This window comes from Urocitellus parryii, chromosome 13 (assembly GCF_045843805.1).
Source record: "Urocitellus parryii isolate mUroPar1 chromosome 13, mUroPar1.hap1, whole genome shotgun sequence".
Lineage (NCBI taxonomy): Eukaryota > Metazoa > Chordata > Mammalia > Rodentia > Sciuridae > Urocitellus > Urocitellus parryii.
The window spans coordinates 36,477,997-36,760,838 of record NC_135543.1 but is presented as its reverse complement, the minus strand read 5'-3'; the positions used below and the strand labels follow the sequence as shown (position 1 = coordinate 36,760,838).

The following is a 282,842-nucleotide window of genomic DNA, read 5'->3' as shown; positions in this document are numbered from 1 at the left end:
TGGTGCATGCCTATAATCCCAGCAGCTCAGGAGGCTGCAGCAGGAAGATTGCAAGTTCAAAGCCAGCCTCAGCAAAAAGTGAGGTGCTATGCAACTCAGTAAAACCCTGTCTCTAAATAAAAAGACTAGCTCAGACTGCTCAAAATCAACAGACCAAGCAAGGCAAGAAAGAAGAAAGTGTGAATCAAGAATACAACACCCAGCTGGGCTCAGTGGTGCATGCCTATAATCCCAGCAGCTCAGGAGGCTGCAGCAGGAAGATTGCAAGTTCAAAGCCAGCCTCAGCAAAAAGTGAGGTGCTATGCAACTCAGTAAAACCCTGTCTCTAAATAAAATACAAAATAGTGCTGGGAAAGTAGGCCTGAAGCCACCCGAGGACCGGCAGACCCCAGCCCAGGCCCGCCCCCATCAAACTGCACTGGAGCCCAGGCCCAGGGTAGACCCAGGTCTGTCCCTCCCACACATCTGGGAGCCCAGGCCTAACCCACTTCCATCTTGGGACAATGCAGCCATTGCCATAGAACTCCTCACACAGTAGCCTTCACCTTACAACAACAGACAGATAAACAAAAGTTAAAAGAATTACAGTGAGAAAGCCAGCACTACTACAGTGAGAAGCAGCTACATCACAGAACAGGCATCTCAAAGCCAGTGTAAGGCCCACCCTTTCAGCCCCATCTCTGAAAGAGGTTGCATCCATCTTGGGGCACCTCCACCACTATCTCTAGATACCTCCACTATTGCCTCCACCCCCTATACTCGGGACACGGCAGGGTGTGGAAGCCCAACACAAGGAATGGTACAGTTAATCTGCATGGATACTACAAGATTATAAGGTAGAAACTGCAATACCTCAGGTCCATATTGCAAGAAAGGAAGACACAGACAACATGAAAAAACAAGGGAGGAAAGTGCCCCAAACAAATTGGTATACTACAGTAACAAAACCTATGGACAGTGCAGTTGATGAAATGTCAGAGGAGGAGTTCAGAATGTACTTAATTAAAACGATCGGTGAATTAAAGAATGACCTAAATGAGCAAATACAGGCAAAAATTGATCAGTCCGGGCTGGGGATGTGGCTCAAGCGGTAGTGCGCTCGCCTGGCATGCGTGGGGCACTGGGTTTGATCCTCAGCACCACATACAAATAAAATAAAGATGTTGTGTTCACTGAAAACTAAAAAATAAATTTAAAAAAAATTGATCAGTCCAACAAAGAGAAAGCAAATACAAGCAACCAGTGAACACATCAACAAAAAGATAAGGGAGTGAATACAGGCAGCAAAAGATATATTTTAAGAAAGAGAGATTCTGAAAAAAGAAAAATCAGAAACTCTTGAAATGAAGGAAACAATAAACCAAATAAAAAACTCAATAGAAAGCATCACCAACAGACTAGATCACTTGAAAACAGAACATCAGATATTGAAAATAAACTATACAATCTGGAAAATAAAGTTGACCACATAGTGAAGATGGTAACAAACCATGAACAGAACACCCAAGAATTATGGGATATAATCAAAAGACCAAATCTAAGAGTTATTGGGATAGAGGAGGCCACAGAGTTTCAAATCAAAGGAATGCACAATCTCTTCAATAAAATAATATCAGAAAATTTCCCAAGCATAAAGAATGAATTGGAAAATCAAATATAAGAGGCTTACAGGACACCAAATATACAAAATTACAACAGATCTACACCAAGGCACATTATAATGAAAATGCCTAGCATACAGAATAAGGATAGAATCTTCACGGCCACAAGAGAGAGGAATCAGTTCACATATGGGGAGACCAATTCGTATCTCAGCAGATTTTTCAACCAGACCCTCAAAGCCAGGAGATCCTGGAATAACATATACCAACCTCTGAAAGAAAATGGATGCCAACCCAGAATCTTATATCCAGCAAAATTAAGCTTCAGATTTGATGAAATAAAAACTTTTCATGATAAACAAAAGTTAAAAGAATTACAGTGAGAAAGCCTGTACTACAGAACATCCTCAGAAAAATATTCCAGGAGGAGGAAATGAAAAACAACAATGAAAATCAGCAAAGGGAGGAACTATGCTAAATGAAAGCATACTCAAAGGAGAAACCAAGTTATGTTAAAAATCAAAAATAAACCAAAATGTCCTGGATTACAAATCATATTTCAGTAATAACCCTGAATATGAATGGCTTAAACTCATCAATTAAAAGACATAAACTGACAGATAGGATTTTTAAAAAAGATCCAATAATGTTTCCTTCAAGAGACTCATCTCACAGGAAAAGACATCCACAGACTAAAGGTGAAAGGGTGGGGAAAAAACATACCACTCACACAGACCACATAAACAAGCAGGAGTTTCCAACCTCCTATCAGATAAAGTGAACTTCAAACCAAAGCTAGTGAAAATGGATAAAGAAGGACATTTCATACTGCTTAAGGGATTCATACATCAACAAGACATAACAATCATAAATACCTATGTCCCAAACAATGGGGCATATATGTATGTCAGACAAAACCTTCTCAAATACAGGAAACAAATAGACCACAACACAATAATACTGGGTGACTTTACCTCTGCCACCACTGGATAGATCTTCCAAAATAAAACTAAATTAAAAAAACTATAGAACTCAATAATACAGTCAATAATTTGAACTTAACAGACATATATAGGATATTCCATCCATCAACAAGCAAATACACTTTCTTCTAAGCTGCACATGAATCCTTCTCCAAAATAGACCATGTTATGCCACAAAGCAAGTCTTAGCAAATATAAAAAAAAAATAGAGATGCTACCCTTCATTCTATCTGACCATAATGGAATGAAATTAGAAATCAATGATAAAATTAAAAAGAGAAGCTACTCCAACATCTGGAGACTGAAAATACACTATTGAATGATGCACGGATAATAGGTGACATTGGGGAGGAGATAAAAAATATTCTTAGAGGTAAATGAGAACTCTGATATAACTTGTCAAAATCTCTGGGACACCATGAAGGCAGTGCGAAGAGGAAAGTTCATTGCATGGAATTCATTTATTAAAAAAAAGAAAATTCAACAAATAAATGACCTGACATTACAGCTCAAAGCCCTAGAAAAAGAACAAACCAACACCAAAAGTAGTAGAAGATAGGAAATAATTAAAATCAGGTGCCAAATCTTATACTACTCACCTGCATCCCACTTGAGCTATGAATTTGGGGTTTCCCTGAGTGAAATGTGCTGGCTGAGAGATATGATGAAAAAATCACACAACACAGAAATAATTTCTAAATTGAAGGCGGGACAGTTCTGCAATGGCTCTGTGACCTGAAGGGTCCTGCTTCCACATTGGAAGGAGAGAGAGAGCAAGCCCAAGTTTCCTTTATTATATTGCGGGGGACATCAGAGGCAGGGATAAGGTTTCAAGGGTGGAGTCTTGCTTCATGATGTCTTGTGGTCAGCAGATTGATTGACATCTTAGCAAGTCATACCTATCTCAGGTGCTGTGTGGAACTTAGACAGAGCTAGAGGGGGAGGTTCACCTGCATCATATGATCAATCCCTGACAGTTTGCAGTGTCAGACCTGTCCCCTCAAGAGGCTACTATGTGCAATAATCCACACACAGTCCACCCACCAATAGCTGGTGATAATCAGGACAGAAATTAATGAAGGTGAAACTAAAGAAACAATTTTTAAAAATTGACCAAAAAAAAGCTTGTTCTTTAAAAAAATAAATAAAATTGACAAACCCTTAGCCAGTCTAATGAAAAGAAGGAGGGAGAAAACACAAATTTCTAAAATTTGCAATAAAAAAGGAACTATCAGGACAGACACTACAGAATACAGAAGACAATTAGAAACTATTTTTGAAAATTTATACTCCAATAAAACAGAAAACCTCAAAGATATCGACAAATTTCTAGAGGCATATGATCAACCCAAACTGAATCAATAAGGACATACACAATTTAAACAGATCAATTTCAAGCAAGGAAATAGAAGACGCCATCAAAATCTTACCAACCAAGAAAAACCTAGGACCAGACTGATTCACAGCTGAGCTCTACAAGACTTACAAGGAAGAATTAATACCAATATTCCTCAAATTATTCCATGAAATAGAAAAGGAAAGAATCCTTCCAAACTCATTCCACAAAGCTAGTATCATCCTGATACCAAAACCAGGCAGAGACACATCAAGGAAAGAAAACTTCAGACCAATATCCCTGATGAACATTGATGAAAAATTTTCAATAAAATTCTGGCAAATTGCATACAAAAACATATTTTTAAAAAATAGTGCATCATGATGAAGCAGGGTTCATTCCATGGAGCAAAGTTGGTACAACATATGGAAATCAATAAATATAATACATCACATCGATAGACTTAAAGATAAGAATCATATGATCATATCAATTGATGCAGGAAAAGCATTTGACAAAATATAGCCCTTTCATGTTCAAAACACTGGAAAAACTAGGAATAGTAGGAATGTACCTCAACATTGTAAAAGCTATCTATGCTAAACCCAAGGCCAACATCATTCTAAATGGCAAAAAAAATGGAAGCATTGATGAAAGAAATTAAAGGGATACATATAGGAAAAAAAGAACTCAAATTATCATTATTTGCTGACGACATGATTCTATACTTAGAAGATCCAAAAGACTCCACCAGAAAACTTCTAGAATTAATTAATGAATTCAGCAAAGTAGCAGGATATAAATCAATACCCATAAATCAAATGCATTTTTATACAATAGTGATGAATCCTCTGAAAGAGAAATTAGGAAAACTACCTCATTCACAAATAGACTCAAAAAAATGAAATATTTGGGAATCAAATTAACAAAAGAGGTAAAAAAAAAAACCTCTACAATGAAAACTACAAAACACTAAAGAAAGAAATTGAACAAGATCTTAGAAGATGGAAAGATTTCCATGCTCTTGAATAGGCAAAATTAATATTCTCAAAATGGCCATACTACCCAAAGCACTGTATAGATTCAATGTGATTCCAATTAAAATCCCAACATCAGGCAGACCTGCGACCCAACAGCAGAACAGGCCCAGCGGCCTGAAGAGGGGCAGAGCCGCCCCCTCCCCCCCCCCGCCTGCAAGGTAGGCAGAACTGTGACCACTGACAGAACAGGCCCAGCAGCCCACAGAGGGGCAGAGCCACCAACCGAGCCTGTAAGGTAGGAGGACCTGCAACCCACCGGCAGAACAGGCCCAGTGGCCTGCGGAAGGGCAGAGCCACCCCCGCGCCTGCAAGGTAGGCTGACCTGCGACCCACCGGCAGGTCAGGCCCAGCAACCCGCAGAGGGGCAGAGCCGCCCCACGCGCCTGCAAGGTAGGCAAACCTGCAAACCACCAGCAGAACAGGCCCAGTGGCCTGCTGAGGGGCAGAGCCGCCCCCTACCCCCGCGCCTGCAAGGTAGGCGGAACTGTGACCACCAACAGAACAGGCCCAGGGGCCCACGGAGGGGCAGAGCTGCCAACCATGCCTGCAAGGTAGGGGGACCTGCGACTCACTGGCAGAATAGGCCCAGCAACCCACGGAGGGGCAGAGCCGCCCCACGCGCCTGCAAGGTAGGCGGAAGTTCGACCAACCAGCAGAACAGGCCCAGCGGCCTGCGGAGGGGCAAAGCTTCCCCCCCCCCACGCCTGCAAGGTAGGCGGAACTGCGACCACCAACAGAACAGGCCAGACCTGCAACCGACAGACAGAAGAGGCCCAGCGACCCACAGAGGGGCAGAGACGCCGCCCGCACCTGCAAGGTAGGCGGACCTGCTACTGACCAGCAGAACAGGCCCAGCAGCCTGCCGGTGTGGGAGGCACATTGCCCCAATTGGAGGAGGAGCAGAGCCGCCGACCACACCTGCGCGGGAGACTTTGCAACTATACAAGAGCAATACAAATATATAAGGGGAAAATTCAATAACACAACAGTTTCACCAAGCAGAAAGAAACGCGAATAGTATGAAGAGACAAGGAAAGAAAGGACCACAAGCAATGCAGGTCAACTCAACGTTAGAAGAGGTAATATCTGCAGAAGATGGAATGTTAGATAAAGAATTCAGGATATACATGCTTCAGATGATCTGGAGTCTCAAGGAAGACATGAGACAGCAAAATCAGACAATGAAAGATCACTTCAAGAATGAATTACATAAACAAATCCAGGAAGCAAAAGATCAACTATACAGGGAGATAGAGGTTATAAAAAACAAATAAAAAGAAATCCTAGAAATGCAGGAAGCAATAAACCAACCTAAAAACTCAATTGAGAATACTACCAGCAGAGTAGAACACTTAGAAGATAGAACATCAGACAATGAAGACAAAGTATTTCAACTTGAAAAGAACATAGACAGCTCAGCAAGACTGTTAAGAAACCATGAGCAGAACATCCAAGAAATATGGGATAACATAAAGAGACCAAACTTAAGAGTCATTGGGATACAGGAAGGTATAGAGGTCCAAACCAAAGGAATGAGCAATCTATTCAATGAAATAATACGAGAAAACTTCCCAGACTTGAAGAATGAGACAGAATCCCAAATCCTAGAAGCCTACAGGGCGCCGAATGTGCAAAATCATAAGAGATCCACACCTAGACACATTATAATGAAGATGCCCAACATACAGAATAAGGAGAGAATTTTAAAAGCTACAAGAGAAAGGAAGCAGATTACATTTAGGGGTAAACCAATCAGGATAACAGCTGATCTCTCAACACAGACTATGAAAGCTAGAAGATCCTGGAATAACATATTTCAAACACTGAAAGAAAATGGGTTCCAACCAAGAATTGTATATCCAGCAAAATTAAGCTTCAGGATGGATGATGAAATTAAAACCTTCCAAGATAAACAAAAGTTAAAAGAATTTACAGCTAGAAAACCATCTCTCCAAAAAATCCTTGGCAAAACATTACAGGAAGAGGAAATGGAAAATAACAATGAAAATCAACAGTGGGAGGTAGGACAGTAAAGGGGGGGAAATAATTAAAGAGGAAAACAAACCATGTTTATTAACATAAATAAACAAATATGGCTGGAAGAACAACCCATATCTCAATAATAACCCTAAATGTTAATGGCTTAAACTCACCAATTAAGAGACACAGGCTAGTAGAATGGATCACAAAACATGACCCAACAATATGCTGCCTACAGGAGATGCATTTGATAGGAAAAGACATACATAGACTGAAGGTGAAAGGTTGGGAAAAATCATATCACTCATATGGACTTCGGAAACAAGCAGGAGGGTCCATACTCATATCAAATAAAATAGATTTCAAGCCAAAGTTAATCAAAAGGGATAAAGAGGGACACTACATACTGCTCAAGGGAACCATATACCAACAAGACATAACAATCATAAATATATATGCCCTAAACAATGGTGCAGCTATGTTCATCAAACAAACTCTTCTCAAGTTCAAAAGTCTAATAGACCACAACACAATAATCAGGGGAGACTTCAACACACCTCTCTCACCACTGGACAGATCTTCCAAACAAAAGTTGAATAAGGAAACTACAGAACTCAATAACACAATTAATAACCTAGACTTAAAAGACATATATAGAATATACTACCCAACATCAAGCAGTTACACTTTTTTCTCAGCAGCATATGGATCCTTCTCAAAAATAGATCATATATTATGTCACAGGGCAACTCTTAGACAATATAAAGGAGTAGAGATAATACCATGCATCTTATCTGATCATAATGAAATGAAACTGAAAATCAACGATAAAAGAAGGAAGGAAAAATCATGCATCACTTGGAGAATGAACAATAGGTTACTGAATGATCAATGGGTTTTAGAAGACATTAAGGAGGAAATTTAAAAATTCTTAGAGATAAATGAAAACACAGACACAACATATCGGAATCTATGGGACACACTGAAAGCAGTTCTAAGAGGAAAATTCATTGCTTGGAGTTCATTCCTTAAAAAAAGAAAAAACCAACAAATAAATGATCTCATACTTCATCTCAAAATCCTAGAAAAAGAAGACCAAAACAACAGCAAAAGAAGTAGAAGGCAAGAAATAATTAAAATCAGAGCTGAAATTAATGAAATCAAAACAAAAGAAACAATTGAAAAAATTGATAAAACTAAAAGTTGGTTCTTTGAAAAAATAAATAAGATCAACAGACCCTTAGCCATGCTAATGAAGAGAAGAAGAGAGAGAACTCAAATTACTAGCATACAGGATGAAAAAGACAATATCACAACAGACACTTCAGAAATACAGAAGATAATCAGAAATTATTTTGAATCCTTATACTCCAATAAAATAGAAGATAGTGAAGGCATCGATAAATTTCTTAAGTCATATGATCTGCCCAGATTGAGTCAGGAGGATATAGACAACCTAAACAGACCAATATCAATTGAGGAAATAGAAGAAACCATCAAAAGACTACCAACTAAGAAAAGCCCAGGACCGGATGGGTATACAGCAGAGTTTTACAAAACCTTTAAAGAGGAACTAATACCAATACTTTTCAAGCTATTTCAGGAAATAGAAAAAGAGGGAGAACTTCCAAATTCATTCTACGAGGCCAACATCACCCTGAATCCTAAACCAGACAAAGACACTTCAAAGAAAGAAAACTACAGACCAATATCTCTAATGAACCTAGATGCAAAAATCCTCAATAAAATTCTGGCGAATCGGATACAAAAACATATCAAAAAAATTGTGCACCATGATCAAGTAGGATTCATCCCTGGGATGCAAGGCTGGTTCAATATACGGAAATCAATAAATGTTATTCACCACATCAATAGACTTAAAAATAAGAACCATAGGATCATCTCAATAGATGCAGAAAAAGCATTCGACAAAGTACAGCATCCATTTATGTTCAAAACTCTAGAAAAACTAGGGATAACAGGAACATACCTCAATATTGTAAAAGCAATCTATGCTAAGCCTCAGGCTAGCATCATTCTGAATGGAGAAAAATTGAAGGCATTCCCTCTAAAATCTGGAACAAGACAGGGATGCCCTATCTCACCACTTCTGTTCAACATAGTTCTTGAAACACTGGCCAGAGCAATTAGACAGACGAAAGAAATCAAAGGCATAAAAATAGGAAAAGAAGAACTTAAATTATCACTATTTGCAGATGACATGATTCTATACCTAGCAGACCCAAGAGGGTCTACAAAGAAACTATTAGAGCTAATAAATGAATTCCGCAAAGTGGCATTATATAAAATCAACACGCATAAATCAAAGGCATTCCTGTATATCAGCGACAAATCCTCTGAAATGGAAATGAGGACAACCACTCCAATCCCAATATCCTCAAAAAAAAGAAAATACTTGGGAATCAACCTAACAAAAGAGGTGAAAGACTTATACAATGAAAACTATAGAACCCTAAAGAGAGAAATAGAAGAAGATCTTACAAGATGGAAAAATATACCCTGTTCATGGATAGGCAGAACTAACATCATCAAAATGGCGATATTACCAAAAGTTCTCTATAGGTTTAATGCAATGCCAATCAAAATCCCATCGGCATTTCCTGTAGAAATAGATAAAGCAATTATGAAATTCATATGGAAAAATAAAAGACCCAGAATAGCAAAAACAACTCTAAGCAGGAAGTGTGAATCAGGCGGTATAGTGATACCAGACCTCAAACTATACTACAGAGCAATAGTAACAAAAACAGCATGGTACTGGTACCAAAACAGGCGGGTGGACCAATGGTACAGAATAGAGGACACAGAAACCAATCCACAAAACTACAACTATCTTATATTTGATAAAGGGGCTAAAAGCATGAAATGGAGGAAGGATAGCATCTTCAACAAATGGTGCTGGGAAAACTGGAAATCCATATGCAACAAAATGAAACTGAATCCCTTTCTCTCGCCATGCACAAAAGTTAACTCAAAATGGATCAAGGAGCTTGATATCAAATCAGAGACATGGTGTCTGATACAAGAAAAAGTTGGCTCCGATCTACATACTGTGGGGTAGGGCTCCAAATTCCTCAATAGGACACCCATAGCACAAGAGTTAATAACTACAATCAACAAATGGGACTTACTCAAACTAAAAAGTTTTTTTCTCAGCAAAAGAAACAATAAGAGAGGTAAATAGGGAGCCTACATCCTGGGAACAAATCTTTACTCCACACACTTCAGATAGAGCCCTAATATCCAGAGTATACAAAGAACTCAAAAAATTAAACAATAAAAAAATGAATAACCCAATCAACAAACGGGCCAAGGACCTGAACAGACACTTCTCAAAGGAGGACATACAATCAATCAATAAGTACATGAAAAAATGCTCACCATCTCTAACAGTCAGAGAAATGCAAATCAAAACCACCCTAAGATACCATCTCACTCCAGTAAGATTGGCAGCCATTATGAAGTCAAACAACAACAAGTGCTGGTGAGGATGTGGAGAAAAGGGTACTCTTGTACATTGCTGGTGGGACTGCAAATTGGTGTGGCCAATTTGGAAAGCTGTATGGAGATTTCTTGGAAAGCTGGGAATAGAACCACCATTTGACCCAGCTATTCCCCTTCTTGGTCTATTCCCTAAAGACCTAAAAAGAGCATGCTACAGGGACACTGCTACATCGATGTTCATAGCAGCACAATTCACAATAGCAAGACTGTGGAACCAACCTAGACGCCCTTCAATAGACGAATGGATAAAAAAAAAATGTGGCAGTTATACACAATGGAGTATTACTCTGCATTAAAAAATGACAAAATCATAGAATTTGCAGGGAAATGGATGGCATTAGAACAGATTATGCTAAGTGAAGCTAGCCAATCCCTAAAAAACAAATGCCAAATGTTTTCTTTGATATAAGGAGAGTAACTAAGAACAGAGTTGGGAGGAAGAGCATGAGAAGAAGATTAACATTAAACAGGGGTGAGAGGTGGGAGGGAAAAGGAAAGGGAAGGGAAATTGCATGGAAATGGAAGGAGACCCTCATGGTTATACAAAATTACATACAAGAGGAAGTGAGGGGAAAGGGGGGAAAAAAACAAGGGGGAGAAATGAATTACAGTAGATGGGGTAGAGAGAGACGATGGGAGGGGAGGGAATGGGGGATAGTAGAGGATAGGAAAGGCAGCAGAATACCACAGACACTAGTATAGCAATATGTAAAACAGTGGATGTGTAACCGATGCGATGCTGCAATCTGTACAAGGGGTAAAAATGGGAGTTCATAGCCCACTTGAATCAAAGTGTGAAATATGATTTGTCAAGAACTATGTAATTTTTGAACAACCAACAATAAAAATTAAAAAAAATAAATAAAATAAAAAATAAAATCCCAACATCATTCGATAAAGAAATAGTAAAAGCAATCATGAAATTCATTTGGAAAAATGAGAGACCCAGAATAGCCAAAGCAATCCTTAGCAAGAAGAGTGAAGCAGGAGACATCACAATACCACAGCTTAAACTATACTAAAAAGCTATAATAACAAAAATGTCATGGTGTTGGCACCAAAATAGACATGTAGACCAATGGTACAGAATAGAAGACACAGAGACAAACCCACATAAATACAGTTATCTCATACTAGACAAAGGCACCCAAAACGTACATTGGAGAAAAGATAGCCTCTTCAACAAATGGTGCTGGGAGAACTGGAAATCTATATGCAGCAAAATGAAAATAAATGCCTATCTCTCACCATGCACAAAACTCAACTCAAAGTGGATCAAGGACATAAGAATTAGACAGAGACCCTGCGCCTAATAGAGGAAAAAGTAGGCCCAAATCTTCATCATGTTGGATTAGGCCCCAACTTCCTTAACAAGACTTCTAAATTGCAAGAAATAAAATCAAGAATTAATAAATTGGATAGACTCAAACTAAAAAGCTTCTTCTTGGAAAAAAAAATCAATGAAGTAAACAGAGAGCCTACATTTTGCGAGCACTAATCTCTAGGATATGTAAAGAACTCAAAAAACTTAACACCAAAAAAATAAACAATAAACAACTCAATCCATAAATGGGCAAAATAGCTGAATAGACAGTTCTCAGAAGAAAATATACAATCAATCATCAAATATATAAAAAATGTTCAACATCTCTAGTAATTAGAGAAATGTAAATCAAAACTACTCTAAGATTTCATCTCACACCATTCATCTCAGTTAGAATGGCAATTATCAAGAATACAAACAACAATAAATGTTGGCTAGGATGTGGGGGAAAATGAACACACATACATTGCTGGTGGGACTGCAAATTGGTGCAACCAATCTGGAAAGCAGTATGGAGATTCATTAGAAAACCTGGATTGGAACCACCATTTGACCCAGCTACCCCACTCCTCCGTCTATACCTAAAGGATTTAAAATCAGCATACTATAGTAACACACTCACATCAATGTTCGTAGCACCTCCATTTACAATAGCTAAGCTATGAAACCAACCTAGATGCCCTTCAACAAATGAATGGATAAAGAAACTGGTATATATACACAATGGAATATTACTAAGCATTAAAAGAGAATAAAATCATGGCATTTGCAGGTAAATGGATGGAGTTGGAGAATATCATGCTAAGTGAAGTAGGCCAATCCCAAAAAACCAAAGGCCAAATGTTCTCTCTGATAAGTGGATGCTGATCCATAATGGGGAGTGGGAAGGCATAGGAAAAATGGAGAAGCTATGATTGGGCAAAAGGGAAGGAGGGAAGGTGGGGAGGGTATGGGGGCAGGAGAGATGGTAGAAAGAGATGGACATCATTACCCTAGGTACATGTAAGTCTGTGCATATGGTGTGACGCTACATCGTGTACAACCAGAGAAATGAAAAGTTGTGCTGCAATTATGTACAATGAGTCAAAAAGCATTTTGCTGTCATATATACCTAATTAAAATAAATTTAAAAAATATATTCCTGGGGATGTGACTCAGTGGTTAAGTGTCCCTGAGTTCAATCCCCAATACCAAAAAAGAATACAACATCCTATCTAAGCTGTTCTCATTAGTCAATGCTGTAAACAAATGCCCTTGAGTATACAAGAAATCAGGTAATCATTTCCCAGTGTGCTCATATGCCCTTCCTGAGGATTCTACTAAAACATAAGCTTTATCTAAACAAGAAATAATGGCAGAAATTTTGGCAAGGACAACACATTCTCTTATAAGGCTGTAGAGAAACAGGCACTAGAATGCAATGCTATAGATAATCGAATATTCTCTAGAGAGGATTATTTTTCAACCTATAATACACTATTATGTATTTTACCATTTATCCAGCAACTCCACATATAGGAATTTTTCTCTAAAGGTATCTCTAAAAATACTCACAGATGTGCAGAAAGGGTTGTTTATGCAAAATTACTTGTAAATGAAAAATATTTGAAGCAGAGGAAACTGAAGAAACTATGGTAAATATGCATAATGGAGTATTATTCGGCTGTGAAAAGAATGAGGACAACTGAACTGATAAAGAAAATTCCCAGAAGATGTTAATCAAAAAAAATCAAATTGTAAAATAACTTATGTAGTATGTACCTTTTCTGTAAGAAAGAAAGGGGGGGAAAAGACATGAATTTACCTCTTATCCATACAAAGAAATTCAGACAAGATAAAGTAGGAAGCAGGGGTTTGGAAGCATAACTAGTAGGGTGGGGAAGGGAGGGAATAGGACCCCTGTGCATGTAACTTTTCATGCAATTTTTATTTCAGAAGGATGTTAACATTCACATGTGCAAAAAGAATTGAATCAACAGGAAGGGAAAGAGGAAAAATTGAAAATGAAAGTAAGCTAAAACAAACCAACCAAACTGTGGTTCAAATGAATAATATGATCTCACAGGAAGAGGAAAGGAGACAGGGACCTGATCTAAGCCATTTGTGAACACAGTAATGTATGATATACCCTCAGGCTTTGGCAGAGCAGGGGAGAAGGAAAATAGCAAACACACCCTGAACTCTTTTCAATATATTTGTTTGTTTAGTGATAGAAAGAAGCAATTCTGAAACTGTTACAGATGTATTACTGGCTTGAGCAAATGAGTAGATAATGTTGTTGGAAGCCAAGTTCTAACTGTAGAAGGAAAGAGGATGAACAAGTCTGAGGGGAGATCACAGCTAAAAGTATGAACTCATGTTCTAAATGCAGATAGGTGTGTGTAATATGCGTGCATATGTGTAGATGCATAAATATGTATTTGTGTATATGCATATATCTGCATTCATAACTATATGTGTGAAAAATGCCCATATATTTCCTAGTTCTATCACCAGAACCCTCCAAATAGCAATGTGTACACCTAGCACCCAGATATCGGTCTCTAATACTATTCCCCACTAGAGAAAGAGCTGATTCCAATGTTGGGTAAGAGACAGGGTCTCACTAGTTGCTGAGCACCTCGCTTTTGCTGAGGTTGGCTTTGAACTCGTGATCCTCCTGCCTCAGCCTCCGGAGCTTCTGGGATTACAGGCGTGTACCGCTGCACCTGGCTCAGATAGCTCATTAACTTTAAATTAATAATAATGAGAAGGTAGAGGAGGAGAAATTGAATCTTGACCCAGAGAGCAAAATCGGTATGACCCAGGGGGCAGATGAACAGGAGCCCGTGCAAGTGACAGATACATCTCAGCCTGTCCCTGAGGAGTCGTCAGATGATCCCCAAACAAGGAACATGCTCCTTTTATAAAAGGAGGTATGTATTCCTCCAAAATGTCAATATCATAAAGAACAAAGACAGGAAATGTCCCAGATGAAAGAGGACGGAAGAGACAAGACCATAAAATACAATATGTGACCATACACTATATTCTGCATAGGAGGGGAAAAAAACTATCAACGACATTTTGGGGACAACTAACAAAACTGGAATACAGATGTTCGATTCATTAACATATTGTATTAATATTAAATTCACAGAAGTTGCTAACTCTGCTGGGGTTTTATGAGAGAATATTCTTGCTGCAGGCATCAGACTGGTTGAGAAGCAGCAAACAGCAGAGTGTCCAGAGGAAAAACAAAACTCCAAATTCTGAGCCCCTATCCACAGTTTCTCACAATATTTATTGGCTCTCTAGGATTGTAAATTTCCTAGTCTGCCCGACACACGATTGTGCACTGTTCACTGTGGTTTCTGGCAGGAAGCCTGTTTATAGAAAAAGAGTGTGATGAGGGAAAGAACTGGCTCCTCTTCCAAGGCCTTTTATAAATTTCAACCTTGCCCCCGCCCCCTCCCAGCCAGCACAGGTGCATTTATACTTCAAAGGGGAGAAGTCAGACTCCCAGAGGAAGTTATCTACAGTCCAAAAGATAGGGACCCAAGGTCAACCAGGCTTTCTGAAGAAAGGCTCAGAGAGGGAAGGGGAACGGACCCTTCCCCAGGCATTGGTATCTTACCATAGCATTTTTAGAATTTCATTTCACAACGAGGTCTGGTTTTGCCATCACATCCTTATTAAGGAGAACACACTGAAGTTTCCAGAAATATAGTACTAAGATGCATACAACTTACTCTGAAGTGGCTGAAAAGTTTTGTGCATATGTATTTGTGTGCGTGTGTGTGTGTGTGTATGTGTGTGTGTGTAGACAGAGACACAAATGGAAAAGACAAATAATAAAACTAATGGACAAAATGTTAACCTCAGGTGAATCTGAGTCAGGTGTGCATGAGTGTCTCATGTACGACTCTTATTCCTTAGATTTTTTTTTCCATAAATTTAAAATTACTTGCAAGTAGAAAGTTCATTTTAAGTGTTTGGGGAAAAAAACTTATAAATTACAAAATTAGATGAATTGGATTATATCACTCCACTTAAAACCCTTTAACAGCCCCCATAGCTCCTAGCGGGCAGTCCACACTGCCTCCCTAAAACCTGGAAGACGCAGTCTGGCTTCTAGACCTCCCCATCAGGGCAGCCTGCTCCCCTCCCTCTGCCTGTCATGGCCTTTGCTGAGATCTCTCAGGCTTTCATGATTTTCACAAGTGCAAGGCTGTTGCTTTTACCTACCCGGAATCCACTTTCCACGGGTAAAATTCACTCCACCAATGGCTCACAGGAGAGGAAGGCACCAGCGCTGCCTGTGCCTGGCTGCAGGTGTGACCTTGGCCTTGAGTGAGGGAGGCCTTGAGGATAAAGCCCACGCACAGAGAAACAGAGCTGCAGAGTGTGGGGGCCAGAGCAAGAGCAGAGTCCCACCACGTGGGCATGCTGAAAATGAGATCCACCCCTGGATTTCCTGCTCACATACACCAAAAAGTTCCTCTTTCTGTTTTTGCTGGTTTGAGTTAGAGTTCTGGAAGGTGCTGTTCCCTCTATTTACAACACCATTCCTTTTCTCTCCATACAGCTCTTCTCACCCCAGGTCTCAGTTTAAATTAAGTTCTGTACCTACTTCCCTGAGCATCCTGTTCTTATTAAAATCCGTTTTTCCATTTCTTAGCCTCTTGATTTTTTTTTTTATTTTTTGCCTCATCAGACTTACAATTTAGACTATTTAGTTGATTTTGGTGTCTACTTGTTTTTAAATCATTTCCTCTACTTGAGTGAAGAAGAGGATCTGGTGGTCTCCGGTGCCAATGGTCCCCAGGGTCTAGGATGTTGTCAGTTCACCCATCAGGCACTCACTGTTACTAAATAAATGAATGCATCTTTTTTCCTGGTTACCTTATCTTTGAGTGCTAAAGACTGAATATTGTTTACAAGAGGGAAAACTGAGTTAATTTTTAGCCCTAGAAACAATTTCATTAGGTTGCAAGCTCATTAAGAAATATATTTCATTGCATTTGCATTTCTCTTCGATCCCAATAGCTCAGGTGCAATCTCACGTGCATGTGTACAAGGATGTGAATTTTTGCTCCCAATTATAATGCTGATTACATCATCGGTGGAGCCAAGAAGCACTAAACTGACAATATTCCCATAGTTGTAGTTCCTCCTTTCGGAATTCACTATTAGAATCCAGCCAGGCCAGGTTAGCATTTGGGGAAGAGAATTTTCCAGGAAAGCAGATTAAAGCAATGTAAATATCTATTGAACAAATTAGAATGGCTCTGGCTAAGCAACTTACAGAAAAGGGGTAGGAGAATATAACAACCTTAGTCATTGAGCCAGACTAGTAGAACTCACCTGCAAGCATGATGCTGTACTTTCTGCCTTCGAACATTCCAGGTCTCAAGAATCAACTTCCAATCTTCTATAAATACATCATTTAGGCCTCTTCTTTCTCTTCTCCTTAATCCCCTCACAAATCTGGCCACATAAGATCAGTCTCCTCTCTATGAAATAGGAATTAATAAGAACACCCACTCTACATGCCTTACAAACCATTTCTAAAAATCTATTGATGAAATACACTAGCAAAAGTACTTGGTAATTGTACAAATATAAAAATCCAATTGCTAAACATAATATCTTATTTTTATTATTACTAATGCCAAAGTATGCTCAATAGTTTTAGGGTTCCCTAAATACTTCCATTTATCACAAAAAAGAAATCTCTCTAATCACATACTCTTTATATGCACTTAAGAACTGTTTTTTAAAAAAAAATATAGGTGATCCAACAACCCGTGATAAAAATACTTGCAGAAAAGAGTTCCAGAAATTCATTAAACCTAAGAAAACATTGAAATTCTGGCTATCTTTTTTCTTTTCTTTTCTTTTAATTTTAATGTTTACCTCAAAATATATAGTCTCTAAAAATTATCTCATAAATAAATAAATATTGATATATGAGCTAAAGCTGCTCACTTTCCCATTTGAATAGAAGGGAGGTCAGACACTATGAAGTCCCTCTTACCCAATCTTAGGCTATAGCCCAAACTAGAGCTGTGGGTTTTTCTGAAGGATTCTCAGAGAAAGATGTACTCTCCAACCTGACCAACCATAGTGGACCAAGGAGGAAAAACTTCTTGGTATGAAGGTGCTAAATGAAATCAGCCTTAGTAACAAGGAAAAGAACCAAGTTGGTGGGTACATAAACACACACTCACACACACACACACACACACACTGGAATATTTTTCAACCTTTAAAAAAAGAAGAAAATGTTTCCATTTATGTCAACATGGATAAACCTGGAAGATGTGCTAAATGAAATAAATTAAGCACAGAAAGAAAAATTCCACATGATCTCATTTATATGTGAAATCTAACATAGTTCAACTCATAGAAGCACAGAATAGAATAGTGGTTCTGGCCAGGGTTTAGGGTCTGGAGGAATTGGAGAGATGTGGTCTGAGGGTACAAAGTTTCAGGTAGGCAAGATGAATTAGTTCGGGAGATCTAATGTACAACATGGCAACTATACTTAACCATAGTGAATTGCATACTTAAAATTTGCTATGAGCAAATAGTTCTCACTATAACCCCCCCACACACATAGCTATGTGAGGCGATGGATATGTTAGTTAATTTGATCAAGGTGATGATTTCACGGGGTTCATGTATATCAAAACATCAAGTCATGCACCTTGAATATATACAATTCCTAGTTGTCAATTATATCGTAACAAAGCTGGAAATAGCACAGGAGGGAAAGAGGTGGAAGAAAGAAATAACAGAACTCCATTCTCATCTATGAGAAAACTGTGAAGTGCCTCAATTAGGGACTGACCTGTTAACTGTGGGACATTATAACATGCACAATTCATCTTCGTTTCTCATCTGTAAAATGGAGATGATGGAACAACACTCAAAAGGTTGTTGGAAAGATTTAATAAGGTAAAATATGCAGAGTTATCATCATGCCTGGAACATGGTAGGGGCTCAATGTCTGCAACTACTGATACTACTAACCACATCAATAAAAATTTGGCTTATATTTCCCCTTTAGACATTAAGATCACCTTAATGCTGCTCAAGTTGACAATTCAGTAAGAAGTGTTCAAGTTTGTCTTCCTCTTTGCCTGGAAGCCTGCATACCCCTCAGCCAACCTGACTTTAACCTTATGGAAAATCATCTCAAAGTTCCAAGGGAATCATTTATGGGAATGCTTTAACTATCAAAGAAAACCTTCAGTTGCATTATTTGTTTCTCTCATTAAATAGTAAAGAAAATATAATGCAAACTATTAATCCTACTGAAGACCAAGGAGCCCTTTTGTTTTGCTACTAGGTGTTAAGCTTCTGCAGTTCTGCCTTTAGTTACTTAGGAAATCCAGTATCTCATCACAGGGAACCACTCCATTAAAGCCCTAGGCCATTTCCTACCACGCCCCCAAGCGTCTGAAATACCACTTTCTAGACACAAAGGATTATCATCCTTGAAGATAAATCCTTCTAATGGTCTTGTGTCACTTTCTTCCCTTAGGTCATATCTGATTATCCAGGCCAAAGAAGACACCTGATTAAATGCTGGTTTGAAGTTGAAGCCTAACATTATATTAATACATTTTAGGTTGATGTAACACTATAAAAATTCTTTATGTTTTCACTGTAAAAAGACCATTTTTCTATTTTCGTTTTTTTATGGACTTCTTATTTATTTATTTTTACATGGTGCTGAGGATTAAACCCAGTGCCTAGGGTTAGGCAAGCACTCTCAGTGAGCCACAACCCTAGCCCCTTTTCGTTTTCTTCTTTCACAATACTCTTTTGGTCATAAGAAACAAAAGGGGGGGAGCCTCATAATTACAATCATTTATTTGCTCACTTACCAATTTATTTATTCAATTATTCTTCATATGTTTATTAATGTTACAGATAATGTCTAATGTTTGGGGAATTATAAAATTGAACAATAAGTGGTCCCAGTGATGTATATGATGATACAGACACACAAGAACTAATTGTAATACATTGTGACAGGGTTATCTCAAGTTCCAAAGGTCCCATTTAATAAAAATCCAGCAACACCAAGGTAAGGCAAGAAAATAATCACCTAGCCTATTCAAGTGTTGCATGGTTTCTCTATCCAGCTAAAATGATGGGTCACAAGTGAAGAGTCTGTAATAAGGGAGGAGGATAAAGAGATTAAGGTTCAAACACTCTGTGTTTGATTTATAGCTAAGGAATTAATGACGTTTGGTGGGGAAGTTTGGTGCCCTGACATTTCCCAGAACATCGTTAATGTATTTGAGAGTTTCATCCGAGGATATCTCACAGCAATAGCAAGGGGATGTCAGATATTGGCAGCCTATTGGTCAGTGTAGGGTAGGTTCTGCTACAAGCTCAACAATCATGATCTCTCAGTGGATTAATGCCTGGAAAGTCAGCCATGAGCCCAGAGGCTCTTCAGGATAGCTCCTGGTAAAGAGGTGACTTGGGAACCCAGTCTACTTACTCATTATTGCTATGCCAACTAGAACACATAGATTCTCAGTCATCTCCGTAGGGAGAAGAGAACACGCCTATGAATAAATGCTTTAACCTGGAAATGATTTACATCAATTTTGCTTCTTCCAACTCTTTGATCATGAACAGTCACATGACCTTATTTACTTATATGGATATTATGAAATTTGTAAGAGTACATGTGTATCCAAGAACAGTATTTCTGCACAATCATATATATATAATTATACACAAAAATTTATATATGTGTGTGTGTTTCAAAAGGGGGTTTGTAAAGAATGCAGTTGCTGTTTTTTTCCCTTGAATGTTTTATACTGATTAGATTCATTCTTCACATTAGACTGATAACTCATTGATTTAAAATAATTTGTACTCCTTAGCACTTAGATCATTGCTGATAACAATAGGCATTGGATAAATGAATAAGTAAATAATAAGTAAATAAATAAATGTAACCTTTAGATACAGCCAACACAGTTTATCCAGGTCATTGCCAGACAACCCAGATGTATGCTACCAAGATTCTCCTTCAGGGATTAGTTTGATCTTGTTATTAGAAATATAGATAAATTTATTTTTATCATTTGAGGAATTACCTGAGGCAATAGCAATCGAAATGATTCAGTCATTGTATTGCTTAAGAAGCCAGTACTACATCTTTACACTGCATTAACCTATCTAACACTTTGCTTAACATTTTACTGCATGACAGTTTTTCTTGCCTTCCTTCATGTTTCACTAGAAAGTCTTTTTCTTTAGAATATTTTAGAAGAAAAAAAAAGAAACAGAGCTTACATTATTTCTTCCATATATTATTGCTTTGGTTTATTTCTCCCTACTTCTATAATGTTTTCTTTTAATTTACCTCAAAAGAAATATTTAATTCAGTTATCCTTCAGGAAAACAATATTCTTCCATTTTAAATATTTTCTCTGGCATGTTCTTTTTGGTTATTATTTCGGTTTTTTTTCCCCACTGGAGAAAAACTTGAAAGCTGTTTCTCTATTTCTTTCCTTTTTGCCATTTTCCTTTTCCATCAATGGCATCTCATAAATGATGTCATTGTGAATAAGTACCTCTTTATAACACTTAAACAATGCCTTGACTGCCAAAGAAAAATAATCCTTCTCTTATTCGTTGTAATGACATACATCCTGCCCTAGCACATGCCTGTCATAAATAATAGTTATTCCAGTCCTAATTCTTCCAGATCTCTAGAAGTAGTAACCAATCAGAGATCCTAGAAAATCCTGATTGATATAAATTAAGTCCAATCATTATTCTCATCCATAATTCATCAAATTATATTCCCAGATGGAGCACCATCATCTCCATTAAAAATTACAAGTGACTTAAAGTCCTAATGCAAACACATGTATTGATTTTAAAATTTCATCAAAGCCTTTATCTTAGAAACTTAATCAATACTGCTCCTTGGTGAACAGCTCAATCCAATAAAGTCTACATGTTGCAATGAACTCAGGTCTTGTAATGCTACTTTCCACCAATGATAACAAAATCTTGATCATTCACAATGTTTGTGTGTCCTCCATAGGCAGGGTCCACTGGACTGGCAGTTGTTAAACATGCTATCAGAATAGGCTGCTATGCAGTGATCAAGCATGAGGCATGTTTTGGTGCTGTATATGGTAAACTATCAATATTTTTAAATCATTTGCTTTTTCAGGTATGCATAGAGAGATTTCAAGCATTCCCTCACTCACTTGCTTTATATATGTGAGGGACATTATGAGCACTGCTTATCCTGACTACTAGCAATCAACAGTTTGCTACAATACTAATATAATGTTAATGGTTGTAGCAATTATCCACTGTGATATATAAAAGAACACTAAAAATTTCTTCAACACTAGGTATCCACAATAGTCTATCACAAAAGAAAAAAGGTTAGAAATCATTGCTCAAATTAAGCCTTGGTGAATATTCCTGACCCTTTCTGTTACATTTGGTCTCAAGCAAATATAACTTTTCTCTTGGCTACAATCCTGTGATAGACAGTTTCTATATTCAGTCACTTAATAATTGACATCTAAAATGTCAAGTTAATAACTTGGCAGTTTTTCTCTTTCCTCTTCTGAAACTATTTTTTAAAATAATTCCATGTCTTTCAGGACTAGCACATCACATTCACCTCAGGAAACTAAGTAACCCAATGCCCTCGACAACAGTGTAAGCAATCCATGTTCACTTCAAATAGCAAACTGAAAAATAGACAGCATTTCAGTTCAAATATATCAACTCAATGACACCAAGAAATATTATCCCAAATGTCTATTTATGACTATATGTTATGTCAATATAAAATTGAAACCACAGCAGCAGCATGAAATATAATGACATAAATTTATTTCTAATGAAGTACAACACTTGCCTTTATGAACATGTTCTAAGAATTCAAAGGGCTTATCTTTAATATGCACGTTTGCGTGCATGTATATCCTGGTATTCTTTAAACCAGTAATAAACCTTTAAAGACATCTAATATTGTGCAAGATCCATTAGCCAGTTCCAATAACTAGCCAGTATAGTTTAACCATATATTTAAAATACTGTTCTCTGTGTTTTTATGGCAACATAAAAACAGTCTACAGGTCAGAGAAAATGGCTAATTTAAAATGTAACATATAACCACACAGCTCACAGGCATTTCTCTAAAGAGACTCAAACTGTTTTCAAACAATGAGTCTGTGTATGAAAAAAATTTAAGACAATTTAAAGCTGTCCTAAAGCAGAAAATACTCTAGTTGCAAATAAGTATTCTATAGACAGTGTTTTAATAAAAGCCAGTTGGAGAATAAAAAGAACTCCCAACACATCTGAAAGCACTTATATCTTCTATTCCATAAACGAAAGACAGATAAACCAATGTAAAATTTATTTGAGTTGAAATATATACCACTTCCAAGCAGACCATTCATCCAGGGTGAATATTTATAGAAATGCTCCATTCCTCAAAAAATATGTTTATAACCTCAAACTTTGCCAGAACTTTGAGGCTTATTATTTGAAAGTTTTCTCACAACCTTGCTTAGGAGAAAAATATTAGCTTATAAAAGAATTCTCAGGATTATTTTAAATTTTTTTTAAAAGCTGGTCAATAAAGATGTTTAATGAAAAATTCACCCCAAATCCTCTCCATATATATTCTTAAATCATCTTTGTGAGGTGTCTAAAATAGTTTAGTAATAGATAAATGTGTCTTTATTTTTTTCATAACACAATCATAAATTTATAATAATTTATTATGTTTTATGACCACTCAAAGTTTAAATAGATTATAATTATAGTAAAAATGGGGGAACGTCATAGTTTAAAAGAACAAATAATAAATGCAATTTATAGAACTACTAACATTAAAATTTTCGTGACAATTATTCTGATGGTGACATAAAACTTTACACAGGAAGAGTATGAGATGAGCATCATGACAACCACTGGTCTTAAAAATGTAATATAACCAGGCACAGTGGTGCACGCCTATAATCTCAGCAGCTCAGGAGGCTGTTGCTGGAGGATCACAAGTTCAAAGCCAGCCTCAGCAACTTGAAAAGGCCCTAAGCAACTTAGAGAGACACTGTCTCAAAAATAAAAGAACTGGGGATGTGGCTCAGTGGTTTAGCATCCCTGGGTTCAATACCTGGTACCAAAAAAAAAATTGTAATACAACATAGAATAAAGCATAAATTTTGACATTAATTTTGGCAAGCATTTTTTTTGCTTTTATTGATGCATTATAGTTATACATAATAGTTGGATTCATTTTGACATAATCATACACATATGGAGTTTCATTTACTCCATTTTCTTCCTATTCCCCTTCCTTTACTCTACTGTTCTTCCTTTCACTCATTTATTTATTTATTTTTCACTGGTGCTTAAGGATATACATAAGGGTGGAATTCACTGTGGTATAATTACATATGCAGATTGCATAATAGAATTCATTCCTCATTTCTTTCCTGTTCACGTCCCTACTCTTTCTCTCTCTCATCTCCTTCTATTCCACTGATCTTCCCTCTATCTTTATGATATCCTCCCTCTCCCTGCTCTTTTCCTCTTACTTCACTCTAGCTTCCTCATACGAGAGAAAACTTTCAACCCTGGATTTTTCTGAGTTGTGCTTATTTCACTTAGCTTGATGTTCTCCATTTCCACCCATTTACCAGGAAATGCCATAATTTCATTCTTCTTTATGGCTGAGTGATGTGTGTGTGTGTGTGTGTGTGTATGTATGTGTGTGTGTGTGTGTATCACATTTTCTTCATCCATTCATTTCTTGACAGGCACTTGGACAGGGTCCATATCTTGGCTATAGTGAGTTATGTTACTAGAAGCATTGGAGTGGCTTTATCACTATAGTATGCTGATTTTAGTACTTTTGGATGAGTACTGAGGAGCGGGATAGCTGGTCATGTGGTGTGGTTCCATTCTTAGTTTTTTGAGGAATCTCCACACTGCTTTCTAGAGTGGTTGTATTAATTTGCAGTCTCACCAACAAGGTATGAGTGTACCTTTTCCCCATCGTTTCCAGTGTTTATTATTATTTGTATTCTTTTTTATTATTTGTATTCTTGATAATTACTATTCCGATTGGAGTGCGATGAAATCTCAGTGTAGTTTTGCTTTTCATTTTCCTGATTGCTAAGGATGTTGAACTTTTTTTTTCATATAGTTGTTGGCCATTTGTGTTCCTTCTTTTGAGAAATGTCTGTTTAGTTCTCTTTGATAAGCAATTTTATGTAGTTAGTGTCTCTGGGACTTTACACCTCCTAAAATCCACCCCATCTCCTGGACAACCATTTCTAACACAATTGTTTCTGTCAAGTTCTCCCATCTATGAAACCACCAGTATTGAGTCTGGGGGCTTCTAACAAATACAAGCATTCTGTCTATTCAATTGTAACACCCACCACTCTAAAACACAATAAATTCTTCACTTGTCAATGTATCCTACCAACAAAAGACTCCTGGTGGTTGAGGATTTTTTTTTCATTTATTATGTATTTCTTGCTTATATCATCTATATGTACAGCTCAATAAATAATTGTCAATTACTACTAAATATAAAATGCTAAGGAAATAAGGAAGCACTAGGTTGAAGAAATTTTGAGGGCAGAGAGAAATGGCAGAATTGAAGAAGACCAAATTCAAGGCACTGAGGTCATCTATTAAAGATGATGTGAGTTAGCAGGAGACCCTAGAGAAATGACAGCATTTGGAATAGCCACTGAGGGAAACTCAGGTTGAAAATGAAATAGTACTAGAATGCAAGAATAGGAAACATAAATTTACTTTATGTTGTATTGCCAAAAATACAATATAAAGGCTGGCACTTGAAACTCACATATGCAATTTGTTTTAGAATGAAGAACATATACGTTTCCTGAAAATGATAGTTCTACCTCCAAACAGTCAATGTAAATGCTGGGCTAATGGCTAGGGGGAAACAATATTATTTTGTGACTATATTGTCTTTTTTAAAAAAACTGCTTTAGAGTTCCCATGAAATCTTCTTATAAGCCTTGTTTTTCTGTTATTTTAATTTTAAAAATGCCATAAAATAAATTTATTTTTCCTGTTCTTGCACCCTTGTGCCATTTCATTTTCAATCTGAGCTTCTCTCAGTGGCTATTCCAAATGCTGTCATTCTTCCTGGGTCCCCTTCTAACTCTCACATTGCCTTTGGTAGATGACCTCAACTCCTTGAATTTGGTCCTTCAACTCTGCCATTTCCCACTCTTCCCTCAAATTTCCTTCTCCTTACTTCTCCATTACTTCCTTCCCCAAGTCCTCTAACCCTTTTATAATTTCTGGCCTTCCTCTATCAGGATGATTGATGTTAATCTAATTGATTTATAGCCATTTTAGTCTACTTGAATTAGATTTTTTTTCTATCTTTATTCAAGAACGGTCATTTCTTAGTATTCATGATAGTTTTATTATGTAAAATAACCTTGGACAATGGATTAGCAAATACTTAGCCATTTCTTCTATGGGAAACACAGGATTAGGTTCCAGTGAGCTTCTGATCACATTTCCATCAGCTGATTAGTACATAACCTTGTTTTATGTGCCTTCCTGTTTGAAGACACACCTCAATAAATATGTTGACTCACTAGTATGAAAACACCAGAGTTATTGATTTATGGGCTACAGATAAATTGTAGCAAGAAGGAAATTTTGTAAACACAGAATCTGCAAGTCATAAGGATTGGTTGTAACATTATTTACAATAAATATATGTGAAGCCAAGATTTCTACTTAAGGGATGGGTAATTCTAGTTTCTAACTCAGATTAAAGATGTTTGGGAGTTCCATGTGTTGGAAAAGGAGGTGAGTGGGTTTACAAGGAGCCACAGTTCTGTGTAGGCAGACAGGAAATTAAGACAAAGATATCTGTGTAAAAGATATCAATGTAACTCCCGCTGCATACACAGGCTAGTGGGTTTAGAAAACCCGGATTTACAGGAAAAAAATATAAATGAGGAAATTAAACTTACCTATACTTCCATATACTTCTTTTTAATAATTTTGCTGTGTTTTTTTGCCATAGGCTCACACAATAGATAATATAAAATTGTGTCCTGTTTTGCTTCCTCAGTAACTTTTCCCACTTGATTCTTATGCTACAGGTTTTCAACAGATGCCTCCATTTTTAAAGCTTATTAATATTTATAATTATATTTCAATATTAAGTCTCCAAAGCCTAATCAGGTTACCGATGGGGCCAAGATGTCTGAAAAAAAGGAACTTATTAAAAAGTAACAGACCCATTAGCAAACTAAACCTATAAAACCTTCTATAAAATTTGTCACTTGACTGTGAAGGGCAAATTCAACTTGCTGAACAAATGGTTTCCACTCTGTTCACCTGCCTGCTCTTATTATCTTAACACATCAAGAAATTCTTTGAAATTGCCATACTTGTCATTTATTCATGCTGTCACATATACCAAGAATAGTACACCTATAAAGAGACCCAGGGAAAATATCTCATTTACCTCCCATCTATCACCTACCCCAAAATCCAGACAGATTATGTTCTTATTTTTCATGTCATGTAATAAAAGCACTGTGCATTTTAAACAGTCAAGAGCAGCATCCACTCATCTCCAGGATGGCAGGAACTCTGCCTCTGACCTTCTAGTTCAGTATAATTTAATAACAGAGATCATAAATGTTTAGTGTCTCTTCATCTGAAAGTGAATGATGCCTTAAGGGTTTTTATTCATTTTTATTTTATTTTTTGAAACATTTCAAGTTAAAAGACCAAAATGGGAGCAAAAATAGATTCTCACACCTGTACCATTATGATGAAACCTGTTACCCTCTACTGTATTTGCTTCAAACTCCATCTCTCCATCCATCTACCTACTGAAGGTCCTTTCTCGCCTTTCCCCTTCTACAACAGACATAGACCACCATGATGAAATTATATTGTTCCCATGAATGAAGATAAGAGAAAGTGGAAGAGAACCAGAAGGAGGAAGAGAGGAAGGAAGAGGAGGGGTTGGTGGAGTTGTTTTAGTAATTTCCAAATATATTACAGTGAGCGTATATTCCTTTTGTAATAAGAAAATGCCACTTTTAAATAAAAACAAAAAGCTATAACAGTATCTTCTTATTTCAAGGTGTGCAAATGGAAGGTATTCTGGGGAAAAATAGTTTTATCACAATTTGGGAAAGTATGTGTAGCCAGGACGGGTTCACTCTGCATGAGCAGGGAGGGCGCAGTGAGAACTTGAGGATGGCTCCCACCATCCCTGAGTGTGTTTCATGCCTCCAGTGGGTGGTGGCTGAGCCAGCACTCGCCCCCCTTCCTGCACAGACGAACAAACTGCAGTTTGAAATCTCAGACTACAGTAATTCCACATTGCTAAAATGTCTTATGTGCCATTGTTACTTTAGCCTGGGAAACTAGGAGTCCATAAGCACTGAAAGTACTTTTTAAAATTTGGTGGGGAAGAAAGAAAGTCTTTTCAATAAATAGTGTTGGAACATTGGACAACAGGGAAGAAATTAAAAGGCTTTGACCTAAAGGTCACATAAAGAAACTTCTCATGACCTGGAGTCAGAGGAAGAATTGTTAGACATGACACCTTTTATGTCTTTGACATGATCCTTATGGGGAAAAAAATCAATAAATTGGACTTCTTCAAAAGTAAAAAGTTGTACTCTGAGAAAGACACAATTAAGAGGATGAAAAAATGAGCCACAAACTTGGAGAAAATATTTGCAACTCATATCAGTGTCATAGATTGATAGCCAAAATTTATCAAGAACTCTCTACCCTCAGGAATAAAGCAATAAGCAATCCAATTAGAGAGTAGACAGAAGGCTTGAACACTATACTATATAGTTCAGAAATGGCACATAAGCACATGAAAAGATATTCATTATCTGTAGCCATTAGAGGAATACAAATCAAAGCTGTAGGATGTGCTATAGCATACCTGTTAGAATGGCTAATACAAAAAGTACTGATCTACCAAGTGCTGGGACTTGAGCAAGTCTATACTATTTTTGCTACTTCTCATGAGTATTAAACAATGTATATAATTGATCTCAGGAAATGGAGACAAGGAAGGGGAATCAAGTGAAGATCTTATTAGAAAATTATCATGCATCAGACACGCAGTATTAGACAACAAGAGCTCCTGGGTCAACCTCTTAGGTTTGATGCTATTCAAGTTGTGAGACCTTAAGACAACTCCATGCCCGAGTTTCCTCATCTGAAATCAGGAAAAAAATAGCATCCAGCTTGAAGAGTTATTTTGAAGATTAAATGGGGAAAACGCACATGCAACATTATAAATTCTGATAAATTTTTAATTTTTAAACATTATTATTCACCTAGACTTTACTCAAAATTAGCAGTTCTCAAAGTATCTCAATTCACTTATTTTCTCTTCTCTGACTTCCCTTTTTCAAAAACCCTCTCTCATGATATCTCAATCCCTGTTCCTACTTGTAGCTTTTGTGTAGAGCACTATTCTATGTAATGTGTACTTTTTATGGATTTTATTTTTATTCTAAATTTAAATTTTTTATTTTTTTCAAATGGACTTATATAAAACTTACCTTTTAAAAATAATCACATTTGAAGATAGAATTTTAAATAAATGATATTACTTTATTGCACATCTGCAGGCAAACACATACAGAAACTCTGTAATTTAAAATGCCAGTTATGGGCTGGGGCTGTAGCTCAGTTTGTAGAGCACTTGCCTAGCATGTGTGAAGCACTGAGTTAGATCCTCAGCACCACATAAAAATAAAATAAAGGTTTTGTGTCTATCTACTATAAAAAAATTTAAAAAATAAAAAATAATAAAATGCAAGTTATAATGTATGAAGCAATTCTTACCCAAGATCATCACACTATGAGTAAATAAGCTACATAATTGTTAATCTGACTTTTTCTGGAAGAGGTAAAATTATTTTCTCAGTCTTTCAAGGAGTCACTATTATTAACAAAGAATATGCCTTTGTTCCCCAAAGCTCCACACCTTTAGGAACTGTTAAGTATGATCTGTCAGCAGATTAATTCTAACTTTCCACCAATAAATTATTCATATTTTATCTTCCAGTAATGACTAATGTAATACATAGGAAGCTTGGAATATATTTACATTATGACAATCATTTCTATCAGAGTATTGAAAGCACATATTATTAAACATTTATCACTGGACCACATTAAAATTGGGAGCAGACAAAATAAAAAAAAAAGAAGAATCATTATCTAAATTCTTGGAGTACATAATGATGTGGTTACAACCTTTAATTAATATATTGCTCTACACGAAGGAAAGTCTAACATATGTGCTTTTTATTATAAAAATTGCAATTAAGGGTTTATTGACTCCATATTAAAAGTCTTTTGTACATAAGGCATGGGTCACAATTATTTATTTATTTATTTTAATTCTAGCATCAAACGTGTGAAACTTCTGCCTTAGCTTCTTGAGTCTCTGGGATTACAGGCCAGTATCACCACACCAGGTTGGGTCTGTCTTCAAATCTTACAATTTTTTTTTTTCTGCATAGATAGAGGTTTATTTAAGAAGTCAATACACATCCAAGGGAGAAGAAGAACAATTTTAACAGTGAGAAGCCTGCCTTGAACTGGGGCCCCAATATATATAGGAGGGGCTGGACTAGAAGTGGAACCAGGGTGGGGTTACACAATTTCACAACAGCTTTCCCTGTGCTTCTATATTTCCATCATTTTACAAGGGCATGGGCCAAGGCCTGTTGCTCAAGAATTACAACTGTGCTTTGTGCATCTCAATGACTTGTGGACAGTTCCATTAAGACTCAATTTCTTTCTCTCTCTCTCTCTCTCTCTCTCTCTCTCTCTCTCTCTCTCTCCTTATCCTAAATCCCTCTTATTTCCTGTCCACCCCCAGACTTTGGTCCCTTTGTCTTAAGGATTGGTAAGGAGTGAAGACCCAGCTTCTATGACTGTTTCAGGCTGACAAAGGGCAATTAAGTGCTTACTCAGAGATCCCTGCTTACTCAGGGATCAAAAGTCTCACACTGTTGTTTTTACCCAGGTATGGTGGCACATGGCACATGCCTATAATCCCAACAGCTTGGGAGACTGAAGCAGGAGGATAGTGAGTTCAAAGTCAGCCTCAGCAAATGAGTGAGGCCTGGAGCAACTTATTGAGACCCTGTCTCAAAAAATATTAAAAAGGGCTAGGGATGTGACTCAGAGGTTAAGTGCCCTGGGTTTAATTCCTGGTACCAAATAAAAAAATAGGTGTATTTTCGTTGGACATGGTGGTGCACAGTGCATGCCTCATAATCCCAGAGGCTTGGGAGGCTGAGACAGGAGGATCTCCAGTTCAAAGCCAGCCTCAGCAAAAGGGAAGTGCTAAGAAACTCAGTGAGACCCTGTCTCTAAATAAAATAAAAATAGGGCTGGGGATATGGCTCAGTGGTCAAGTGCCCCTGAGTTCAACCTCCAGTTATCAAAATAAAACAACACAACACACACACCCCAAAAAAGTCTCATACTGACTGATCTAAAGATGACAGACACTGGTCTCACTTGTGGGGATAGGATGGAATCCTTGTGATAACATCCCCTTAACATGGAGTTGTTTTAATTGAAGCAGATACCCCTGAAGGTCCCTCCCTGTATGAGCCACCAAGAGATGCCTTGGGAGAGAGAAATCCCCAGAGAACAATTTGAGGGCTTCCAGAGGGAAAGGGGTATTCAACTCAGGACACAGGGGATTCTTGGCATACATGTCTGAAGAGAATCTCAGCATGAGTCAGACAAAGACATAAACAAAGGTTTATTTAGGAAGTGGAAACACATTCAAGGGAGAATGTGGGCTATCTCAAGTAAAAAGCCTAAATCTTACCATCTTTGACTGGGGGAGACAACATTCCAAAAGGCAGATACATCAAAATATTCGCAGAATATGAAAAGATTGCATCGTATTTTCATGTTGGGCTTTTCCTCATACTTTGTAGAATTTCATTGACTGCTCCTTTGAAGCAAAAATAACCAGCTGTTGCAAAATAAGGTCTGGTTTTATAAAGTGATCTTCATCATTTCTGGGAAGATTGCCCAAGATCTCAAGGGATCTAAAGAAGGCTATCACAGAGCCACCGAGTGTGGGGGCTGGCTATTCAAACAGGTCAATTTGGCGGGCTATTCAAAAAAGATATTTGGATAATGGCTCTCATTTTCTTTAAGAAAGTGAATTCACTACACTTCAAACTTTGGGTGGCAGACAAATAAGTCAACAGTATCTGTCAAGCAAGTACAGTATGTTAAAGAATGTCAGTACCAACTTATCTCACAAACCAGATCCTTTCCAACCTAAAAATGTGGGATTAAGCAGATAAAAGATTAAATGGAAGAGCTGCTGGTTTAAACCACAACAACAAAAAAAATCTTCCTTAAGAAAGGCTCATGTAAGACAAAGTACTTTAAAAAATAAATATCTATTGATTCTCTTAATTAATTACACTTAGATTTTAATATGTTTATTGAGTTTTTTGACCATTACAGTAATAGGATGTTTAAAGAGAGAGAGGTTAAGTATCTTTTCTATTTTAAGATGTTTGATGGGATAAACATTTTAACAATCTGCGAATAAGCCTGAGAATACTGATTGTATTTCATAAAAACACACTAAAAGAGAAGTTGAATAGCAAAAAGAAATCCAAAAAAAATTTTAAAAGAGTGTGAAGAAAACATTGTTTTTATCCCTTAGGACAATATTTGGCAAACATTTCTGTGTTTATGCATCACCTGAGGGTCTTTTTAAAGTTCAGATTCCCCAGGTCTGGGGTGGGACCTGACAGCTGTGCTGACTGACACTGGTGCTCCAAGACCCTTGCTGGGGTTCCAAGGGTTCCAGGGGAACGGACCCTTCATGAGGGGGCAAGAGAGCCATCTACTTATAAGATCTTCTTCCCCCAAAACTCAGTATTCCATCACCATCTTACAGCAATTTGCTTGGTCTTCAGACCCAACTATTTTTATTGTGAAAATAAGTCAATTAACTCTATAGAAAAATAAATAGCAAAGTAATTTTTCACTTTTTAGCCAGTAAATGTGTTGACTAGAAAATGCTTTTTGCATCGCAAATATGCCTAATTTTTTAAAACCAAGTGATAGCAGATATGAAGTTTAAGCAGGAAATCATTCAAGTATCAGTAAGAACACTTTACTCTTCATTGAGCCAAGAAAAGGTAAAGCCAGATTAGGTCTTTTCCAAAAGCAGGAAGTAATTTCAGTAAGAAACGCCATAAGTACACACATTTGCTTATTGACTTGAAATAAAAAGGTGTGGAAGTAGCATTTGCCCTTGACAGGATTTCCTCTTGTTCCTAGAAAAGAGGGTGTGTCAGCTCTGTCAACTCTATTCCTGACCAAAAGTGAGTTTCATTGAAGATTCTTGGATATCACTGGAACTATTTATAGAACTTAAATCTATGCTTTAGAAATGAATTCGTATGTACTCTGAATTCTCAAGGCACAACATTTAAATACTAAATACAGCTTACAATAAGCAGGTGAAAACACTTTTTCAAGGAAAATCTGAATCAAAACATTGTCTAGTCAAGTAACTTGGTCTCAGGGAAATATTACAGTGTTTGAATTACATCTATCAATATTTATATCAGAAATTAAAATGGAAAATTTTAAACTATTTTTAAAAATAATAAACTCAATGTATTTTGAGAGAGAGAGAGAGAGAGAGAGAGAATATGAATCTTTTTTTTTTTTTTGTAGATGGACACAACACAATGCCTTTATTTTTATGTGGTGTTGAGAATTGAACCCAGGTCCCACCTGTGCTAGGCGAGCACTCTACCACTGAGCCACAATCCCAGCCCTCAATGTATGTTAATGTAGATAACATATTTTGTAAAAAAAAAAAAAACTATATCTTCTCAAACTAAAAATATGTAGAGGGGAGGGCAACCTTGTTTTATAATTTTGCATATCTCTTTAAGGTCTAGCTTAATCAGAGACATCTGGATTCTCATAACTGCTTCTGCATTCAATCTTTTAAGGATGTTTTGGCTAAAGTACATGAAGAAAATTCATCCTCTCATAGAAATGTAGTTGGAAAGTAGAGCTATATTTTAAAGTCTTTTCAGATAAATGTAAATATTCTTCTTTGATGCTATATTAAAACTCAAGAAGTGGTGATTAGTTGCCAGATAGACTGTGAAACCCTACCAATGAACTTGGCTGCCCTATTACATTAAAATCCACTGGTCTCTCTTGCCCTTTAAATGTTTAATATAATTTTGTAACATCATGCAATGATCATTTGGCAAACTTTGGTTCATGAATCATGCAACCCTTCCAAACATTATATACTATTTTCAAATAACATTTATGAATATCATTTCCAATATAATAAAAAATATATGTGTGTATATATCTCAGAAAACTATCATACTCTTATTAGCAGATCTAAGTTTCCCAAAGTTCTAATTTGCACTTGAAAGATTGAGTTTTATGGTTGCCAACAAATCATGTCTGTTCTTTTTTCTTAAATCGACAGACTTTGTCCATTCATTGTTTAGTAGTATGTATGCCAAATCCTAAGTAACTATATTTGTCTCACAGCCATTCTTTGAAGTAAAATGGTGTACCATGAGAAAAAAGTTAGCTCAGCTCAGCCCACAACTGAACCACAGGAATGCTTTTTCTCAAGACAACTGACATATTTCAGGACACAACAAAGATGCTTCTGAATACTTCCCAATCAGCCACACAAATGTGTTGTCAAGGGTCAATATTTAATACCATATGATGTATGATTATCTATTTTTTCCTCATTAAGGACTTTTTTTTTTTGTCCTAGGGATTGAACCAGGGCCTCCTGCATGGGCTCTACCATTGAGCAGTTCATTAAAGACATTTTTATAATTTCATGTGTTTTTTATTGCATCAGCAAAATGCCCACCCAGTGATAGTGACAAATATTGCCTTGGTATTATTATGAAAAGAGTTTTGACCTCACAAATCCCCAATGTAATGGTTAATTTGAATTGCCAACTTGATTGGATTAAGAAATGCCGAGGATCGATCATGGGCATGTCAATGAGGGTCTGTCTATGAATGATTGGCATGTGGGATAGCCAACTGAAATGAAGACCCTCCCTAAGTGTAGGCAGCACCAACCAATAGGATGGCTTGGATGGAATAAAAGTTGGAAGAGTAAAGAAGCAGCAGTAGATGCAAGCTCAATTCTTCTTGAATGAGTTCTTGATTGCTGCTATATTACTATATATGATATGTGACTCTTGCTTCTTTACTCTTCCAAAGGGGATTCTCCAGAAGTCTTTGGTCTCAGACTATGGTCTCATCATTGATCCTTCTTGTTCTGGGGCTGAGGCCTTTGGACTGCTCAGCTACTGATTCTTCCAGCTCTCCAGCCTACAGATGGCCATTGTGGACTATCCAGCTTCTGATAGCATAACCCAACCTAACAAGTCCCCCTTTATAATTATACTTCCTATTGCTTCTGTTCCTGTGGAGAACTCTGACTAATACACCCAGAAAGGGTCTCAGGGACTCTGAGTGGTCAGCAAACCACATTTTAAGAACCACAGCTGTATACAACTGTATGAACCAATGGAGAGCTTCAAATTGATGGAATCTATTTGCAGAATCCACACCTTGGGAAAGTTCTTGATGTAGATGGGCCAAGATTGGAGGACAGAAAATGAGGCCAGGTTAATGATTTGGTGTCCTAGCTGAATATCCACTATTGCCCACAACCCCAGACTCAGGTCTGAAGTTTGCAGGCCTCAATGAGACACCACTTCCACCCTGTTTGTTCCCAGGTGGTTCCAGTGCACAGCCACAGTAGTTGCAAAGGGCATGAGCTTTCTAGGCTGGCAGACCTGTGCTTGAATTCCAGCCCTAACCTTCTTTATGCACAAACTTTAGTTGAAAGCTCCAGCTTTCTCAATCATAATACAAAGATCACATTGGTACGTACCGCAAAGGGTTGTTGTGAAAATGAAATGAATTAAGATTCAAAACTTAGCACAGAATACACACTCAATAAAGGTCAGATCATCCTGGAGTTCTTTATGAGCAATAAGTTAATGGCACACAGTCAGTTTCCCTGTCCTGTGGCATCTCACGCTCCTTTGGCTCTCACCATCTGGGCAATAGTGCTGGACTGCTAGTATCTCCCTCAGTAAAACAAACCATCTCTCTCCACTGTGTCTATCTGTCTGAATCACACCACCTGTCAGCATTTCCACTCCAACCTTTGATCTGTGCTGGACTGAGTCACTTCCTTCTTCATCGTCTCATTGCTGTAATTAACTGTACTTTTTCAAAGAATGTGCTAGCAGCCATAGGAACAGGAACAGTGTGTGTGTATAATAGTCTTTCAATAAACACATGATGCAAAAAAGAATGGATACTTCTAGACTAGATTCAAAATCATTATTATTGTTCCTTACATGAGCACCAAAGCCCCTTGTATTCTTATCCCAAATATATACATAAGGTGATCAGACCACCTACCATATCATCATTCTCTCTATATCTTCTTCTGTATTTCCATCCTCCAAACCTGGAGGAATGTACTCTTGCATCTGATTCCAATGGTTAGTCCACTAAACCTGTACTTGCTACTAAGTCCACAGCCTTCAATCACCCATGACTGGTTGGGCAGATGGAGCTACTTATCACCTGGCTCCAGTCCATCCCATTTTCTGAAAGTTGATTCTTGCTGTCACTCAGCCCTATTTTGCTCCAAGCAAGACCCTTGGAATGGCTTGGATCTTGGATCTGAGATCTCTTGCCATTTCATCTCTTTATTTCTAAAGCTGAATTTCAGTCCCATGTTTTTTTCTAATGAAAGTTCCTTCCTCTGGACAATAGGTATCATGGTCCTAGTTGGTGTTGGTCTTTCCTTTGGGTGTCGGATAACTCTGTTTCCAGTTCCCAGGGTCACTGCTAGACTCCTTGTAAATATAGTCAGGGGTCTCTCACTCCCACCATCCATCAAGGTGAACTAGATATTCTAACTTGCCAAGGCCAAATACTTGCCCTTACCAATGGTGGTGAACCATGGGCATCTGTTTAGCCAAATGTGCACCAACTTGAGACAAATGCACATCAATGATGTCAACCCAGCATAAAGTTGAGTATTGGAGGCTGCTCATTTCAAACTGTTGAACCCATATCAGTTGATTTGAAGATGTAAGTAGGGTGCAGAGTGATTCCAAATTAAAATTAAAATGTATTTGTACAATTTATAACTCCATTTATCCTAGTCTGAATAATACATTTATCAATTTCATAGTTTTCCTATCCTAAATATGCTAATTGGCCCATTTTTACTAGATAATAAAGGCATAGATACAGAATAAGATGTGGGTTTTGGTTTTGCCTTTTAAAAAATATTCATGGAGGTAACTAAAGCTTTTCCTTAGAATCAGACTTAGTTTTGATTATTTGTTTATTTATTTATTTTAAAGCATGTTCAATGTGACTCATTTGCTCTCTGTTTTGGCCTCAGACCTGAATTCTGTTCAGGAGAGGGTTTGGGAACTGTGGTGACAGCGCAGAGAATTTCCCCCAGGCAGCTGCCCACCTACTCAATACCATTACACAGCTGAACGGGACTAGACTGCTCTGTGATTTTCCTGATCTGAGAAGGTGGGTAATTTAGCAAATCTGTTCACTTGACGCCAAGCAACTAAGCCAGGACAATCAACTGTGACCACACCTAATGGCTCAAATAAAATTAGTTCATGCAGGTCAAGAATCTAGCAGAGACTCAACCATTTCCGAGAGCTTATATTTGCCCAAACATACTTAGTGATACTGAGGGTTCATAGGCATCTACAGCTATTCCAGCCACATCTGCAGATACTTAGAGATGCTGTGAAGGGGAAACCAACTTCTGTCCAAACAGCAAACAGCCTGCCTAGGAAGTTTTCTATTTGGAAATAATCTAATAACCTTCATGTTTTAAATGACCACTCAGTAACCCTTCTCTTGGGTTCCCATTCACTTTTCTTACCATGCAGAGCCAATCATTTCTTTAAACAGACAAAGAAATGTTGTTTAGCATCTAATGTTATGGTAGAGTCACTAGCCCTTCTTTGACATAGATGAAATGTATTTTCTTTCTTATTTATTTATTTATTAGTTCTAATCAGTTATACATGACGGTAGAAAGTTCTTCTATTCATTGTACACAAACAAAGCAGAATTTTTCACTTCTCTAGTTGTGCATAAAGTAGAGTTACACCAGGGCTGGGGTTGTGGCTCAGCAGTAGAGCAATCACAAAGTATGTGTGAGGTCCTGGGTTTGATCCTCAGCACCACATGAAAAATAAATAAATAAGATAAAGGATTGTGTCCAACTACACCTGAAAAATATGTTTTAAAAAGTAGAGTTACACCATTAGTGCAATCATACATGTACCTAGGGTAATGATGTCCATCTCGATCCACTGTTTTTCCTCCCCTTTGCCCCATCCAAAGTTCCTCCACTTATTTTATGCCTTCTCCCCATTTGGATTAGCATCCATTTATCCTAGAAAACATTCGGCCACTGGTCTTTTGAGATTGGCTTATTTTGCTAAGCATGATATTCTCCAACTCCATCCATTTACCTGCAAATGCCATAATTTTATTCTCTCTTAATGCTGAGTAATATTCCACTGTGTATATCTACCACAGTTGCTTTATCCATTCATCTGTTGAAGGGTATCTAGGTTGGTTGCACAGTTTAGCAATTGTGAATTGTGCCATTATAAACATTGAAGTGGCTGAGTTACTATGGTATGCTGTTTTTAAGTTTTTAGGGTATAGACGGAGGAGTGGAATAGCTGGGTCAAATGGTGGTTCCATTCCGAGTTTTCTAAGGCATCTCCATACTGCTTTCTAGATTGTTTGCTCCAATTTGCAGTTCCACCAGCAATGTATGAGTGTGCCTCTTCCCCCACATCCTTGACCACACTTATTGTTGCTTGTATTCTTGATAACTGTCATTCTGACTGGAGTGAGATGAAATTTTAGTTTTGATTTGCATTTCTCTAATTACTAGAGATATTGAACATTTTTTCATATATTTGTTGATCGATTATATATCATCTTCTGAGAAGTGTCTGTTCACTTCCTTAGCTCATTTATTGATTAAGTTGTTTGTTTTTTTGGTGTTAAGATTTTGCGGGGCTGGGGATATAGCTCAGTTGGTAGAGTGCTTGCCTAGCATGCTCAAGGCCCTGGTTTAATCCCCAATACCACCAAAAGAAAAAAAAAAGATTTTGGGTTCTTTATATATCCTGGAGATTAGTGCTCTGACATGTGTGAGGCAAAAATTTGCTCCCAAAATGTAGGCTCTCTGTTCACCTCATTGTTTCCTTTGCTGAGAAGAAGCTTAGTTTGAATTCATCCCATTTATTGATTTTTTATTTTATTTCTTGTGCTTTAGGAGTCTTGTTAAGGAAGTTGGGCCTAATCTGACATGATGAAGATGTGGGCTACTTTTTCCTCTATTAGGCGCAAGGTGAGACCTATTTTCAATAAATGTCTGAGGAAGCCCGATTGTATTATGAATAGCCAAATTGGGTCGTCTCTCATCCTGGCAATAAAGATCTTCTAGGCAGCAACTGTTGACCTCATATTATCCACAGTGCCCTGTAGCATGCTCTGCATATTATGCTGAATGACAGTATAGATTTCAGTCAATGGAAAATAAAATGTTTGACATGTAACTGTAAAAATGGTCAAGTGATTCTGGAAATCAGAAGAGCTGATTCAACTTTTCTTTCACACACAATACAAATTATTTGTGCTGTTACTGCTATAATTTACTCAGAACACCTTATCACAATCGATTGTGTTTCCTCAACATGTCTTCAGAGTACATGTGTAATTTGACACAAAATTTTGTTTTAAGTTTATTGACAATTTTCATCTCCATATGTTTCATATGATTTCATAATAATATCATGCTTCTCACTTTAGACTTTGTTGTCCACAATATTTTTGATAATCAAATGTTTCAATATGATCATCACATTAACCCAAGATAAAAATTTCCAGCAAATGTGTTTCTTTTTAAAAAAGTAATTGGGCCAAATATTAAAATAAAGCTTTTCTATTTTGTCATTTTATTTCTACTCTCTCATGGTCCATAAAGATCCCAACTTCCAATGTAGCTTATTTACTTGTCCTAAAATAAGTACAAGAATACTTAGCAATGCTAATTCCTCTCTAAACAAATCCCTGTCTGTCTATATACACATGACTCATATTCTTTCCTTCCTCTAGTGATCCAAGAAATGTGTTTATTCTATTCCTTCACATTTACATCTGGGAATCTTATTAGCAGAAGTAAAAATAAATAATTTTGCTTAAATAGCTTTGCAAATCTATCCTCCCTAGAAAAGTCACACTTATTGTCCAGCACTCTGAAAATGCTTCATCATTTTTTAAAATGCTCTAGCAATTTTGTAAATTTTAATTTGCTTAAAAATCTGTTTAAAAAATATACTTTAATATTCTCATTTTACCTAAGCACCTAATGTCAAATTAGAGCAAAAACTTCCAAAACAGTGCTGTGTGGGGAGGCTGTGCTTGCCCATTAACATCCTCTCATCCCTGCAGGGCATGTGTGCCAGATCTCCCACTCCCAGTACCCCTGTGTCTTTCCCTGAGTGCTTTTGCTAGCCACTTCACAACAGGTCAATTGTGCCGGCGAATTAGCATCACTCTGCAGGAGCCATCCACCAACACGGAAGGGAATTAGTAAATAAATATCTCAGATCCTTTACCTCTGGGTGGCAAAGAATACCACTGAGATGCATGTTCTACAGAAAATCCCAGAGACACACCCCCTTCACACACACAGGTGGACGTAAAACCCAGTAGCCCACATGGCCAGGTAGTTTACCTTTTTATTGACTGCTTCCCTCCTGGTATTTTTTTTTAATTCTACTGATGTTCGCCTCACCTCCCAATTACACTTTCTGTACCCCCATCCTTCTCCCAGGATATAGTTCTGTGAAAGCCCAAATTGAGATCCCTAGTAAGATAAGAAGTCTTGAGTAGAAGGTCCCTAGGATGGGATTCCAGAACTGAATGATTGACTTGTCAAAGGGCAATCAAAGTGGTAACAATCCTAGGCATGCTGTGGCAAGTCAACTATTAAGACTTAACCATGCCCTTTTGTTGGCTGGGTAATGTGGGGGTTTTTTGGTGTTAAGATTTTTGTGTTCTTTGTATATTCTGGAGATTAATGCTCTATCTGCGATGCAGTTGGTAAAGATTTTCTCCTACTCTCTAGGCTCTTTCTGCACACTCTTAATTATTGCCTTTACTGTGAAAAAGCTTTTTAGTTGGATACCATCCCATTTATTGATTCTTGATTTTACTTCTGCGCTTTAGGAGTCTGATGGAGGAAGTCAGTTCCTAAGTCAACATGATGAAGAGTTGGGCCTACTTTTTCTTCTATTAAGCGCAGGGCCTCTGGTCTAATGCATAGGTCCTTGATTCACTTTAGTTTTGTGAGTGATAGGAGTTCAATCTCATTCTACTACATATGGATTTCCAGTTTTCCTAGCACCATTTGTTGAAGAGGCTATCTTTTCTCCAGTGTATGTTTATGGTTCCTTTATGTAGAGGGAGGTGACTATATTTGTGTGGGTTCATCTCTGTGTCTTCTATTCTGTTCCACAGGTTTTCTGTTCCACAGGCTAATACCATGCCATTTTTGTTCCTATAACTCTGTAGTATAATTTAAGTTCCGGGGTTGTAATACCTTCTACATCACTTTTCTCACTAAGGATTGCTTTGGCTATTCTGGACCTCTTATTTTTCCAAATAAATTTTATGACTGCTTTTTCTATTTTTATGAAAAACATTATTGGAATTTTATTAGCAATTGCATTAAATCTATATAGCACTTTTGGTAGTAGGGCCATTTTGACAATATTAATTCTGCCCATCCAAGAACATGGGCAATCTTTCCATTTTCTGAGGTCTTCTTCAATTTCTTTCTTTACTGTTCTGTAGTTGTCATTCTAGAGGTCTTTCACCTCTTTTGTTAGATTGATGGGCAAAGGAACTGAGCAAGCACTTCACCGAAGAAATACGAATGTTCAAAACAATATATGAGAAAATGTTCAACATCTCTAGCAATTAGAGAAATGTGAATTAAAACTATACTAAGATTCCATCTCCCTCCAGTCAGAATGGCATTTATCAAGAATACAAATAACAATAAATGTTGGTGAGGATGTGGGGGAAAAGGCACACTCATACATTGCTAGTGGGGTTGCAAACTGGTGCAACCACTCTGGAAAGCAGTATGAGATTCCTCAGAAAATTTGGAATAGAACCACTTTTGACCCGGTTATCCCATGCCTCTGTTTACACTCAAAGGACTTAAAATTAGCATATTACAGTGACACAGCCACATCAATATTTATAGCAGCTCAATTCATAATATCCACATTATGGAACCAACCTACGTGTCCTTCAACAGATAATGGATAAAGAAAATGTGGTATATATACACAATGGAATATTACTCAGCCATAAATAAGAATAAAACTTTGGCATCTGTAGATGAATGGATGGATAAGCCAGTCCCAAAAAACCAAAGGCTGAATGTTCTTTCTGATATGTGAATGCTAACCCATAACAAGGGAGGGTGGAGGGAAAGAATAGAAGTCCATTGGATTAGACAAAGGGGAATGAAGAGAAGAGAGGGGGAAGGGGAATAATAAAGATAGTAGAATGAATCCGATACAACTTTCCAATCCTTCTATATGTATATGAATATACAATCAGGGCAACTCCACAATCATGTACAACCACAAGAATAGGATCCTAATTAGAGTAATACTCCGTGTATGTATGTATGTATGTATAATATGTCAAAATACACTCTACTGTCATGTATATCTGAAAAGACCAAATGAAAAAAGACTCAACTGTGATGAACAGGATATGAAATAAGTAGAAGAAAAATATCTAGGGCTGGGATTAAGGCTCAGTGGTAAAGCACTTGCCTGGCATGTGTAAGACACTGGGTTTGATTCTCAACCCTGCATAAAATATAAATAAATAAAACAAAGTTTTTAAAAACGTAAACAGATTGAACTCATCTTTAAAAAAATGGGACAGACTTGAAAGAAAGAAATATCAGTATTTGAAAGATTGGGTAGTAATGTTTATTAAAAAATATGAAAATGGGCTGGGGATATAGCTCCGTTGGTAGAGTGCTTGCCTCACATGCACAAGGCCCTGGGTTCAATCCCCAGCACCAAAAATCCTATGAAAATGGTTGGTTGTTAAGTGCAATGGAAGTACTGAAGAAGAAAGAAGATAACAGATGGGCTCATGCTCCTGCCACCTCCCCTCCTGTACCCCCTTGACTGAAGGTGTTCTGTAACCTGGAAGGGAAGTGCTGGGAATTAATGACCTCCAGGAGCATTCAAAACAAGATTAACAGGTATTGATGTGTAAATACCCACCCTCATTCCTTGGATGAGTTGTGTTCTGCATTGGTTCTCAGAGTTTCCTCATCAGCAATAAGCTCCAGTAGCCCATATTGACTTGATAAAACAATTCTTACTGACTGGCTTCATTCTTTTTCTCACTTACCAGTGCTCACGTTACATCCTACTGATACTCTAGTCCTTATCTCAGGGCCAACTTTAAATAAATCCATCATCAATAGGACTTCAGTGTTGTAGCTAAAGAACTAGGCAAAGTCATGAGGAATCCAATCAGATCCCATTTAAACAATTATGAGATTTGGGCCCTACCAGGTGAAAGAGAAGAAAGAAAGAAAGAAAGAAAGAAAGAAAGAAAGAAAGAAAGAAAGAAAGAAAGAAAGAAAGAAAGAAAGAAAGAAAGAAAGAAAGAAAGAAAGAAAGAAAGAAAGGAAGGAAGGAAGGAAGGAAGGAAGGAAGGAGAGAGAGAGAAAGAAAGAAAGAAAGAAAGAAGAAAGAAAGAAAGAATTAATTAATTCAGAATAGGATCAAGGGATAAAGAAATGAGTTGCATTTTATTCATTGATAAAGCAGTTATGAGGAGGAAGAATTAGATTTTATATAAACTGATTTTCAGGGACTTGAGTAGGCTATCAATTGTCCCCTCCTTCTATCAGTGATGGAGACCCTGTGAAAGCCACTAGACAGAGGTTTCACTCTGCCCTAAGTCCTCAACAGTGTTTTAGGATAATAACCATAGTGTGATCCAAACAAAATGACCATCACATCTGCAATTTGTTCATTCTAGAAGGTCTTGGTAAAGTGACACCAATTTACTGGGTAGAAATGCTTCCCTATTTTTTTTTCTCCAAGAAAAAAAAAATAGGTTAAAGGAGAGAGAAGAAAAATAAGCCAAATGCCTAGTATTCCTATGTTAAATGTTAGAAAAACATATGAATCGTTGGCATTAAGGGTATAATAATTAAGGGCGGGGCAGGGATGTCACCAGCTCTTGGGAGGCTGAGACAGGAAAATCAAAAGATCAAGGCCAATTTAGGGAGGTCCCAAACAACTTAGTGAGACCCTGTCTTAAAATAAAAAAATTTTAAAAGAGCTGGGATGTAGTTAATTCCCCAGCACCCCTCAGCCTAAAAAAGAATATAATAATTAAGGGAATGTAGAATCTGTTAGATTATTTTTGTGTCTTCATTATAAATGGGCAATTATATAATTATTTTAGACTAATAAAAATGAGTAAAAGAAACAATGGGCTTATAAGCACTATAACAACACTTAAAATAACTGATATTTATAGATTCTTTATAATTTAATAGATTTAACAGGAAGTCCTGATTGTTCTGATCATTTAATTGCTTGGAAAAAATCAAACATATTAATTTAATGTGCTCCCTAAAATTAAATTTTAAAATATACTAGATATATAAAAAGAATGATTAGGTGTATGAGTTTAAATTTCAAGCTCAAGAAAAAACACTGGAGTTTGGACTTTTAATTTTAATAAATCAAATATTTTTAAAAATGAAAACAAGGATAAAGAGTCTTTTCTATGAACAAGAGCTGCTGTTGAGGACAACCAAAAGACCCATCTTTTGAGAGGTTGGGATAGAGTAAGCCCATGTTTATAACTACTGTGGATTTCATTTCTTAAAAGGGGACAATCTAACAGCCCACAGTTACCCTGAATTATTTCTCAAATCATTTCTCAATGATTTGCATTTTCAATCCCTTCACCATCTTGTCTGCATTGCAAAAAATCTAAGTACTGTCTGATTCTTCCGGGAAATATTTTCTGTATCTTCCTGTGAGGGTCACAACTTTCAGAGATTTTAACACAACCCCAATTTGATCCTGCAACTGTCTGGTCTTCAGCTTCAATGTGTAGCTATATTGAGAGCTTGTCCCCACCTCACCACCCACAACATAAAGTGTGAAAAGAACTGTGCCTTTCCATTGCTTCTCCTCCCCCACCCATTCAGAATGATGTCATTGCTCTATCCCTGTTTTCCTCACTAATTAAATTTTTACAATTATACAGGAAAAAGTATCTTTTTTTTTTTTTGTACCAGGGATTGACCTAGGGGCGCTTAACCACTGAGCCACATCCCCAGACCTTTTTTTTATTTTTTATTTTGAGACAGGGTCTCACTAAATTGCATAGGGCCTTGCTAAATTGCTGAGGCTGGCTTTCAACTTGCAATCCTCCTGCCTCAGCCTCCAGAGCCATTAGGATTACAGGAGTGCACCACCCTGCCTGGCTAAGTATTGATTTCTTTAAGTAAATAAAACTGCTTTATTGTTAGGACTTGAGGTATGTGAGAGTGTTTTTTAATTTGTTTGTTTTCACTGTTTTACTTTAATTACTTACCTAAAACATTATCTTAGCTCATTAGGTGGAATCTTTCTATGAATTTCCCAGATGGTTTCAGGGTGCTGCCAAGGTAGATAAAACAAGGCACTGTGATTGTCCCATTTTTTTCTAGGTGGTATTGAATAGTAATCATTGTATTTAATTTACATAAATGGGCACTTCAAAGAAAATAAGGAAAATGCTTAAATTTGTTTCAATGTTGGTCACCATTCGCAGTCAGAAACTGAGAGACCAAAAATGAAAGCAGCCAGTTGAGAATTCTTCATCTACCCCAACCCAAACCCAAACATAAAGCCTGTGGCAGCCCACCTCCCCTGGAGTCTCAGGACTACTGGGAAAGCCTAGGACAGCCTTAGAAAGTTCCCTTTTGTGCTTTCAATCTCCCAAACCCATTCCTCTGGACAGATGAGCTCAACTACTTCACCACAAAAATAAAGACTTATCCCTTATTTTTGGCCATAAAGTCCACTAGCTTACAGATCTTGTGCACCTACTGTGTGTCAGGCAGCATACTGAGGAAAAAAAAAAATCCCTAAGAGTAGGATGCAGTCTCTGCCTTCCAGAAATGCCTAGCATGGTAAAGGAAAGGATGCAGAAAAAACATTTGAAATATAAATCTGAATGTAATAGGATAGTAATTCATAAGACAAGCAGAGCTTTTATCAAAACATGCAGAAGTAAAAGATACACCTACCTGGAATTTCTCCATGAATTCATGCTAATACCTGTCTGTTAATTTGTGATTATTTTCCTATTTGTTTAACTCCTGCCTAGTGTACTTTAGAAAAATATGAGAGAAATATGTGGATTACTGATAATCAAGGAGAAAACTTACTATTACTTATAATGTGGAGTTCCAATTACAGATTGCTATTTAAAATGTTACTATTGTGTTGTTGTTTTTTTGAATGAAAAACATTTATTTTTATTTATTTTTTCTTTTTAAATGAATGTAGATAGATAGAATAAGTAGGTAAACAGATAAATTTAAAAAACAGAAATAAGGGGATCTGGAGTTGTGCCTCAGGGGTAGAGTGCTCACCTAGCACGTCTGAGACCCTGGGTTCGATCCTCAGCACCACATAAAAATAAATAAAATAAAGGTATTGTGTCCATCTACAACTAAAAAAGAAATAAATATTTTTTTAAAAGAAAGAAAGAAAGAACATATTTTATAGTATTCACTGATTTACCTCTTTCTAGAATCTTGTACTCTCTGGAATCCCAAGATCCTTTTCTCCTTTCTAAAACTTCTTCCATAAGAAAAGAAAAAGTAACAAAACAAAACAACAACAACAACAAAACCATGAAAACCTAGTATTTCGGTTACCTACAGAAGTATTTAAAAACCTCCTCCAAATTTCAGGGTCCTAAATCAACACTCCATAACACCTCACTATTCTGGGATTGGCTGAGCTCAGTTGGCTGGTTGCTCTGGGGTGTCCCCTTCTGGAGCCTGGAACGGATTAGAGCATCCAAGATGGCCACTTACATGTATGGCAGGTCGGTGGGAATGGCAGAATGGTCAGGTTCACTTGTAACACTGGGATATCAAGAAGTCTCTCCCTCTCCCAACACACACACTTTGTAGTCTTTATAGCCATCACAAAATATTTACTGAGCCCCTTCTAGACCAGACGATGATCTAGGTGTTGGTGATGCAGCAGTAACCTAGGTAGAAATCTATCTACTTCATAAGTTTACCACCCACCCACCCCAGTTAAATAATTTTAAGTAGTTGCAAATATTTTGAAGAAAATTCAAAAGACAATATTATAAAGAAATAAGAGAGCAGCTTTTAATGAGTTTTTCTTAAATGAATGAATGAATGAGCATTTAGCTTCTCTCAGAAGCACAGCACCATTAACAAACTAAATAAAAATAAGAAAAGGATTTGACGTTAACATTTGTTTAAGTTAGCAGATTAAGATAATATAAATTATTTCAAAGTGAAATCTGGATTAACATATTACTCAAGGACTAGAGAATAAAGTATGATTGACTTTATTTGCCACTAATAAATTTTAATCACAGACGATGATTAAGTATATCATGGCACCACTCATAAAATTGTAGAAGTAATTTTTCACTTATTGTCACTGTTCATTTAATTTTTGTCATGATATAAAAGAATATCATCGATATAGGTAACCAATTCTGGTCAAATAAACACATTACAAATCATTTGAAAATTGAAATTAATGTAGTAAACTATAATAGCACTGAGACTTTAGTTCTTGAGGTAGTTCATTATTGAAATATTTACAGTGTACTGTAAGCACAAAACAAATAGAGCCTTTTAAAAATTCGTGAATCACAATGACCTCAGTTCTTCAGTGACCATTTTTAGCAACAGGAATATAGATGTGTGTGTGAGCAAAAAGACAGTCATGAAAAGATAACCATAACCTTGAACTAGGGTTCAAAAACTCTAAAATTGTATTCTATTTTTGCCAATGTCACAGATCATATAACTTTATGCAATAAAACTTAATTTGTCAGCCCTTTCTAGTCCACTGGAAATCCCACCTCCACCACAACTCTGTAACAGCAAGCAAGTCTCTTGAATATGAAAGGGATGACAAGAGCCTGCCCAACTCACAGAAATGTTATGGAAATCAAACTATACCATACACATAAAAATGTATTGTAAAGATTTTTAACATTTTATATATATGTAAGGTGTATTATTATCACTAAGTATTTATGATGTAAGAGCTTGAAATATCACTGTGGGAGATGATTCTGAAGTCATTTGAAACTTAAACAAAATCACAGTTCCATAAAAGAGAGCAGACACTTAAAAATCAACTCTTGCTAGACCATTTCAAGCATTGTTTTTATGCATGGTACAAAAGAAAGTTCTATGAAACTATTACATGCTATGGATTGCATGATACATGTGTAATACATGTCAATTTGGGGGATTTAAAATTTTTTAAAAAAATTGTCTCAGAATCAGTGAACATGATAATTTCTTTCCAATTATAAAAAGTAATTTATATGTGTTGAAAACCTAAAAAATACAAGGTGTTCACAGAAACAGAATATCAAGTACTAGAAAAACTAGATTGAATTAGACTTTGTATTATTGAAAATCCAGAGGGGAAAACATCAGTTAGGGTTAATGTAATTCAGCAACCAAAGGCTAAGGCAAAAGTAGCTTCTTTCCATCCATCTGCTCTGCTTTTCATAGCATCTGCCTTCCTGAGACAAGCTTCCCTCATGGTATCAGTTCCAGGTGTCCTATTTGCAACTCTACATTCTCTAGCATTTTAAGCAAGAATTGTTGCTCTACTAAGATTGTCTAAGTCATCTCATCTCACTTTAATTGTAACTGTTTCTATATAAATTAAAAATGTTCAAGAAAACCACATGGACCACATGTGGAAGGTGGTAATATCCAAAGTTAAAATCTATTACTAGAATAAAAAGAGAGGAAAAGAATGTGTAAAGCAGTGATTGTTAATTTTGCATGTCAACTATGGAGCCCAGTTGTTTGTCCAAATGCTAGTCTTGATGTTGCTACAAGACTATTTTGTAAATGTGATCGACATCAGAATCCATAGACTTTAGGTAAGGCAAATTAACTTCCTTAAGGTAATGGTCCTCATTCAACAAGTTGAAGGCCTTGGGAGAAATGATTAAGGTTTCCTGAAGAAGAAAGACCTCTCTTCAAGACTGTAGCATAGAAACCTTACCAGACTTTTTAACCTGCACAGCTCATTTGCAGAATTCAGACTCAAGACTGCAACATCAACTCTTAGTGAGCATCCAGCCTGCTGGTTTCCCACCAATTCCAGGTTTACCAGCCTCATAAGCATGGAGCCATTTTCGAATCAATCTTTCTCTTCTGTCCCCTCTCACACTGTGTGTATGTGTATGTGTGTGTGTGTGTGTGCATGTGTGCATATAAAAGTCAACCAAAAAGTCCATTAAAAACTGAAAACTATAAAAATGAATAGAAATCTCCTATAATCCAGGATGCCACCCTTTTGAAATATTTTCTTCAACTTTGTCTACCTACTTACTTTTCTACCCATAGAAATATAGAGGAACTTATTTTATTCAAATAGTGTCATACTGGTTATACAATATTCAAAATCTTTGAATCTTGTCTTTAATTCCTAAATATATTAAAGTTACCATTTTTCCATGCCCTTAAATATTTTTATATGATTTTTTTAGCACTTATCAAATAATCCATCACTCAACTAAACTACAATCTCTTTTAACTATTTGATGTTTCTGGGCTTTTTGATGATTGCTTTTCATTCCTTAAATCCACAGGGTGCTTTCCTGATTTGAAAAGCCAACTAGGCACTGCCTCTGAAACCTGAAGTCTCTAGAGGTCAGGATCAAAAATGTTGCACTTGGTTCCACTTGGTGCAAACTAGAGCTCATTATGAATAAAGAACATGTTGCCAACTTGGCCTTTAGCCAGAGTGAGTCTGGCCTGGCATCAAAAAATATCACTAAACCATGAAGATCCATACCCATCATAAAGGTCTTTGTGGCAGTGATGTGGACTCCTGATTCCCGCTCTTCTGTCAGAATCACTGTTATGAGCATCCTTTTGTTTTCAAGTGACAGAGTAATATTGTGATTTGTCCAAAATTTCTTTCATCTTATAAGATGTTCATAAGAATGAAAATCAACAAAGAAAATAAAAAGAAGAGGAGTTCTAAATAAACCTGCAGGGAGTCTCCGTAGGAACATATTTTGCATTCTATATTTCCTCATTTACACTCCCAATTATTAGATAAAAAGTCCATGTGCACTCATGAGTGGTGAACAGAATGGATGTTCTTGGGAAACAAAGAAACACATGGTAGCGTGGCAAACCATGTTAGTGTTTCTCCAAAGCACAACTGACTTGGGGGTTTTGGGAGCCAATTCTCCCACCACTGCAGGTTTTATTCTCCACCCATTATCCCCATTTACAGAGGTCCTGACCCAAATCCCCAGAGTAAGCATACAACTCGTAGCAGCTGGATTTCTCTGAGACAGTTAAGTGGCATTTTTTTCTAATTGCTCTTCTCAGAATTTAGATAGGGGATAAAACCATTTTGTGAAATGGTGATAGTAATGGCAAGATTAATTTGTGGATATGGTTAGATGCTATTTTAGCAAGACCTTGAAATGTGGCATGTGGTTAGCATTTATTTCACCGATACAGATAATCTTTCTCTTTAAGAAAAGGATTTCAAGGTCTCTTGTTCCACTATTTCACACATGTTATGTTTCCTTTTTTATTTATTTGTCATATTCAAAAGCAAATTGTTACTTTGTAAATTCTGGGTTTATTTTTGAGATGAATATTAAGCTTTCCACCTAAATATTGCTTGGAGACTTGTGTAAAATGTATTTGTGATCTTTATCATACCTGTTAGCTACAAGATTGAAAGGACTTTTTTTTCCTACATACTGAAAGAAGAAAGCTTTTTGTAGGTGTGAAAGTTACTAACTTACAATAAACTTATACTGAACTGTTTTTTAATAAATGAGGTTGGTAAATTAACAGAGAAATAATACAATATGGTATAGAAATTTGGGATTGAAAAAACAAAAAGGAAAATTCAAATCAGAAGAGATTTATGAATCTCTCTTGTTCTTTTATTTTTTTTATGGATTCATCTGAGCCTTGGGTTCTACTGGAAAACACCCTACATTAAATAAATTCCAATTTAATATGGAAAATGGAACATAAGTGCTAGAGATTTTAAATAATAACATGCCACAAAGCCACAAAATGAGAATATCCAAATTTAAACAAATATCTATTTGCCCTTATTTAACTACAAGTCTACATTTATGAGATAATTGGTTAGAAATAGAATTCTATGAAACCTGAAAAGAACAGTGGTTAATTATCTGCCTGCCAATTCTTACTAAGTATAAGGTAAAGGAGAAACAAACTCTTTTTCTCCTCTTACATAGTCAATACTCTACACTTCTTTTTTTTTATTGTTGGTCGTTCAAAACATTACATAGTTCTTAATACATCATATTTCACAGTTTGTTTCAAGTGGAGCACACAATTGGTGTTAGCTAAAGAATTTCTTGAGTATTCTACTCTACACTTCTGATCACCCAATGTGGAGGGAGGAGTTCCCACACGTCAAGAAATTCTTTAGCTAACACCAATTGTGTGCTCCATAGTTTAACTCAATCCTGAGACTCTCTACTGGGGAAATAGCTTCAGATCCCACGGAGGAAGGGCTCAATACCACGAAACTTCTTCCCAATTCAGATGCCAATTGCAAATCTGGTCATGCAAAATTTCTGAACAACCAGCTATAATCGGAGTTCCCACAATCCCCTCCTGGGATTGAGTTAATTTTCTAATGTGACTCACAGAATTCAGGGAAATGTTTACTTAAATTTGGCAGCTAATTATAGGACATTACAAACAATACAGATGACCAACCAGATAGAAGAGATGCACAGGGCAAAGGAGAGGAGGGGGGACTTGGAGCTTCTATGTCCTCCCTGGTGAGTCATCCTGGTAGCACCCTTCGATATTCAGCAACCTGGCCTCTCTGAACCCTGGAGGCTTCATCACATACGCACCTGATCAATTATGAACTCAATCTCTAGCTCCTCTTCCACTTTCCTGGAAAATGAAAGTGGATCTGGAAGTTCCAAGCTTCTAATCCTGTTTTTTTCTTTCTGGTGACCAGCCCCTATCCAGGAGCCCACCAAAAACAAAAGACACTTGGAAAGATAAATTCCAGAGGATTCAAAGCTCTGTGTCAGGAACTGCATACCAAAGACCAAATATTAAGAACAAAAGATACATATAGTACCCCTTACATGGGTTTTAGTAGCTCTGAGACAGAAACAAGGGGCAGATACTATATAGATATATAGATAGAGATAGATTTTCTATTATATCATAATATAATAGTAAATGGAGGGAAATGGCATGGCATGAGAGATATCATCATAACTTAGCAAGAATGTGCTATGACAGGTTGTTCCAGTAAGCAGTGTATAAAGAGTAAGAGCAAACATTGTGCCCTGGTTTACAGTGTTTATGATTCCTAAAGGAGCATTTGTGCAGCAGAATTAGAAAACATTCACAATTTTTATAACTTATGAAAGAAAAACAATGTCTGGCTTGAGCACCAAGGATTTAGATGGGGGAAAATAAAATGAAGTGTGAGAGACAGACTATCTTACAACACAGATCATGGCTTAGAGAACATTGGAGGGATAGCAAAATATTGAACGTGGAGAACTGGCACAGGACAATAGGCTCTTAAATAAGTCAAGTGTGAACCTAGTCCAGGTGTGCGATTAATATTCTAGGATTGTCTGTTTAGTAATGATCTGTTCCTATTGCTATTAGGGGAAGTAGCTGATTCTTAATTATTTTTGTTTCACTATAAATAGTTACAAATATTTAATTGCTTTTAAAGAAACAATATATTTTTTAAAGCCAGCAGTTGTAGAAAGGGATGAAGATCAAAACATTAAAGCTACTGTAAAACTGTAGACATCTCCCAGGAATGCCTTGGGCACCTCTGACTTAAAGTGTCCTCAACTGAACTCTGGTGTCTTGCTGGATATCTCCTTTTATCGTCTCTAGTCCCACTGTCCACTCAGACTGGGGAGCTGCAAATCTGGGAATGACCTACCCATACACACACACACACACACACACACACACACACACACACACACCCCTACTGAAGACCCTTGCTTTGGAGATGTCTCCCCTCCTTCACCATTGGCATGGCCTGAGGTCCTCCCCATCAGTATCGGCTGTCATCCTCCACTTCATGCTGTTGCTGAAGTCATCTTGCTAAAAACAACTCAGATCAAAGGTGACTCTTTTCCAATACCTGTTTTGGTTTCCTTCTGCTCACACACTCTTATAGGTGAGGCATTTCTTAACTTGCACAAAGGTAATTCATTTGTACATGACATTAATATATAATTAATATATAATATATATAATATAATGCATTATATGTTATAAGAAAACAAAACTGAAAATGTAAAGCATGAGATAAAGGAGAAATAGCCCTATTATATATTGTACTTATTAATGGTAGGTAAAATCTTTTGCTTCCACCAAAATGTTTAGTGAGAGTAATATGGTTTCATATTCTTCATTATTTACAGAAATATTTCTTGCAATAGGGACACTGATAAATCTGGTTCTGAGTGCAGTTTGTTTCTGTGTTTAGGCTGATGGCTGTCAGAGCTGCTGAGACAGAAAGCCATGTACACAAACACAGGAAGTATATCATTGGATGAGATTATGAAACTATGACTACTCATTTTTCACAACCATCTATCAGTTTTACAAGGGATTTTGTGAAAATTTATTAATAATTATATTATTTGTGCTATCTTCAATTTTAGAAATAATTTGTCCTTTTTGTAAAGCTTAAGTTAATCCAACTAGATAATGAAATACATAAATCCACTTAGGCAAATATATGCAAACTGCTAATAAATTTTAGTTGGCTTTAAGAGAGAATAAAATAGTTAAAGACATCCCTTCCATGTTGGGGATCCTGACCCTTCCCTCAGAATTCCTTGGACCTGGTAAGTATCCCTGTCTGTCTGACACAGAGGTTAAGTAAGGAAGCCAATGTCAATCCATATGTTACTTATTAGTAAAGCCTGGGGCCTTTCAACAAATTATTTAATTATGCCTTCAGAATGTACTGATATAAACACTATGGAATAAATTGATTCTATTCACCTGTTCTGATGAGCATATAAATATATATATATCCAACTTATATCTTGAATATGAGTTTATTTTCAGAGTGTTATAAAATCATAAATACTTCTGTTCACATAATAGCTTTGCATGAATCAAGGTAATATTTTGCTTCTTTTGATGTACAGTAAACACTATAATGTATATCCCAAGATACATAATGTATTAAGCTTAATTTCATGTTTTATCCTATGTTACCTTATGGAGACAGCAGTTTTAGCTAGAAATTGGGACTTGGGTGAGTTATTTAAGCTCTCCTCTGAATTTCATCTATAAAATGATAATACTTTTTTGCTAATTCACAGATATTTGGTCCTTAGAACATATACATGCTTTGAAAGTGGGACTATTTTTATTGTGACACTCCATTAATAGATGCTAGAGTCAATGCAAGGCAATGATCCCTGTGAACCGTCATCTGATGCCACTTTTACCATCCATCTTAATAAACACTATCATATCTTGGTAATGAACACTTCTGTCTCAGTCTAACATGGTATTTCCAATACATTTATAAGTGGTTCACTGTAGCATATCTCTTGAGGTTATAATTTATATTTAAAGCAGTATTGCAACTCAGCAAGAACCCAGAGGTAAAAATTAGATAAATGAAAAGGATTTGAGCAAATAATTTACAGCATTAACTGATGAAACCCTGCCTTTCCTTTTTAGTTCCTTGCATTAGTTATTTGTGGAAATGTATAATGCAAATTCTCAGACTCCTAGCTTTAAAGAAGTGGTCATATTACATAAAAATATTTGGGAATAGTTTTATAAAGAGTTAAATGTTTTAAAAGTGGAGTAGATGTTACTGACATCTGTAGGCTGAGGCAATATAAATTTTTTAAGATCAAAAATGCTATTCAGTGACCGGTAACATATTATATCTAAATAATATATCTGCATGGCTATTTTAGTCAGCTTATGCAACAAGAACAATTCAGAGAAGAAAAAGTTTATTTGGGCTTGCAGTTACAGAGTCCAAGATCGGCCAACTCCATAGCTCTGGGCCCAACATCATGGTGGAAGGATATGACAGAGGAAAGCAGTGTAGGACATGGCAATTAGGAAGTAGAGAGAGAGCTTCCTTTGACAGGAAATATTAAGAACAAAAGATGCATCAAGCATCCCTATCACTTAGGAGTTTACATGGGTTTAGCAGCTTTAAGAAACAAGGGGCAGATACTGTATAGATATATAGATATAGATACAGATAGTTGTCTTACTATATCATAATATAATAGTAAATGGGGGGAAATGGCATGGCATGATATCATGGCATGGCAAAAATCAAACCAAAAGACACTCCCAGTGGCCTACTTCCTCCAGCCACACCCTATCTGCCTACAGTTACCACCCAGTTAATCCCTATTAGTGGATTGAGCTATAGATGAGGTTAGACCTCTCATATCCTAATTATTTCATCTCTGAATGTTCTTGCACTGTCTCACACATGAGCTTGTGGGGAATACCTCATATCTGAACCATCACAATGGCATTCTAGATTTATAGCATTTATCAATACTTTATTTCTTTTAAGTATGTCAAATGTTAGGAGATGTACATAGCAAGTAGAGTTGACATAACCTCAGCCCTTTGGAAAAAGCTCCCAGTTAATTGAAGATTTTTTTTTCACATTATTATCAGTAATAGCTCCCCTTGTTTGTGGACTGATTTTTACTCACAAAGCAATATTTCAATGTTCTCATGAATATGAAAAGAAATTTCTGTCAAGGGTATAATTCAGATAATGATGAGAAAGCATGAAACAATTTGCTTCTGCTGAATGATTTCATTCTGTCTATGGCCATACCACCCTCAAAGCTTTTGATCTCATCTCAAAGATTTTGTTCTTTGTATACACACATTCACTCCTCAAATAGAGAATGGCCACCAGTGTCTTTAAAATTAGAACATTTTCTTTTCTATTTTTTTTTTTTTTTTTGGAGAGGTACCAGGGATTGAACCCAGAAGCACTTAACCACTGAGCCACATACCCATCCCTTTTGTTATATTTTAGTTAGAGACAGGGTCTCGTAAAGTTGTTTTGGGGCTAAGTTGCTGAGGGTGGCTTTGAGCTCACAATCCTCCTTCCTCAGCCTCCCCAGCCACCAAGATTACAGGCATGTGCCACCATGAACAGCAAAATGGAGAACATTTTCTTATGTTGCTATACCCTTTCTTGTTTAACGCTTGGTGTGCTCCCCAGAGAATAATAAAATGGAAGACCTTTCCCAGCAGCTATATCATAGAAGAGCTCAAAGGATCAATGCCTACAGTAAACTGAGCTTGGATAAGTCATAAAATGACCCTGACAAATTGAATTTTTTTTGCTTTTAAGTTTTTTCTTAATAATATTGCATAATAACAACATTAATGTTTCCCCAAAGATAATACCACCACATGTAATGGTGCATTCCTTGAGCTGATAGTATATGCTTGTCTTTTAATATAGCTAGACAGTTTTCACTTTAATTGTATCCCTATCCCTCCTACATAAAATGGATTCCTGTGGAAGACATTACTCACACTTATCAAGATTTCTACTTTCCCATTCCTTCTAAGTACATACTCGTTAGACAATGATCCGGTGACTTCCTTTGACCATTGAGATGTGAAAAGTGAACTGTGTCCCTTGTGGGTGGAAGCACTTATGTTTGGTGAGCATTTCTCCATACTCTCTTCCTCTGCAATGGTGCTTGTGTTAGTCAGCTTTTCATTGCTGTGCCCCAAATACCTGACATAAATAAATTAAAGGAGAAAAAATTTATTGTGATGCATGGTCTCAGAAGTTTTAGACCATGGTTGACAGGCAACACTGCTTTGGGCCTGAGATAAACATAACATCATGGCAAGAGGGAAAAGAGTGAGGAAAGTTGCTCAGCCCATGGTGGCCAGGAATCAGAGAGTAAATAAGGAACCAGAAACAAGATATAGTCCCCAAGGGTATACCCCCAGTAACCAACTCCCTCCAGCCATGCCCCACCTGCCTATAGTTTTCACCTCCTCCCAGTGGTCCATTCAAATTAATCCATCAAATGGATTAATCCACTGGTGAGGTTAGAATCCTCATGATCCAATCTCTTCCCAAAAGTTTCACCCCTGGACTGTGCTGTTCTGGGAATCCAGACTTCAACATATGGACTTTTGGGAGGACATTCCAGATATAAACCATAACAGTATTCAAGGAGATGTCACAGGAATGAAGCAGGCTAGAATGAAGAGTTCCCTGGAGATTTTACATGAGCAGAAAATTAACTTGGTTTATTAAACCACTGATATTTTGATGGCGTTTGTGACTGTGGCATAATTTAGCCTATCCTGACCAATACAATTTCTTACTCAATTCACACTGATCACCATTATGCAGCAGTCCACAGCTGCAGAGGGTGACTGTTATACCAGTAAATCATGTTGATACACGGTTGACTCCAGTCACCAAGGAGCAAAGTATTAAAGAAATACTTGAGAATAGCAGGAAGGCAGCTGGGATAAATCATACTGTGTATCCACACTCTTGCCAGGTCCTAGGATTAGCTTGAAGGGCTACTCACAGTCATCTTGGTTTATCACCAAGGAAATATCAGTTTTATGGGAGGAGGGAGTTTAAATAAGACACAGTAAAGGCTAATGGGAAATTCAGTGGAAATGCATAGAAAGTAATTGGAAATGCAAAAAAAAATGGGACTTGAAAGCAGGTTGAGAAACTGGTATGGATTCAGAAGTAATCTGCACTGACTTTAAAGTTGAACATAAAACATTAATAAAATTTCTGAGGCAAAAAAAGCACAGAGGAAAAAATACAAGAAATGAACTTCAGAAAACACTTGTATTTGGGGGATAAAGAAAGGAGGAAAAGCAAGAAAGGAAGAGATGGAAACTCTAATGACAACACCCATTCATTTTGAGAGCTAAGAATATCATATCTTCATTAATAAATTCATTTAAATTTAAATTTCAAGGTTTTTAATGAGGATAAAAAATGTCCTATTCCTTAACAATCCATTTACTCTCTGATATTAAAATGGATTGCACATCCGGCAGGCAGCTGGACATTATCTGTAATAAAAAGCAAAATGATTTTTAATTCAATGCCTCAGAACCAATTTATCAAGATTTCAAGTAGAAACTGAAGAACTTTTTGGACACATATGATTTTCTCTGCATTACTGTCATGCATTTATTCAACAAATTTGTCCTCTGTGCCTGGCATGCTGTAGGGATTCAGCATTGCTCTTGTGCTAGCTATCTCAGGCCTGTACCCACTTCACACACTGCTCCCCTAACAGGCACTTGGGCTTTGTGCCAGCTTTGTCCCTTCAAGGACAACCTTGAGAATTCATTAGCCAATATCTTCTGAACCTGGTAAGTGCACCGGCCACTACACTAGGCACTGTATAGGGGTGTTTTCATTTAATCTTAAAGACAATCCTATGAAGCGGGAGTTAGTATCATCCTGATTTTACAGCCTGGGAAGCTTCAAGGTTAAGAAACTTGCCAAAGGTCACACAGCTAGCAAGTGGTGTAGTCATGACTCAAAATAGGGGACAGATGCCAAAGTCTGCTCCCAGCTTTGCTACTGAAAGTTCCAATCCTGGAACTAGCAGCACTGACATTACTCAGGTGTTTGCTGGAAATACAGAATCTCAGGCCTAACCCCAGAGGCACTCAATCAGAATTTGGTTTTAACAAGATCCCCAGGGGATCCCTGTGTAAAGTTTGGGAAGCACCGTGTTAAATCACTTCACTATGAAGACTACAGTTTAATAAATACTAGGGGAGATACATCTTTCCCCCTGAGGAGTAATTTTGGGGGAAAGGTAAATGTATGCTCTCCAAGGGCTAAAGGAAGGATTCGAAAAACAATGTCTTGTTGTTTCAAACACTGGAGAGTATTAAGAGCAGCAAGGGTCGGGATTATTTCCAAAAGCCGCAGATACTGAGCTGGAGTTTGAAGCCAGAACATTTTCTCAATTCATTTCATTAAAAATAGGTGCTGTTCCAAATGGACAAGTGCCCACATCAGTAATCTTCCGGAGTTAGCTTATCCAGCCCAGATTTTATTTTCTGAATAGAATCCAAATATCAACAGCATCAACAAGCAGATTTGAAAATTCAATAAAAACATACTATTATTAAATCTTCAATCGTGTTATTTAGCTTAGAATTGCTTAGTTTAATTAATGATGTTCACGATATAGCAGTTTGCCCCTCATTATCAGTTCTGCCCCAGACATAAGCGCAAACAGTTGGTGTAAAGAGCAGCTGCACTCCGGTTGGTGTGTGGACCCCGGTATGGCATAGCCTTCACAAGCCCTCTCGGCAAGCCACGCTGGCCTCCTGGCTCAAGATCAGCCCAGTTCTTTTTACCACTGACACCTTCTTCCCTGTCACCAGTTCAATCCGGCTTCCTAGGGCCTGAACCCGCACTTTCCAGCGAGTCATCTTGGACCTGCGGGTCCTTCCCCAGCTAGGGTCTCCACCTGCACCCACGGCCCAGGGAGGGGGGCAGGGGGCGCTGGCTGGACTCTCAAGTGGACTAGCCTGGCCACGGTGGTGGCAGACGGCTAGTCACGTGCGGCGGTCGGGGCGGAGCGCGCCGGGCCGAGTGGGTGGAGAAAACAAAGCCCCCAGCTGTCAGCAGGAGAAGGAGGCGACCGCGCCGGAGCAGGTGAGTCAAGTGCATTTAAAGCGGTACCGCCCTGGCGCACCCAGACACCCTTTGCCCTGGCTCAGTCCCTCCCAAGCTGGGTTCTAGCCGCACCTCCTACCGCCGCCTGGGTCAGCAGCCTGCGGGTTGCACAGCGAGCGGAACTGGGGGTCCCCGAGACCAGTAAGAAGTTGTGCAGGCGTCAGTGTCTTCCCTTCCCGGGTGCACCCCGCGTCGCTCCCGCCGGCGGTCTCTCTTTTGGGGCCCCAGCGCCCCGCACCCCAAGAAAAGGGTGGGAATCGGGGCTGCCACGCTGGCAGAAGGAAAGTGGACTAGCTGAGGGGCGAGGGCTGGGGCAGTCCAGGATTGGGGGAGCTGGCGTCGGTGAAGGAGGGGATCCTGTAGGTGCGAGCACGCAGTGAACAGCCTTAGAAGCTGGACAGTTGAGGCGCAGGGGGCTAAGAGCTGCTGGGGACGCTGGCAGAAGCTGCGCACTTTGGGACACACCAGGAAGTGCAGCGCACTGGTGCCGTTCGGCTGGGGAGCAACCCTTAGCCCCCGATTCTGCTGTCGCCCCCAGCGCTTCCCCTCCGGACGACAAAAGTCCCATCACTTCTCCGATAGGAGTTCTCGCTCCTGGCACCCGAGACTCAAAGAGCCCTGGTGGGTGGAAAAGGGAGCGGATTATTATTTTGCGGCTAAGTGGTTCTTTTGCAGGGAACACCCCGAGTTAGGGGTGAAACCCACTCTGCTTTGGTAAGAAATTCTTCTGTCTACATTTACAGGGGCTGCGCCAAAGCCAGAAGTCCCACAAAGGGCCAGAAGGAGGGGTGGGCGCATAAAGACCCTCCCCTCTAAACCTGAAGCGTTTGATAATGCAGACCTTTGAGACACCAAAAGAGCTAGTTGTATCTAGTCACCCCTTGAGTTACTTTGTCAGTCCAGGGCCCGGGGACATGGGCGGGGGGTGGGCAGAGCTGAAACCTCGCAGGAAGGGGCGCTGCAGCCATTTGATCAGGAGGAGCCTTTGTCTTAACCTCCAGTCCCCTTCTGCTAGTCCTCGCCGGGCCAGTAGCGCGGTGGAGTAATGAATATTCCGAACATTAGTTGTTCCACCAGCCGCCACTGCGATCGTCCCTTCCCTGCGGGTCTTCTCCATCACTTGCTCAGGTCCGATCCTTTTCCAAAAAAAGAAAAGAAAGTGGTCCAGACCCACTAGGAAAAAGAGGTCACTGAAAGCACTATAATGCATTCAATGCAAAAGTAAGGGTTAAGTGTTCAAACCACGGCCCGCCTGCGCATGAGGAGTCGCAAGAACTTTCTTGATTAGCATAGTATCTGCCCTGGAGCCGTGCTGTTAGGCGGAGGTTCTGTCCCAGACCAGGTGAAGCGTGCAGTCTTGTCTCGATTGAGGTCGGAGTAGCACCTGCTTCTAGACAGAGGACCCGTGGTTTACAGCTTTACGGAGCAGGACACTGTGGGATGAAACAAAACGGAGATCAAAAGGTAACCGAAGAATAGTAACATTTGGTATGCTTTCTTGGACTCTAAATTTGAGGAAGGTTTTAGCAAGCCAATGGGGGGTTTTAGCAAGCAAAAGGAGGAGCCCTTGCTCTTGCAAGCGCCCCTCCTGGAAATGCTCCCTTGGGTTGCTGCCTTTCTTGTCTTCCAAACTAAGACATTAGTAAGGGGCTGTTGTCAGTAGAGCTTTAAGATAGGAAGGAGCCATGAGCCCATGCAAGGGTTCTTAAACTAAATTGACATGTTTCAGACGTATGGGAAAGACCATGGTTCTCCAAACCACTGGTTCCCAAACTTTGCTGTATATTAGAATCACCTGGGGAATTTTGAAAAATCCTGGCGTCTATATCAGCTCTCAAACCATTTAGATCAGATTGGGAGTGAGAACTAAGCATTAGTGAGGGGGGGGGGAGGCCAAAACATTTTAAAACTCCAGGTGATTCCATTGTAACCCAGTTCCATGTAACACACTTTGGGAACCATTGTTGCAAAGGCAGAGTTCAATGGCCAGCAGCAGCAAGCATTGCAAGACAAGATGCCAGTTTAACTACTTGAGTGGGTGAGAGAGAAGCAATGAAACTAGGGTGCCGATGAGTAACACCCTGGGACAGGAGACTGTCATCAGGCAGCCTGACTGGTGGTGACACCTACCACATCATTTTTCCCTTACCCACCTAGAGTCTGGTTGTTGTTGGAAAGATCCAAGTTCACTGTCAATGCATGGTTTCTGTGCTGTTGTTAAGGGAACCAGTTAGAAACTTTCATTCCTGTGATGACTCATGTGTAGCAGGCAGCAGGGAAACCCAGCAGAAACAAACCCAGAGCAGCCTGGTGAGTCAGCAGGCTGCAATCCAAAGCCAGCCCGGTGAATAGGAAGCAATTACAGCAAGTTGCTTATTGACACGCACACATGCTGCACTCCATTGAAAGCACATTTTAGTGTCTGATCAGAATCTGCTTGTAAAAACTGCTCCCTTTTTCAACACCCAATCCTCCCTGCTTCATCTAATGCTCTCTGCTTTTAAGAGGAAGATTCAAGCCAAGCCAACTAGACATCTTGTAATTTCCTTTGAGGAAGGCACATTAAAAAATGAAGAAAATGTAAACTGGTTTGGGTTATTTCAGTTATGTGAAGCAGAAAGGGAGAATTTGTAACACATTTTAATACAAAAAAGTCAAATATTCTTTGTATGTTCATAGATGATTTAATGGAGCTATTCAACTAGAAAATGATTATAAAACATTGCATATGAAATTAGTTTGCTATTGACCAAAGGTTTCTTGCTTAAAAAAAATTTGTTTAAAGATTCAGTTGAATAAACTTATTATTTTTCCTATTTTTATTACTTTCAGCTTCTTTATCTCTTCCTCTCTTCATTACCATCACTCTATCATTGCCTAAATGCTTTCTTCTGTATCTTTAGCAGTTTTAAAAGAGAACAACAGTGCTTGACATATAGCAAGCTCTCAATATTGTCTGCTATTGAAAATCATTTGAACCTATCTTATAGCACCTATTTGGAATTCTATTATCTACTAGGGGCCTTTATGTCTGTGTCCCCATAGAACCATGCACAAGACCCCTTGTGATATATATGTTGCTTGTGTGTACTGAAGATTATTCAAAAGAGAGGAGAAACATTGGAAAACAAAGCCTTCTAAGTACATTCAGTTTTATAATTTTCAGACATCCATTCTGGATATGAAGAAAGCAAAATCCTGTTATAATTCTTAAGTGCTATAAAATGATAGTTAATTTAGACTTCCATTTTTACACAAACTTAGCATTTTGAGTATAACTGATATTTGTTATAACATTTAATCATGCCCTCATGATCAAGGATTCACTTCACAGAACTTCTTTCTCATTATGGAAAAAAGTACATATCCCAACTGTGGGTGCCTTGAGGAATTTAGTAGTTTAGGAGTGTTATTGCAGTGTAGGTTAATAGTTAAACTGCTTTTATTGGCATCTGCCTTCTGCTCTTATTAAAACAGGACAAGTAGGGACTAGGGAGATAGATCAATGGTAGAACACTTGCCTAGCATGTGCAAGGCCTTGGATTCAATCCCCAGCACAACATCAATAACAATTAAAAAAAAAGAAAGTACATTTCAATAACCAGCATATTAAAAAGTGGCAAGTTGGAAGTTAGAAGTTGGCTGTTTCTTGACAAAAAAAAATAATAATAATAAATGTTAATAAGAATTCCCAGAGGAGAAAAAAATAACAATGTAAATGTATCCATTCTCACATCTGTACAGCTTAGAAAACAGACTGGGGGTACACATCTAAAGTTGTTACCCCTTTTGGAGAGGTCTAAGATTTGAAAGGTTAGGTGCAGTCTAGAAAAGCAGGACTGGTAAGATAAACGCATATCAGTCAGAAGCTCTCCATCAGAGGATGATATGTGCCTAATTCTGTGATATTTACAAATAGCCCAAAGGGGTGGGGCAGAAAGAAAGGGTGTTATCTCAATTTTAGAAGCTCTGAAGTTTTTGAGAACAGATGAGAACCACCCAGTCTCATTACCTTCAATTAATAGAGCCCTTTGGTCTAAACAACTGGGTAAATGATATTCCAAGATAACATAGGGGAAAGTGAAGTGACCATCCAAAGTGGCAATACTGTGGTTAGAATACTAGATTATTGACTTCTTCTCCCATGTCTGTTACATTATATGGGTTTATGTTGTGTCACTTAGAGGTTTTGGCTAGACAAGATCAGTTCTAATTATCTCCTCTTTCCTTAAAATAAGAAAAACTATTCTCATATGTCATGTGATTACTGACTTTACTTATAAATAACCTCTGGATTAGGTCAACCCCAATCTGAAACATCTTTAGCTTCTTATCTAGATAACCAAGGTAATATGTTCTTAAATCTTTCCCCAAGTTATAGAAGCATAAACTCTTTTGTTTTAGGGACCCCTAAAGGTTAGTCCCACCTTTCAGTGAAATTTAAATGCCTTGTGCAATATCTTCTCTAAGGAGTATTCCAACTTATGCTTGAATGTTTCCCTGTAAACACATTCCAGTCATGGGACATCTCTGCAGAACTTTACTGTTGGAACTTTTGGGAACAGCAAAGAACAATCCAATTCTTCTCCACAATTTACCTGCAAACATCTGAAACATTGAAAGGGCTGTATCTGAGCTCAGTGGAGGAGTACTCATCTGGCATGCTTGAGGCCCTGGGTTCAACCCCCAGCTCTGCAAAAAATAAATGTATTGTTCTTAATCTGAAGTAAGAAAAAAAAATCTATAGGATTTCAAATCTTAAGTCCACAAAATGTTTGAGGAGTATTCAAAATTATGGTTTGTTATATAAGAGCTTCATAAGATGGAATTACTGGAAAATTTTTTTCCCCAAAATTACTGCTGATGAATTTCATACACAAACATTGACCTTGTATTGAACTGAAACCCAGGGTTTCATCTGTTTCAGGGGTCACCAAACTATGGCCCAACATCTATTTTCATGTGGCTCTCTAGGTAAGGCAGGGTTTTATATTGTTTTAGTCATTAAAAAGAAAATACAAAGAAAAATATTTCGGGACACTTGAAAATTATATGAAATTCAAATTTCTGAGTCCACAATAAGTTTATTGGGCCACAACCATATTTATTTCTTTACACCTTATCTATGACTGTTTTTGTGCAACTGCAGCAGAATGGAATAGTTGCACCAAAGATTGTTGATCCACAAAGCCTAAAATATTTGCTGAATATTTATGAAAAACTTTGCAGGCTTCTAAGTTACTGTGACTCAACATGTTCTGATTTAATATAAGCATTTGCTCACTTAAAGTCTTCATCACTTTTTACCCTTTAGTGAAGATAAATTTCTTACCAAAGAAAGCAACTAAGCACTTATCTTCATCTTCTTGTATATTTACTTAGCAAAACCAGAACATTTCAAAGTAGAATATGGAATTTAGTGATTTGGTCAACTATAAAACTTCTGAACAAGAACAAGTTCACGATGGCAGAATGCAATACTACCTAGTAATGGTTTCCAGAGTTCTAGAAAATGTGAAAATACATCCTTAAGTGAACATTTAGCAAAAGACACTTCCTATTTCTGCAATCCATGAGGACATTTGTACACTTACTTATTATGGTGTGTTAAGGCAATAACTGGGAGATGTCTTCAAATTTAGAAATTTTTCATTGTCACTTTATACACTAAAATTACATAAAAAACTTGCTTATTTTTAGAAATAGTGCTATTTTTTAAAAAAATCTTTATTTATTTATTTATTTTAGTTGTAGTTGGACACAATACCTTTATTTTATTTATTTATATGTGATGCTAAGGATCAAACCCAGGGCCTCACATGCTCAGCAAGTGCTCTACTACTGAGTCACAACCTCAGCCCATAGCACTACTTTTCTTTTTTTTTTTCTTTATTAAATTATTCATTTACTCTAATTTGTTGTACACAATGGCAGAATGCAATTCATTTCATATTACACATATAGAGCACAACTTTTCAAGTCACTGGTTGTATACAAAGTATTTTCACTCCATTCATATCTTCATACATGTACTTAGGGTAATGATGTCTAACTCATTCCATTGTCATTCCAACCCCCTTGCCCTCTCCCTTCACTCCCTCCCCTTTACCCTACCCAAAGTTCCTGGATTCCTCCCATGCTCCCCCCCATCACTGTTATGAGTCGGCATCCTCATATCAAAGAAAACATTCAGCCTTTGGTTTTTGGGGATTGGCTTAGTTCACTTAGCATTATATTCTCCAACTCCATCCATTTACTTGCAAATGCCATGATTTTATTCTCTTTTAATGCTGAGTAATGTTCCATTGTGTGTGTATATACCAAAGTTTCCCTATCCATTCATCTACTGAAGTGCATCTGGGTTGGTTCCACAAATTAGCTATTGTGAATTGTGCTGCTATAAATATTGATATGGCTGCATAGTACTACTTTTCTAAAGTATACATTAAACATATATAAGGAGATCTACATATAGTCACTAACATACTACAGGTTAACAGTATTGCATGGGCAATTTAGTTTAAAATTCCCAAATTCAAAAGTAGAAATTCAAATGATAATCTCAGGACTGAAACAATTACTATTAATTAACATTCCAGAAAAATATTTTAAATAATAACTATTTTTATTTATTTTTAGTTGTAGATGGACACTACCTTTATTTTATGTATTTATATGGGGCTAAGGATCGAACCCAGTGCCTCATATGTGCTAGGCAAGTGCTCTACCATTGAGCTACATCCCCAGCCTCAAAGAGTGACTATTGATAGGAACTTTTCTTAATTTTTTATTCTAAGTATCACCTGTCATAAAAGTTCCTTCAGTTGAGAACTTTCTTTTGATGACTCGTTAACGTCATGACTGGGAGTTTGCAAATAAATTTCACTCAAACTAATAGAGCAATTCAAGGATCATCTGGTGTCCCTATAATCCCTTCCAGAATCAGCTCACCTGCAATTTAGAGACTGAAAAAGTGGAAAAAGTTCTTTTTCACTAAATTAAACAACACATTGTTAATATGTGTTTTGAGGTACTTGATGTTGGCTAAATCATTTCTACAAATAACCATAAATGTGTATAATCCCATTTTAGGACTATTGATAGTAATGACATGTAAATGACTAACTCCCGAGGTGACAACACACTAGCTTTCCTTGATGAGTAACTGAGGGAGGAGGAGAAACTGCTGTGCTGATGGGTAAGGAACCAGTCCACATGAAATAATCTAGATCTCCCATTTTTACCCAAAACATTTTGTTTAATAGACTTATGATATACATGTAGTTTTCTCCAAATTTTTTCTAAAATTAGGAAATAATTCCATTGACTATTTTTGTTAAAGTGGGGAACTTCATAATTATCGATTGCTTTCCACCGTCTTATAAACACCATGGCAAAAATGACTATTAGTATTTGAAGGAGGTAGAAGAAAAGAGAATTAGCAAGAAAATGAAGCCATCCCTTTTAATTTTACTAGAGTATCTGAAACTATTAATTTGGATGGCATAGACGAAAATGAAATCAGGAATAGTTTATTCTGTTTTAAAATCTGGTGAATTAGCAACTGATAAGCTAGAGATGAGAAAGCACCACAACCACCTAATTTAACGTTCCTCCTTTCAAAGATCATCTCAAATCTGATCAGCTTTGATATTAAAAAAAAATATATTAGGACTGAAGATGTAGCTCAGTGGTAGAGCACTTGTCTAGCATGCACAAGGCTTTGGATTCAATCCTAGCACTGCAAAAAGAAAAAAATTTCCATGATTCTAACCAAGAAACCAGTATCTCCTTTTTCTCCAAGTTTCTTCAGTTCTCCATGAAGTAGAATAGAGGGCACTCAAAAGAAATGCTTCCTTCTTTGCTCCACCTGCCCCTCCCTGGGAACAACCTGTTGGTATAAGTAAGATTCTCTGTTGATTTCACTCTCAGCTTGGCTTCAATTCACTTTTTTTTCCCTGTGCTGAGGATCAATCCCAGGGCCTTGAACGTGACAAATATAACTTTGTAAAAGACTCATATGAGACTAACTTGACAGCTTGTCATAAACAGCACTCTGGCTTGTCCCTGATTAATAACCTATAAATTAGGTGGATCACACTTCCTGGTTTGCAGATCACCAGCTTTGTGCTTCTTTATTTCATATATTATAATTGATATAACAAAATATTTATATGATAAAGCGTATAAATATTGCATCTCTCCATAACTCTAAAACTGGACAACAAGGATAGTGGAATGTGAGGGTCATCATTATACAAAATACATGTATGAAGGTTTGAATTTGGTGTCAACATACCTTATATACAAACAGAGATATGAAAAATTGTGGTATATGTGTTTATTAAGAATTGTAATGCAAAAAAAGAGTACATGAATAATGGCATAATTTGGAGTGAACATACTTTATATACAGAGTTACGAAAAATTGTGCTGTATACGGGTAATAATGAGTGTAATGCATTCCACTATTGTCATGTATTTAAAAAATAAATTTAAAAAAAAACTTGATAATAACTGTCCAGTTTGAGCCTCTGGCAAATTGCAAATTACACTTGTGAAATTTACTTTTTAAATATTTATTTTGCAGGGGGTTACTAGGGATTGAACCCAGGGGTACTTAACCACTGAGCTACACTCCCAGCCCCCATTTTTTATTTTTTATTTGGAGACAGGGTCTTGCTAAGTTGCTTAGGACCTCACTAAGTTGCTAAGGATCATCTTGAACTTATGATTCTCCTGCCTCAGCCGTCCAAGTCTCTGGGTTTATAGTGTGCACTGCCATGCCCGGCATAAATACTTTTTTTTTAAGTAATAGATTATTCTTTATAAGTTTAAACCCTTATTTCTTTATGCCTGTCTGCCTGGGGGTTTTAGAAGTTATTGTATTGTATTGTAGAAAGAATCCTAGAATTAGAGCAGGGCCTTCAAATACCGTGAGTTTTTCTATAGCCAACTGGGTGATTTGAGAGGTATTACTTAACATCCTTCACCCACATCCTTCAAACTGAGTTACTTGTCTCAAAGGTCAGATAGAGACAATAGAATCATTATCTTAAGAGGCGCTTCAGGATCAAATTATATGTGTGTCTGTTCATAACATGATCATCAAGTCATTTAGTGATCTGCTTCACATAGAGCTGGCAGTTGACTAAATATTAATGGATGTAACATGCCTAATATGGAAGAAAGGTGATGTTCATCTTAACAGTTGCATCTGTGCACTGGGACAGAATGACAGGGCAGGGCTGGAGGTGTAGCTCAGTGGTAGAGCACTTGCCTAGCACATGTGAAGCCCTGAGCCCGATCCCCAGCAACACAAATCAAGCAAACAAAAAAATACATCTTGCAGGTATGTAGCTCCTCAGAAACTTCAGGTTCTTCCTATAACTGGGGAACAGTGACATGCTCCAGGGCACCAAGCAATGAACTACTTATCAGTTATCAAAAGACACAGTATGTTTTATTTTCTGTCAGAATTCTATACAAACACTCCTTCATTCTTTTCTAAGTTTATTAGCAAGAACAAATAAAATAGCCTTAAAATACATTTTAAGGTAGCTTTTATGACCACATGATTATATAATTGGAATTAATCATTAAGTAGCATTTTTATCTTATCCAAACATATGCCCTCAAATTCGACTTGGCTGTGTGGTCATTTATTTTAAAAATACCCCAGCACACAGAAAAGAAATTCATTTAACTTTTTTTTTTTTCCGCAGTGGGGGATAGTGGGGATTAAAGTCAGGGGCACTCGACCACCAAGCCACATCCCTAGCCCTATTTTGTTTTTTATTCAGAGACAGGGTCTCACTGAGTTGTTTAGTGCCTCCTCTTTGCTGAGGTTAGCTTTGAACTTGAGATCCTCCTGTCTCAGCCTCTCAAGCTGCTGGGATTACAGACATGTGCAACCATGTTGCCTTTTTGTTGTTTTAATAAACAAAAAATCAATGAAAGTCTGAAAAAGGTGGAAAACAGATGTGAGGGGAAGCTCTGCAATCTTACCGCCCTCATGCAACTATTACAGAAAGTATCTTCACGTTTATGTAGAGCTCTTATTGTCTACATCCACAACAATATTTCACTTCAATGTTCCCTTAGCATTTTAAACGTTTCTGTATTCAGCTTAGGGTTTCTATGTCTTTCCTGTAGCTTTGCTAGCTTTTCTGCTTGGGATGACTTTCTTCATTAATACAAGCTCAGGCTGGCTCTTATCTCAGCTGTTATTTCCCCTAGGTTCTTGCTACTGAGGAAGTGTGGTCCAGAGACTAATGGCATGAGCTCCACCAGGAGCATCTCGAAAAATGCAGGATCTGGGTCCTCAATCAGAATCTTGCCCTTTCGTGAGCTCCCCAGATGGTCTGTTATCAGAGTTAACGTTGAGAAAGGCTGGCTCTGAAAAGCCTTTCCTAACATTGGCTCTGCCCACTGGGCAGGCAGGCCCACCCTAACCCGTATATAGTAGGTTACCAGGGACGTTTTCTTTTGTATTTCACGTATTGGTTGCTGGATGTGGTCTGCTCAGCTCCCAATCCCCTAGCCTTAGAACAGTACTTGAGAGGTAAGAGTTTGGTTGGGGGAATTGTTTCCTCATTTTCCCACCTCCTGTTTTGTAGATGAATTATAAATGAAGAGTCCGCTCCTGTGCTAGAAAATGAGGTGCTGGAGTTAGAGTGCAGTTCCTTAGACGTGTGCCCTTCCATTGCTGTTTTTACTATGGAAAATACATATGCCTCTCTGCAGATAATATCTGAAAACTCACTGCTAAAACTTTATCACTTCTGCTTAAAATATTTATGCCTGTTAAAATACCAATACCTCTGGGAGGAATTGCACTTTAGGCTTGGTGTGAAGTTTGATCAGTTGGCAGATTTGAGTAAGTGTTTAGGGGAGGAGATAATGGTTATTTCTGTGCCACCAGACAAGAGAAGGTAAAGAACACTAGATTAGAAAAAGATAAATGGCAGAATGCCTGGAAAAAAACTGACAGATGTTATCTATTTTTGTCTTGAATCATAATATAAGTCCCTTTTTCATTTAAGAAAAGTAAACTATGTTTTATATTTGTAAAATCTCAGGACATGACTTTGTCTTCATGTCCTGACTCTTATCTATAACATTTTATCTAGCCCTGCATTCAATGTGAACCACTCTTGGCAATTTTTTTTCCCAAATGTTTGTTTTCAAATTCTAGGAAATCACACCAATTAAAAAAAAAGTTAATTTAAAAAATTTTAAGTAAAATCATCAGTAACCTGCATTAAAAATAAAATATTTTAGGCAGCCAAAATTGACATTTCTAAACTAATATTAAAGCTGAGGCTGGGGATAGAGCTCAGTTGATAGAGTGCTTGCCTCACATGCCCAAGGCCCTGGGTTCAATCGCCAGCACCACCACCACCATAAAAAAAAAAAAAAGCATGCCTGAAATCCCAGTGGCTTGGAAAGCTGAGGCAGGAGGATTGCAAGTTCAAAGCCAGCCTCAGCAACTTAGCAAGGCCCTAAGCAACTCAGACACACCCTGTCTCTAAATTAAAAAAAAAAAAAATATATATATATATATATATATATATATATATATGGCTAAACACCTTGGATTCAATCCCTGCTATCCACCCCCCATACACACACACACACACACACACACACACACACACACACACACACCCATCCCACCTGAGACATAGGGAGCTTAATCTTTTTATTGTGGAAGGAGGGAAGGAGTATTCTGTGAACTTGAGGACAATGAGGGAGGAAGGCAGGCTCAGCTCCTTAGCCCCTGTTTTGAAGTAGTAAGAGGCAGATTAAAGTTTTGGAATCAAGTTGTGCCCAGAAACAAGAAACGTCTGTCTGTCCGACAGGGCTATTGTTTGCCTTCTTTGAAAGGAACGAGAGGCTCCTGGTACTGCTCCCCAACAGCTCTCACAATCAGCCACACAGACTGCAAGACTAAAAGGAGTGTAATTATATTCAAGAATGTGTGGCCTCCTTCCCCCTTTTGGAGTCTAGTGCAGCGCTTGCCCATCACCATGGACACCAGCTGCGGCCGACTTGTGAATGTGAGTGAGGTTCATGTCTTTTGTGGAAGAGTGTATTAGGTTGCCTTTCTGCCCTAAACTGTTTTATCTGAGTGTCTATCTGCAAAGATACCAAGCATGGTAATTTGCCCAGAGCTGGAATCTCAGGTGGGGTTTGTAAGAGTCATCTTGACACCTTTAGAGTATACCGATTGAGCAATCTGACGCAAGTGAGGCAGGATGGGCAGAGCAGTCATTGTGTTCTATGCCCTTGTAACATCAAGCTGAGCTCCATTTGAGTCATATTTTCCTGTGGGGATTATAGCCTATCCCAGTGGAAAGAATTTTTAACAATATATTTCTATGGGGCTTAGTGTTGTTGCAGGGGTTGCTCTTGCAATCTGAAAGCTGTGTAAATTTTTTGTTTTTAAATCTTAAAGAATGGCTAATAAACCTTGCTTTGTTACTAGCCTGTTTATTATTACCTAGTTAATAATTTTATATGCCTTTGGTGGAGAGACTTTGCACCTTGATTTCTCCATCTGAAAACATATGCAAATGTTTGTTACTAATGATCATGAGTAGGGGCTCTAGAGATTTAAAACTTAACACAGCAGATGAAGATTGAAGAAATGACAGGGAAAGAGAAAGAAGCAATATGTACCAAAACTTTCAGAAGAAAACAGGAGTTAAGATCAAGAATGGCTGTTCCTAACAACCCTGCTTAGACCAATTTCAAATTTTACTTCTAAACTATGAGCCTCACTCAAAACCTTTTGCAAGTTAGGCATAACATTCTTATTGTCTTATTATTCACAATAAGGCAATTTTGAACGAATTGTCAGGAGACCTGGGGGCTCTAGTCTGTGCTGTGCAAAAAGTGCCATTCAATACAACTCGGTTCACCTTTGGCCTCCAGTCTCATGACTAGAATGAGGCTATCATAACTTTACTTATCCTCTCTCCACAAAATATCTCAGTACTCTGAAAGGTAGTTGTTCATTCATCTTATAATAAAATAGAATAGAAAATGCAATGGAAACTATACATTTTTTTTTCCTTTGGAGAATCCATAAATTTCTTTGTATGCATGAGACAAATATGTAGTTTTTGATAATCCACTAGAACATTGAATTATTTGGTTAAATTGGAATAGGCAGGGGTACTCACAAGTTTAAATGTCCATTTAACAAATGGAGATTGTCATTACAGCTCCTTAAAATCTGAATCAGTGTGATTTCTGGCAGAGCAGATACATTCTTTAATAGTATCTACTCAGAAACCTTCCTGGGCTCATGCTTTCCTGTCTACATGGTGGTTAACATGGTTAGTCAGTCCGGGTTGAGAAATGAGGCCATATATGCTGGAGGTAATGGAAGAAAAGGAAATTGCAGAATCAGGTCCAGCTTTATGTTGTATGGTGCTGCCTCAAAATACAGGTGGAGGCGAGAGGTCTGCTTCCCGTGGTTTCCTGTTGCTTCATAGTCACTGGACATCAGAGCTTGCAGAGACAGACAGAAAATATATGTAAGACACAGGGAGTAAACCAACCTTAGCAAAGCTTTTCTTTTAACCTAATACAAAGACAGTTGTCGTTTTCAATATTGGCCAGAAGTAGGACTCATTGCTTTTCTTACTGTCCTCCTACCTGGAAGTTTATGTCCAGTGGCATACCAGGAGGGGATTGTGAGAAGCAACTGCATGGGCCAAAGTGTCCTAGCACTCTGAGCTCTGCTGATATACCTCTTTGACACCTTTCTGCTCATGGCAGGAATGATCAGAGCTAGCTGTGTTCCACCTGCTTTGAATACCTGACCCAGTGTGTTCTGACAGAGGATCTCACAAAGTCCCTACGTAATTCTCAGATATATGCCTTTCATAATTTATACCAAGTAGAATGAATGTAGTTTAGAGCTGCAGACAACCTTGAAGATCATCTCACTTATTCCTATTATTTTCTAGATTTAAAAAAAGGGCATGGAACTACTATATATACCACTATACCATGTATATCATTTCTCAGTATTTACCCTGAAGAATTAAAGTGATATTACTCTGCATGCATACCCATGTTTATAGCAGCACAATTCACAAATGACCAAACTATGGAATCAGCCAAAGTGTCCATCAGCAGATGAATGGATAAAGAAAATGTGGTGTGTCTATTGTATACGCACCACAGTGTCTGTGTGTGTGTGTGTACGTGTGTGTACATACACACCTACAATGAAGTTTTATTTAGCCATAAAGAAAAATTAAGTTCTAGTATTTGCAGGAAAATGGATGGAACTAGAGACCATCATGTTAAGTGAAATAAGTCAATCTCAAAAAGTTAAGGTCATATGTTTTCTCTCATATGCAGAAGCTTAAAAAGGAAGAAGGAAACAAAGGTGGGGGTGGATATCATAAAAATCAAAGGGACATCAGTAGAGGAAAGAGACCCAGGGGGTGGAGGAATGGAGCGGGGAAATGCTAGGGAGTGATGTTGGCCAAATTATGTTGTTGTTGTTGTTATTATGTATGCATCAATATGTGCAACTATAATTCACCAATCAAAGAAGTGGGAAAAAATAAAAAATACAAGAACCAGGAACTCCACATTAAAAAAAAAAAAAAGACAGTCTTGGAGATTTTCCTACAAAAGCTACCTAGTAATTACAAAAGTTTTCAAGTTTTTAGATCATCATTTGTTTTTGGTAGTGTTTGGCAACCATTTGAGCTTCCTCTTGGCTCTCAAGTTTGTTTGATGGGGATGACCAGAGGATGTGTTAGTCATCCCCATAAGGAGCAAAAAAGGATCACCTTGTGGGTTGGGGAAGAGCAAAATATCAAGACAGCAGAAAATCCAGTTTCTCTAGGGTCCAAAATAATCAAAAGAAATAAGTTAAACACTGTTAAGTGGAGTGATATCTTCAAAGCATACAATCCCTACAGCGATCTTATGAACTCTTATGAGCTATCAGTCAACAAAAAGCTAAAATGAGAAGTTTCACTTGAGTTCAAAAGATGAAGTGTTGGTTTGGGGGTTCTGGTTTTGTTTATTGCTAGACTGCCAACCTTAGATGGTGAAATGGTGGCTAAACTGTGGTTTACCAAGGCGTCATATGCTATAGGAGGGGCAGCAAAGCATCCACAGAGGCCAGGGAGGATCCTGCCCCAGGAACACACTAGGGCCTTTTTCCTCATGGCTATGTCTTCAAGACTTCTGAAAATAAGAATTCCCTCCCATTCTAACTGGGTTTTCCCTGAAGTTGATTATATTTTATTCCTGACCCTTTGACATTCTGTTCCAATTGCCCAAGGCAATGGGTTCAAATTCAACTGTGTAATAATAATAATAATAATAATAATAATAATAATGTATTTTCTATTTATATAGAAATTTAGAATTGCTAAAGAATTTTGATTCTCAACTCTACAAATAAAATTTTACTGGAAAAGATCAAAACTGGAGCCCAGGATTGAAATAGCATGCCCACAGTCACATCATTGGGAAAATCTCAAACATAGGGAATTTTTCTGTAGGTCCAATGCTGTTTATACCAGGCAGATTTACAGATGATAGTTGGATTCACAGGGTGGTCTTCAAAGGTCCTTGTAACCCATAAGGATACTAAATTACATCAGGATCTTAACCTCTAACTACTTCATGTTTCCTATGGAAAGATGCATAATATTTCAAAAACGAGTTGATAAATACAATTTGGGGACATAACCCACCATATCTGAAGATTCCTGTCCTTCCTAGTTGCTTCTTTTCTCTCTGGAAATGTGAAATGCACCCAAAGAGGAAATGGTGAATTGTTTAGGAATGTGGTTAGAAAGTGCAGGCAATCTTATAAGTCACTTTGTACCTGGAACTTTTAAGCAGAGTGATGGTCCAAGTACACTGTACTGTTATGGAAACTGTAATGCAAAGTTTCTAAGTTTTTAGTTTATTATTTGCTTCTCACATTTTGAGTCATCTGAACATCCTCCTATCTCAAATACATTGGATGTGTGTGTGATGGCTTCAGCTGACACAGTAGTCTACAAAAAGAAAAAGCACAGTGGCTTCACTTAGGGTGCTCATGTAACAAGATTCATAACCTGCCATTCAGGTCAGCAGAAAATAACAAAATTTTGTTATAAGCACTCTCTAATGAATTTGCACAGAGTCCTTAATTAAGTTCATATCACCTTGGAAAGAAGAGAACCATTCCTCAGGATCTTGAGCTTTTGCTGAGGATATTACCCCTGAAGGGTTAGATGTGAAGGCAGAGGAAAAGCCAGAAAATTTTATGTGACCTCCTTAATTTTGCTGTGGGCCATCACTTATTGCAAGGTCTAAGCTATAACTGAGTTTACTTGATTTGAGATCAGCTGAGTGGCCCATCTAAGTGCATGTTAGGTTGCCAAAGTAGCAATTTTTGAAAGAGCTCCAATGTAGAAATCATGTGCCTTGCAACTCAAGGTGTGGTCCCTAGACCAGCAGCATCAGCATCAGAAGTTTTTAAAAAGACAGAATCTCAGGCCCCACCCCAGGCCTACTGATCATAATCTGCATTTTAACAAGATTCCCAAGGGAGTCATAAAGTCTGAAGAGCACTGCAATAGAGGAACCTGAGAAGTAAATGCTTATTTTCTTTTAATTTTTAGAGAAAAACATAAATGACTTTCAAACTCTGCATACCACCCAGGATAGTGGCAGTCATAAATCCCTTTTGTTCTGCTCTCCCTGTCACTTTGTCATTGCATCCACAAACCCAGGGTGTAATTATTAACATATGTGTTGTCACCCAACTAGACTTTAAGCTTCTTGATGGCTGCACTGTGTCCTGTTCACCCTTGCAGCCTCAGCATCTGTCATGGTGGTTGGCATTTGACAGGTGTATAAGGTGGTACTAAGAGTTCCAGCTGCGAAGTCTGAAAAACCCAAGTTTGAATCCCAATCCTGCATGCAGCCTCAGTTCATGCATCTATAAGACAGAAATGGCTGGGGTGAGTAGTAAATGGGCCAGTGTTTGATGTACTTATCCCAGCACTTGATGCATATCACTTATTCATAAGTGATAGCAATTGTTCTTATGTGGTCAGTGAATGGTGAACAAATAGACAAATAGAAACCTCATATAAAAACTTGTAAGAAGTTTTAGCCATAAAGAAAGAAGATCAAAACATGGTATCCTGTTGCTTTAAATATATAAAATTGAGTTTTAATAATATGCAAAGGAAGGCTGATCTACATAAGAGAAGGAAAATGTAGAATGGGTCAGAATGGATTTTTCACAAATTTTTTTGGTACATATTAGTTATACAGAATGATGGGTATCATTGTGACATATTCTTGCATACATAAAAAATGTAATTTGATAAATTTCACTTCCTAGTACCTCACTATCCTCTCTTCTTCCCTCACTCTAATTCTTTTCCTTCATCCTATTGGTCTCTCTCTTAATTTCATTGAGTCCCCTTTTTAACAATATTTTTCTTTCCTGAGTCTGATTTATTCAGCTTAAAATTATGATCTCTAGTTCCACCCATCTTCTAGTAAATAGCATAATTTTGTAATTTATGACTGAATAAAACTCCATTGTATACATATATCATATCTTTAATCCATTTATCTGTTGACGGACAATTAGGCTGATTCTATAACTTGGTTATTGTGAATTGTGCTGCAATATGTATATTATATGCATATATCTCAAAAATATGCTGAGTTTATTTCTTTTGAATAAATAACAAGGAATGGTATAGCTGGATCATCTGGGAGATTTATTTTTTAGCTTTTGGAGGAATCTCCATACTGATTTCCATTATTACTATGCTGATTGACATTCCCAGCAACAGAGTGTGAGTTCCTTTTACCCTGCCTCCCTTGTCAGCATTTATTGTTATCATATTCTTTATATGCTTTCCACTTTCACTGGAGTGAGATGGATTCCTGGTGTCGTTTTGAGTTGCATTTCCCTGTTGGCTAAAGTTACTGAAAATGCTTTTCACACAATCATTGGTCATTTGTACTTCCTCTTTTGAGAAATGTCTGTTCAGTTCTTTTGCCCATTTATCTTTTTTTTCACATATTGAGTTTTCTGGGTTCTTTATATAGTCTGGATATTAGTCTTTGGTTGGAGTTCTCTTCTGGCAAAGATTTTCTCCTGTTCTGTTGGGGTTTTTTTTTTTCTCTTTACTCTGTTAATTCTTTCCTTTGCTGTGCAGAAGCTTTTTAATTGGATGCCATCCCATTTATTCTTTCCTTTATTTCCTGCGCTCTAGGGATCTTATTCAGGAAGTCTTTGGGCTTCTATGTTGAAGTATTTCCCCAATTTTTTTCAGAATGGATTTATAGGAAGAGCATGTGATTTGGAATTGGAAGATCAGTGTCTGGGTCCCAGTTCTGTTCTTTGCTAGCTGCATGATCTCCCTGAGCCTCAGTTTTTTCACCTAAAGGGGGGGATTGATAATCCTCTTTATTTTGTGGAGTTGTGCAGAACATCGTTTTACAGCTTGCTGTGTAGGAAGGCCTGTGCTATTCATGTTTGGATCCCTACCTCTTAGAACAGTGCCTGACTTGTAGGAGGTGCTCAATGATGCTGGTTTGTCCTGCAGGATTAGAGCATGCACTCCCAGATGGGGATGAAAAGTGGCTATTACAATGGTTTGCAGCCCTCCAAAGCTACATCCTAACAGACAAAAATCTCATTCCTTGACATTTCATTTCCTGAGAATGGGATGACAAGGGAGAAGGGACTAAAGAGGGGGTGGGTAAGGGAGAAAATGATGAAAAAAGGTTTGAAAAATTCTGAATTCGAGGTATGGATCTGCAACTCAGTACCCGTGAGAGTTCCTAAGGAAAAATCATAACAGAAAGAGAAACTTCTAACAGAAACACAAGCAGAGCAAACCTCTAAAAGAAGTAGCAAAAGAATCAAAATTTTGAGATCTGCGTGAGCTGATATATATACACGAAGTCTACAAAGTTCAGAACAACAGTCATACATAATTATGGAAAGAAAAACATTGAATAAATATTTTCAAATTGGTTATTTTAATCAGATTTCCAATAATGTGTTGATTCCCACCCTCCAAACCTTTCAGAAGTGAATTCCTATACAGGGTAAAGCTTGTAGCAGGGACCACAAAAGCAATGTCACTTGTTACGTCAGAGTTCTGGGGTCATCATATGGCTCAAACAGGCAAAGGCTATGCAAACATGCCTACGCCTTTTTTACGAGTTCTGTCCACTTAGTACACTTTCAGTAGACTGCTGAAGATGATAAATAAGAGTGTGAAATGATTTTCACAGAGCATAACACTAAAGGAGGAGGGTTATCTGTCTTTTGAGGGAGGTCATGAGGTCATAGCCACCCTCAACACAGTGTCCTAAAACCTTCTTACCATAGTCAAAATTTTACTTTCACTTTTTTAGTATGTTACTGTGTTCCTTCTTCATAAGGCCAAAGGAATAACAAGACTACCAAGCCAGGACACATGGACAGCAAGGTTTTAGTTTCTACTCTGACCCAAACACTAAATTTGAATCCTGAGCTCTGAAATTGAACCTGAAATTGAACCTCTCTGTACTACTTTCCTGCTACACAAGCATTCTGCTACATTTCAATATCAATCACACACAAGGAAAGGACTATTCTATTTCTCCTGCACTATTTTCAATGACACATGGGTAAAAATGGATAAAAGGCTAAGATGATGTATTTTTAAAGTCCACAGAAATATAATGTACATGGTATTTCTTATATGTAGTTTGCCTCATGTCATTTTTTTAAAAAGGAATCTTTTATCTTTAACATTACATTTTTTCTTAATTTTAGAATAGAAAGGGCAATCTTGAGGTTACAGAGATAGCTCAGTGGTAGATCCTTCCCTACCATGTGTAAGACCCTGGGTTCAGTCCTCAGCATCACACACAAAAGGCGGGGGAGGCAATATTAAAAATTATTTTGATTCTGGTTCACATGAGAAGTAGAAGATAGATAACTGAGGATTCCAAGAAAAGAGGGTTAAGCTATGCTTATAGAAAAAGAACTTAATTTATTTTTTATTGTAGATATCATTTTAGGTAGTTTCTTGGGATTATCTTTTATATTTACAGAAACCCAGATCACACAATGGTAAGTTTATAACATAATTATCATTCTCAACATATATCACCCAAATCCTTTTATCAGCAAGCAGTTTTTTAAAAGCCCTTAAATATACAACACGGGTCATTTGGTAATTTGTCTTTCTTAAGGAGAATGAGTCATACCAGACTCAATATCCAAGATTCAGTGTAACTTGACCTCGTTTGCCTGCCAGATACTCTCAGCTGGCTTTGGTTTCCCTGGTGTGTGCTCAGCTCCGTGCTTCCCGGCAGCCAGGCCCTGGGTGTCCTTCTGCTGCCCCTGGGGAAGGCCGGGAGCCCAACCCAACACCACTAATTGACACAGATCCCTGGAGGCAGGGCTTTCTTGATGGCTGATGTGAGTAGGATCAGCTTCAGGATTAATAGCCCACAACATTCTGTTAATGCCTATAAGCAGATTTATTCCTAGAAAGCCAGACCTCCCACATTATAGAATATGATCTACAACTGGAGCAGTCCAATACTATGAGGAGTTTGGAATTCAGAATACAGCTCATTTTGAATATCCAAAGATAGTTAACTCCTGAGAGGCAAACCAGGCCCAGGCCCCAGCCTTCTGTGAAGGGTTGGGGAGGTAGTAATGCTGTCTCTTTGTGAAGACCGAGCTCTAACCTCATATTGATCAGAAACCTTGTCACCTAGCTACGCCTCAGTGAAGCCAGACTGAGATGTTCTTTCAATAGCATAGCAGGACTAGAAATATTTTTATCACCAGTTTTTTCATTCTGATATATCTTTTATGACCCTGTGGTTTTTATGGCTAGACATAGAAGGAATAATCACTTTGGAGGGACTCTCTAGCTAGGGCAGGTATCTAGCTTCAGTGCCTTGGACATGGGATGCAAGAATTCTGGGTTTGTTCATAGAGAATTTGAAATTTTTTAGAGGATGGACTTTTGTAGAAGAAGATTGTGCTTCTTCAAAGACTTCAACCATGTCCTGACTCTTATCATAATAAAGATATTTGGTCTTTTCAATGAAAACAAAAACAAGTCATAAAAAGCAGCTGGCTTATGGCAGCTCATCGCTGAGGAGCTGCCTAATGCTCGAAACAGCAAAAGATTACAAGTCAGCATGAAGGGACACTATGCAGACTCCCCTTGTTGCGTTGGTGTTAAAGGTTATGTCCTTATTTATGTGTGTTACAGTTTTTATTTTTGTTAGAATTTTCTCCTTTAAGGTTTTTTATTTTATTTCTGTGCAAATAAAATGTGTAAATTATGGAAATTTCTGGGTAGTGTGAACCTGACAATTTTTTGTTTAAAAAATGCAGGGTGTATCAAATTTCTGACTTTGAATTTGAATCAGTATTTTGAATTTTGAGGAAGGAGGTGGGGTGCGGTAAATACAGGAGAAAAATTATTCCAGCAGAGAAGATTCCAAGATAGGTCAGATTGGACAGTGCTGTGCAGTCATTGTTGACAGTAATTTCTGATTGCTAAAATCTCAGGTTAAGATATTTTTCCTTGAATGTGTGCAAAGTGGAACAAGTTCCTGATCCTGTCTTGTCCACTGCCCTGGGTTTTTTGTTTTTGTCTGAAAAAAAAATAGGAAAATAGAAATGCAGTATCTTTCTCAATTCTAGTAGGTATGCAATCTCTTGATTTAAAAAAAAACATTATTACATTAACATGTATATTAATATGTAGTTATGAGAAATATTAAGAGCCAATATATTCTTTATCCAGCATATCCCACCATCACCATGGTAACCTCTTACAAAACTATAATACAAATTCACAATCAGTATATTGACACTTTTACCTTTAAGGGTCCAACAGTTTCCATCACCATGAGGAACCCTTACATAACCATGCTCACTTCCTCCAACCTCACCCTCTTTGTCCCCTGGACACCACTTATCTGTGATGCATTTCTATAGTTTCTTGTTGCAAGAATGTATATAATATATAATCTTTGGGGATTGGCTTTATTCACACAGCATAATTCTCTGGAGATGCATCCAGATTGTTGTTCCTATCAATAGTTGAAGCCTAAAATTTCACCCATAGCATGTTCAAGGCACTTTAAGTGATCACTAACATTCTCCTTGATGTCCACTGCTCAATTTCAAAATCGTCACCATGTTTTCAGTCTTTGTAATGGCAGCTCTCACTTTCAGGTATCAAAATTGATATGAGTAACCTGTTCTGGCTTAATAAATCACTCCAAAATATGGTGGTTGGAAAATGAAAGGGGTGGGGGGTTGGAGCCATTTTATTAGAGTGGTATTCCATGTGTCTTACTTCATTTTGTGCTGTCCTAACAGTACCTGAGACTGGAGATTTATTTCACATGGTTCTGGAAGCAAAGAAGCCCAAGATTCAGGGGCCCACACCTGGCAAGGACCTTGGTGCTGCATAATCTCTGGTAGAGAGCAGAAGGATGAGAGATTGTGTGTGTGTGTGTGTCTGTCTGTCTGTCTGTCTGAGACAGACACACAAACATAGGCCAAACTCATTCTTTTATGAGGAACCAATAACCTCTTCCCAAGATAATGGCATAATACATTCATGAAGCAATTGAATATTCAGGATTTTTTTTGGTTTTGTCTTTAGAAAGCACCACACTGTTTTTCAAAGTAGCTGTACTATTTTACATTCTCACAAGCAAGATGTGAGTTATATAGTTTCATTGAATCTTTATCAGCATTTTGTGGTGTTACTATTTTTTAATCTATTTTGATAAATATAGTGATGTCTTACACTAGTTTCAACTTTCATTGACCTAATATCTAATGCTGTTGAATGTCGTTTATGTATTTATCTGCTGTCTGCATATCCTAAAACAATTATTTTTTTAAAATATGTCATTTGAAACTATTTTCTCCTAGTCTCTATTTTGTATTCATATTACTTCACTTGGGCAAAAGTTCTTAATCTTGAAGGAAATCTAATTTATCAGTTTTCCCTTTTACAGATTATGTTCTGGGTATGAAAAACACTTTGCTGTGCCCTGGATTCCAAAGATTTTTCTCCTTATTTTGTTGTTTTCTAAAACATTATAATTTTATAGTTTACATTTAGGTCATGATTCATTTTCAGTTATTTTTTATATCAAAGGGTCAGATTTACAGATAATAGTTGCTGTATTTCTGACAAGCACCACAGGAAGAAAACTACTCTCTCACCCAACCCCGCCCACTACCACCTGTAAAAGGCTGAATGGGAAGCCTAGACTTCCATCCTTGCAAAGGTGGCATGATGTGGCCAAGAGAGCAAGTGCTAGGGTCTGAGACTCAGTTAAAGCCTGTCACTTTCTAGCTGCATGATATGGGTAAATTGCTCCATTTGTCAGATGCTCAGGTTCTTCATTTATAAGAAGATGGGTTTTTAAAATTTTTATTTATTTTAATTAGGGATATAGAACAGCAGAATGCATTTTGATTCATTGTACACAATTGCAGCACAACTTTTCATTTCTCTGATTGTACATGATGTAGTGATAGACCATATGTGCGGCCATACATGTATCTAGGGTAATAATGTTCATCTCATTCCACCATTCCCTGACCCCATAACCCTCCCCTCCCTTCTTATCCCTTTGCCCAAAGTTCCTCCATTTTTCTCATGCCCCCCCAGCCATTATGGATCAGCATCTGCTTATCAGAGAAAGCATTCAGCCTTTGGTTTGGGGGGATTGGCTTACTTCACTTAGCATGGTATTCTTCAGCTCCATCCATTTACCTGCAAATGCCATGATTTTATTCTCTTTTAATGCTGAGCAATATTCCATTGCATACATATACCATGGTTTCTTTATCCATTCATCTGTTGAAGGGCATTTAGGTTGCTTCCACAGTTTAGCTATTGTGAATTGAGCTGCTATGAACATTGATGTGGCTGTGTTACTATGGTATGCTGATTTTAAGTCCTTTAGGTATAGACCAAGGAATGGGATAGATGGGTCAAATGGTGGTTCCATTCCAAGTTTTCTGGGGCATCACCATACTGCTTTCCAGAGTAGTTGTACCAATTTACAGTCCCACCCGCAATGTATGAGTGTAGCTTTTCCCCCAGATCCAATTTTTCTTGCTTGTTTTCTTGATAACTGCCTTTCTGACTGAGATGAATGGCGTGAGATGAAATCTTAGAGTAGTTTTAATTTGCATCTCTCTAATTACTAGAGATGTTGAACATTTTTTCATACATTTGTTAATCGAATGTATATCTTCTGAGAAGAGTCAGTTCGGCTCCTTAGTCCATTTATTGACTGGGTTGTTTGTTTTTTCGGTGTTAAGTTTTTTGAGTTCTTTATATATCTTGGAGATTGGTGCTCTATCTGACATGCGTGTGGCAAAAATTTGCTCTTAAAATGTAGACTTTCTGTTCACCTCATTGTTTCTTTTGCTGAGAAGAAGCTTCTTAGTTTGAATCCATCTCATTTCTTGATTCTTGATTTTTATTTCTTGCGTTTTAGGAGTCTTGTTAAAGACATGAAGAATATTTGGGCCTACTTTTTCCTCTATTAGGCACAGGGTCTCTGGTCTAATTCCTAGATCCTTGACCCACTTTGAGTTGAGTTTTGTGCATAGTGTGAAAGATGGGTTTAGTTTCATTTTATCACATAAGGATTTCCAGTTCTCCCAGCACCATTTGAGGAAGAGGCTATTTCTCCAAAGTATGTTTTTGGTGCCTTTGTCTAGGATGAGATAACTGTATTTATGTGGGTTTGTCTCTGTGTTTTCTATTCTGTACCATTGGTCTATATGTCTATTTTGGAGCTAATACCATGCCATTTTTGTTACTATAGCTTTGTAGTAGTTTAAGATCTGGTATTATGATGGCTCCTGCTTCATTCTTCTTGCTAAGGATAGCTTTGGCTATTCTGGGTATAATAGATATATATAATATTCTGGTAAAATAAGAGTATTTTTCCCAATGAATTCGTGATTGCTCTATTTCTATAAGGAATGATGTTGTGATTTTTGTAATAAGATGGCTTTGAGGATTAAGTTAAGTATGTGCAATGACTGGTGAAAAAGATGATCCATAAATGATCTAGCTCTTCTCCAAATATATCCATTGCAGTTGCTGAAAAATTAGCTATAGGCTGTTGTGAGAAAACAAAGGGTAATTGCATACAGAAAAGCCTAAATCTTCTAAGGGTTAATTATCTGGTTTATTGAAAATCTAGGAACCTATACTTTGTGTAGTAACATAACTTCTGGGTACAACTAAAAGAAGGCAGATTCATTCAGTTAAAATTTCTGAAAGATTGGAACACTTAAGACTAGACTCATATGGATGGGAACTGATTTTTTGAAATCTAATTTTTAGTTTATCAGATACCATTAAATTTTGGGAAGATATTAAATGCCCATAAAATTAAATTCTGGTATAAAATATATGAAGAAATTCTACCTGTTTTGTCTAAAGTTTAAAAAATGGAGTTAGTTTTCATAAATTTACTTCTTAGAACCATTTGTGTTAAATCTTCTGGTCTCTAAACAAGTCAAGAAATAGAAATTATTTCTGAGCTCCTTAAATACTAAAGGTTGAGGATCCCTCATCTAAAATGTTTGGAAACAGGTGTTTGAAATTTAAAATTATTTGGAATATTTGGAATATTTGCATATATATAATGAGATATTTTAGCAATAGGACCCAAATCTAAACATGAAATTCATTTGTATTTCACCTATACCTTATACACATAGCCCAAGGTTAATTTTATACAATATTTTAAATAATTGTGTGCATTAAAGTTTTATGGTATGTAAATTTCACTGTGGTATCATGTCAGCCCTCAGAGTTCTGTATTTTGGAGCTTTTTGGATTTGGGGATTTTGAATTAGGGATGCTCAACCTGAATAACATTAACAATTCAGCTGTCACCTTTACTTTTATTCTCTCAACACTTAACCTTTTGTTGTTGTTGTTGTTGTTTTAACCATCTCTTCTTTTCCTTATTAAAAAAAATATATAAAATGCCTCCTACTTCCCTTTAAAAAAAAAAAAAAAAACCTTCTCCCAGCAACATTTCCAGAACTTTGTCTAGGATTAATCATATATAGCTCTGTCACAGATATATTATTTTTATATAACTGATTTTAAACTATATAAGGCATTTCTCAAATGGTCGTAGACAGAAAATACAGAAGCACAATGTGCAGGATGAGGGCTCAGGTGGAAGGTGGGAAAGGATCATTTCTAATTTGTCTCTTGGGGTGGTGGGAAAGACAGTTCAGGCTCATGCACATATGCGTATCAGGTCATTTTTAGCAGCATCTTGTTGGACCATAAGCAGCTTCTCTGTAACCATCCACCTTTCCGAACACTAGACCCTCAAAGTACAGAGCTCCTGCATTTCTCAGCCTCCAGAATTACATTTTTCCTTCATCGGTTGTATCATTAAGTCAGAACATGTTTTTTTAAGAGAATTTAAAAATATTTTTTAGTTTAGTTCTTTTTTTTTTGAGGGGTGAACACAACATCTTTATTTTATTTTTATGTGGTGCTGAGGATCGAACCTGTGCCCCCACGCATGCCAGGCGAGTGCGCTACTGCTTAAGCCACATCCCCAGCCCCCAGAACATGTTTTGGAGAGAAATCGTTCATATAAAGAAAGTAAATTTTCTGTCTGTATGTTTATTTTGAAGTTAGATCCTGACAATTGTTTTTAATGCTTATCCTGTCAAAATAAAACAAGATCTTTTTTTTTTTTTTTTTACCAAATCAAGCCCATATTGATACTAAATATAAAACCTGCAAATTAAGTTTGGGGAAGGCAATACTCTGATGTTGACATTTGATATCTCACTAGAGGCACTGCTTTCTGGGTTATCTGCTAATGTGAGTTTCAGCACCTCACGTCAGACTTTGGGGTGGGAGTGTTGAAGGTTAAGTATATATGTATACACACACACACACACACACACACACATATATATATATATATATATATATATATATATATATATATATACACACATATATATACATATATATATAATGAAATTCCCCCCCTAGGACTAACATTACACTAAATCTTCACAAACTATCATTAAATCAACCTAAGAATTGATCTAATGTAGATTGTGAAAATAATTCTATTGTTTGACAACTTAATTGCTTTTATATGATAGAATCAATGGACTTTGGATATTTGGGGTGTGTTTTTTCTGTAATGTTCTTTTCCATTGCTAGCCACACCCAATAAACTGAATTATAACTCTGTTCCTATGTTTTTATCATATTAAATGATTTCTTTTATTCCTTGCATTTTTACTATCCCAGTGTCCCATTTCCCAGAGGAACCGTTCATCTCGACAGCCAGGGAGAGCACCTGGATGCTCAAGGTAAGGTTTGAATATAAATTATTTTGCATGACTCCTTGTTTGAAGGTTAAATTAAAGCCAGTAGTATTATTGCCTACATAACATTTATTATCAAGTTTCTGGCATACAAATAGAGCCAATATTTGAGTAAATATGCTCCACTTAAATATTATTTTTCAAACTATATTCCACTTCGCAACTATACGAAGGGCTAATTAACCACTATTAGCAATTCCTCTTAAACTTTAATTTGCTTGACCATTTTTTTAAATTTTGGAGCTCTTATTGGTGATAATCAGAGGGGAAGAATATCAAGGTACAGTCAAAATGACCTCATGATATTTCTAACTATTAATGAAAAATGATTTTTACTTGATATTGCTGAACAGCAAGGCAACCGCTTTGTTACCTGAGAGAAATCATCTTGTGTCAGGGATGAAGACCCAGAAAGCCCCCCCCCCCCCCCCCGCGCTTTTTTTTTGCCAATTTGGGATTGTCTTTGGGAGACGATCATTTGACCTTCAGTTATCTCCCACTGGTACACTCGGTCTCTGTCTAATAATGCCTTAAAGGTTCATCTCCAGGAGCTCTCCAGAACAAAGAAACAATTAACTGAAATTCCACCAGATGGCAATATTTGGAAAGCCATTCAGAGGGATTTCAAAGCTGGGAGCAATTATTGTTCATACAGAGATTAGCCTCATGAAGTCTAATGTCCTAGATTCCATCAAAGGTGCTCTAAACATCTTTCATTTTATTCTTCCTCCCACAACATTGTTATTATTATTTAACTTTAAAGAATAAGGGTGGGGAGTACGTGTTGTTCTTTTGCTTCAAATTCTAGAATGCTAGAAACCTTGTTTTTAAATAATTCTCCAAACATCGTTAGTAAGTATTACAGTCTCAAATCAGTGGATAAGATAACATATTTGCTGTGGTGTGTCATTGTGAGAAATGCTATGGGTGATAGTTATTAAATAACTTGAGAAATCTAAAGTTCTTCCGCAAAGAGTAGCTTTTTAAGAAGTTGCCTTGATATTAAACCAAGAATAACTTGTGGGTACAAAATTCTTATTTGTATTGATTTAGAATGATTCAGGGTTATTTAAATAAGATGAGTAAACTCTTCCCCTTTTTTGTTGAATAAAAGTAGAAATCCAAAGCCCTGCATCCTATCCAGCAGCATTCTCCAGGGAGTCAGAGCAGATTTTAGGGCCTACTTCTCCCTGTCTTCAATGTTGGCATGTTTGAAGAAAAAGTAATAGGAAAAAAAGGTAGCTCATCTACATAGGGTGTCCCTTTATAAGTCCCCTTGTATCTGTGGATACAGGATGAATACGTCTTTGTAAACATACAAATAGTAAATATTTCATGCCTTGCAGTCTGTTACAACTATTTAAATCAATATAGGGTGAGAACATCCATAGACAACACATAAATGAATGGGCGTGCTGGGTTCAACCATATTTTATTTGTAGAATCAGACAGTGGGCCATTTTTGGCCCATGGACCAGTTTGCAGACCCTATCAGCTAACAAACTGAGGTGGGTAGAAGATGGTAGAGAACTTAGAAGACATTCCTTTGTTATTTGCTCTTTTTTTTTTTTTTTTGCACGTTTCTGCAGAGTTGCAGCTTTCTTTAACCCTCTCAGAAATTGTCCAAGTTGAGCACCACTTAGCTGACATATTTGGGAACAGAAGCATTTTGGATTTCAGGTTGTTTTCAGATTTTGAAACATTTGCACACATAATAAAGATATTTGGGGGATAGAATTCAAGTCTAAACACATTTTTTTGTTGTTGTTTAATATACACCTTAACATAACCTGAAGATATTTTAATACAGTGTTTCTAGTGCCTGCATTTGGACTGTGTCTCATCATGTGAGTCAAGCTGGGAATCCTTGTAAATGTCACATCAGAACTCAAAAAGTTTCAGTTTTTTGAGCATTTCAGATTTTAGATTTTTTGGTTTAGAGATGTTCAGTCTGTTAGTTGATGCTGTCCCCAATCTGCACGGGCAGCTGAACTTAAGGTCACTCATGTGAATTTCCAGGGACACTTAATAAAATGCAGACACACTTTACCTTTAAACAAGTTTCAGGATGGCTTCTCTGCTATCAGCGTCAGGCTCCCCAAAAAGGAGAGCAAGAAAAAGTCATGAGAGGCTGGCGAGAGAGAGCAAGCATGTTCGGAAATGGGGCTTTTATTGGGGGGGACTCTTGTTCTTTAGAAAGTTCTATCCAAAAAAAGGCCAGAAGAGGTAGAGTTACAAGGGACAGGTGAGTGTAACTCAACCCCAAGGGTGACACCTATATCTGAAGTCATTCCTTTTACTTTTCAAGCTGGGACAATGCCCAAGTCACCACAAAATGTACTGATTGGTCAGAGCTTCTTGCTTCAGGACTGGAAGGCGTGGGTCATTCAGAGTGGCTCCCCACAAGTTGATAGTTTTCTTGAGTGGGTAATTCCCTCACCAGTTACATAGTTCCTGAGATTTCTTTGCTGGGCCTAGCTACTTCTCATCTAAATCTGTTTCTGCACTGAGTAGCAAGTACCTATGCTTTATATCTTATGATGTATTTGGGTGTTGCCTGACTCCTGGGGTTAAATACTGAAGCAATGGCTAGTTATTAGGCAATTTAATTTTATGTTTTGGTCTTTGTTAAACAATATAACCATACTGAAGAAAAGTTACCGTCGACTATACCAATTTTAAAAATTACATAATAAAGTTAAAGGGAACTTTTGGGGGAAATAATTTAAAGGTTACCATCCAAAATAATTTTTCTCCTATTTTTGCCTATTTGCTTTTTCTATAAACATTCTATTTTTCCACAGTGGAAAAACGTTTGTGAACTTTGGATATTACTTGGCATTAGTCACAGTGTCTTTCACTTTTGTGGGTCATCAGAACTGTAATTAGAATAGTAAAGTGATATTTTATCTTATCAATGCACCAGAACATATATCTTAATTATTACTATCTTACAAATTTTTACCACCAATTTCCATATAGGCTTTGCTGTTGTTTTAGTTGGTTTGATTCATGTCACTTTATCTATTTCCTAAGAACACAAACTCCCAGAGTGTGGAGGACATGGCCACTGAGTTATTATGACTTTTAATCAAAGATAATGTATTTTTCCCAGAAGGAAAAATTTACAAGCATATGTAGTTCTAGGGTACGAGTGCCAACACAACTTTTATCACAAAGAGCATTTGATTTATTGAATAATACTTATTAGATTTCTACTATCTGCAATGCACTATGCTGATTGTTTGGAAGTGTGTGTATGAGGGCATGACAATGTGCTCATTCCACATTTATTGTGTAATTACTATGAACTAGGTATTATCAGGTCTTGGTGGATACAGGATGAATACAGGAGCAAAAAAAATGGCTTTATTTGACTTTATTGCAGAGCTAAGAATTATATATATATAAAACAGAGAAATGAGATGCATCATGGAAGAAATAGTTAAAATATCATGGAAATTTGGGAGGGAGGAGTTAAAATATTATGGAGAAGGGTAGAAGAGATGCCACTCACCTCAAATCATGAAGGTAAGTTGGTTTTGGATACTGAGGGTTGATGTTATTTGACCTTCAACGCCATAAACACTGAGTGCCAACTGTTTGCCAAGTTCTTTGCTAACAGCTGGAGATAGAAAGGTAAATAGGGCAGAGCTCTTAGTGCATACTGTCCCCTGAAGCAGAGTCTGGAAAATAACTGTAGATGTGATAAGAAGGCTAGTGAGTCTGGCAGAGGACGTATGGGGGTAGCCTGAAATGGGAATTTCCTTTAATGAAGTTCTTCGGTGGCTTTCTTTGGGTATAGTCTTCCTTATCAGGTATTGTCAGAATCTGTGGGAGGGCTGCTTCTGGAAGTGTGCAGGCTATTGTAGTTAAAGTTTGGATGGCAGTGAGTCCCCTAGTAAGTTCCTTCCTGAGAGTGCACAAAGCTTAGACCCAGGATGAGCAAGACCTTCAAGCTGGCCTTACCCACTGAGAACTGAAACAAATCTCTAAGAATTGCAGAGTCTCAGTGTGTTTTGCTTTTCTAACAGTTGCAGCCTGAAATGACCATCTAATCCAAATCACTCATTTTAAAGATGAAACTCCTTGGGGAGGAGAGTTTGACCTTCCTGGGGTCAAACATTTGGTGACAGAGCCACAGTACAGAACCTTCAGGTTGTGATTCTCATAGTTCTATGCTACTGGTTTAATTTTTTTCTGCCTCATCTGTACCATACAGGTAATAAGAACCACAAAGAGGATGAGCCTAAGCAATAACTTGTATTTTACCCATCTCATACCATAGCCAAAATTTTTATCAAATTTTTAATTTAAATAGTAATGAATTGATGAGTGATGGGAAGAGAAGGAAACTTGGAACACATTCTTAGATCTGCTACTTACCTCCTTCAAATGGCTTGACCCCACTTTCCTCATCTTCAGAATAGAGACATAATACATCTTGAGTTGTGAGAATATAGGTAATATAAGTGCTGGCTGTATCAGGGACACTCAGAAAATATTTGTTCTTTCTACTTCCCTCCTCAGAGCTACCAGTTCTTCATAGAGTTCCATCTGTTTATTAGTGAGGATATCTGATAAAGATTTGAAGTAAACAATAGCATGAGAGTGCATGTATAAAACTCTAGGGCAGAGCTTAATGTTCTCATGTCTGAATTCCATTAATTCTGCTTAGAGAGTCAGATGCTTTTGTTTATGGTTCCTTTCTCCTTCTGTAACTTATATTCTGTGGATGTGTTGGTAGGACTGAAGTATTCATTCATTCATTTTATCTGTGGTTTAAATTGATTTGTCAAGCATATATAGATGAGTTTCTAAGTAAAGAAAATGGCTAAATATTAACAATCACTGAATGTAACTGATGGATATGAATGTGCACTATACTGTTATGCAATTTTTTTATATCCTGGATGTTCAAAATTCCCTAGGTCAAATTTTTTTAAGAATTACATATTAAATATTAATGAAGCTTCTACCATGGTTCCCATTACAGTGCAGGGGGCAGAAGGCACATTGGAGGCTATTCAGGGTCTCAGCCTGCATGAAGCAGGGTCCACTGTAGGAAATATTAATGAATCAAGCAGTTCTATTGCCAGATGCTGAGTGCTGTGGAGGAGAAGGGCAGGATGCTGTGGGAGCCCTGTGCAGGGATAGCCAAGGAAGAACTGGTATGGGAAGGTCAGACGAGGCTTCTGAGTTCATGGACATCAACTCTGAGACTGAAGGGAAGAAGGAGCTAGCCATGTGGTGGAGAGAGTGTATTGCAGAGAAGAGGAAATCATGTGGGTAGAAAAAGCAGCAGCTTCAAAGATCTGGAGAGAAAATATGAGAAGCATATGGTATGTTGATACAATGGAAAGAAGTTCAGCAAAGAAATGAAGCATCCAGCAAGTGGTAAAAGATAGGGCTGGATGGACAGGAAGGTCCTTTAAGACCACCTGTCAGGGATAGTGGGAAGCAGTCATCTGGAGCCTGTGGGTTCAGTGACTCCCTAGGAGTTCCACCAGTGGCAGGACTGTGGTGGGCAGATCATTGTGCTGGGTGTCTGGCATGAGTGAGGTTTTTGCTGATATTATTTACTAAGAGAGCAAATGTGATGCCATTGATATCCAAGAGGCTGCCTATAGGGATTTGAGATCTAAACCCTAAGAAGTGAAGTATGGTTTTTGGAGTCATCAGCATGTTAGCAGAATGTCATATGCACAGATAAGATTGCCCAAGGAAAGCATAAAATGAGAGTCCAGAGTCCATCCTAAAGATTGCCATCATTTAAATGATAAATTAAGAAAAATGTTCATAGCAGCACTGTTCACATTAGCCAAAATGTGGAAGCAATCCAGTTGTCTTGTACAGATGAATGGATAAACAAAACATGGCACATACAACATTGGACTATTATTCAGCCTTAAAAAGGAAGGGAATTCTGACGTATACTACTCTCAAAGTTCATTAATAGTATAGCAAGTTACATGAAATAAGCCAATTACACACAAAAAAAATCACATATTCTATGTGATTTCACTTGTATGAGGTACCTAGAGTAGTCAGATTTATAGAGACAGAAAAAATGTTAGTTTACATGGTCTTGTGGGAGAGGGAAATGGAGATTAAACATTTAGTGTGTAGAGTTTCATTTTAGAATAATGAGAGTGTTCAGGATCTGGGCAGTGGTGGTTGCTTTATGTGGATGTACTTAATGCCATAGAATGTATACTTACAAATGGTTATGATGGCAAAATTTTATGTTATGTGTATTTTATCACAATTTGAGAGAGAGAGAGAATGAGACTGCTACAGATTAGCTAAAAACAGGAGAAGAACCAGTTGAGTACGTTATCATGGAAACTGAGGGAAAAGTGTATTGTAAGAATGAGCAAAGAGTCAATACATCCAAATGGTCCACTGAGGGAAAGTGAGATAATGACTAAAAATTTCTATTGATTCAGCAACAAGGAGGTAGCGATTTTGCTGAGGATAATTTCGGTGGCATGATCAGAGTAGAAGCCAGATACAAAATTGAGTGAGGGAGAAATTGAGATGTGGAAAAGGTGGGTTTAGATAACCCTTTAAGGGGTTTGATAAAGATGGAGGGCAGTAGGGACTTTGTGGGAGAAGAGCTGACTCAAGGCCAAAAAGACTGGAGGTCTTCCAATGCTGCTGGGGAGGAGTCAATAGAAAGGAAATGTAAGGATCTGGCAGAAAGTTACAGACCAGGTCTCTGAGAAGGCTGTGGCAATAGGCCAGAACACACCCCTGCATTGCCACAAGCAGGAGAAGAGTAAGATGGCTGCCCTTCAGGTAAATGTGTAGGTTTGGGAGTGGGAGTTCAGGTTCTGTGCTCATGACTTGAATAGCTTCTGTGAAGTCAGGGAGGCTATCTGCTAAGGGAGGAAAAGGTGATAGGGTTAGGGATAAAAGGAAATGGAAAAGTATTGAAATGGCTGGCTGGTGAATAATGACAGCACTGACTGACCAGGGAAACAAAGATATGGAAGCATTGAGACCTGCCAGGTTTGGAGGCTTTGAATTTATACTTGTGCTGTTTTTCCAGGCAGCTATTTTTTTTTTCTTCTTTCCAGCCAGGCTCAGCAGTTCACATGAAATACACATACCTGGCAGATGAAAACCATAAAAATTTCTTTTGGGGAAACGTGGAAGTACATTTATTGTTTATAAAAAGGGCAAGACATTTATTCCAAAGTGGCCTAATTTGGGGGAAAAGACGGCCAGCGTCTCATTGGGGAGTTCTTCTGCCCAAAGGAATCCAAGCAACCCTAAATAGCCACCCTAAATCTTAATATCTCCAATAATTGACAAATAATAAAACACAAACACTCAGTAATATATTTACAAAAGCGAAGCCCCTGATAGATCTAGTCCACATGGGTTCTTGAACTAGACAAAAACAAAATGGCTCTGGTTTATTTATGGGGGCACATCAAAGGCAGGGATAAGGTTTCACGGGCTGTCTTGTAGTCAGCAGGTTGATTGACATCTTGGCAGGTCACACCCATCTCAGGTGCTGTGTGGGGTCTTAGGCAGAGCTTCAGGGGAAAGTTCACCTGAATCAGGCATTCAGTCCCTGTGGGGAGTGCCCCAAGGAGTCCCCGGTACCAGACTTATCCCCTCAGGAGGCTACTATGCACAACATAGTCCACACACAGCCCACAGATGGCTGATGACAACCTAACACTTTACTCAGCCTCAGGGCTGGGTTAAGAGTTGCTGACTGCTTGATTTATAATGAAGTTAATACTTGTATAAGGATTATAACTAACTCACCTGAGTTTTCTGGCTATGTAAATTACTGAAGAGCAGCCTTAAAAATATCTGAACAGTTTATTGAGTAGTCTGATGGCATTCTACTACTCCACACACTACCTTCTCACAAACTTGGATCACTTGTCATGGGTACTTGTGGCCCCAGAGGCAACTATCGTGTTGTATAGAGAAATAAAGGTTAACTAAACCTTGGGTAAGTTTAATGCATCATATACCTCTATAGACTTTTGCCTTCCACATAGTATACCAGGATCCATGTGAGTAATTTTTGCTAGCAAGAATGCCACTAAAATTACTGCAGGTGAAATATCAAACTTTTCTTTACAAGTGGGCTATGGTATGTTACTGAAGGCTTACAGACTGGTGCTGAAATGGTTGCATATTTTGAGGTCCCTAATCAATAAATGTTTTCATTTTCCCCACCACACTTCACTTTCTGGCTTTACTTTTCTGGTCTTGAGCATTAACAAGAATAATTCATAAACAAAGAAGATAGTCACTAACCTTGTCATTCATTTTCCCCATTGGTACCCTAGACTTTCGAGCAGAGTGATTGAATAGGGCTTTCTATAATGATAAACATACTTCGTATCTGTGCCATCTCATTTGGTAGCCACTAGTCGCAGGTGCCCACTGAGGATACCAAATGTGGCTATGAAATCAAGGAATGGCATTTTACATTTTATTATAATTAAATTCAATGTAAACCACAGGAGGTCAGTGGTTTCTATATTGAACAGCCACTGTAGAAGCCAGATTATATAGAACTGGAATTTTGAACATAGCTTTTGAATATACAATAGAACCACCCCAGGAAGCTCCCTCCTGTCTGATGTGCTCAGAAGTCTGACCTGGTCCTGTGATCAGCAAGTTGGTAATGGTTGAGAGATTCTGATCAATGTGAGTTTGGGGGAAGGAGTCAGATCTGAAAACCATCTTTAGCCATGGTGCATTCACCTTTGTTTCTTCCTAAACTAACTCCCGAAAATGTGGATGAACAAGCATTATTTGATGCCTACTGCATACTATGCATTTTGGTAGCAATTTTACATATCTTGTCTCATTAATTCTTCTATGTCCCATATGAAACTTGTTTATGCACCTTACAAATGAGCAAATTGACTTCCAGATAGGTTACTATCTTGTTGTTTAAGACACATAGCTGAGTAAGTTGTAGAATCAGATTAGAACCCAAGCAGGTGTTGGGTTGCTATCTGTACTACTGGTATTCTCAGCTAGATGCTCATACTTAGAACTGCTTAAGAAGTAGAAAACCCCCAGGGTTGGACTGGAGGTAGGGTACAGGTAGTGGAATGCAAATAATTTGCTTCTCAGTGTGTGTGTTTTAATTTGAGTTCTCTTAGAAGTTGAACTTGTATTCCTCTCTCCTCTCCCTACTGTTTTCCCTCCCTTCTCCACCACTTGAGTTGTGTTGACTATGTTATCCCTTCATGGAAATGCAATTGTTAATGCCATAGAAAATATACAATTGGGTTAAAATTGCTCAAAACACAAAGACATATTCTAGCATCTTGGTTGCCATGTAGGCAAAAATCTCAAACCACTTGGTACTTGGATGTGCTTATAATTTATGATAACTACTTATCTGTAGCCATTTAATGAGACATGTTACAGAATTCAAATGCTGCCCCTGTGCCTTCTCAATGTCTCTTACATGTGTGATATTTTCTTCTTCTTTAGTATTTTCAAATTTTTTCACTATGAAAAATGTAGAAATTGTGAAAAGCTTACCGTCCTATCCCAAGAAATCATTTGTTGTTTATTGTTTTAATAAATTTTGTTTTGTATATTTAAGGTATACAATCTGATGTTATAGGTTACATATAGGTAGTCAAAAATTAGTATAATGAAGCAAATCAACATACTTATTATCTCAGTTACCATTTTTTGTTTTGTTTGTTCAATGCTCTTGCAACAAAATCTGGTCATTTAGCATGATTTCCATATATAGTACAATTTTATTACCTAAAGTCCTTTTTTTTTTTTTGTACCAGGGATTGAACTCGGGGGCTCTTAAACACTGAGCAATATTACCAACTCTTTTTTCATATTTTATTTAGAGACAAGGTCTTACTGAATTGCTTAGGGCCTCACTAAAGTTGCTGAGGATGGCTTTGAACTTGTGATTCTCCTGCCTCAGCCTCCCAAGCCTCTAGGATTACAAGCATGCACCACTGCACCCAGCACCTAAAGTACTCTTGAATATTAGCTCTCTAGAGTTGTTTCCCCTACATATCTGCTACTTGGTATCCTGTTTTATTTTTTCTTTTTCCTTCTAGTCCTCATTCATATAATTTTATGTAATTGTTACCAGACAGTATATATTTTAGTACTTTGCTCTTTTATTTCATTTTATCTCCAGCAGTTTTCTATGCTGCTGTCTGTATTTGCAATTGTATTTTTAATGCCTGTAACATATCTATAATGTTATATACCATTATGTATCAAACCTGCCATTGTTACTGTATGGAGTCTATTTTAAAACTAACTTTGGTATGTTTTCAACTTATGGGTTATAACTGACTAAATAATATCCCTGAGGGGTGGTCTGAGACTCATGTGTCTCCACATCCCCCTGTGAATGTTTTTTTTAAACATTTATTTTTTAGTTGTAGGTGGACACAATACCTTTATTTTTATGTGGTGCTAAGGATCGAACCCAGTGCCTCACACATGCTACGTGAGAGCTCTACCCCGAGCCACCTCCCCAGCCCAGTTTTTATTATACTAAGGAATTCTTAATTGGGTATTAGTTCTGATTTTTTAAAAAAATTCTTCACAAGTATAATTTTTATTTTCCAAATACAGTGTTCTCAAAAGCAATGGATGATACATTCTATTTTAATTTCCTCTCAGACCCTTGGCATCATCTGATACATACTTTCTGTGTTCTGTATAGTCTATAAAACCAGCATGGCATCAGGTTGCCTGGTTACTTGTTCTGGGAGTGACACAGATTATCAGCATCCTTTATCTCAAATATCATTCTGCTTAAAATGTGTGCGCTGACGTGTCTGCCTCTGTTCTAAAGTTAGCAGTGCTTCATTCGTCAAGAAAGTAATTCAAATGAATCTAGATTATCAGGCTAATATTCAACTACACTAGGGAACTTGAGTGGTAAAGGTCAAGATAAGCTTCCTAGTATCTCCCCAAAGGATTTGCTTCTAGGCCTGCAGATTTTTTAATCTTCCAGCCAAACTCCAAACCCTGCTCTAGATGCTGACTTGTTACTCAGTTTTGGTTTTTCAAGGAACAACTACACTCTGTGACTGCTTGTTAGAGTTTCTCCCAGGCACTCTTGTGTTCTCATCATTGTTTTTGCTCTTGGTGAGTGACACGTTTCAGGCCTGTGTGAGTTAATGCCTTTCATGCACCATTACTGAACTGAACTGAACCTTTAGCATCCTCTTCCAGTGCTGGGTTTAGAGAAAAGGTTTCCTTGGTTTGTCCAAAAAAAAAAAAAAAAAAAAAAGTTTTGAATGCTTAGAATGTTGTGTAATGACATTATTGCCTCTAGCCAGAAGAACCCTATTTCTATAATAGCATCTTAGGATGAAAATATCCAACCACTCCTGCTTAAGGAAATATTTCCCCTACAATATAAAATGAAATAGTAGCACAGGTACTCACAGCTACTTTATTTATTTAAAAGGCTGCATCTCAAAAAAATTTTTTTTTGATGTTTTACTGTATAGTGAGATATCAAAACATGAAGCATTTGTTTTTAAATTTTAATTCCGTTTATGTAAAATTATTTTGAATTACATAAGAATGATAGAGGAGAAAATTCTGATTGGAAAAATTGGCAGTTCTGGTTCAAAGAACAGAATCATTTACCTGGTTGGTATTCAATAGATGCTTTTTTTTTTCTTAAAATATTTTTTAAGTTGTCAATGGACCTTTATTTTGTTTATTTATATGTTGTGCTGAAAATCGAATCCAGTGCCTCACACATGCTAGGCAAGCCCTCTACCACTGAGCCACAACCCCAGCTCTCACTAGATGCTTTTAACTGACAGAATTTTGGATATTTTAAGGTGGTCATAAAAGGCTTCAGGAGAAGTCAACTTTGAAAAGTCTACTTCTGTAAAATGGAAAGTTTAAAAAAGAGAGAAAAGACATTCCAGGCGAAGAATGGAGCATAAACCTTCTCAAGGGGTTAGGAAAAGATTGATTTTAATGTAAACAATGGATGATCAGGAGAGAAAGATGAACAAGGGCCAAATTGTGCAGAGGCCCAAATATCAGATGAAGTATGAACTTTATATTTTAGACTTTATATTTTAGGAAATACTGAATATGAGGCAATGTTCTCTAGAAAAAAAATCAGTGTATAAATGCCACATTTTTTTTATCCATTCATCTATTGAAGGACATCTAGGTTGGTTCCACAGTCTAGCTATTGTTAATTGTGCTGCTATAAACATTGATGTGGCTGTGTCCCTGTAGTATGCTCTTTTTAGGTCTTTTGGGTATAGTCTGAGAAGGGAAATAGCTGGGTCAAATGGTGGTTCCATTCCCAGCTTTCCAAGGAATCTCCATACTGCTTTACAAATTGGCTGCACCAATTTGCAGTCCCACCAGCAATGTACGAGTGTACCTTTTTCCCCATATCCTCGCCAGTACTTGTTGTTCGACTTCATAATGGCTGCCATTCTTACTGGAGTGAGAAGGGCAGCAGAATAAAATAGACACTAGTATTGCTGCATGTATAAACATGGCTGTATAACCAATGTGATTCTGCAACCTGTACACTTGGAAAAATGAGAAATTATACCCCATTCAAATGTATGATATGTCAAGATCATTGTATTGTCATGAGCAACTAATAAAAAAGAAAAAGAAAAAAATCAGTGAGTTTTGGCGATCTAAACAGTTTTGCTACTACCTTCTCTAGTTCTTCAATTAGATTTGCACTATATTCATGTGTGAAAATACCTAATTGAGCCACATAAGCATGTATAATTAAGGCATGTTGGTAATAAAATATTTTTTAAAAAATAAAAAGGGAACCAATCTATGGCAGTTCTGGAAACCTCAATGGGGATCACAAACTAAAAAACCTAAAAAACTTCTAGGAGGGGCTGGGGATACAGCTCAGTTGGTAGAGTGTTTTGACTCAAATGCACAAGACCCTGGGTTCAGTCCCCAGCATCATACACACACATACACACACACAAAAAAAAATTAGTAAACTTCTAAAAGATGGAAAAGGGATAGGATTATGTGATAAGTTTTAAAAAGAGCAAAAGAAGAACAAATATAGGAAGCAAAAAAAGGGAACAGCTCATCTAGGTGAAATAAGAGAATAGAAGAAAATAAAAATTATAATGGTTTCCCTAAATAGATAATGTTTTGCATTCATTAAACTCGACTACTCTTTCCCCCATCAAAATAAGTTGGTCAAAATAAGAAAGTATAAAAGTTCTTGCAAATTAAAAATGTAATTATCAAATTAAAAATCATTAGGACTTCCAGAGTGAAAAAGGTGAAAAAGGTGAAAAAATGGAAAATATGAGAAAAGTATTAAGGGCACAGAAGAAATATCTAGAGGGTCCAGCAGTCTTTAAAAGTTATTAAAAGACATAGCAAACAAAAGCAGAAAGATCAGATTAAAAGAGGCCATTAAATATGGAACAGGATAAATTAAAAAAAAAAAACATCTTCCTGGAATTTAAGAAGAGATCTTAGAGCTTCTGTGGTAGACTGTAGAACTTCTTTCATAGTCCTGAGGGAAGTGAATAACTTATAGATGAACTCCAGAAAAATATTTTTTTAAAAAAATAAAGGATAGTATTACTACCTGTTAAACTATGAAACTATTGGAAGAACCCGGTTATATAAAAATACAAGAAATTCCAGCCTATAATTGAGAGTCAATGGCATTATTCCTTGGACTAAGTTAAGAAATATAATTTTAAGAATGTCACTTAAAAGTTGTAATGGTATGTGCCGACAGTAATTCCTTTGTGCCGACAAAGGAATTAGTCCAAATGAAATAATAGGTTCCATGAAGAATGTCTTAAAAAAATAGCCAAAGCTATTCTGAGCCCCCCCTCCAAAAAAAAGCAATGCTAGAGGCATCATGATACCTGAATTCAAATTATACTACAGAGCTATAGTCACAAAAACTGTGTGACACTGGCATAAAAACAGACACAGACCAATGGTACAGAATAGAAGACACAGAGATAAACACAGAGTCATTTGATCATTGACAAAGATACCAGAAACATACATAGGAAAAAGTGGTGTTGGGAAAATTGCTTATCCATATGAAGAAGAATGAAATTAGACCCTTATCTTTCATCCTGTACCAAACTCAACTCAAAATGAATTAAAAACCTCAGAATTAGGTCAGAAACCATGCAACTCCTAGAAGAAAACAGGGTCAATAACATAGGGTCAATAACATATAGGCACAGGCAATGAGTTTCTCAATAGGACCCCTGAAGCTCAAGAAATAATTCCAGTAGTTAATAAATGGGTGGTACCAAATTACAAAGCTTCTGCACTGCAAAGGAGATAATTAAGAATGTGAAAAGAGAGCATGAGTATTTTTTAATCATAAGATGATGATATATGTTTCTTCAGCCCCCCCCCAAAAAAATAATTAAAAGCTCTAGGAAAACGAAAATATATATGTCGAGATTCAGATTTACTTAAAATGAAGTGTGCTTTTAAATAATTAATGCCATATGATACAAAGAATCTGTTTGACTTTGATGCTTTTACTATAATATTCTTTTGATTGTGAGACTTAAAATGATAGAATTTTTTCTTCCTTTTGGAAGGTAACACCACATGATTCTTGAAAGAATAAGAAATTACGTAGTCATAAATGCTGTTTACTAGATTTCACATTTAGAAGCAATCTATAGACAAAACAAAGACAACTGTAGTCATAGATTAGAATGTAAATGTTAACCTTTTATAAAGGAAATACATATGCTAAAATCACACAAATTAAAAGTAGAGAAGCCTGGGAGGAAACATATAATGGAGAATCAGTGGCACTGTTCCTTGGAATAAGTCAAGAAATTTTTAAAGAAAATTTCTTAAAAATCGTAATGGTTTCAAAGCCAGTCTCAGCAACTTACTGAGGTCCTAAAGAACTTAGCGAGACCCTGTCTCAAAATAAAATTAAATTTAAAAAAAGGCCTGGTGATGTGGCTCAGAGACCCTCTCCTCTGCCCCCCCCCCAAAAAAAACGTTGTAGTTGTAACTGCTTTAAGGACTAAAAATATTAATAAAAGTGAGAGAAATGGGAAGTGATAAAAGTATATTAAATTTCTTTCATAATGGGAAATAGATACTATGTTAAAATGTGAAGGATAGATTATATATGAATTTTTTTAGAGAAATAATTGTAACCATAGAAGAGCTATATACAGAAATAAAGCCCACTAATTCCATAAAATGAGATTAGGGGAAAGGAGACATTTATTTTTCACATTATACATTCTGCTCCTCAGTTTTTAAATATGTGCACATTACCTTTATAAACTACAAAAATTTTTTATATAGGATGACTTGAAAGAAAAGGAGAACAGAGACAGGGACTCTTGGAAGCTATTCTGCTTATCTACATTTTAGGCATATGAGTCTGGCAGAAACAAGGTTTGGAGGGTTGATTTGGAGGTTTGGTGATTGGATACTTGAACAGGATGAGTTTTATTAGAAAGAAAGAAAAAGAAAGAAAGAAAGAAAGAAAGAAAGAAAGAAAGAAAGAAAGAAAGAAAGAAAGAAAGAAAGGAAGGAAGGAAGGAAGGAAGGAAGGAAGGAAGGAAGGAAGGAAGGAAGGAAGGAAGGAAGGAAGGAAGGAGAAAAGAAAAGAAAAGAAAAGAAAGAAAAGCAGAGTAATTTTTCCAGACTTACTGAGGGGGTGATCTAAACTGAAGTTATTGACAAAATGATGCCCAGAATAATGTCTATTTTTAAGTTACTGATACCTTACTGTTTCTTAGTAATATTTCTCCAGAAAGGCTGAAAAGTCAAAATGTAGCTAGTAATATTTATAATAATTTCAAACTTTTGTTACAAGAATATGATAGTCCAAATATTTTTATCTAATTACAAGTATTATATATCATAGTATTAACTCATTACACTAAACGTATTATACTAAAGAACCATCATAGTCCATAGTCAACAAGTTCAATAAGAACAATATCATATTATTTTTGGTCAAATTTTTCATACATAAAACAAAGCATTGCTGCTTTAGGCTCACTCTGTCGGGTATCTTTCAGTAATTTAATTTGTGACACAGGGAAAGTTTCTAGGTTGCATTAGAAGCAGTCACAGGCCAGGTGCAGTCGTGCATGCATGCCTGTAATCCCAGAGGCTCAGGAGGCTGAGGCAGGAGGATTGCAAGTTCAATGCCAGCCTTACCAATTTAGCAAGGCCCTAGGAAACTTGGTAAGACCCTGTCTAGAAATAATAATAATAATAATAAAAATAATAATAAAGGGTGCCTGGTAATGTGACTCAGTGGTTAGGTCTCCTTGAGTTCAATCTCTGGTAGCCTTCCCTGCCCCCCCCTCCCGCAAAAATAGCAGCACTCACAATTCCAGGGCTATGAATATTTGTTTTCAGTTCCACCCTCCTCTGGTACCATCAGCTGGAATTTTTGTAAACTTCCTGGTCTTGGTAACTATTTACTAAAGGTTTTAAAATTCCTAATTTGAACCTGTGAAAAACATAGAGAATCTTTTCCAACCCATTTGTAAGTTTCAGATTCTGTCCTTTTTCTTGCTTTTTTTTTTTAACCTGAACCCAGGAGCACTCTGTTGAGCTATATCCCCATCCCTTTTTATTTTTTATTTTGAGACAGGGTCTTTCTGAGTTGCCTAGGACCTTGCTAAGGTCCTAGCTTACTGAGGCTGGCCTCAAATTTGCTATCCTCCTGCCTCAGCCTTTCGAGTCACTGCAGATTACAGGTGTGTACCATCACGCCCAGCCCTCTTCCTTTCATTCACATCCAAATCTCTTCCTCCTCTCATGGAATATCCATTGCAAATATTTGCTGAAAGCCTTTTGACTATAAATGCCATGTTTTCTAGAGTGAAACAGAACAAAGCATTTTTTTTTACAAATAAAAATATTTCAATTCTACTGACAACTATATAACTTGCTTTTCTTCAGCAAACAGAAACAAGAACTCTGAGATTCATAAAACTTACTAAGAGTATCTGCAGAACAGAATCCAAAAGTTCACTTAACCTCCATTTCCCATTTTAGAGAGATTATAATCATGCAGAAACTTGGCTCTCACATTTGCCTACTGATTTTCAAGGGGAATCAAAAAACATCTTTTAAGTAAATTCAGCATGTATCTTTATCCCATATGGATGGCAACATCTCTCTGCTATAGGGTAGTGTCTTTTGCCAGCTAAGTCAATACTTAGAAACTGAAAGAACCAACTGATTCTTTTAGTTTGCTGTAACTTTTTCCCTTCATGTTGTGAATGACTACAGTGATGAATTTTAAAGGATGGAAATAAATGATCCTTTTGCCTCAAGGAAGAGGAATGGGAAAAATAAGATATGAAAAGCAATGTGGATTAAATATAAATCTTAGGACTGCATAATTAGGAGACACTAGGGAGTTATTCTTAAGTCGTTTTCGTGAAATCCAGCTTCTCACCTTGATTAGTACTAGCAAGCCATATTTCTTAATCGTAATGTGTCCTTCATAGAATATCTGTACAATGCATGACATAAGCATGGATTTGCAGCTGTTTTATAACCGCTGTGAAGTTTTCTGGCTCTGCTCCATGGCACTGTGTCCAAGCTTAGGGAACTCTTCTCAAGTACTGTAGATGAGGGAGGAGGCCACTTGCACAATGATTTACTTTACCCAGAGTCGAGTGTTTTGCGTGCAGAATGTGAGGCTGCTGTTCCGCTGGTTATGTCCAAAGTGACCAGCCAAAGAAACGTTTTTTTGAATTTGTCATCCAGCCTCAGAACTTTCCCTCTGTGGAACTTTGGATGTTCTAGTCATCAGTAGGAAATAGCAGCGCTAGAATTCTTTATTTCTGCCACCTGATAATTCCCTATGAATTTTTAAACCATTTTAATTTCGCCTTTGATGGCATAATGTGATTGTAGTCAAAGCAGTTGTAAAGATGAGATGTGGGGGTTGAATGTTCCAGACTCTCTGTCCTCATCCTGAAGGGACAGGGACTCTCAGGAAATAACTCATATCCTATTGCATTTATATCATCATCATTCATTTGACTACATTGCTGTCCTCTTCCTAGCTTTTTAATGAAGCAAGCTGAAGTTCTTTCTAAATGGTATTTAGAGGGTTAGCACTCTCACTGGACACCATCCAATAGGATATTGAGATGGACAATCTATCTCTATATAAACTTTTGTGAAGGATTCAAAATAGAGGAAGCCTTTGCTTATCCTGATACTTAGAAGGCAGAATTAATATTTTAGGTTGGGAGACAACCAAGTGAAATCTCACACTTATGGTAGGGGTTAAATTTCTTAGATTGTATAGGGCTATGTTTTAATCAGTTTTTTTCACTGCTGTGACTAAAAGACCTGTCCAGAACAATTGTAGAGGAAAAGTTCATTTGGGGACTCATGGTTTCCGAGGTCTCAGTCCATGGACAGCTGTGCTCCATTCCTCAGGGCTCCAGGTGAGGCAAAACAACATGGTGGTAGAGTGTGTTGGAAGGAAGTGGCTCACAGGATGATCAGAAAGCAGAGACTCTGCTCACCAGATACCAACCATATACCCCAAAGGCATGTCCCCAATGACCCACCTTCTCCAGCCACACCCTACCTACCTTCAGTTACCACTCAATTAATCCTATCAGAGGATTCACTTACTGGTTGTGTTAAGGCTCCCATAACCCAATCATTTCTCCTCTAAACTTTCTTGCATTGTCTCAGACATGAGCTTTCAGGGGCACCTTACATCCAAACCATACAGGGTATAAGTATCAAAAGTGACACTTGGAATTTTTATCCTGAAAGTGATAGGGAACCATTGAAGTATTCTGAAAAAGCAAGAAGAGAAGATAAATCTAGTAGTGAAATGTCAGATTCTTTTGAGAAGCAGGAGAGGAAGAAGGAAACTTCTTTTGAGAGACTCCTGAGCTAGGTATGAGGAGGATGTCTGAAGTAGGCTGTGGGACAGGGAGGGGAGGGACATGCATGTTCAGACTCATTTAAAAGAACAGGTGTGGTGACTGAATCAAAAAGGTGGCAGGGAGAGGGAACAGGGTTCTGAGGATTCAAAACTGCGTGCTGATTATGGGTCCAGCTCAAGTAGGAGATGTGGAAGGGGAGCCAGGTAGGGGAAGGGTTCCTTGTTAAATGTACTGCTTATTGTCCTAATCAATGCCACCAATCTAGCATCTGCCTCTGGCCTGCTTATTGGGTAAGCTAGAGAATGTAGTGATGAATATAGACACCACACGACAGGCCCACATTTCTCCAAGATGCTTCTGGAAACCCAAATGGAGATTTGATGTTTTGAGTTGGTCTCGTGCATCTCTCCCCAGGGAAACTGGCTTAGTCAGCCAGAAACATCTTCTGATATTTTTGTCCCTACCACACGGGGTCAGGTTTGTTCTGCCTCCCCAGAAATATTTAGTAGCTCTACAGAACAACTGGTGTTGTCCAAAAAGCCTTTCATTTGTGCCCCGCTGTCCCTATGCCATAGTGGCCAGGAACCTCTTCGTGACTTTGGCCTCTGGATCTAAAAGGAAACAGGCTCCCTCTACTCTCAAATCCCCAAGCTGACCTGGGGTATGGCTGGGGAATGAGGGAGAGAGCAGGGTCCCTCCTAGGACTTAACAGGCCCTGACACCAGTCTCCAACCAATCATGAAGTCTTATGATGGGAACTTTGAATTCTGAGTCTTTGAAGGATTTTAAGCTCTAGATAATTGAAAATCAGATTTTTGAGGCTCACAACTTTTTCTTCCTTGGGTTATTTATTCCCTGCTATGAATAGACTTGTAAAAGTCTGTTTTAAAACTCAATACCTGAATACTGAGTGTTTCCTTTTTCTCTTGCATTTCTGTTTAATCATGTTGAGGACGTGGGAATTGAGAGGGTAGATTAGTGTGTGTGTGTGTGTGTGTGTGTGTGTGTGTGTGTGAATGTATTTTCTAAAGATGGCTTCCATAGGGTCTTCCATTCCACATGTTTCTCTTACAATGTGAGACTGACATTCCTCCTCTGTAGGATATAAAGAGAGTCAGTCTGGGTGAACCATTGTAGCTACCTTGATCAGAGATGTTGAAAGCAGTGCTCTGTGATTTCCAAGACCAAGTTTTAAAACTGCCATGCTCTTCTGCCCACTGTTTAGGGGCAATTATACTTGGAATGCAGTTGTTATACTGTGAGGAAATCCAAGTCTCATGGAGAAGGTCTGTACAGGTATTCCAACCATAGCCCCAGCTAAGGTCCCAACCAGAAGATAACATCAGTCACCAGTTATGAGACTGAGGAGGCCTTGAAGATGACTTCAGCAGTAAGTTCCCTCCAGACTACAGTGGCATGAGAGACACAAGTGAGAACCACCTAGCTGAGCCCAGTCAACCTCCAGAATGACAAGAGACAATAATAAACCAATTGCTCTTGTTTTGATCTAAGTTTTGGGGTGATTCGTTATGCAATAGAGAACTAACAGGGGGGTGTTGCTGTTATCAATTGCTGCCTAATGGACTACCTCAAACCTATTAATTTAAAATAAACCTTTTGTTGTATCTTTCGGTTTCATGGATCCAAGATTGAGCAAGGTCTTGACTGGGCAGTTATCTCTGATCTATATAATGTCAACTATGATACTGGGGCTGCAGGAGGTTCTTCAATCGCATGTTTGGAACCTTGATGCTCAGTGTGATCCCTTCCCCTCTGCATGACATCTCATCCTCTAGGAACTTTCCACATGGCTCGTAGTTTTCCATAGTATGGTGGTCCCAGGCCAATCAGAATTCTCTCAAGCAGAATCTACCAGCCATTCATTTTAGGTTCTAGGCCAAGAACAGTCAGCATCATCTCTACCAAAATCTATTCTCAAAGCTGCTAGAGGGCCAGCCTAGATTCAAGGGAAAGAGAAATCCAATTTCTTGAAGGGATTGTGGCAAAAAAAATGGTGACCACAGGGAACAAAGCAGAGCCTACATTTGTATCTTAAAATGTTACTTCCTAAATTTCACACCTCTATTCTATGGATGAAGAAGATGAAACTAAGTTGTATAGTTGACCAAGGTTCTACAACTTCTAAGTACCAGCACCTGAATTCAAATTCAAGTTTGTATCAATCTAAACTGTGAACTGTTTCTACTTTGCTTTTCTTCTGTGCAAAATATAGTAAGGATACACTTTACATTGTATTTTAATTCTAAATTACTGTTGTTGATAAGGAAGACTGGATCCTACCCTCTACCCCAAACACACAAGTTGCAAGCTCTAATTGTAGAAGATACTAAAGAGATTGGAAATGGCCTGGCTTGGGGGATAGGCCTAGTTCAAAATCAACCCTTAGGGCCAGAAGGATAGAATATTGTAATTGGCAAGCTCAGTTAGAATCACGGGGTTTAAAAAAGCTATTCAATGAAGGAGGACCAGAAAAAATAATATTTACATGCTATTTACCCTGCATGCTGTTACTTCTCATTTATAATGATTCTGTTGCATCCTCGAAGGCTGAAAGGATCCTCCTTGAGAAGATGGGAATTTGAGGTTGGGGAGATGGGTATGAAGACATCTACATGGCTCCCATCAGCCCATCTGCAGACTCACTCTGTCTCCATTAGATGTTAAGGCTGAGGTCCCTTTGGATTTCCTAGGGGTCTGATTCCTTTATATAGAAAGCAAATGGAAGTTTCTTGAAGGTGGCACTGTAAGTGAACCCTTCATGTTCATGTCTTACAGACGTTGAATAAATGGGAATTGAGAACATGAAAATACCTGGCATTCTGAGTGCTAATTAAAGCATTTCCAATGAGGAAACAAAATATAAGCTCTAATTAAAACTTTTTCTTTTGATGGAAGCTTAGTCTTTCTTCATGATTTTCAGTTGCATTCCTTTTTTTCTTCCCCTAATGAAGTAAGCTGCTTTAATTTTCTTTTTAAGAATTTTATTTGGATGAGGTCAGAAATGGAGGAATTTCTCTTCCATTACTCACACGCCTTCCCAGCTGCTGGCCTCGTGTTCCCTCGACACACTCTAGGGGAGCCATCCGCCAGCCATAGCCCTGCTGTGGTGCACACCAGACTTGACAGAGAAGCCCCAGACTCTGGAAGCCGCTACTCGCCAGGGTCCCTGATGGCCTGGGTTCTAAGTGATGCTGAAATTCTAGAGGCTCCTTATCCCTGACAGAACAACATTTCCTCTGCCCTTTTCTGGCTTTGTATTAAGGAGTCTCTGCACTCAGTTTGGACTTTTCAATATCAAAGTCAGCACTAAAGCCCAGTGGTTTGGTTGACATTTGAGAACCCCTAAGGAAATCTTCTCTTGGAAGCCTCTGAGTCTTCTGGAAGGGTATTGATCTGTTAATGGTACTTAGCATCTTGTCTCTTCATTTTTCTTGCCACCCAACAGAGCCCAAGGTGCCTTTGATCCCTTTGTAGGTGTCCTACCCAGTCACATCATCATGATGCAATTTTAATGTGGAAATAAAAGAGGAGAGGAAAGGAATTTCATAAATGTGGACATAGACACATTTTAGTGAGAGCAGTGAAACAGGCATGTCTGTAGCTGGATGGTTGAGCTCCAGCAATCTTGGCATCATGTAAATGAAAACAGATTTTAGCTTTGACTACAAATACAAAAGAAAAAATGCCTGCGTCCCTTCTTCTAGAAGGCATGAAAGAAATGGACCTCTCTAGCTGAGGCTTAGAAATAAAATTAATAATCACAGTAAATCAGGGTAAGAAAATTATCTATCACATATCCTGCTAACGCCAAATCCTTTTATTTCTTCCTTTTCCATCAACATAATTTATAATTCTCCTCTCCACGTCTACTCCCTCACTCTGTGAAGATTGCTCTCCTGGGCAGCCTCCTACCCCTCACTTCTTTCTGTTCCCTGCCTCTCAGCCTTTCCTGGCTTTACCGCCTTGCTCCCTACAGGGAATTGCCTTGGTGTTGTGGCCTCTGGCTTCTGTCCTGCCATCTCCTCTGCCGCCTCCCTACCCAGATTCTGCATTCCTCCTCCCAGGTTAATCAGACCCTAGGAAGGCAGGCTGACTAGCAGAGAATGAAGCCTTTGACATCTGGCAGGTGCATTCATGCCCAGTTCTGACACTTCCAGGCTGGTGACTTAGCCAAGTCACTTAACTAGTTACTGCCTCTGACAAATGGGACTTAGCATAGCCCCTTTCTCATACATTTCTTTGAGGACTGAGACATCTACTCATTGTAAAGCCTAGCACTGGACCCATAAAATGTGCCCAAATAATAGGTGTTGCTCTTACTGTGATTAGAGAATAGTTCACATCTGTGCCAACACTGCTAACGCTACTACAAATGAATGGTTTCTAACTTTGGTTTTCAGCCAAAGTCTTTACAATGGTTTTTTTTCAAAGCCCTACACATTCCTGGTCCTTCTGTAATCTTTCTGACCTCAGCTCCTTCAGACTATCTCTCTGCCCCCTGCAGTGTGCATACATGCAACCCACTCTGCTGCAGACTTCCTTAAACAAGTCATGCTCCCACCTCAGGGCCTTTGAACTGGCTGTTGTCTCTGCCTGGAACATTCTTCTAATATCCACATGGCTGTTTGCTTCACCTCCCTCAGGTCATTGACTCAATTTCACTATTTCTGGAATGTTTACTCTGGCCACTCCATTGAAAATTATAACATCTTTCTGTGCTCCTTGCCTCTCCCTTCCTCAGTTTATTTTTCCTGTAGAATTTGCCACCTTCTGACACACTGTATTTTTAAATTATTTTCTGCCTGTTTCTTCACCCTACTACATACACATGCTTGTATACTCAAGTGTAATGTCCCACAAAAGAAAGGAATTGTCTATTTTGTTCACTTCTGCATCTCCAATGCCTAGAACTAGTTCCAACACATAGTAAGTGCTCAATAAATATTCACTAAATGAATGATGGAACCCTAATGCAAACATTATTACCATAGCGAATCTTTTCCGAGTTTCCCCAAGCATGGTTAATTTCTTTTCTGAATTCCTACGTACATTCTTCAATTATAGCATTTATCACGTTGTGTTTTTATGGAAAACATATTTAAAGCTCTTAAATTTAACCAGATGGTATAATTCAAAAGCACGTTTTTATTTCATAGACTGAACTTCACGTAGCCCAGATTTGATTGAATTATTACAAAAATCATAATGCTCAGTGTTTTTAAACTGTTTTTAAAATGCACTCACATAGTGTTCTCTGAGTTATTCCACAAAATTAAATCCAAGATTATGGAAATCTCTAAGAAAAAGCAAATTAGAAAATAAATTCCAACCTACAGAGAATTTTACCTTATCCAATGGCATGGTCTGTGTTTTGACATGACCAAAACCTTGCTATTTTGCTAGCACTTCAGGAGGAGACTTGCAAAACTCTGCCTCTGAACATATCAGCATAGCTATCTATGTGGCTGATAAAGAATCTCCAAAGTCAGGGAATGTCAAAAGTCAGTCCTGGAAGGATGTTCCTGTGTAGACTTTTTTCTGAAGTGGGCCTTCTTCATCTGGGGAAAAAAAAAAACACATTATTCATCAATGTTTCTCAAATAAAATGCTATAAATGGAAGAAAGAAAGAAAAAGCCAGGAAGCATATGTGTCCATAAAATTCTCATTAGATCCAGAGAAAGAACTAGAAAATCATCAGAGGCCTCTGGAATAAAGGTAGTGAGCAAGGATCAATGTAAAAATAGAATAAATACATTTATATGACACAGATATAATTTCAGAGCCAATATCACTGACTGGCCAATCATGTCATTCATTGCTGTCATTTTGGATGTGGTGCATATTTTAAACCATTGATTGATAGCCTGTATCTGCCACTTCCCACTGGACATTATCTTAGGACATATGCATGGGAGAAAGGACTTTTCCTAGGGGAGCCGAACTGACTGCTAAGTGGAATCTTCTGTCTGTATTCTGAGGTGATAATGATCTAGGGAAGCCCCCATCTGAGGTGGTGTGACAGCTGTGAATGCCTTTGACAGTGATTATAAGCTTCAGTGAATACACTGTAACCTGGGAAAGGCATTCTTGATGAGTAGGGGCTTCTGGGATGGAACTAGGATTAACATTCAGTCCTGGCTAGTAAATTTCATATCTTTTCTGCTATTATATTTGGATTTCTCCAACACAAGACAATGTAAAAAAAAAATTCCTTTCCTAGATGAACCTTAAGTGTTGGAGAAGTAGAGAGAGAATGATTTCTGCTGACATGCAATTACTGGAGTTCTCTGGCCCAAGTTCTAGAGAAATGTGATTGTGCCGTATGCCAGGAACTCTCAAAGTTTAAAATTTAGATTGGGGTCCAGTTTGGTCTTCCATGATTGGACCTGTGTGCTGGGACCTGTTAATGGCTTCCTTTGGGGCTGTAGGTCTCATACCTATGGCTCTGTGTCCTCTGGTCTGGTTTCAAAATCCTACTCTGCAAACATCCACTTTAAATATTTTTCTTTTCTTTCTTTGTGTGTGTGTTTGTGTGTGTGTGTGTGTGTGTGTGTGTGTGTGTGTGTGTGTGTTGGATCCTGATCTCACGAGAATAGGGACTCAAAGGTAGGATCAGTTTGTCTACTGCCTAACAGGTGCTTAGTAATTAACATGTTGGCCCTTTCTAATATTGCTGAGAGCATTCCAGTGCAAATACCTGTTGATTCCCATTAGTTGCTGATTCTAGACATGTGACCCATGATTTAGTATCTCCCCCTTCCTTGAATATCTTTAGTCAAAAAATTCTTGATTTTTGCAAAGAATTGGTTTCCCTACTGTCAAAAGATTTCTTTCTTTGGTGATTATCAATGGGTCTGATCTGAAATCAACCTCTTAAAAATATCTTTGAAAAAAACTTATCAAATCATATAAATACTTCTTTGTTCTTATCTAATTCAAATTTACAGTGGCATTTGGTCCTAGAAACACCTTGCCCTCCCCACATGCACATGCTCCCCCTCCCTCTATGCCTTCCTCCCCTTCCCTGCTCCCTCTCTCTCTTTGTCTCTCTTTCTCTCTCTGAACCTGCTTCTCCCCTGGGTCCACTGAAACCACTCCTTCTTGTGACTTGTTCCCCTAACCAAAAATCTTTCACAGACTCCTTTTGTACATTTCTCTTTTGTCACTCAGCTATTAAAAATTCCATCCCAGGTCTTTCCTTTCTTCCTGAATGAGAGTAGCCACAGATTCAGTGATCAATTAGGAGATAATTACCTCCAAATAATATATATCTCTAACACATCTAATAAGTTCAATGCCCCTGTATTTCCTTGTTCAAGGGATATTTAATGATCACTTTCTGCACATGAAGCCCATTGGCCACTAGGATTTCCTATTGGCATTTCTCTATGTCCCAAACACATGAGAACCCTTCTTCCAAAAGAACAATTCAATCTGTATTCCTAAGCTTAATAAATGGTACTATTATCTACTTGGTCACCCAAGCAATATACTTGGGATCCATTTAAGATATCACTTTCTCCTTCAGTACCCATGGTTAACTGCCACCCACTGCCATCCCCAAATGCAGTCAGACCTAACAGCTATGTGCTCTGACTATCTCAAATTTGTACTTTCTTCTTCACCCCCTTGACCTCCATCTTGGTTTAGGTCTCCATCAGTTTTTGAGTTACTTTAATCTTCAATTTTTTTTCCACACTTCTGCCAGCATCAAACCTGATTGATGCATAAATTTCACCATTAATTTCTCTTCCTGCAACACTTTTGTTTCTAGATCATCTTCAGAATTAAGGTCAAGTTCCTTAGCTTGGCCATAAGACCTTTCTCCCCAACATTGTTACTTACTGCATACTCTGCTTCCTGTCCATGCTGAACAGCCTACTGGTTCCAGTCACACCCTTTCCTACCTCTATATCTGGGCATATCTGGTCTATCTTTCCTCTGCACTGTCATTCCTCTTTAAAAGTGGCATTGTAGCCTAGTGGATAAACATGAAATTTGGGGCAAGAATCTCTGATATCCAATCTTGGACAAATTGCTTCTCTTCTTTAAGCTTTAATTTTATCCTTTTGGTTGCTGAAAGAATCAAATCTGATATGGTTAAATAAATGAATGAATTATGTATTTATTTAATGCCTGCTACCTACCAGGCCCTGTTCCTGTAACTGAAGATACAACAGTGAACAAAACCGTTGAAGCCCCTTCCCTAAGGGAATTTATATTCTATCTATTGCGTAAGAAGTGAACAAGAAAGGTTACTGTTATTACTCATCCAAAGTGGTATCATCTATCTAGGGGAACATGTCAGACTAATCCCAATTTCCTTTTGGACATTGACACTCATTTTCCATGGTCCTGTACTACCATATATGATATCATTATTATAGCACTTGTAATCATTAGAATTGCCAGTTATTTTTACCTTACTCACCCACAACCCTGGAAGTGGTCAGAGCCTGAGATTATTTTTTTTTGTTTTACTAGCTCTGAATACATAAGAAAGCCAGTTATAAGTGTTAAGTAATGGATGAACATTTTTGGGTATGCCCAACATATTATTTTAAAATAATAACATCTACCACTAATGAGAATTTGCTTCGTGCCAGCTGCTGCTAAGAGCCTAAAATGCATTATGTAACTAACCCCACAGCAGAACTATGAAACCAGTATTAATACACCTACTTTATGGATGAAGAAACTAAATTTTTGAGATGCAAAATAACTTGCCCAAATCACACAGTCAGGGAGTGGTGAGGTCAAGCCCAGGACCAGGGTCTACTTAAGTCCAGAGTTCCTACTTTAATCATGATACAATCATGGGCAATTGGAGATGTAGGACAATGGTTTACAAACAATTTTAAGTAAACCTGTGTGCATAAAACAAAGGTTGAAAACACAGACATGCAATGAGGTTTTAGCTACCCCTTGGCCTCTACTGTAACCTCTGCAACTTCTTCACCCTGCCGGTGGCCAGAGAACCAGAAGCAATTTAAAACTGTCCAGTTCTCAGTGTTACAGCCTCTTCCAATTTTGTCCATCTTTGGATGAACCTCTCTTAGGTGAATATTTTGCCTCTAGATCTCTGTCCTTTTATAGCCCGTCTACAAGATGGGTCTGGAGGACTGAATAGAGACGTGGGGTTTATAGAAACACAAAAGGTGAGGGAGAGTAGGGGCCTCCTAGTCTCATGCTGGTTCTTAGGTTTGCAATGTGAGTGTGCAGAGGAGAAGCTATTCTGACCCTCTTCAGGAGCATTCTGTTGGGGCTCTGTGCTACACTCTTGAGCTGCAGTGTCTTCCTGCACAGGCCTAGCAGTGTGTAACTTCCTCAGAGATGGCTATTTCTCTTTTTTTCAGCTCTGACTGCAAAGTTTCACCCTATGGACCTGGGTTAAAATATCCCTTTGCCTCTGTTGTAATGAAGCCCCCACTGCCACCACCGCTGTCATAAACTCAGCTCTCTGATAGCACCATCCATTCAACCTCCTACTTATCCCCTACTGGGCAGACAGAAACTTCTAGATACCTGCCACAGGTCATGCTTCTCCACTTCAGAGTCAAACTCAAACCTACTCTCTTCTTCACCATTCCAAACCACCATGAACCTGCACCTGGTTAGAGAAGGGAGGTCTGTACTATGAGGGCTGTACATTGTTAGGAAATATGGGATGTGGGGGGTCTTACTATAGTGGGCTGCAACTAACTTGGGGAGGGAGAGAGTTGCTGACCCATTTTTTTCAAGGTGGTTGTTTCCTAGATTTCAAATATGGAAATGAGGTAAAAGAAAGCCCTTAGTTTTGGCTTGGCATTCAGCCTATTTTTTTTTTTATCCCCAGCCCTATTTTGTATTTTCAGAGACTGGGTTTCACTGAGTTGCTCATTAGTGCCTTGCCATTGCTGGGGGCTGGCTTTAAACTCTCAACCCTCCTGCCTCAACCTCCTTAGCCACTGGGATTACAGGCATGCACCACTGTGCCCAGCCCAGCCTGTTTTTTTTTTTTTAATTTTTAAATTTTTTAGTTGTAGATGAACACAGTGCCTTCATTTACTTATTTAAATGTGGTACTGAGGATCGAACCCCAGTGCTTCACACATGAGAGTAAAGCACTCTGCCACTGAGTTACAACCCCAGCCCATCTTCAGCCTATTTAATGTCTCCCTTCTAAAGTAAGCCTGGTGGCCTGTAAATGGGAGAACACCACTCTTCCGTATCTTTATCTCATCCTTCTGTATACTCAGTTGGGTCTGGAAAGGATGGGATCCCTCCTCCCCTTTCCTGCCTTTTCTATGCTTTCTATATATCTACACCATCCTCCTTCCCATTCCCAAACTGGAATTTGCCCTCCTCTTTTCCCCTGGGCTGAACTTGAGAATGGCTGCCAGGTAACCTGATTTATGGGGAGAGGAATGAAAACACATCTGTTTAATATTTTCAAATTATTACCCCTGTTACCCCTGCATCTCTGAGGGTAATCATTGGTCTCTGGAGCTCTCTGGGTCCCTTTATAGTAGTGTGGCTCAGAGCAAGCATAGAGGAAGATTTACAAGGGCTCTTAGATACCTCCCTCCACCTGACTTAATATCCCTCCCTTTCAGCCTATCAACCAGATTCTTGGCCATCATCTCTACTTTCATGAGCAGCCTAGAAATAAAGTGGGAGTATTCACTCCACAAAATTAGTGGGTATAATTAATGAACTATAATGAATTCTGACAGATTTAGTCCTTATGATAACATTAGTTATGTCCAATATATTACTTAAATAGGGGATCATGGAAAAGTTAGCCGAAGATTCCTAATCGAGAAGGCATACCCAAACATGTTGAATATTTGATTTGTAGATTCTGCCTTTCAACTTTAAACTGTCCCCCCAAAAGGGGAAGCTTTTGTGAAAGAGAACCAATTAGTAAGGAAATTGACAACAGTGGTAACAGAAATAGTAAGAGGAAGCATGGTTCTCTGCAGCAGTGAGTGCATTCTGTGCCCCTTTAGCTCATTGTGCAATGTGAGACTTGGTATGTATCTCTTGTATTTAGATTTTTATTTGGGTACCTTGTTAAGTCTTAGGTCAGACTGGATCCTGATTGTATGAGAAAGAAAAAAATTCTCATGTAAATGGGGATGTGCATGAAGGAATCAACTTGTGCACTGTGAACTAACTGGAGAAGCAGAATAAAATTATTAAAATAATAGCCTAAAAGGAGAGAATAAAATAGAAATAAAAGGGGCCCCCCTTGTTTGAAATTATCATTACCATCTGGTTTGTTAAAACATTTGATTCCAATTCCAGAAGCTTGATACCAGAAATAACTTATAACCAGGGACATATGCCGGAGAATTGTCAGGAATGACAAGAGTTTTTACTTGTTTTTAATATCTGTATCACAAAATAATGAAGCTGATAAAAGTCTACAATATTGGGGAGGAATGAACCCTACATATCCTAGGACTTTCTGCCATACACATTCTTGCTATGTCTTTCATACTGAAATTCTTCTTCCCTTTCCACCCCATGAAAGTTAAAACCCACTTCTGATAAGTAGATAATTCTTCAGACTCTCTTCTCTGGAGGAAAGTACTGGACATATTTGGGGTCTATTCAAAATCTACAATCCATGGATTTTGCACAATACTTTGCAGTGCTATCACAGCTGTCTTTCACAGTGGTCATATTGGGTGTGATTCTTGATTCTTACCTCAATATATAATATTGGAGTAAACATAATAGATCACTACTATTTAGTCCTATAAGATTAAAAGAAAAAAGCATGTCACTTTTAAGTTCCAATTCACCCCTTCCTATATGACCTTCAGCAATTTACTTAAATCCCACTAGTTTATTCATTTTAAAAAATGGCTAATATTAATACTATCTTACTCATGGACAATGCATTGGAAAACAACATTTCAATGACACAGAGCAGCTTGAATGTTAAGAGCTTCCAAATACTAAATGAGGTGATCGCTTATTTAATTCACATGGAAACAAAATAAATGGCACAGAATCAATGATCTGTATCAGAAGGCAGTCTAAAGAATTTGAATTTGAGGGTCCTGGGTAACTGTGATCTTAAAAAACAGTGGTTATTTTTAAAAACCCTCTTGAGGGATTCTTTATACAGAGAATCTCGTAATTTATGATCTTTGATCCTCACATCATTAAAGGCTACATTGATTAGAAGGAAATACAGCTTATTAGGCTTTCAGATTTTTTGCTTGAGGTGGTTGCTGCTTTGAAGAGTAAGGGAGGAACCTAGACATTTTTTAACCCCTCTAGTCGGGATACCTTTTCTCGAAGCTGGCTACTAGGTCTTTTTTGGATTTTTTTCCTGAAACATGCCCAAGTTTAGTTCTGATGGCTTAAGAACTTGGTATTGAAGGAGTTAAAGGGTCTCCCACACCCCTTTGCATGAATCCTTCTTTTGTGTACACAGCTGCAGTCGGAGCACGGGTCGGAAAGGAAATGGTTAGAGGAAGAGCTGGTTTTCAGACAAGGCGAGTCTGCGAGGGGGGCTGCGGGGTGGCCTGGGGTTTTACATGCCAGATGTAGGCCAGCCCCGGTGCCTGCCAGGAGCGGCTGGCGTGGTCACGCCGCGGCCCTGTGTGAATTGAGGCGAGGTGATGAGTTAGCGGGTTGCTATGGCGACCGGCCGGTCACGTGACCCGGGTGCTGTGCCGGCGCTCTGACGTCAGCGGCCGGGAGGGCGGGACACAGGAGGGCGGGGCGGGGCGGGAGCTGAGCGGGGAGAAGCGGGCGAGCAGGCGGCAGGCACGGTCCGTGTGCTGAGCAGGCGAGCGAGCGGGAAGACGCAGCCACCTTCCTCACCAGCCAGCCCACAGCGGTTTGTTCCCTTTCTTGGGAGTGCGCCAATGCCTGGGCCGACCCAAACCCTGTCCCCAAATGGCGAGAACAACAACGACATCATCCAGGATAACGGGACCATCATTCCTTTCCGGAAGCACACAGTGCGCGGGGAGCGTTCCTACAGGTAATGGGGCTGGCACCAGGGCAGCGCCGGGGCCGGGGACCCTGGCTGGGGAGCAAGGAAATCCGGCCGTTATATAATGGAACAGATACTGCCCGCCACCCGGGCTGCAGACGTGCGTTTGTGAAGGCGGTTGCAATCATTTGGTATCTGTTTTCGTGTGTCATGTTGGGTATGCATCGAGGCTTCACGATTGCAGATGGGAAGCATTTTGTGAATAGGTTGGCTGCCTGCAAGGGGTCTCCCTCCATCTCTTCCCTTCCACATTGATAAAAATGCATGCTATTCCCCCCCCCCCCATTCTCCAAAGGGAGACGGGCTGTAGCACTTCCTTTCCTCTTTCCTTTTTAGATTTCAAAGGAGCCATTAGGTAGCGGTGCCTAAAGGCAGAAAACAAATGGGTGGGTGTCGAGAGAAAAACGTTTGTGCTTAACCTGGAGAGTGTGCGGGAAAGATGGAATCCTCTAGATTAAGCTGCAGTCTGTGATGTTAAAACGCCAGATTGATGGAGCTTTGTAAGAATTCTGCTCGCTGATTGGTGCAAGGATTGACAGCAGAGGTCACAGTGTCAGACATTCACCAAAATTTTCTCCATGGAACCCTAGGTTTATTAGAAAGAGACTAGACTGCAATGAATCTGAAAAAAAATTGGGCGCTGTTATGTATTTTCCTAGGAGTTTATGGCCTCCGCATGGGTGGGGGAGCCCTTCCTTCTTATTGACAGTAGAAAGGTAATTCCTGGTATTTTGCTGAGGTCTGATTTGAGGATGGGAATGATCTTGGTCATTGTATTGTGAGCCTTTTGATTAATGAGCTTGCCTGTATGGTTGGCATCGTTTTTACATTAACATATCTGGCAATATGTTCCCATAGATAAGCTCATTAAAATTGTTTGCATTGTTTGATAAGGATAACAATGTAATGGAGAATGCAGCTAGGGTCTTAGGCAGCTCAAGGCCAGACTTAAAGAGAGACTGATAGCTTCAGTCATATTTCCTCAGAAGTTCTTTTGTACTGGGTTAGTTATTTTTAAATGTTACCTTGATAACCGCTAACAATGCTTTTGCTTTGAAGCAGAGCACACATACCTCTAAAGCGCATCCTCTCAGCTAGTGAGCAACAGGAAATAACTCTTTTAAAAAAAAAAAAACTTCATCTAAACATTCAGATGGTTTTACAAATGGAATATTCGGTGTATTTAAACATTGTGTATCATAAAATAGGGTCAAAAGCACCCCACTCCCTTTCTGTTTTACCAAAGACACATACTGTTTGTTGACTCAAAGAAAAAATTATAAGCAACCTTTGCCCTGTCATCTCTGGCAGTTACATAAATACTTGGAGTTAATTTTGGCTGTGCCCATGAGGTCACCCAAATCCCATGCCTTATGGTTCCAATGAACGTGTTGATGGTATCCTTACAGATTTCAAGTGCTTGTTATTCTTTTACTGTAAACCAAAATTGGTCCAAAACTTCTAGGACTCTCCTTTTACAGACCCAGTGGTTGGGATGTTGGGCACCTTCTTACCTTTCTTCTCTGTGAATATCCCAAAGCCTAAAAATTGAATTTAAAAACAAAAACTTTCATGTGCATTTTAAAACACAATCATTTAAAGTTGTCTTATAAGTAATAAATTTGATGAAGCCCTCACTTCTTAAATGATTTAATTCCTGCTATGTTGGTAGCAGTTGCTTTTTAAGATGGAGTTCCAATTTTACCACGTGGGCCAAAGGAAGTTGCCTAGTTGGGTTTTATTACTCATATGAACTAATTTGAAGTGGCAATGGAAAATCACTTGACAGAAAGGTTAAATGTAACCTTCTTGTGATAAATTATTGCTTAATAATACAATTGCATTTACTTCTTTAATTCAATCTGTTAATGATTTCCATTTCCTGAATTATTTCCATTTTGCTTGATGTGTCCCAATAACAGTACCTGAGATTATATAAAAAAAAAAACCTAAATTTTAATTTTGACTGATTGAGCAGATTCTTAAATCAGAGCATCATTGCATTTGTATTTTATATAATAGGATTACTGGATGCTATAGCAAGAGATGCTATAGGTTAAATGGAGATGGAAGCCTCCAAAATTGCATTTGTATTGTTATTCAAAGGGTGCGCTTGGAGACAAATACACTGGAGAATTCTGTATATTTGTCTGCTTCTCTTTCAAAGTGGATGACCAATGTAATATAACTACCACTTATTTTTTTGGAGAGTCATAGGGAAGGAAAAATGTGACACTTTTTTTTTTTTAATGAAGAAAGCATTCCATCATTATTTTGGCATCCCAAGACTGGAATAATATAACCATTTATTTGTTGAGGCAACTTGGCAGGCAAATTGAAAACCATAGTAGAAATTTAACCAAATAAAAGTTTTACTTTGGCTATAGGCTTGGGATAGCACTCACCAATGAGATGTGCTTGGAAATTCTCTTTGGTGTCACCTGGGGAACCTTGGGAAGCCCAGGGCCCTAGCTAGACCAGAAACAATTCTGTTTCTTGGTTGCTTTACTAACTCCTAGGTAGGCTTCCAACAGGCCCTTTATCTTAGGCTTTTTTATCTACCTTTGCTTCTTACATATAAGGATAGGCAATCCCATTCTTTGAGATATTGTGAGGTTGACTTCAAACATTAGAAACAAAGACTCTCTTAAAAGAGCTATGTAAATATGAAAAGAATGCTGTTATTACTGAGAAGTGATTCTTTCAGGTACTCTTGGACAGGAACACACCTTACCTTGCTGGCAGCACAGATGAGAGGAAACGAGAACAGGGCAGTGCCCCTGAGCCCTGATGTTGGACTAGTGCTCACTCCTCTATTTTTATAGCATTTGTGCCAGATTGTTCACAGGTGAAAGTCGGATATGGTCCCTGACCCAGATCTTGGAACTCAGGTGTCAGTGTAAACAGAACCCATTTTCACAGCTTAGAGTAGAATAGGAGGCAAATCATTAAGGAAGCTAGTGTGCATTTGATGAGAAAAGCAAGTTTCCTTTATAAAATGACTCCTGAATTATAATTTTAATGGAAAAGAGCCAAGTGCCAAAATGGCTCAATCCAGTCGTGTGCATGTTTTCCCACTCATGTCCACTGTCATGTTATCACCTTCTCTGTCCCAGCTTCCTCATTGTACTGAGGAGCATTAGAAAGCCATATATTTTAAGAGTTGCTTAAAAAATAAATGTGGTGAGGGGCATCTGAGGCGACACTGTTGAATTCACAGAGCGAATGAGTCGTGCTCTGAGTCTCCCTGGAGAGGATCCTCCCCATAGCTCTGTTTTGTGCAGATGCTAGTTGAAAAGGAGATTTATTAACTGGCCCTCATGGCATCTTTGTTCACATATTCCAGGCTTTTGAGAATGCATGTGTAAGGCTAGAGGACTGTTTTAAAATGGGTGTTTGAACATGTAACTACAATAGCATGTTTTCTGAGTACATAAGGGGGAAAAAATAAAAAGATTACCTGGCCCCAGGGGATAGACTGTAAAGAATGGCAAAACAAGCTTAAAATGTTGACCTAAAACATCAGGCTATGCCAATAAGAAAAAAAAATGAGCTGTTTCTAAGGAAGACAGAGAACTGTCATTTGTATAGACATATAAAAGATGGAGGCATGAAAATGTGTTCCACTCACTAGAAGCTATCGTAATGTGGCTTACTTTTACCAGAACATAGATTTCAGATCACGTTCACCCAAAGCAATAGCTATAGACAGCCAAAGTCTAACTTCACATGCGTCCATTATATACCTATTAGTACCATCTGGGTTTAATACTGCCAAAGGAGGTTTTGGAAAATATGATTTGGTGTTTAATATTTTTCTTAGTGTTTGTAAAAGTCAGAGAGTTACTTGATGTTTTGCTAGGTGCCCAACTTTGGAACTGCTTTTCAGGGTCCTCATCAGAGCTTGTCCTTGGGGAGAGGTCCACCCCTGCTCTGTAGCTTGTTGTCCTAGTATCTGTTTACAGTGCATGATCTTAGCAGAGCAGTTGTGTGAGATTATACTCTGGAATTAGAAGGTTGATTTCCTTATGCAGCATCTTTTCTGTGTTTATAGGTCTCCTATCGAAGCTGAAGTAAGCTCTTAGATTAATTAAGTGGACAGAAAATATCAGGTCTAATCTAAATATTCCATTTGGGTCAAAGAATTAATTCAATAAATGTTTGAGAATATACTCTGGCCAAAGTCTGTGCTAGATGCCCCTTAAGGACCTTGAATTCTAGCAAAGTCAGATATAAACAGCTCATTTTGTGGCAAATTTACATTGGCTGTCAATATTTTGCTTAGTGTGATAGCAAAAGTGGTTTGCATTTCCTGTGCTCACAGTGACTCAAAGTAAGTAAAGATATTCTCAAGGAGAGTATGCGGTAGGAAGCTAAAAGTTGGTGTGGGAAAACAAATATATTGGTGAAAAGAGCATAGGCTATAGAATCAGAGTTTTCTCATTGGCCTGGCCAGGTACATGGTGGACAATGGTGGGGAAAAAAAGTCAGGAGCATTGAAAGATAAGACTAGATAGTGGGAGCCTAGAAATAGGAAACTGCAAGTTTATTACCTGATGGATAGGATAATGGGGACAGAGGTGTGTTCTGGAATGGTCTGCTGTTTTGAAATGAGAGTTAAAAGGAAAGTGGAGTCTACCAGTGTTCATCCATTCAGAAGGGCCTGGAATTACTTAGGAAATAAGTAATTCTCACTGGTATTATGAGAGAATTCCAGACCCCTAGTGTGCAGGGATCAGGATAAGGTAGATAGATGGATGTTCCCTGGCTTAGGACATCTCTCCCTGTGTAGAAGGACTTCATAAAGGCACTGGTACTTAGGTCAGACAGTGGCTTTTAAGGGGTGGCTAGTGTGGAACACTTACACTGTTCTGATACTCCCAAACCCAGAAGCAGGGTGTATGGCACTTCACTTTGAAGGATCATGTCACAGGAGCTACAGATGTGGCTGGTGAAGCTGCTTAGAATTCTCCATAAGACCCTGGGCCAGTTCCTCACAGTTAGAAGGCGTATGACTTTTGCCTTAATGAAGCAAATACAGTTTTGTGAAATGTATCTCCAAAGATATTAATTTATTTTAATGAAAAATAAATCATTAGTAAGGTAAAGATCAAGCAGTGTTTTATAGGCCACTAAGAAATAATTTCTTTATAGATTACTTAAAAAAAAATACTTGTACATTTTCAGTTTCAAATCTCCCTAGACTAATCAGAATTTTACTCACTTGAATCAGGACAGACTTGCTTAAAGTATTATTTTGCTTTTGCTTTGTTGTGTTTTTAAAGGATGTTGATGACAGATACCTAGAATGATGGAGCTGATGGCTGCTTTTAGTGATGGTATCCTTTAATGCTTAGCTAATGTAGAAGAAACTTGTTCAGCAAAACCTCAGTCTTTCTATTGTTTCTAGGCCTTGCTTGGTTCTGGCAGGTAAAATGATTCTGCCCATCAAATCTGATTTTGGCCATGATTTTGGAACAGAGAAGGAACAGGCCAAGTGATCTAAGAAGGGAGAGTACAGACATTGTGTGCATAGGGCACATACACCTGTGCACTCGCTGGTGGAAGTCTGTAAACTTGTGATCTTTTTCCAGCATGTCGTTTTGATCGAGATACTGTACTTCCTAAAGGCCTTGTGGCTTCCTATAGCATTTCATAAGGCAGACCTTGTGCAGATTTGAACTTTAACAGTGCACAGAGTCGATCTTGAAGTTAGTGGCCAGTTTTAGTTACTGCATAGCCTAAAGGGGCAGTGTTCTTCTTGGGAGGCACACTTTAGATTTCTGTAAACCCATTTCATTTTCTTAGGAGTAGTGTTTGTTTTGTTTTGTTTTGCCTTAAAGACATTAATTCCTTGTTCTTAATTTAGTGTTGGCCTACCCTGGCAAAGCCCTGGGAGGTAATTCATCAGAAATGCTACAGGCATTGACATCTCTGGGAGGCTTTCATGTTCACAGTTATTCTCTGATTATAAACAGTGGTATGCTTCATTTAAGAGCCCTCCGTGATTCCCAGCAAGGTTTGCATTTGGTGCCCCCACAAATTGGGAGAAAATGGAACTACCAAAATAACAGGGTATACCCCTCCTCCTGCCTTTCATCTACTTCCTTTTCAAAATGACCAAACATGTTTCAGCTTGCTAAAAATGGGAATTTTTAAAAATTCCCACTGTTGGAGTTTAGACCATTATCGTTATATGTAAAATTCAAACCACAATTGTTCATTCAGCAAACTTAACCAAGTTCCTTCTGTATGCTAGTCCCCATGCTGGGCCCTTGGAATACAAAGAGGAATGCAGAGCCCTTCCTGGAAGGAGCCTCTAGAGGCCTGGGTTCGAGGCAGAGTGCTGGTGGGAGGGGTCTAAGAGGTGGGATGCCCACACCTGGCCAGACAGCACCCAGAGCCTGTCTGGTTTTTTTGGATTATCGCTGTTGTTAATTCAGAAGTCTTCAGTTGCTGTTCACTTGTCATAATAAAATAACTTTGTGATTACTGTGCCTATACCTGGTAAGGGCAAAATTATCCTCCTTTAATTTTCCAAAAGCTTTCAGAAACAAAGCAGATAAGGATAAACTATGTTTGTGTTGTACACCCTACCATGGCCTCTATATATGTTTTATTAACGTAGACTTGAGGCGCAAATTCGAGCATTGTTGAATGACTTTTGTAGCAGAAAGGTCACATCTCCCTTACAGAAAGTCACTTGAGGTAAAAATAAAAGACTTATCTATTTTGATCCCTCAATTTTTATGAGATGTGTATTGGCCACCACTAGGTTAAAAATAGTGCATTATTGTTTACTGACTTGTGTGTCAATAGGAAAGTGAGACTATCTCCATATTCACTTGATGTACTGCCTAGAGAAACTGAAAACATAGAAACTTATAAAAATGGGAACTGGGCAAATTAGTTGCTAGGTGCCTTTTTATGTGTTCTTTTTTTCCAAAAAGTTGAAGATTATATATATGTATATATGATGTGTGTGTGTGTGTGTGTGTGTGTGTGTATATATATATATATATATATATATATATATATATATATATATATGCATTGCCAAATCAATCAGTGACGTGTTATTTAAGCACTTTAATAGCATGGATTTTAAATTTCAATGAGTTTGAGTTTTAATGAGTTATACATGTTGAACTGTTAGAAAACATCTCAAACTCTTCATGGACTTGGGAAATCACATGGAGGATAGTAAACGTTTGCCTAATGCAAGGACCATTCTTACATTAAAGCATCATAAGTCACAGATGAACTGTGCTCTCCCAGCATCTGCCCCGTGCAGCCACTGAGGTTTCACACGTCCCTGGTGCACATTCTGTTTCCTTCTCCCCAGCTCACACACTGGAGCGGCCTCTGTTGTTTCTGGTGATGTGTCCAGCCTGCTTAGTATGCTCCGTGAATCCTGCTCTAACTGCAAAATAATCCTCTCTGAGGATTATTTTTCAATATCCTCTTTGCAGTTTTATTTTCTTCTCATTTATTGAGCACCTGCTGTTTGTCAGGTAACGTGCAAGGCCTTACCACAGTGAGATTACAGGTAATTGCTATTTTTTAGACACTCTTGACTACAGCCCCTGCCTCCTGCAACTGGCCTAAGCTCCCTTCTTAGTGTAGTTAAGGAGTAGTATTTGCCCTTCGTGTAACCCTCACCCCCAGATCCTGTGATGATGGCCAGGAAACCAGCCATCTGTATTCACCATGCCTCCCCATGGCAGCCTCCTCACCCACCAGGCTGGTAAAGTCTGCATAGACCCCAGGGAGACTGACCAGTTAGGGAAAAACAAAGAGGAGGAGAGCTTCGCATACATTATCCTTGTTGTAAGGACCTGCTCACAGCAACTGTGAAATAGAGACTTGTGACCTGAATGCCTCTTCTAGAAAAGGAGGATGTAGAAGATGGGGTCACTGGTGAGGGTGGGAGGCAGGCACATGCTTCCTGCAAGAGAGCTTCTTGGGATAAATGTGCCAACCTCCCTTCTCCTCATCGCTCTCTTTCTCTTTGTTCCTGGGCAGAGTAAATCTGCCATTCTAACCCTTGTTCTTCATGGAAGGAAGAAAATGATAAGTGCTCTGTGAGCCTAGGCAGGGATCTGGTGACAGGAGGAAATGGGACCAAAGAGGCCCTCCCCAGTCTCCTGCTGGGGCCTGGAAAGCACAGGAAGCAGGTTTGGTGTTTGGAAAGCTGATTTTTCTCTTCCTGGAAGTTGACAGTTAGAATTGTCATCCCCCTGACTTTAAGGTGTTCATATTAATTACTCCATTTCCAGCCTGTATGAAGAGTGTCTTCCTCTCACTCCTGTTCAAAGGTGGTTCTGGATGGAAAAGATGGCCTGCAGCATCCAGCATCTCCTTTGCTCTTTCATATGATGACCTAAGATAAGCCTAATTTTCCTGTCGTGTATATGGAATAATAACAGCACCAACTTCACATGGTTCTTATGAGGATTAAATGAGATAGAGAATGTAAAATACACCAAGTGGTGTCTGGGTACAAAAGAAATTCCTTAAAGAATGTGAGTATTATTGCTTGTAGTTTAAATTCTACTCTTTTACCCTGTCTTTAAAGTCATCTATGATTTTTGTGTTCTAATTACCTGATATGATACCTGGCATATAACAAATGTTTATTAAATATCCAGGTCAAATCTGGAAAAATTCAAACATGGTTTATATTGTAGTCTTCCCCCCATCAACTTTGTTAAGAACTGATGTCAGTATCGTAGTAATGCATCCATTTAAAGTGCATGATTCAATGAGTTTTGGTATTATATGCCCCCATGTCATCGCCAGTCAGGATATAGAATGTTTCCATCACTCCACCACCCCAAAATTCCTTGTAGCCTCACTCTGTTCATATCTCCTCTTTCCACAGCCACAGGAACCACTGACCTGCCTTCTCTCACCACAGATTTGATTCAGTTTTTTTTTTAAATAAATGAAATCATGCAAATTTCATGACTGCCTTGACTTGGCTTAATGAGTTTAAGATTCAGCCATAGCAATTTTGTCTGCAGTCCGTTACTCTTTATCACCGAGTAGTATTCCATCATATGGTAGTGCCATATTTTGTTTATCCATTCAGCAGCTTATGAACATTTGAGTTGTTTCTAGTTTTGAGCAGTTATGAAGAAAGCCTCCATGAATATTCATGGACAAATCTTTGTGGGGACATGTTTTTGTTTCTCTGGGGTAAATGCCTGAGAGTAGAATGATCAGATGATATGGCTGGTGTTGAATTTAAGAAACTGCAAACAATTGTTCAAAGTGGTTGTACCATTTTAGAGAGTCCATTCCGTGTCTTTGGCAACACTTGGTATATCAGTGTTTTGACTTTTGACTGTGTGTGTGGGTGTGTAGAGGTATCTCACTGAGATTTTAATTCATATTTTCCTGATGACTAATGATGTTAGTCACCTCTTTGGTGAAATGTTCAAACCTTTTGCCTATTTAAAAAAAGTTATGTTGTCTTATTGTTATAGGAGGTCTGTAAAAATATATTCTGAATGCTATAATATAGTTTTGAAGTAAATTTTAATATATCTGGGTCTTATATTCTGAACCTGAATATAAACCTTTCCAGAAAAAAGGATAGTTACTTCTACCTGGTCTTGTCCACAAAGACCTTTATAGTAATTAGGTCACAGTCTAGTAAGTTCCCTTGTCTGACATGCTTGGGACCAGAAATGTTTCTGATTTGGGAATATTTCCAAAGGTTTTCCTGGCAGAGCCCCTATAATAGATGTTTTGAACATCATATCGATGTTCCAAAAATTGGATGCTTCCTCATTTTTAAATTATGGAGCATTTCAGAGTTTAGGTTTGGGGATAGGGATGCTCAATCTATACATACTAAACAATTGTAGTAAAATATGCTGCAAAGTAGTAACAAAACAATTATTTTAACTCAGAAAAAAATTATAAGTTCACTTTAAAAGTTTCATATGTAAGTTTTTAATATAGGACCTGGGTTTTCTTTGGGGCTTTGATAAATATGAAACACTCTTTTAATTTTGTGGAGAACGCTGTAATTATGTACATGTTCTTTTCTTATTTCATGTCTTCTTGATGCTAGATCAAATGTCCCATTATTAAAGAGGAAAATGTGTATAAATTTTTTTTTCTTTAAATGTGACAAGGAACAATTTCATGGTTTTAAAATCTTACCCAGGATAACTAAGCATTGAATGCCCCCTCATTTTTAAATTCTGAGACAGACATGCCCCAAATCTACCTGTTTGCATTCTGTTTAAGTTGGTGGGCTTTTTGTTCTTACAAGAGTCTCTTAGTAGGTTACATGAAAGGATCTACTGAGGGTCCCTGTTATCTTGACAGAGTGGGCTACTTGTTTTCAGAATCTATTTGGGGATCTCTCCAGCAAAATCCCAGTATCTTAACCACATATGTGTCAAAAATCTAAAGATACTGTAAAATGTAAATTCATGTATGATTTCACGAACGGCCTGGACTTACTGAGTAGATTTTGTGCATGTAACTTATTTCCTTTATCATTTATCCATAATGACTGCCAAAACCTTCAGGCCAAACTTCAGGTGAATTACTACCTTCCCTGAAGGCAGCAGTCTCTTGCTCTCCAGACTGGTTGGTGATTTTCTGTGTTCTGGTTGGAACTGAGCAGGCCACAGCCACTTGAGGATCAGAGGAGAGTTGAGACTGTTCTTTTGCTTTAACTGAGGAGGTTCCATGAAAGGAAGCCAAATACTATTAGACAGGACATCCTGTGATTCCCTTAGTTTACGATGTCCAAGGACGGGACTTTTTTAAAATAAGATGATTGCTTGCTTCCTTTCCTGTTAACTAGGGAGCCCCGACTGAGGATGTCCTTTTGGGATTTAGGCTCTCTAGCAAACAACTAACCCCCATAAAAATCACTTGAAGACTCATACAGTGGAAAAATGTCCATGTCTTTATATGTGAGCCAGTGATCATTTGGTCTGTTAGCATTTAAGCAACCACCAATCCTGTTGTCTTGAAGTAATAATCCAAAAGAAGGGACACGATCAAAGTAAAAGTTCTTGAAATTAACCACGCTAAAATAAAATTTGAGAATTGGTTATATTGTGGCATGCCTACACAATTAAGTACAGTACAAACATGTGAAGAAGATATGAGAAATGTCCACAAATAACAGAAACAATCTGATGGCTTCAAAAGTATGTATGGATTTTCTTAGTCTCCTAGAGCTTCCATGACAAATTTTACAAACTGGGTGGTTTAAAATGCATCCTCTCTGAGTTCGACTAGAAGTCTAAGACCCAAGGTATTGGCAGCGCCATGCTCCCTCTGAGGGCTGGGGAAGAAGCCTGTCTGTCTCTTCCTGCTTCTGCTCCACCATGTGTTTCCTGGCTTGTGGTCTCATCACTCCAGTTCCAACGTTTCATTACCCCACACCTTCTTCCACCCGTGTTTTTACACGGCTGCCTTTCATTAGGACACCCACCCCCATCTAACATGACCTCATCATATAAGCACATCTCTAACATCCCTGTTTTCGAATAAGGTCCTATTCTGAGCTTCTAAGTAGACATGAATTTGGAGGAGATGTTCCTCAGCTCTGTGTATAGATATATGTGTAAGTAATGGGTCCTTTTTTAATATGTGTATATAAAAAATACATACATACACTTCCCTACCACACACACAGGAGAGGTTTAGAAAGAAACAAATGTGTTAGAGTAGTATAATAATATGGATATTTTTAAATTTTTTTGTATGTTCTACTTTTCCTATAGTGAAAATACATAATTTTTAATATAAAATCTATTTCTTAAAATAAAAAGTAGCACCTCAACATGTTTTTTATTTTTAATTTTTTTTAATTTTTTTTTGGTTGTAGATGGACACAATACATTTTGTGCCAGGCAAGCACTCGACCACTGAGCCACAACCCCAGTGTTTTCTGTTTACCAGCATCCTACCTTGAATTAGTTATTTCTTTGCCTTATCAAAGCATTATGGAGATAATCTAACCTTAATTTTAAGTAAAAATTAATCCTCTCTAGCATATATGCACGTGTAAATATATGTAATGAGTCATTGGATGTATTATGGTATTAAATAAACATTTATCATGCTTGCTATTATGATAATTATAGCAATAGCTAAGCCTGAAATAACATAAAGTAAAATAGTATTTGAGACATTGAGTCAACCCGTGTGATATCAAGTTTTTAGTTTAAGTTCAGAAAGCCAAAAAATGGATATGACTGTTACTCAATTGCTGAATGGAAAGCTAATTACCATAATATGATTTAAATACTCTTAAGTCAGATTAATCCTAGGAACCTAGAAACGAGACATGGCAACTGGATGGAGGCACTTTACCAGATTTATGAATTTCATCTGTTCAAACTGGCTCAAATACTGAGTACCTTTTAACACACATCCACTCTAGAACGGACTTCATCTGCTCCCTCTGTGTGTTCTTGAGACAGTTTTGTCTATAATATCATCTCTAGCTATGTAGTCAAAGATAGTCTTCTCATAAGTAATTTCCTTTCTCTTAATTAACTTTGAATGTTTTCTTGTCAATTATCATCTATCTTTAAGAATCCCAAGTTTAATAAAGCACTGACTTCAGTGGAGACCACTAATCCCCCACATGTTAACTACTGCAGTCTATTAAATGTCGTCCTCTGCTCCCTGAAGTCCTCACGCCACAGAGCTGCAGAGTCAAAGGGAGGCTGCAGGACCAGCTCCTCTCCTTCCACTCCTCCCCAAACCAAGGGTCTTACCGCATGTCCTCCCCACTGTGGTTTCTGTGCTTGATTCAGTTTGAACACGGCACAGTTCTTGAGTGTTCAGTTTCTGCATTTCCCTTTGAGAATTGTAGTGCTTGTACACTAATGCAGGAAGTGTAACTTTTGACCAGTAACAAGACAGTGGGGAGGAGAGCAGATAAGTACTGCAGCTTGAGGCTGTCTGCAAGTGTGCATGTGCACACATTTGTGTATAAACCAATGTTTGTCAGGGGCTGCTACATACTTAAGATGCAAAAATCTATCAGCCTCTATTCTTCATTTCAGCAAAGTAATAGGAAATGAATGTATTGATTTTTAAAAAAAGAAAACAACTCTTCTTTCATTCTAGAATACAAAATGGCATCTGGTTTCCTAAACAAGAGTACAAGGGAAACCTAGTGATGAGAAAAGAAGGATGAATTCTAACCCTGGGGTGAAATTATAGAAAGTTAGGGAAAATCTCTGGCTGAGATGAGAGAATCATTTCATCTGGGAAAGGAACTTTTGGCAATGATGCCTTGGGGAACTAGATATGAAATAACGCTGCTGATTTTTGTTAGTATTTCCCCACAGCTACACCAGTTTGCATGAGCATCACTAATCTTAGCTATAGCAATGATCAGAATTTCCATTTGCTATTCCTCAATATGTAAGAGAACCCATTTTGTAATTTGTTGATTGTTCCATGAGGGTTTGATTCTTAGAAGATGATTCGTACCTTGACAGCTAAAGGTAAGAGTTGAAAAGTTTATGTTACACTGTTTCCCAATTTGAAATTTTCATTTTGGTTGCATATCAAGTCTACTGTGGAAAGAATTAAGCATAGAGGGTATAGATAGGACTAGGGGGATATGGATGTATTTTACCCAGTTTGGAGACAAAAGTCACTGGAATATTTTTTAACACTGGCCTTCATTTACATCACTTATTAGTAGGTTTAATTTTATTGATACTTCATTTCCACTTCAGAATGTCTTTATGAATTTTAAAGTGAATTTTACCACAATATAAATACAGACCTTTGGATAGGCACCAGTCTGTAAGAGTAAGATACCAGGGGATTTTTTTTTCCTTTTTGAATGAAATAGATTGGTACATAGGTACCAATCTGAAGTCTTTTATTAGCTTTGAAAAAAATTATAAGCTGAAATATATGTGGTCTCTGTCCACTTTGACTAATCTGCCATGAAAAGCAGATTGGGAGATTTGGGTCCAAAATATGCAGTAACTAGAAAAGTAAAATATGGTGATTCCTAAAATATTAGCATGGCTTATGTGTTACAGCTGGCAGCTTTTCCGGCCAAAAACTGTTCCCAGCAGTGAACTGAGTAACTAGTCCCCCAAATCTCTACATTTTAGGCTTTTCTTCATGGAAACGTATGTTAAAAAATCAACTTGGTTAAAATGTAACATGAAGCCTTGGTAACAATTAAAAAAGGAAAACGTGGTTTTATGAGGGGCCACACCTGTGTCCTCATTTGGAGTTCTTTTTCAATTTACTGTCGTGATGTAATGAAGACAGAGATCAAGGAGGGATTTGGTTGACAGCAAGAATCCTAGAATCAATCCCAGTCCCAAATCCCATGTCTGCCACTTAATAATCTCAACTGGGCAAGTCATTAAATCTCTCTGACTCTGCCTTTTCCTACATCATGGCCTAACATGCTACCTATTGTGTTGACAAAATGAGAAAAGGCATGTTCACTTGTTGACCCTTGTACCAGGCGTGTGGACATTTCTCAGGGAATGCTGGCTACTGTGTCATCTAATCTAGTCCTTCTGCTTTACCACTGGAGACACAGAGGTCTCAAAGAGTGGAGGCGCATGTGTGCAAGGTGACCGACTGTGTGGTGGGAGCTCTGGGACTAGAAGCCAGTGCCCTGGATTCCTGGGGCAGAGGTCCCACAAAGCTGCACAGCAACTATTAGTGAGCCTCTCCTATCTGGGTTCCAGTCATAAAAAATGCCACATTACTCACCTTTTTTTTTCCCCCTAAATGAAGAAACAAAGTCCTTTAATCTACTCAACCCCCAATTTATTCCCTCTGTCTTAGCTCACATGGTGGTCGGGCATGTATTGACACTTGCCCCCATGGTATGACTTTGGGCACTTTGTCTTCTCCCCACAAAACTCTCCCCAACTCACCTTCCTTTAGCACTGATTCAGTTTTGTGTGCCCACTGTGTCAGACATTGCCCTAGACCCAGGAGGTATATAGTAAATAAAATACGGGGAAAGTACATGTGTTTCCTAGAGCTTGCATTCCAGGGGCCGGAGTGTGTCTGCCCAGATAATAAATAAGGTAATCCCTGATGGTGTTGGTATGAGGAAGGAAAAGACAGTGTGCTGTGGGGAGAATCAGAGGAGGCCCTTCCTAGAGTGGGCAGAGAGGGCTTGCTGAGGAGTTGACGTTAGAGCCGGACCTGAAGCCTGAGATCCCAATGTCAAGTGCCAGAAAGAGGTCTTTTTCTTTGCATAAGCTCTGGAGCCCCCAGTTATCCCTAATGATGAAACTTGAAGCTGTCATCCATCGTTTGTTTCTCATTATGAGAGCAGGAAGGTGTTGAAGATGCTGAGTACCTGGGGAGAAGCCAGCACTGCCAAGAGCACAGAACCAGGAGCTGGGTCCACCCCAGGACTTTGCCTCGCAGCAGCCACCCACTTTTCTGCTCTATCTTATGCACCTGATTTTATGCAGTATATTGACTAACAGCTGAACAGGGTCACCCACCATGGTGGCACCAGCACCACCCATGTCCTGAAGGGTTGACCTGGAGCCATTCTGAGCGTGGGTGACTTGGGGCCTGACTAGAACTGACTTGGGATCCTGGGAGAGGCTAAAGGTCAGAGTGAGAAGGAACAAGGCCAAGTAGGGCTGGGAAAGTAAACAGAAGGCATATGGTCGTGGAGAAGTGGATGTACTGCAAGCCAAGAGAGGTAGGCGGGGTGCTGAACAGAAGTTGGTGCCCTGAGGAGACCAGCCAAGCCTGTGGCATGGGAACAAGCTCCGGGTCATTGGAATTATTTTCAGAGCATGGATGAAGCCACCCACTGCTTGAAACAGATGGACATTTAGGCAAATATAATCAGCTGCATTTCTGACCATATGAAGGAAAATATGCCCATTTTGTGTGTGTGCTTGGAACCTTAGCCTTTTACACTCTCATTGTGTTTCATTCATATCCAGGGGACATTATGAATGCCACAAAGAACTTTTTTAGAGTTCCAAAATTTCCTCAATTTGTGGATAAGAGCCAAATTTCCAGTTCATGTAAGGGCCTTAACTATTGACTTTATACAGAGTTAATAATCAAAACAAACAAAAAAAATCCACCTATATTTGCTGTCCTGAAAGTTTTATTCTTTTTTTACTGCATCAACGAGTAACCAAACCAAGACTGCATTCAAGGACCCACCTTATGGAAGTACTTAATGAGGTTAATTTAGACAATGAGGAGCTATTTAAAATGGGGTTAGATTTTCAAGTTTTGAAGGAAAATTTTGGAATGTCATTCTGCAGAAAGAAATCTGCATTTTAATCATATTGTTACTTTTTAAAAATTGAATTAGAATGCTTGGTAATGTGACAAAGAACTTAATTTGTTTTAAAAAATAATAGCTAAGGCATCGTGAAAGAGTGGTATTTTTCTGTTTGTCTCTGGTGGGTGGCAGTTATTGAAACTAGGACTTCTGTTTGTCAGACTAAATGGAATTTTGTATCTACATTCAAAGCATTATCATTAAGCATGGATGATAACGAAGTGCACATTAACACTGTAATGGTAGGCAGTCTAGAAAAAAACCTGTCATAGAGCAGGTTACCCAGCCCTCTGATAAAACTGAGGTTTATCTAATTTTTCTCAAAGCAACTAAGCATGAAAGTTACTTACATTGGTTTTGTTCACTAGTTTTGAATTGCAGATGCTTAATTGTGAGAGAAAAAGTGTATTTTAAAGTCCATGTTTTAATAAAATGTGTATTTTCTCATGGGCAGTGTCCCAGTGTTTCCCTATCGTTCTTCTATGAAGTCCTTACTGTGTTCTGACCTCTGATTCCCCAGGAGGCCCTGCCCAGAGGAGTTAGTGTGGCATTGTCTGTCTAATCCTATCACAGAGCCATGGAGCCCTGTAAAAATAAAATAGATGCAAGTCCGCCCACAGCCGACTTATGTGTATTATTACCTGGAGACAAGATGACCTCTCAAATTCCCATCGCAGCCCTTGAATCCTTGCATATATCAATTAGTTCACAAGTGAAATGGAAGCTTTAATACATGAATTTAAATGAGACTTCCCTAGTTTCTATAACCTCTCCAGGGAAATTTTATCTTGAGAAGGTTTGTCTTTCAATGTTACCCCTTGGACTCTTTACTCCATCCCTGTCTGTCCTCAAGCACTTTCTGTCTGCCCCCACATTTGAGTCACAAATGAGAAAATGATCAATTGAGAATGGTCTGGCAATATTCTTGGCGAAATGTTTAAATCCCACCCCTCGTGGTATCGAGTTTAGAGAATGAATTATGCACAGATGAAAAGCAGGGAAGTTTCTGGTTCAGGGGACACATTTATACTGTCACTCCCTATGGATGCCCAGTTCATTATTAGGGAGGCCTTGGGAGATTGAACATAAGCCTTTTGTTAGAAGGAGCCAGGAAGGAGGCACCAGGCAGGACCTGTGTTCCAAGGCTTTTCAGAGGAAAATTCTCACATATGAGTTGGACTGAAGCTCTTCTTTACCCCTCAGGTTGACAACATATATTCTGAAGCAGAACTGGTCTTTTTGAGAGCAACTCTTGGGGTTTCTTCCTTTCACTCAGTATTTAATCTGTGGATATAAGTATACTTTTTTTTCCTTCAAAATATTTACTTTTTAAATTATTTTAGGAAGATGTCATTTGTAAGATAGGAAATACCCTCTTTTAAATGTTTATAATATTTGTGAATACTTGGAAGGGCTCACAGAATGGCTGTTTCTATTAGAATAATGTAAAAACAGTTCTTAGTAAAAAGCCATGTAGACAAGTACACCTGAAATAATGCACCTCCCCTTACCTCATTAGTAGGAACTTGCCAGTTTTGATGATCATAAAACTTTAAACAAAGAACACTCTGTGGAGTGGGAATTAATAGTGTGGCCTTGACCTGGAGGTATGAGTCCAGCGGTTGGTAAAGGAAGGGGATTGCAGGTGCCTCTTCTGTCTTGGCATATGTGGATCCATGGCATGAACAACTGAGATGCTTCAGAAGGAATTCTTGACACCTGGTCAGCCTAATATGGCTTCCAGGGAAGCACTGCTATTTTTAAAAAGAACTTAAGAAACCATGTGGGTTGCAGATTCTTAGAAAACCCTCACAAAGTCCAAGCTCAAAGAAGTGTCTCCCAAGTGAAGGAAAAATAATATTCCTTTGTATTTCTTTTCCAGTGTGCACTTTGTTTCATTTATGTGAAATTGAGGGAAAAGTGTATTGCATGAATTTTTCTTCAGCTGTTGGTGGTGGGTTACCTCTCCCAGTGATGGGAGAACATGCTGAAAATAGAGATTGTTATGAGAGAAGAAAGACAGTGATAAATATGGGTTTTGTCAGTGCAAAATATGTGAATGGAATATCTTGGCATAGAGTGGGCTAAATTTTCAGAACACTTCATATTTAACATGAAGTTTTCAGTTGAATATGGACTCCTTAAGAGAGTGACGTAAAGAAGGTAACTTAAGTCCAAATTGCCTTAAAGGTTCAACCTCAGACTGGTTTAAGGTAAATCTAAGCCGAATGGGGCCTCTGTCCAGAGCAGCAGACAGGAGATAACCACACATGGGCTGTTCTTCTGCAGATGGTCATGTCTAAACTTGGCAAGCCTAGCAGACTCAGACTTCAGTTGTTAAAAAAAAAAGTCAAAATCAAAATAGGTTCCACATGCCTCATTCCCAAAATTAATTTCTCAAAACCTTTTTCTTATATCCACATACCCAAAACAGGTCCAGAGATAGGATCCTGGAATACCTGGCCTATCATCTGCCCTTCTAGGGGGAAAAAAACCCAAACACTGTGTTGTCTTCCAAAAGGAGTGATTAGTGAAAGTTTGAAGGAAGAAAATGAGGAAAAGGGGCCTCCTCCACTTTTGGACAATTGTGATCATCTGTTTGTCTGGGTTAGAGTGGAAAGACAATGAATTACATAAGAAATCATTTCAGTTAGCACACACAGTGCTGGCTATGACATTTTATGTATTTATCTAATTTTGAAGAGACATTCCTCTGGAGTAAGTCATGAACATTGCCAATTTTTTTTCTTAGACAAAATTGTAGAATACTTGGCAATTGGGGATAAGGCCTAGGACTGGTAAGGCTGTAGGAGTCATGTTTTGGTTTCCACAGTTTGGGGCTTGCCAAACCCTTATCCAGGCTAACTTTGCTCAGTAGCCTAACTCAAGTCGCTTTGACTCACATAAAATTCCTTTTGTTTTAGTAAGCAGAAATGCAATGTCTAATTTGCTCAATAATTGCTACAAAGCATAAATTTGCTGTGCCTCTCCACCCCACCACCAACAGATGTCGCATACAGGATGAAACTGAGCAAAATCAGCACGTTGGTCCTCAGCCTCAGCCTGTCTAAAGCCTATCGGTGGTCACTATTTACACAGGCCAGAATTGTGACTTTGCTTGCTGGAGTTATGAAGAGATTTCTGGTTTTATTTCTCTCTCCGGTTTGCAAAAAAAGCGAAAACCAAAAAAACATATTGCCGCCTTCCTGGAAAGATATTCCAATAGTCACAAAAACTGTGTGTAAATATATTGCAATTTTTAGTTTTATTTTCAAGTAGGAATAATGAATGCCCATCCATTTTATAATGCAGTTTAAATACAATATTAAAATATGGTGACTTAGGAACCATAATGCTAAGAGTTTGTCCCCCCATTTATTTACTTTGTGTCATTACTCACCACATAATGATCTGGTTAAGATTCTGACCAAAATCGACAGTGTGAGGACAGAGAAATATTTATGTACCGGAGGCCAGGTGGCAAGTCATTTAAGAAGAAAATGTTGACATGTAAAAGACATGCTGAAGATTCAAACTTGAGAATAAGCCTTACACAGTGCAATGGCTCTTCATTCTGTAGCACTTGATATCACCTTACTTTTCATAGCCATTCATTTTTCTTGATTGAATCTTTAGAAATTAGTAAATTTAAAAATTAATATTTCAAATCATTATTCTGTTTACCTTCAGTAGGATGTCCAGGTGTTTGGAAGTTTTCTCGGGGACTAGAATCCTGGACTAAAGTTGGGTCTCTCAATTAACTGATTATATGACCTGTTAGGTCATACTCAGCATCCTTATTTGTAAGGGAAGAATATAATTTCTGTCCTGCTTTCCTCCCAGGATTCTTTCAAAGATCAAAATGGGAGTATGGGGGCTGAGCACAGTGGTACATGCCTAGAATCCCAGCCACTACTCCTGAGGCTGAGGTGGGAAAATCCCAAGTTCAAGGCTAGTCTGGGCAATTTAGCAGGAGGTTGTCTTAATAAAAAATAAAAGGGATGGGGATATAACTCAGTACTAGAGTGCTTGCTTGGTATATGTGAGAACCTAGGTTAGATTCCCAGTACTGCAAAAACAAACAAACAAAAAAAAGGAATTCTATATCTCTACTGTGATGTGAAAATCCCTTGTGTTATCCACATAGTGTTTTTGCAAAGTAAGCATGGAGAGGTGCTGTTATCTTTATTTTGCCATACACATTAAGACCCAAGAAATTATACTGAACTCTTAGAATTGTAGAGTGAGTGTGTTCATGGAAGGCTAGTGCTGTATTTATTCTCCCTTGCCTGAGTCTAATATTTGGAAAAGTATAAGTTAACTTCCTCGAGCTTTTTAGTCACCTGATAATTTAAGTTTGAATATACTGAAAGTTGTACCTGCATAAAAAGAGAGGGCTGAAGGAATTGCAAGGTGCAGGGACATGTGGCAGGCCAGGGACAGGATTCTCTTTACTCTCTGGCTGCCACCTGACTTGTTGGAGGTTCAGAAGGGCCCTTCCCCTTCTGTGGAGAGGGCTTCAGACCCAGAGGCCTCAAATCACTAGGCCTGGCATGTTTGGGTGGGAGGCTAGCAAAACAGCCCCAAAGTCAAATGAATGTAAAAGTATCATGTTGAAACTCCGAGAAGATGGATTATAAGAATATTCTAATCAGCATGGGTGGTGAATAGAAATTAACTATATTGATCCCATAACTATTCATTTGAAGAAGGTAGCAAAGTCTGTTTATTGTGTTGCCAGTGTTTTGATTTAGGAAATGTTAATACTTGTTAATACTCCTGGCTTTCACTGACTTACCCTCCTCTTGTTCTGTCCTCTAACCTGGTTTTTCCTGCAAGTCCCTACACATGGCGGTCCCCAGTATGGGTCTCCCAGGGACTGCACCTGTTGACTGGAGAGCAGGCAGTGGTGGAGGTTAGAGTGGCAGTTCTGGTGACTTACTGACCTGAGTTCTGATGCACAAATTCAGAGCTGTTTTCCTTGTTTGTCAGCTTTTCTTAATGAGCTCCTTGAAGATATACAGTGCCCTTATCTGCCTTTATGAAAGGACAATTGTCCTTAGGTGAATGTTATCAATAAGACCTGGAGGAACAGGTGATTCATTGACAGACTTCAGCCATTGACTTCTTTCTTCCTTGCTTTCTTGGAGTCTTAAACATTCCCATAACTCTTCCACCTGTCCTTTTGTTGCATATTTTTCTTCCCCTTTGTAGCCATAGAACATTTTACTTGGATATAGATTATCTTTCTAAAATAGATCTGAGTTCAGTTCTGCTTTTAAATCATTATGAGCAAACATTTTCTTCTTGAAACTTGGTAGGAAAATCTTCACATCAGCTCCAGTGAAGCTCAGGGGGCAGGTTGGCTGGCAGAACAGGTTTCACTTAAAGCCAGCTTTGAGGAAGAGAGAAGATACTTTTTTTCCCCCCTCATATGTTCATCTTTAGGGACTGGAGTGCGAAGAAAGCTCTTATAAGGAGGTGGGCACAGTGGCACAGAAAAGCAGGAAATATGCATCGGTGGATGCAGCTTGGCTGTGTCAATCTGAAGCATGGCCCATTCTCTGTTTCCTGGAGCCCTTCAGGGTCAGGGGGCCCTCAGCCTTCATTCTCAGTATGAAGAGGTTCAGAAGTTAAAGCAATTTGGAGCTTTAAATTTCAAAGGGGATCTGTTTCAAGCTCAATTTGGTTTGGTGCCATCTAACATAATTCTGGGCCTTGACATCTCACCCTCCATCAGAACATTGCCTGGAAGTGCAAAAGGTTCTCATTACTGCACAAGGAAGAAGAGATTAGAAAAGTACATCAACTGCCAACAGTTATGCTGTAGATGAAAACGACATCAAATAATCCAAAATATTTTATGTTTTGAATTATTTCTCTTAAGGTTTTACATAATTTATATAGATGATAAAAAATTGATTGGAATTTTCAAAAGAAAATGGTTTTATTTAATAAATGATAGACTTAGGAAAATGGTAGACATTATTAACCAAAAATATTTTAAAACCTTTAATAATGGTATGGAAAAGCAGTACTTATGGAATCACATTATCTGTGATTCCAGTGCTATGAAATTTTTCAGGTTTTTAGGAAAAGAGAATTTATAGATAAGGATGCTCCTGAGGATGGGTAGATGGATGCTTATTTGTTTTCATATGTATTTATAATGAAATCTTCATTTAGCACTTTGAAGTAGAAAGCAGATTTCTATTGCTTTAATGAGAGTAAATAACTCCAAGCACAACTGTTTTATAAATATAATGATTTTTTTGTATGTAAAACTTAGTCTATAGATACTGATATCCTTTCTAGTCATGATTAAAAATATTATTTATGTCTCTAAATACTATTTGCCGCTGAAAGGAAACAGAGCCCTTGGACAAATGACTGGTTCAAACTGAGGCAGGAAAGATATAAGCTCATTCTGCAAAATCTTGTCATACCAGAAAGCAAGGAAGTTATCAAAGACTCCTAGGATCTTGTCAGAAGAACTTAAAAGCCAACCTGAATATGCTCTTGTAACCCTATATCAATAAAGATATAAATGGACTGAAACATATCAAATAATTTTCAATCATAAGTTCTTAATTATACTTCAAAACATTAAAACCTCATTGGCCATGTTTGGAGAGTATTAGGGACTACCTCAGTGTTTTGAGAACTGGCAAATAAAGAGACAGATGTCTACTCTTCTTTCCTATATAATCTGAACCTCAGGGTACCTAAGAGGGAAACTTCTCTTTATAGAATTATTCCAGATAAATCAGGAAAGAATGATATATTATCACTTTGAAGTTTCTAATGAACCATTGGATTGAGACAAATGCTAATGGCTCACAGTATAACAGAAAGTCAGATGTTGTGTGCCTCCTAATGGAAGTTCAGACTCTGCATGAAGCACTAGAGCTTGAGTCAGATCAAGCCTCTAGATCGTGTCAGCAGTTTATAGGAATGCAGAGGACAGAAGAACCTGTCAAGTAGCGTGTTAAAGCACACTAGTGGTATGCAGTGAGTGAAGTCCCTATTTGGAAACTACCAAACAACCCAGTTTCTTCAACATAAAAAGCGTTCCAAGGAAAGACTAGAAAGACTAAAGAAGAACCTATAGATAAAAGAAATTTTTAAAAAATGTATCACAGAATAACAGAGTTGAACTTTGTTTGAATCCACATCCAAACAAACAGAAAAAAATTATAATGCTTGTTTGATTGTATTAAATAATTATTTTAATTTTAGGTGTGATAATACTATAGAGGTTTGGTATTTTTAGTGTCCTTGTCTTTTAGATTCACACACTGAAATATTTACAAGTGAAGTGATATGCTTGGCATTCTTTCCAGAATAATTTGGCTTGAGCAGTCAGGGGTGGGATTGTCAGAGGGGAGTTAATGGGATCATAAATGAAACAAGATTGGTCAAGTATTGATGATTGTTGAAGCCAAGAAATAGATACAACTAGTTTGTTTTTCTATTTTTTCTTTTGTGCATATTTGGAATTTCCAAAATAAAAGTTAATGTATATGTGTCATATATATGTATATTTATGTGCACACACATATATTTTACAAAATTAATGAAAACTACAAAGTTGTATCCAGGTTTAAATATTAAAAATACTTTGCCCATTCTAACAAATGTATACTCTGGCAAACTCTGAGACACTTAACGTTTGCAAGTACTTGTAGTGAAAATACTATGAAATATATTCAACTAAAAAATTACTTTGCTATACACTGCTATAGACCTTATAACTTCTTAATGATTACACGTAGACTTAAGATCAAAAGTGAAACTTCAGATTATGCTCTTAGTTAAGAATCTCAGATCCTGAAGACCTTTTATGTGTAGTTGGGGAAGATGTACAACAACATTGCATGAAAAAAAAATATGAACTGTAATCCTAATATGGCAAATATGTAAACTGGAGGGAGAGAAAGCAAAGCTAAAGGGCTTAACCAAAGCAGGACTTTTACATTCCCTAAAGCTCCACTAGGGATCCTCTTTCTGAATAGCTAAGTGTCTTTTATGTTTCTCACTTAACTTTTTCCTTCTAGGTAAATAAACTTGTTTTTGTTTGTTTATTCCTAGTTGGGGAATGGCAGTCAATGTGTATTCTACCTCGATAACCCAAGAGACTATGAGCAGACATGACATCATTGCATGGGTTAATGACATAGTATCTTTAAACTACACAAAAGTGGAGCAGCTTTGTTCAGGTAAGAGAACATCTTTTAAGTATTTGCCTTAAATGTTTACTGTCTTGTGGAATGTGATTTTTATGAACCAAACATGATACATTTGGGGTAGAAGAAACATCTATATCTACTAAAGGGAGGAAACTCAGGTATAGCTAAAGAACATATGGGAGAAGAATATTTATCAGCATCTAAAAGCATAGAACTACCCTGCTGAGTATCATGCGTAGCTTGGTATCTCTAGCTTGGCCTCTATAACAGCTTGCATTTCTGTGACCTACATGCCTGACAAGAACAACTTAGAGCAAGGAACGTTCTTTGGAGATCACTATTTCAGAGGTATCTGTGTATAGTCGGCCAAGTCTATTGCTCTGGGCCCAAGGGAAGTGGAAGGGCATGGTGGAGGAAGGCTGCTCACTGTTCATCAGCCTGGAAGCAGAGGGAGAGAAGGGGAAAGGGGCCGCAGGGAAGAACAAGCCTTCCAAGGGTGCCCCTTCGTGTACTTCCTTCAGCCGTGCCCTACCCGCCTATAGTTACCACCCTGTCCTTCAACCAGGATGGACTGATTAGGTTACAGCTTTCACAGTCCAGTCATTTTACCTCCTAGCATTCCTGCATTAATACAGAAGCTTTTGGGGGGACACCTTGTATCCAAACCATAATAGTCTTCTAGCCTCTTCTTCATCTTCTGCCTGCTACCCACATTTACTGCTCCAAACAGAGTGAGTTTTGCAACAACCTTCCTTAAAAATCTTCAGAGCTCCACATTGCCCTTCCCACAGGGTAAAATTCAGACTTCACATCACTGATAAAATCCTTTCCCTTCTGGCTGTGACATACCCATCTTCTTAATTTCATCCATTACATCTTCCCTGCAAAACACTGTTTCACAAAACACTGTTTCCTAAAGACTCCTTCCCTTTGCTATCCAGGACTTTTTTCCATACTCCTTTTGTTAAGAAGGTCTTTCCCCTCCTTTTTGTTTATGATAAAATCTTGTCACACTTTAAAGTCCAGCTCACCTGCCACCCACTCTGAGAAGTAATGCCAGGCTCCACTGTGTTCCTGAAGCATTGTGCCTACCCCTCCAGAATAACACTTGCTGTGTTTTAACATCTAACTCCTGCTCAGTCAAGGGAGTTCTTGAGGACAGGCCTGTCTTTTTGTCCAATGCCTGTGACATCCCTTATGCCTGATACCAAGTCAGTCTACAAGGAATTAACTGAGTTAAACTTGTTTGAAAAAAAAAATATTTTAAAGATATAGTTTCAATAAGTGGAATCCTGTTGTAAATTAAAGTCAAATGTGTGAAATTCCATGAGACAGATTAGATAACCAAGGAGTCATCAGTTTTAGCTGATGCACTGGTATTGGACATTCTCCTCTTTCCCAGTGGATCATGTGTTAAAAAAAGATTTCATGCAGTGTAATCAGAATTTGGAAAGCCCTCAGTAGTCACTTTCAGATGATATCTGAGTACCACCCACCAGTTTTTGTACTCTCCCTTCTCCAAGTCTGTATTTGATCAGAATACACTAGAGGACTAACTTTCAGTACTCTTGTCATCTCTTCCTCTTGATCATTGTCCCAACCAGCAGGCAGTGAGGTTGGCTAGATCCTAGGGATTGCCTCACCCACCTATCTGCCTGCACCTCAAATATGAAGCCTTGTGACTTATGAGGTTAGGAGTAGGGACTAATTAACCAGTTCTTTGCCATTCAAAACAAGCTAGAGAAAAAGCAGACTTAGGATGATATACTAAGTAATTAGAGAAGAAGAGGGTAAAGAGGGAGTCCATAATGGCAGGGAGGGTTCCTGCCTCAGGTCCAGCTGCTTCAGTGGGTAATAGCCCATGCCACTTTTATATTGCAGTTGTTTGTGAAGGTGTTCATTTCTCTGCAGTGCCTGACATGTAGCATTCCCTCCGCAATGCTCAGTCTAGAGTGAATGAAAAGCAACTTGCAACACTAGGAAGCAAAGACAAAAATGTGTATCCTACCCACAAAGTGGATGTGTTTACATGTGGATAAGGAGAATGGGTTTGGCTAAAGAGACATGAGAAGGAAGGGAATAAGGAAAAGAGTTAGAAAATTTCTACTCATGGGCCTTAAATGTTAAAGGAACCCATAAGGAGCTTCTGATAAAGAGTTCATTAGTAGCAAATGAAATGAGAGCATGTGAGCAATATACATAATCTTTGTAGATCTTTAAAACTTCCCAGATGGCAAATTTAAAAGAATTTCAAAAAGCATCGGTGAAAGATTCTTACACAGTTATCTTAGAGCGTTGAGATGTTTGTCACCCATTTGCAGCTGCATTGCTGCTGTCCAGTGTGGCTTGATGAAAACCTGAGGGCGCCATTTTGATCACTGTTGAACAGTTCAAATTTCCTTTGAGATGACATGCCAGCTACCTAAAGTTACAAGGCTAATGGTTCAGAGAAACAGATTTAAAGCTTCTTTTCTACTCTGGAACATGTTTCTTACCATAAGAAATGTAAACAGATGAACAGGCATGTTCATCTCCAGAGCAAAGAGACAGGTCTTTTATTTCAGGCAGTGGTTTTCTCAGAATATAAACTGTGGACCCAACACACATGTGGTCTTCTGGGAAGCTGCTGAAAATGTGGATTTTGGGGACTCTTGACCTTCTAAGTCAGTACCTCTTTCTTAGACATGAAGCCTAGAAACTTGCATTTTCAAGAGCAACCCAAGGACTTTTGTCTGCAGCCAAGAGCTTGCAATACATTTTTGAGAAACCCCAAACTAAAAGTGAAGTTAAATTATCTAAAAGTTACCTGGCACAGTTCCCTTATTTATTATTTAATCTGTGACTTTTGTCTTCAGCAATGGCATTTAACAGGAGGAAGCTATTGTTCTATTTATTTATTTATGAATTTACTATTTATATCCTCGTTTTTCTGGAAGACATTCAAGGCAGTGCTCGAAGACTAAGAACAAATCCATATATTGTTGACCTAAGTGAAGTATCCTCATCTTACTTATGAATAGTCAATTTTTGGGGGGGGTAATATTTTTTTTCTTCAGTTTATTTTAATTCCTTTTAACTTACTATATAGGATTTTATTTTAATAGTGTGCTCTGGAAACACATTCACTAAATCCCTTCACATATGTAAACTGATTTTTTTCCTTGTTCAACATCATTTCATACCCTTTCCTAAAGATTTATGCTCCAATGATAGCTGATCCCTTTCAGCTGCTGTTGCATTGTACTATTCCCATCTCCCCCCTTATTTTTTTTTTTCATTTCCAGTTAACAGATTTTTTTCCTCCAGCTCAATATTAAATTATCATCAGCTTTTCTTCTGTTCATAAAGAGCTGGAAAATACTGGCTTACACTGAGTTGTATTGTTTTCAGAATTTTCTGCTTTTATATAATTATCATTTGTTTCCACATAAGCATTTTTTTAAACTCTTTAAAGGAAAGATGGTGAAACAAGGTAGAACACTTGGAAACATATTATCATAAGTTACAAAACAAGGAAAATAACTCACTCTTCTGTTATTTTATTCTAAAGATATAACCTTATGAACATTTTCTTTGAATGTTAAATCTTGGTTGTATTACATGCATATTTGGTCTGCATTTATTTCCCACGAAAAGGATCCATTAAATTTTGAGTAAAAGCATGGACTGTATAAGTGGAGTTTAGAATATCAGTGGATATATACATATCAGTTATATACAAATCGTTGTGGATTCCCATCATGGAATGGAGGATAGAACCACATTATTTGCGTTCAGTTGCTTAATAAAATTTATAGGGCTTGAGGGGGATGAGGACACAGATTTATTTTTAAGTCCCAGCTCAAACCAGTTTAAGAGATGTTTTAGGACATAGTAAAGAGGGTGAATGCACAGTATGGTGCTAAAAGTCCTAAAAACAGCTTTAGCTGATTGCAGATGATAGAAAAGATAGTGGGCAGTATGGAGCAGAAGATGCAAAAGAAATGGAGACAGGAGCATGATGGGATGGAAGGAAGGACGTCTTTCCCTTTCCTTACCCCTGCCCTCAAATACCAAGCCACCTTTGAAACTTTTTACTGACACCCATTTTTCTGTGTCTGTATCCTCTCCCCTAGGCTGGCTTTAAATAGCAAAGCCAGCATCTCTAGTCCTGACACTCTGCCCTGACTGAGAGAGAGAGAGAGAGAGAGAGGGGATCAGGATTTGATTTGGTTTCAATTTGTGCTTCTCCAAATTGGTTCAAGCTTTGTCTTAGACCAAGTTTCTGGTATTTTCTTCTCCAGGAAAGCTTCTGAATCTAGCTGATGATAGAGTGACATTTATGGTTCTAGGTATGTGTGATGGCACTGTGTAAGCGGCTAGGAGGTTCGCACAGGTATGGCCATCAGGCATGCTATGACCTTGGGAACATAGTCCTCTGGGTTTTGTCCTGTTAACAGTCATTGCTGAGCCCAGCAGAGTATTCTTTTGTGTCCATTTTTGGCTATAGATGTGTGCCTGTTAAATAGGTTGATCCCAGCCTAGCATGGTGTCCCCTGTGTCTCCTCTGTTATGTCCGCAGAGACCTCTGTCAGGAGAACAGGTTAGTGATGAAATCAGCTCAGAAGCTAAATTTAGTAGAGCTGCTCCTGCTGGGTCTCTCATATTGAAACCAACTAAGGAATTTGGTCCATGTCTGTAAGCCTAAGAGTTTACTCAGCTTTATAAAACCATAGATGGTGATTTTTCTATAAGAAAGTTAAGCCTTCTCAAATTGTGTTACTGTTGTTAGAGAGGTAATGGCACTAGGGAGTTATTCAGACTTAGAGCTACTGTGTAGAAGGGTTTTTTTGTTTTTGCTGACAACTTTTCTCCCTGATTTTATTTGAATTAAGCTAATTTTGAAATCAGTTTCCTTAGTCTCAGCAGACCAAGTAATTGGAAAAGAAGAGAGCCAAAAGTGAGTCTGGTGGTGGCAGGAGGGTCCTGCCTCGGGTCCATGCGCTGCAGTGGGCAGCATATTCAGGTGTCCACAGGTGCACTGGCTGAAGGCAGGTAATTTTTTGAGCAGAATATAGGTGACTAAGGGTAATTTTCCTTATGAATTTATATATTTACATGTATATTGACACTTGGATACTGAAGATAAACATGAATTGGAGTTTTTGTTGGGATTTTCTATTTACTACCTTTTGTAATGCTACACACCATACTAGGGGAAAGTGGGTATGCATTCACCTTCACTTACCAGACTGTCCCCACACATTGTGTCTTCCACACATGGATGATCCAACTTTGCAAACAGTCACACACGCCTTCACTCATTATTGTGTTCAGCTCTAATAACAAACATGTTTCAAGCCCTTCCTCGGGGTAGGCCCTGGGGACCAGGTGATAAGATGTGGCCATTGTCCTGGAAGCCTTCACAGAACTCAAAGGAGGAAATAAGTAAAGGGAAGTGGGGACAGGGGTCAGCGGAAAAAGGACTTTTTCATTCAGATTCTTGGGAGTGGCTAGGTGCTCCTGGATGACAGAGTGCCCGCATTCAGGAGCCATCTCAGAAATGCTCTTCTTCCGCTGGAGATAGTAAGTATGTAAAGAAAACGTGTTGGGTCTTGAGTTTCTTCTACTGATAGACACAAGTTAGGGTAGCCTTTGTCTTCAGACATGGGGACTCTAGTCGGTAACTAAGGCATTTGTTTTTGTAGATACAGCCCTTAGATAATACGAAGTTGTCTTTTCTAAGTGAAAGGGTTTTCCTGATGATCTCAGCAGAGTAGTATGTGAAAATTGATTTTATTCTACTTATTTGAAGCAACTATGCATACATGTGGGATGTTCTCAGGAAACCATAGAACTGCTAACTTCTTTGAGAGGAATGCAACAGATATTTTAAATTCTGTTAACTGCTGGGGTCTCTTAACTGGGTAAGTGTCCTGTGACGGCATTAGCATTTAGGAACAGAACAAATCCTGTTCTCCCAGTTTCTGCAGGGGTTCTCCAATGGTGCAATAAATACCATATATGAGGGGGAAATTATTATTTTTTTAAAAAAAAAGCAGGCTAGGGAAGAAAAACAGGGTAGGGAAAATAGATCACCTGGATTGTAATTATTTTTTTTAAAGTTGGCAGTATATATACTTTTTTGTTGTTGTTGTTTTAAATAGTAACACATGACAGTACAAGGATCATGACATATCATACATTTGAATCAAATGGGTTATAATTTCTCATTTTTCTGAGTGTACAGGTTGCAGAATCACATTGGTCAACAGTCATGTACATACATACAGCAATACTGGTGTCTATTTTATTCTGCTGTCCTTCCTATCCCCCCTTCCCCTCCCCTCCCAAAATCAAGAACTCATAATCATAATGGACTTAATATAGTTAACAAGAACAAAGCAAATGGGTAACATTATGAGGCCATAAAATGTCGTTGCCTTTGTGTATTCTTAATAAGATTATAAAAATTAATAATTTTAGAAATGTATCCTGTATTTTCATCTCTTATTACTTTCCCTTATCTGGGAAAAATGCCCAGAGGACATAGATAACCTGGGGGCTTTTGAATGTATCATGTTGCTAATTCGAAAACTCTATGCTCTACCTGCCACAGTAAGTCCCTTGTATTTCTCCTGCCCCTAAACAATGAATGGATGTAATTGTGAGTTTAGAGATGAGAACTGTCAAAGCTTCGGATGGATCATCAAAAGAATGGGGTAGGGGTGCAGTTCAGATGAGGAGGGTACAATGATTCGAGTATCCGAACCTCAGAAGCCCCAGAATGGACTCCTTAACTTCAGAACCTGCAGCTCTGACTCCAGGCTCCAGGGATCTTCCATGCTTCTAAGGTTTAAGACTCATCTGTAACTCAATTCTAATTACAGATACCGTTAGAGCCCCTTCTCTTCTGATTTCATCTCTGTTTTATAAGATGCTTACTTTTAAAGCACATGATGGCATGCTTATTTTGAAATCATTATCCGAGATCTATAAAAGCTAGTTTCTCAGCAAGAAAAAAAAATGTATGTTCTAACATATTGAAAGTTATTTTAATTTTTCTCAAGATGTCAGTTACTTCACATGATGGATATGTTCGTTACAAAACATTATTTTGAATTCATATTGCTAATTTTTCTTTCCCTTTCCTCCCTTTCAGTTCAAAACATCTAAAGTCTTTCACAGGAAGAGTGTAAATTTTGGGGAAAATAGTCACTTCCTTTTATAAATGAATTTATGATGACTTAAACACCTCATATGTTTGTCTGAGGAAAGACTTAAGAACTGGAAAAACCTTCAAATGTTTTCAACAGATAAACGAGGATCTTAGGAATGTGTTCCTACCCTTCCTTTGCTAGGGAAGCTAAGGACCTCATTTTTTTCTTTGGGTCTTTGTCCCTTGAATCTAAAACATACATTTTGGAGATTTCACATTTCATCTGAAACAGTCCAAAAACCCAAACCCAAACCCACTTGTTTTTATAGCTCTGATTATTCTAACCAGGCACACAATACATTCCTTTACACTTTAGGGGCATAATGATGTCATAAAACCTCAGTTTTTATTTCTTTCTCTCCACCAACCACTTTCATTGTGCTCTTTATATGTGTTGTTTCTTTTAATTCTTAAAACAACCCTATAAGGAAGAAGAATAGGAATGATTTGTTCCTATTTTACGTATGAAGGCAAGAGCTCCCGGAGGCCAGGTGTCCCCAGCCTCTGGCCTTGAAGTTCAACCTGTGCTCTCAGTTCCGTGTATGGCAGCATGCTTGGGGTAGAGGGCTCACTGTGTGTGCCCACATGGATGCATTTCTTATTGTTCTAAATCCATTTATCAGGAGTCCATTGAATACAAGAAATAGAGAAGTCCTTGCCCCCATTCTTCACGTACTAATGGTAATTCTTCTAATGACAAGGTCTTGTTTTAATCCTGGTATTACCATACCAGGATTCTAGTTTGGATATGAAGTGTCCCCTAAAGACTCATGTCTCCAAGGCTTGGTCATCAGGACAGCAATGTTCATAGAGCTTTTAGGAAATGGATGGATCATGAAAGCTTTAATCTCATCAGTGGATTAATCCATTTGATGGATTAATAATTTGAAGGACTCCTGGGAGGTGGTGCAAACCATAGGCAGATGGGATGTGGTTAGAGGAAGTGGGTTACAGGGGCCACGCCCCTGGGGGCTGTATCTGGTCCCTACCCTCACCCCACCGCCTTTTCCCTGCTGCCATGAGCTGGGCACCTTTCCCTCTTGTACACCCTTCTGCCATGATGTTGCCTCACCTCAGGCCCAAAGCTATGGAGCCAGCACTGCATGGACTGAAATCTCAAACTGTGAGCCAAAGTAAACCTCTCCTCCTTTAAGTTATTTACGTCATGTATTTTGGTGACAGTGACGAAGATGACTAAGAACTCTCAAGATGAACTTGCTTACCAAAGGAAGACACACACTAGTAGAAATACTAGTGTAAAAATCCTCCTTGTTCCACCCACCATGAGGACAGTGGGAAGGAGCCTCCCTTTCTCTCTGCCTACTCTCCTGGCTCCTGCTTCTGCTCTAACTCTAACCCCTTTTCCTCTAAACAAGATGAGGCGGCTCTGGGACTTCACCATCACCTCAGAAGAACTTGTCATCTCTCAGAATTATTTCTTGCCACAGAGATTAACCAGGATAATGCACATTCTCCTGGAGATTCACACATGCACATCAATATATGATCTACCACTTGTACCCCAGGAGTGAGGTCCTTATGCTAAACCCAGGCTTGCTCTAACAAATTTAAGAGGACTTCACATTCATATTTCCTCCTTTCTGTGCTATTTGGGAAAATAGAACATGTTCTAGAATAATTTCGGTACAAGATTGATCCCCCAGAGGATTTATTCATCAATGTATCATTTGTTTTTCATGTATTTAATTCACTTCAGGAAACTTAAATTGTAGTAGCTATCTTAAAAGGCTCCACTAGCTTCTCCAGGCCCTTCTTTAATATGAAAAGTTGATTTTTTCTTAGTCTTATATATAAAAGGATGTGCTAATGCTGCTACATCTAAGAGAGTCACCCATTTTTTATCTATTTCTTTTTTAAAATATTTTTTTTAGTTGTCAATGGACCTTTAATTTATTTATATGCAGTGCTGAGAATCAAACCCAGTGCTTCACACATGCTAGGCAAGTGCTCTACCACTGAGCCACAACCCAAGCCTGCCATTTCTCATCCATTTCTATCCTGTCATTTCCATAGCTTCAGGGTACCATGTTTAAACCTTTTTCACATAGGAATTCTAGAAATGCCAGTGGTTATAGTAGCAGACACTGGTAGCACAGTGGAAAGATGAGTTGGGCACCATCTCTAGTTGTGTTAGTTAGCTTTCTGTCACTATAACAAAATACCTGAGATAATATATAAAGAGGAAAGGTTTATTTTGGCTTACAGTGTTAGAGGTTCCCAGTCCATGATCAGTTGGCCCTATTTCTTTTGGCCTGTGGCAAGCCAGCACATCCTAATAGGGGCATGTGGTAGAACAAAACTGTTCAATTCATGGCCAAGAAGCCAAAGAAAAGAGGACAAGGAATGGGCCAGGGTTCTGCCCTCAGAGGTATGCCCCAATCACCTAAGGACATCCCATGAGGACCCAACCCAGAGGTTCTACTATTTCCCAATAGCACCACATTGGGGGCTAAAGCTTTAACATCTGGGTCTGTGGGGGACATTCAAGACCCAAACCATAGTACCAGTCATCAAAACCTATTCACCAACAACCACAAGAACTAATTAGAATGCAAGTCAATCTGCTATTGAACTCCCAGAGTTGGTATAGTGATTCGGTTCTGTACTGGGAATAAGAAAAGCATCAGAAAGAAGGTGATGATTGGACTAAGCTTTAAAGAACAAGAAGTTTCTATTCAAATGTAAAAGGCAACAAAAAAAGGACATTTTAGGTAGAAAAGTTTGATTAGGGCAGAGAGAAGGTGCAGTGTTTTATGCATGTTAAATGCATGTGTAAGGTGTCTATAATTTATATATGAGGATTCAAGGAAGCCAAAGAAAAATACTGGTGCTTCAAATTCTAAGTATTCCTAGTATTCAATGAAATGAAAGATTATTTCAGTCTAGAAAAAGCTCTTTGTCTTAGCCTTGTTTGGGCCTTTGGCCAAATAGCCATGCAGATTTAGTGGTTAATAAATATTATGAAGTTGAACCCGAGATGTTATTCAAACTAGGTTTTTAATGTAGAATAGGATTCAGGCTGAGAAGAGGAAGATGGTGATTTTAAATAAAGGCACCATTTAGACCATTTTTATGTTGTACACATTGCTTTACTTATCCCTGCAATTAGCAGATATTTACTGGGTACTTGGAATGTGTCAGAGGACCAGGAACTAAGGATCAGCAGTATGCATAAAGCAACACAGATCATACCCAGCTGGGACCTGTTCCTTCACTCCCAAAGTTCTCATTGAGATGTCTCTCTCCAGAACATTCAAATTCCCTTTTTTCAACTTATGCAAGTACAAAGCAAAGGTAGAATAAGATCCCCAGACAAAAGTAAGCATTTAGCCTGTCTCACGGTTGGACTGTTTGGAACACTAATGAGCATGTGTGCTCAGGATTGTCTGAAATATTAGTAGACCTTTTCACTTCTATACAATAAAGATCATCAAGCTAGCAACCCAAAATTCTGTTTATCTTCAAAAGAAAACATTTACTCTGACCTACTTTTTTTCTGAACTGTTTTTAAATTCATAGTTTATCAGACAAGTAGACGCGATGTGGGGAAAAAGAAAGGAAGTGTCAGAAATCTCTGGCAAATGTTTGGGCATGTTGGAATCGCATACCTTAGAGTCACCATCACTCTGCAGATTGGGTTTTTCCCATCCTGAAACCATGACGTAATTCTGACAGATAGCAAGTTACCTCTCTTTATTTGTCCCCTCCCTTCCAAGGGTGTGTTCTTCCTCAAGTATTCACACTTAAGCTTTTAAGACCAAATTATTTGACAATAAGAAGCATGTAAATATGCCACTAAAGCCAGCTCGATTTCCCAAAGTTTCTTTTCACATTCTCCAGGAGGATGATCATCCTCCACTTTAATTTTTTCTAGATTACATTTCATGACAATTCACGGAAGAACTTTACAGAACTATAGAAGGAACCAAATTTTAATGAAAACGTGTATCAACTTTAAAATTACACATAATTGTGTTAGAATCCACTTTCCCACCTCTTTCTGTTTCCTAAATTATTCCATTCTTCTTTCATTTCTACAGTGTCATATGATTAAATCCCTGAAGCAAATACTGTGTGGTCCTTATACTAATTTGAATTCCTTCTCATGCTAGAATTGTGCTTAGAAATCAAAGAGTTCTGGGATTCGCCTGGTAAATATAGAGAAAGCAACTCATTACAGAACAGTATTCTGTGGTGTATCACAGTCTGTGTGAATGTTTTGGGGTAGCTGTTCCCGAGTTCTCTTCTAATTGTTGGGGGCTTCCTTTTGTTTGTGCCCTGTCTGCTAGACTTGCTTTGGTCCTAGACCCACTCTCAGGGAGCAGTAGGGAAGAAATACCCTCCTTGGGAAGGAGACATTTGGGGACATCGTTGGCATGGATAACAGCTTGTAGACTGGTTTGGGAGCCGTGGCAAAAGTAAGATGTCCTCACCTGCAAGCCTGAGGGTGGAGGGCAATGAATCGGCTTAGATCTGGAGAGGAACCCTGAAGCTCCCGGTCCCAGGGACAGTGACCTCTACCACAAAAAAGAAGAGACCTGAAAAAGAGGTTCCTTGTATAGAAGTGGACTGCAGGTTTGTGCTGACCCATTTCTAACCTCTGTACCAAAAGCCTGTCCAGGACCTACCATACCTCAGTCCGTACAGCAGCCTGGTGTGTAGAAGTGTTCATAGAATGATGTCAGGAGACATTCCCTAAGAACACAGGAAGAGTGTCTCTGCTTTAGGTTTCTTACCCTTAATTAAATTTGCCCTTAAAATAATTATGTCCTGAAAATTGCAGCTTAAAAATGGCATTGTGTGGAAACTCTTCTCTAAAGACGCTGGTGCTCAGAAATCAGCATGGGTTCCAAATTAAGCCAAGCTGCTTTTGCATTTGAGCAGTGAGCATGGCTGCAGCCACCTTCCCAGTGTCAACTCCCACAGCCCCCCTGCTTCCAGCCTCCACTTGCACAAATACACCTTACACTAGCTACTCTGCTTGGAATGCCTCCTTTGAAGGCCATCTCAAATGCCGCTTCACCCTGTCTTCCTCCTCACCTCCAACAAGGTGTAAGCTCACCACCTTTTCAATTTGGAGAGCTTTACTGCGTCTTGGACTCACTGAGTACTTGTTTTAGGCCTTGAGTGTTAAGGCCAAGCTCCTTAAGGACCCTAACAATCAGCAAAGTTTGATTTGGCTTTATCGGTTTGATAATATCGATTACTCTTTCTTGGATTTTTCTTAGGCAACTCTCTGAACTAACTCCTTTAGTATTTGTCTCTGCCACATAGTTTAACGTTTACAGTTTTATATTTCTGCTAGTTTTTTAATGTGTATTTCTCTGGCTTCTCAAAAGTAAGACTTGGTTCTTTAAGTGCAATATCGCATTGATAAGGATTTGATGTTATTTCATTAATTAATAAAGTGACATCCCACTGTGCCACCTACAGAGAGCATTTCTTTGTGCTGACCTGTAATCACAAAAATTAGATAGGGACTCTCATGTCCTTTCAGAATCAAGAATTTCTTAATTTAAATCTTCCTGTTTTACATAGTCAATCATGTATTTCAGTACTTAGAAGAACTTTGTTCATTAAAGTAGAAACGTAATTCAAGCAAATGTGAAAATACACAAGAACCACACAGAGAGAAACTGCCTCCTGATGTCACAACCTTATAGAACTTTCTTTTCTTGTGGCCCTATCAAGAACCCTGAAATCCTTCAGAATGAGTTTCACATGTACCTAACTTGTTTTTCATCTGTAATAAAGGCTTTTTCTGTCCCCTTTCCTCCTCTGTCTGGAATGCCAAATTCTAATTTTAGCTCTATTCTCGGACTCTGGCCTCTGGGACATCTTGCTACCAGTTTCAGTATCAGGCTCCCTGGAAGCCAGTGACATTTCGTTCTGTGCACCATGCCTCCCTTCTCCAAGGCCCCTCCCACTTCCTCTTTCTTGACTCCCTTGTAGAAGCCAAATCTAACCTGGGAGGCAGTGTCTGTTAGCTTGTTCAGGTAAAATCTGATGACCATGACCCGAAGGGAAATCAGTGGTGTAGGCACTAGGAGTAAAGCTGAGCGCCTTAAACTTAGCAATGGACAGGAGGCTTTCAAACCAGAGAGGTGACTCTTGTCCTGCCCCTTCTTCACTCCTTCACTTGTCTGAATCATCTTCTCTATTACAAGGTTTGAAGTTTTGTACTCTCTTCCGAAAACACTAAAACACAAGTTTAAGCTCTAACACATTACAGGGTGATTACGATTTAGCTGAGTAAAACAACTGTAAACAGACCAGTTACATTTCAGTGTTACTAGCAATGTTCTAGTTTTCAGTGCAGAGTTACAATCATTAATTTCTACCAAAATCATTCTCACAAACAACTCTTAAAATATCAACTCTCTGTGCATATTGTATATTTCTATGTTATCTCTGGTTTTTTCTTTAAAATTTATTTTTTAATAAAAATATTAATTCCTTAATCTTATTCCAAGGCTATTTGGCATTTGGGTATTTACTTTGTTGAAATTTCCTTTTGAAAGAGGAAAATATTTTTTGTTTTTCCATGATGTTTTTGAGATGGACTTTTAATTCACCTCAGTACTTTGATCTTAATACCTGATTAGTTTGTTACTGCAGGTCTTTTACTGTTGTTCTGCAAGTCTCTATACAATTCTGATCTAAAGGTAACAACACATTTTTAAAAGTCTTCTTGGTTCTTGAAGGAAGATTGTAAACAGAGAATGCTGATACCAGTTTACTATAGCCATATAAGATTCTTATAAAAGTTTTCTAGCATACAAATTAGTTAAATGCCCTCAGATTGTTTTTTTTTTTAAATCAGATGAAACACAAGTCACATGATTGGATAAGGCCTTTTAATTTATCTCCTGATACTCTTAAAAATTCATCTGCCTGAATAATAGTTGCTAGCTTATTCATTTTCTGTAAAAGGAAAGAGAGGAGAATGTTCCTGGACAGCCCACTGCGTGTTGAAGGGGAACGGGTAGGGTGCTTTTTAACACTCTCAGCAATTCACCCAAGCCTCTCTGTCTGCCAGTGGGTGTTGACATCTTCTTGCTGGTTATTGCTCCTTTTCCTCTATGTGGGACCATTTGGAACTCCACTTGTCTTGGGGACTTATTTGCAATAGGAATGAAAAGTTTCTGACATAATTTCAAGCCGTGGGATGGAGTGGGAAGCTCAGTTTAGGACCCTAGGAAGTCAAAGGAAGAATCTCAGTTGAAACCAGATTTCTGAACTCCTGATCTTTATTTTTGCCATTGTGACTCGGGGGCAGGTAAGGTAAACAGTGTCCTAAGTTCATGTTAACAGAGTGAAATAATACTGTGTGTAACCGAAGCTGTCAAGCTGCTCCTCAGTGCCAGGAATGTGAAAGATGCCTGGAAAAACAACCTGGAGCTCCTACTTATTTAATTATATTTTTCTTGGATTGTAGTGATAACAGCTGAACTTTGGGATTTTTGAAGTTCTTTAAAATGTTAATCTTTCAGAGCCATTAAACTCTTTGAAACCTTTACTTTGTAAAGGTAGATGTCTGCTGATATGCTGGGAGTCTGTGACCCTGTGTATTTTGCAATCTCACTTTCCTCCTCAGTAAGCCTGATTCCCCAATGGGGGATACTGTCCTCCATGTGAGATTTGGGCTTTGGCTACATGAGCTTCAGTTCTGCAGGAGCATCAGCACAGGCAGTGACAAGGCTGAATGCAAAAGGAAAGCTGGAATGATTCGGTGTTATGGTGGAAAACAGTATTCTAATACAAAAGATACTTTGAATTGTTAATGTCCAGCTGTTGAAGATGCCAGAAAATATTTATGTCACTGACTATGTGAATGTCAGGAGCTCAAAGAGGAGTCATGAAGATAAAGTGACCAGAAGTGTAATTCGGAGAGTGACTCCCTGGGGACCGCACCTCAACTGCGGCAGCATGCTGGTGTCCCCTTTCATATTAACTATGACAGAAGACGGTGATGGCTAGAATCGAGAGCCCTGGCAAACATCTTAGTCATGAGGATGAAACGTCACTGTCTCCTAATTAGCAGAAACACTGAGGGGCCCTTAAAAGAGAAGTTAGTGACAGAGAATTAGACTATAATCTAATTTTAGAGCTTGGAGCTCTATCTAACCCCGACGTTTTGCAGATGAGAGTACTGTTGACTAAGAAGAGTGTGATGACATGTCACAGCCATTCAGATGGTGAAGGCTCAGATCCAAAGGCCAGTACTCCAGGATCCTCTCCCATCCTCTCCCAACCCTGGAGAAAGCACATTTTTACAGATTATTTACCTCTGATTCCTGTAATGAGGGCTATGACTGCACAGATGTATCTAGTAAATTAAAGTTGTCATCCTTTTCTTCTAATCCTTCATCAATACCAAATAAGAGGATGGAAAGTGGAAAGTTGTAACTAAATCCCTTGATGATACGGGCATCTTTGTATAATGGTTCCTTGGCCTGTGAGAAAATCAGATGGGCAATTTGAGTAGCTCTTCATGGCAGAACCCAGTATGCCTTGATGGGTTCTCCATGGATTATGTCGATTTCTGGAAAAGTACTGAGATTTGTTAGACAGTAGTAAGGTGTGTGGAGAGAGAATATACATATGAGCAGTAAAGTTATGAACATAGAGATAAAATGCTTATTTTACATATATATACACATGTGAATATATATATGAAAAATGAGATTCATAGATATGTGTGTATATATATGAAAAATGAGATTCTTATAAGTATATACATACCAACACATTAAATCCTAACATTCAGGTAGATCTCTGCTGATATGCTGGGAGTCTGTGACCCTATGACCCATGTATTTTGCAACCTCAGGTTAATGATCCAGATTGTACTATGAATGTATAAGATATAACCAACATCCTAACATCAGTCCAAGAGATTCATATGTCCTTTTTCAGTTTTCTTCGTAATTCCTTTTTGAATTATAATCTGGAAAAATTTCCAAACTCTCATTAAACCTTTGAATTTTCACTTGTATTTGCCCATAAGCAGCACAGAGAAAAACAAAACCCTTTATAAAATTGAAGTTCAGGTCAGAGTTGAAAATCCACTCTCCTGTTTGTTACCTGGATGACTTTCTGAGCCTTCTTCCCAAGTTTTTAAAACAGGATAATGCAATAAAATCATCCTCCAAGGATATCGTGGGGTCTAGAATGATAAAAATAGAAGTGAAAGCTCTAACCGATTTTATACGAATTTGAGTGTTTTTGTTTTTTTGCATTTCTCATATGTTCCATAAATTTATTATTGTTGAGTGATGTTTTCTTTTGTCTGAAAACTTAAAAATATTTACTTTCTGATATTCCTCTACTGTTAAAGTCCCAGAATCTAATGAAAATGAGTGTCATCTTGACTTTTTCATCATCTGCTAGACTGAAATCATGTACTCCCAAATCTGCTATGTGAGTGTTCATTTGAGTTTTGCCTCCCTCATACAGTTACCCCAACTGTTCGTTGTGTTCCTGCCCCCAAACTTGTTAGCCCCATTGTGTCACTTTTGATGTGTACAAGTTCTTAGGGCTTTAGGCACAGACATAGCATGGCACTGTAGAACGAATAGCTTCCTGTTTTTTTCTCTGTGCTTATTTTCAGAATCTTGTCACTTTGATAACTACAGGAGTAGCACCTTGAGCTGATGAGCTCAGAGTGTAGCCCATCATAGTCAGCCTTCTTATAAACACAGCATCTTCCCATTTGGATTGTTTTGAGTGCATTATCTTATATTGATTAGTCTTTTGAAGCTTGTCTCACATTTCTGCAGACTCAGGCTCCAGAGTGGTTCTTAGTTGAGGGTTTTTGATTTTTAATTATACCCCTATCAAATCTTAAAAGAATTTATAGCAACTGTTCTTGTAATGCATCTTACTTGGGAGGTTTTTAACATTAGGGTTTGCTATTTACCAGCCCTTGTTGAGGTTCAGCTGCTACAACTGCTGACCTTCATTCATTAACCAGATATTTATTTATGCCTGGGACTGTACTAAATGCTTAGGTACAAAGGGGACCGAGATAGATGGGGTGCAAGAACTCTTGAAACTCACATTCCGTAGAAGATAAACCACAAACCAATATATGTATGAACAGTAAAATGCCAAACATGAAACAGAATGAGGAGGCAAGGAGAGACCGGAAGGCCACTTCAGATGGCATGTTAAGGGAGGGCTTCTCTCAGGAAGTGGCAACTGAGCTTTGATCTGAATGGCAAGAAGGAAGTAACCATGTGACATTCCAGATGAGACAGTGTGTAAAGGTCCTAATGCAGGAGCAGATCTGAAGTGTTCAGGCACAGCAGGGAAGCCAGTGTCAAAGGAGCTTCCTTGAGGGAAGTTGAGCAAGAGGCCTAATCACAGGGCACTGTAACCAGGGAAGGAGTCTGAACTGTTTGGTGGTTTCACAGAAAATGACCATGGCGTTCTTAGCAGGAGAGTTACATGATCAGAGCGAAGGCAGCGTTAGCGCAGTATGATGAAAGTGGGATCTGTGCAAAACATAGATCACGTTATTCCCAGGATAATGAAATAACTCCAAAATTTGTATACTTACTGGTGCACAATCTGATTTGTGACTGAGACTTCTTAGACAAAGGCAGTGCATCCTCAGTTTTCTAGTTAGTTGGCACCTATTTTGTCTGATTAAGGAAAAAATTGTGGAATTTGAAGAATGAAGAAATGGTCAAAGAGCCAAATACTAGGAAGACATTGAGTAAGATGAAGACAGAAAGTGGGTAATTTGATAACAGAGATGAGATGCTATGGATGACCTTGACCAGAATGTGGTAAGGTGCATGACAATTGAATTGATACTGAATTGAGTTGGATGGCAGATGATGCAATGTAAGCAGGGACAGTTTTATCCAGAAGCATTGCTGTGAAAAGGAGATAAATAATATAAGAACTGAAGGATAATGAGGGGTTGAGGAAGGTATTTTTGTTTTACTTTGTCAGAGTCAAATGATACTATGGCATTTTTGCAGGCTTTATGGATAGTCTATACAGAGGGAAATTCACATGGTGAGAGAGTGAGGGCAATTGCAGGGATTGGTAATGAGAAGGTAAGAGGAGATGTGATCCAGAGGGTTGATAGCAACCCAGAATACTTTGATAACAACCAATCTCAGACATTTCCCTTAAAAGATCTATGGAACCAGAAGCTGAAAATGCCCAAATGCACATACCCAGAAGCAATAGCAACAGGCCTTCAGCATAGTCCCAAAGGTCAGTAGGATATTTCTTAAAAATTCTCTGGGACTTCTTTATCTCTAGAGAAGATGACATATACAACAACACTTAAATACATAATATGCCCTTCAATGGAAATGCCAATATGATCTGCCCTTTCTGCATTGCTTCTTAAGTAATAGCTATGCAGTTTTAAATGAAAGTGTCACAGTTCAGATTTTAAACTTAAAGGAACCATGCTGAGAAAAAAATTAGGACACAAAAATTAAGAGTCTTACTTATAAAAGAATCACAAAGTATTTATGAATCTGAACCAATTCTATAGTGAAAACTGAGCAAGCATCACAAAGTAAGACTTACTCCAGGAATCCAAAGAAGATTTAGAATTGGGACATCATGAATTTCACTGATCATATTAATAAATCAGAGGAGAAAAGCGTTTTTATTATCTCCACAGCTGTTGAAAGGATAATAAGATTCAGTATCCCTTCCTGATAAGAAAGACTCTTGGTAAAACATAAAAGACTATTTCCTTAGTATCAAAAATCCGTGGCCAATAACAGACTTAGAGGAAGAACACCAGATATTCTCATTAAAGAAAAGAAGTGTGAATATATAAATATACACATATCATATGTGCAACAGATACATCATTTTTTACATTATGATTTATCCCTAAAAAGAAAAAACATCTGAAAATTAATTAGAACTCATAAGTTATGAAATAAATGTTTAAAAAAATCAGTTTACAGTAACCTAGATGAAATGGACAAATATCTAGAATGATGTAAACTGCTGAAATTGACTCAGTAAAAAAGAAATAAAAATTTGTAATAGACCTATATAACAAGAGATTGAATTAGTAGTTACAACAGTAACCACAGCCCAGTGCAGTTGGTACACACTTACAAACCCAGTGGCTCAGGAGGCTGAGACATGAGGATCGAAAGTTCAAAGCCAGATGAGCATCAGCAATTTAGTGAGGCCCTAAGCAACTTAGCGAGACCCTTTCTCAACATAAAAAGCACTGGGGATGGGCCAGGCATGGGTTCAGTGCACCTATAATCCCAGCAGGGAGACTCAGGCAGGAAGATGGAGAATTCAAAGCCAGCCTCAGCAACAGCAAGGCGCTAAGCAACTCAGTGAGACCCTGTCTCTAAATAAAATACAAAATAGGGCTGAGGATGTGGCTCAGCGGTCAAGTGCCCCTGAGTTCAATCCCTGGTACCACCCCCGCCACACACACACACACACACACACACACACACACACACACACAAAAGGGCTGGGAATGTGGCTCAGTGGTTAAGTGCCCCTGTGTTCAATACCAAGTAAAAGTAACAACAGCTCTCCAAAAGAAAAGCTCAGGTCTAGAAGATAACTTGAATGGGTGAGTTGTACTTAGTATTAAAAGAAAATTTAATAACCAATCCTTGAAAAACTTCCACAAAATAGAAGCAGAGAGAATACCTTCCAGCTCATTCTGTGAATTCAGTAATGCTCTGATACACAACCAGAGATATCACAAGAAAACTACAAAGCAGTTATCTCTTATGAATACAGACCAAAAAATTTCTCAATGAATTATTAGTGGAATAATTCAGGAGCATATAAAAAGGATTCTACAACCTGATCAAATGGAATTAATGCAAGTTGGTTTGATGAAAATCAACCATCATAACACATCACATCTGTAGACTAAAGGACAGAAGCCACAGGACAATCTCAGATTCAGAAAAAACATTTGACTAAATCCAAATGCTAAAACCAATTAGCAGTAGAAGAGAACTTTCTCAATCTGATAAAGCTATGAATAACCTACTATTAACAAAATACTTGGTGGTAAAAAATTAGATGCTTTTCCCTTAAAACTAGGGAAAAGACAAAGGCACCCACTTTTGCCACTTCAATTTATAATTGTACTGGAGTTTCTAGCCAGAGAAACTAGGCAAGGAAGAGAAGCAATACGCATTAGAACTAATGAGTTAATTAAGATTGCATGATATAAGATCAGTATCCAGAAACCAGTTGTATTTTCACATAATAAGGAACAATCTAAAGACAAAATTATGAATACACATCCACTTATACTAACATCAAAGAGAACAACACACAAGGACTGCATTTTAACAAGAGAAGATTATTTGTACACTGAAAACTGTAAAGCATTGTTGAAAGAACAAATAGAAAGATATCCCACATTTATGGATTGAAAGACGATGTTTTTTAGAGGGCAGTACTTGCCCTGATCTACAGATACAGTGCAATTCCTATCAAAAATCTTAGCTGCCCTTTTTATAGGAATTGATGAGATGGTCCTAAGAGTCATATGAAAATGCAGGGGATCCAGACTAGCTGAAACAATCTCAAAGAAGGAGAACAAAGCTGAAGATTAGTTTTCATTTCAAGACTTACTACAGTGGCATAGCAATCAAGACAACGTGTAACTGGCATAAGGACAAGTAGAGAGAATTGAATTGAAATTCCAGAAAAAATATAGATAATTGATTTTCAACAAGAGTGCCAAGATAATTAAAGGGAGATAGGATAGTCTTTTAAAAAAAATAATGAGGGCTGGGGATGTAGTTCAAGGGGTGGTGCGCTCTCCTGGCATGCGCAGGGCGCTGGGTTCGATCCTCAGCACCACATAAAAATAAAATAAAGATGTTGTGTCCACCAAAAATTAAAAAATAAATATTAAAAAAATTCTCTCTCTCTAAAAATAAAAAAAACAATACTGAGAGAACAATACAAATATAGTAAATATAAATAATATACTGTAAACATGATTAAATGGTATAATAAATATAAATAAGCGAAATTGGACTCAATCTCATATCATATACAAGAGTTGACTGGAAATGGATCATAGACTTAAATATAAGAAATAAAACTGGGCTGGGGATGTGGCTCAAGCGGTAGCGCACTCGACTGGCATGCGTGCGGCCCGGGCTCGATCCTCAGCACCACATACCAACATAGATGTTGTGTCCGCCGAAAACTAAAAAATAAATATTAAAATTCTCTCTCTCTCTCTCTCTCTCTCTCTCTCTCTCTCTCTCTCTCTCCTCTCTCTCACTCTCTCTCCTCTCTCACTCTCTCTCCTCTCTCACTCTCTCTTAAAAAAAAAAAAGTGATTTCTTTCTAGATAGGGCAGAGGGGTGGGAGGGAAAGGAAGGGGACAGGGCATTAGCAAGGATGGTGGAATGTGATGGACATCATTATCCAAAGTACATGTATGGAAGGGCTGGGGATGTGGCTCAAGTGGTAGCACCCTCACCTGGCCTGCGTGTGGCCCGGGTTTGATCCTCAGCACCACATACAAATAAAGATGTGTCCACTGAAAACTAAAAAAAAAAAAAAAACCTTAAAATTCTCATATTCTCTCTCTCTCTCTCTCTCTCTCTCTCTCTCTCTCTCTCTCTCAAAAAAGAATTGTTTACAAAGTACATGTATGAAGACACGAATTGGTGTCAACATACTTTATATACAACCAGAGACATGAAAAATTATGCTGTATAAGTATAATAAGAATTGTAATGCATTCCACTCTCATTTATTTTTTAAAAAATAATTTTTTAAGAAATCAATTTCTTAGATATGACAATAAAAATACAAGTGAGGGCTGGGGATATAGCTCAGTGGTAGAGTTCTTGCCTCACATGCACAAGGCCCTGGGTTTGATCCCCGGCACCACCAAAAAAAAAAAAAAACAAGTGATAAAAGAAAAGATTAGGCAAATTGGATTTATTCAAAATTATCTTGGTCCTCAAAGGATACTATCAAGAAAGTGAATCCACAGGAGAGAATGAATATCTGTGAATCATATATTGAGAAGATATCTAGACTATAAAAAGAATTTTTACAACTCAATAATAAAAAGGCAATTCAATTTAAACATGGGCAAAGAATTTGCACAGACATTTCTCCAAAGAAGTTACACAGTTGGCCAAAAAAACACAAGTAAAAGGTACTCAGTATCATTACTCATTAAGGAAATCAATCTACAACAGTGAGATACCACTTCATATCCACTAGGATCACTAGAATAAAAATAACAGATGTCACAGCTCTGGAAAAATTGAAGTTCTCATACATTGCTGGTTGGAAAATAAAATAGTGCACCTGCTTTAGGAAACAGTTTGGCAGTTCTTCAAAATGTTTAGTACAGAGGTATCATATGACCCAGCAGTACCCACTTCTAGGTATATGGCTGAGATATACCTACAAATTCCACCAAGAATTTATACATGAATGTTCATAATAGCATTACTTAAAATAGTCCAAAAGTGAAAGCTACCCAGATATCCATCCACTGATGAATAGATCAATAAATTCTGGGATATTTATGTAATGGAATCATTTATACATATTATTATTCAACTATAAAAAGAAATTTCTCTTCATGCCACAACATTCATAAACTATGTTTTCTTTCCTGAGTGAAAGAAAACAAATACAATGTCGACATATTATTCCATTTATATGAAATCTGTAGAATACGCAAATATGTAGAGACAGGAAAGAGATTAGTGATTGCCAGGGCAGAAGGGAAGGAGAGAATATAGAGAGGCTGCTAATGGGCATGAAGTTTCTTTTAGTGGTAATGAAAAGCTTCTAGAATTAGACAGTAAGTAATGGATGTACAAGTCATTGAATATATTAAAATTCACTGAATTGTATACTTTTAAAGCTTAAACTTCACAGTTTATGGATTTCAGTAAAGCTGTTATTAAATAGCAAGCAAATTACTTATGTGTTTAAAAAGCTATTATTTTCTGTGTGCCATGGATAACAAATTAAAGATTACAATGGAAAGAATAAATGTATGATGAAATTTAAGAAAGCCTGGAGAAAGAGGAGAAATTTATACTACAGATAGTAATACAACATATAGAATTTAAATAAGAGTTTAGAGCTATCACAGGAACATACCAAAAAACTAAGTCAAGAAAAAGTCCCAATGTCACGTATTAGGAAAGTAATACATACAGAGCCACATCAATGTTTATAACAGTTCAATTCACAATAGCTAAGCTATGGAACCAACCCTAGATGCCCTTCAACAGATCAATGGATAAAGAAACTGTGGCATATATACACAATGGAATATTGCTCAGCATTAAAAGAGAATAAAATTATGGCATTTGAAGGTAAATGGATGGAGTTGGAGAATATCATGCTAAGCAAAGTAAGTCAGTCCTAAAAAAACAAATGCCAAATGTTCTCTCTGATAAGTGGATGTTGATCCATAATGGGGGCGGGGGAGGAGAGGGCCATGGGGAGAATGGAAGAACTTTGGGCAAAAGGGAGGAAGGAAAGGGGAAGGGATATGAGGGCAGGAAAGATGGTGTAATGAGATGAACATGTGGTGTGATTCTACATTGTGTACAACCAGAGAAATGAAAAATTGTGCTTCATTTGTGTACAATGAATCAAAATGTATCCTGCTATTATGTATAACTAATTAGAACATTTTTTAAAGTAATGTATAGTACAGTATGGATGGATAGTGCTCCTCATCAGTGAGGCAAGTGGATACTACCTTTATATGATGGTGGTTGGGCTGGGATTGTGGCTCAGTGGCAGAGTGCTTGCCTCACATGTGTGAGGCACTGGGTTCAATCCTCAGCACCACATAAAAATAAGTAAATAAATAAATAAATAAATAAATAAATAAAATGTTTTTTAAAATGATGGTGGTTAACACCTACCTGGTTTTATCAGTTGGCATTTGGGTTGAAATATCAGAAATTAATCATGATCAGATTAAGCAGAAGAGAGATTGGGTAGCTCAGAGTCAGTGAAAAGCCAGGCCCAGAAGATGAGGGAAGCAAAGGATGCTAAGGAGCTGGGAATGCAGCCTTCTTTGTGCCACAGGAATAAGATGGTTAGCATGTCCCTATTCTGCTGTCCCTGCTCAGGACTCTAGACACACCACTGCCACCATGAGTAGTTCTATTTGTCTCTGTGTATTTCTATCACTCCTTCCACAAGAGACCTAGGCAGAAACATCCAAGGCAGAGCCCTGGTCATGGGCCTGTGTCCTTATTGCTGGATCAGGAAAGGGAGGCCTGCCCACTTTCAGCTTCTGTGGGACCTTTCCCCAGGTAGGAAGGTGCCCAAATGCAGGGGAGCCAAAAGTGACAGATTTCCACTAACATTTGGGATGACTAAAATTAGAATTATACTTTATATCATAGACCAAAATAAATTTCACATGGATTCAGAATTTAAATGTAGAACTTAAGAACATAAAAGTACTTAAACTACATATGAATATTCATATAATCGTGGTTTGGGAAAGTTGCTATGCATGATATAAATATCAGAAAGCCATTAAAAATATTGATAGAGAATATTCAATGACCCAGAAAGGAATCATGATTTGTATAGTTAAAAATGTACATAAAAATGATAGATGATTACATTCTAAAGTATTATCACATTTAAAAAAAATAACCTCTGCCCAATGATTAGATACACCATCCAGTGTATCTCTTGGATGGTCATCTTAAAATTGATTTTTTTTCCTCCTTCCCTCTCTCTATTGATTATTTTTTCTATAATCTGGATTTTCTTTTTAAATTTGAAAGATCAGTGATTTGGTTGGTTGGTTTGTGAGAATATAGAATATCTGGGTCTCCATAGGTAAATTCTATGCTAAACACTATAAAAGTGAAAATAACTTACAGAGCGGGTAAAGGCAGTTAGTTCAACATTCCCACCTATGTAAAGTTAAAGTGGCTGTTGGAATTTGCTCCATCTGGTGGTACTTTAGAAGGCAGACTGAATAATTGGATAATAACTATAGGAATGGTCCCCATGTCATGGTGTTTCTTTTTCTACCTCCAGTGTTTTGGGGTTTGGTTTGTTATATTCTGTTTCTAAGAGAACCCACCTGCTTGACAGGAAACTGACTCGTTGGTATTCAGGGTGTTGGCATCTATGGAGAGCCAGATGCAGGCACTCTGGAGATTTGATTATGGCCTGCATTTCATCCCTTTATGCTTTTTCCTACAAAATACGAGTTGCCCAACATTTCCTGTTCTACAACCTTAGATTGTGGTCTTGTTCCCACTTATCTGGGATTCCTGTCTCAGTAAAGGATGTTCCACATCTGTTTGGCAGGAGAGACAGAGTGGGTCTTTGCCATCTGAAGGCAAATCACTCACATAGAAGGGAGTATCCTTTCAGAAGCCTTGATGTTGTTAAAGGATAAGGGAGGCCATTCATGTTCCAGAAAGTCTGTCAGCTGCACATTATAGAAACAGACCAAGAGATCTGGAGATAGCAAAGAAAGAATGAACTTAAAAATGGCTACTTATGGGGCTGGGGCTGTAGCTCAGTGGTAGAGCACTTGCCTACCATGCAGGAGGCACTGGGTTCAATCCACAGCACCACATAAAAATAAAAGTGTTGTGTCCATCCACAATCAAAATATATTTTTTTAAATGGCCACTTGTTCAAAGTCTTGCCATTCAATTGCTTTTCTTTCTTGTAAAAGAAAAAAAAAATCATTCTGACTTTGAATTTCTTTAGCTAAATGCCATTTGTCTTTTGCTATTAAGAAGAGATGTACAAGTAAACATGCTCTTGCTGGTATTTTCTAATTGAGACTCATGTTCTAAGAGTTCCTCATATTAAAAAAAAAAAACTTTTCCTATGACTATTTTGTCAGGGGACTCATTGAACATTTCTGTCATGTTTATTTCTCAGTCATAAACAGCATGACTCTGAATTTCTGTAAGTCTCAAGGTACCCCTGTCTTCATCTTTCATGTTAATATGGGCACCCTGTTGATTGGTATACAACTGTTTGGGGCATTCAATGGCTTAGTGAGGCATTTTTCATCCCTGTTATTTTGCAATATGGCTATAGAACAACTTCAGCATATGTATATTTTTTGAGCTATGCATTTTGTAAAACTTTTGTAGAATTTTTTGTTCTTTTTCCTCTTTTTTGATGACATTGATTAGGTAATATCTAAACAGGGGGGAAGTATGTTCCTTTTCTCTAGTGAAAGCTAGGAGGAGTTACTCTTAGGCTGGCTTCCCCTTGACTTCAGTGTATGAGGTTGTCCCCCTTGGTCTTGGGCCCCTGATGCTCTGGTACATGCAGTGTAGCACACAGGGTGAGGAATGGGGAAGTGGCAGGCACTTCATCACTGAGGCAATATCCTGTCCCCCTAGCACCTAGTCCCTGTGGACAGAGAAGTGTAAGTGTAGTGATTAGAAGGGCACACATGGCCATGTGGGCTCTGCTTTCAATGATGGTACCTATAAGCATGTTCACTTTCTTGCTTACCAATCCTTTGTCACATCTGGTACAGCCAGTCTCACTTATATACTTTTTTTGTCTCTTTCTAGGAGCAGCCTATTGCCAGTTCATGGATATGCTTTTTCCAGGCTGCATTAGTTTGAAGAAAGTAAAATTTCAAGCGAAGTTGGAGCATGAGTATATTCACAATTTTAAACTTCTGCAAGCATCATTTAAGCGAATGAATGTTGATAAGGTAGGAGACTCACTTGTACCTCTATAAAATGCACTGTCTTTTCCTTAATGTTGTTTTTGACTAGAAAGAACAAAAATGTGAGAACATATCAATAGGATATATGTCTTGCTACCTCGACAAGTTGGGATCTATGCATAGTGTAAAGTATCAGTCCAACTTTGTATGTTTGTATGAGGTTTTAATTTCAAAAGGTTGTCTAAACTTGTAACCATTGGACTAAAAACTCTCACAGGAACCACAGATGTTAAAACTGTTGTTATAAGGTTATGTTTTTGTTTGCCAGATGTTTCTGTGGTTGTGCATCTTATTCCTTTGGAAAAACAAGTTACAGTGGGAATACCATGGGTTTGAATCTCAGCTCCATGACTTGAGCAAATTATTTAAATTCTTTCAGCCTGATTTTACCCATCTATAAAATGGAATTAGAAACCTCACACCCATATTTATAGTTAAAATAAGAGAATGCATGCAAAAAGTGTTCAGCATAGTATATGCCCTCAGATTCTTAGTGTCCATAAATTTTCCTTTTCCCCCCTTTGAATTATAATTTATTCCTAAAATGATACACAAAGATACTGAGTACTGTTTTCCTTATTAAGGGACTATTGCTAAAACCCTGTTTTTCTGTATGTTTACTGTTATTCAAAACATATTTAATTCATGTCCTATATTTAGGGTATATCTCTTAGGATGGTTAAGCTTAGAAAAAATGAATTTTTGAAAAAGGGAATAGAGATTAACCAACATGGGAGAAATGGAAAACTTTTCTTTGCATAAATAGTAATAATAAATAAGCTATGGTAATAAAAAATAAAATAACTGAATTATAAGAGAAGATAGAACTTTAAAGAGTTTGAACTACATATATTTAATTAAATATAATTAATCTCTTTCTAAGTAAAATAGCATTCTTAATCAAAATGTTAAAAAATATGGCTTCTTGTTTTCTCATAATTTTTATTTCAAAATATACACTCTGTAACATTTTAACCTTTTGGAGTATTTTCAACCTACTTTATATCCTTTGCAGTGGTTAATTTCCAATTAGTTCTTTCCAAAGATATTTAAAACCAAAGCTATATAGGTTCTCCTTACTTATATAAGTTAACAATGCCACTTGTGTGATCTTCATTAATTTTTTTAAGCTATGCTGCTACAGTCAATGAAAAAAAAAAAAAAACAACAAAATATCTGTCCAAGGTTTATTGGTGGAACCTGCTATATATCAAATAGTGGGCCCATATCTCTCTAGAAGTTTGCAGAGAATGGATGAGAAATTGTTAAGAACGTCCTAGAAAAATTCTTACAGTGGAAGAAGACTGGAATTGATGGACTTTGTTAGACTTTCTAGTTTTAACATTCATAATTTGATAAAAAAAAAGTCCTATGAGGGACGGTGTTATGTACCCCTGTTATGCCTATCACAGTGCAACAGTATATCAGAAGGTGCTGAGCAAAGTTTTGTTTACAACCTCAGATTTCTAACTTATGCCCCTGAAACTTTTCATTTTGGCAGAAAATGCAAACTGAAGTCAATAGAATTAAGGGCCTTCTTTTAACCACTAATATACCACCATCACATAAAACTATAAATTTGCACATGTCTGGCAACAAAGTACAGTAGGGTGTTAACTAAAGACCTTAGCTGTAAGAAGTCTCTTTCTAATAATCCATATTCCCATGTACAAAACTTTGAAACTCATACATAAATAAAAGGTAAAAATTCAGCAAACTGTCATGTGTAGAACCAAGAGAAGTAAGAAGAGAACAAATTGGCACCAAAATCTGTGGTACCAGGAGCTGAAAGTTTGCTTCTCTTTCATCTTTCTGCATTGGGCTTAGTTTCAATTTTAGCTGCATAAATTTTTTTTTAAAAAAATTTATTACTAATGATTTTGTTTTAGAGAGTAACCTAAAATGCTTATTGCTTTTTTCTTTTAGTTGTCATTATGTTTAAGGTCTTTTTGATTCCCCCTTCCCTTTGCATTGCTGTGGATGCACCCAGGGCTTTGAAAACTCCAGGCAAGTGCCCTACCACTGAGCTACACCTCTAGCCTTTTTATTTTTTATTTTGAGACAAGGTCTGAGTTACTGAGGCTGGTCTCAAACTCGGAATCCTCCTGCCTAGTCACTACATTTTTTTTTATTAGATTGTTGGTGGTATATAGTTCTGAGGTGGCAAAGCCTTTCTGAAGGTTTAATTTGTACAGCTTCCATTTGTATTGTCACACACTGAAGCCGTGTTTTTTTGCACTGGGTTTCTGCCTGAATCACTTGATTATCTGAGCCCCCCGCCCACACACACACACACGCAATATCTAATTCATACCATGTCACTTTCTTTTGGGTCGCCCTCACCTAACATTACCACCTGGAGATATAGAAAGTAAAATCTATTGATGGCTCAGTTTGGAGAACTTGGTACCTTTCCACTGAAGCAGAGCTAAGCAATAAACTCCGTGTTTTCCTTGTTATGATTCCAAAGGTGCCTGTAGGGCCCTCAGTGGGGAGTACTGTTGACTCTTTAGGTTGCAGTAGGAAAGGTTACCCCATGAAAAACTGACCTTCCTGCCTCGGAAGCCAATGTGTGTGCTATGCACCTCCTCCTTCTGTGACCCCCTTAATCAACCTCCATCTCTTTTCCCTCAGACTCCCATGAAACATTAGCTATGCTCCTGGGTAGCCTGTGCACTACCAGGCCTTGTATTGTGGTTAGCTATTTTCATACTAGTCTCTTTCTACATTGTAAATGAGCTCTGAGAAAACTCATTTTGTTTCATATGAACCTTTAGATTAGTGTCCATTTTTATTGACTTGAATCTTATTAATTTGCATGCTCTACTGACTATAATCTTCATAAGAATTTATCCCAACACAATTGGGCCAAATGTTACAAAGAAATGGGAAAGCTCATCAATCTTGACAGCACAACATCCCAGGCCTATGATTTTAGGGGAGATGCTTTGACATTAAATATCCTATAAGAGACATCAGCCCCTCTTGACTGTCCCTCTTTTGTCTGCTTTGTTCAGAAGTATTAAGTATTTCACGAGAACCAGCTGTTGTTTTCAATAAGTTCTTTAATATGATGAGCTTTATGTTAATTCTAGAATACAGCTGGCTGAGCTGGCAGAGAGAGATCAGTGGTCATGAATTGCAGGCAAATAGGAAATGGTTGCATTTGGGGAACACTTCAGTTGGACTGAATACCAACAAACCTGAGCTTCCAGGCTCACAGTGATTCTATATTGCAGGTAATCCCAGTGGAGAAGCTAGTGAAAGGACGTTTCCAGGACAACCTGGATTTTATTCAGTGGTTTAAGAAATTTTATGATGCTAACTACGATGGGAAGGAGTACGATCCTGTGGAGGCACGACAAGGGCAAGATGCAATTCCTCCCCCTGACCCTGGTGAACAGATCTTCAACCTGCCCAAGAAGTCTCACCATGCGAACTCCCCCACTGCAGGTACTGTCACAACAGAACTGGAGATTCACTCTTACCTCAGAAAATGGCTCAGACCCTCCTGGGCTTTACTGTGTGTTTGTGATTGATTTGTCCCAGCAGTCAATATTTTAATGCTTTCGGATGATTTTTTTTAGCATTGACTTACTGACTGCATTTACCTTCCTCTGACCCATCTATCATAAGTCTAATGATCTTGATTTAAGCTATTAAAAAGCAGAGTCATGTTATATCACTGAAGTATTAAGTATTTCACGAGAACCAGCTTAATTTTTGGCCGTACAGACCACAGTGTGAACTGATTTATACTGTTATATGTGGATCCTCATCTCTAATTCTTCAGAGGAAATTTTTGAATGCTGCAACTATCTCCTGCAGACGTAGTGCCAATTTTTACTGATAATGTGAAACCACACTTCATTTTTATCCACCTTTGTCCAAAAGTGAAGTCATTCACCATGATTAGCAGAAACTTAAGGTTTTTTTTTTTGAACTTTTGTTCATGTAAACCTTTTTAAAATTTTATAAATATCCTTGACATAAAAAGACTTTGCCAAGCAAAATGTGTTCTTGTAAAATTGGGTCATTATCATTAGCTCCAGTTGGGTAGTGAACAGTGAAATAGTGATACCCTTAGAAGCCATTTGTTTCCATGCCAGTGTGGAACCTGATGTTCAGATGTGTGAAATCTGTGACCTTAATTTTGTAAATAATACAGATTTCTTAGTTATGGCCAACGCTCATCAGAGTGGATTAGAAATTGTTAGCAGTTCTAGGGATGTGGTAGTAGCCCTGTAATCACATTTTCTCTCACTGTGAAGAAGGCTTTTTATTTGTTTTCCTTATTTCTGAATTCATGACTATATTCCAGGTAAACCAAGACCTTTGGAAATCTGTCATTATTCTGTTAGTATTTTATATCTTTTATTTTAAAAAATATTTTTAAAGATAACATTATTAATATGCATATTTCCCTGTATATTAGTTGAATTCTTATTCATCTGGATCAAAATAGTGGTAAGGAAGAGGAATCGACAACTTTGGGAGATATTTAGGGGGTAAAATAGACTGGATATTGTTAATGGATTGATACTGGGGTTAAAGAGAGAAGGGTGTCAACCATGACCTCTTGATGGAGGGCCTTATTCAGGAAGGGTTGCTAGAGGACCAGATTTAAAAGAAATTGTAAGTTTGTTTTCAATGTACTGAGTTTGAGATTCTCTTGGAATATCCAGCAAGAAATCTAAATAGGCAGGGTTTTTTTTTTTTTTTTTTTTTTTTTTTTTTTTTTTTTTTTTGCGGGGAGCGGTATTTGTGTGTGTGTGTGTTTCTGGAGCTTAAAAGAAGTATGGGTTAGAGGTGAACATTTGTGAGTCTTCCATATATCTATGCAGTAAAATCTGGATGTAAATACACAGTGATAGGGTAAAAGGAAGAACTCTTGATGTTTAATGGTTGAGTAGAGGAGGAAGAGCGTGCATGGGACACAAAGAAGATGCAGAAAGATTGTAGGAAACTAGAGAGTGAGTGGTTGTGTTGGGGAAGGAGAAAGAAGGGAGCAGAAGAATCAACAGTATCTAAATCTTCTAAGAAGTCAAAATGAGGCCTGATATTGGATCACTCAACTTGGAGGTCATTCACTGGAATAGTAGAACAAGGACTGGATTAAAGAATCCAGAGAAGTTGAGACATTATCAAAGTCCATCCTTGGAGCCATACAGTAGATGAGTTATATAGATTAGGAAAACTAAACACAGATCTTTGAGAACACATACATATATGAGGGAAGAAAGAATCAGCAGCTGAGAAAAAGGTGAAAATGAAGAAAACCAGGAGAACTCAACAGTAGGAAATTTCTAGAAAGAGGGTCACCAACAGTGCTGAATATTAATTATGGAAACATCAAATAGGGTAAAGCCTGAAAATAGGCCAAGGAGGTCGGACTCCTCGGAGGTGATTAATAGTCCTTCAGAGAACTAGTCCAGTAAGACAGATTCACCAAGGGCATGTGGAGTGTGTAGGTGAGCTGGAAGAGTAGATTTACCTTCAACAAATCTGTCAGGAAGAAAAACACTAAGGGAAATAAAAACATTTGGTTGTTGTAGGAAAAAGAGCTGATGGCAGCTTTATGAAGTAAGATTGGAGGTAGAATGGTGTTCCTTTTTTCTTGTTTTTGTTTGCTTTAAGGATAAAACAAAATGGTCATAGTGATGAGAGAAGGATCCATGGAAAAGGAATAATTGAAAATAGTAAACGAGGAGAAATTGGAGAAGCATGGCCCTAAGGCTGGAAGGAGAAAAATAAGGTCAAGGGCATAGATAGAAGGGCTAAAGGGAAAGGGAAGATTTATTTTTCTGGAGCAGAAGTGATGGAAGAGGTCAGATAAAAATTAAGCCACAGGGGTTTGGGAAATAAGCATTCATGCAGTTCAGATGGACCACATACTTTTTTTTTTTGACCTTTTATTCTGATTTGTTCTATATGACAGTAGAATGTATTACAATTCATATTACTCATATAGAGCACAATTTTTCATATCTCTGGTTGTACACAAAGTATATTCACACCATTCCTGTCTTCATACATGTACTTAGGGTAATGATGTCCATCTCATTCCACCATCTTTTCTTGGCCACCCACTTGTGTCAGTAACTTTCATCAGCCTAGGAGCTGGAGTGGAGAAAGGGGGTGGTGTGTACTTCCCAGAGTCTGGAATTCAGGAGGCACATGGAGTGGGAGGACAAGGAGGTGAGAAAATCAAGGGTGGCTGGTATTTCTCCTCTTAATGTCATTTCCTATAGCTGTTAGTGATGGACAGATTGGTCTTGAAATGCAACTGCCATTTTTTTTTCACGTTTTTAATAGTGGAATTGGATAGACCTCCGAATATTTTTCTTCCACAATCATAATGTGTCCTTAATTTTTTTTTGCCTTGGCTCCAACACTCCTACTCCCCAAACACAACTGTCATTATGCCGCCTTGGCCTCGTTTTCTAGGAATTCCCTTGCTTGTCTCACAAAAGCCACAGAGAAACTTGTGCCATTTTGATAGAATATCCATAAACTTGAAGGAGAAGTATATGTTTTCCAGAGCTTAACTTCTCAGGTGACAACACTCAGGAAACATATGAAAGTCAACAGATAATAAATTCGGGTTTTAATGTTCCAGAAGGCAGTAATTCCTGAGACTATGTTCCTAATAACTTGACCATGTTTACCTCTTTGATCTTAATCAGGGAGAAAGGATATTTTTTTTCTGGAATCAAATTAATTATTCCCTTTTTAATAAAATATGTTCTGACTATGGGGCAGTGTGGAAAGTAAAATTATACTGAGGGAAAATTATAGCCAAGTATACATAAGATGTAAAACATTACTTTTCCAAGCTATAATAGGAGAAAGGCTCCCATAAATGCATTAAGACCTCATTTTTCTAGAAGTCATGTATCCAGATATTGGGAACACAGCCAAGAAAATATAAGCCAAAATGTCTTCTCAGAGTCAGAATAGGTGTTATAAAATCTGTGCTGTGAAATTCACACACTTTGCTCATGAGCGAGTTTCTAGGATACTTATCCAGTCTCTTTGCTCTTTCTTAATTTAGAAATAGCTATAATAAACATGAGGATATGGTTTCTCAGCACATAAGGTATTAGGGCAGGAGTACATAGGCACCAAGAGAGAGCACAAACAACAATAAGAGAAGATCCAGAAATCTTAAAACCTTACTAAAGAGCCTAGTAGTCTAGGATCTTTATTTAAAAATTGCCTGTGTGATACCACAGATCTCATGGGTCCCTTCAAAGTCCTAGGATTCTGTTGTAATTCTCTTTATAATATTGACCCTGAATCATTTTCCCCATGAGCTATTTGTACAGACTCTAAACTGGTCCTCCTTCCTCTGGTCTAAAACCATAGGTCTGATTTTTGTCCATTCACAATTTAGGATAAATTAAAGTGCTTGATGAGATGAGATTCAGCTATCTCAGAAATTCACAATGGTGCCAAGTCAGGAACATTTAGCAGTAATTCGGTTCCCAAAACCTTGGTCATTTCTTAATTATTTGCATTAATGGAAACAAGCCGTGGATGATAAAATTGAAAACAGGAACCGGTCCTCAATTTTTTTTTTTTTTTGGCTTTGGAATACTTGATTGATTTTGCAGTGGATTTATCTCTTCCCCCAAATAGTTCCTTGGGCTAATATTAAAATTAGTTTACATGCCCTGACTGTTACAAATGAATAGCAATAAGTGGAAGCTTCAAAGCATCTTATATGACAGAGAGACTACATTAGAGTGGAAAAAGTGATTGTGGGAAGGATTAGCCATACATGATAATTGAGAGTACTCTGTCTACATAAGCAAGGGGAAAAAAATGTGCTTTTACATCATCCAGATGGCTTATATAACCCCACTCCAGAGGAGATTTGTTTGTGCATCAAATAAATTCCAGATACTTAGTGCATTCTGTTTTTGTGTGAACATGCTTGATTTTTCTGCCGTAAAATCTTTTCTTCTATGGATTCAGAGAAGCCATAGAATAGTTTGGTATCTGAGTATAGTAGGGTGACTTTATTGTAAGCAACTTGAACATCAGCAGGGGTGTCATAGGAGGGTAGATGGCCTCCAGGTAAGTTTTATTTTGTGTTTTCGAAGGAGTTGCTTCTTGAGTTGGTTTTGATCTGTCAGCCAAGAGCATACATTAAAATGTACATTTTTATAATAATAAAGTGAATACATCATTGTGAATCATGATGTTTATAAATTTATTGCTCTAAGCCATATCTGCAACTTGAGATAGCTGTCTAGGGAGATGAGTTTTTATGTGTGAGCACTTACTAAACTTAAAAGAAAATTCAAAATTATGGTTTCTATAGCAACTACAGCTCAGACACATTGCAAATTCACATACATTAATGCATTAAAATCAAACACACATATATAAATATAGTGTGATGAATTTAGAGTTGCTATGGGAGTTGAGTCTGAGCTTTCTCTTTTCCTTAGAGACTTCAGTGTTTCAGCCTTGAAATCAGGTTAATGGAAATGCTTGAAAAGTAGTTTCTAAAAGAAAACAACTAATAGAACAAAGTATTTGAACAATCATAATTAAATTCCTAAATGTAAATTTAAATAAATCCTATGTTTTTCAAAAATGATCCTGGCTGTAGCTCAGGGGCGGAGTGCTTGCCTAACATGCGTGAGGCACTGGGTTTGATCCTCAGCACCACATAAAAATAAACAAAATAAAGGCATTCTATCCATTAAGAAAAAACAAGATACTGAATATTTGAATACTCTGAATTACCTTTGATTTTGGATTCTCCAAGACTAGTCATACAGTCTAAAAATGTAACCATGTTTGTTCATTTATTTTTTTAGCAGTGTATAAGCATTTGTAGAGCACCTACAATCTAAATAAGCATCACTACTCACCTTCATTTGAGAAAGCAAATTTGGCTTTACTTTTTTGTGTTTTTAAGAAAGGCATTGAAATATAGCAGTAAGCGTGGGTTTTATCATCATTCTAATCTTGTCTTTGTGTCTCAGAATATTGTTTCTCACCAGGTGTGGTAGTGTACACTGTTAATTCCATCAGCTGGGGAGGATGAGGCAGGAAGATTGCCAAATTTAAAGCCAGCCTTGGCAACTTAGCAAGGCCCTAAGCAACTAAATGAGACTCTGTCTCAAAATAAAACATAAAAAGAGTGGGTATGTGATAAAGTGCCCCTGGTTCAATCCCTGGTACCAAAGAAAGAGAGAGAGAGAGAGAGAGAGAGAGAGAGAGAGAGAGAGAGAGAGAGAGACTCTCTCTTGGTCAGTGTACCACATGCATTTGAAAAGAATGTGTGCTCTATAGTTGTCATATAATGTTCAGAAATAAAGATGGTTGATAATGTTTTTCAGATTCTGTGTGTTTGATGAAGGGTTTGGTTTTGTTTTGTTTGTCTAGTTCTAATAATGGCTACAAAGATAATGTTAATTCTTCATGCACTGATTGATTGTGGAATTGTCTGTTTCTTCCATTCTCCAAATTTTGTGTTCCTATTTTTTGTAAGGTTCTGTTACTAAATACATACACATTTACAATTAAGTAATCCTGTTGAATTGACCTTTTTATTTCTTTGAAAATAATTTTTGTCTTTAAGTGTATTTTATCTGATGATAATAGAACCACTCCAACTTTCTTATACCTACTGTTTGCATGATGTCTTTTTCTCTGATAGACTAACTTTCTACCTATCTTGTGTTTGCATTTAAATTATGTTTCTTGTAGACAGCATATAAGTGGGTCTTGCTTTTCTATTCATTGTGGTATGGTAGTCTTTGCCTTTTAATTAGACTATTAAGTGTATTGATACTTAGTGTAATTATTGATTTGTTTGGATTTATGTCTACCAAATTACTATTTGTTTTGTTTTGCTGTTTCTCCTTTCCTGTTAGCTTCTGGATTTTTAAATACTTAAGAGTTTTATTTTAATTTATCTAGTGTCTTTCTAACTATACCTTTTTGCATTAATTTTTTGTGGTTGCTCTCAGAATTAAATGTATTCATATCTTTTCACAGCATACTTAAAATGAACATTGTAGCCCTTATGTAAAATATGGAAACTTTGCAAACCCCCTCCCCACTGTCCTTTGTTTTGGTTATTCTATGTATTACATCTACATTCATTATAAACCTCACAAGACAATCTTATGACTTCTACTTTACATTCACATTGTCCAGTACACAGTGTCTTTTGAGTACTTGAGACGTCCTGTATATATAAAATTCATGCTGGGTTTAGAAAACTTAAAAAAAAGGGGAAAATATATATATATATATATATATATATATATATATATATATATATATATATATAATAACTTCATACTGATTCCATGTAGGAATTATATTGTAGATATGTATTTTTCATATGTTAAAATTGATCTTTTTTAACTTTTTGATGTGACCACTGGAAAATTTTAAATGATATTGTTCACACACTTCTAGTAGGCAATGCTGCTTTAAACAGTCATATGTATTATAAAGAAATAAGAGGAAAAAATAGCCTGTTTTTCATATAGTTACCATTTCTCATTTTTTCATTTCTGAACGTATGGGACCCCTACTGGTTTCAGTTCTCTTTAGAATGAAGAACATTTAATATTTCTTATAGTGCAGGTTCAGTGGTAATAAATTTGTTTTTAGATTTGCTTTTTCTGTCACTGTCTAAATTTTCCACTCATTCTTAAGGAATATTTCTACTAGATAAAGAATTTAAACCAGACATACTTTCTTTTTTCTTGAAGCACCTTAAAGATATTATTCACACTGATAGCCTCCAAACATAAGCCATCCTTCTTCTCCTGTACATAATATGTCATTTTCTCTGGGTATAGTCAACTTTTTCTCTTTATTGTGTTTCAGAGTTCAGTAAGCTTTCTGAATCTGTAATCTGTCTGGGGGAAATTTTCAGCATTATTTTTTCAAATATGTTCTTAGCTTTCTTCTTTACATCTAATTTTCCTAGAACTTCATTTACCTATAGGTTAGATCTTTTGAAATTATACCACAGTTTTCTGAAGCAGTGTTGACTTCCTCCCCAGTTTTGTTTTCTGTTGATGTATCTTCAAGTTTATCCTCTCCACCCTATGGCATCTCCATTCTGGTATTGAGTACAGTACTCATTTTAGCTATTGTATTTCCCAGTTTTTAACTGTTTTCTTTTAAGGCCAAGAATGTAGATCAGTGGTAAAGCACTTGCCTGGCATGTATGAAACTCTGGGTTCAATCCCAGCACCACAAAAAAATAGGTCAGTCTTTAATTTTTCTTCTTTATCTTACTCTACTGAGTTTGCCTACCTTTTCATTTGTTACGAGCATATTTTCCTTTCATTCACTGAGCATACTTATGGTCATTGCTTCAAAGCTATTGTCAGCTTACTCCACCATCCTGGCCACCTTGTGGTGGGCATCTGCTGATTGTATTTTCCTTTGAGAATACATCATATTGTCCTGACTCTTCATATGTTGGAATAATTTTGGATTATGTCCTAGATATTGTGAATACTAAAGCTTCAAAGGATGTTGATGTTTTGATTTAACAGGGACTTACTTTGATTAGAGTCTAAGGGGGTATACTCAAGAAGTTAAATACCACTCAAGAGGTCCTAACCTTGACCTCCAGCCTGTGCCTTTGTGTAGAATTTCCTTGGTCTTATTTTTGCCAAGAAGCAAGTCTCTATTTACCTTTGGAGAAACTCCCTCTTTTAACCACTGATATTGGTCTCACCACAGAGTCATCATTTACTCTAAGATATACGTTTTCCCTTATCTGCTCTTTACTAGGGGTAGTTCATAATAGCATGTGACTTCCCAGAGACTGGTAGGGTAGGCAAAGGCATCCTTGTTGTCCTTTCATGATGAGATCATCAAGATGAGTCATTCCCATATATCTTACAACTTCCCAGCAAGGTACTTGCTTGATACTATCTCCTAGTCCCAGTCACCTAACAACATACCCTCCTGCTTACTACCTACTTACTGCCAGGATCGAATATTCCATTCTCAGAGATAAAGCAATATCATCCCAGTCCAAGGAAGAGATACATTTCTTTCCAGCACCATAATTAACAAGGCATCTTTTTGAACAGAGGTTATGTAGAATGATGTTTGTGTCTTTTCACTCAGTGCCTGTCCCATGTCAGCATTTGTGTCCCTTAGGCCTACTCATATTAAGAAACTGTCCCATTGCCAAACTGCATACCACTTAGTAGCTGCTCCCTTAGCTACATCAAGACCTGGAGAAGATGTTAAGAATCACTTTAATGGCCCCAATAATTAAATTCTTAGAGGAGACTCCCTTTTCCCCAGAAGAAGAGAGATATGGTGGTTTTGTTCTTTCAGTTGCCTATCATTTGTACAATATATGAGGAACACTGATAAGCATCAGGATACTTTCGTTGCAAAGAATAATTGAGCCTACATTTTCCTACTGTCGTAATCTACTTGAGCCATTGTAACAAAATATCATAAATCAGCAGATTCAATGTCTGGTGAGGACATCTTTCTCGTAGACATTTCTTGTACAGGGCACCTTTACATTGTGTTCTCAAGTGGTAAAAAAGGGAAACTCCCCAAGGCTCTTTGTCAGAGCACTTAATCCATTCCCCAGGGCTGCCCAGAGGACCCAATTGCCTCTGAACGACCCACCTCTTGAAATCATCACATCAGAGATCTGGCTGCAACATGGGAGTTAGGGGCAACACAAGCATTCAGACCATAGCACCTACCTGTAATGGTGGCAAAACCACAGCATAAAATGTGAACAGTGCTCTGTCTTACCACCATCCTAAATATCTGTGAGTTTGGTGGTTTTTTTGTTTTTTTAAATATTTATTTTTTATTTGTAATTGGACACAATACCTTTATTTTATTCATATATTTTTATGTGGTGCTGAGGATCAAACCCAGGGTCTCGCATGTGCAAGGCGAGTGTTCTACCGCTGAGCCACAACCCCATCCCCGAGTTTGGTGTTTGGGGCACAGAGAAGAGCAAAGAAGCAAGAATAATTCAGGATTTTCAAATAGGAATCTCCTGGGAGAGTCTTTGAAAGAGCCATGCATTTTTCATTTCTATTCCAATTTGGTTGCCTACTGAGACAGCATTTTTAACAGATGCTACTAATTCATTTTATGATTTTTAATTATTTTGACTTACTAGAATCAAAGTATGTACATAATTTTCTTTAAAACTAGAATTTTGTGAAGCCTAGAGATCAAAACCTATGAAATGCTGTGCTGTTATTGTTTCACTCTTAAAATCTAAATCTAATATGAATAGAATTTTTCATGAAACTTAGGGGAAAGGAAAACATTTAAAATGTACAGGAAATCAGTAATACTAGCAAATATTTATTGAGCATATACTAAGTTCCAACTATTATTCTAAGCACTTGATTGGTGTAGTAGTTCAATTTAGCTTTACCACAATCCTAAAAGATACAATTATAATTTTAGAATCTAGAAAACTAAGGGCCCGAGAGGTTCAGTGATTTACCAGGGTAACTAAAAGTAGGCTATTCAAAATTTGAAGCCTAATACTGATTCCAGAGCCCACACCATTTGATTATATTGCCTCTCAAATATGACAAATACTCTTATTTTCTCCCTGCACTGTATTGAACCACAGTAAATTTTCACAAACTGAATTCAAATTGCAGGGTGCAAAGAGGAAATGAAAAGCACTCAATGTTACTGATCCTTGAAACAGCAGAGCACACGCACTGCTATTGGTGTGGCATTTACCTTTTTTAAAATAAATTTTTAAAGTTTGAAAACGTTCCCATTCATCCTCTCAATAGGATTTGGAATGAGAAAGAGTTGCTGTATTTTATCTACATTTATAAATGAAGGAAATGTGAAGCTACTTGTTCCAGGTCTCTTATCAGCCCTAAAGCAGAAATGTGGATAAAGCCCAGAAGGCTGAGCCCCAGATTAGTAGGATTACTAATCTCTGGTTTCTTAATCCTTCAATTCATATATTTCTCTGGACAAATGGTCCGAGGGATTTCAAAGTGAAGAGTAAGCCCCTGAGACAAATTTGGCATTATTTCCTGATTCCTCACACAGCTCTCTGCTGAGAGGGCTGATGGCTTCCATTGTTGTCCCCTCTGCACGGGGGAAGCAGTGGCTCTAGTCCTTTTAGAGCAGCACGGGTCCTTTCACAACAGGCCTTGGGTCATTCTTCCATAGCCGCTCCCTGGGTATGAAATGTTTGCTGACTCAGCAGCTCAACCCATTGTCCTGGCTGGGTCAACCCTCTTCTCTAAAAGGTACAATAATTTGCTGTTTTGCTTTTCAGCTTGACAGGAAACCTTGTCACTTCTCAAAAGAAACTAATACAATAGTCACTCTCAGTTTCCTTGAGCAGAATATCACAGATTGCCCAAGAACCTATTTTTCTTTATTGTCAATGCCTTTCTTTGTCACTTGGTATTTTGGGCAGAATATAAAACAGTTCTGACCTGAGGAATTGTCTGGAATTTCTTTGAATTGGATAAACTAAACGGTAAGCCAGTTCTGCCCTGCTGACCCAGAGGCTCTCATGTGCTGTCTGTCAAGTTGATTTAACTGGAATCACTGACAGTGTTCATTTGGATCGTGCCACCCTGTGGCTGATTTTGAAGTCTCTCCAGCCATCTCCATCACCTGAGAAGCACCTTGCACCGTAACACTGTCACAGCACACTACACAGGAGCTCAGAAAATATTTGTTAGAAGGATAAATGTGTCCTACTTCTTGGTTTTCCTTGTCCTTTTTGTGAAAACTTTACTTGAATTCTCATTCGTTCATTTAGTCTCCCAACAATGTTTGTTGTGGCCTGCAAGGGATTCTGGAGACTGGTGAGCATAGGAAGGCTACCTAAACTTGTCTTGCATAATCTCTTGAGGTTTCTGGGAAAAGTGAAGTTCAGCTAAGACTTAAGGAATGAGTAGAAGTTAGCCAGATAAAGGGTGTGGTGACAAGCATTCCAGACAGAAAAAAAACAATGTGGAACTCAAGAGAATGTGCTCTGTTCAGTGAAGTGCATGTTGTTCTGTGTGGATGTTTTGAGATACTGGGCTGCAGAGTCAAACAGGACCCTTGTTATTACCTTAAAAGGAACAGAGAATCACAAACTTAGCAGCACAAAACAACATACATGTGTTCACAAATACTAAAGTCCAGGCAGAGCTTAGCTGGGCTTTCTGCATTAGGGTCTCACCAAGCTGCAAGTGTCCACCGGGGCTCTGGTCTCATCAGAGGCTCAACTAGGGTAAGATTCACTTCCAGGCTCCCAAATACTTGACAGTTTCCTTGCAGCTATAGGATCAGGGCTTTCATTTCTTGCTGGAAGCTACTCTCAATACCTAGAGACTACTCCTCCCTCCTTGCATTTGGGCTTTCCGACAGAGTGCTTACCTTGTGGCAGCTGCTACTTCAAGGCTAGTGGAGAAGGTCTCACCAGCATGTTCACCAGCAAGACACAGGCGTGTGTATCGTAACATGCTGGTGTGAGTGGCTTCCCACCACCTCTGTTGTGTAGAACCAGTCACAGGTTCCCACACACCCCCTCAAGGAGAGACTATTATACAGATATGTTAAGACCAGGAAGCAGAGGTCATTGGAATGGGGTGGGGGGAGTCACTTTAGAGTCTGTTGATCACAGAGATTTACAGAGTTTATAGTGGAGACTGTTGAAGGTCTTTAAAAGCTTTAAGCAGGAATTTGTTCCACCTTATAGAGAAGGCATTAGAAGGGGTACACTTACAATTCAGAAGACTAGCTAGCCACCTAGGAGAGGTGGCCTAAGTGAAGGTGGTAGCCAGGTGGATTATGAAGGTATGATCACAGCTTGATGATTATGGGAAGTAGGGGACAGGAGGAGACCAAGGACAAAAGATCCACTCATGCCCAGCTGGGCTGTTGGTTGGGGAAGCAGAGAACTCAGGAAAAGGAACATTTTCTATAGGTAAAGGAGAGCGGATGACTCTAGTGGCCCTGCTCCCAGCTCTCACTTCCAGTTCTGATTTGCTGTGTGGACGCAGACCATGATTGTGTGCAGGGACGGATGTGCCGCTGGAGCACAACACCATCAGAACAGGGGCATTGCGTGTCGATGGGCACTCTGACTGAGGTTAAAGGACTATATGTCATAAAGTAATCAAGTACTTGGGCTCCCTCAAAATGGCCATCTTGCTTGGTAAGCTTCTTGCTCACGTGAGTCTACATGCCAGAGGTGGTACCAGGGTGGCATCTTCGTGGCAGTACCTGTGTGTGTCTGTTCTCCGTGGGCTGCTCAGTGTGCCAGGCTGTGATTCCACCATAAAAAGGCAAGGGGCTCCAGATCTCACTGTTAGGATTTGAGATGTGGGTTTTATTGAGATGTGGGTTTTATTGAGTTAAAGGGATCCTCACCATTTCTGTTGCTGAGAACAATTAAAAATCAGATTCTAAACTCAGGCAGTCATTAGATTTGGTATGTAATGTGTTTCAGATCTACTTAATTTTCTATCAAAGTGCACAAGAGGCATGATAAGCCAGTAGTTGATTGAAAAAAAAAACACACACCAGATTGAAATAACTACTTAAGAGTCAGAATTTTTAAGATCGAAGCCTTTCTAAAATGTGCTTTCCTGAATTTTTTTTCCCCCTATGAAAAATTCTCTGAAACCAGAGTGACTCAAATAGAGCCTGGAAAATACTGGAGAATCACATGATGGCTAAAAATAAGCACATCATCCCCAGCAGGGACAGTAAGCAGGGCAGAAGTAACTCAGTACGTGAGCGCTTCCATTTGCTGCCCGTTGTAGGACCTGGTCAGCCTAAAGGGTCCGGAGGGTCCCCGGAGCTCTGCTGGCTCTGCGGCAGCAGCCACACCCTCCAGAGGCCCCTGGCCTGCAGCATGCCCTGCTGCTGGGCTCTCACGGGGCAAGCCCTTTTATTGTGCTGTGCGATGACCCCTGAGCGCTGGCTGGGAGGGACACAGGCTGACTCATAGCTCTTAGCCCTGCCTGTTTTTCCTTCAGCCCTCCCCTTGGAATCAATGGCAAATGCTATTGATTGCAGAAAATGTCTTCTTTGTTTTCTCTTGTTAACATTGCAACACAGAGACTGTAAAATTGATGGGCATTTGGTGGCTATTCTGTGGGGGTATACAATAGGGTTTTTTAAAACCATCATAACTTTACCAAAAACAAAACTCATCCTGTTCAGACCCAGAGGACTGACTGCAGCAGCCTCCTACCTGGACTTTCTTTCTGCCTCTGCCCTCGCAGTCTGTACTCCACCTGGCAGGCAGAGTGAGCCTCTTCAAACCAGCTCAGGGCATGTCTCTCTGCACTGGCACCTGACAGTAGCCTGTGAGGTACATTGTGACCTGGCCCTGCAGCCAGGTATGTCTCTGCCTGCATGAGGTGTGCCCTCTCTGCTCCTGGCCTGGCTCCTGAACAGGTGAGGCAGAATCCTGATACTATCTTTAGGTCTTTCCTTCACTTGGACTACTGTGCACCTGGCTGTCACTTCCCTTACCTCCCTCAATTCTTAGTTCAGATCTAACGTCCTCATCACACCCTTGAAGACCTAAGGATTACTCTTGCCTCTGTCCTGTCCCTTGTAGTGATCCTGGAGTTGGTACAAGAGCTGTTGGCCTCTGTGACGAGTGAGACTTTGAAGCCAGGGTGATCCTGTCTAGTGCCTCTCACTTCCTTGCTAGGCTGCTAAAACACTTCTACCCAGAGAAGCACCTGACATTACCTTGCTGGTGCTAGGTGCTCCTGCTTCCATTCTGAGCAGACTCACATGAATGTGACCTGTGGAAGCCCCTCAGATCTGAGTGAGTGGTTGAAACTGAAGACCAAGGTCCTATGTAAAATCACCTCCTACCCACTCCATCCTGACTCTCCTTACCCTACCCTGCTCCGTTTTCTGCTTTTCCCTTTCCCAAAGCACTGTTTTCTTCTTTTCTCTGTCACTTATTAATTTATTGTGTTTTGTTTATTGTCTCCATCCCCCTGTTAGAACATGAATTCCACATGAATGGCCATCTTTTATGCTTACTTCATTATTTTATCCCCAGTGCCTATTAACTTGCCAGGTATATAGTAGGGGTTTGATCAATATTTGTCATATGAATGAACAAACAAACTAATAAACAAAGTAATTTAAGAAGGAGCACAGAGACTTGAGCTAGAGCAACCACTGATTTTTAGTACCATCAAAGAGTACATGGAGTGGGGGATCCTAGGCCCTGGAGCCCACTGATAGGTTATAGGTTCATCAGTTTTTATGAAGTTTTGTGTTTGTTCTTTAATAAAAGTCAGTCTCGTTTCCTTATTAGCAGTTTTGTTTTTATTTTGCTAGTGTCTAGAACTGGGAAGCCAGTGTTCTTTTGCATCATTTGTTGAATCAAGTCTTTTTTGCTAAGTGAGAATAGTGATAGGGCCAACATTTATTGAGCACTTACTTACTATGTGCCAGGCTTTTGTAAAAGACTTTTCCAAGTATTCCTCCTCCAAAGTTTGGAGAGCAGACACTATTTGTTATTCCTATCATAAACGTAAAGCAAGCAGGATGGCAACAAAAGTCAGCCCACTCAGCAAACAACAGAGCCAGGATTCCTGTGGAGGCCTCGGGCAGAGCCCCACTCTTACCCACTCTCCTGCCTCCCTGGAGGTGGGTTGAAGGAGTTCAGTCCCATGCCAGGTCTTCATCCCCACGTCAATGTGGTTCATGGCTCATGCTTGCTGTGCGGAGCCAGCCCAAGCTGCCCACTTTTATGAGCTGACACTAAAATAGTAAAAAAGAATAGCAGACTTTGCCATTGGCTGCATAGGTAAGGACAGAACCATAGGGCCATGAACTGCTAATTTCAAAATAAAAGAAATGCCCTCTTAATGATCTTCTGAACCAGGATCCTGGAACCCTGTTAAAGCTCCATTAGGACCAAACTCTGGCCACGAAGGCGGGTTTTGTGTGTGTGTGTGTGTTTTGTTTTTTGGGTTTTGCCTCCAGAGCAGATCACAGAGTATTCAAAATGAAGGTCTAGAGCCATTTTTTAAGGAAAGGCTCAAGTCTTTATTATGTCAATTTACAGTAATGAGAATTGTGTAGAAATTGTCACTCATATGCAGTCTGATGGCTCTGATGTCAGTCACTGAGTAAGTCCCCATAAGTTCTCTTCTTGTGGAAACTCTCTTCTCATCAGTCTGGCCCAGATGCTTTTCCCCAGTTTCAGTTCTGTGGGTTTCAATGAACAAGAAGGGGGTGGGGGGTGGAGTGGGGAGAGGAACAGTCTCTCAAAGCAGACAAGTTGAGGATGACCAGAAGAGCAGTGGCTTCCTGCGTGCGCACGCGCTCATGTTTTCAATGTCTCTGTGGTTCTTGTCAACAGTATTAATGTCATATTTTTAGCTCTTCTGTTTATGATTTTGGCAAAAGGAACCTAGTAAATTATGTGAGGAGAATTTCTAAATTCTATCAGAGCCCTGGCCCCAAGGTTAAAACCAAGTACAGTGCTTTTATTTACTTCACCCTTCTGAATCCATTGAGCCTCATCAGCCCAAAATGTAGCCTTTTCCATAAACATGAAGCGAACTACTAATTATTGACATTAGACACAGCGATCCTTGGGCTTCACTAAGGCAGTGAGTCAGACCATTCACTCGGCTGTTTTTTTTACAACTATGGTTAAAATGCCTTAGAATCATATTTATGCACCAAATCCTAAAGGCATTAATTAAGACACAACTGCTCAGAGACTGGCCATGTAAATCGTGTCCATATCCAGTGGGTAAATTCAGAGAATTACAGGACTTTTACAAATTTATGTCTATTTTCCTCTGCTTCTGAAACTCCTTTTTATTTTGAAAGGGAAAATTGAGGAGGGAGAGAGAAGCTTGAGGGCAAAACAATTGCTTATAAAACGGGGCTACCACTAATTATGTTTTCAGGACATCATCAAATGCAGCTTGAAAAAAAATTGAAATGTTTGATAACTGAAAAAAAAAATCTAAATCCGTATTGTAGCCAGAGTAGCTGCCCTCTCTAAAAAATATTACATAAATTATATCAATATATTTGTGTTATTTAAATTATCTAAATGGTTTTCTGCATAAGCACCATTGAGGAAAGAGGCATGGGAAGGCACAGAAATAAGCAGGATCCCTGGGAGAGCAGGGCATTCTGGGAAGCAAGAAGGCAGCTACTGAGGACTTCCGTCTCTAAAACCAGTGTTGGACGCTATACAGGACATTATTGTGTCACTTCGCAATACTGGAATATAAACACTAGCTTATATAAAATAAACACTAGCTTTTATAAAAGCATGATATCAATGTTAAATTTACTGACATTGATAAACTTTCTAATAACGTCTTTATAATAGTGGCCCAGGTAAATGGGAAAAGACTACCTGGCCCCTGAAGCTAGATATTCTTCAGAGTATGATTATTTGAAAAGAGATAGCAGGACCTATACAGCAAATAAAAACAGTAAATATAAGGAGGTCAAAAGATTTCATTTTGATTTTTTTACAGTTAGCATTTCTTTGTGTTAATGATGTGACAACCAGAGGGGTAAGTTACTTCCATGTCAAATGGTAGCTTGTGATGTTTGAAGGGCTCCCTTTCATTCTTCTGAAGATGAGCTTTTGGTTTAACCCTGAATTCTTTAAAAAAAAAAAAAAAAGAAAGAAAGAAAAATTTTTCCTGTTTATTCAGAAGACATAAATGTACAATTAGCTAGTGCCATATCCTCACTTATCATTTATTTCCCTCGATTAGTTTCTTTCCAACATAATCAGAATTTCCAAGCCCCCCCTAATTTTAAATGTCAAATACTCATTACTTAGTTGAAGTTATTAAAGTTTTTCAAATTTGTGTTCTCTCCCCTTCACTGAAGGCCGTTCCTCCATCCCTGTGAGTAAGGTGGTGGAGCAGTGAGAACCCCCAGGCAGACTTAATGCCCTCCTTCTCATCTTAGGGCATCTGTAAAGGGCATCCACATGGGCCAGTGTGACAGATCCGAGGCCCTGAGCCCCAGCTGACCATATGAGATCTGAGAAACAGATGACATTTTTTAAAAATATTTTTTAGTTGTAGATGTACACAGTGCCTTTATTTATTTGTTTATTTTTAATGTGGTGCTAAGGATCAAACCCAGTACCTCAGGGCATGTCCCTCTGCACTGGCACCTGACAGTAGCCTGTGAGGTCCATTGTGACCTACCTGGCCCTGCAGCCAGGTATGTCTCTGCCTGCATGAGGTGTGTCCTCTGTGCTCCTGGCCTGGCTCCTGAACAGGTGAGGCAGAATCCTGGTACTATCTTTAGGTCTTACCTTCACTTGGACCCTGTGCACCTGGCCGTCAGGTGGCCGCCTTCCACGTGCTCGGCAAGTGCTCTACAACTGAGCTGCAATCCCAGCCCCGCAGATGACATTTGAAGGCCTAGACTCTGGAACTGCAGCAGCTGAGAAAGTCAGACCCACACAAATTATATTGAGTTGGGCTCTGTCCATAGCAGGGATGTGCTTCCTCATGGAAGTTTCCCTGTGAGGCTGTGTGGCAGGAACAGCACGAGCGTCAGGAACTACAGCAGCCCCACCTGTGTAGAGTGTATCACCCCGGCCCCGTCTCACCAGCCAGCTTCCTCCCCTCACCTGATAATGGCCATGCCTGGAGATTGGCCTGCCATGATCCCGTCTTCTCTCCAAATAGTTCAGTTTTCTTCAAGCTGCATTAGATATCCTGAAAACATAAGGTAGCCCTGTTTTCTAAGCTTTCTGCTTCTGATTCTTCCCTATTTTTAAGGCAGAGTATAAGAACATGAGTGAGTCTCATGACCAAGCTTGGTCATTGCAGCCAGCCACACCAGAGTCACTGACCTGCTCATGAAGAACTTCCCAGAGTGAGGAGCATGTCACATGCTTGGGGGAAGCTCCTTCCTTCCATGGGCTGTTTCCCTCAGAAGAGGCTAGTGAGTGTAGTGGAGCTGGGGACAGCCCAGCACAAACTACTTGCCTGCTCCCTCCTAGAGCACCAGCCCTCCCAGCCCGTCTTCCTGATTCCCCATGTGAGGGGCCTGCATAAAAACCCAAGGTGATCTTGAAAGGAAATCAAGGAAGGGATCTCTGTCAGAGGCTGGCACCTCTGGTTTGGTTTTCTTTGTGTATTTCTGGCTCTTCCAACTCCTCCAGCTTGCATGGTACCTTTAGCTGGAGTGATGCCTCTGCTAGGAGTCATTTAGCAGATTCTAAAACCATTATGGAGTGTGTCTGGGTCAGACATTGGCCAGGGGACGTGGAGTGGACAGCAAACAGATGGAACTCCTGCTTCGTGGAGTGTGCCTGGTGGGAGAAGTGAGCATCAGAGAACAATTACACCATGGTGGTTGGTGTGACCTCTGGGGAAGGAGTTCTGGGCACCGTGGTAGCCCAGAGGAAGCAACCTCTAAGCCGAGACCTCAAGGGTGGTACATCTAGTCATTCAAAGTAGGTGGGGAGGGAGCAGGAGGCAGGGACTTTCATCAGAGGAAACACAGCTCAAATCACACTGGACCATCCTGGGGTCAGAACACTGCCTTGTTCCCAAGAGGGTTGGGGGTGCCATGCCTGGGAATTCTTAGGTGAGCTTCTGGAGAGCAGAGGCTTTATCTTAGTCATTTTAGAAATGTCCATAACATGGCCTTTGATGGGCACTTAATAAATACGTATTTGTTAAAAGAAGGTATTGGTCATAGGTGTTGGCAGTACTTGCTGTTAGACTGTTTTTATATTAAGTGGGATGTATTGCTCATAAGAAGGAACCAGAAGTGCCCTCACCCACTCCTAGTCTGGTGGCTGCCTTCTAAGGGCCTCTGGCCCAGTCATACTGTCCTGCTTCCTGTGCCTGTCCCTCCACATTGTTTGCTTTACCCAGTCAGTTGGAGAACCTACGCAGTGGAAGACAGAAGTAATGTTCCAGGAATGTTCTGTGTGGGCTCCTACAGAGAAGAGGGGTCCTTGCAGCTGTTGCAGCTGTGTGTCAGTAACTAACAAACCACAAGAGTTCTCTAGACTCCTTGGGACACCCTCATGTACAGGTGAGGTTTCCAGGTCCCTGTGGATTGACCCTTTAAATACGTACACTTCCTTAAGTCATTCCCAATTTAATATTTTTATTTTAAAGTGTATTGGCCATTTTCCAGTGTCTTCATTTTTTCCTTTGGAACAGAGGGGTGGTATTTGAAAGCTATAATACTGAGGTGCTTCTCAAGGGTGTGTGTGTAACTTGCATCTGTTAACTAATGACTCCAGGCACCTGAAGACACACAAATAAAAATTTTATAGTCTTCCTGTTGGCTACTTTGTAATTAGGGTATTGGTTGAAACTTGTAACTGTTGTCACATACCTGCCTTTATGACCCCTTGTGTCTTTCTAATCTGTTAGAAAATAGAAAAATCGGAAACTGTGAAGTTGGAAATAAACTGTAAAATTGAAAACCACATAATCACGTTTTATTTGCTCATTCATGTATTTATTTAGAAATTTGTTCCTTCACCAAATGTGTGTTCAGCCAAGCGTTGTGTGATGCACTGGGGTGGCAAAAATTGAACAAAACATGTTCCTTGCCCTTCAAGAGCCTTCTAGAAGGGAAGGGTGTAGAGGACTAGGGTGGCAAATGGGACAGGGGAGCACACAGGAGGGCACCTACTCCAGTGGAGTGGTGGAAAACAGAGCTGCCCTCTCCCTGTTCAGAATAAAAGGGAAGGGGACTGACTCCCCAGAAATGGTCCAGAAGTTCTTAACCCGTGAGCACAACAGCTTCTCTGCATGTACCTTGTACTTCCCTGTTGGCTACAGCCATTCCCATGTCTGTGCCGTGTTCTAGACTGAGTCCACTATGAGCTGGTCACAAGACAGGCCAGGTCTTCCTGATGTGATACTCGGGGGATCACTTGGATAAGGTACTGACCCCCAGAAGTGGGAATGTCTTGGTCCCTAAAAGTCTCTCATCTGATATTTTACTGTCCACTGGACAAGCCTTTTGGAGTTAGCTATGGATGTTACAAAATTGTGATTTTTCTAGTTCTAATGGTTTTTTCCCTACTTTTACTGATGGTGTTCTGTAAAGATCTTATTCTTTGTCCTCCTTTCTTCTCCCTCCCATTATGAACTGAGGAGTTTTTATGTAATGTATTACAGTGAGTTACAGCCATTATTCAAACTGCCTCAGTGTGGCCATTTGGGACTCCTTCAGGTTGGTCCATGGATCCTTGTGATAATACTCCTTGAGCACATCCCTGTTTTTTGGTACAGGGTGTCCTAGGCTCACCTTGTACATTTCCTGCCTCATCCCTGGATCAGCCATTTCTCAAGAAGCCCTTTTGTTGCAGAATAATATTTAGAAATTAAGATTTGGGCATCAGGGTACTGACTGCTAGGAAGATGCCATTACTTCTAGACTCTTTCCATGACTGAAGCTAGGGAATAATTTAAAAGAGAAATGTTTGTATTCATGTTTCTTCTTTTTCAGTGTTTCTTCCAAAGTGTTAATCTGATGTAGAAACTCAAGGTAGTAATTTCAGATTTTCTAAAACCTTTTTTTAAAAAAAAAAAAAAAAAAAAAAACTTGGAGTTCTTTTGTAACTATTATTCTTATCTCTGGAGAGAGAAGGGCCTAGAACATACATCCCTTGTTACTTGGGAAAGAAACTGTTCTCATAAAAATTAAATAAGTTGCCCAAGACAATGACACTGTGGTTTAATTTTGTGTAATTTTAAGCATTTTTGTGGCCCTTTTGTAATGGGAAGGGATCGCTGCAACCCTTTTGCTTTTTAGTGCACTTGGTTTGTATCTAAAACAAGATATCTAAAAATCCATGTTTAATGTCGCCAATGTTTATAATTTGCTCTGATTGCTTTCAGGTGCAGCTAAATCAAGTCCAGCATCTAAACCGGGATCCACACCTTCTCGCCCCTCCTCTGCCAAAAGGGCTTCCTCCAGTGGCTCAGCATCCAAATCTGATAAAGATTTAGAAACACAGGTCATACAGCTTAATGAGCAGGTAACTCCTTTCTCTGGATCCAGTGACATGTGTAAGGGGCAGGGAGACAGACCCCGACTGGCCTTAGGCAAGGAAGGGATGGTGAGGCAGAATCAGTGTTGTCAAGCAAGAATAAAAGGAATTGCTTAGGAAGGTAAAATTGGTAGCTTATGATGAATAGCAGATGTTAGTCATAAATTTCAAAGTTTTACATTAAGAGAGGGCAGATGACTCAGCCTTGCTCCTCCTCCCCTATGCCTCAGTGGCCATCCCGAGCTCTAGGCTGAGTAATCCTAGGCCTACCCTGCCCACTTATGGCCAATCTAGACAGTGTTAAAGGCTGCTCCAGTGTGTGGTTGTCTCCCTCGCACCACCTCCCTCGCCTGTCCATCCATCCTTCCCTCTTTGCTTTCAGCAATTATTCCTTTGAACCTTTTTTTATGTGACAGATACTGTACTTAGTGCTAGTAATTTAATAGTAGCAAGATTAGGTTCATTTTCTTTTCTCAGAACATACAACAGTTGCACACAGTAGTATCCTACTTAAGCAAAATTAAAAAACTCCACTCTTGGGGATGGGGTGCAGCTCAGCTGTAGAGCACCTGCCTGGCATGCCTGAGGCCCTGGGATTGACCTCCAGCACCTGAAAAAAGCAAGTCTTTCCACAGTGGCAGGTGTTGGATGCCACAGAAACACTGAAATCAAAACTGGGGGAATCTGAAAGGCTATAGCTGTGTTTTAAGTCTAACTTTTCTTCTTAGCCTACAGCTCTTCACAAATTAAATAAATCTACTTCTGCTGACTTTGAAATTTCCGGTATAAAAATTTAAGTATGTAGCCAGGCATGGTGGTGCACACCTATAATCCCAACGGCTTGGGAGGCTGAGGCAGGAGGATCGTGAGTTCAAAGCCGGCCTCACTGGTGAGGCTCTGAGCAACTCAATGAGACCCTGTCTCTAAATAAAATACAAAAACAGGGCTGGGGATGTGGCTCAGTGGTCGAGTGCCCTTATTCCATCTCCAGTAACAAAAAAATTTAACAAAAACCACTTAAGAATGCTTTCTAACTAGCATTAACCAACTTTGCCTTAGATTATAAGTAGTTTAAAGGTAATAAAACAACAGGGAGGGAAGGACTCCCTGCAGAAGGAGGACTTTGGCAGCTTTCTTCCAGCCCCTCCACCATGGCAAGAGGAACCTTGACTCCAGGTCCTCAGGCGGTTCCCAGCCATGTCCCAAGCCAGTTTCCAGTGATTAATCTTTTTCTTGATGAGCCAGCAAGAGTCTGGGAACTGTTTTGAGGTAATTGTATATTTGCAATCAAGATTTTAGTTTAAAAAGCAGGCAGTTGCTTAACTAGAGTGCTTCTGTACAAGTCCAATCACTTCAAGGAAAAACTTCAAGTCATCCGGGAGGTAGGACTTTGACCTAAAAACTGTGGAATGTTCTAGACATTTGCTGATTCTCAGTTTGTGCCTCGGGACAGTTTCCGGTGGTAACTTCTTCAGGTAAAAGACAGTAAAGTCAGCAGTGATGAGCTCCAGGCCACACACAAGCAACTCAGCCTGAACCTCGAGAGAACTGGGCTTGGGTACTTTGGATTTATTACTCTTTTCTCCTAAGGAACACAGATTTTTTGCTTTGCCATCTTGCGTTCTTTGTGACTCCTCTCCTCCCTGACTTCTCCTCCCACCACATCCAGGCCTCCAACCCCCAGAGCAAATTCTGACCACGTGGAAGCCTCAGGGTCCTTCCTTTCCTCCCTGTCCCTCACAGCCTTGACCAGCCAAACCACTTCTTCTCCTTGGGTCTGACACTAGGCTCCTAATAGCTCTCAAATCACACAAAGAGACTCTCATTCCTAGACCCCCATTCCCAGATCCCCAAACTACCTCAGCTAAACTGTCCTGCCGTTCAAAATGCCATTCCAGAGAGGCCAGAGGGAGAAAAGAGAGAACCGTACACCACCCTTCCTTCCCCTTGTTATAGCTCTTAACTTCCTCCTAAGAAGCCTCGCTCCCACTTCTTGCCCCCTATTGCCTTCATGATGAGGAGGACCAGGCCTGGCTCCCCTGTCCCTCAGAGGTAAGGTAGGACACACCCTAAATTGGGACACCTTCCAGATGTTTACAAGCACTTATTTCACCAGTGATCTGACTGCTCCCTCCTTTGGGTGTCCGTGAAGCCTACAGGAACCCCCTCCCCACAAGCCTGGTGGCAGCCCCACAGGCAGACAGGGTTGGAACCGAGAGCACCTGGGACAAGGAGAGACCAAGTTGGAAATGCCTGGGCAAAAGGATGAATTACGACAGTAATAGAGAAAGTGACAAGTGTCGTAAACTAAGAATTTTCATGTACTTGGCCTCATGCCTTTATTCAGGCAATATCCCATGATAAACTATAAAAGTAACACTGTGCTAGACAGCTCCAGTGACAGAAATGAATCAAAAGATGTCAGAGAGGAAAAGCTATAAATAAAATAATTAGGAACTCTTTCTGGACAGTGGGTGAGCCAACAGGAAGTAGGTTGGAATCAGGGGACTGCTGGCAGGAGAGGGTGGGCATAGCCCAGGCAGAGACCGTGGCTGTCACATGGACTGCAAGGCGTGGGAGGACCTGCAATCTGTGGACACACTAAGGGGAGTTGGGAAAATTGTGAAAAGAAAACTTTCCCACCACGGCCCTCAATCTCCTCCATCACTCAGGCATCCCATGTCATATGGCATCCCACCACGTGTGGGGATCAGACTGGTTTTGGTCTCTGTGAGCAGGCCTGTGAAAATGGAATTTCAGTTGCCAATTGCTCTTTCATCATATAACCCAGCTGCTGGGAGATTTTACTAAGGAATGTATATAGCCAAGTACTGCTCACCTAGTACCCATGGAGTGCCACAGAGCCCCACTCAGTCTAAGTATTTCTACAGAAGCCACAGCTATTTTCTTACTATGCAAAACCATACCGTGCTCAGGATGTAGACAGACTTGGTTTTCACAGGTTGACTGTGTTCTTGTCTGAAATGGAGCTAGTGAGTGGGGGTACCCCTGAATTACCACAGGTCCATCTGTGACACCAGCCCAGAGCTGAGAGGCATTCTATGGCTGAGCCCAGAGAAGGGGTTGGTTTGTTTAAAACAGGAAAGAATTGCTAGAACAAACTTTTTTTCTAAAATTTAGTCTGGTTACCTTCAGTTTTTGCAAATGTCCCAAATATACTATTAGCAGAAATGAGAGTTAAAAGTTAGTGAATGGAACCTTCACAGCTTTGTCAGTAGGTACAGAGCAGCCTCAGTGAGGTTAACGTTCAGGGGCCATATTCCTGAGACTTCTAGGTGGATCTGAGTTTACATAAATATAGATGAACAAAGGATAAATATATATATGTATGTGTGTGAATGTGTGTATATATGTACATGTGTGTATATATAATCTAGATAGATAGATAGATAGATAGATAGATAGATAGATAGATAGATTATAAGAGACCAGGAACAGAGTGACAGTTTGAGCCTGTAAATAGCTGCTGCACCTGGAGAAAGGTGGTGGCCTGAGATTTGAAATCTGATCTTTTCCTAACCCCTTTGACATTTCTTCACCCCCAGGTGCCTGCATTGTTGAGCCATGCGTAGACCTTGGGTTCCTCCCCATTATTGGCCATTATATAATGTGCATAGCACTGGAAGGTCCTTGTACCAGTGTCAAAGGGAATAAAGAGGAAGTGAGAGCTAGTTAGGTGAGGGAATGGTGCTTCTGTCCCTTGCCACCTTCAGTGATTCACCCAAAGCCAGAACCAGAGAAGACAGATCCACACAGCCCGGCTGAGACTCCTCCAGTTTTCCTTGGGCACCAAGACCCACTTTCTCAGAGTATTTATCCAGTTTGGCTCAATCTCATTTTGAACCATACTCAACAACTCTCTTGTCTCTCCGTTCCTCCATTCTCCCATTCTCTAACCCTTCATGGGGGGAGTGTTTTTGTCTGTCTGGGCTGCTACAACCAAATACCATAAACTATGCATGACTTGTATAAACAACAAATTTATTTCTTAATGATTCTGTCAGTTGGGAAGTCCAAGATGAAGGTGTCAGGAGATAAGTGTGAGGTGAGGGCCCATTTCTCTTGGATAGCACCTTCTCGTTGTATCTTCACATGCTGGAAGGATTAATGCTCCCCTTTGGACCTCTTTCAATAGGGCACCAATCCCTTTGTGACGACTCCATCCTTTTGACCTTGTCGCCTTCCAGAAGCCTCACCTCCTGATACCTTCACACTGGGCATTGGGATGTCAACATGTCAATTTGGAGGGAGACACAAACTTGCAGATCAGAGCAGCATGCTAGGGGAAAGACGCCATTCAGCCCATGTTAGCAGGAGAGGAAAGGTTCCTTCCCACAGCCTAGCTGAGACCGCAGGCAGAGGATCACTCTGACCCTGGTTAATAAACACTAAGTTGATGGAAGGGAATGAGCAGTGTGCTTCTGAGATTGGACATTTTGGCCCAGGCTTGGGCTCAGGTGACAGACCTATTGCTCTTCTCTCAGACTTGCACATTGGTTATTTCTGTCTCTTTACATGTTTTGGGTCCCCGTATACAGGCATAGTTGATCACTTATTATTGTATATTTTGGGGTTCTCCACCCTCACTCTCTTGCAGGTACATTCATTAAAACTTGCCCTTGAAGGTGTGGAAAAGGAAAGAGATTTCTACTTTGGGAAGTTGAGAGAGATTGAGCTACTCTGCCAAGAACATGGGCAGGAAAATGATGACCTGGTGCAGCGACTAATGGAAGTACTCTATGCTTCAGAAGAACACGTAAGTGCCAGGAGCTCTCGGCCCCTGCATCTGAAATGACCCTCCTGGTCAAACTGCAATGGATCCGCCTGCCTTAGAGTGCTTCCCTAAGACCTCAGTGAGAATTATAGCTCAATTAATGCACTTGATCTTCCCAGAAGAATACACATCATGATCCACTGACCCATGCCTGTGGAATATGTGTCCATAAGTTAATCTGAGAAGAGATGAGTGCATAGTGAGGCCTAGGAGGGGGGAGGCAGCTGAGAAAAACAGCCATATCCCAAGAGAGAGTGTGAGAACCTGAGCAGTAAGAATTTGTAGAAGGGCTCCTATTTCCTCACGAAAGATCACAGTATGGTTAAAGGAACATATAATGTAGGTCCCCATAAAGCCTATGGGTTTTTTTCATAGCTAGTTGCCTTGGTTACTCATCATCAGGGTAGAGCAAAAGTGCAAAATGGCCCTTTGTTGAAAAGACTTCTAGAAGGCCTCCTTTGTAGGGAAGGACCTGCCACCAGGGTTGCTGTTCATGAGCAGATGTGCTGAGGGAGACCCACAGTGTGGTTCTGCCAGGGTGACCAAAAGCAGGAGCAAGGAGAATGGTGATGTCACAAAGCCAGGAGGGGAGGGGGCGGGACAAGTGGCAGAGACTGGGGAGAGTCCCCCTAGTCGCCTGTGCCTGGAGGAAGAGGCCCAGCACCCAGGGGCAGAAGTGAGAGTCCAGTGGAGCTTGACTTGCCACCAAGCTGAGCTGTGGAGGGCCAGGAGGATTGGGGCTCGGAGCGCCTGAGGCTGGGTTGAAGCTGATGCAAGCGTTCTGGTCTCTGACTTGCAGGCCTGAAGGTGTGCAAAGAGCATTGTGGTGGGTCACAAGTGTGTGAGCATTACTATAGCCACCAGCAGGCTTACTTTGTCTTATTTCAGCTGAATGCCCAGCAAATATTTACTCCCTTTATGACTTAAAATCCTAGCAATGAAACTTTCCTGAACTGGAAAAACTCTGCTCAGATTTGGGGGTTCTCCACTATTGTTTTCATTTCCCCTGATATTTTGTTTTAAACTTCTTTCTTGGTGGCCAGTAGCTTAGAATGCAGATTTTTGAAGCCCTGGGAATCTGCCTAGTTGGGCCCCCCAGAGGACATGATGGTTGAGGACATGTGGTTCTGAGTGTTTTCATATCTGATGGAAGTAGCGAGAGGCTAGTCTGCTATGTGTCTGTGACCACAGGTGGCATGGACATAATGTTCTGTGTGTTCTGAGTGCTTTGTAGTTTGTCGGGGACTAGGTGGATTATGGTTATTGTCTTCACACACTCATTTGAGGCTAAATCCGATGAAGTCTGCGCATACTGCGGCCGAGCAGGAGCTGCTATCTGTGGTAGTGGCCTGCTGGCTAGAGGAGAACCCGCACATGGGCCTGGGTCTCTCCAGCAGGAGAGAGAACCTGATTCTAAGCCAGATCTTGTCCCAGGAGGGAGGAGTCCTTGCACAGGAGCATTGACACATGAGCTCCAGATGAAGAGCTGAATTCCTAGCTAAGGAGATGGAGGCCAGCCACCCACAAGAGCCCTTGCCTCCTAGGTGTGATTTCAAGGAGTGCTGCTCAGATGACCACCCTCTGGTTGGTTCTGCCATTTCCATCACTCACACCCACACCCCACAACACTCCCTGGCTACCCGCTGCATTCACAGATCTGTGCTTGCAGTGTGTGGATGGTCAGGATGCAGACACCTGGGAGAGCAGTGTTTTAAAGCCTCATCAGTCATTAAGACTAAGTCTGTCAGGTCCTTTTCCCAAGCACCTGGAATGGGGCTGGATGGAAGAGGGCTCAGGGCTTTATATCTATTAGTTTATTAGCTCCTTTAGTTTTCTTGATAATCTTATTACGTAGTCATTGTCATCATTCCATTTCATAGATGAGGGGAAACTAAGGCAGCAGAGGTCTTTCCCAAGTTCATGAGCAGGTAGTCAGAATCTTGAGTTCTTATTCTCCCTTCTTCAAGCCTGAACCATGTTTTTTGACTGTCTTGGGTGGGTTACTTTTTGTTTTGTTTTGGTTTTGGTGCTGGGGATTCAGCCCAGGAGGCACATGCATGCTAACTAAGCACTTGCTCTACCACTGAGCTACCCCCTTCACCCCTTTTAAGTGGGATGTGACAGTATCAATAGTGAAGAGTTAGTGCATATTTAGCATGTGCTAAATATTATGTTCATGTTCTGTATACATTTTTCACCCTAACCATATATCTATGCAGCAAGTACTGTTACTTACTTACATTTCACAGATGAAATTATTTGCTCAGCAACTCCAGTTAGTAGCACAAGATTTGAACCCAGGTTTATGTACTTAAGAGCCTCAAATCTTTAGGACTGTTACCTCCCTCTCAGCATATTGGATGCCATGGGGCAGGAAGAAGTCAAAGTAGTGCCACTTGGGGAAACCTCAAAATAGCCTGTCTACTTAAATCTTCAGTCAAGCACACTCTGTGTGTGTAGGAGGAAGTAGTCAGACGCCTCCCTGGATTTCTCCAGATAACTCCCTAGTTTCATTTTTGTTAAATGAGTCTCCAAAAGTCTTATCTCTGCCTCCTTCTCTGGGCATACATCCATTTAAGTCCATGGAGAACTTCTGTTTTCTTCCGACTAATGGGTACTTTTCTCAAACCACCTTTGTGTCATCTCTGGCACTCTGCTGCTATCTTCAAATAGAAATGTGGTGAGGAAGGAGAGAAGAGAGACATTGGCATCACCACTTAAGTGTATGCTAAGAACTATCCAAAATCCAGGAAGAGATTTACTTAGAGTAACCAGGCAATTTAAATCTGTAAGAGAATATAGACTTGAACTACGTGCATGGGTTACCAAAGCAAAATCTTTATGTACAGTTGCTGGCTTAATTTTTCTGGTTCCAGTATATATTTCATTGCAACTTTGTGTCTGGAAAACCCATAGAAACATGTCAGGCTACACTGAGATTTCTGTGGGAAAATAAGGGTTTTGACTTGCAATATGCTAGGTGTCCATGTTTAGACTGTGGCAAGACCAAGGTTTGATTTGGTTTGGTTTTCTCTTTCCACATTTTTTATTGGTACATTGTAGTTGTGCATAATAAAGGACTTGTTAATTTGTTCATACATGCACACAATGTAACAAAATAATTTGGCTAATATCACTCCTCACTGCTTACCCCCCCCTTCCCCTCCTCCCACCCCTTCATCCCTTTCTTCTACCCATCTCCTTTTGATTTTCATAAGATCCCCCCTACCTCCCCTGTCTTTTCCTTTTTCCTCTCTAGCTTCCACATATGAGAGAAAACATAGGACCCTTAATCTTCTGAATCTGGCTTATTTTGCTTAATATGATGGTCTCTGGTTTCATCCATTTTTCTACAAATACTATAATTTCATTTTTCTTTATGGCTGAACAAAACTCTGTTGTGTGTATATACACATTCTTTTCCTTATCCATTCACTCATGAATGCACACCTAGGCTGGTGCTATAGTTTGACTATTGAGGATTGTGCTGCTGTGACCGTGGGTGTGCATGTATCACTGTAGTATGAGGACTTCAGTTCTTCAAGATGAAGAGTGAGGAGTGAGATGCTAAATACTGAGGAGGGAGACCAGGGTTTTTTAAACTTTAGTTTCTGAATAGGAAGGGAAGACTGCTGTGCCTGGACTGTGTGCTGAACACTTTCTGTGGACTCTGCCAACTGTGAGCACAGACATGTACACATGGCTCTGCTTACAGAGGTGTACATAAGAACCTCGGGGGCCATAGGTGGACTCTCCTTCCTGCATCCCCTGCCTGAGGCTCAAGGAACTGTCCAATACACCTCAAAACCTTCAAGGTTTGTCTTCCTCCCTGAGGCTGATGAGTCCTGCCTCTGGTACAGCCTCCCAGAAGCACCACCAGTCTCTGCACTGGGGCATGAGCCTTAAGAAAGCTTTGACCCCTGGCCACTGCCCGTGTGGGTCATTGTCTACAAAGACATTACTTTTGAACAAGTGGCTGTGATGCTACTTCTGTCAACTCTCTGAATTGTCCTTTTGCCCCATTGTCTTGCTCCTGATACTATGTCCTGTTTTTAGACTATTTCCATACCTGGGTGGTGAATAGGTCACACTCACATGCAAGTCCGATATACATGATATCTGGGAGAAAATGTCAGTACTTTGTCAGAAAGTGTCAGTACTGAGATGATGGATTATACAAATCTGAAATGACAGAGGCTTCTGGTTGGCTGCCTTTTCCTCCTGAAGGTAAGGGAGGTGCTGAAGAATTAAAGGCTAGACAGTTGGGTGTGCTCTCCAATTTCAGGTAGGTGTATTTGCTGGAAGGGGAATCTCTTCCACCAAGTGATGACTGGCTTCTGATTCTTATAGTCAAGCAATCCCAGAATATAATGTTTGGAAGGTAGAAAAATCTAGCTAGAAGTTTTGAGCAGGGGAGTCAACAGGTAATTCATTTCCCAGGTGTAGAAACCCTATGGAAGTTTTCAGAGCAGATTGCCAGCCAATTGTCCAGTGCCTCTCTGTCACATTGTCATTATCTTTTCCCTCTGTATTTAACTTGGGCCCTCAGGTATGTGAGCTGAATCATTGGCTATCTGCTCCCTTATGGATTTTGACAGCCAAGGTGCAATAGCTTATAAATAGCTGCTTATCTCCTGAGGTACTGTCATGGAAGCCACTTTAAAAATGACCTAAAGACTTTCTTTCTCCTCAGCAGTGTTTTGATACAGGCAGTGTTTCTGTCACCACAGAGTCTGTGCATTCCACTGGATAAAGCAATGGCTGTGAAGGAAAAACACACAACCCCTCCCACAGAAGAGCCCACAGTCCCTGGAAGGAAGACAGGGACACAACTAACTGGAATCTGTGCCTGATTATAATAAATGTGATAACAGAGACATAAGTCAAGTTGTGGGGAGTACACAGAAACAGCCTGGAGGGCCCAGCAAAGATGTCACAGTGAAAATGGCTTTTGTTGGATGTTCAAGGATGGCTAGGAATATCAAGTTAATAAAGCTAAGGTAGGGTGTATTTCAGGCAGAGGGAACTTGGATTAAAACAGGGAGGAAAGAAGAGCCAACCAGGGCTGCCATGAGGAGTGAGCGGGAGATGAGGCCGAGCACCACTCCCCACCACATTTGGAAGCAGGAGCTTCTGGGTGAGCCTCCTCCCTCCTCTGCCCCCATTCTCCTCCCACAGTGGCCAAGACCCTTCTTCAGTACTTTCTTCCAATAAGAATAAAAAAATTTAACTTCACTCACAGTTCACTTAGAGAGATGTAATGGATTGAAAGGAAATAGCAGAATTGAGCAGGTGTCACTTCAGTTCATTGGCTCCATATTTGACACAGGTTTTGCCTGAGCATCTACTTAACATGTGGATTTAAAGTCTTCATTTTTATATGGTTCAAAGAAAAAGGTGTTTTGTTTTTCCTCCTGGGAACCTATGAAAGCGCACAAAAGGCTGGGCAAGCTCAGATGTGATATGTAGTATTTCAGAATTATAGATGTGTTCTGCCAAACTTTCCAGTTTCCCTAACTCGCACCCCAAGCATTAGCAACCCATTGATAACTTGGAAGATTTGCTCTTTATTGCCTGATAAGAATGATCTGGGGTCCATGGTTCCTGCAGATATTTGATATCACAGGCAGTTTCCTGTGGCTAGGACTTGAGTCTGGTGCTCTAGGGAGCTGCCCTTGCCATCTGGGAACCACAGAACCATAGACAAGGGCAATGGACCCACTCCCCTTCTTTAGCATGTTTGGGAAGAATGCCTGCAGAGGGGCCTCATGGGTGGGTTCTTAGTCCTGTAGCTTGTTAACAGATTTAACAATTCCTTGAATCCAGGTCTTCCAATTGCAGTTCTTAGTTAATTCCATTATCCCACAGTTAACTCCCAACTGTGACGAGCTTTTCTCTAAAATGTAAAACAGATCCTCATTTCTGAGATCTTCCCCTCATCGATGTAAAATGCACAAAAGCAATTATGTAAAAAAAAGCATGCTTTAGACCAGTTGAAGTTAGAGCAATATAGTATGGAAGACACCACACTAGATTCAAGAGTTAGGAAGAATGAAAAGACATCCCTCACCCAGGGGAGTCTCTGAGCCAGGGTGGAGAGGAAGACGGCCATCCTATAGAAGCACATACAGGGCTGAATCCCACATGCCCTCTAACAGAAGCAGAAACAAGGTTTCAAAAGCTTGGAGAGAGGAGCTGTTACTGTGCCGTGGTGGCAGGGAGAGAGGTTTCAGGGAGGAGTAGCATTTTCAGAAAGTGGAGGAGCCCGTGGCAGAATAGCCACTGGGAGTTCCCAGGCACCATGTCCATAAACAACCCACCAGCATGTCTCCTTCATGAGGAGAGCGCCTGCTCCAAGACCAGTGCCTATTTTCTATTTTGTGCCACCCCACCATAAAATAGCCTCCTATTCCTCATGAGAAGACCACCCTCACCTGTGCCAAGCAGTGGGCAAAGCCAGCAGTAGAGAATACTGCCAGGATATAGCCACAGCATGCCCAGGGGCCCCTGGGATCGTCTGACACTACAGATTCAGGACTCTGCTCTCCAAGATCGGAGAGCATCTGCAGTTAAGGAATCCAAGTGTGAGGATCAGAAAAACAGAAGTGGTCAGAGAGGAGGATATTGGGCCTTACCCATGGTGGCACAGTTTATGGGGTACCCAGGTATGGTTAGGGTTAGGGGAGAGTTCACCTTTACCAAATAATGTGCCCATTGTCACAGAGTTAGAGACATTACTAAATGTAATCCCAGGTTTTTAATACAATGATGTCACTTTCAACTGTTGGTTGTCACAGAAAGGGTTTTTTTTCCTTAATTATTTGTGCTTAATATATTCCAAAGAGTTGTCCCACAAAAGAAATCATAATCACAGCTCATATTTACTATCTACTAAATACTCCTTCATTGGGTTCGATTAATCCATTAATTCACTGATCAGTGAAACACTGAAAACTCTGCTATGTGAGTACCCCATCCCTGTCTCAGACAAGAAACTGAGGCACAGAGCAGTTGCAATATATTTACAGCTGGTAAATAGCTCCAGAGTCTCATGCCTTTACATTATACAGCCTTTCAGAAAAGACTCAGCATGTGATCTTGGCTGATAGTCTGGTAGTCTTGGTCATCCATACTTGAATCCTCTGAAACCTTCCTCTTGCCACAACACATATTGCCTTCTGTACTGACTGAGAGGTGACATAGTCGAATGAGCCCCTGCTCCTGACCTCAGACTCTGAGGATGCAGTGGACGAGGCCGAAAAATTCAAGACAAGATTACAAGTCGGTTTCATAGCACAGGAAGAGCAGAGTGCTGCAGGAGAAGGGAGAGAGATCATTCTGGCTCAGGGTACTGGAGAGATGACCACACTCTATTTGAATTGGTTCTCAACAGTTTTGTCCTGAGCTACAGGGAATACGGGTCAGATAGGAAGGGGGTGGGTGGGTTTGATGGTTCAGGAGTCGGTGTGCCAGGTGTGAGAGGACCTGAGCACATCTCTGTGTGCTGGCACACATGCCACACTGCACCATAAAACCGTGTGCCATTATTGAGGGGGCAGTTAGCTGCTGTTGGTTAGCTTTACTCCTTCAGCTTAGATAATAAAGAGCTAGTTAATTCTTAATGAGATCAAAAATTGAAAGAATTTACATCTGTGGCTTAGTTGGTAACCATGATACTCTTCACTGGGTTAGACAAATGAATAAATAGACATTGGAAACCAAGTAGAGAAACACAGAGAATAGAAAGTAAGCAAAGACCTCAACCACCCCGAACAGATATCCCAAAGTCCTTAAGCCAAAGCTCCTAAGCTCTCTGCTAAGAGGGGTCTGTTTGCTGGGGGCAGCCCATGAAACATGGCTGCTACCATTTCCTTCCCCTCAGAAACTCAAACAAGTTACTTTTGCTGTTAACTCAGCCCACATCAGATTAGTAACCTATTATAACAAAAAGGTCTGGCTTCAGGCAGACAAGAAGAAGGAAAGCAGGGAAGGAAACCAGAAGTGGACCAGAAGCACCACATCTTGGACCATTAGTGTAGGGGCAACTGTCCTACACAGGCCTAGGGTGCTGTTTTATGTTCATTGTGGTCATCATGATGCTGTAGAGTCATTGTGTTTAGTTGACTCTCTTACAAAAGGTAGGAAAGTGGGGCTGGGGTTGTAGCTCAGTGGTAGAGCACCTGCCTAGCACCTGTGAGGCACTGGGTTCGATCTTCAGAACCACATAAAAATAAAGATATTGTATCCATCTTCAACTAAAAAACTAGGAAAGTATGTGATGTGTTCTCTGAAGTTTTCCTTCTAAAACAGTTGGAAGAAAATTTGGGGGCTCGAAGCCTAACAATTGTGCTTTCTAGAATGACCATTCTTTGATGGCCCTGCATGCATGTTGACCACTGGGATCTGGGAAACCTGGAGGGTTGTGTCCAAGCCTAGTGTTCTCTGCAGCCCGAAGATAACACACTGCACAGTGACCATGGGCTGGGATCCCTCAGGGCCTCAGACCATAAATTATCTCAGCTGAAACTTCTCCCTGCCTCACAGGAGGGCCACACAGAAGAGCCGGAAGCCGAGGAGCAAGCCCATGACCAGCAGCCCCAGCAGCAGGAAGAGTACTGACCCGTCTCAGCAGCTCTTGACACTTCCATTGTGCGTGGGAACTTTTCTTCTGGAGAATTGGATCACGTGCAGCCTCAAGCTCAACAGAAACCAGTTGTTCCCAGTCTGCCGTTACCATCAATGCACTGTTGCGTATGCCAGCCACTGCGCTTGGTTCCCATTTCCTTTGCCAAGATGCATTAGCTGACGGTCATTCTGGCCGCCTACCTGAGAGATCATAGGGTCACATACCTTCAACTTCACCATTTGGCTGCTTGAGATTGGTTCTGCTCTTTTCCTCGTTTCTTTCCAGAACAACTTTCCCTACCCCAAAACCACTTCCACCACCACCACCCCTTTTTATCCTGGTGTGAAACAATGGTAATTTGATATATGGTATTTATATTGGCATTTCTCAACCCAGTGTCACTAGATGTCACACGCATTTGTGGTGCTTTGATGTTTGCAAGTCTAACTTCTAAACATAAATTTGGTCAAAGAATTGGAACAAAGGGAAACAGATACTTGATATGAAAGCCATAATGACAGTGACTTGTGTCATGAGGGGAAACATAGGGTCAGTTTCTCCCTCTTGTCACAACACTAAAGGGAAAAAAATGGATTCAAAACTCAGACTTCAGGGCCCAGCAGTGTTCATAGAGCAGCATGTTAGACAACCACACAGTATGTTGTTAGTTTTGAAAAGACATTTACTCAAGAAAAACACCATCTCAACTTTGCCCTCTCTCCACGTACCCCTCCCCTCCCACCCTCCTCCCCTGGTTCCCATGTTATTTTCTTTCTCAGGGTCCTCTTTGGTGGGCAGCCACTCTCCCAAGATGTTGTCATCAGTAATCTGCAGTCCACAGGGGGTCTTGGTAGGTGCAGGTCCTCCTGGCTGGTCCCTCTTCCTCCTCGTGTGGCTTTCAACCCAAATCCTGTCATCCGCACTAAGGGATCCCTACTAAAGGATAACTTCAAGTGTGCAGCCCAAGCTCCAGGGTTCTGCATCATATTGCACACTGGCTGGAAGGCTGGAAGTGAAGACCTAATTAATAGGCGCATAATTCCAAGGGAGAATCCTGGTTCTGCAGTCTGGTGTTGACACTGGAATAACAGCACAGAAAAATCTATGACTCTCAATATCTTCTGGAATAAGGAATTTCCCCTCTTTAACACAAGGGCCCTCCTTGTCATTGACATTTGCTAAACCATGGCAATTCATAAACAGAGAAACATTAATGAATTAAAAGCATTCCTTATTTTTTTAACTAATATTTGCACATTTTCTTAGTCTCTTTCCAAATCTTTGCCTCCCCCCTCCCACACACACACCTTTTGACAGATGGTATCCCTTCCTGGATCATTCAATTTCACTTAATTTCTAAATTTAGGTTGACTTTCACTTGTTATTTGACTTAGCAGGTGCAACAACAACAAAATGTGCCCACCCCACTTTCCGCTTAACTGAAAAGCTTAAAATAAATTTCTGAATTGTGTATCATCAAGCTTTGAAATTTCTTTATTAAGTGATGAAATACCAACTCTAAATTCTGGCATTCAAGCTTGGCACCAAAAGAAGTCTTTCCAAAATAAATCTTTTGCAGCAAAGTGGTATTTATTGAGTTCTATGTGGAAAAGATGGCTTGTATTTTTGAGATTATTACAACACACTGTGCAGAATTGGACAGATGTTTTGTGGTGTTTGGTTTCCCTTTCTTCTCTCTCCTGCTCACTCTGCACACAGCGGCAGCTCATTTCTCTGAGGCTGGAAAGCCTGGCTCCTGGCAGTGACATCCTCCCTCACCTGGTTACAGGTAGTGGCTGTGCTATACACAGTATCTTGCTTAACAGTGTGTTGCCCTCCTGAACCCGTGGTACTCGCTGATGTTTTACAAATAGCTCTTGTAAAGAGGCACAATAAATAACTCCTTGCAGATACTTCGGTGGTTCCTAGGCCGCCATTCATCTTCCCCAACATCTCAGTAGTACCCAGTGCCAGGTGGTTCATGACCATGCTCCTGTCACGTAGATGTACATGAATGTGTACCAGAGTGTCAGGATCCAGTCTTCTCCAGAACCACTTGTTACTGTATAATTTCCACAAACCTCCCTGATGGCTCTTGCTGGAACCACTCTTGTTCTCTCCAGCTCCCCAACCTTCTCAGCTAGAGACATGTTAGCCTGTAAAGAATACCATAATCCATTCTTCCTGATGATTTGGGGCAGATTATTCATTCATTTAGAAAGAGCCATAGATTCTCTGTCCCCATCTTAAACATCTTCTGTTGTGCTTTGCCCAGATGATGTCCCAGATGCTTTGGGGAGTCTTTAACAGCTGTGTTTTGGAGTCGGTCTTAGGCCACAACCCCTGCCTCTGTATGACCTCCACGTGTTTCCCACAGATAGTGGGACCCCATCGCTCTTTCATCCTGTCATTCAGGACATGGGTTCCTCCGTGCGCCACCCCCAGTAGCATGTCATCATTGCTAGGCAGAGGGGTATTCCTTGCTGTGTGCCCTGCTGCTTCCTCTCAGGAAGATGGATTTCTTTCCCCGTCCCCCATCTCACCCACTGTTGGCTGGTTATAGCACTTCCCATTGCTGCTGTCAGATTGGAAGTGATTGAAGCAGGGGGCAAAGAGAAAGCTCATGCTCATTCTAAGCAGAAAAGCAGGAAAAAAAAAAAAAAGACAAGACAAACACCCTGTTGACCCGAGAGAAGTAAACTCCAGAAGGGAACCAAGAATTCCTCCCTTCCCTGGTGAGTATTTCCATTATTCCGTTAAGGTTTAATATGCATTCAGATTACTTTTACTAAATAGTACACCATAAAGCTTTTGTTATATATTAAATGTAAACTGAAAGGAATGTAAACATATGTATTGTTAATTATAAATATAGATAAGTAATGACATAATAGATGAAAAAGTCTTATTCAGATGTATCACATTCATTTTACATTACCCACCTATTGTCGCATGGTAGAATAGTTTTTTTGTCTCTGAATATGTGAATAACTTGACTTGCGTTGATCTTTTTACATATTTAATAAAAAAAAAGTATATGTCAAAATCTGTCTGGATTTATAAATTCTTTCCTTTTATACCAAAGATCCCTTTTCAGTGCTTTTCAGAGCATGCGTATATGGGAGATTTGTATAAATTCAAATATATACCCACAGTTGTTATGATTTACCACAGGAAAAGAAGGTGTCTTTGTATTTATTATGACTAATTATTTCACCAGAATTACAAGTTTATATTTGATATGACATCTGTAATACCTTTTTAAAAACTTTACCAAAAAATATAAACATAAAATGTTCCCTTGGGGAAGATTCCACTTGCAACCAAACAAAATCCTAGCTCTGGCAGACCCAGCCTCTTCCATCTGGACAAGACTGTCCTGGGCAAATAGACTTGGAGAAGCAGGCAGATGTTTCTGAGTAAAGCTTTGTGGCAAAAATACTTAGTTGACAAAAACTCTTTGAATGAGTGTGTTTTGTTGCCCCCTGTTTGTTGAATTTAAAGGGTGATGATTTAATTTACAGGGTGAATGATAATTTAAAGGGTAATCATCAACATAAGCTCTCCATGGAATCCAAAACCTACAGACACAGGAGTGGGTGAAAAAAAAAAAAAAAGGAATGTATTAAAACTGGCCCAGTGAGCCACCTGCGGAGACTGTGGAACAGTTGAGCATCTTTTGAAGACCTTGGAGCCTGCAAGTGACTTGAGGGGCCACCAATACCCTTTTCACCCTGAAAGATGTCAGCTTTGCCTAAACTGCTTTCAAGCACCACCTAGAAGCCAATTGTGTTCCTATACTATCTTTTGGCAACTCCTCCATTCACTTGCCTTTAGGCACTTTTAAGAGTGGAAAAAATAATCTGAGACAAACATACTACTCTTCTTTGCCATCCACATCCATTTGTCCCCAGGGTACATTGGTGACAGAAGCCTGCAAGCCTCTGCCTGGGTTATGAAAAACTCTTGCTCAAAGCACACGTGTTTTTCATTTACTTCATCAACACTGGTACTTTAAACACTGGATCTTAGACTTTTGTGCACAAATAGTCAAAAATATACAGAGTTGAGCTTATTCCAAAGGTATGTTGGTAGACTCTAGGAAACCTGTCACTGTTGGTTCAAATGTGATAAAATAACATGAGTGTTAGTTTTTCATCACTGTGTTCGGAATACCTGATGAGAACAACTTAGAGGAGGAAAGAATCATTTTTGGCTCACTGTTTCAGAGGATTCAGTTCATGGCAGCTGGGCAACAGAACAAGATAGGGGGTTGGGATAGCTACAGTTCCCCACATCATACCTCCAGTGACTTCCTCCAGCCTTGCCCCACCAGCCTATAGTTTTTACCATGTCCCAGTAGTCTTCACAGTATTCATCCATTAAATGGATTAATCCACTGATGCAGTCAGAGCCCTCATGATCCAGTCTTTTCACCTCTGAACAAGGCTGCATTGCCTAACACTTAAGTTTTGGAGGGTCGTTCTTAAACCAAACCATAGCAACATGCTTGTTCCATTTGACTAAATCTGAGATCATCTCTAAAATGCTACCGATACTACGGGAAAGCTTCTAAGTCCAGAGACAAAATAAACAATTGTGGAATCCCACTGTTTGAATTATAAAATGCCAATTGGTTTTCTAAACACATACAACTTAGTGTGTTTCTTCCTTCTGACTGTGAGAACACAATTACTGTGATCATGAAGGCTGCTACCACTAGTAAACATCACTGACCCATTTATTTTCTCAGCACTAAGGCAATTCTGCCCAATAGCACAAGTGTTGGATCAGGGTATCTCCTTGGATGTCTAACAACCTGTTTCACTGAACTGTGAACTCATAAAGGATGTTCTTAAAAGAACTTTGACTTGAATTGATAAAGAGAAGCAAAGCCTAAAGAGAAAATTCACTGATTCCTGGAGGACCCTCATGTGGCACCAGGATTTGGGGGTCACAAGACTGCCCAAGGCCAGACCTCTGGGCTGTCTCTCAGACCCCATGTCTGTGTAGGTGGGTGTACATAGAAAGTGCACTGTGGAGGCTGAGTTTGCATCTGTGCTGTGTGTACGGTGTATGAGCAGAATGGAAGGCCCAACTGAAGGTAATTTATTGGATTTTTTTTTCTCTCCAATGAAAGAAAATGTTAAACATTCAGCTTGCCAACTTTTGATTTTTTGAACAGGTTTCTTGTGACCCCTTTATCAAAACTGGGTATAAATTCAGTGTTTTTAAAGGGTTATGACACATTAATGTTCTTTTAATTTTTTTATTTTCAGTAGTAACTAATCCCAGGACCTCAATGTATTCTTTTCCAGAAAATAAAGTTACACACACACTTCCTTCTGAGCAGCAAATTCCCCTGATCTCTTTACCCTGTGGCATTTCTTTAGGTCTTGAAGGTTATCTGTACAAAATTAAAATTTTTTGAAGCTATGTTTCTCTTAGTCAGTAAAAGGTTTGGTCAACACTAAAATCAATCTTTATTTAGAAAATAATCAGAAGTTCCCATAAATATGTTCAGAATTTTATTCTGACCCAAATTCATGGCTTACTGGGATGCTCTCTTCCAATCTGATACGGATGAACACCTACTACAGGAACAGCTTTTTAATAGCTTGAAAGATTTTTCGGAAAAAGACCCCAGAAAATGAGTTTATAACTTAATTCTTACAGGCTGAGTTGTGTCAAGATAAGTGCGAGGTCTCCTTCTGTGGCAGACATAGAAGTTGTCATCACCTGAGCTTAGAAAGCAAATGTGAAGTGCACGCCTGTAATCCCAGCAGTTGGGAGGCTGAAGCAGGAGAATTGCAAGTTTAAAGCCAGCCTTAGCAACAGCGAGGCAGGAAGCAACTCAGTGAGAACCTGTGTCTAAATAAAATACAAAATAGAGCTGAGGATGTAGCTCAGTGGTTGAGTGCTCCTGAGTTCCATCCCCAGTACCGACCCATCCACCCACCCACCCCCCCAAAAAAAAGAAATGTAAATTCTTCCTGGGAAATTTTTCAATTTTTCTTGAGACAGTGGTTTTGAAATCTCACAAGATGCTGCCCCATCATACCTAAGAGATCATCACAACATCCACAGTTTTGTTTAGTTTCACTTTTTCTACAAATTTGGATTCCACTAAGTTAGGATGAGAAGCATTCCTTTTAAACCAAAAATGTAACCAGCACAGAGTGGATGGCTATGTTTGTCACCGTCATGGTAAATATAAGTTGTCTTTTTTGAAAAAACAATGATGGAAATCAAGAGGCAAATCAGTTACACAGTTATGGCTCTACAGTTTTTACTGAGCAAAAACTAAAGTTGTAGATGACACCTAGTTAAAGCACATGATTTTGATTCCTAGTAGCCAGTTTACATTCAACTTGAAAACTACCTTGAACTGTAGTACTCGTAGTACATAGCAGTATGAGCTTCATCTGGCTGCTAAGAAGAGAATGGTGGTCACAACCTATCATGCTTCTGTTCAACACACTGCTTTCCAGGCTGCTATGAGCGTGTCTTGCATCATTTTCTTGTGTGTGTGTGTGCTCTATGCTGCATTCCACAAAGCAGGGGGTAAAAAAATGAATCTATGCACAAAACCATCCCCAAATTAATGGGTGTTCTTGTAGCATTAAACTGATGACAAGGTTTTGGAAACCTAGAATGAGGCTCCTCCACAATTGTACCTATCAAATTTGGAGCTATGCAACTCTGCACAAGCTGCTCCCCTTCACTAGGAGTCCTGTTACGTAGTTTTCCTTCTTTAGGAAAGAAAGAAAGAAGATCCCTACATCCGTCAAGTCACTTGTTCCTGTTTCAAAAATAGCCTAGAGGAGACCCAATCATATCATTAGTCCCAGACATGGCCCAGTAAGGACAGCCCTTACATAATGAGGTTAGTGTGAGGCAGGAACTACTTGCTCCCTTTGTGGGACAGGCAAGGTGAGAAGCTAGGCCCCAGGGAAGGGGATGAGGCAGAGACTAGAGGGACCATTGCAGGATGACCACACCATCCACACAAGAGAGAGGCTCCAAGCATCTTCCCGTTGTGCAAGAGTCCTTGGTCATTTGGCCTATTGCCATTACTTCTCTGGAGAAGTCATGCCCTGGAGACCAGAGAACAGACTGGCTGCTGCTTTACAGAAAGGTGTTCTTTCATGGTCCCTTCTTCACTGAAAAAGATGTTCAAGTGTCGAACTCAATTGGCTTCCCAAGAAAGAGGAGAGGGAAATTACCATATGCAGCCTTCCTTTATAACCAACATTTAGTAAAGCTGCTAATACTACTTAAGAAAGACCCCAACAAAAATTTAAGCTAAAAGCCCCAGTGGACGGGAAGAGTGAGTATTTTTTTTTTTAATTCTCCAATTTAGCTGTTTCTAAAAGCAGAGCACCAACTCAAGAACTCTTTCCCAGACATTATTACTGTATGTATGTATGTGACTATATGACCAAGGTGATTCTACAATATGTGTACTCAGAAAAATGAGAAACTATATCCCATCTATGTATGATAAAGTGTATAAGTGTATTCTACTGTCATGTATGACTAATTAAAACAAATAATAAAAAAAGAACTTTTTCCTCCTAAAATATATCACTATCCTTAAGTTATCCTAATGGAACTCTACAGAAAGAGACATCCTGGATCCATTAAGTTTAGGTTACCTGCTTTAGTCTAAAAAAGTAAACTAAAGCCATTTTTTTAGGCACTTAATTACATGTAAAGGAATCAGAACAAAGAAATTAGGAAGGAGGGAAAAGATAAAAGACAGTAGCCTTACACAATCTTCTTGACTCTCCTAGGACTAAAGGGATCACAAAGTTACCTTCATGACTCAAGTTTAAATGCCTTCAGATAAAGACAAGTCATTTACATAGAGGTGCAAATACTTAGGCCTGGGAGAAATTTGTGCATGGCTCCTCCTAGGTAGAAACCAAATGAGGTAGGGAACCAACCTTAACAACATATCACAGCACATAGAGTGACAAGTCTATTAGGCCCTCTTCCAGCTATCCCTGGGGACATCATGCTCAGGTACAGTTCAGTAAAAGCAGTCTAGCAGAGACCAAAGCTGTACAGGTAACAGCACCCAGGGCAAGGCTGCATCCTAGGATACAGGTACAGTATAAGAGGGTGGTGGGAAGACAAGCTCTTCTTCTTTAGTATGGATTCAGGTGGACACTGACTGGCAGAAGGTGACCCTCTCCTGCCTGACGAGTGAGTACTAGAGGGCAGACGCTGAATGTTGTTGACCAAGACTCAAGCTCAGTCAGCAAATCTAGGGTGGGGCTGCTCTTAGGTGACAGTGGGGATCCTTACCAGAAAGCACTGCCCCCTCATGGGGACCCAGAGGCCAGCCAGGAGCAGGGACACAGCTTTCCCCAGAAGTATAGTAAGAGCAAGACTTAAGTGAATTTATTTTTGCTAGTTTGGTTTTTCATTTATCCTCGGCAATTTACCAAGAGGAAAATTTTCAGTGAAGATTACAAAACTATTGGCTTTCCTTCCTGTCACCCTCAAAATTATCCTGGAGAAATTCCACTGACAATTGGTTTGTTTTTCAAGTCAAAACATAAGTCTGGAGAGGAAAAGGGGATAATATTTTAATAAAAGTTTTACTATATCTATAAAACCCTTTGGTCACAAAATGGTTTCACACATGATAATCATGTAGAAGAGAAAGAGAATAAGCTTTGAAAATTATCTGAACCAGATTCAAATCCCAGCTATTGCGACTTCTAGCTATGTGATATTAAATAAATTTCAAATCAGTTCTTAGCTTCCCTTGCCTCATCTGAATATATAGATCATACCTACCTTGCAAAATTGTTTTGAAAAATAAATAGAAGTTATGTATATAGAATACCTTGCACATAGTAGAGGATTACTAAATGATGACTATTATTACTAATTTTGGTTTTAATAGCCGTCCTATGAGGAAGGTGATATTATTAACATTACTCTGATGTTAGACACTTCAATACTGCTCCTGCTCCCAGCACTGCTGCAGAAGGAGTGGCCCTAGTCATCATGCATTACATGGTCCAGAGCAAGCCTCATTACCCAGAGGATGTCAGTATTTAGGTGTGTGCTCGGCCTCAGAGGATGCAGACAATGCAGAGAGAAGGGGACCACAAGGAAAGTTGATGGCATGCTGATGTTAAACATAAGCTGTTGCTCTGAAATAGAAAAAAATGATGAAAGTACCCAATGAAATAGAGAGCAGACACTCAGGAAAGAACCAAGGAATATTTTAGCTAAGACTTTCTCAGATTCAGTTGCTTAGTTTTAAGAGGCCACATGTATGTTTAAGAGGTAACTTAAGCGGTAACTTAACTGCATCTCTCTTCCTTGCAGTCCAAGACATTCTCATGAAATTAGGATCTTGAAAGGGAATAACTTGTCCAAGCTTATAGAACAGAAGGGATCTTCAGGACATTTCAGTGCCAAGCCCAGCTAAGCTCCTGGCTGACAGCCAGCTTACCTACCAGCTCTGTATGAGAAGCCGTCCTAGTTTCCACCTCCTTGAGTCTTCATAGGACTGTGAGCATTCATCCATCAGACAGCAGCCACAGCAGAGACCCCAGGAACTGTGCAGCTATTCCATAGGATCATGAGAGAGAGTAATAAATTGGCTTAAGTCACAAAGTTAAGGACAACATGTTACACTGCAATAGATAAGGGGGACAATATAGATGATGGACAGATTTTATCTTGTACAGGCATTATGCAAAAAAGAATGTAAACCGAGACATGTTTCTACTAGAGCAGTTGTAGAATAATTTGGACACATCTCTTTGGTAAATTTCATAAGATGTAAGTGTAAAATGAGGGAATTTGACTAGGTGATTTCTCAGACCCCTTCGGAGTCTTACAAATTCTGATTCTCAATAAACTGCACTTAATTCTGATTCTTAATAAATTGCATAACAAAAAAAATATGGACCCTAAGAGAGAGTTCCAGTGGATAGAGGTGGGGGGGTGCATTCAAGTAAAACTATTATTTGTTAGATTCCCGCTTCCAAGCATATAGTAGATCTCAAAAAAAAAAAAATGTCATTTGAATTGAAATGTCACTTTCATGGGTACTTCAATTTACTTTTTTTTTTTTCAGTTATTTGATCTGAGGTCACTTCCTATGCAAATGATAGAAAGAAGAGGAGTCATAAACACTGATAGGCCCAAAGTGAATTTTCAACATGAATTTATTTTAAAAGGTGGGGAGGGACTTGGTTATATTTTGTTCCATCACTCTCCTTTTACACTTATACCCAAATCTCCAAAGCTTTCCAGCCAAAGGTTCCTTTTAACCAACCTGCCATCTCTTAGCCCTCCCAGAGCTATTGAGCAGGGGGCAGCCACAGATAAGTCATGTGTTACATACCACACTCACATTTTGCATTACCACCTTTCCGCCAGAAGGACCTGTCTCCACAACATTTAGGACCCCCTTTCTTTTTTTTTTACTCCCCACACACACAAAAAAAAAACATATTTACCACACACACACTTGTCATAGCCATGGCACAGTTTTTGAAGCAGTAGATGGGACAAGTGTTAATTTGTTCAGCTTCTCCAAAGGTCCTGCAGTGGCAGGAGGACCACAGAGCCAGGAGAAACAGAGCCAATGAAAGAGCTCTGATGTCACTTATCTGGCCAACATCACTCTGCACTGATGGTCAAACCAACACATGTCCAGGTGACCAGGGAGGTGGCATAGGCAAAAAGACTCATTAAAAGTCACCATTATCTATAAGCTTCCCTTTCTTCCTGCCCTGACCTCTCCCCCAAACTTCCGTCTCCTAAAAATGCCTTCTTTGTATTGAGTACTAGAAAACCTGGGCTCTTTCCAGAGGGGAGGTTATGGGAAATGCTTCCTTTGGACAGATTTCTTCTTTGCTTGTGATTTAAAAAACAGCTCAGGAGTAATTTAAAACACATATTTTACTGGACATACTGTTCACTTTCAACACAGAAATCAGACTACATTCTTTTCTCTGTATTACCAACTTCTGAATATCCAAGGAGGAAACCTAGCCATTGCCTCATTCATCAGGAAAATGGCTCCCAATTGCCTGGTGAAACCTATAGCTCACTCTGTTTTAACCACCTTTGATGACAAGCAGTGGCAAAGATGGTTATTTTTATGGTTTTAATGTGCCCCCCCCCAAAAGCATATGTTGTAAACTTAATCCCCAGTGCAAAAGTGTTGGGAGGTTGGACCAAATGAGAGGTTTTAGGTCATGAGGGTGGAGCCCTCAAATGGATTCATGCTGATTATAAAAGGCTTTGAAACTGCAAGTTTGATTTCTTGCTTTCTTATACCTATGTGAAGTCTTCTGCCATGGGATGACACAGCCAGATGCATGTCCCCTTAACCTTGGACTTCCCAGCCTCTGGAACTATAAGTAATAAATCTCTGATCTAAATTAATTACCCAGTCCCAAATATTCTGTTTTAGCAGACTAAGACCAAGACCCAGTAGCTGGTCAGTTCCCTAACACTTTTCGCAGTGATTCTTCTCCTAGCACAGTTAGATAAAGCCATCCTTGAAGCCTGGCAGATTATTGAGTTATTAATTGAAACTTATTCAGTTTCCTTATCTGGAACAGAAATAATAACAGTTGCACAATTGTATGTCCACAATGTAGTATGTAAGAGACACTCATTAAGTAATAGTTATGTACATGAGCATTCAGTATAGTGTATGACTACCTATACATATTTATTAGTGAAATTATTTGGCTAATTTCTAAACTTTTCACAATCAGATGCAATGCACCATAACCGAATAGACTGTTTGGCTCCCCATCCTAATCTAGACCTAGAACAATAACTGATACAATGAAGGTTCACTGTACACTTATTAATGAATTAGAAGTGTTTATATATAATGCAGTTATGAAGATTTAATAAAATAATTATGAAAGAGTTTAACAATGTGCCTTGTTTTTGTCAGCTTTTATGTCTCTGTGACCAAAAGACCTGACAAGAACAATTAAAAGAGGAGAGGCTTATCTTGGCTCATTTCGGAGGTTCAGTCCAGGGTCAGCTGACTCCATAACTCCAGCCCAAGGTGAGGTGGAGCATAGTGGCAGAATGGCACAGTAGAAGAAAACACTCAGGACATGGCAACAAAGAAGCAGAGAGAGAGAGAGAGAGAGCTCTGCTCACCAGGGACAACATACAAACCCCTGAGGTTAGCTGTGGAGGGGGGATTTGATACTGTTTCTCTGAATCCATCCCTGAGACAAAGTGTGATGTGAAAGGGAGATACTTTGTACTTTCTAGAGAAAGAGACAGCCATTCAGAGATAGTGTCTACACATGTGCTCCTTTTTAGATCCCCACAACTACCATTTTCAATACTAATTGTAAATTCCTGCCTCCCCTCCTGACAGTTCACCTACCTGCCATACACTTAACTCTGCTGACTTATGTTCAGTCCCCAGAAGAGCAAGGACTTCCACAACTAACTGATAGGTAATAAGCCTCCTGCTCACCCCTAAGCAAGAGAAATCTTTGGATCTACACATTCTATATTGTTTCTTTTGACAGAAATGGAACTGGAGATTGTTATTGATTCTTGGTCACCTACAGTGTCTTAGAAGAGACCTGTGTTACAACAGGTTTTTCTTGAAGGCCATTATTTCTTAACATATTATATCATGATTACTGATGTTGAAGCCTGTGGTCACACTGTGTTCTAATTTAGGGGTGAGACCATTTTCATTCTTATTCTTCCACATCCCCAGCATCTAGCAGTGTTGAACACATGGCAAAACTCAGTTTACCAAATAAAAATAAAAGAAAGGAGGGAAAGATACAGTGATAGAATTCAACATCAGAGTTATTTCCTATAGATCCCTTTTGCCCTCCTATAACACAGAGAATAAAAAATTAATTTTATATTAGAGAAAATTACAGTTCAGGAGATCAGAACGAGAAAAAAAAAAACAGAAATGTAACCTGACTCTCATAAGAATAGAAACTTAACATCATGAGTTTTAAAAAACTACCACTCTATCATATATTGAATTCCACCAATAATTATTAGATACTAATTATATAATAACAGTTCATTTTAAACTTTTCTTACACAAGCCTCAAAACCAAAACTAAAAGACTATGAACAATTTTTTAAAAAGTAGAGTTAGAAAAATAATTAAAAGGGCTAGAGATGTAGCTCAAGGATACAGCATTTGCCTAGCATGAGTGAGGCCCTGGGTTCAATTCCCAGTACTGCCAAAAAATAAAAAATAAAAAAATTTAGAAACCTTCTGCACAAATGATTCTCAAAATGTGATCCCAAGACCTTGGGGATCCCCAGAAGCCTGTTACTGAGTCCTTGGAATCAAAACTGTCTTCATGATGACACTAAGATATTATTTGCTTTTTTCATTCTTATTCTTCCACTGGTATACAATGGATCTTTCCCAAGTTTACATGGGGTGTGGTATTGAGAAACTGATGTGACTCCATTTTTGAGAAACCAGCCTCTACCTCAGAGCAAAGCCTGTCCAAGGAAGGGGGCATGACCCTTGTCCTTGGAAAAAACCCACAGAGCACTCCTAAGCACATACCTAACCTGCTGAGTTGTTTATCTACAAATAACAGGAGAGATCTGCAGCGCCAGGTGTCCCTGACTCAGTTAGTCTAGGTGAGGATCCATAGCAACCCCCTAGCAACCTCCAATCAGCATGAGACAGGGAAAATACCTGGGATGCCAGATGATCCCCCAGTAGTCTATGGTTGATAACATGTTGGGAAACCATGTAGTGCAGCATGTATTCCCCTGTGGTTTAAACCAATCAGTTCAAATGAATCCCCCTATTGTACTAACCAATCACCCCTATGCAACTTGTTCTGGCCAGTGAATGTGCTAATCAATGTTAAGAGTTATTGTTTGATTTTCCCATGGTATGGAATGATTTGCTGTGTGATGTTGTGACACCTATAAAATCTCACTGAACAAAGGATCAGGACTCACTCCCTGGGACCGTTGCATCAGAAACGGTTGTGAGTCCAGACTCGAGCTTGCAATAAAGACTCTTGTGTGACTGCATCGGATTTGGCTCCTGGAGGTCTATTGGGGTCCCACAAATCTGGCATTACAGTATCACAGCAGACAGAATGCAGAAGTAGATACTATAGTCCAACTGGAAGGAGGCAGTGTTTCTGGTAATTACAAACAAGCAGGTTGAGATTGAGGAAGAGTTGAATGCTATTGGATGGCAGGTACTGAAAATGGAGATGTCCTGCAGACATTTGGAAATATGAATTGCAGTGGAGGTGAATGGTCAGAACAAATCACACAGATGTGAAGTTTAGCCCTCAGTAGCAACATGAAGCATCCCAAATGTGAGTAGGTCCTCAAAAATAAGTGAATGTGGAACATGAAACTGTTTTTCCAACAAGAACCTGGGAGAAGGGATACCTTTTGGAGTGGGAGATGTTAGGAAAGGCCCACTCAGGAACCAGAATAATGCAGCCTGAAGAGTATCTTAGCATGACAAAGCCATTGTATGGGTGGAAGGTAGAAGGAAGAACAAAAGAGGGAAAGAAGAAAAACCAGAGGGATAGCTTTGAGGAGGATTGACTGGTCAACAACATCAAGTCCACAGAATAGTCAGAAGTGATAAATTCTGAAAAGTTAATGGATTTGACAAGAATTTGGTCATTGTTTGCCTTAAAAGAGAATTTTTAGTAAAAAAAAAAAATGCACGTAAAAAACAACACACAAAAACTTCATGGTGAAAAAATTCTCAAAGTCGAAGGAAATAAAAAGGATGAGAGAAAGAAAAGAAAAGAAAATTCAGCAACAATATCTATTTAAGCCAAGATCACCTATATACAGGCATGAAGGAAATTCTCAAAGTCCTCAAGAGCCACTGACAGTGCTAAATTAAGTGAAGGCTGGTAGGTACCAGGACCACAGGTGCTGATCTTCAAACCACCCTGCCCATAAGACTATTTCCTGGCCCATCAAAATGAAATCCTAAGGAATCTACATTAGAAAATATTAGGGTTATGAGGTAAAAGTTTAAGAGATATATTCTGATCAGATGTTATTTAAAAGGAAATACATAGATTTGAATAGACTTTCTTCTGGCTATGAAGTATAAATAACAAATCCAAGTAGCAGAATTTCATATAGGAAAAGGAATTGCTATGACAACTACAACTCAGCCTCCACAGAAAATATAAATAGGAACCAGAATGAGAAAATTATAGAGAAATGTGATTTTCTCCGATTTGGAAACAATTTCAACTATAATTCTTTAATTCTTTATTATTCTTGCTTGTTTGGCTCTGGAATGAGAACATGAAAATACCCCTCAATTTCAATAACTTTTTTGTATTACAAACTAAAGAGCAGACCATCATTTATTAAAATCAATCTGAAAACCCAGGCCATCTAGAGACAAGACTCGCTCCATTAAAATACCCTTCTTGCCTCCACTATTAACTTCTGATATTTAAAGAATCACACAACATTAAAGAATAGACTTCATTAAGTGCATTATATTGCAGGTCAAATAGTGAAGGCAACACAACAGGGAATGTAAAATCACTGCATCTTTCACTGCCAGATCATGAAGCTTCAAATCAGTTGTAAGGACCCAAGTTTTTTTTACCTCTTCCCTAGGATTTACGTTTAACTAAATTCCTGACTCCTTCTATTAGGTTGCTGTTTATTTAGTTAGTGAGTAAAGGTAGACCAGGGCAGGGTTCGGTATCCTCAGCTCCTCTTGGGATAACCAAGGTACTTTCTGGAGCCCAGTCTTCTAAAGCTAGAACAATGAGACCCACAAGCCCAGTTCAGTATCCAGTGATTTGATCTTATGCAGAGTGCATTTGCCTTAAGATATTTTCATTGCAAAGTAAGTAGGCTGGTTACATAGAGATCTGCAATTAGCTGGTCTTCAAAGCCTATCTAGGGCCCTTAAGAGTTCTGCTCCTTCCTGCCCTTGAATACTCACTAGCTCACTCCAGCATCCTCAGATACCTTGTGGTAACCTTATACCCAGCTTTTTTTTCTCTGTGCTCCGTCTTACTTCTCATCTGTCTGGCACCCCACTAGAGCTTCGGCCTGGATGCTGTCTTTAATCTTCCATGTCTCTGTGCTCTGCAGCCAAGGGCCAAGCCAGCACTGCCCTTCCCCTAAATCCATATCTACCTTCAGACATTGCAATCTTTTGGTACTCCAAGCAATGTCTTTTTAGGGCCAGGTGATCTGAACATGGAACAGATCTAACTACAGGTATTCTCTGACAGTACTGAGCTTCCTCCTGTTCCACCCAAATCCTTTTCCAGGAAAGTGACATTAGTGAGATCTTATGATCTCATTCACACTGGAGAAAGCAACACAGAAAGGAATATAAATCTTCTAGGTTGTCAACTAGAAAGTAAGGAGAGAAAACGAGAAGGTAGGAGACACCAAAGAGAACAAAGCATCATAAAAACTATCTTTCTTTAAGGTCTTCTCCTGCTAGGCCTTACACGTACACACACACACACACACACACACACACTGCACAAACACACATAAAATGCCTATTAGAAGATTTTCTAGTGATTGTGCTAACTCTAAGAAGTCCAATATTCTTTCATCTTTGCTATACAGAAGTATTTGAGCTAAATGTTATCTTTTAAAAACATCAATATCCTGTTAAGCATACTCTGGTTTCCCTGCCTCTCGGCTGTTTCTCCTCCCACCTCTGATCTTCTACCACCCACTAAACAAGAGACAAGCCCATAACATAGATGAGAAACAAGGGTGCAAGAAGTTCTGGTGTTGCCTTTAATCTACTTCACTGTTGTTTGTGCCCCAGGCCCAGCTGAGAACAGTGATCTCTCTTAGGAAAGATGTCTCTCTAGACACAGGACCTTGGTCAAGGAGAATTTCACCATGTCCATTTCTTTTTCCAAAAAAAAAAAAAAAATCTAATAAATTGGAAACTGCCATAAAACTAGGGAGTTTCACAGTTGAACTGCAAATTCAGACTATTCTGAATCAATAGACCTTACTCTTTCCTCTAGTACCTTCTATTCTACCTTTTTTGGGTTAACTTTACTTGTAAAGTCTGTGCATAGTCTGCATAAAGGCAAAAATGCATAAAGACTTATAATGGCAGCCTAAAGGGAAAAAATAGATATAAATAAAGATTTATTATAATTCCACAATGATAAGTTGTACTAAAGTAAAAATAATAGAAACATTGTACTGTCATATTATAAAGTTATATAGTTCTTTACCCCAGATACATTAATTGTTGCCTGTACTTGTAGTAGAACCACTAACATAAAAATTGGTGGTAGTGTTATTATAGTCCATATATGTTATTTTAGAATGCCAGCTAGCACAGGTTGTTTGAGTTTTTTTAGACCAGATGCCCAGCATTTCTAATTAGCACATGATAGAAATTTTAAATTTCAAAGAAAATGTCAACGTCAAAACAATAAATGATTTTAAATATTCCTCCCACATAATGCTGATTCTATATGCCATGACCAAGTGTTCACATGCAATCATCAACAAGTTCACTGGCACACAGTGGACCAGATGTGATAAATCCCAAATGACTAATTCAATAATCAAGCTCTTCAGGCAATGTCCATCCTTAAAGGACTGAATTAAATGCACTAATAGAGCAACTACTGCACTAATAGAGCATCTAGGAGTGACAAAAGGCTGTGGACGTCATATAGGACAATTTTCCATCCAGTGCATGAGTCTAAGATCCTCACCATGTAGTCACCTGGATGCATGCCAGAGTGATGCCAGTTACCTGGATGTACTGACCAATAGCTCACTACATCTCAGGAGTGGCCACCATTCCATCTTGGACATCTCTGACTGTTTCATGACTAGTTATAACTGCCAGAGTAAACAAATCAGTGATTGATCTGAGGATACGATATGTGTTTATTTTCCTCAGTAACACAAATAAACAAGAATGTCTTCAATCAAGTAAAGCTAAAGGGCGTACAAACATAATTTGTTTAGACTAGTTGAAGCAGATTAGGTCACAAGGCCAGCAAAGAAACAATGCATAAATCATATAAACAGACACACATTTTACATTCACACTTTGCTGTATGTTTTCCCTTTAAATAAAACACAAATACCCCCCCCCCACACACACACACACACCCTTTTTAGATGTGAATTCAGTACTGATAGGTTCATGGAGCATTTTGGCCAAAGGAGCTGGGTTACAGGGTCATGGATATACTGGGTCCTCCTCCCACTAGCTGACCTAGAAAGAGGTATATTACAGAATGGAGCTAAAACTGAGCAATGTGAAAGTTGCTGCACTATTCAGATGATTTGTGAAATTCTCTGAAATAGTGCAAACAAAAGAGAGAACTAGCTTTTATGTAGAAAATAAATGCACTGAGAACTTAAAATGTGTTAATAGATGATATCTCACCCATGCTACAGACATTCAGGTAATAAACTGACACTTATACTAGTCAAAACAAGAACAGTTAGGAAGGCTATTTTTTTAGCTTATAAATGACTAATTTTTCATCTTTCATGTTTTTGTTTATTTTTCCACATCTTTTCTCAGAGGGAAGGTTTTTTTTTTCCCTCAAACAGTGGAACAGATTAAGGGTTTGTAATCTAAGTAAATAACCTAAATATATCTTTTCTCCGTGTACATACACAAGATTACAACTTGTATGCTCTGAGTTTAATGAACACTACAGTTAGACTGTTTCCCATTAAAAGAGAAGGGGAGTAGGGCAGAAATTCAATAAGTGTTCAAGTAAAATATAGCCATCCTAACATCTGTGTCATATTAGAGGAGACACAAGACAAAACATTGACTCTTGAGGTTAAATCTAAATTTCCTGCTGTAGTTCTGAAAGAGCTTGAGCGTCTAGATCAAAAAAGCAACAAAGAAAATGGAACCCAAAGGTATTAAAGCATGTTTCAAAAGCTATTAAATGCTGACAGTTCTTTCTTTTTTTAATATTTTTTAGTTGTAGATAGACACAATACCTTTATTTATTTGTTTTTATTTTTATGTGATGCCTGGGATCAAACCCAGTGCCTCACACATGCTCGGCAAGTACTCTACCACTGAGCCACAACCCCGGCCCCTGACAGTTATTTCTATCAAACACCAAAATTCTATCATAGAATAAAGTCCAGATCTCAAAAAAAAAAAAAAAATCAGCAAGAATTCTGCACAGTGCTCAAAACTTTTTTGTTAAGTTAGGAAAGACACACCTGGGGTCTGTATGTCTTAGGAAGTAGCAAAGTACCTCTGACTTACTTCTCTATGGAATGTTACTGAATTTCCTCATCTTCCTCTCTAGTAGTTTGTGGGGTTTTTCTGGGTTTTTTGTTTGTTTGTTTGTTTGTTTGTTGTTTTTTTGTTTTGTTTTGTTTTGTTGTTTTGTATGAGGATTGAACCCAGAAATGTTTTACCACTAAGCTATCTCCCCAGTTCTATTTATCTATTTACTTATTTTAACTTTGAGGCAGGGTTTCTGAGTTTGGCCTTGCACTTGCAATCCTCCTGCCTCAGCCTCCTGAGTCATATTACAGGCATGTGTCACCATGACTGGCCTCTCTAGCATATTCTTACATCACTCTTAAATTTTAAAAGAAAGTATTTCACTCTGTTTTTAGAATCAATCAGTCTTTAATTTCATAACCCACACTGCAAAAAGAAAACCCAAGCCTTTGATGGAATAAAGGGCAACAAGCAAGAAATCTCACAGAAAAAAAAATAACTAAAAAAACATGTGGTCAGAACCAGGACTCAGGGGACTGTCCTCAAGTCTACAGTTGGGAGCCTGCAACCTCTTCCTTATCAAGCTTTTAAGGAAGTAATGCTAATCTTATGTAAAATGCTGGCATTGACCAAAAGTATACACACAAGTGTGTACGCCTGCACATACAGATACACAGATGAAGAGTTGGTTATTTCGAACAACTTGGAATGAAAAATCCACTCTAACAAAATTCTATCATAGAATAAAGTCCAGATCTCCAAATCTTATACATTAGAAAAACTTTCTGAGAATCTCATAAAGATTCTGGTTGAATTAAAGAACGGAGATTAGGAAAGGTTTACGATAAAGTCATTTTAGACAAGCCTTACTATCAATTTATTATTTCAGTATCTAAGAAATCTAGATTCTATGTTTGATTTTCAAATTTTTATTAACCTTCTATTATAGTCCCCCAAATCCTGTTATTCTTTAAACAACACTAGTTAACCCTACTCATCTCCTTGGTTGGCTTCTGCCCTTGATGTTGAAAGGTCTCTGGACTCAGCTCTTGGTTCCCTTCTCTGTCATGACTGGCCCCTTTGGAGAGCTCATCCAAGCTACATATGCCAGGGACTCCCAAATTTACATTTTCATTTTAGACTCTCTCCTAAATGCTAGACTGCTATCTACTGCCCATTTTAATATCTCCAATTGTATATCTAATAGGCATCTCAAAGTTAACAGGTCCCAAATTGAACTCTTGATTTCTGTCTACTCCATCCCATGATGTCCCTACAGGCTTCCAGTTCTCAGCTGATGACAACTCCATCTTCAAGTTGCTCAAGACAAAAACCTTAGTGTCACATTTGATTCTCACTCCACATCCAATCCACGGGGGGTTGGGGGGGGAACTATATTGGTATAAGAACATCATCAAGAAAATAGCATATCCAGAATCTAATCCATTCCCTATCACTTTCATAGCCATTATCCTAATGAAGGTTCATTATTTCTCACCTGGGTTACCCCAATGGCTTCCTAAATGGTCTCTATTCTTTTATTTTTGCCTCCCGGAGATCCTCACTTTAAACACCAGTGATACTATGCCATTCCTCTGCTTGAACTCTGCCGTGACTCCCCATTTCACTCAGATACAAACAAAAGTCTCACAATGGCCATATTTCCAACTTCTTCCCCTTGGTCAACTTGCTCCTATCAAAATGACCACCTGCCTATTCCTACTGTGTAGGCACGTTCCTCCCTCAGACCCTCTGTATAGGTGTTTCTCTTTTCCCAAAGCCACACACTACTCTCACCTCCTTAAAGTCTTTGCTTCACTGTCCCCTTCTTAGTGAGGCCTGTCATGAATACCCACTTAGAATTGCAACTGCCCTCCCTCTAGTGTTCCCATTCTGGTTTTCTCTCCTACCATACATTATCTTCCCCCTCTAAAGTATTTATCACCTTCTGACATACTGTCTCCTTTACTGATGTTCTGTCTCCTCCCAACACACACAACACACACACACACACACACACACACACACACACAGAATGTAAGCTCCATGAGGGCAGTGATACTTTTGTTCGCTGATATATTCCAAGTGCCTATAAGATAGTCATAGAGTTGACATTTACATATTTATTGGTTAAAGTCTACCACCCCACCAGTTTGTCCAACCTATTGTCCTAAATTTTGTGTCATTATTTGCCTTTGAGGGACTTTTTTCTTTGCCCTCTCTTCTCTGAAGAGAGGCAATATAAGTACCTCTCCTCCTCCCTTCAAAACAAAATAACTCAACTCTTCCAACTATGTCTCCTCTGGACATTTATATACTTAATAAAGAATTTTGCCAGTGCTTTGTTTGTCAATTCTGTAAATGTAAATTCATACATACATAAAACTAAACTTTCAATTCTTTATCCTGAAATAAATATCATTTTTAATAATTTGCTGCCTTTAAAATATTATACTATTATTTAAGTAAATGATATAGTAAGAATGTTTAGTTACTCCTCTCTGCATATGATGAAACAAACAAAATGCAGGAAGTACCATGTATCAAGGGGATTTTTAAACTTGGAAGAACTATGGTCATTGGAATTTTTGAATGTTTCATATCTTCAAGAGATGCATCTAGAGAATAATATCAGAGAGTTCCTTGGCTATAGGACAAATATTGAGAGGCTCATAAATATTCTTTTTTGAGAAGCTCAAACCCATTTTTATGGGTTGAATTGTGTCCCCCAAAAAAAGATATGTTGAAGTCCTAACTCCTACTGTCTCAGAATGTAACATTTTGATTAAAAAAGAGAGACAGTCAAGTTAATATAAGGTCATTAGGGTGGACCCTGATCCAATAGGAGTAGTGTTTTTGGAAAAAGGGGTAATTTGGACATAGAAACAGACACATAAACAGTGGAAAGATGATATAAAGACACACAGAGAAGACCATGTGAGAACTGGAGCTAAGGAGCGCCTCTGACTACCAGAAGCAAGGAGAGGGGCATAGAGCAGAAACTTCCTCAGCACCTTCAGAGGGAACATGGCCTTGCTGACACCTTGATTTCAGATTTCTGGGCTCCAAAACTATAGAGCAATGAATTTCTGTTGTTTTTAAGCCACACAGTTTATGTATCCTTATGACAGCTGCCCTAAGAAACTAATATACTCATTGTGTATGCAATCCATTGAGCTGAGCCTGGTTAGACACCTACATTTTGAAGTTATTCAGTTTGCAACAGGTTCCATGAAACTGAGTTCTTTGACCAATTGTCTTTATCTGAAACGGCTTGGTAATTATTACTTTACAACCATTTCATTGATAAAATATATCATTGGGAACAAGAGAATTGTCTTTCCCAGATACTCCAAGAGAGTATCATTCAATGCCCTTTCATTTCTCCAGGCAGGCTAGCCTACAAAGCTGAAAGTCAGAAAATATTCTGTACTATCAATTGGCAAGAATATAATTGAACTGGATTTACATAAGGGGAGAAAATTTGGAAAAATCATTCAATGTTTCCAATTATGACTAAATTCAATCTACTTGGTTCAAATTTTAGAAAAAAAAAAGTCAAGTTTGAATTACCTGGACCAACAGCCTACAATCCCTTACTTTCTGGATCAATATACAATTAAATTGTATATTTGGCAACATGGTCCAAAACATATTCTAAAAGGGGAAAACACAGGAGCTATTGTTTTAAAGTTAATGCTTCTTTTTCCTCTACTGCAATGTTAATAGGTCTAAAAAAAAAAAGAGAATATAATAAAGTTTAAACATGTCTGTCAGATATTGGATATTTTCCAGTAAATGAAGAATCACAATTAGTAAACCAGATCACAAATGAATTATTAACACTGCAAATTTAAAAATAATTCTAACATCTATTAAGCCATTTTATTAAAATGCCAGATGTTTTCTAGATAATAATCTCTAACCATCATAAAAACTCTACAAGGAAGACTTTACCCTCCATTTTAGTAAGGGGAAAATGAAGTTCAACAAAGCTAAGTGGCAGAACAGAAAATCTCCTAATAGAAGAAAAAGTAGGCCCAAATATCTATCATATCAGCTTAGGACTTGACTTCCTTAACAAGATTCCTAAAGTGCAAGAAGTAAAATCAAGAATCAATAAATGGTTTGGAATCAAACTAAAAAGCTCCTCCACAGCAAAGAAACAATCAATAACAAAATGAAGAGAGAGCCTACAGAATGGGAGAAAATCACATGCACTTCAGATAAAGTATTAATTTCCAGGATATAAAAATTCAAAAAACTCAACACACACACACACACACACACACACACACACACACACAAAATAGCCCAATCAATAAATGGGGTAAGGAATTGAACAGACACTTCTCAGAAGAAGAAATACATTTGATCAACAAATACATGAAAAAGTATTCAATATCTCTAGCAATTACAGAAGTGCAAATTAAAACTACACTGAGATTCCATCTCACTCCAGTCAGAAAAGGCAATTATCAAGAATATAAGCAACAATAAATGTTGGCAAGATGTAGGGGGAAAGGTATACTCATACATTGCTGGTGGGAATGCAAATTGGTGCAACCATTCTGGAAAGCAGTATGGAGATTCCTAGGAAAATTTGAAGTTTGCCCCAGTTATCCCATTTCTTGGTTTTTACCCAAAGGACTTAAAATCAGCATACTACAGTTATAAAGCCATATCAATGTTTATAGCAGGTCAATTCACAATAACTAAGCTATGGAACCAACCAGGTGCTCTTCAATAGATGAATGGATAAAGAAAATGTGGTATATATACACAATGGACTATTAGCCTTAAAGAAAAATGAAATGATAGTATTTGCAGGTAACTGGATGGAGCTGGAGAATATCATGCTAAGCAAAATAAGCCAGTCCCCAAAAAACAAAGACCCAATGTTTTCTCTGATATGCACATGTTAATTCACAATAAGGAGGGGGCGCTAGGGAAGAGTAGAGTTACTTTGGATTAGACAGAGGGGACTGAAGGAAGAGGAGGGGTAAGGAGGTAAGAAATATAGTAGAATGAATTGGACATTATTACCCTTTATGTGTATATGATTACACAACCGATGTAACTCTACATCATGTACAACCAGAAGAATGAGAAGTTCATATACTTCATTTATGTATGATGTGCCAAAATGTATTCTACTGTCATGTATAACTAATTAGAACCAATGGGGGGGGGAGCTAAGAGGCAGAATTAGGATTTAAACCCAGACCCTCCAGGCTGCAAATTAAGCCACCCAACTGCCGCAGTCTGGCTGGGCACAATTCAGGAGCCACTTGTCAAAAGAAACTAACTTTATTTTTAGAACTACAAACGCCAAGCAAAACAGCTCCTCAGGAAAAAAAAAACCTCAGAGCCCAATTGCCACCACTGGCTTCCACAAACCTCTCACCCACACAAACCTCACCACCTCCCACAATCCTCCTGCTCTTGAGGCCGATTGGCTGGGTCACGTGGGCGGAGCCAAAGAAGTCTCCCAATGAGCAGCTCCGTGGTCTGAAAGGGCAGGGAAACAGCCCAATGAACATCACCGCAGAGGAGCCAATCAGCTAGATGTTGCTAGGGCCACTGTGAGCCAATCATCAGCCGGCAGCTGGAAGTTTGCTGGCAGCTGGAAGTTTGCTGGGGCCCCTTTGGCTGTGGCTCTCAACACCCAACAGTTAGCATTACAAACAGCCATTCTCACTACTTTCCAGAACTTTATTTATATTCATCTTTAAATTTCTGAGTTTTATGAATTGGTATTGTTGTGATCCTGTGTCACATATGACAGAACAAGAGCTCAAAAATGATAAGGGACTTGCCAAGGTCTCACAGTTAGTGGACTACGGAACTGTAATCAAATTCCAAAGCTTTTCCTCTCAGTAATAGAAATAACTTCCCTCATTGAACACTGTTCCAAGCTATTTAGAACCATTAATAATCCATCCTAAAGGTGGAAATCCTTATCCTCATTTCCAATATAAGGAAAACGAACTTAAGAGAGAACTAAATTTTTTTGTGTCCCAGAGTTTTTGAGTAGCAGCGCTGGAATGCAAACTAGGTCTGTGTATGACAAGCCCACATGCCTTCTACTGCCCAGCCTGCCTTACCCAGGTCATTGTCTCTCAAGACACGAGGCTCACCTTCAAGGACTTATTAGATCAAAGGAGAGCATTTGAGGTAGCATCAAAGATAAAGTAAAACAATTCATGACACATTAACAAAAGGAACCAATACAAGTCCAAGGTAGCAAAACCCAAGTTCACATCGCCATTGCACGGAGCAGCAAGCGTTCTCCAAGTTCCAAATAATTATGGTTTTAATTTGATTTATATTAGTTTAAATTAATTAATTTATGTATTTATTTATATAAATGGAAACCCCAGCAGGAGGAGGGACAAATACATTGCAAGGAATGAGCTAGGTTTTGAGTAAGAAAAACCAATATGGGGAATTTCTGTTGTATTCATTTTAGTTCATTTTCAGAGGCTCATCCCTCCCTGTAGCCTTACACACAATCCCCAGGTGTGAGAGAATTCCCCTGCCACTAGCTGAAATGCTGACTTGACAGGAAAGGAGAAGGAGGTTCCTTTTAAATTCAAGCTATTAAACCACGATTTCTTCTCCCATGATGAAAACTTGAAGTCCCTTTACCACAAAAGTAAAAAGGAAAATACAATACAGGACAATACAATCAAGCGTTACTTGAAGTGCTTCTGCCTTTATTTTCTCATTGGATCTTCACATCAGCTATGGGAGATAGATGAAGTCTACATGTAATCCTCATCTTATTGACAATAAAAGTAAAATCCAAGTCACTTATTCAAGATGATAGAGCCAGTAAAATATAGACTATAATTCAGTCAGCTATCCTGTTGCTAAATTTCAGGTTCTCTTCACTCAGCACATGTTCTAAACTCCTTAAGAAGTACCAATTATCAGGCTGGGGATATAGCTCAGTTGGTAGAGTGCTTGCCTTGCATGCACAAGGCCCTGGATTCTAATCCCCAGTACCACAAAAAAAGAAAAACAAAGAAATATCCATCATTGTTTTATTGTTTGGGGAACTAATTTTACCTAGAGCTCCATCTGCTACCACTACATACGCCAGTCTCTCCTTCCCGTTACCCACCCCCTGCCCTTTGTTGTGGGCTTCCCAGTCCCTTTACTTCCATCCAAACCCTCAACAAGCATAATCATAATGCAAACAGGCAACTACTGTTGCTGTCATGGCATGGATCTAGGATGTCCCCCAAAGTCTCATATGTTCAGACATGGGGATTTGGGGAAGTGATTGAACCATGAGGACTCTGACCTCTTCAGTGGATTTATTCACTGATGGCTGAATGGACTATTGGGAGGTGAGACCTAGTTGAAGGGAGTGGGTCCCTGGATGTGTGTCCTTGAGGTCTATATCTTGTCCCTGACCCTTCCTCTCAATCTCTCTGCTTCCTGGCTGCCATGAGCTGAGCAGCTCTACTCTGCCATAATATTCTGACTCACTGGAGTCCAAAGCAATGGAGACCACTGACCATGGACTGAGCCCTTTGAAATCCTGAGCCAAAATAAATCTTCCCTCCTCTAAGCTATTCTTGTTAGGTATTTTGAATATCTTATTCAAGATCACAGGTTCAGTAAAATGTAGGCTACAATGAATTTCTGATTAACACAACTGATATATGACTATAGCAGCAAGCTAATAAAAGTATTGATGCTACAAATGATAATAATCATTTATTGAGTTCTGGTTTATGTCAGGTATTTTACACATCTAACCCTCTCCAAAACCTTACAAAAAAGGCTACCACAATTCTGAAACACAAAAAGCTCTGAAACCCCAAATGTTATTCCCTAAGTATATAGCGAATTCTTTTTATAAAATATTTTTTGTTGTCAATATTTATTTATTTATTTATAGTGCTGAGAATTAAACCCAGTGCCTCACACATGCTAGCTCCACCAAATTTTGTATGTTGAAACCATAGCAGAGTAACAACAACAACAAAAAAATCTCCTAGACCATATGGCTTCACTGGCAGATTCTACCAAATATCTAAGGAAGAAAAAAACAATTCTATGTAAACTTTTCTGGAAAGTTGAAAATCCTTTCAAACTCATTCTATCAGATCATCATTATCCTAATGTGAAAACCAGACTGTGATGTTGGAATCAAGGAAAAATACAGAACGAATATCCCTCAAGAAAAGAGATGCAAAAATTCTTTAAAATTTTAGCAAATAAAAATTAACATATTAAAGGGATAAAATACATCATAACCAAGTAGGCATTCTCTCAGAATACAAGGTTGATTTAACTGTTAGATATAAATCAATATGGGCTGGGGTTGTAGCTCAGTGGCAGAGCTCTTGCCTTCTATGTGTGAGGTACTGGGTTCAATCCTCAGTACCACGTAAAAATAAATAAAATAAAGGTATTGTGTCCATCTACAACTAAAAAATATTTTAAAATAAAATAAAATAATTAATAAATGTAAGCCAGGCATAGTGGTGCACACCTGTAATTCCAGCAGCTCAGGAGGCTGAGTCAGGAGGATCACAAGTTCAAAGCCAGCTTCCCAGTAACATAGTGGGCCCTCAACAACTCAGTGAGACCCCATCTCTAAATAAAATACAAACAAGAGCTGGGATGTGGCTCAGTGATGAAGTGCCCTTGAGTTCAATCCCCAGTACCAAAACTAAATACATAAATAAATAAACGTAATACACCACATTAATAAACCCAGCCACCAATGGGCAAATTTTGCAGCAGGTAGCAAATGGCTTTGATGCCTAGATGAGGTTTTGGTAGCCCTGTCCCTAGGCAGTCTTGTGCTTCCTCAAGACACTAAACATTCTGCTGTAGTTGCGTCAAATCACACAGAACCATCATTACAAGCTTATTTGTAATGAGCTCTCATTACCAACACTCCTACTAAGCTATATACTCTACAAGTTCAGATTATTGATTTTTTTTTTCCTCAATGCCTGACGAGGTGTCTTTGGTGCCCAGGACTCAGCAGGTGCTCATGACAAGTGGATCTGAAGTGTGAGACTCCTTAATTTCCCCCAAAGACTTCAAACCTGGGCATAAGCTGTAGGAAGAGAACAAGTGGCAGGAATAGGAAGATCCACAGGTCTCCTATGTAGAAGAGCACCAGGCAGAGTTTCTGCTTTCTTGCTTCTAAGGTCATTCTGTGACAGAAGAGGGCTTCCTAGGAGTATGATACATTCTGTTCAAGCTCAGAAGTATCACACTGCACCACAAGACCTCTAGAGCCCCAAACTGGACCTCCTCTATCTGACTACCCACTCCAGACTCCCACTAGCATCAGACCCATCACCATCCCATAAACCACTGTGGTCTTCTTCATTTCCTGACTCTGCACAGCAGAATCACCTCCAGTCAGCTGGCTGAACCAGAACCAGGTCTTTCAGGACTCTTTACCTCAATCATTCCACTTTCAGTCATGTCCTTTAGATTCCAATTCTGTCATCACTCAGCACTGTCTACTCTGCCCAGAAACCCTTCCCTGACCCCTGGAGGATTGACACGCCCCTCTTCCTGCCTCCCTGAGACATACCTGGGTCATATCCAGTGTCCCACTGGACTTGAAGTCACCTTAGATCCTGGACCACATCTTAGTACACAGACTAAATGACAGTTGGTGTAGAAATGATTATTGAATCAATGAGAACAAATGATCCCACAGCCATTGTAAGCCCTGCCCCCAGCCAGTACTTCCTAACCCTTTCTTTTAACATACTGCCTTTTAACATGGTGTAAATCAACCTATTTCCTTTATTTAGTATCTCTTCTTCCTCAACACCCCCTTCAATGTAAACTCCAGGACAAAAGTTATTTTGATTGTAGGTTTACCCCCCTATACCAAATGTATAGACTAGCACCTAGCACTTAGTAGGCACTTACTAAACATGAACAAGGAGCCTGCTGCTTAGCTAGGTTCAGGTGGCCATGGCATTTTCTCAGCCATGATTTTCCTAGGTCCCTAGCACTACAACCTCCTTCATTGCCATCTTCTCTCACACAGGACACACTTTCCTCATTTTCCTGGACAATAGTTTATTTTAGGGCAGCTGCTGCAATAGCTACCAAAGGAAACACTTCCCATCTTAACATCTGGAATACTCACTTAAAAAGCATTTGAACCCTTATGTGCCAGAAAAAAAATTACCTTTTAAATTTTTTATGGTCCAGTAGTAAAATCACCAGAAAATACTATTTTCAAAAGGCATATAATGAGGGATCAGTTGGTGCTTGAAAATTCAAATGCTCTCAAATTTTAATATTTAAAAAACTTAGTTTCAGGAAATATTAAACTTTGCGTTTTCTTCCTAAACCAGTGATAGAAAAATCATCTTTGTTTTTATAATAACAAATCAAGGTTAGGAGCTACATATAGTCAACGAAATCATGACATCTTTTATGTTATCCTAATTATGTTCTGTTAAGTTTTTAAAATTCATGGGGAGTCTGAAAGTTCACACAAATGATTTATTCATGAAGTTCTACATGGAAGAGATAAAAAACTAGAGTGCTTTTAAGCGCTTACCATGTGGCAGACACTTTAGCTATGTCCTGCTGTTTATTCTCATGACCCTGGGATATTGGCCTGACTAAACCCATTTCAGAGTTGGAAAAACTCCAAATCAGATTAATTGAGTAATTCTTGAAATATTTAACCAAAAACAAGGTCTGAAATTAATCTGGAAAATAATTAACAAGATTTGACAAAACTAAATGATGGGTAAATGAATGTTCTGGTAATAAAGAAAGATGAGCCACCCCTAGGCAGTCAGGAAAAGGGTCTCTGAAAAGAGAGGAAGAAAGGATGGGAGGGGAGTCAAACTTCTAACCCCAGCTGGTCCTAAGGACAGTTCCTTAACAGCCCCTAGACACAACCAACCACAAAAGTTACTTCCTCTTGCATCAACAGACCCTCACCCCTACCTTTGCACTAAAAATAAACACTTGGAAATGGCTTTTCTCAGATTTGCTGAAGAAGACAAGGGGGGATGAGGGGGATAGTTGATTCGCCCCCTTCTGAATCCTATATTTACATGTCATCCCACCCATCACCTATAGGGACAGATAAAGCCCATAAAAACCCCTAGACAACAGACACCCACTGGCAGCTGTCTCTTGGGACCCTTCCCTTTCAGAGGCTATGCCTTCCTTCGATTAATAAATCCTGTTACTTTGCCCTCATGTTTTATGTTCATGAATTTCATTCTTTGCATTCACAAGACAAAGAGTCCACCTATCCATGCTCCATGATATACTAGTACATAATTCTAGGTGAGTTTAAGATATTTAAGAATAAAATAATGATGGCAATAATTTGTCCATAATACAGTGCTAATTGGGGACAGGGCCCAGATTCAAATTCAAATCTGTCTGATAAGAAAATTCATATTTGTCCTACAATATTCTGCTGCCTCCTTAAAATGGAAACTTATATGTGCTTTAACCAGTATATAACCAAGTTAAAAGACCTGCAAGGTAAGTGTAACTCATCGCCAAAGAGAATTATTATTAGCTGTACTAATAATACAAATGAAAAATACTTGTATTATATTTCATAAATTAGTTCATATACCATCTCCTCCCCATTGTTTTTGAGATGATTCAATAACCCTGGGCCAGGATATTTGTAAACTTACCCCGATTCCTAAAAAGCATTTTAGGATATAGCCTATAGGCTTAGAACAATCCTCTCTTTCTTGCAACACAAGAGAATTAAACATAAGGAGCACTAAATTCAGGAAATATTATGAACAAAGAAGGGAAAGTAAGCAAACTAAAGAGAGTAGATGGGTAGGAGGTAACTGTGAGTGAGTTCTGGAAGAAGAATGGGAGAGAATTGTGAGACTCCGGGGATAAGAACAGGAGAGAGTGGGAGAGAAATGGTTATATTTAAAAAGGAAGCACAAAAATAGGCAAGATATGGTTAAATTCTGGAGATGGAGAAAGACAAAAGAGGACATAAAAGGAATATAGAACAAGAAAAATTAAAAATTAGAAGAAAAATAGAGACAAAGGAATAGATAAAATGAATGACATGAAAAGAAAAATTAAAAATTAGAGGAAAAAAATAGAGACAAAGAAATAGGTGAAATGAATGACATGTAGGAAGGCAGACACCGCCTTCTCGTGGTTTTATAAATTAGTTCCATGCCCTGCCTGGTGGGGTTTTCCCTCCCTTTCCTGACATTAACAGGATCAGCAACTTTGAGTGATACATTTTGCAATAGCAGCGTAATAAATTGAAAGCATCAGTGAGCAAACAGACCCCTCACAATGATAATTAAGCTCTGAGGAATGCAAATTGAATTCCCACATGACATAATACTCAGAAATGTGGCACATGGCACTGAAACATGATTTTGGTCTGGAACCATTTTCAGTGAGCCTCCAGACCGCAGGATGCTGTTACTGATTTTTTTTCTCCCATCCTTAGTCCACCAAGCTGAAGATTGGAATCCAACTCCATCTTTACTACTGAACAAGCAGGAGGAATCTTCATGAGCATATCCGTAACCCCACATGCACCCACCCCAGCAGCACTTATCCCCACAATGAGCTGAGTGTCACCTCTTATCAGCTGCAGCACATCAGCGTCAAGGTGCACTATGCCAAAAGTGGTTTTCTCTCTGTGTTTCAGCGAATTTTAAAAATCACATTTATAATGTACGATGTCAGATCCTTATTAAACCTGCAGCTGAAATAGATTTTTCTTCCACACTCAGTAGATTCCTTTCTTGTAAATAAATATTTCTTTCTAAAAAGGTGAAAGTAAAAATCCATAAAGCTGTAGAAGGAGATTTAGTAAAAGTATTATCTTCATTTGCCCAATTAAGCACTTGTTCTTCAAATGGGGATTAGTTAAAAATTAAAATAAAAAATACAGGAAAAAAAGGGAATTTTTTAGAAGTTTTAGATCAATTGAAGTTAGATTGATTCCATAAGGATTTAGGTTAAATCTTTAATGTGTGCCTACTTCTATCCGGGCTCTTTGGCCTAACTATACAGCGTTCTAATTAAAACTTCAACCACATACCACATGATCAACTAAGGTAAAAATAACCTTTATGTATAGGCAGTTCCTAAAGAAAAGTGGCATGGACATAGAAGAGTAAGCCCAACTCATCCACTCTGCCATTATTTCAACCTCCTATCACTGAAAACGACCAACTGCCAACTTCCCACCATGGCCCTGGGAACTACCTGAAGATGTACAATCAACAGAGTCCCTGATCTTCATTCCTCATCCCCTGTCCTCCCTCCCTGCAGCCCCGACAACACTGCAGCCTCCCTTGGCAAGCCCCACCCCTCTCTACAATGGACTGAGTAGCACCTGAATGGGACATGCTGGTGGGGAACCCTGAGGGCTGCACCCTACCAAGAGTCCAGGGAGGAGCAGATGCTGGCCTCCTACTATGGACTGGGAAGCACTGAATTTGAATTCCAATCCTCCAATTACTATTTATGTGGCTATGGACAATTTATTTAACCTCCTGAACCTTCAGTGTCCTTACTCTTAAAATGGGGACAAGATATGCTTTACCCACAAGAAATAAAATCAAGAATTAATAGATGAGATAATAAATGATCCCTGGCCTGAAAGAGAGGAGATATGGACCCAGACATGGCTCTGCTAGAAAACCCTAAGCAAGTCTCTTGGCCTCTCTGATCCACCATACAATTAAGTGGTTTTATTAACTCAAAGATCTCTGAAGACCCTTCAACTACAAGTAAACAGTGAAACATTGTTCAATTGCACAGATGCTAAAAAAGCTTTAAGGAGCCTAACTGGGAACAGAACTGACATTATAACCTTGTTTATATGGAAAATGAGCTCTGAGCACTGACAACTGGCTTACAAGTGAACTTCTGGAACAAAATAAATTCACAATTTGAAAACTGAGTCACTATGATATATTTCCACAACAAAAAAAAAATTTTTTTGGTGAAGTTAGGAAATATCTCCCATGGTTTTCTAGAGTTGATTTTTTACAAGATTTGTGCCTGGACTCTGAATGAGGTACAGGTTGCTCTCCAGTTTTCAGCTAATCAAACCATCACCATTTCTAAAGACAAAACTATTTCCCCTCTGACACAAAGGTGTGTATGTGTGTGTGTGTGCATTTGTGTGACACAGTTTTATTTAAAATCTGATACCATAAGTAATTCTTATATGTTATAAAAAGCATATTGAATTCTTAGAGAAAGACTTTGAAATAGCCAAACACTTTTATTGCTACTCTTTATTTTCTTTTTCACATCACTCTGGCAATAACTGTTTAAAGTAAAAAGGAAAGTGTGGTATATCCCTTACGCAGTTTCAATAAAGGCAATGAATAACTAACACTCTCCAAAATTAAACAATAAAATTAAGAGACAATACCCCTCACTTGTCCTCCCCAAAGCAGGGATTGCACGGATACACAAAGGTATCTTTGGGTAGTATAAGGGAGTGTAGAGAGCCCCTGGAGTTTTATTTCCATAAAAGTTTGGAATTTATACAAGAATTTATACTTATCAACCTCTTAATGGGGGATAGCTCAAATGAAGAGAGAATAGCATCCCCAGGAACCCGATGTTAAAACCTCACATAAGGTAGCTCCCATCTAACTTCTGAACACCAGTTCGAATGCTGCCTCCATTCTACAGATAGGTTCTCTTTACTCAAGGAGATCTGACAAAAGAAGGCCCTCTTGTCACAAAAGCAAATAAAGAGACCTCGATATTACTACACTGGGAAATCATTTATTGACACCATCGCCAATCCATGCCCTTCAAGGTCCAAAAGATCCCATGCTCTTCCTGCTCCCCAACCTCAGCAAAAACTTCTACTCCACAGGACAAGTGCCCTGCATATTCATGACACCCCATTGTGGCCCAGTGGATCACAACTTACTGAGTGGAAGTGGCACCGAATTTATCATCAAAAAAGAAAAGGTTGTAATGACTGTACATGTAAATACAAATGTAATGGTTTTAATACAAAGACTGTAAATGCTGCTTCCAATGAGACTTCATAGCTGTTTGTTTTCTAACCTAAAGTAATGTGATGACAAAATTAAACTTAATTCTTTTCTTTTTAAAATTTTTTTAGTTGTAGATGGACACAATACCTTTATTTTATTTGTTTATTTTTATGTGGTGCCAGGGATCGAACCCAGTGCCTCACGCATGCTAGGCAAGCGCTCTACCACTGAGCCACAACCCCAGCCCCATAAACTTAATTCTTAATTGTTCCAGAAACAGGAAACATTCTCTATAGAACACTACTTGAAGTAATGAAACCAGTGCCTCACAGACACATAGAAATTCCAATATTCTTTTTATAATCTATAGTTTGTTTCTCTATACCAGATTTTTTTTCTTCTTTTTTTTTCTTTTTTTTTTCCAGATTTTATTCCAGAAAGGATTTGTGATAATCACAATGCTTCATTATCATGAATAAAGACTCAGTATGTTTTTTTTTTTTTCAAATGCCATGGAGTTTGCTCTTTAGGGTAAAACTACTCTGACACTGGCACTTCCTGGCATCTCTGACAGTAACTAAAGTCAGGCAAAGGTATTAACAAACAAACCAGGGTTGGGAATCTCTGGATTGACTGCCTCTCCACCAATGATGAATAGGTAAGAATATGTCAATTATATCATTCCAAACCATAGGAAAGGAAGTATCAAATTCAATGGCCACATTGATCAAATTTCAGTGGGGGTCATTTTCTTATTAAAAGAAGGGAGGCTCAAACTAAAAAGAGACACAGGAAGGATCTGATGCTTCTAATGGAAAAAATGGAAAGTATGTTCAATAAGGAGCTAAAATGCAGTGGTAGAGGGTAGATGATAAAAAAAAAATAACCACAACACAGGAAATCACAATTATGAAGACATGTTACTCTAAGAAATTCTCTCACAATCTGCCTTCTACAGTGAATGAAGCTATTAACACTGTTAAGAAGTTAATGCTTCTCCCATTCAACAAAAATCACATGTTCTACTCATTTGTGTTTTATTATGAGGCATGCAGATGTTTTTTCAAAGACTATTTTAAGAAACCACACTTACAAACAAAAGTAAAATGAGTTTTCCATAGGTAAGCTTCAGAAAAAAATTCTCACACAAGGGCTGAGGATGTAGCTCAATGGTAGTACACTTGTCTGGGATCCCTACTACCTCAAAAAAAAATTTCTTTTTAAAATATTTTTAAAATCACACAGTTTTTCAGAAACTATCTGAGGTTTCAGCCAGTTAATGTATTAAAGTATTTAGTGGCATTTTGTGTCTCGTAGACTTTCTAGAAGTTATTATTAATAGATAAGAGATATTAACATTATCCTCTAACAACCAGGTATCCATATAAAATTAAAATTTTTTTAAAGGTAAGATGTATTTTGCAATGGGATTTTTTTAATTGTCAGACATCTGTTAGGAATTAGATTGGGGCTTCTGAGATCAATAAGACCAGGTACAATGCTGGGCCAAGTAACAGCATGAGATGTTGCCTCCCCTCTGCAAGAGATCAAAACAGCCCCCAGAGGACCTTCATCTTCATCAAAAGATCTTTGCAAAATCAAGACCTGAGCAGGCATCCATTAAAAATATGGTTTTGGAGAATTAAATGATATGGTGATGATAATGATACCAATGAAATAGCTAGCACTTGTTGATCGTTTCTCTGAGTGAAACATCATACTATGGCCTTCATGTAAATTGATTCATTTAATTCTCACAACAACTCTCTAGGATAGGATCATTAACGAATTTTACACATTAGGCAATAGGCTTATAATGAAAGAATAACTTTTCCCAGGTACACAGCTGAGGAACAGCATTGCCCCGGGACACAAATTCAATAGGATCATTGTGCTAACCTCTTCCTTTGCCCCTCCATATAGGGAGCAACAGCCAGCATTTCATTGGGGGGGGGAGGGGGGGTGGTCCCTCTTCCTGCTGGGGAGGGTGAAGCCACCTGAGAACTTAAAGCATAAAATAATTAGTGAAGAACAAAAGACAAAAAGAGTCAGAAATGTATTTACAAAAGCAGAGCCTCTGGTAGATCCAGTCCATATAAAAGCTGAACTAGACAAAGGAAAGATGGCTCTAGTGGTTTATTTAAGGGAGTACATCCAAGGCAGTGATAAGATTTCAAGAGCAGAGTCGTGCTTCCTGATGTCTTGCAGTCAGCAGGTTGATTGGCATCTTGGCAGGTTACACCCATCTCAAGTGCTTGTGGGACATGGCAGAGAGGGATAGAAATTCACAATGTGTCAGGGCACATTAACCAGAGGAAAAGTCCACAGGTCATTCCCAGACACCAGATGTTCCTACCAACCAAGTTTGATGCATGCTGGCCCATATACAGCCCATGGTGGCTCACGACACCTCCAGATACCCAATTTGATAACAGCCGGTTAAGTCAAGCCTGTATGTCAACTGGAAAAGAACTGGTAGAGGGAAAATCTTCAAGTTAATTTAAAGGTATCAAGAAACATGCAGCCACTCAGCAATGTAATGTAATGATAATGTGCAGTTCATTCTCCCCACTAATCTCTGTGCCAGATGCATCCTTGGGCATCCTTGCCTTCTAGATTCCAATTGTTTGGACCAATGGGAGCTGAGGCAGAAGATGAAGGAGGAATCAAAGAATGGGTGCTTAGTTCCTGGGCTTTGTTCCTGTAGTCACCTCAAGTTGTCCATGTTCCTCAACTGAAGATCACTGCTTTTCTCAGGATGGCATTCTCTACATAACTGTCCCCCTCAGAGTTCAGGGATCCAGTTCCCATCCTTTCATCCATTCAAGCCAGAGACAGTAACATTTATATTGTTGCTACCTCTGAGGCACTGAACTATCTGATGTGATTTCTCTCTACTCTTGTGATATACATTCCCTGTTTTACATCCCCATGAAGGACCTGATTCGAATATATCTGTTGATCCCTGCTGGGACCCTAACTAGTATAGTCTGCTTCCAAAAATCATGCTTTCAACCACAAGGTTAAACTACCTCCAAAATTACTTGAGACTCTCAGGTTTTTACACTCTAGGGTAAATTTAACACAGTGTTACCTTATTCAACTCTGCAAGGTCTCCTGAAATCCAAGTTAAATTGTTTCCTTCACTCTCCCCCTTTAGTCCTTTCTATATCATGTTACATTCATATTATAGTTTAAAAATTAGTTTAAATATTAATAAATACTTATGAAATCAATCATTGCCGATGAAATTTGATCTCTCAAAAACTGCATGCTTGGAACTGGGGTTGTAGCTCAGAGGCAGAGTGCTTGTCTAGCGTGCATGAGGCATTGGGTTCAATCCTCAGTACCACATAAAAATAAAAAAAATAAAGATATTGTGTCTACCTATAACTAAAAAGTAAATGTTTAAAAAAACTACATACTTTTGGGGTCTCAACTGTCTAGGACTTAGTTTTGTTTCTTTTATGAGAATCTGAGAAGTAGAATAAAGATTCCTATGCATATTTCCATTCAACACTTTTAAAACATTGACTGGCAAGGTATTCTCCAGTGCCTCTTTCTCTTCTTACAAGGACACTTATGACCACATTTAACCTTAATTACTTCTTTAAAGGTCCTTATGACCACATTTAACCTTAATTACTTCTTTAAAGGTCCTAACTCCAAGTACCATGACATTCTAAGGTTTCAGGGGTGGAGAGGTTAGGATTTCAACAGATGAATTTTGGAGGATACAATTCAATCCATAACAGACATATCATAGACTTTGTGGGTTTCACCTTTTTATTATTGTTACAATGATGCAACAACTATCCTTGTCCATGTATCTTTTTTTTTCTTTTTTTTTTTTTATTGGTTGTTCAAAACCTTACAAAGCTCTTGACATATCATATTTTAAACATTATTTTCAAGTGAGTTATCTTTATACATATGTGAGCATATCTGCAGAATAAACTCCTAGAATTATTGAGTCAAGAGAACATTTACATATCTATCACCAAATTGATCCCTAAAAGTTCTGTCAAATTTAAACTTCCACCAACAGTGTATGACAGCAGTCATTTCCTTTTATATTCAATACATGCCTTATCATGAAACTATTTTCATTTTTGCCAATCTGCAGATTTAAAAATGTCTTATTTTGATCTGCTTTTAATTATAGGTAAGATTGTTTTTACAGTATATATTTTCATAAGATGATTTCATTCTTTCTTCATACCTGCTATCACATTTAGTGATTAAAAGATTACACTCTATATGTTACTTTAAGGAATCAAAAATTTTAAATATCTTTGTCCGAATATTATAGGTAAGTATTAAAATCGTGGTTCCAATATATCCAAGCCAGTATAAAGAAGCATGACCTCACATGCTTTGCATAGAGGCTGTTGTAAGTAAGTACTGCTGAATAAAACTGCTCACTGATTTGCAATCCATCATCAATACTAATAAAAACAAGCTTCTATTTATCCATATACCATTGAGTGGCTGTATGTCTCTTGATAACTTGAAATTAATGTAAAGACTTTTTCCTCTACTGATGCTTTTCCAGTTGACATGGTAGGCATGACCTAGCCTGGTGTTTTCAAACTGTGTTGAAAGAAACAGTTGTTTTTTCATTTTAAACTTACCTAGAAACATTTGCTAAATAAATCATATTTCCTTTATAATCTCAGACTAGTGTAGACTCAATGGGTCTTGTACATCACTGTATCTTTAGTGTGTCTGCAAGACATAGCCCCAGAGCAGCCTCTAGAGAGGAAATGGGCATGCAGTAGGATCAAGGACAGGTTCAAGTAAAGAGGCAAGATGGGAAGAAATGACTATATTTGCTATGGAAAACAACATTTTTAAAAAAATGTTTTTTAGTTGTCGATAGATTTATTTATTTATTTATTTATTTATTTATTTATTTTTTATGCTGAGAATCAAACCCGGTGCCTCACACATGCTGGGCACTATCATTGAGCCACAGCCAACAGCCCCAAGAAAACAACATTATAAAAGAAAAATTTCCTTCAGGACTTTGGAATGAATGCATTTTCTAGGATGTGGGCCCCATAGTGAGGGAGAAGATCATTTTCATATTTAATAGAACTGTCCATGTTTCCCAAGTGCCTACTAATAGCAACAGTAATATTTATGAGTAAATACACCAGTCAATTCTGTCTTCCACATGTAAATCTGAAAGTGCATATTAAGATTGCCATGTTTCAGGATTTCATCATGTTTTTGGCAAGGATGTGCACACATAAGGAGACCTTTTGTTAAACCACATAACTCTGATCTTGTTTATGAGCTCTAAGATTAAATTATCTTACATAAATGCTCAGAAGGTAATTTTCATATTAGCTTGAATGGTCCATAGTATCACCACAAAAGATCCAGTCACAATTCATTCTGTGACATTGGGCAGCCTGACAGCTTCATTGGTGGTACAATGTACTGCTTCGTGGGAGTTTCATGACCTACAGACTCTCACGCATTTGGGGAAGGAAAGAATAACTGGAAGCACTTTTGCCAGTTTTGTGGCAAAAAGCATTTACTATTGACTAGAGGAAATTTATCAATGCAAAAGAACGAAGACTATAGTGCAGAGCCTGCAAACATTTTCCATAAAGGGCCAAATAGTACATATTTGAGATTTTGCAGGCCATGTGGTCTAGCTTTACAGCAACTACCAAACTGTGCTTCTGTATCATGAAAATGCCCATAATGCATCAATGAATACTCATGGCTGTGTTCCAATAAAACTTTATTTATATAAAAGGGATGGCAGGCCAGATTTGGCCTGTGGGCCACAGTTTACCAACCCCTCCTCTAGACTATATTGATGCCTCTCATTTTCTGGGCATTTCTTTTATAAACATACATAATCCCTATGTGCCAGACCCTTCTAGGCTTTTAAAAAATAGTGTATTTGATCCTCAAAATCTCTCAGCTATTATTGTCTTCCCCCATTTTACAGATGAGAAAACAAAGACACAAAGAAGCTGAGTGAACTTTTCCAAGATTGTACAACTAATAAGGGTAGAGCTAGAGTTCAAACCCATGCAACTGTCATGAAAATTGTCATAATTCAGGTAGAATTAATGACTAACGAGATAAAAACATGAAAGTTTCCACTCTGTGAGGACACAGCTAGAAGGTACCAACTATGAACCAAAAAGTGGTTTTCTCTGGACACCAAATCTACTGCCACCTTGATCATGGACCTCCCAGTCTCCAGCACCACGAGATATAAATTGTTGTTGTTTACAAACTAAACAAAGAAAAAGAAAGAAAGAAAAATTTAACCCAAGGTTTTCTTATAACACAAAATTATGGGTCATCTGGATGAAAAGGGATGGTGTTTATCCCTGTAAATAATGGAATACTATATGAGGTTTGGAATTGTCTCTTTATAAGCCTGAGTAAAGCAAACAGATCCAGATTGTTGGTGTTCTGACAGTATTAAGGAGAGGACTTTAATTTTAAGTTGCTGCTTGCCTAACATTGTGCATGATGATTTTGTTTTTCCTCACCATGCATCCCATCATACCAGCTGGTTTTTTCTTTTGATCAAAACATACCTCTTTTCATAGGATTAAAACCATCACCATCCCATATAATTAAGGAAGAAAGTAAACTGAACATTCCCTTTTGGAACATGGAAACTCCCTGAAATTGCCAAAAAGAATTTGAAATGCTTTAAGATTGAGATTATATACTCACTCAAATCAGCTCTTTCAAATCAGCAATCATAAATTACTAGCTTTGTGCAAGGATTTAGATCATAAGTACAACTAGAAAAGAGGTTATTCTCTGAAAGAGCCCCTGGGAAAGGGAAGTGGGTGTTTTCACAATCTCATACAAGTCCATAAACTTTTGTATGGCCTTACTGCAGAGAAAAAGAAAACCTACTGTTTCTATTTGTTCAAATGCTTCAGCTTTCATGTCCTGTGAGAACAGAGAATGCTTGACCCTGGGCGGTGGGGTGCTCAAATCTTATGCAGGACATTTTGTGTTAAAAAAAAAAACATATATTGTCATGCAACCATGTCTTTTTATTTATTAGGAAACGCCCTATGGCATTGTGACCTGTATCTCTAATAAGCCCTAAAGTTTTTGTTGATGGGAAAGATCTTAAAGGAGTAACATGGGAGCCCTACTGTATGCCAGACTCTGTGCTAGGAAATGTAATATAAATTATTACATTAAGAAATAGCTGGGCTGGGGTTGTGGGTCAGCGGTAGAGCAAGTTCGAGGCCCTGGGTTCAATCCTCAGCACCACATAAAAATAAATAAATAAAATAAAGGCATTGTGTCCAACTACAACTAAAAAATAAATATAAAAAAAGAAATACTTAACTTACAATATTAGTTTCTGTCCTCAAGTATTGAAGACAGCATGCTGAGGATCATTTAAAATATTTTCTCCTTTAATTGCTATTTCAAAAACTTTGGGAAAGTATTTCTTTCTTTTATACTAACAACTTCACTTAAAGCAGGCAAAGAAATCTTTCTCCTGATTGAGGTCAAGTATTGGGCCTGCCCATTTTACAGCTGCCTAAGAGCAGTAGAACCTCTGCAGCACTTTCAGTTATCCCTCCTTTCCATCTCCCAGTCCCCATTACCAAGTAATGGCTGTTTCAATATGAGGACTCTTGTGTGTTCATGACTGTGATAAATGAGGCGTGGCGGAAGTGGCTTTGCAAGCAGCCATAATATACCCTGGAGAAGTCATTTACATAATTAAATATTGCAGCATCTGAACATGGAACACTGTGAGACCCACCCCTGCATCTGAGGTACTCCAAAACAGTGCCAGCCACTTCCTGGAGCTGCCCAGTTAGATGGCACCTCAAGCCTGGCTTCTCCACCTTGCCCTCCCATCGACCTGGAGAGCTGCTTCAAACACAACGAGCTGCCCTCACTTCACATTTCTCACCTTGATTTTGCTGAGAACTCACTTTTCTTGACTTAAACTAATTTAATCTTTTTGTTGTTTTTCTGTGTAATCTCAATCTTTTAATCTTCTGTTGTTTTCTCTGTTGACTTTGGCTGTCTTTGCTTACTGTTTTAAGTTTTGAACTAAACAATATGGTGGTTTGGGGGCTGGGAATATAACTCAGTTGGTAGAGTGCTTGCCTTGCATGCATAAGGCCCTGGGTTTGATCCCCAGCACCAAAAGAAAAAAAAAAAAAGAAAGAAAAAGAAAAAGAAAGGAATTTTGACTATCATCATTTACTGAACACCTATTAGCCAAGTATCACACTGTTTGCTCTATTTAGAAAATTGTTATTTCCTTTACACAAATAATTCCATTTTCCTCATATAATCCTCATAGCTACCTCATGAGGTACATATTACTATCCCTATTGGACAGAAGATGAATCTGAGTATGATCAGTTCAGTTAGAAATGGGTAGGATAGTGATAATGACTCAAATCCAGGTTTTGACTCCCAAAACATACTGTTCTTAACCATTAAGCCATACTACCCACTGGGTAGCCAACATAAAATGGTGCATAAATGTATCCTCATAAATTATCTCCAACTATATATTTAAATTATGTCTTTTTTAAAATCATTTTTTGTAAAGCTAAATTTAGGCTCTGTGGATGCCACAGAGAATTTAACAAATGCTCTGGATCCTCCACTCAGGGGAAAAAGCACACTCCATATATTTAACAGATCCGACAGCTGCCAACTTTAAGAGTGTCTTCCTGATAATTCCAACTCCTCAGTCACAGGCTAACGTTGCCAGTCACCTTTCTGCAGAGATTACTAGCAAGCCCTCGTTTCTGTGCTTTTACTTTCTACTGAAGTGAAATGTAGCATTTCCATTACTGCATCCTGGCCATGATGCAGGGAAATGACTCACAATAGTCTCTCCTATTGCTGAATCCCCATGTCTTCAACAGTGACATTAAAGGTGGTGTGACCTTTTAACCCCATCAACCTCAGAGTTGTGTGTTGTTTTGCTATTGCTGGTACATTTTCCCTCCTGTTGAAACAGCCTTGATTTGTATATTACAACATATTAACAAGGCACAATTCATTTTCCTAGCATAGTAACATTCAGAGAAAAGGGTTGGACCACAAAGCATAATCAAAATACCTAGGGGAAGCGAGATATAAAAGGCAGTCTAGAATTGTATGGTAGTTAAGAATTCAAGCTTTGGACTAAGGTGCTACAGCTTCAAGTCTGAGTTCTGTCACATACTTTCTGTGTACCTTGAATAATTTATCTTTCTCTGAGTTTCTTAATCTGCAAAATGGGGAATGATAGGATACCATACATCCTGCATGGTGTGAGTTGGTGTTAATGATATTAGATGAGAAACTCAGAAATCTTGATACTGGAAAATGAGTACTATTTTTATATTATTTTTAATATTTATTTTTTTAGGTGTAGATGGACACAACACAATGCCTTTATTTTTATGTAGTGCTGAGGATCAAACCCAGCTCCCGCCCGCACTAGGTGAGCGCTCTAGTGCTGAGCCACAATCCCAGCCCCTATTATTTTTAATAATTTTCAATGCAATGTTCTCTGGTATAATTTAACAAAAAGATATTTAGGCCAGTAGACAGTTTCTACACATATTTATCATTGGTAAAAACAACATGTAGAATTAAACTATGGACTTTTGCCCATACTTAAATGGAAATCCAATCAATTGAATTTCTGATTTTTTAAGGAATTTGGGTAATAAAAATGCTTAAAGATGAAATTATATGACTTTAATAATTTTGAAAGATTTTTCTGTCCTTAGGAGTATACTGATATATCTTAATCATTATTATATAATATACAAGCATATGTATAGGGTAAGAGGGGTTACCATTTGATAAAATACCATTTATTATATTACTATAGTAAAATATTCTCTGATGTATGCTTTTATTAAGATGTCATCTGGAAGATTTATTTTTAAGTGATATTGAGACTTTAATGGGTTCTCAACGGATGCTTACAGAGTGAAAGGCCATGTAGAAAACAATAGATGGCAGACAGTGCCTGAGCACCTTTATGCATTCTCTCTCATTATTTCTCATAATTTCTAGCAGGATAAAGATTATAGGTCTACTTTATGTTTGAATAACTACATGTTAGAAAATTTAATTTCTTTTTTATTTTTATTTTTTTTTAGTTGTAGATAGACACAATACCTTTATCTTATTTATTTATTTTTACATGATGCTGAGGATCGAACCCAGTCCCTCACACGTGCGAGGCAAGCTGAGAAGCCGAGGCAGGAGGATCTCAAGTTCAAAGCCAGCTTTAGCAACTTAGTGAGACTGTATATCTAAATAAAATACAAAAAAGAACTGGGGATGTGGCTCAATGGTTGAGTGCTTCTCAGTTCAAACCCAAGTACCAAAAAAAAAAAAAAAAAAAGAACAGGTACACAGAACATGCTCTCTCTTGGAAAAAAAAAGGGGAGATTTAAAATTTAAAACATAGAAGGTAAAAATTTAGTAGAACTCTGATCTAAGGTAACCATTTAATTAAAAAATGCAACACATTTTCTGGCTTGTAATGTGGCTTGTAATGTAGCTGCCAACCCAAACTAATTAAAACATCAGTTGCAAACATAACTTGGCAATTTACTTACTTACTAATTTGAATAAAGCATCACAGAGGGCACATGAAAATTTATGCATAAATCAAGAGAATTTCTCCAATTTTAATGAGTCATATTTTTTAGGAGATAAGCCATAGCTAAAAGTTAGTTTATATGCCAATTAAGGAAGCTATAATCATAAACAATTTGCCTGTGCCTGGAATAAAATTTAATAAATCTAGGATGATTTTCGTTTCATCTGTGCAAAGAAAATAGTAGTAACTTATTTATGTAATTATTACCAAAAAATTGGGAGGAAAGTATTCAAATTTAAGAACTAAAGTGCAAGTTGAGCATGAACTAAAAATTCAGGCACATATTGAATTAGTAGTAAGTACTACTAATAAGGAATAGGTGCCAATTTAGCCCTTGAAAATATCACCTCTAGAGCCAATAAGGTCAACGAAAGCTAAAGATTTATGGGTTTTGCAAAACCTCATAGAATAAAAAGAATAAATAAATTTAGTAAAACTCATTGATTTCATCACCTTTTATGTTAGTTAGCTTTTCATTGCTGTAACTAAAATACCTGACAAGAACTACTTAAAGGAGGAAAAGGTTATTTTGGTTCATTGTTTCAGAGATTTCGCCCACAGTCGCTGACTCCATTGCTCTGGGCCCCAGGTGAGGCTGCACATCATGGTGGGAAGGCGTGACAAAAGGAAACTGCTCAGAATACGGTGGTGGGAAACAGAGATGGAAGGGGAACGGGCTGCAAGAAAATGAAGACTTCCAGGGTAATGTCCAGTGACCACCTCCTCCAGCCACACCCCACCAGCTTGCAGTTACTACCCATGGACTGATGAGGTCACAGCTCACGAACCTAATAATTTTACCTCTAAATATTCCTGCATTAACACAGGAACTTTGGGAGGACACCTCATATCCAAATCACAACATCTTTACAACCCAGGCTTCTCAAAATGGTGCCAGATCCCCTTTGTTGTGTAAGTAGCTGAACTTAATTTTTCTACTAGGATCAAATTGTTATCAAAACCCAGAAGTATAGGCACAAAAGGAAGTACAATGTCTAAAGATAAAAATATGCAAGTCTGTTATAAAAGCCAAAAATAGCACCTAAGTGCTTTCTTTTATTCATGAGACAGTGTCGGAAATTACTGACAGAAACGAACCAGTTAGGAAATCTCAGCCAAAGCCAAAGATTTCTCTAGAATTCAGTCTTCTCTCGAGTGTAACTTTATTATGCAGCCTAATAGTGAAGTTCAGAAACCAAGTATTTTTTATAATTTTATGATAATGTACAGACCTAATCAATGCTATAAAAATTGACCATGTTCATAGAAACAAAATCACAGTACTCTGCCTCTGAATATAACAGAGACAATGGAAACCTGTGACCTGAGCAGTAGTGGTTAAGTAGCACCAGAATTCAACAACATAGGAAGAGATTATGAGAGCTCAAGAAACTTCTCATGGATGCTTAAGCATTCATTTTTTCAATTCTTCATTTTTTCCTTAAATGTCCTAAATTATAAATGCACTAAAGAAAATTTAAGAAATAAAAAAAAAATCACCATTATCTCTGCTACCTTAATTATCATTCATAATATTCCCAGATAGTCCTTTTTTTTTCAGATATACAAAACTCCTTACTTTACTTCAGTAGGAATATATCACATGCAACAGGCATGTACAGACATAATCATTGCTACAAAAACTTGCTTTTTTTCACCTAAAATGTTTCTTCAAGAGGATTTTATATTGTATGTAGACCTGTTTCATTCTTTCTAAGCTACACGGTATTTCAATGTGTGGATATAATATGATTAATTTACCCATTCCCTACAGAATAACAATCATTTATAATTTTGTTATTATAAATAATACTGCAACAAGCATTGTAGCACTTAAATCTTAATTTAAGTCAGGCAAAGTGGCTCATGCCTGAAATTCCAGCATCTGGGGAGGCTGAGGCAGGAGGATCATGAGTTCAAATCCAGCTTCAGCAACAGTGAGGCACTAAGTAACTAAGTGAGAACCTATCTCTAAATAAAAGACAAAAAAGGCAAGGGGGTGGGGATGTGGCTCAGTTGTCAAGTGCCCCTGAGTTTGATCTCTGGTGGTACCCAAAAAAGAAAATTTGTAATTCAGATATGCATTTATATTGATGGGATAAAGTCCTAGAAGTGGATTGTCTTTAGTTGAGGTTTTATGTAATTAAAGCGATAATGACCATTCAATTTTGCAGCCTGGATATTTTACATTCTGCACAGTAAACATTTTCCATATTGCTATATATCCTCCAAGTTAAAGTTTTAATGGTTTACCATTTCTTATCCAAGTGATATACCTACCCTTTCCTCTGTTATTGGATAGTTTAACTGATTCTTATCACTTGCTTCCATAAAGAATGCAGGGACCATTCATTCTCAGACCTTGGATCTTGCCCTAGGCCTTACTCGGACCCTCCTTTCACTGAATTACTCTTCACAGAGAAAAGTATCTTCAATCTAGAACATGCTTCATGTTCCTATGACTCTCAAATTTCCTAAATTGTCCAAAGTCCAGTTTCTAAACCTTTATGTCCTCTTCCCTTGGTGTCAAGGATGAAAATCTGGGGAGGGGTGGAGAGATATGGAGCTTAAGCTTCTCGATGATTCTCCATATGCATACACATAAAGCCCTTGTCCCATAGAATTGAACCAGGAGTGTCAGGAGAAGGAGAGAGCAGTCCCTGAACCTCCATTTGTACTCTTACCCTAGGTCCTATAAATGGGGGTGGCTCTGCCATGTCACCCAATTACCTCCTTCTCCCAGACTCAACAGAGTTCCCTAAAATTGAACCACTGGGTTAAAAGTAAAACAAGCAAACAAAAATAATGTTTTTTATTCTCCAAAATTATACATAACCTTACCTCTTTTGTACCTCAGCTTCATGTACTGCCAAAAATTATCACTGTCAAATTTAAAGTCCTAAGGCATGAAAGGCAATTTGAAATTGCCAAAGAGCAGTGGATGGAAACAAGCCAAATTCACTTCTGATTCTACCCTAGCAAAACCTAGGAAAGCAGGGGGCAATGTACTTCTGGCTTTTCCATCTTCAGAAGCACCTCTTCTGGGGCTGGGGTTATGGCTCAGTGGTAGAGCACTCTCCTTGCACATGCAAGGCCCTGGGTTCGATCCTCAGCACCACATATAAATAAATAACATAAAGTTAAAAAAAAAAAAGAAGCACCCCTCCCTATTCCCATATTCTATCCTGCCACATTCTAGAAGTATTCTCCTATAGCTTTGTTACATTTATATCTTTAGTACATCCCCCACATTTGTATTTGTACAAGCAAAGCAAAGAATTGCACACCAAACTGTTCACTGGTTATATAAATTTTGCCTTTATCAATGGATCCAGTATAATATATATGTATGCTACTTCTATGTTGCTTAATAAAAGGAAAAAAAGGAATACTGTCTATCTTTCAAAAATAGTAAATGCAAACATGACCATATTTGCTGCCAAACTGAAAAAGGTAATAATATAATTCATTTGGGAGTATTCAAATGTAATTAACAAAAGCCAAGTATCAATTCAGGTTCTAAATATCCGGTCCTCATAAACCTTAAAATAACAACAATATTTTTCTTTTCTCTCAAATGGTTTAACCAAATGGAAGAACAAAAAACTCATATTCCTTTCAAGATAAAATTAAACTTAGTCTAATTAGTAAAAGAGGCCAGACCAGACAGTGATAACCAAAGGGAAAACACACACACACACACACAATTAAGCAAGCAGATGGTCACTTGCAATTCAATGAACAGACACTTTTTTATTTGAATTGATGGCACAGCTAGGAAGGTCTTTAGTTTAAGCTCTTCCCTTGAGAAGCCTTGATGGCTGGACTCCAATGATTAAAGCCCTTCTCTTCCCAGAATGAGTTCCCATAATTCATAAAAAGCCTCATGCTTACATCAGGCAAGCACAGACCAGGGATGTCCTTCAGATGGCATGCTAACTTACTCTTGACTTTCCATCTTGTAAAGATCCTTTTTTAAAAACAAAAATAGAAGCAATCATACCTTGCTTAAATAATTTTCAATAAATGCCTAAGTCAATGCCAGCAAAAAAATTGTTAACAGCCATATGAAGATAGAATCAGGGCTCAGGACAAAAACCAGATGAAAATGAGTGAACTCAGGAAAGAAAAACAGAGCACTGATTAAAGAAGGTGACAAAAGCATGCTCCCATGTATTTCTCAATTTGGTTTAAAATGCCCTCACCCTGTACCACTCATGATCATCTCTAAAAGGCCTTTCCTAGTGAAATGTCCATCCAATTCAAAAAGTGTCTATTTATTAAGTTTCAAGTAGCTATTGTACACAGAAAAAGATCTCAAATAAAACCATAGATGTTTCTGGCAAGATATAAGTAAAACACATACATCTTTATCTTTTCATGGAAACATCTACAAAAACAAGATGAAGAGACAGATTTGTATAGAGGGGATTATGACTCAGTCTAGCTATGAGTTTTTCAAGGAGCTAAAGCTCAAAAAGTATAAATAAAATAATAAAAACTGGTGGTATAAAATATCAGTCTCAGGTTACTGCCATAATCTCTTGGTTTGTGTTTTTGTTTTATGTTTTCTTTTTCTAGCTTAAAAAATTATATATATATATATATATATATATATATATATATATATATATATCGTTTGTTTTATGTTTTCTTTTTCTAGCTTAAAAATTATATATATATATATATATATATATATATATATATATATATATATATCGTTCTTTGTATTAAGCCCCTTAAAATCCAGAGTTTCCCAAATACTATTTTCCTCACTCAATATCCTTTTCACTAGCAGAAAATTCTAAATTAAAGATTTACAAATTAAAATACAAACTTCTTTTTAACAAATAACTTTACAAACATGTTAAACAGGAAAAGGAAGTTAGAGTTAGAAATTGGGAGGATAGGGGCTGGGGATGTGGCTCAGGCGGTAGCGCGCTCGTCTGGCATGCGTGCGGCCCCAGGTTGGATCCTCAGCACCACATACCAACAAAGATGTTGTGTCTGCCGATAACTAAATAAATAAATAAATAAATAAATAAATAAAAAGAAATTGGGAGGATATAAGAATTTTTGCTTCTAAAGGATTGAATATCACTGCCAACAATTTCGTGGTTTTAGCTTCTTTCAAAAGGAAGAATGTGATAATAGCTCCTGGGTGGAATAATGTTGGCTGGACTTGATTAAATCTATGCTTAAAACTTATAGAGAACAGCTTGGACTACAGAGTGTGTGTGTGTGTGTGTGTGTGTGTGTGTGTGTGTGTGTAAAGAAATAGCATTGCATTTCATGTTACTGTGACCTTGCCAGATTCAGGGCCTTTTGGGAGTCTGGCACTAGATTAGACACTAACAAAGCAAGCTATAATACCCTGGGTAATATGAGTTACATAACTCCAATCGACTGCAATGAGTGTGTGTCTCACTAAAGCTCTGCACGTATAATTTTGGAAAGGAGTCCTAAATAACTGTAACTTCCTTTCCCTTCACAAAGGGCTATTTTATTCTGATCCCAGAAAGTAATCAGTTCAAAAAGAAAAAGTAACAGTGGATACATTCAGCTGGTATATTTGTATGTGTTCTATTGTCTTTTTATTTTGGTAAATAAATCATTTTACATTCTCTGGAAAAGCATTTAGATTTTGATTCCAGTATCTAAAAATTCACTTTTGATATTTTTCAAGTGACTTTAGAACATATGATTTTAATACCACTGGAGATAAATCTAAAATACTTGAAACCAATCAACTGTATGTTGGAGAGCTCCTTAACTGTTATCCAAATCTGAATACACATACTACTAAATATTTACAATTATTCCATGGCTTTCTGATTCTAGAACAATACAGAGTAAATTCTTTCCTCCCGATTTGTCCTGTTATGTACAGCTAAAAATCCCTGTACATTATATATGAAACACACAAAAATAATTTGTAAGAAGAAAGAAAAGGCCAACTGGCTTTGGACCTCCGGATCTAAGAAAGATTCAGTGACAAGTGCTTTGGATTTTCTTTTTGCTTCTTTATACAGACTTGGAGCTTAAAAAGCCAGCAACTCAAAAACATCAGTAAGCACAAACAACAACAACAACAACATCTCTAAAGAAAAGCAAGCCTCCTCCAGTCAAAGGACCTAGAAAGACAGCTCAACAGAAGAGAAAGCTTTTTCTAGACAATCACTACTTTACTCAAACTAAAAGGAAAATGGTGATCCCATCCTCATTAGCAATGCCACATTACATTAAAGAAATATAAAATATAAGATAGATAAAAATGTAGGAAGTTGGGCTGGGGATGTGGCTCAAGCGGTAGCGTGCTCGCCTGGCATGCGTGCAGCCTGGGTTCGATCCCCAGCACACATATAAACAAAGATGTTGTGTCTGCCAAAAACTGAAAAATAAATATACTGAAATTCTCTCTCTCTCTCTCTCTCTCTCTCTCTCTCTCTCTCTCTCTCTCTCTCTTAAAAAAATGTAGGTAGTCTATTTGCAGTGGAGAAGTGGTGACTCTTGCAGTAGACAGGTGATTAGTGGAAAAATAACAAACGTCTACAGTTTATTACAGTAATAATCTAAAGTTTGTGAGAAAGATTCTAACAGCCTTTGTGTGCCTGTGTATATGTGTATTTGTCCATGTGTTAATTTGTTTTATTAATTTATGCATTCCATACTGGACACTTGCCCTCTCATTGTAAAGAAAATCAATTTAAAAATAGAAGGGGCAAGGCGCAGTGGCACACACTTGCAGTCCCAGCAGCTTGGGAGGCTGAGATAAGAGGATCACGAGTTCAAAGTCAGCCTCAGCAAAAGCAAGGCACTAAGCAACTGAGTGAGATCCTGTCTCTAAATAAAATAAAAAATAGGGCTGGGGATGTGGCTCAGTGGTTGAGTCCCCCTGAGTTAATCCTTGGTACAAAAAAAAAAAGAAAGAAAGAAAAAGAAAAGCAGAAGGGAATCATATTCTCAAAACTTATAAACCTACAGAGATGAAAATCAGTTTACAGAACATTAACTTAAAGTATAATACAGCATTATCATATTATTGGCAAGTGATCATAAAAAGCAAAAGTAATCATTCCTAAAACACTGACTACTAAATCCAGAGAGATTATAAACATACACATTTTCATTGTGAAAGCTTTCTGTCCAAGCTTTAGTTATTAAATGATTTTCATCTTAACAATAGAAAGAACACAGTTTTATAATTTAATTATTTTTCCTTAAGGGAAGAAAGAGAAGAGAAATTTACAATGGATAACTTATATTGTATGTAGAAATCTGACAACATAAAACTGGAATTTAAATTTTCATGAACTTTATAAATTTAAGTCTATATTTGTCAACTAAGAATCTAGTGTACCTATTAAAGAATATTAATATTAATTTACTTTGTCTTTTAATTTCCATAATCCATATTGGGGTTTAGAGTTCTTTCTCCATGTTCCCAAAGCATTCTCCATATACTGTACTTTTCTTCTTATGTTCTAGAACTCTGTTGATGAGCTCTTGTCTCATCCTCTACATGGATTTGCAGAGGGCAAGACCCTGTGTCTTTTATTTACAGAAATCAAAGAACCTAATAGAGTGCCTGGATCATTGGAGCTTAATAAATATTTTTAATTTAATTAAGTCTCAAAAATTAAGAGCTGGTGCTGGGGACATAGCTCAGTTAGTAGAGTGCTTGCCTCACATGTGCAAGCCTCTGGTTCAATCCCAGCACCACAGAAAAAAATTAAGAGCTATAGCTCATATTTTACACATCAATGACCTTTTAAATATCCAACATTTTTATTTAGACCTAAGTCATATAGTTTCTATGTATGCCATCACTTAAAAAGCAAATTTACAAGACTAACTAAGCATTAGAAAAATTGGATCTTAAGAAATTCACTATAAATTTCTAGCAAACAAATTCTCCGAGGCTAATTTCCTTTATCTGTTTGTATAACTGAAAAGTAGCTGTGATCAAGTTTAATCTTTCACAGTATCTTTGCATTCAAGTCATCTATAGAAAGTACTCAAGGGGCTAAGGTTGTGGCTCAGTATTAGAGCACTTGCATATGTGAGGCACTGGGTTCAATTCTCAGCACTGCATATAAATACATGGATAAAATAAAGATCTGTCAACTAAAAAATAAATTTAAAAAAGGAAAGCATTTGGGGGCTACGGCTGGGCCCAGTCATAGAGGGCTTGCCTTGCATGTGTGAGGCACTGGGTTTGATCCTTAGAACCACATAAAATAAATTAACAAAATAAAGATAGTTTGTCCATCTAAAAGTTAAATATATATATATATATATATATATATATGTGTGTGTGTGTGTGTGTGTGTGTGTATACACACACACACATAGATACATTAAATTATAAAAAAGAAAGTATTTGAGATTATCTGGTTCCTTGTGATGTTACATGACTTTTCTTTACAATTTAAATATTAATAAATTTTTTACACAGTGAATTCTTATTTTCCACATTCAAAATGTGTTACTTGTTTAGAATGAAAAATTATACTGCAGCCTGCTTCAGGAACCTTTCAAACTGTCTTGCTTTATATGACCAGGTGGTGGCAGCAGATTCCATGGAAATGTTTCAAGATTCCTGTGACTTTCTTCAGAATAGTCACAGAATTCCTGGACTGTGGAATGTAGGGTAAAAAAAAAAAAAAAATGATTTACTCTTTTGGCTCCAGCCAAACTGAATTTCCAGGACAGTAGAGGTTTCAACCACCTTACAAGGAGATCCAGTGTCATGACCATTGTTAATTACCATTTGCTTACTAACTTATAATAGGTATAATACATCACAAGATAACAAGGTCCCTGCCACACCAGAGAAAAGGGGTAAAAGAACCAGGGGGCCTTCAGAAAATGAGTAATTTAAAAATGCTTAAGTAATCTGAACACTTCTCATTTGCACAATTAATGACATTTCAAGGTAATAAACATTGTTACAAAATGCAATATATTTTTGCAGTTTTAATACTGATTCTTCACATACAACTATTACTAACATAGAGACTAATAATTAAAATGCAATCAAGTACAAAAACTAACAATTATTTTTTTGGTCAACTAATTTGCTCATTCGTTGTATAAGTAAATTCTTCAGTAAAAATGGAAAAATGTATCCAATGACATGTACTTCTGTTTAGACTGACAGTCAATATTTTCATACAATTTATTATACCTTTAAGTGTATCCTTTGACAGACTAAAACATATTGATAAAATTTTGGACAACTTAAATAAACAATGTTGTTTATTTGGTTTGATTAGATCCAGTCATTAGCAGAATGCATTCATTTGTATATTTTCCTAATCCCTAATATTTGATTCTGCTAGGTTGTCATGCTTACATAAACAAACTGTTAGTTGATAGTGTAAGAGTCCTTCATTTTCAATCTCTGAGAGATCCTGATATGCTTTTTATTTAAAGGGTTGTTGGATTCTTACTTCTCATGTAGTTTCCTAGGAAACTGAGAAACCAGTTGCTATTTAAAAACAAAACTAAACTGACAAGTCTAGTCAGTTTTATTTATTCATTTTGGTACCATGGATTAAATCCAGGGATGTTTAACCACGGAGCCACGTTCTGAGCTCCTCCCCACTCCTCACCCCACTCTTTCAATTTGAAACAGGGTTTTACTAAGTTGTTCAGAGCCTCCCTAAGTTGCTGAGTCTGGCTTTGAACTTGCAATCCTCCTGCCTTTAATAGCTAAAAACAAAGAAGTTATTAAAGACAATATTCAGAGGGAAGTCAAGGAAATTAGAATAGAACAGGATGAGAAGAATAGGTAAAGAGAATGGTTCAACCAAGGAATCCTCACTAGTTTTTGTAGTTATTTGATTGTATTACAATTAGTAGTATGTAGGTAAATAATTTAGTTATATGTAAAGGGTTAATATAATAAACAGTAAAAATACACACATATTAATTATATTGCCAAATTGCAAATAATTTATTTGAAACTTATTTAAAATTGTATAGGGCATTATTAACCACTAAACTTAGAAATGTGTCAAGGTTATGACTTCTTATTTCAAATAGAAGTTCATGACTGGTGGTATATCATCTTGCCATCTATAGTCAGCTAGTGTTCACTGATGGCTTTATGGCAGCCCAGCACTAGAAGATGTACAGTCATTTAACATCTCTCCAACTCTACTACATAGTTCACTTAGTGAGTGTGTTCGACCAATTATTAGATCTTTCTGTGCCTCAACTATATGTAAGCAGTCTGGAGATTTGTTCAACATTTGTCAAAGTGACAATGTCATAATGATAATGATGATGCTGGCTTGGTTTTCTAAAAAAAAACAAAGAAAATTTATCAGATAAAGAACATTTCTGGAAAAAAGTAAGAACTATAGTTTTAGGAATTTTTCTACAAACAAGTATTGTTAATTTTTAAATAAGTCAGAGGAGCAAATCATCAACAGCATTTCCTGGGCAGCTGAGGAATGAGGAAGATTTCACAAGGAAAATAGTATATAAGCTGGTCTTGAAAAATGCCGAAGATTTCAACCAAAAGCAAAAATGTTGTTAAAGACAATATTCAGAGTGAAGACAGGAAGTTGGATAGGGCAGGATGAGAAAAAATAGTATATGAACTTTGGTGCTTGAGGATACAGAGTGGATAATAGCTGTGGGCCAGAAGGAGAAAGATGTTGGATGATTTGGTAAGTGTATTTGCCCTCTGTTCTGTGGACCCAGCAAGTCAGCTGTTTATTGTTTGGATGTGAAATGTCCTCCAAAGCTCATGTGTGAAACAATGCCAGAAGGTTTAGAGGAGAAATGATTGAGTTATGAGAGCCTTAACCTCATCAGTGGATTAATCTCATGATGGGATTAACTGAGTAGCAGCTGAAGGCATGTAGAGTGTGGCTGGAAGAGGTGGGTCATCCAGGGTGTGCCTCTGGGGCAAATATTTTGTATCTGATGAGTAGAGTCTCTCTCTCTCTCTCTCTGTCTCTGTCTCTCTCTCTCTCTCTCTCTCTCTCTCTCTCTCCTGTCTGATCATCATGTGAGCCGCTGCCCTCCACCACACTCTTTCACCAGGATGTTCTGTCTCACCTTGAACCCTGAGGAATAATTGAGCTAGCAGTCTATGGATCAAGAGCTCTGAAACCATGAGCCCCCAAATAAACTTTTCCTTATGTCAGGTCTTTTAGTCACAGCAACGGAAAAAGCTGACTAAAACAGCAGCAAAGATTTACAGCGTGACTACAAAGTCAGATTCATGTTAAGACTCTGGCAGCAATCTGAGAGGTGTATTGGAATAAGAGGAGTGGTAAGTGGAAAGGTGACCAATTCAAAAGCTAATATGATAAAGATAATAAAGACCTGAACTGAAACAGTAGAAAGAAAAAGAAAAAAAATGAGCTATTTTAAATGATGCTTCAATAGAACCAGAGATAAACTTAATCAACAATCTTTTTTCTAGTTCCTTATACTGGCTCTAAATTTTCTTCTTAGTCTTGACACTGCACAGCAAAAAGTCAATAAAGTAAGTTAATTGTTCTATTATAATAATTATATAATGATAATTATAATTCATGATTAATAATAAAATTTAACATGGATGAATGTATTCAAATTGGATTTGGCTGTGTGAATGCTGAGATGCTGTTGGACTATCCAAAAGACACATTTATACAAGTGAGAAATAAAGATTTGAGGCCAAGTAAACAAGTCAGGGATGGAAATATGTACACATAAAAGAGTGAATCACTCCTCCAGAGGAGAAATAGAGAGTATGGAGAAATAGACAAGCTTAGTAGAAATTTAGATAAAGTAATTAGGTAATAAAGAGGATCCAGCTATGAAGTAAAGATGTAGACAAAGAGGGAGAGGAAAAAATAGAAACAAAAACAGACAGCAGTGAAAAATGCTTGCATTCAAGAAGAATACAGACTGAAATGTCTTCGGCTGGGGTTGTAGCTCAGCAGTAGAACATTCGCCTAGCATATGCAAGGCCCTGAGTTTGATCCTCAGCACCACATAAAAATAAATAAAATAAAGGTATAGCATTCAACTACAACGAAAAAATAAATATTAAAAAAGACTGAAATGTTATTATTTTCAAAGGTTCCACTTCAGTTGAACGGTAAGAAGATACTAGATTATATGAGGTTGAGCAGTAAATAAGTATCCTGATTCTTATATTTCCAAAAGTCATGCCCCAGTGTAAGAATAAATTATAGCTTTAAAAGAATCCAATACACCCTTTCAAAAGTCTTGGAAATGTGTGAAACATTTAGAATGTGAAAAAATATGATTTTGGCTCTTATAGAGGTAAGCATCAGCTATCTAAAATGTTACATACACACATACACACCTCATTTCCCTAACAGTAATGCCCAAATATATTCAATTTTTAATGTTTGTTTTTATACTGAACTTAATGCATAAACACAAACAATAGAGAACTCAGTAAACCACCACACCTAGTGTGAAATAAATCTAAGAATGTATCACATGAGCAAATTCAAGGGCGTTCTTTGACATTGAAGCATAGAGAAACAATTCAGTAAACCAGGCCTTTGTTTACTGTCTTGGATCCTACAAATAAGCATTGTTTTATTCTGTTAATACATCTGTTATCTGTTTCTAAAAGACAAGAGTTAAATTGGTAACATCATGATAACAGTAATAGAATACAGTATTACACTCAACTATTATTGATACTCTACAATTTTACAATTGAATATTTGAGATCTTGGAGTCAAGGGATCATACTAATGGCAAAGTCAAAGGATCATGCTAATGGCTCACTCAAGGTTGTTTGCAGATCCACTATTCCAATGTTTTTTCAGGAACTGGGAGTTTTTATTGTAGACCTCAAAACGGGCTTCAACAAGTGTGTTTTGCTTCCTGCCTATCAGGGGATATCTCCACTTAGCTACTTTCCATCCCTACAGTACTAAAAGCTTAATCCCCAGTTTCTTACTTTCCCTTCCCAATCCCCCTCTCTCCTTCTCCTCCTTATTCTTCTCCAAGAAAGGGGTCTTGTGTGGTGTACCATGCCTCCCATCCTCTAAAAAATCATAATAAACTCTTCTTTCACAGGTAGTTGTCTGGGCTGGGGATGTGGCTCAGCGGTAGCGCGCTCGCCTGGCATGCGTGTGGCCCGGGTTCGATCCTCAGCACCACATACAAACAAAGATGTTGTGTCCACCGAGAACTAAAAAATAAATATTAAAAAAAAAAATTCTCACAGGTAGTTGTCTTTGGGTCTATATTGCTAAACTTGATTAAACAAATCCTGAGTGAGTTCATATGAAAATAGTCTTACTATTAAAAATTGTCTTATATACTTGAAAGATTCTTTGAATCTTTCAAATACTTCTGCTCATTTTAGCACCAATTTTTTGTCTTATATATATGTATATGTGAACTCTTTCATTCTTTTATCCAAATACCTATATAATACTAGGCTGCAGTGCTCAGATAACATTGGAAAACAAAATGTCTGCTCTCATGAAGTTTATACTCCAGAAATCACACTAGTAAGAGAGGTGAGGGAGAATATTTTTTATTTCATTTGAATCTCCACTTTTCTTCCCAGTTCCTCATATGTATACTAATATTTGTTGAATGAAGAAATGATTATTTCCCTTACATGTGCAGAAGACTTTCTCCATCCTTTATTATTGATAGCAGATTTTAATCAAAATATTTTCAATGGGCTTATATCACCTGATGAAGACAATAAAAGGACTTTTGAATGATATAGTAATTCTCTCAAATGGATGTTACCAAATGAAGAGCCTTATTCACCAATCATCAGCAATGCCTAGGGCAGACTTTACCTAACAATTATCAAAACCCATCATTAAAAAACAGAAACAATTATTAAGAGTGTGTGAAGGGGAAAAAACAAAATAATATTTTTCTACCTTTAATTCAACAGTTTATGAAACAAAAATTTTCACATTAAAACAGGCTATGTAAGATAAAGAGATGAAATGTTAAGGAACAATTTTTTTCCCACTGGGGATTAAACTCCGGAGTGCTTTTACCACTGAGTTGCACCGCTGGTTAGTTTTATATATATATATATATATAATATTTTATTTATATATATTTATTTTTAAAATAAAATATGTATATTTTATTTTGAGACATTCACAATAAGTTGCTGGGGCTAGTTTTGAACTTGTGATCCTCTTTCCTTAGTCTCCTGAGTCATTGGGATTATAGGTATATGCCACCACACCTAGCAAGAAATGATTTTTGAGGGCACTGATGTAATTGAGAACACAGAAAGTTAAGCCACATAAGTGGAAAATTGCTGGCTAAGATTGCACATGGTATTCAGTTGCTATCCCCAAACAGAATATTAGCTCTAAATCTCCAGTCTAGATCTCTTGCAAATAAGTAATTGATTTATGTTTTAACTACATATACCATATTATAAGGAATGATTAGAATCTGAATTTTTTCCTAGTGTCTCATTTATTACCTAAAGAGAATCAGATTATCTCTCTTTTTTTTTTTTTTTTGAGAGAGAGAGAGAGAGAGTTTTTAATATTTATTTTTTAGTTTTCGGCGGACACAACATCTTTGTTTTTGTATGTGGTGCTGAGGATCGAAGCCAGGCTGCACGCATGCCAGGTGAGCACGCTACCGTTTGAGCCACATCCCCAGCCCCAGATTATCTCTTAAATAGATACTACCATTGCTTGCTCAACATTCTACTATTGGGGCAAGCCCCAAATGGCTATTGTTAGGCTCCCTCACTGAATCTTCCAGTGGGCTGTTATGTTTTATGTTATGTTTTTAGTATGCCAAGGCCATGAATCAGCTAAGTTATGGTTAATGTGTAGTCAAGGTCAGAAACATTCTGATTCAGTATACCTGTACTCGAGGTCATAAACATTTGCTTGTGAGCATGTGTGCACTGATATAACCAGTTGGAGATGTTACTTCTTTGTTTGAACTGTATTGCAATAATGGGGCTAAATGGAACTGACTGGGGCAAAACGGAACTGGCTGGGGCTAAAGCTGAAGTTGAAGGAGACTGGAGGCTGTTACCATCTCTGACTAAAGCATGTCTAATATCCTAACTGTGTCTTGTATCTCTCCCACCTGCTGGGATCATGAATCTGTTTCCTGGGTCTAAGCCCTGGCATGACATCTACATTTTAATCATAATAAAATTTCACATACCCTCCCCAAAAAGTCTGTGCCCTTAAGGAGAGGCTGACTTGCTCCTTAGTTCTGCGATGTGATCCTAATTGGTCTAAGCCCATTGTGGAGGCCTTACCCACCTTACCTAGGCCTAGGCAACTTAGCTAATGAAATATGAGAGGAAAATCTGCTGTGGAAATACGGTTTCCTTAGTCTTAAAAGGGAGCAGAAGAAAAAGATGACCCTTTTTCTGCCTCAGCATCTTTAATCAGGAACTGAGAGAGCTACTTTAGTACCATAAAGGACACAAGACACACTTAAACCAACACACTTAAAGTTGGAAGAACAGGGCTGGGGATAGAACTCAGTTGGTAGAGTGTTTTCCTTTCCTTGCATGCACAAGGCCCTGGGTTCTAGTGCCCAGCACTACACTCACACACACACACACAAAAAAAAAAAAAAAAAAAAAAAAAGGGCAGAACAAAAAGAAGGAACCTGGATCCTTGATATATTATCAAGACACTGAATTAACCAACCCTAGGAATGGCCTTACCTCCACTACATATTGTTAGGAGCCACAGCAAAAATATTGATACAGGCACCTTTGGATTTTATTGACTGCTAGCCAGCAATTCACATTCATATGGTAATTGGACTCATGCTGTCCAGCTGGGCCCAATTTCAGGACTCAGGTTACTCATGTCACTCTTGTAATGGGAGAGTTCCCATTGGTTGGAAAAGGATGGTAGGAGGGTGTTCCGGGGGAAGTGGGAACCCCCCCCCCGGCTCAGGGAGACACACACGTGGCGGACCCACCTGTTAGGGAACGCACACGGCCTCTCTCTAAATAAAACTTTGTCTCAGTTTGACTGGCTTGTGTTTTTGTGCCCAACCGGGTTGCAAGATTGCAAGCCCGCGTGCACTGACAGCTCAGCAGGGGATCGCTCAGCAGGGGTGCCGCAGGCAGTGCTCGGCAGCAGGAGCGGGACTCAGCCGGCCCGGGGCCGGGCAGTTTGCGGCATTTTGGTGGCCCTGTACTGGGAACGCCCAAAACTTAAAGGTGAGTAATATCGCTCGCCCCTAAGGAAAGGCGACAGAATGGGTATTTCTGTTTTGATTTATTCTGCTCTTATTTCAGGCTCTCTAGCCTTACAATTTTTCCAGACCAGTTGGGATAAATGGCTAGCTCAAGGTTTGAAGTTATTCGGCCCTGAGAGAGAGAAAATTGACATAATCATTTTCCTCCTCTCCGTTTCTGTTTCATTCTGTTTTGGCTTTCTTCTATCCTATCTTATTGGGTTACGTTACCTTTATAGTAGATTAGAATCTAGTAAAAAACAAACCGAAAAACTGTTAAGTAAATTGTTAGAGGTCCAGGCCATGGCAGAAAACATATTAGGTCAAGCAAAACAAAAGGTCTCTCAAGCTAGTCAGATAGAAGAAAATTTGAACAAGGCAAGCTCAGGGAAAAAACGGTCATCAGATAGGGAGGCTGCTACTAACTCCGTTCCACCACCAGAGGGCATAGTTCAACCAACAGCTTTACCTGCCTCCATAGATGATGAACGGAATCCTGAGGCAGGACCCCAAAAACTAGCATGCCCTGTAGTTGAGCAGGGAGAAGAAAAAGAACGAGTTTACCGTGCCTTAGATTTCAAAATAATAAAGCAATTAAAGGAAGCTGTAGCAGCCTACGGCCCGGCCGCTCCCTTCACAGTCAGTATGGTCGAATCTATTACCGGCTGAAATTTAACACCAGCAGATTGGGCTAACGTGTGTAATTCTGTGCTAAATAGAGGACAGTATTTATTATGGAAAATTGCCAATGAAGAATTTTGCAAGGAGACAGCTAGGCGAAATGCAGAAGCAGGTTACCCTGAACGAGACCTGAAGATGTTACTGGGAAAAGAAGATTTTCAAGAGCAGATGCATCAGCTCAGATATGATCCTGGCGTATACGCTCAGATCGCTATAAATGCAATTAAGGCATGGAAAACTTTGAAGGGACAAGGGGATTTTCAAGGTCAACTATCTAAGATAATACAAGGAGTTAATGAGCCCTACGCTGACTTTGTAGCTAGACTTATTGAAGCAGCCTCTGAGACATTTGAAAATACAGAACAGGCAATGCCATTTATAAAACAGCTGGCTTACGATCAAGCAAATCGTTGCTGCAAAGAGGTCATTAGACCGTGGAAACAGGAAGATTTAAACACATATATTAAATTATGTAGAGACATTAATGAACAAGGACAAGTCATGGCAGCTGAAGTAAAACAGGCTTTAAGTACCAAGCCAAAAACATGCTATAATTGCAATCAAGAAGGGCATTTTAAAAGAAATTGCCCCATAGGAGGAGGGTTTAACAAAGCTAGGTATCAAAAGAGTAGAATCCCGGGTATTTGCCCACGATGCCATAGAGGAAGACATTGGGCTAATGAATGCCATTCTCAAACCACCATAGAGGGTATTCCGTTATCAAAAAATGGACAAAGACCAAGTGTCTACCCACGATATCGTGGAGAAAGGCATCAGGCCCCGTTGTCAAAAAACGAATTGGAGGGCCCAATGCCCCGGGGCCCAAAACCACAAATATACGGGGCAATGGAGGAACCCAGCAGCACCATCAAGGTGGTGCCCAGGACGCATTATCCATCAGATCCCTCATCAGACAGACTAGAGGGAGCGCAGGGTTGGACATCTGTGCCTCTGCCAGAGCAGTATTAACTCCAGAGATGGGAGTTCAAATCATTCCCACAGGAGTAAAAGGACCTCTTCCCCAGGGAACAGTAGGCTTATTATTAGGACGCAGTTCTTCTACACTTAAAGGACTTATGATAAGTCCTGGGGTAATTGATCCCGATTATGAGGGTGAAATAAAAATCATAGCTAGTTCTCCAAGAGGTATATCAGTAATTTCATCAGGAGATAGAATAGCACAGTTATTAATAATACCAAGCCTACATGATAAATTTTCCAGTTGTAATGTAGAAAGAGGTTCCAAGGGATTAGGCTCCACAGGTGTAGATTGGGCTATGCTATCTTTAAATTTAGATTCTCGCCCTATGCTAAAATTAAATATTCAAGGGCATGATTTTAATGGACTGCTGGACACAGGCGCTGACCTCAGCATCATATCTCGCCAGGAATGGCCTAAGCATTGGCCATTACAGCAAGCGACCCAAACGCTTAGAGGCCTAGGAGTGGCAACTAATCCCCATAGAAGTGCAATGGTATTAGATTGGAGGGATCCTGAAGGATGTGAAGGAACTATACAGCCCTATGTATTGGACCATCTCCCCATAAATTTATGGGGACGAGACGTCCTAGATCAATTAGGATTGACATTAACAAATAACGTCAATCCTAACGCGCCCACTACTAGGGCAAAACAAGGCTTTAAAAAAGAAAAGAGATTAAGAGATCAAGAACAAGATATAACAGCACCAATTCAAGTAGATCAAGAGATAGATAAACATGGATTGGGTTTTCAAAAAGGGCCACTGAGACAATCAAAATTACTTGGAAATCAGAAAGACCAGTGTGGGTTCCTCAGTGGCCCCTAACTAAAGAAAAGATACAAGTAGCCCATGATCTGGTCAAACAGCAATTAGCGGAAGGACATATACAACCTTCCGTATCTCCCCATAATACTCCCATTTTTGTTATTAAAAAGAAATCTGGTAAATGGAGATTATTACAAGATTTAAGAGCCATTAATAATGAGATGGTTATTATGGGACCTGCTCAATCAGGGATTCCCCAACTGTCTGCTTTACCAAAAACGTGGCATGTTCTAGCTATAGATATTAAGGATTGTTTCTTCTCAATTCCAATTCACCCCGAGGATAGTCCACATTTTGCATTTACTATCCCTGCACTGAATCATGAAGGTCCTGATCAGAGATATGAATGGAAAGTACTCCCTCAAGGGATGGCTAACAGCCCAACTTTGTGCCAAATTTATGTTGATAAAGCAATCCAGCCACTTAGAAATCAAAACCCTGAACTACAGATATTTCACTATATGGATGATGTGTTAATGGCACATAAAGATAAAAACACATTGCTAGAATGTTATGCCACGCTTACAAACTTATTAAAAAATTATAATCTAGAAATAGCAATAGATAAAGTACAATTAAATCTTCCAATTAATTATTTAGGAGTTCTATTATCCTCAACCATGGTCCGTCCACCAAAAATTCAAATACGAGTAGATCAACTCAAATCACTTAATGACTTTCAAAAGTTATTGGGAGATATAAATTGGATAAGGCCTTATCTAGGCATACCAACAGGAGAATTAGGACCTTTATTTGATATTTTAAAAGGTCCATCAGATCCAAATTCACCCCGCATGTTAACGCCTGAAGCTAGAAAGGCATTAAAAATCATTGAAACATATATGGAAAATATGCATTTGGATAGAATTGATATAAGTTTGCCTTTATTATTTATTGTATTACCGACAAAAAATATTCCTACAGGGGTATTTTGGCAAGAAGGTCCATTATTATGGATACATTTATCTTATTCTCCTAATACTATTCTTACTAGATATCCTGAGGCTGTGGGGCAATTAATACTCAAAGGAATAAAAGCAGCAAAAGGAGTGTTTGGGATTTCTCCCAATAAAATTATTACTCCATATACTATGGATCAAATTGATGAGTTAGCTAATGAGTTAAATACTTGGGCAATAATCATGTGTAAATCTAGTGTTGCATTTGATAATCACTTGCCATCTAATCCTTTGTTGTCCTTTTGGTCTAAGCATCCTGTAGTTTTTCCAAAAATGACAAGAAAAACCCCTATCATAAATGCTCCAAATATATTCACTGATGGGTCAAATAATGGTACAGCAGCAGTAGTTACTCCTGATCAAACTTTTACATTTTTAGTACCCAAACAATCAGCTCAAAAGGTAGAGCTCAATGCAGTATTGCAAGCTTTTATGATGTTCAAAGATTCTACATTTAATTTATTTTCTGATAGTCAGTATGTAGTTAATGCTATCGTATCTCTTGAAGATGCTGGTAGGATTTCTCCTTCCTCTACTGTTTTCTCTTTGTTCTCTGCTATACAAAGTCTAATCTGGGATAGAAAGGATCCATTCTTTATAGGACATATCAGAGCACATACAGGATTGCCTGGAGCCCTTAGTTTGGGTAATGAACTAGCAGATAAATCTACACATGACATACATATTTTCTCCACAATAGAAGAAGCTATAAATTTTCATAAAAGGTTCCATGTCAATGCTAATACTTTACAAAAACGTTTTAAAATAACTAAAGAACAAGCCAGACATATAATAAAACAATGTCAAAATTGTGTGACATTTTTGCCACAAGTTAATCTTGGAGTCAATCCTAGAGGACTGATACCTAACCATATTTGGCAGATGGACGTCACACACTTGCCAGAATTTGGAAAATTAAAATATTTACATGTTACAGTTGATACTTCTTCTGGATTTTTGATGGGCTCCCTTCATCCCGGAGAAAAAACTAAAGATGTTATAGCTCATTGCTTACAAAATTTTGCCACTGTGGGTGTTCCTAAACAGTTAAAAACCGATAACGGTCCTGGTTACATCTCCAAGTCTTTTAAACAATTTTGCTCATCATTTGGCATTACTCATATAACAGGAATCCCATACAACCCACAGGGACAAGGCATAGTTGAAAGAGCTCATCAAACTATAAAAATGTACTTATTAAAGCAAAGGGAGGGAATTAGTAAGGGGTATATATCCCCCAAAGATAAACTTAAAATAACCCTTTTTACTCTAAACTTTCTAAATTTGGATTCATCAGGACTTAGTGCTGCGGAAAGACATATGTATCCGAAAAATGTACATAAGCCTAAGGTACTTTGGAAAGATATTCTAACAGGACAATGGAAAGGTCCGGACCCAGTAATAGTCTGGAGTCGGGGCTCCGTCTGTGTTTTTCCACAGGAGGAACAGCAACCAATTTGGATTCCAGAGAGATTAACTAAAACAATTTCTACAGAAAAAGAAGATGATTTGACTCAAATCCATAACAGCTGATATCCAGAGTTCCAGCCTGGCTATTCTTGCATCTGCGACAGTGATTTACCACGGTGCCTTTTTCAATATCTATTTTATTATTTGCATTTTTCCCACATCATAAAGTTCTATTTTATTTTATTTTATTTTACCTTATTTTTTAAGCTCATACAAACCTAGGTTAATGTTTTTCTGATCAGTTTTATTTTTTTGACTGTGTTTTATTTATTTATTTATTTTTTTTTAACTGTAAAGTTTTTAAACATTGCAATGGAGATTTCACCTAGCTATAGCTACAAGGCCTTTATTTACTATTGTCTTATATGTTCTATGTTATGTATGCTGTTTTGTGTTGTATGTGTGTATGTCCATATTTCATTTATAAGGAGCGCTCATGTATATATAGATACAAGTATTCAAAAAAAAAAAAAATTTAGTCACGTGACTTATATGGTTTATTTTACTTTAGGTAAACAGCTGTTATTAAATTTTGTTTTTAAAGGTGGTTAACAGATATGTTTGTTTACTTTCACCTTTCCTTTTCATTATATTTCATAATTCTGTTCAGGATAATGTCTCTTTAGCAACATGGCCATAATTCCCATCTCCATCCCAGTGCCGGTGAAGACTAAGACCAAACTACAACTTTTATGATAGCTATCACTATAAACTATATAAATTGATACATCAATCAAAATAACTCAATAAGACTGCTCAATCAAGGACTTAATTTACTTTGGGAGGAAATGGACATATTGATAGACTCCTCCAATTTGAACTGCTCAATCAAGGACTTAATTTACCTTGGGAGGAAATGGACATATTGATAGACTCCTCCACTTTGAACTGCTTACACAACTTGTCTGGACTATGTATCACCTGTATGCATTGTGTTCTATTTGTTGATACAGCGAACTGGTAGTGCTAAATATCTTAGCCGATGTGTCACCAGTGTTTCCATAGGAGCCTTCAATTGGCTTGGTGTCGTGGCAATTCTGCGTCTTTCTCCCTTCTGCTAGTGATGGTCTAAATTTGGGGGCCAACAGAGGTGAGGCAAGAACCTCACCCCCCCACTGGCACCAAGGTTAAATTTGGGGGCCAACAGAGGTGAGGCAAGAACCTCACCCCCCCACTGGTGCATAGGCCTATTACACAGGTATGGCTATATACTGGACCGGTAGTCAGTGACGGGTATGATTCGGTTACAGTGGTATCAACCTAAGCCAGGAGACTGACGCAATAAGGTCAGTTTTCCCATGACGGGTAAGAACCATATGTGAATTGGACATACCTAACAGGCACGGTCCCTAGCCACATTTGCCTGTTGTTTATTTAAACAGTAGGGGGCAGATGTTAGGAGCCACAGCAAAAATATTGATACAGGCACCTTTGGATTTTATTGACTGCTAGCCAGCAATTCACATTCATATGGTAATTGGACTCATGCTGTCCAGCTGGGCCCAATTTCAGGACTCAGGTTACTCATGTCACTCTTGTAATGGGAGAGTTCCCATTGGTTGGAAAAGGATGGTAGGAGGGTGTTCCGGGGGAAGTGGGAACCCCCCCCCGGCTCAGGGAGACACACACGTGGCGGACCCACCTGTTAGGGAACGCACACGGCCTCTCTCTAAATAAAACTTTGTCTCAGTTTGACTGGCTTGTGTTTTTGTGCCCAACCGGGTTGCAAGATTGCAAGCCCGCGTGCACTGACAGCTCAGCAGGGGATCGCTCAGCAGGGGTGCCGCAGGCAGTGCTCGGCAGCAGGAGCGGGACTCAGCCGGCCCGGGGCCGGGCAGTTTGCGGCAACATATACTTATGTAGAATTTTTTAAAAAGGTTAAACAATACAGATATTTAGTAGAGTTTCCATTATTTCAGCTGAAAGCATTTTAACTGATAAAATGCTCAATAATTTCATTCCTCAAGAGTAGCTTCTCAATATAACAAGGTATGGTACATTAGATGCTAAAATAAGTGCCACAATTTCTTCTCAAACTCAAGCTAACTGCTCCTCCCATTGAATGGTGGACACTATTTCCTCTTTCCATGAATCTAGTCCTATCAAGGCAATACAGTGGTGGATTATAATTTGAGTTCCAGATCTAGTCTTCGAAACAAGTAGGATCTTCCCTTCCTCCTTGACTCTCTAGGAGGCCAGCTTAGGCTAAGAAATCTTAAGCTAAACTCCTGAATAATGTATGACAGACTAGATACCTGTAGAGAAGCGCTGGGGAGAAGAATCAGGTAGCTCTAGCGAAAATGCAGCAACAAGATCCCAGCAACATAAGGTCCGTCTTGGACCTTCCAGGCCCATTAAGCCACCGTATCTTGACACCTCATAAAGCAGAGACTAGCAGTCTCTACTAAACACTGCCTGAATTCCTGGCCACACATTGTGAGCAATAAAACATCTGCTATTCATAGTCTCTAATCTTGGAGTTGCATATAGATGTAGTGGCATATAGATAACTGAAACACAAACTAGCAGTATTTTCTTGCTTTTTAAAATAGCTGTTGTTGATACCGCCAGTTACTGGTGACAAGTTCTGCTTCCTCAAATGTTGAAGTTTGAACATTAGAAGAGCATGCCGAGGCAAGCAATGTAAAATATAAAGTAGGGTTTATTTAAAAAGGGGTAACACAGACTTTTCCCCTTGAATGAGAGGGAAGAGGGCCATAGCTGCATCCTGGTATCCTAAGAAGCCAGGTTTTGAGCCCTTTTTTTATGTCCTAGGCTTCCTTTGTTCTCCTGCCCTCTTCCCCTTATCTGTCCCCTGCCTGAGAATGTGACTAGGCTTGGGAATGCTCTGTGGGTTGGCCAAAATGTGGGAATCAGGTGGGCTGAAGGGGGAAGGGCAGGACAGAGCTGCCAAGGACACATTAATTATAGCTTCCTACCGGGAGGCACAATTCCTGGGACCTCCAACCCTACCAACAGCTTGGAGCAGAAGAAAGGGCTTGGAAGAAATTAACATTTCAATCCATCAGGGGACAGTCTCCAACTTGCCAGACTCATCAAAATTGGCCTCCTGGATCCAACCTGACTCCATTTACCTATCTATACTGACTGCCTGTCTAATTCTGGCTTCAATTTCACAGTGATTGAGATTATTTATTAATTTAGCGCTGAATGCTAAAGAACGTTTGTTTCCAAATAGCTTTGGTTCAAATGTGTTAGATCACAAAGGAGACTTAATTTTCTATGTATATATCACATTATTATTCTCCTTTTAACTAATATTTACAAATAATTACAAATAAGTAAAAAAAATTAACCAATGAATTAATAGTCTCAAAAACAATAATCCCCACAAATAGAGGAAAACACTAACACCTTAATTTCAAAAACAGGGAAAGTCATTTCTCTGAACCATAAACATGAGAAGGAAATTTGGGGAGGGGGGTGTTGGGGTGCACTGGGGATTGAACCCAGGAGCGCTTAACCACTGAACTATATCCTCAGCTCTTTCTATTTTTTGAGACAGGGTCTCTCTAAGTTGCTTAGGGCCTCACTAAATTGCTGAAGCTGCTTTGCCCTCCCCATGTTGCTGCCTCAACCTCTCCAATCTCTGGGATTACAGGCGTGCACTACCCCACACGGTGAGAAGGACTAACCTCAAGCTCACAAAGTGAAGACATGAGGCATCATTTTTCATCTACTAAATTGCCTATTTTCTTTTTAATAGCAAGATTAATGCCAGCTTTAAATAAAAAAAAGGAGGGAAAGCCCGCACTAGAGACGGTAGCCTGGGACCTGAGTCTTTAAATTTTGGGGACTTGAGTGTAGCCCACAGAGCTGTTGCAAGGCTGGTATGGCACGCTTAAAGAGCAATATAAGTGATTGTTACTTTTTGTTCTGCTCATTCATCCATCCGTTTACTTTTGTCAGAGATCATGGAAAAGAAGTGGAAAATCAGTTCTTTTCTACAGGAAAATCTGCAATACTTTGCTAGAAAATTGGGAGTGAAACGAATCGGAAATGACGTCACACCCACTACAATCGGGGAGCGGGAAGACCGGGTTCAAGCAAGCAAAAGCGGCCTCAGAAAAGGAGGCCACCTACGGTCCGCTCAACCTCGTCGGCATCTCTGGTTCTGCCAGCCCCGGGAACCCTGAGCAAAGGCGGTGGGAAGAACAGAACCCGCGGCTCTGATTGGCTACCCTCGAGCAAGGGGCGGGGCGGACGGAAGCTCCCGAGGGCGAGCGAGCGGAAGGCCGAGATGCAGATTTCCGGTCTTTGTGGCTCCCCGCTCTGGGTCGAAGCTTGTGCCCTGGCGGCTCCTGGGCTTCGCGGTGAGGGACACGGGCCCCAAGGCGGAGGGAGGGTAGGGCTGGCGCCCTATTTGGGTGCTGGGGCAAGATGGAGGCGTTCCGCTCTTCGGCTTGCCCACCCCCAGGTCAGGGCAAAAACTCCGAGAGTCCTGGGGAGGCAGCAGAGGCCAGCACTCAAGCTCCTGCCTGCCAGCGGAAAGCATAGTTGTGCCTCCACCTCCGTGACTTCGCAAATACTGTGGTTTAACATGGGATATAAAGAATAGGAGGGCTGAGTGCAGCCGGGCTGGTTGGTAAACCAGAGATTCGTAGTCTGCATATTCTAATTAGTTTCTAAACTTTCCGTAATATTAATAATTTTTACTGGTCCTTCTGAATGAACATAAAAAGCGTACGCTTCTGTGGCTATCCTTCCCATCCGGAAATCAGGTAGTGTTTGGTCTATATCTCCAAACTTGGTACATAATTGTTACTATGTTTCGTTTATTTTTAAATTTTTGCTCCCAGAATAACCTTAAGCTTTTTGACAGCTGAGCCTGATCTATTTTGCATCTTTTGTGTCTATATCTGTCATGTTTTTGAACTCATGGTAAGCATTTTACAGTTCTATCTTTGTTGATTCCTCAATAGATTCATGAACTAAAACCTTTTTAACCCAATGCCACCTCAGGACAGAGCCTGTAATAAGTGCTTCAGTGTTTGGTAAAGAAATTAAGTGAATAAATGTGATCAAATGGAAAATATCCTGTAATATTTTTTAAATATCTATTTAGTTGTAAATGAACACACAGTATCTTTACTTATTTTTATGTGGTGCTGAGGATTGAACCCAGTGCCTCACACATTCAAGGCAAGCACTTAACCACTGAGCTACAGCCTTAGCCCCCTGTAATATTTTTATTTAAGTCAACTCATGTTTAATCTGAATTTTTTGAAAATGTGCTATTACTACCTTAAATGAAAATCAGCATTACCTGCTATAGATAGAAGCTAGCGAAAAATAGAAAGCATCACCAGCTAGGGTTGTGGCTCTGTGGTGGAGTGCTCACCTAGTGCCTGTGAGACACTGGGTTCAATCCTCAGAACCACATATAAATAAATAGAATAAAGGTATTATGTTCATCTACAAATAAAAATTTTTAATTAAATTCTACCTAGATGTTATTACCCTTGGAAGTCAGTCTGAGGTCTATATTTTATTTTTAAAAGTAAGTAAGTTTTATATACATGTTAAAGACAAATTTCCCTCCTTTGTGTAATCATGATTGAGAGGGAATTGAAAAGGAAGTATTTATCTCACTGTGTGAGTCATGTTAATGTTTCATTCTTTTGCTTCTAAAATTTTTAACAGTATGGGCTGGAGTTGTGGTTCAGCAGTAGACTGCTGACCTAGCACATTCGGGGTGCTGGGTTCAATCCTCAGCACCACATAAAAATAAAATAAAGGTATTGCATCCAACTACAACTAAAACAAAATTTAAAAAAAAATTAACAGTAGTAGAAATTCTAGAGAGTAGGAGACACTGAGATATAATGATTTTTTAATGATTTTTAATTGATCATTCTATTGTTGCTTATTAGACTCAAACCTGTTCCCTTTAAATGTTCTTTGAGTTATTGATTATTATTACAACTTCCTGAGACTTTTTTCCCTACCATAAGTTAACTGTGATTTTATATCCTTTAGGAAAGAAGAGATTACCCCCAAAATCTCTCACACACAGAACCTGGTTGTACTGAGGTTCTTGCTAAGCTGCTTCATTCCAGAATGGCTGTGGATTCCAGAGCAATTTCAACTCAGATACCTCAGGATCATCAGGAACAAGAATTAATACTAGTGAAAATAGAAGATAGCTTTTCTTGGGGTCAGAAATTTAAACAGAATGGGAGTATCCAATCCTGCCAAGAATTGTTTCGACAACAGTTCAGAAAGTTTTGTTACCATGAGACACCTGGGCCCCGGGAAGCTCTGGGCCGACTCCAGGAGCTTTGCTATCAGTGGCTAATGCCAGAATTGCACACAAAGGAGCAGATCTTAGAACTTCTGGTGCTGGAGCAGTTTCTGAGCATCCTACCTGAGGAGCTGCAAATCTGGGTTCAGCAACATAGTCCAAGAACTGGGGAGGAAGCTGTGACCCTGTTGGAAGATTTGGAAAGAGAATTTGATGATCCAGTGCAGCAGGTGGGAACAGACAGAAGTCATGTGCTGTGGGAAATGGAATTTACAGCCTGGAGCATGTAGTATCATAACAATAGGATAAAAAGTTACATATCTCTTGAACCATAACCCTGAAGTATATCAGAGCTATGCCTCTACTCTCACAAGGTCTGTTTTCCTAGAGATTTTGCCACAAAGCTAACCATATTTTACTAATTTCAGGTCCCAGCTAATCCACAGGGACCATCAGTGCCATGGAAGGATTTGACATGTCTAGCAGCATCCCAAGAGTCAACAAACATTCAGCTCCAACCTTTAAAGACACAACTGAAATCTTGGAAACCCTGCCTTTCCCCTAAACGTGGTGAGGAATAGGAACTTGTCTGGGAACTCATCAAACTTCCAACACATGAGCATCACTGCTGTTATTCTAAACCAGTGGTGCTCACTTTAGGAGCTTTGTATTCAGTAATGCACATGAATTTCAGTCAGCCCTCCTTGTGTCCATTCCTTATCATTCATTCATTCATTCAAACTTTATAGAGTGCTGATACATGTCTAGTACTATGGTAGGTACCGAGTCTTACTTCCAAGGAGCTTTCAGGTCTAGGTGGATGAACAAAAAGACATTTCTAGTATAGTAAGTTATGGACTAAAAGTAGACACTGGGTACTATGGGAGCACCAAAAAAAAAAAAAAATGGCACCTAATCTTAAAGGTTCAAGGAACACTTCCTGGAGAAAATCATCTAAGCTAAGATTTGAACTATGTGTAGAAGAAAGCCAGGCAAATAGGCAGAAGGATAAGTGTCCCAAGCAAAGGCCTCAGTCTTGAAGGTGAGAGAACAGAACTCATCCTAGAAAGAGTAGAATTCAGTTTGACTTGCGAAGAGAATTAACAAGGGAGGAGTGTTGAG

At 38.6% G+C, this 282,842-nt stretch overlaps 2 protein-coding genes across 6 annotated transcripts in view; both read left to right on the top strand.

Moving 5' to 3' along the window:
* The first annotated feature begins 60,071 nt into the window (after positions 1–60,071).
* Mapre2 (microtubule associated protein RP/EB family member 2) lies at positions 60,072–212,097 on the top strand. Of its 3 annotated transcripts, XM_077792227.1 has the most exons (8): positions 60,072–60,097; positions 87,505–87,566; positions 143,921–144,048; positions 170,806–170,951; positions 174,206–174,419; positions 195,851–195,990; positions 200,621–200,779; positions 209,342–212,097. In XM_077792227.1, the coding sequence occupies exons 3-8, from the start codon at positions 143,928–143,930 to the stop codon at positions 209,414–209,416; spliced, it is 855 nt and encodes a 284-aa protein (XP_077648353.1). In that variant the 5' UTR covers positions 60,072–60,097; positions 87,505–87,566; positions 143,921–143,927; the 3' UTR covers positions 209,417–212,097. The 3 variants fall into 3 exon arrangements, with proteins under 3 accessions (XP_077648353.1, XP_026255789.1, XP_026255790.1); XM_026400004.2 differs by lacking the exons at positions 60,072–60,097; positions 87,505–87,566 and adding an exon at positions 119,252–119,508; XM_026400005.2 differs by lacking the exons at positions 60,072–60,097; positions 87,505–87,566; positions 143,921–144,048 and adding an exon at positions 119,252–119,508.
* Positions 212,098–279,710: 67,613 nt separating this feature from the next.
* Positions 279,711–282,842, top strand: part of Znf397 (zinc finger protein 397) — a 7,620-nt gene continuing 4,488 nt past the window's right edge. The window contains exons 1-4 of one of the 3 annotated variants that reach the window (XM_077792375.1): positions 279,798–280,197; positions 280,299–280,357; positions 281,456–281,950; positions 282,149–282,290. In XM_077792375.1, coding sequence (XP_077648501.1) covers positions 280,355–280,357; positions 281,456–281,950; positions 282,149–282,290 — 640 coding nt within the window. In that variant the 5' untranslated portion in view covers positions 279,798–280,197; positions 280,299–280,354. The other 2 variants (XM_077792376.1, XM_026400003.2) reach the window with 2 other exon arrangements.

What these genes read in the sequence shown, in the direction of transcription:
- Mapre2 (XM_026400004.2), top strand. Translation starts at nt 119,390, where the DNA reads ATGCCTGGGCCGACCCAAACCCTGTCCCCAAATGGCGAGAACAACAAC. An exon ending in AGTGGAGCAGCTTTGTTCAG is followed by an intron (nt 144,049 to 170,805) that starts GTAAGAGAACAT and finishes GTCTCTTTCTAG; the next exon opens with GAGCAGCCTATTGCCAGTTC. An exon ending in TCTATGCTTCAGAAGAACAC is followed by an intron (nt 200,780 to 209,341) that starts GTAAGTGCCAGG and finishes CCTGCCTCACAG; the next exon opens with GAGGGCCACACAGAAGAGCC.